The 281,117-nt window shown below is 49.9% G+C and overlaps 10 protein-coding genes and 1 pseudogene across 41 annotated transcripts in view; 3 read left to right on the forward strand and 8 right to left on the reverse strand.

Moving 5' to 3' along the window:
- The window catches only part of TBXA2R (thromboxane A2 receptor), a 15,189-nt gene extending 9,036 nt beyond the window's left edge, over positions 1–6,153 (reverse strand). Inside the window, exons 1-2 of the mRNA XM_066343629.1 lie at positions 5,596–6,153; positions 1–534 (exon numbers count right to left, since the gene is read on the reverse strand). The exon at positions 1–534 is cut by the window's left edge and continues 335 nt beyond it. Of these exons, the coding sequence (XP_066199726.1) occupies positions 1–451 (451 nt within the window). The 5' untranslated portion in view covers positions 452–534; positions 5,596–6,153. The remainder of the gene's footprint in view (positions 535–5,595) is intronic.
- Positions 6,154–10,473: 4,320 nt separating this feature from the next.
- Positions 10,474–26,159, reverse strand: CACTIN (cactin, spliceosome C complex subunit). The gene is made up of 10 exons (XM_066343625.1): positions 25,942–26,159; positions 21,799–22,279; positions 19,022–19,117; positions 18,166–18,311; positions 17,078–17,240; positions 16,885–16,999; positions 13,962–14,154; positions 13,108–13,230; positions 12,690–12,973; positions 10,474–12,079 (listed from the first exon to the last, which is right to left on the reverse strand). The coding sequence occupies exons 1-10, from the start codon at positions 26,103–26,105 to the stop codon at positions 11,589–11,591; spliced, it is 2,256 nt and encodes a 751-aa protein (XP_066199722.1). The 5' UTR covers positions 26,106–26,159; the 3' UTR covers positions 10,474–11,588.
- A 3,557-nt stretch (positions 26,160–29,716) lies between these two features.
- On the reverse strand, positions 29,717–97,252 carry PIP5K1C (phosphatidylinositol-4-phosphate 5-kinase type 1 gamma). 11 transcript variants are annotated; one of them, XR_010746261.1, is made up of 20 exons: positions 97,037–97,252; positions 62,111–62,142; positions 59,455–59,547; positions 57,079–57,209; positions 56,208–56,325; positions 55,482–55,634; positions 53,829–54,128; positions 52,493–52,698; positions 50,556–50,639; positions 48,303–48,351; positions 44,513–44,597; positions 42,755–42,916; positions 41,653–41,791; positions 41,484–41,516; positions 40,277–40,381; positions 36,871–36,994; positions 35,364–35,441; positions 32,917–33,000; positions 32,497–32,622; positions 29,717–31,154 (listed from the first exon to the last, which is right to left on the reverse strand). XR_010746261.1 is itself a non-coding variant. In XM_066343670.1 (19 exons), the coding sequence occupies exons 1-19, from the start codon at positions 97,128–97,130 to the stop codon at positions 32,620–32,622; spliced, it is 2,067 nt and encodes a 688-aa protein (XP_066199767.1). In that variant the 5' UTR covers positions 97,131–97,252; the 3' UTR covers positions 29,717–32,619. The 11 variants fall into 11 exon arrangements, 9 of the variants coding, with proteins under 9 accessions (XP_066199767.1, XP_066199762.1, XP_066199785.1 ...); XR_010746262.1 differs by lacking the exon at positions 29,717–31,154 and adding an exon at positions 31,419–31,531; XM_066343670.1 differs by having other exon boundaries at positions 29,717–32,622; positions 41,659–41,791.
- Positions 97,253–104,841: 7,589 nt separating this feature from the next.
- TJP3 (tight junction protein 3) lies at positions 104,842–142,056 on the forward strand. 7 transcript variants are annotated; one of them, XM_066343650.1, is made up of 22 exons: positions 104,842–105,060; positions 109,410–109,563; positions 120,643–120,699; positions 120,813–120,922; positions 121,855–121,957; positions 122,183–122,531; positions 123,120–123,223; positions 124,495–124,654; positions 124,941–125,049; positions 128,358–128,416; positions 128,662–128,728; positions 128,958–129,114; positions 129,652–129,760; positions 129,873–130,110; positions 130,655–130,866; positions 136,527–136,622; positions 138,731–138,801; positions 139,212–139,422; positions 139,505–139,605; positions 139,973–140,254; positions 141,321–141,367; positions 141,741–142,056. In XM_066343650.1, exons 3-22 carry the CDS (start codon positions 120,652–120,654, stop codon positions 141,841–141,843), a joined length of 2,736 nt encoding a protein of 911 aa, XP_066199747.1. In that variant the 5' UTR covers positions 104,842–105,060; positions 109,410–109,563; positions 120,643–120,651; the 3' UTR covers positions 141,844–142,056. The 7 variants fall into 7 exon arrangements, with proteins under 7 accessions (XP_066199747.1, XP_066199755.1, XP_066199748.1 ...); XM_066343658.1 differs by having other exon boundaries at positions 109,410–109,533; XM_066343651.1 differs by lacking the exon at positions 109,410–109,563.
- Positions 142,057–142,124: 68 nt separating this feature from the next.
- Positions 142,125–155,368, reverse strand: APBA3 (amyloid beta precursor protein binding family A member 3). Of its 8 annotated transcripts, XM_066343734.1 has the most exons (12): positions 150,040–150,166; positions 149,174–149,404; positions 148,803–149,059; positions 148,674–148,713; positions 144,689–144,834; positions 144,488–144,574; positions 144,238–144,399; positions 143,653–143,832; positions 143,368–143,580; positions 142,574–142,693; positions 142,344–142,484; positions 142,125–142,261 (listed from the first exon to the last, which is right to left on the reverse strand). In XM_066343734.1, the coding sequence occupies exons 2-12, from the start codon at positions 149,331–149,333 to the stop codon at positions 142,190–142,192; spliced, it is 1,578 nt and encodes a 525-aa protein (XP_066199831.1). In that variant the 5' UTR covers positions 149,334–149,404; positions 150,040–150,166; the 3' UTR covers positions 142,125–142,189. The 8 variants fall into 8 exon arrangements, with proteins under 8 accessions (XP_066199831.1, XP_066199810.1, XP_066199805.1 ...); XM_066343713.1 differs by lacking the exon at positions 150,040–150,166 and adding an exon at positions 155,317–155,368 and having other exon boundaries at positions 148,803–149,404; XM_066343708.1 differs by having other exon boundaries at positions 148,803–149,404; positions 150,126–150,184.
- MRPL54 (mitochondrial ribosomal protein L54) lies at positions 151,456–153,434 on the forward strand. The gene is made up of 3 exons (XM_066343795.1): positions 151,456–151,614; positions 152,313–152,478; positions 153,103–153,434. Exons 1-3 carry the CDS (start codon positions 151,497–151,499, stop codon positions 153,233–153,235), a joined length of 417 nt encoding a protein of 138 aa, XP_066199892.1. The 5' UTR covers positions 151,456–151,496; the 3' UTR covers positions 153,236–153,434.
- On the reverse strand, positions 154,855–157,572 carry RAX2 (retina and anterior neural fold homeobox 2). 3 transcript variants are annotated; one of them, XM_066343776.1, is made up of 3 exons: positions 157,494–157,572; positions 156,834–157,068; positions 154,855–156,187 (listed from the first exon to the last, which is right to left on the reverse strand). In XM_066343776.1, exons 2-3 carry the CDS (start codon positions 157,047–157,049, stop codon positions 155,849–155,851), a joined length of 555 nt encoding a protein of 184 aa, XP_066199873.1. In that variant the 5' UTR covers positions 157,050–157,068; positions 157,494–157,572; the 3' UTR covers positions 154,855–155,848. The 3 variants fall into 3 exon arrangements, with proteins under 3 accessions (XP_066199873.1, XP_066199881.1, XP_066199866.1); XM_066343784.1 differs by having other exon boundaries at positions 156,846–157,133; XM_066343769.1 differs by having other exon boundaries at positions 156,834–157,133.
- A 3,122-nt stretch (positions 157,573–160,694) lies between these two features.
- Positions 160,695–174,059, reverse strand: MATK (megakaryocyte-associated tyrosine kinase). 7 transcript variants are annotated; one of them, XM_066343817.1, is made up of 13 exons: positions 168,147–168,199; positions 167,792–167,888; positions 166,031–166,529; positions 165,805–165,920; positions 165,503–165,722; positions 164,969–165,062; positions 163,228–163,293; positions 162,384–162,483; positions 162,219–162,303; positions 162,063–162,136; positions 161,732–161,927; positions 161,241–161,327; positions 160,695–161,143 (listed from the first exon to the last, which is right to left on the reverse strand). In XM_066343817.1, the coding sequence occupies exons 3-13, from the start codon at positions 166,184–166,186 to the stop codon at positions 160,904–160,906; spliced, it is 1,434 nt and encodes a 477-aa protein (XP_066199914.1). In that variant the 5' UTR covers positions 166,187–166,529; positions 167,792–167,888; positions 168,147–168,199; the 3' UTR covers positions 160,695–160,903. The 7 variants fall into 7 exon arrangements, with proteins under 7 accessions (XP_066199914.1, XP_066199947.1, XP_066199957.1 ...); XM_066343850.1 differs by lacking the exon at positions 168,147–168,199 and having other exon boundaries at positions 166,031–166,144; positions 166,472–166,529; positions 167,792–167,992; XM_066343860.1 differs by lacking the exon at positions 168,147–168,199 and having other exon boundaries at positions 166,031–166,144; positions 166,472–166,551; positions 167,792–167,992.
- On the reverse strand, positions 167,627–240,644 carry ZFR2 (zinc finger RNA binding protein 2). The gene is made up of 18 exons (XM_066360198.1): positions 240,592–240,644; positions 225,233–225,306; positions 219,820–219,950; positions 219,482–219,500; positions 219,011–219,124; positions 218,147–218,362; positions 217,759–217,893; positions 214,535–214,743; positions 208,262–208,348; positions 206,113–206,252; positions 205,133–205,265; positions 204,361–204,540; positions 196,303–196,452; positions 192,548–192,686; positions 192,165–192,217; positions 187,885–188,058; positions 168,147–168,244; positions 167,627–167,855 (listed from the first exon to the last, which is right to left on the reverse strand). Exons 1-18 carry the CDS (start codon positions 240,642–240,644, stop codon positions 167,627–167,629), a joined length of 2,334 nt encoding a protein of 777 aa, XP_066216295.1.
- LOC136389755 (myosin light polypeptide 6-like) lies at positions 224,356–224,909 on the reverse strand (annotated as a pseudogene).
- An 8,774-nt stretch (positions 240,645–249,418) lies between the features above and the next one.
- Positions 249,419–281,117, forward strand: part of ATCAY (ATCAY kinesin light chain interacting caytaxin) — a 34,457-nt gene continuing 2,758 nt past the window's right edge. The window contains exons 1-12 of the mRNA XM_066343872.1: positions 249,419–249,905; positions 252,258–252,375; positions 265,455–265,513; positions 265,895–266,116; positions 267,857–268,042; positions 268,350–268,452; positions 269,490–269,621; positions 270,263–270,349; positions 274,914–275,012; positions 276,056–276,091; positions 277,960–278,031; positions 279,289–279,321. Of these exons, the coding sequence (XP_066199969.1) occupies positions 252,299–252,375; positions 265,455–265,513; positions 265,895–266,116; positions 267,857–268,042; positions 268,350–268,452; positions 269,490–269,621; positions 270,263–270,349; positions 274,914–275,012; positions 276,056–276,091; positions 277,960–278,031; positions 279,289–279,321 (1,106 nt within the window). The 5' untranslated portion in view covers positions 249,419–249,905; positions 252,258–252,298. The remainder of the gene's footprint in view (positions 249,906–252,257; positions 252,376–265,454; positions 265,514–265,894; positions 266,117–267,856; positions 268,043–268,349; positions 268,453–269,489; positions 269,622–270,262; positions 270,350–274,913; positions 275,013–276,055; positions 276,092–277,959; positions 278,032–279,288; positions 279,322–281,117) is intronic.

A 281,117-nucleotide genomic window follows, 5' to 3' on the forward strand; every position in this document is an offset into this window, starting at 1 on the left:
TCCAGGCACGCCGCTGCGAGGCCGCTGTGGGGCGCGAGAAGGGCCGTGTGATACCCAGGTAGCGCTCTGAGGCCATGGTGGCCCCCAACAGCAGCGGGGACAAGCCAAAGAAGATCATGACAACGCCCATAAAATGGCAGAGGCGACAGCTGGGGTCCACAGCATGCCAGTCGAAGAGGACGGCATGTTGAGACACCACAATGGCACCGGTGATCAGCAGCCCCAAGAAGTCGGTGAGGACCAGACCACAGAGGAAGGTGAGGAAGGAGGATCGCATGGGTGAGCTGCCCTGCCGCGCACCTGCCAGCACGCTCAGGGCTAGCAGGTTGGAGGCCAGGCCCACCAGGCAGAAGGAGGCAGCAAACCAGGGAGAGGCAATCAGGCGTCGCTCCTCCCACGTGATGTTTGTTGGCCGGAAACAGGGTCCCAGAGCACTGCCATTGGACCACATGGTGCTGGAACAGAGTGGGGAGGGTCACCACCCCATCAGGCTGAGGCTGTAGGTGGGGCAGGTTGGCACTGGCTCTGGCAAACCTGGTGGGAGCAGAGAGATGATTTGCTGGTGATTCATTCTGTATTTTATTTAATCTGAGTGACCCTGTGCAACTTTCAATGCCCCAACTCAACCCCTTTAAATTTTAAAAAATGTACTGACTTTAAAGAGAGGAATTGGCCCTGGCCGGTTGGCTCAGCGGTAGAGCGTCGGCCTGGCATGCGGGGGACCCGGGTTCGATTCCCGGCCAGGGCACATAGGAGAAGCGCCCATTTGCTTCTCCACCCCTCCCCCTCTCCTTCCTCTCTGTCTCTCTTCCCCTCCCGCAGCCAAGGCTCCATTGGAACAAAGATGGCCCGGGCGCTGAGGATGGCTCCTTGGCCTCTGCCCCAGGCGCTAGAGTGGCTCTGGTCGTGGCAGAGCGACGCCTCGGAGGGGCAGAGCATCGCCCCCTGGTGGGCAGAGCGTCGCCCCCTGGTGGGCGTGCCGGGTGGATCCCGGTCGGGCGCATGTGGGAGTCTGTCTGACTGTCTCTCCCCGTTTCCAGCTTCAGAAATATACAAAAAAAAAAAAAAAAGAGGAATTGGGGGAGGGGGACAGACAGAGAGAGAGAAAGGGAGAGAGAGAAAGGGAGAGAAAGAAATATGGATTTGTTTTTCCATTTATTTATGCATTCATTAGTTAATTCCTGTATGTTCCCTGACTAGGAATTGAACCTGCAACCTTGGTGTATCTGGATGATGCTTTAACAACTGAGCTACCCAGCCAAGGCCAACCCCTTCTGAAGGAAGCCTTTCCTGACTTCTCTCACTCTGCATTCATAAGTTTTACTAATATTACTACCTCTATCTCACTCCTACCCCAGAATCAGTGACCTTCAAGTGTAAAGACCAGTGCTGTTTTCTCTGGGACTCCTGGGGGACACCAGTTAGTATCTGCTGGGTTAAAGAGAAGGGCCAAGAAGCCCCAAGTTTAAACTCCAACTCTGGGACCTACTGCATGACCCCACGCAAGTGATTTCTTCTCTCTGAGCTTCTGTTTCCCCGCTGGTCTCCCATCCAAGCTCTTGGTGGACTGCACTATCCAGGACAGATTGCAGCTGCAGTAAGACAGGACACATTCAGTGTGGAGAGGGAGGCTAACTCTTGGCCAGAGGTTACTGTCCTTTGTATCAGCACTGGGGTCAGCCTCATGGGTCACAATTTCTCATGAATGCATGAGGGTGAGGCCCCATTTCACTGGTGTTTTAGGGATATTCTTTCTCACAAATGTTGAAATCATATGGGCTTATTTTTATTACTTCTTAGTTTTTAAAAACTATGTGGACCTTTTTTTGTCATTTTTTAAATATATTGATTTTATTTAAAAATGTCTTATTTATTGGTTTCAGCAAGAGAGGAAGGGAGAGGGAGAGAGAGAGACAGGAACTTTGAGCTGTTCCTGTATGTGCCTTGACCAGGGATCGAACTAGCAACCTTTGCGCTTCGGGGTGATTCTGTAAGCAACCGAGCTACCTAGCCAGAGCTTAATCAGTTTGAGAGAGAGAGAGAGGGAAACATTGACTATTGTTCTCCAATTACTTATGCATTCATTGGCTAACTCTTAATTGTGCCCTGCCTGGGGATCAAACCCTCAACCTTTACGTATTGGGACAATGCTCTAACCAATTGAGCTACCTGGCCAAGGCACTTTCCCCCATTACATGGCATTGCTTTTAGAAAAAAAATAAATGCAGAAATCCAGTTCCATTCTGGGAACAAAAAAGAGCTTATCTGGAGTGAAAGTTTCTCCAAGGGTGGGCCATAAAAGGCAACAGGAGGGACGCATTACACAGTGTGGGGCTGGGGGAAAAGACTGGAGAGACATCTAGGCTTGGCTGATGCAAATATGGACAAATCAGCCAGATGTGGGGATGTCAAGTAGCAGTAAAACAAGAACATTCAAATAACAGCTCCCAGTTCCAAAAAAGGACACATCAGGAAAGACATAAAGCCATCCAGGGAGCTGGGGCTAGCACCCAGGTTCCCAGCCTTCCACCTTGGGCACATAATACAAGTCACCCTTGTGTTGGCAGTGAGGGTGTACCCAATAGAGGGATCAGAGTGGGCAAATGTGAGGAGGCAGGACTGTGAGAGGGACAGGGATGGAAGAGTCAAGCAGTTTATGTTCATAAAGGTCCTATGATGATCTGCTTTTTGTAGAAGAGGCAGACTGAGGCACAAAGAGATTAATTAAGTTGTTCAAGGTCACAGAGCCCAGGCCCAAGCTAATCTGAAATTTAAACTTGGGCCTTATTACATAAAATGTGTTAGTGATTCCAAATTCTGCCCATTGGATGGAGGCTGGTGCCAGGTGGGTGTGGGGGTTCATAATCATTGGGATTTCTCTAAGAAAGGATAAAATTTTCTAAAAAGTTAATCAGACCAGATCAAATCCTGACTGTGCCACATACCGTCACACTAACTTTGGGCTTCTCATGTGCCCACTCTGAGCCTCAGTTCCCTTTCCTGTAAAACAGGGCTCATGATGGCAATGAGTTCATCTGGGTACAGGGCTTAGCACATTATAGTTGCTCAGTTCCTGCAAATGTGCCCAGCAGGTGGCTGCCAGCCCTCACTCTTCATCTCCATAATTGGCGCCTAGACCCAGCCTCTCGCCTCCACAGCTCCTTATCTAGTCTCATAAATTATTCAGCTCCTGACAGCTGCCCAGAGCTTCCCTCCCAGGCTGATCGCCAGGGCCGCCAACACTTTGGTGGCGGTAGGGACTCAAGTGGGGAAACTAAGGCTGGGGGAGGTAGGGCAGGCAGAGGGGGTGCTTTCCATGGTGACTAGTGACCTTAGCCTTCTACTCTGGACCAGGGTGTACTCTGCCATCTCAGATTTGACCTATACTTGAATTCCTTCTGGGACAGGGCACTCCCTCCCTTGAGAGCTGGTGTGCGCCATTTCTGAACATTCCTGGGAACTTGGGCTGTGCCTACAGTCACTGCCCTGGCCTCTGCCTGGAATGATTGCCAGCCCCTGTTGTCTCATTGTCCCCTTGTCCCCACCTTCCTGTGGGAGCTCCTTCCTGTACCACCCACTCACCCGGGACACACACTCCTAAGATATTTTCATGTTTCCCGTGTCTGGGAACAAACCTATAACCCAGAGCCTTTGGCCTGGGGGAGGCTGGAAACTGGCACAACTCCCTCTGGCCACAGCCTGTGGTTTCCAGTCCCCCCCCCCCTCCCATTGGTTCAAGTGATAGTGGCCAGCTCAAGTTCCCCAGGCAAGCAGGCCAGTAGAGGCACCTGGCAAGGCCTCCGTTCCCCTCTCACATTGGCCAGGAGAGCTGGCAGGGCCCTAACCTACAAGGGACCATTCTCATCCCAGCTCCAGGTCCAGAAACAGCACTGTGTGGCCCTTGGGGGAATCCATCTCCCTCACTGTGCTTCATGGGAAGCATGGACTCCAGATTCCCACCCCAGATTAGCTGGACAAATCCAGGATCCTATAGCCTGAGAACAGGGAGGTTTAGACTCTGAGGGTCCAGGGTTCTGGAATTTGAATGATCTCCCAGTTCTGGAACTGGGAAGGCCTCCAGAGTCTAGAATTCCAAGGGGTTAAGGTTCCAGAACTTTGACAGGACTTTGGCTGGGTCCTGAGTACCAGAAATCTTTGTCTCAGCAACTGCTCCTTACTGGAGATTGGACAACGGGGCAGAACTCCCCCACTGCCTAGTGGAATGTGATCCTTTAGTTTCCAAGTGCCAGGCCTGCCTCTGTCTGATCATCCATCATTGCCCGCCCCGCTCTCCTCCTCCCTCCTCCATTGAGCCATCCATCTTTCAACAAGTCCCTTCTCCACTCAATACCCTGCCCCCTGGCCTGGCAGTCTGCCTGACCCCACACCTTAGGCCTACCCAGACTACCCCCTCCCCCGAGGGCAATGTTGGCCTCAGACAAGCTTGGATTGAAGTCCCTAATCTGCCACTGCTAAACTGGGGAATCAATGTTGCTAAGCCTCAGTTTTCCCCCTCTGTGAAATGGGAATGAAAAGGACACCAACTATCCTGCTGGCATTCTGGCTGGTTTTCCCAGGCCTACTTTGCTGCTGCCAAGGAGCCTTTGCCTCAGCTGTGCCTCCTGCATGGTGTGCCCTTCCTGTATCTATCTGTGTTAATTTCATATCTCCTGGCCAGGTGCACAGGGACAGCCAGGCAGGAGCCCTGATACTGTGCATGACCTTGGCCGGTCCTGTCCCTCGGCCTGTTTCCCAAGTTTCCTGTTCTCTAACTGCTGTACAGTCTAGGAGACCAATGACGACGCCCTTTAGCATGAAAGTGTAGGGTCCAGGCCAGTCCCTGCATTGGTCAGCTCCAGCCCAGGCTGAAGCACACGCAACTGCTCATGGGGACCGCTTCTATACCGCTGTGTGACCATAGACACCCATATAGACACACACATACATAAGCAGAGCCACTGTCAGTCTCAAGGCCTGCCTCCACCCCTTTTACCACAAGGCTCTGTTTCCGGGAACTTTTCCTGTTTGGGACAGCCCTCACCGAGGGTGCAGTGAGCCTGACTAGGTTGGCGCTGGACCTTGGCTGAGACTCACGTGGTCCCGCTGAGCCTCATTATCTGTTCAAGACGTGTCCTCGAAGCACTCACCACTCAGGACTGCCAGGAGGTCCACAAGAGAGGGCACGTATGAGACAAGGGTAGGAGACCCAGGCCATCTGGCCAGTGGTTAATGATAGACACAAGAGTTACGGTGATCATGAGTCCATCATTGCATGCACACACACACACTTTCTTCCAGCCACAGCCTCCCTGTGGCACCACAGAATCCTGAGTGGCCCTCCTCAGAATCGGGGAAACCCACACACAAGCACATCCTCAACTACACACAGCCTTACACTGAGCAGGGCAGGCAGCAGAAGTGGGAGGCCACTCTCTGAGCACAGACCTGGTCTCATCAACACCCCAGAACACCCAGCACCTGGCTACTGTCACTGCTCAGAGTGACACACCCACAGCAGGGCTGGTCACCACAGGGAACAGCAGCAACATCTGGACACTCATGTCCCGCCCCTAATCTGGCCAGCTGCGTTCTCACCTGACAATGATGAATAGATTGATGAATGGATGGGACAGCTAAGGTCGCCGCGTGCTGTCCGGGAGCAAGGGCCCGGCGGACGTGCAGGTACTAGTCCCCGCTCAGAGTGGGGTGAGGTGGACGGAACCGGGCAACCTGGCCTCCCCAGGTTCCTGGGGAAAGCAAGTCACGGCGGGGGCGGGCCCACGTCGCCAGCGGCACAAGACGTCCCGGTGAGCGGGGTGCCGGGAGGCAGAAGGGGCTAGATCCCCTCCGGGACCGAAGGTGGGGCGTTCTCGGGAACTAAAAATAACCGGGGTGGGGTATCTGCTGTGCAGACTGCACGCTCTCGGTCTCTATCCTCGTCTCTCGCGGTCTGTCTTTCCATCCGTTTGTCTCTCGTCAGCCCTTCCCCGCTGCAGTGGCCACGCCCTTCAGGCCCCGGCCTGGCTGTCGGGGGTTAGCGAGCGCTCCCCAGCCCTCCGGGGAGACTGCGTAGCCTCCTGAGAAAGAGAGACCAGGGGCTGCAGGGGCAGGGGTGTAGTAGCCGACGTGGCCAGCACCATCCGGGAGCCCCGCCACCCGCTTCCCATTCACTATCTGGAAAGCATCCGAGGGCAGGAGGGGGCGGGGCAGGTTCTGGGCAAGGCGGGGTCAGGTCCTGAGCGTGCCCAGACCCCCACAAAAGATCCCAGGGTTGTGAGCTGGTGAACCCGCTGGGGCTGGGTCTCGCACACAGTAGGTAGGTTTGAGGCCCCTTCCAGGGCTGGGGGTTGAGGGTACAGGGTGTTTAGAAGGGCTAGACTCTCCAGCCAGAAGCTTGGTGGGCAGATTCTGAGACAGGCTTTCCTGTAGCAGGAGAGCTGAGAGGGCTGTGGGTGACTAAGGGTGAGGCACACCCAGGGAAAGGCCAGTCCTGCGGAGGGGCCAGTGAGACAAAGGCTGGGAGATGGCACTGGCACTGGGAGAAAGCCTGCAGTGGGGGGTGGGGAGGCTGCTTTACCACCCACCTCCAGCCCCCCAGCCCCTCTGCCCCGCCACCACCACCACCAATGCAGGGTGGAGAAGGGCCTCCAGTCTGTCACTGCGGGAATGATTTACAGGTTGAGGCCAGGGAGCAGGAACAGGGCTCCAGAATGGGTTTCCCAGGCAGGTTCGACTTCCTTGGAAGCCCCCAGACACACACTTGGGGCTCTGGGCCAGGATCTCATCAGCCCAAAGTGACTAGGCTGGGCACAGCAAGAGCAAAGGCATGGTGGCTGGACTGTGCTGTAGGAAAGTGAGAAGCTTCTTGAAGGCCCTTCCTGCCCACAGTCCTGGGACTCAGGTGGTGGAGTGGGTCCATAGGCCTGGGCATGGAGCCATGACCTTGGGCTTTGTTGACCCAGTTAGGGCCTAGAGTGGGTCATGACTAACTGGCTTCCTTGAGGCCTGGGAGGGGTACACAAGTACAGGTTCTGAGTGAAGGTGAATTCTAGCCCTGAACTCCCCTAGGCTGTTTGTCTGGAAGCCCCTTCTCTGTTTTCCCTGTCCACCACTTTTCCAGTCTCCAGGCCTTGATTCACATCCCCTATCTCTCCAAATGGCCCCTCCCTAGTTCCATCCCCTTGTCTGCCTTGCTGAACCATTTAACCCTAACTTTTCTTGATTGGCAGTCACCCCCAGGCAGTCTTGCTCTTCTTTAATTCCTCCTCAAGGGTAATTCTGTATTTGGCCCATGTGATGGGACAATTATGAGCCCCAGGTAGGACTGGAAGTAAGACCTGCTCTCAAGGACCCCCCCACCCCGCCCACTGCCGCCCCCAGGCTGGGAAAAAGACAGAGTTGAACTCAGACATTCCTAATCCCCTGCAGTCACACTGGGACAAAGGAAGTAATAGGGCATACTGGAGCCCAGATGGTGAGCCAGGAAGGCATCCTGGAGGAAGAAGGCATAAGAACTGGTGCTTTGTGGGATGAGTAGGAGTTCCCCAGGTGCAAGAGACATGGCAGATATCACTGCAAGACTTTTTATTTTTTATTTTTTTTTATTTTTCTGGAGTTGGAAACAGGGAGGCAGTCACACAGACTCCCGCATGCGTCCAACCGGGATCCACCCAGCATGCCCACCAGGGGGCGATGCTCTGCCCATCTGGGGCGTTGCTCCACTGCAACCAGTCATTCTAGCGCCCGGGCCAACTTTGCTCCAATGGAGCCTTGGCTGCGGGAGGGAAAGAGAGAGACAGAGGGGAAGGAGAGGGGGAGGGGTGGAGAAGCAGATAGGCACTTCTGTGTGCTGTGGCCGGGAATCGAACCCGGGACTCCTGCACGCCAGGTCGACGCTCTACTACTGAGCCAACTGGCCAGGGCCACGTGCAAGACTTCTAAGGCAAAAGGGAGCATAAGGCTTTGGGGACCTTCAATGAAGGCAGATGTGGTGGGAAGAGAATGTGAAGCCGGGGCTCCAGATGGCGGGGGAGAGATGGAGACTGTTCTATTCCCACTTCTGCCTGGAGATAAGTACAATGCTTCTCCTGGGAAACAGCCAGGACAGGGGTCAGAGATGTGCCCTTGTCTTGCATTTAGTCTGGGAGGTGAAGATGCAGGAGGTTTTATAAATAGGGAAAAGATGCTCATTTTATAAATGGGGAAACTGAGACCCAGAGAGAGGAAATGACATGGCCAAGGCCACACAAGTGTGGGATTTGAATTTGAGCCTTGGGCTTCCTCCACCTCCTGGGCTGGTAGCTGGAAATCTTCTGGCCATTAAATTACCCCATCTTAGCTCAAGGGGCACATGGGAGGCTTGGGAGACTTTAAGATGGCCTAGGGGGGCCCAGATGGTGAGAGCAAAGGCTAGTTGCAGGACATGCCCCCTGTGGCTGTGGTTTCCGGTGGGGACCAGGCAGGGAGCATCTATTCTTAGATTTGGACACAGCCCAAGGCAGGAAGAAGCTGGGGTAGAGGGCAGCTTAAAGGACACCGGGTGGACCTTGGGCCCGGGTGGGGGTGATGGGGTACCTGCATGGGTATGGTACCTCTAGTCAGCCTGAGGGGGTTCCTTGACACCTAGCTTGTGTCCCTGCCCAGCTCACTCACCCTGAATGGTTCCCCAGTGCCCTGGGGAGTCCAGCTCCTGGGCTTGCATTCAGCCCTGCCCTGCCCCCTGTGCTGGGTGAATCTGCTGCCTGCCTTTTCCCCTGCAAGGCAGGCTCCATCTTTCTTCTCCCAGCAGCCCTCTTCCAGGAAGCCTTCAGTGTCCCTTCTGAGGTCCCTCAGACCCAGTGCCTTCCTCCCACCTTAGCCTGACTCCTTGGGCTGCTGGCATCTGAGCCCAGCTCTCCTCCCTCCAGACTACCAGCTCTTGGTTAAATACACCCAGCAAGTCGGGCAGATGACCCCCTTTACCCAATGTAGCCACCTCTTCTTTTGGGGTAGACCCCACTTCCTGGATTGTAGGGGCATATGAGGAGGAACTTGGACACTGGGGTTGGGAGGACTCCTCTGGGGGCAGGTGAGAAAATTGAGGGTGGTGGCCTGGGAGGTATTCTCCAAGTTGGAGAAATCCAGGCTTAAACCCTGACTGCCTTTTCTAGGCTTGAAAATGTGGGCCTCAGTGAGCCTGTTTCCCATGACAACATAAATCCCGTCACATAGAGCAGGTGAGGTCAGGGCTGGGCTACAGCAGCTACACACAGCCCATGCTGTGAGAACTGAATGCGGCCTTACCCATCTCATGACTGAGATCTGACCTAGTCATGCAAGTTCCTTTGGGGCCTGCTCCAGACTCAACCTACTTCCAGGGGTCTGCCCTGATGTAGTGACAGGCAAGCAGGCCATGGATCAATTGGTAGTGGCTGCTGGCTGTCAGGGATTCTAAAGTTGCTATGGCAATCAGTGAAGTGATCAGTTAAGTGATGTTGGCCTAGGGTTCTGAAGGGAACAGAAATGGTCCTTGTGTGGTCAGGGTGCCACCTGAATCACCCCTGGTCTGGTGAGCAGCCACTGACCTCCCATATCCATGGTCAACTCTGGAGCGTTTATGATTATGCCCTCCTAATGGGAGGAAGGTCGATGGGCTGAAGGCAGAGATGGAGCAAACCCGACTATAAGAAGCTTCCTAAGACCCGGGTTCGATTCCCGGCCAGGGCACACAGGAGAAGCGCCCATTTGCTTCTCCACCCCTCCGCCGCACTTTCCTCTCTGTCTCTCTCTTCCCCTCCCGCAGCCAAGGCTCCATTGGAGCAAAGATGGCCCGGGCGCTGGGGATGGCTCTGTGGCCTCTGCCTCAGGCGCTAGAGTGGCTCTGGTCGCAACATGGTGACGCCCAGGATGGGCAGAGCATCGCCCCCTGGTGGGCAGAGCGTCGCCCCTGGTGGGCGTGCCGGGTGGATCCCGGTCGGGCGCATGCGGGAGTCTGTCTGACTGTCTCTCCCTGTTTCCAGCTTCAGAAAAATGGAAAAAAAAAAAAAAAAAAAAAAAGAAGCTTCCTAAGGACAGCTCGACTATTTTTAGGTGTTGTGGTTATTTTTAAAAGGTTTTCTTGGTGCCTGACCAGTGGTGGTGCAGTGGATAGAGCACCGACCTGGGGCACTGAGGATCCAGGTTCAAAATTATGAGGTTGCTGGTTTGAGTGCAGGCTCGCCGGCTTGAGCGTGAGATCACAGACATGATCCCATGGTCGCTGGCTTGAGCCCCTGGCACAGGGCATGTATGGGAAGCAATCAGTGATGCTTCTCATCTCACCCCCTTCCTGTTTTTCCTCCCTCCCTCGTTAAAAAAAAGGTCTTGGTTGGGTTTTGTGCCTTAGTTGTGACAAATGTGCCGCAGTTACACGAGATGTTAATAAATGGGGACAATAGCTGAATGTGGGTGAAGAAACTTGAAGCTATTTTTTCAGCATTTCTGAAAAATCTAAAATTATTCTAAAATAAAGCGTTTATTAAAAGTATTCTTGTGAATAGACCAGTTAAAAGAAAATAAGATTTTCCCTCCTGACCTAAAAAAAAGTCTTTTTAGAGAAAGCAGCTGCAACATTCCCAGGTGGATCGGGTGCTGGGCAGGGCTGTCCGAGAGGCTGGGCAGTGGCGCTGCAGGGCTGATGCAGGCTCTTCCCACCTGAGGTTGAAAATGTCTCCATAATAGATCGCTAAAAGAAATGTTTCTGGGGTCAGTCAGCCTAGTTGACAGTTTGTGACTAAGTAACTGACTCTGTCAGTGTCTTGACTGTTCCCATCTAAGGACAAGGACAGCAGTTCTGTGGTGGCTGGGAGGTGGCCTTGAAGAACACAGCTGTTGTGAGGTGAGGGGAACACCAGGCCAGATGGGGTCACCACAGCTGCACCCACAGAGGCTGCATTCCTTGGTGCTCCTTTGCTCAGTGGCTGCAGGACTTCTCAGTGACCCTTCATTCCTGGACCTGATGGTGGACGATAATGTATCTTTCATGGCCACCCACGTAAGGGGGAGACTGACCCCACAGCCAGCACCAGGGGCAAAGGGAGGGAGATATCCTTCAAATGCTCTTTTGGAATCTTCACAGCAAGGGTCCAGGTTCCATTGGTACCAGTTCTCAGGGAGGCCGGCTGGGAAAGGGCCCAGAGTGTGGGTCCTGTAGCACCAGCTATGTCTGAGGGCCAATCAGTGCTCTGAACTTGAGTTTCCTGCCCCTCAAAAGCTTGGTATCCCATAAGTGGGCCACCTGTTGCCCCCAGCTCAGGGCCTGTCTATGTCTAGGGCAGGGCTTGGGCCTCAGCCCGCCCATGTGGACAGTGAAGTTGGTTGACACTTGCTGGGTTCCCTGTGCTCAAAGAATCTAACCAGCAACCCTTCCTGCATGTCAGAATCCTGGGCTAGCTTGTCCCATTAATCCCCTCAACCCTCTGAGGCAGTTCCGCTGTGACTCACTGCTTAACACAGAGAAAGTGAAGCCAGAGAAGAGAAGGCCCAGCCTGAGGCGGGCTGTGAACCAACCAATCAGGGAAGGCTGCCAGCTTTGCCACCCTGTCAGATGCTCCGAGAGGAATGAAGGGCCTTCACCGCCGGTACCGGTAGCGCTTGAAGTGGAACCAGAGCTGGAAGATGCCATTGGCGAACTGGCAGCGGAAGCCGTGGCGGTGTGAGTACTCCCACTCACGATTGACGATCTTGAAGGCAATGTCCTCATAGGGCGGCCCAGCATGGAAGCGCAGGGTAGCAAAGTCCTTGTTGTCGAGGCAGGCCTCCAGGAAGTACTCAGGGGTGGAGCGCTTGTCAATGAGGTCAGGATAGAAGATGTTGAACTTGTAGCCCTGTACGATCTTGGGTGGCGGGTTGTCGAAGTCATAGTGTGTCTGGTTGTATTTGTTCCACTCAAAGCCTGTGTGTACACGGTTGAAGAAGCGTGGCTTGCGCGGCCGGTACTTGTCGGCCCACAGATAGGCCTTGCCAGTCAGTGGCATCTCCACGCTGAACTGTGCTTCGTCCTGGCCCATACCCTCCTTGGCCCGCCGGAAGAAGATGTCCTCTGCACTCTCGCTCGCATCACCTGTGGGCAGGGTAGCCATTATCCAGGACTGTAGTATCGCTGAGCCTCAGTTTCCCCCATCACAGGGAAGCTGTGCCTCCTAGGGTGATGTGAAGGGCAGCCCAAACCTACCACCTTACCAGGCCTCTCACAGAAGAACTGAGGCTCAAGGTAAAGGCCCAGGGAGAGGCAGGCCCTGGCTCCCAACTTGCTCTGCCTGACCAGTGCTCCTATTCTCAGCCACCTAGCTTTATTGTCCTCCTGATATGGGCACCAAACACCATGTGTCCCTTGCTGAGTGGCCAGAGAGGCTGGTGGTCAGAGACAAGCCAGGGCTGGGGAGAGGAGACCACTGCCAGAGAGTTTTCTGAGGTTGTTTTTCCTCTATACCCAGAACAACAGTAGCCCAGGGAGGCCGAGGAAGCAAAAATGACCACCCCTCTGTCCTTGGGGCCAGCCAGTCATTGAGCCCAACTGAATGAATGAGTGAGTGAAGATAATGAATGGATGCTCTCAGACAGGAAGGGAAGGGGACAGAAACAGCTCGTCATCAAGGCCCCTGGCAGCCTCTTGTCCCAATCCTCTTGCTGCCCACACCCAGCAATGGCCTCATTTTTCCCATGGTGCATACCTGTGACCTGGAGCTGCTGCCGTGACAGCTGCAAGCGCTGCAGGTCCTCGTCAGGCTCTAGCACGTGGGCGTCCAGCGGCAGCTCATGCGCTGTGAGCAGCCGGGGGCTGTACTTGCCAGCATCGTAGTCATCCAGGCTCTGCTGGATCAGGTCCTCCTCCATGAGCACAGCCTCCCCCTCTGCTTCACCCTCTGCTGGTGTTGCCCCCTCTACCTCAGGATCCACGGGGTCCGCCTCCAAAGAAGGTCCAGGCGGGGTCAGGGCTGGGTCCTCAGGCTCCAAGCTTCGAGGAGAGAAGCCTGGTCTAGGCTGGGTGGGCAGCTGCCCTGACCCTTCCAGAGGCAGGTGGGCCCTGTGGGGTGGGGGGTACATCCTGGGCCCCCAGGTGAGGAAGAGGGACTTCAGGGCTGGGCCTACCTGTGGCCAGGAGACTGGGGCTCCTGCTTGAGGATGGGGAATAGTGGCTCGCTCTCCACACCCTGCTCCTGCTTCAGCTTGTAAAGCTTCTGCCGCAGCACGTCTTGGTGCCGCTCGCGAAGCCTGGAATATGGGCCAGGTGGTCACCCTGACTGGGTGGGGGAAGGAGGTCCCGCCCTCCCTCAGGCTTTCTCATGACTCCCCTTTCATTGCAAGGACACAGTTGAGAGGGAAGTAAGTGAGTGAGGCTCCAGGCCAGCATGGCCATTCCAGGGTCAAGGTTTTGGCCATGAAAAAATGGGACTTGGGGTCATGGACTCCAGAGAACTATCCTATGGCTAGGAGGGGGAAGATCCCTGTATCAGGGTATTACCCGTGGGTGCAACCTAACAGCCAGGCTGAGCTGAACAAGAGGCGGAGCAGGCAAAGATAAATTTAGAGGCGAGTACACAGTTAGCTGCAGGCAGGCTCTGTGTTTATATAGTGGTGCCAAGCATGCTGAGAATTTGTATACAGGGTGTGTGGGGCCACCAGAAGGCGGGGACAGGAACCCCAGGGGCTTCCAGTCATGTCTGCTAACCTTATGGAAAACAAAGGTCAGGTGCTTAGTAAATGCCAAAAAAAAGGGAAGGCCACTGTGGGAAGTCCTGACTTCCACGGCCCAACTCCAGGTCGGGGGAACAGTAGCATGGCGAGGGCCTTTGGCCAGGACACTGGCCTATGGCCTCCAAGATTACTTAGGGCCCAGCAGGCCTGATGGAGATGGCTCCTGTTCCCCAGGTGAGATCCCAAGAGGGACAAGAGCCACCCAGTACAGTGCTGGCTGAGGTGACTGAGACCCGGCACCCACTCACCTGGCACGTGCCATGTGGGCACGCAGCTGTTGCAGCAGGCTCTCCCAGTATCCCATGTCCAGGTTGGGGCCCCCGGCCCGGATCTTGCCCTCAATACCCTGGAAGATGACCTGCAGCTGGCTGTATGTCTTCCCCTTGAAGACTGACTGCACATCGGAGCTGACTGAGGTGTTGACGCCCTCTCGCCGTTCCCCTGCAATGAGGCGGTGGCCACTCAACACCAGGCTGGGAGCTAGGTGCCCAGCTTACCAACCATGCCCACCACTGCCTTCCCCAAACCACATGGGAGAGCTAGAAGGGTTCACCTGGTAGCCAAACTGTTTGAAATTCAGATCCTATTCTGCCAGTCCCAGGTGTGTGACCTTGGGGAAGTGGCTCACCCTTTCTGGGCCTCAGTTTTCCCCTCTATAAAGCCTGATGAGACCCTGCATGTGAGCGCTGTGCTGTGCCTGGCACTTTATTACATCAGGAAAAGCTGCTCATTTCTCAGGCACGGTGGGAAGTTCTGATACCACCCCGACATAAACAGGCTCCTCTGTCCTGCAGGGAAGTCTGTCCCAGCATCTATCATGGGCTGGGGGCCCAAGGACACATCCATTCCCTCTAGACAAGAAGCCCCTAAGGACAAGGCTGTGTACTAACTGACCCTACATGCTTGGGCACACCAGTCTCCTGTTGCTCATCAAAGATGTCAAACCCACCCCCTGCCCCAGGACCTTTGCACATATGATACTTTCCATCAGCAACACCCAACCTCAGTACTCAGCAAGAATGTACCTTCTACTAGGAAGCTTCCTTGACGAGATTGCCCCTAGGCCTGCATAACTAATATGTGGCTTCTGAGGAGAGGAAGCTCCCTGGGCTTCCCACTGCTGTTTTGCTAGGACTGGGCTGGGACCACGGGGACCTCTGTATGCAGCTGCGGGGTAAATGAGAGAGTGAGCGACTAGCTCATACTCCCTGCTCGAAAGCAGGATTTTAGAACCCTTGCCGCTGGGCACAAGGTCACAGTTGATCAGACAGGACTGAAGAGACTGGAGTCCCTATAGCCAACCAACCTCGAGCCCCAGAATCAGCATCCAGAGACTCAGCTCCTTTGCTGTGTGACTGAGTGGCCCTCAGCAGTGCTGGACTCAGTAGTCAACCTATGGGCCAGTAGCCTGGCCTTGGTCTGTGAGAGGCGCAGAAGTATCACAGGACCAAAACTGTGTTTGGCAACAACCCCCATACCAAGTCAAGTAGAACTTAGTCCTGTACTCACTCAAAGAGATGAAGCCACCTGTGAAAACTTACAACCCAAACGTGCTCCCAAGGACGCCAAGAACTGCTAAGTCATGTTTACAGGAAGTCACATCTTGGGCCTGGACGCCACCCAAATATCCACTGATAGAGCTTTGGAGGCGGGCAGACACTTGGAATGTCCCTTCCGCCAGTGGGGCAGGGTCTTCAGTCTCTGAAGAAAACATCCTACTCCCAAAGTCTATATTCAGCCCACTGCCACCATCCAGAGGAAATGAGAAGCATTTCCTGACATATGAGAGTCAAAGAACTACCTGCCTTCCTCCAAAAGTTAAGGCAGCACAGGATGTGCCCCACTAAGATGAGGGCACAAACCACAAAAAGGGGTATGTGGGGCCCCAGAAAGGGGGGCTCTTTCACTGAAGGAAATGAAGGAAGCCCCGGGAGGATGGCAGGGGCCAACCTACCATGTTGGGGGCTAGGAGAGAAAGAGCCTGGGGACAAGAAAAAGGAAGCCTAATGATTGGGCTTCTCAATGTGTCTGAGCACCTCCAAGGTTCAGCTGAAAGCCTGGGATCAGTGGCGGACAGTCAGCATCGGAAGTGCAGGCGCTCTTTCCAGTGTTTGACATCGCTTACTCATTTCCTTTCATTCAGTCCTCCTGGAGGTATTTTATTGTCTCCATACAATGAAAGGGACAACTGGGCATCCAGGAGGCAGCCAACCAGCCAAGGTCACTGAGCTGCTCGGTGGCCTGGATTTGCAAGCCACGCTCATAACTGTTACTCTGTCCACCAACCCCACAGCACCCCACCAATCGGTTCTATACCCAGTCCCACTGCCACCAAAGATTTCCTGGGCATGTTTCTGAAGCAGAGTTTCCCTTCCTTTCTCCGGAACTTACTGCAGGATGTAACTGCTAAGAGGACATGAGAAACACAACTCCATTTACAAAAATAAAGGACATTCATCCTTTTCATAAGAGGAAGGAAATTTATCTGAGCCATGAATGACAGTCAGAGACCAGGACGAGGGGAGGGCTTCTGTCTTCAGCCACCAGAATTGGGTGATGAAGGATAAAGTTAGTACAGAGACACGAGGCCCACAGAAGCTGGAACTGTTAAAGCCGGTGGTGGCTCTAGGGAGCTGGAGGGGGCCTGCTGTGGTTGTTCCTGAACTGTTAGAGCAGTCGTTCCCAACGGGGGTGATTCTAACAGTGAACCACTGGGGGAGGTCATTTCTCTTGTGAATGCACAAGTGGTCATTTTGATAAAAAGAAAACTGAGTTAAAAAATACTGTCAAGTTGAACAGACTGGGGTTGTAGGGGATTCTGGCCAAGAGAGCTGGGTCCTGCTTGCACTCAGACTGAGCCTCCAGAGAAAACTTGAAATTCAAACAAAGAAGTCCCTGCAGACACTGCTCCCAGGGAAGCCTCCTACCCCCTTCCAGAGGACAGCCCCTGGCCCAGAAACCGGGGCTCTCACTGCCCAGTGCTGTCCCCTGGTGACTCCCATAGAGGACTCCAGAGGGTTGTGGAAAGCCCAGATGGAAGAAACAAGTCTGCAGAGCACCTGAGGCTAGCTTCCAGTGGAACTACCCACCAATGCCCATATATGTCCCCAAAAGCACACCCTGGTGTCTTTCTGGCCAGCCAGCTTGGAGTCAGCACTGTCCCTCTGTTACCTGGGCCCTTGCCCGAAGCCTCCAGCTTGCGAAGCTTGGAGATCTCATCCTCTGTGATGATTGTCATATCCCGCCAGAAGTCCACGTTCTTGCCCTGCTCGAGTTCCATGTACACCTAGAGGTGGAGGCACAGAGGGGAAGGATGAAGGCAGGTCTTGGGGAGGCCAGGCTGTGGGTGGTAAGGCCGCAGTACCTGGATGTCCTCCAGCAGGTCCTCCATGTCAGCCACCGTGAGGCCATTGAGGAAGGTGTAAGGCTCGTGCATCTCCACAGCCAGGTCATCGTCCTCGGCGCTGATGTACTTGGCCAACAGGTCAATGGGCTTGGCCCGTCCATCCCGGATTCGAATCTTCGAGCTGCAGGGAGCAGGGGGTAATGTCAGAGCCCAGGCTGTGACTTCCCTCCCAAAATCCTGTCCACAGGGGTGACCGGTGTGGGAGCCAAGAGAGGAGCACAGCCTGTTGTTGTGGTCAGTACGGGCTTCCTGAAAGAGGTGTTAGGAGAAGAAGGTGGGTCAGCCAGGAGGCAGAGGCAGAGGCCAGGAAAAGGGCAGGGACCAGAGTGAGCATGGGGTTTGAAGAGCAGTGGGTGGGAATGGGGCCAGAGGAGCCACTTCTCAGTGCTGTGTCCTCAGGGACACATGTCAGAGGCTGACCCTAGTCTAACCTGAGGGAGCCTCATGATCAGAGGTACCATCCCGTCCAGGATTGTGTGGCTGACAAGGAGAGGGGCGAGGAGGGGATTGGGGGCGGGCTCTGGGTGTACACACACCAGACCCCAGGCTTAGATACCTGTGTGGCCTCAGACAACTCATAACCCCCAGGAGCCTCATCTTCCTTTTCTATAAATGCAGCTGTGGTCTGTGGGTGGAGGAACTAGCACAGTGGGTGTGGCCCATGGCCCAACACACTCGACACAGCTTGTGCAGCTCCACCACGTGGAGCCAGTGCATTTAGGGGTCTCCTCTGCACCCTGTCCAATGGGGGAGATAGGATGTACCATAATAGGTGCACACACAAAGCAGGAACTAGTGCCAGAAAGGAGGTTGGGGAGGGCCTTCCCAAGGAAGCAACAGACAGAAACCCAAAAGTTGAGTGGGAGCAGCTGGGACAGTGGTTTCTAGGAAGCATGAATAGCAAGTGCAAAGGCCATGGGGCAGAAACAGGCTCCATGTGTTTGGGTCCAGAAGCAGGCTGGTGGGTGAAGGGAGGAGATGCAGGGTGGTGATGAAAAAAGGCTGGCAATAGGCAGCCCTTCTCCCCGCTCGCCCATGCACTGCACCGAAGCTTAGCCTGCTGGAGATGGAAGTTGTCTTCTTGCTCCTCCCATGTCTTGAAGTGCTCTGCCTCCTTCTCCCGCTGCAGCATCTCTAGCTCCTGCTCACGCATGGCCTTTTCCCGCTCCCGCTCCAGCCTCAGCTGCTTCACCTGGGGAGTACACAGGGAGCGTGAGGGCTGGAGGATGGGGGTCTTTGTGGGGCCTACCCTATGCTCTCTCAAGTCGTGGAATCCCCTAGGGTTAGGGCTGGGACTGTAACCTAGGCCTGACTGCAGCCACCAGCCCTGGACACAGAAATTGGTCCAGAAACGCCTGAGATTTCAGACAGACCCTGGGGCAAGAGAGGCTCTCTTTCTACTGGAGACACAGCAGTCTGGAGTTGGCAGGACCATTTTGGCCACTCTCAGAGGAGCATTTGACAGTAAAGCCCAGAGGCCAGTAGAGCCAAGGTGGAGAGAAGCAGCATGCTAGAGACACTGCCTGAGCCCCAGAATCCAGCTATGCCTACAGGTAGCATCTCCTGGACTTTCCATGTAGGAAAATCAGGTCCTGTTTGATTTATATGAGAGCAGACCAGCCCTGGCTGGCAGTGCTGTGAATAGAGCATCATCCCAGAGTGCTGGGATCGCCGGCTCAATTCCAAAAGTGATGGTTCAAACAGCCCTGGTAAAGGCATGTATGAGAGGCAATCAATGAGTGCACAACTAAGTGGGGTGAGGAGTTGATGCTTCTCTCTCTCTTTCCCCCCCTCCTTCTTTCTCTCAAGAAAAATAAGTAAAATAAATGAGGGCAAACCAGCTTTGGGGCCCCATGAGGGAAGGCCTGCTGACCACATGTGGACAGGCCGAGGGCACCCCACCTTCTGTAACTCCAGTCGATTGTCCTCCTGGATCCTCTTGTTCCGCTCCTTCAGCTCCTTCTCCTCCAGGTGGCTGATCCCCTTCTTCTCCAGGGCCTGGAAGGGTCAACCACATGCTTGTTGAGCAGCCCAAAGAGCAGAGATGCCTCCCTCCTGCTGCCCTCCCTGGAACCTCCCATGAGGGAGCACTGACACACAGTGTGTAAGACCGAGATGACTGGACCCCAGCACCTGCTTTGCAGATGAGGAGAGTGAAGCTAAGAGAAGTGGCCCATTCCCAGGCACACCTCACTGCCTTCCACTAGAAGGTGCCCCTGTCTACAAAATCAATTTGATACAATCCAACCTACACAGCTCCCTCTACTGTGAATGAGGCATGTGCTGAAGCACAGAGGAGAGGCAGCTGGGCCCACTCCTGTGGGCTCATAGGACAGTCTCATCTGGGACCTGCTCACTCGTTTTACACAGGAACCTAGCTGCACTGGCTGTGTGTGGTGCAGCCCTCCCACGGGGTAACTCCCCAAGGCCAAGCTGGGTAGAGAAAGGCTCACTGGGGAAATGCCTGAACATATGTGAATACACCAACCAAAGTAACAGCAAGCTTGTTCATTTGCATTTATTGAGTGCCTACTCTGCTAGGCACTGAGGACAGAGTTTGCTCAATGTAGTTCAGTTTGGCAACTACACGTTATAAATTAGGATATGTACTATTTATTTATTTATTTTTTATAGAGAGAGTCAGAGAGAGGGATAGATAGGGACAGACAGACAGGAACGGAGAGGTGAGAAGCATCAATCATTAGTCTTTCATTGCACATTGCAACACCTTAATTGTTCATTGATTGCCCTCTCATACGTGCCTTGACCGCAGGCCTTCAGCAGACCGAATAACCCCTTGCTCTAGCCAGCGACCTTGGCCTCAAGCTGGTGAGCTTTTGCTCAAACCAGACGAGCCCTCGCTCAAGCTGGCGACCTCGGGGTCTCGAACCTGGGTCCTCCGCATCCCAGTCCAACGCTCTATCCACTGCGCCACCGCCCAATCAGGCAGGATATGTACTATTTAGACACCACCTTTGCCATGGGACCTTTCTGGGCCTGCTTATTAAATTGTGGTCACCACTACACCCCAACACCTGCCTCCATTCACCCCTCTACTTTGCTGCTTTATTTATTACAGCTCATCTCCCCCATGAGACCTCTGGCCTCAAAGGGATAGGGATCTTTGTTTCCCTCATTTGTGGATGTGTGCCCCGGGCCCACACAGTATCCAGCATCCATCAGGTACACAGTACAAGTTAGTAAAGTGCTAGGAACACAGGGGCAGTGCCCTGATAAAGAATACCAGGAGGGCCTGACCAGGCAGTGGCGCAGTGGATAGAGCGTTGGACTGGGATGCAGAGGACCCAGGTTCAAGACCCCGAGGTTGCCAGCTTGAGCGCGGGCTCATCGGGTTTGAGCAAAAAGCCTACCAGCTTGAACCCAAGGTCGCTGGCTCCAGCAAAGAGTTACTCGGTCTTCTGAAGGCCCGTGGTCAAGGCACGTATGAGAAGGCAATCAATGAACAACTAAGGTGTTGCAACGAAAAACTGATGATTGATGCTTCTCATCTCTCTCCGTTCCTGTCTGTCTGTCCCTGTCTATCCCTCTCTCTGACTCACTCTCTGTCTCTGTAAAAAAAATAAAAAATAAAAAAAGAATACCAGGAGGACCTGGGAGACCAAAGGGCTAGAGGGTCTCTCAGAAGAGGGACCATGTCAGCTAAGATCTGAAGGATGAGAAAGAACCAGACATGGAGGAAGTAGGGCGTGTTCTAAAGCAGAGGAATGGCGAGTACAAAGGCTGAGGTGAAATGTGCTTGGTGTGCTTAAGACAGTGGCAAAAGTCTGTGCCTGGAGTGTGGGCAATGAGTGGAGACACCCTAGCCTCCAACTGTGCCCCCCTGCCCTCATCCTCCCCCCCCACCAATGGATGCTGTGTCAGGTTGAACTGTGTTACCCAAAAGATATGTCCACATCTCAACACCTGGAAGCTGTGAATGTGAACTTATTTGGAAACAGAGTCTCTGCAGATGTAATTAGTTAAGATGAGGTCATACTGGATTAGATTGTTTTCAGTGATGTAGTCAAGGCCATGACCACAGTTAAGTGATCAGTGAGTAATTTACATCTCAAGAATAAAGCGGCTGCCTGACCAGGCGGTGGCGCAGTGGATAGGGCGTCAGACTGCGATGCAGAGGACCCAGGTTCAAGACCCCAAGGTCGCCAGCTTGAGCGCAGGCTCATCTGGTTTGAGCAAAGCTCACCAGCGTGGACCCAAGGTCGCTGGCTTAAGCAAGGGGTTGCTCGATCTGCTGTAGTCCCACGGTCAAGGCACATATGAGAAAGCAATCAATGAACAACTAAGGTGTTGCAATAAAAAAAGAAAAAAGAATAAAGTGGCAGCTTTGAGCTGACAGAGCATAAGCATGGAATCCCATCTTGAGGGTGTTACACTGGGAACCTGTTCTCCAGTCACAATGAGGTCAGGCTTGTTCTGGGGCAAAGCACGCCTGAATGATATACTGCAACAGGCAGCAGAATGAGAGCTGGCAGAACTTGTGTGTGTGTGTAACTGCATGGCAGAGTGCAGTCCCAGAATGTGTGCTACGAGTGCTAAATAACATCTCTTGAAACAACAGCTATAAAAAGTATATCAAGTGAAAACGATTAGAAAGGCAGGGAAAATTTGTGAATGGCACACACAACTAACCAAGTGCTCTGTGGCTAAAACTGGCTCACCTTGTTCCAGATGAAAGTGCCCAGGAGGTTGTTGTCACCAAAGGGGTTGTCGGTGTTGGTGTAGCCCATGTACTCCTCACCCCAGCCCATCTTCTCCCGCTTCTTCCTCTCCTTGGCCTCCTTCTTGGCCAGCCGCCGGGCCCGCTTCTCCTCGGGCGTCTCGAAGGCCTTCATTAGTTCCTCCTGCTGCTTCCGCTCCTCGCGTAGCCGCAGCCGCTCCTGCAAGCTCTGTTGCTGGCTCAGGGCCTCGGCCACCTCCCGTGGGCTGTGGGAGTGGTCTGGGGATGCAGAGCTGGACGAGGAGGAGCCTGGGAGCCAAGAGCGGGGCCGGTGGTGGTGGATCCAGCGGCCCCGCTGCTGCCTCTGCAGCTCATTGCTTGAGTCGGACTGAGGGGACCGGTCCTGTGAGTGTCCTCGGGGTGGTTGTGGGCTCCAGTTCTGTCTTCCTTGCTGCTGCCACTGGTCTTCCTCTGAATCCGACCTGGGGAGGGAATCCAAAAGGATCTGTTCACTGCCCCCTGGTCAGTCATTGGTTTGACATGTTTAATGAGTATCTGCTGTGCTCCAGGCACTGTTCTTCTAGGCTCTGAGAACAAAGCAGTGACCAAACATTAATGGCCTCCTTCTTTGTGCAGTTCACATTAACAAGAAAACATACAATGTGATACTGGATCGTGCTTTGAACCACACAAAAATGATGTAAAATTTGGGGATAGAAGATCAGAGAGGTTCTCTCTGAAGAGGTAACTCTGGAGGAAGTGGCATATAGAGCTATGGGGAGATCTGGGTAGAGGGTGATCCAGGCAGAGGGCATAACAAGAGCAAAGGCCTTGGCGCAGCAATTTACTTGGCAGGTCCACAGAATAGCAAGAAGGCCCGTGTGGCTGGGACAGAGGAAGCAAGGGAAAGAGTGAGGGGATGGGGGCAGGGAGGTGGGCTGGAAGTAGATGGTGCAAGAGCTATAGGGGTTTGAACCAGAGATTCTGAACTCTCCAACTCTCTTCTTAAGGGAAGGCTTGCAGGAGAAAGTGGTGTTTAATTGAATTTTATTTTTATTTTTTTCATTTTTCCAAAGCTGGAAACGGGGAGGCAGTCAGACAGACTCCTGCATGCGCCCGACCGGGATCCACTGGCAAGCCCACCAGGGGGCGATGCTCTGCCCCTCTGGGGCGTCGCTCTGCTGCATCCTGAGCCATTCCAGCGCCTGAGGCAGAGGCCACAGAGCCATCCCCAGCGCCCGGGCCATCTTTGCTCCAATGGAGCCTCAGCTGCGGGAGGGGAAGAGAGAGACAGAGAGGAAGGAGAGGGGGAGGGGTGGAGAAGCAGATGGGCTCTTCTCCTGTGTGCCCTGGCCGGGAATCGAACCCAGGACTCCTGCATGCCAGGCCGACGCTCTACCGCAGAGCCAACCGGTCAGGGCCAGAAAGTGGTGTTTAAACTGATTGTACAGGATGGCAGGAGTGAGGTGGAATACAACTGGCAGCAATCAAGGGCCAGGGAAGGGCACTGGGAATAGGAAACAGAATGGGCAAGCCTCTAGGGATGGATTCTTTAGTGTTGGGGGCTTTTAAACAAGGAGAAGAAAAACAAAATTTGTCTTTAGTTTGTTAAATGTTCCACTTAATAAACTCAAGTCAAAAAATATGAACTGGCCTGACCTGTGGTGGCGCAGTGGATAAAGCGTCGACCTAGAAATGCTGAGGTCGCCGGTTCGAAACCCTGGGCTTGCCTGGTCAAGGCACATATGGGAGTTGATGCTTCCAGCTCCTCCCCCTTTCTCTCTCTCTGTCTCTCTCTCTCCCTCTCTAAAAATGAATAAATAAAATTTAAAAAAAAAAGCATAAAAAATGGCATGAAAAAAATTAAAAAAAAAAAATTTTGTATATAAAAAAAAAAAAATCTGAACTATGCCCTGGCTGGGTAGCCAGTTAGAATGTTGTCCCAATACACCCAAGCCTGAGGGTTCCCGGTCAGGGCACTTACAAGAATCAACCAATAAATGCATAAATAAGTGGAAAAACAAATCGATGTTTCTTTCTCTTTCTCTCCCCTCCCAATCAATCAATTGAAAAAATTTTAAATCTCAAATATGAAAACAAATTATTTTGGAGCTACTGAACAAAGACTACAAATATGATCAAGTTTTTATAAACAATAATTACGTATCTAGGGTGGTTTATTTTTATAAATAATTCAAATACTAGAGAGTAATATATGAAAAAATACAAAGATAGTAACAAGACTTATTACATGTCTTGTTACTATCTTTGTATTGCTACATGTGAGCTAAAATACCAACACCAGGGCCTTAATCCAGAGTCAGCAAACTTTTTCTGTAAAAAATAGCTCTGCTGTTGTAGTGCAAAAGCAGCCATGAACAGTATGTAAACAAATGGGCATGGCTGTGTTCAAGTAAAATTTTATTTCTAGACACCAAAATTTGAATTTCATATAATTTCCATACATCATGAAATCCTACTCCTTTGATTTTTTTCCTTACAATTTTAAAATGTAAAAACTATTCTCAGTCACAGGCTATATGTAGTTGGCCAAGCTCTGGTTTAAACCATCTCTTCATCATTTCTGTTTTGCTGCTTATAGCTTCCTGGAATTCCCAGTGATAACGATTTTAGAAGGCTCAAAAGGAAAAGCCACCTTGTCACCCTAGAGGGCAATCAACTGTGTCTGACTACAGCTACTCTGATTATGGTGTGGAGAACAGGCTGGAGCAGCGATTTTCAACTGGTGCGCCACAAGAGTTTTTAAAACATGCAACACCTGGGCCCTGAATGGTGGCTCAGTGAATAGAGCGTCGACCCAGTGTATGGATGTCCCAGGTTCGATTCCAGGTCAGGGCACACAGGAGAAGAGACCATCTGCTTGTCTCTGCCTCCCTATTCCCTTTCTTTCCCTCTTCCTCTCCCACAGTCACTGCCTCAATTAGTTCTAGTGTGGCCCTAGAGCTAAGGATAGCTCAGGTGGTCCAAAAGCGTCAGCCTCAGGTGCTAAAAATAGCTCTATACTTGAAAATCAGCCCCAGATGAGGTTGCCAGGTAGATCCTGGTCGGGGCTCAGGCTGGAGTCTGTCTCACTATTTCTCCTCCTCTCACGTAAAACAACAACAACAACAACAACAAAAACAAGAAACAAAAAACATGTAATACCTGACTATTTAGTCAGGGGTACTTAACTCTTTTTCCTGAGACTGTCAAATAAAAAAATGACAATAGCCGACAACAGCTGTCCAATTTGAATGAATCAAAATTATATCTTCTTTTTGGGTCAGGATGGCAAACAATATACCATATTTTTTGGTGTGCTGCAGTATTTTAGTAATTAGTTTAAGTGCAGCATGAAAAATATTGAAAATCTCTGGACTGTAGGAATGGGAGACAATGAATATCTGGAGAGGCCCCATGGAAATCTTGAAGGCACAGATGAGTAAACTTGGATTACAGAGGGGAAGAGAATGGCCTGAGTGTCATAGCCTGTTAGGGGCTGAGCCAGCAAGGGGACCCAGGTTTTTGAGTGAGTCACCATCACTGTACTGGTTCCTCTGTGCTGAAGCAGACTCAAGGCAAATCTGGCAAGGTGCTCATCTTCAGAAGAAAATGACTGTGGGCCACGGAGAAGCTAAGACCTAGGTCCTAGGAGTCAACTTAATCCTGCCATTGGTCATCAACACCATCTCTATTAGCAAGTGTTGTCACCTCCACTTCCCACTCAAATCTACCCTCTTTCTCATTGTACCTCCCACAGCCTCCCTCTCGTGAATGCTATCCTCTGTTGCCCGGGCAACCGTATTATCCTCCTCCTTGGTGTCACTCCTGACTACTCCTTCAGTCAGTTCCTTTTCCTAGCGAAAGCCAGAAGTTCTGCAAAGTAAGTCAGACCACATCACTCCCTTGTTCAAAATCCTCCTATGGCCCCCTACTTCCCTACAAATAATGGCCAAACTCTTCACCACGATACACAGGAATCTGCACGATTTCCTGGTTTCCCATTACCTTTCTCACCTGCCTCCAAACCAGCAAACACCTGGTGTTGCTGTCCCTCCAAACACTAGGTGCCCTGGGTGAAATATATCTCGCTTTCTTTTCGTTACCTGACGTCCCCTTCTACAGGAAGCCCTCCCTGACTTACCTGCGCTCCCGGCTTCGCCGCCTCCGCCGCCCTTCTTCGTCCCGGCGTCGCCGGTTCCGCCCATGTCTCCCGCTCCGATTTCGGCTGCGACTCCCACTCCGGCTCCGCTGCCTTCGGCCCCTGCGACCCGTTGACCGCGAGCGCGAACGTGTATCCCGACCCATCGGCTGGGACAGTGGCGGCGGCGCTGACACAAATATCCGGGACCTGCGCCGGGGGCCTTCCTTGGCCGAGGCGCGTACCAGGCTGCCCCATCTGAACCTGAGCCGGTAGATGAGAACCCATTCCGCCACCCCATCCCGCGGGGGCTCTGACGCCTTGTAATCTCCCACATCCAGCAAACGTAGTCCGCGTAATAAACTCCAGCCGAACTGTGGCCTTCAGTGTCGGAGAACCCGCCCTTCAGGCAGTGCTAGGGACAGTCCCAGGGTGGGTCCTCGTGCCTTAATATTGGAGGCTCAGAGCTGTGAGCGCAGCAAAGGCGAACCAGGAACAGCTAGTGGGGCGGGGCTTGAGGGAGGCGGAACCAAGGAGGGGCGGGTTCAGGGAGGAGGTGGAGCGGGCGTGAGCCGAGCCCTGTGGAAGCCCGTCCCCAGAGCTAGGTCTCTTGGTCGTTGTAGGCGGAGAAGCCTCAAATCAACACCCTAGGTTCAAGTCCCAATCTCTCAAGGGGGCGAAGAGTGGGAGCTGGGACGGAGGCTAAAAAGTCTCACATATTGGCCTGACCTATTAGAGTCACCATCATACTCCACCATCCGCCAATGAAGACCTATGTATTTAAGGGATTAAGATTTTTTTTTTTGGGGGGGGGGGGCGGGAGATGGGGGTAGGGGGTGAATTAAGCTTAAAAAAAAAAAAATTAGGCCCTGACATGTTAGCTCAGTCGGTTAGAGCGTCGTTCCAAAAACGCCAACCTTGCGGGTTCCAACTGGATCAGGGCAGGGAAAGCAAGCAACGAAAGCACAAATAAGTGGAGCAACAAATGAATGCTTCCCTCTCTCTCTCCAAATCAATTAAAAAAATAATAAAACTCTTGGCTGACTCCCTTAGGTTCCTTTTTTTTTTTTAATTTATTTATTCATTTTAAAAAAATTTTTTTTTCCTTTTTCCTGTATTTTTCCGAAGCTGGAAACGGGAGAGACAGCCAGACAGACTCCCGCACGCGCCCGACCGGGATCCACCCGGCACGCCCACCAGGGGCGACGCTCCGCCGCGACCAGAGCCACTCCAATGCCGGGGGCAGAGGCCAAGGAGCCATCCCCAGCACCCGGTGCTCCAATGGAGCCTCGGCTGCGGGAGGGGAAGAGAGAGACAGAGAGGAAGGGGGGAGGTGGAGAAGCAAATGGGCGCTTCTCCTATGTGCCCTGGCCGGGAATCGAACCCGGGTTCCCCGCACGCCAGGCCGACACTCCACCGCTGAGCCAGCCGGCCAGGGCCTATTTATTCATTTTTAGAGAGGAGAGAGAGAGAGGGAGAGAGAGAGAGAGAAGGGGTAGGAGCTAGAAGCATCAACTCCCATATATGCCTTGACCAGGCAAGCCCAGGGTTTCGAACCGGCGACCCCAGCATTTCCAGGTCGACGCTTTATCCACTGCGCCACCACAGGTCAGGTGGTTCTTTTTTTTTATGGATGGGGAAACAAGCTTGGAGAGTGAAAGTCACTTTGACACCCCTCCTTTGACCTTAAAGAAACAGCTGCGATTTGAACTAGGTTGTTCAGCTTTGTTCTGTGGAACCTGGGGATCCACAGGCTGTTAGGGGGAGTCCTCCTAGGGCTGATGGGAAAGATAAACCGCAGGGGACAGGACAGGAGACCTGGAGATTTGGAGGACCCCAAACACTCGCTCCAAGCTCCCCCAGCTCACCAGAGGATAGTACTTAATATTTTAAGCTAATTCTTTAAATCTTTATCTCAAAATATAGCTTCATAACACCATTCTAAATGCTGGCTTTGTATGCTGTGCTTCTGCTTGGTGCCAAGGTGCAAGGTGGGAGTAGAGGTGCAGGAGTCTTCCAAAGGAAACAACAGAAGACCATCTCCCACCATCCTGATGACAACCCTGCTTGTCATGGGATGTGGATTGTACCTGTGAAGGGATGGCCAAAAATGTGAGAGGAGCCTGGCACGGAGTTCTTCAAAATGCAGATGTATCCGTGGGGTATATGAATTCTAATCTAGAATGTAAGGACAGCACCTTCCAGATCACCTATCGTCTAGTTTATACGAGTAGAGGTGTTCTGCATCTGCATCTAAGATTACAATTAAGTTTTCAAAGCCTTCCTTACAGACAGGATCTTTCAACATAATGTTTTTTGGTTTTTTTTGTTGTTGTTTTTTTACAGGGACAGAGAGAGAGTCAGAGAGAGGGATAGACAGGGACAGACAGACAGGAACGGAGAGAGATAAGCATCAACCATCAGTTTTTGTTGCAACACCTTAATTGTTCATGGATTGCTTTCTCATATGTGCCTTGACTGAAGGCCTTCAGCAGACCGAGTAACCCCTCACTTGAGCCAGCGACCGACCTTGGGTCCAAGCTGGCGAGCTTTTTGCTCAAGCTGGCAAACTTGGGGTCTCAAACCTGGGTCCTTCCGCATCGCAGTCTGATGCTCTATTCACTGCGCCACCGCCTGGTCAGGCCAACACAATGCTTCTTAAACTGAGAGTCTGGGAGAAATATTTTCTCCTTAAATGGGATCCATGCATTACCCAATAGAGAGCCACTCTGGCAGAAGGAGTACAAACTTCGGAGTGTTTGTTCCTTTGAACTGGGCTGCACAGATGTCAGAAGCTTTTAAAAGTTCCTATTTATTTATTTATTTATTATTTTTTTCTGAAGCTGGAAACGGGGAGAGACAGTCAGACAGACTCCCGCATGCGCCCGACCGGGATCCACCCGGCACGCCCACCAGGGGCGATGCTCTGCCCCTCCGGGGCGTGGCTCTGCCGCGACCAGAGCCACTCTAGCGCCTGGGGCAGAGGCCAAGGAGCCATCCCCAGTGCCCGGGCCATCTTTGCTCCAATGGAGCCTTGGCTGCGGGAGGGGAAGAGAGAGACAGAGAGGAAGAAGGGGGGGGTGTGAAGCAAATGGGCGCTTCTCCTGTGTGCCCTGGCCGGGAATCGAACCCTGGTCCCCCGCACGCCAGGCCGACACTCTACCGCTGAGCCAACCGGCCAGGGCCTAAAAGTTTTTAGAGCTAAACTGGAACCCAGGAGGCAACAACTATTAAGGCAATTAAGATATTTGGGTCCTGTTGGCCCTGGCCGGTTGGCTCGATGGTAGAGCATCGGCCTGGCGTGCGGAAGTCCCAGGTTCGATTCCCAGCCAGGGCACACAGGAGAAGCGCCCATCTGCTTCTTCACCCCTCCCCCTCTCCTTCCTCTCTGTCTCTCTCATCCCCTCCCGCAGCCAAGGCTCCATTGGGGCAAAGTTGGCCCGGGCGCTGAGGATGGCTCTGTGGCCTCTGCCTCAGGCGCTAGAATGGCTCTGGTTGCAACAGAGCGACGCCCCGGATGGGCAGAGCATCGCCCCCTGGTGGGCATGCCGGGTGGATCCCGGTCAGGCGCATGTGGGAGTCTGTCTGGCTGCCTTCCTGTTTCCAACTTCAAAAAAGAAAATTAAAAAAAAAAAAAAAGATATTTGGGTCCTGTTATTTTAAATCCCCTGAGAGTTTCTTTCTGTTTCTTGTTCAAAGCCAGTTCCCAAACTCCTAACCAAACAAACTACAGGAACACAAAGAGAGGCAAAGAGGCAGCAGATACTTATTACCCGATTTATTAGAGAGATCTCTTCAACATAAAAAAAAGGAAGGGGCAGCAAGGATGGGGCCTGGGGTAGCATATGAGTGTTATCAGGGTCAGCAGTGGCTACAAGGTTACAGAGGCACCCATAGAAGGCTGCACTCTGGATTGTCACATACCATACCAGGGGCTGAGCACGCAAAAGCCCTGGTGAGAATTAAGACACACAAGGTTTGCAGTTTCGTCCTGTTTTGAAATCAGTTCAGCCATAAAAAGAAGGTTGAGATGGGGACCGAGGGGCTGTGGCGACCAGTACCACGGCAAGAGAGCCCATCAGAGATGGGAGTATTGCACTGAGCCAGGTGGTGGAGGGTGGGGGTGTTGAGAGGAGGCTGGCAGGGACTCACAGAAGGTTCCACCTTGTCGGCCTCAGGAAATGCCTTTCATTTTTACAGTACAGCAAGTCAGACTCTGCCCACATTCTCAGCGACAGCAGCCATCAGAGATGAGCCAAGAGGGAAAGAGGGCAATTTGCAGATTTCCATCTTGGTGGGGGGGGAAGAGTTGGCGACAGCTGGGTGGATCCAGGGCCTTCCTGGTCAGGGGTTTGAGGAAGGCCATGAGTTCACTACAGTTATAAATAAGGTCTTACCTTCCTTCCTCCCTGCCCGGAAAAGAATAAACAAAAGCCTCACATAGGCACAGTTCTGGGACAAAGAATACAACACAAAATGGGTCTCCAAAGGGGTTTTCCTGACTTAACATGAAAATAGAAATGTCATATTCAGGAGGTCTGCAAATTTATCCTGTGAGTCAGCATCTGACTGACCCATTTGTTCTGTGATCCACTCAGGAGAGCCCAAGGGTGCAGCAGGGACTGGGGACCTGATGGGGCCATGCAGGTGACTCCCCTTCTTGCTCCTATAGTTCCAGGACTGTGCCTGCTGCACTGGTCATCCCCACCGGAGTTCATGTCTATGGTGCCCGGCGTCTAGGGGCCTGAGTGGGGACTCTCCACGTTGGTGTTTGGGTGACACAGCTGTTAGTCGTCCGGGTCTGAAATGTGCTTCAGAGCTCTGCCTGCTCAGCCTGCCTGCCCTATTGGTGGGACTGGTCAGGGGACAGACTGACTTGTGACGTGGCCAGGGTGCCTTGCAGATGGGTGCTGGTCTTAAATCCAGGTGAGGGTGTTTCCCAGGGTGTGGACAAATGCTCCTTGGGTAGGAGGGAGAGGATGCTGTTTTGCTTCTTGTTCAGGCCACTTGCAAACATTCTGACTGGTCCTCTGAGGGTCCATTTCCCCAGGCTGTATGGAGTGTCATGGCCCTGCTCAGAGCAGGGGTGTTGGCCCTGTGCCGACACTGAGAGGAGAACTCCCAGGGCACAGCCTGGTTCTTCAGGGAAGAGGAGACAGCAGCCAGACCAACAGGTTCTCTCCAGCAAACTGCTTGAGGTGGGATTAAGGAGGGACCTGAATAGCAGGAAGGAGCAACAGTGTATGCAGCTTGCAAAGGACTCAAAAAATCAGATTCCTGAATCGGCAGGTTATCTAGCTGTCTCAGGCTCTACCAGGGAGGCAGGGGCTGGGGAGAAATTCTTCTAAAAGGTGTGGTTTCCGCTCTGAGCTGGCTCCCCGCTCCTCCCATGTGGGGTCAAGCTGGTAGGGATCTGCAGAGTGGGCAGGGGGAAGCCATCACTGACATTTCACCTCAGAAGTGGGAGTGTGTCTGGTGGATGCAAGAAAGACTATGCAAAGCTGTTGGCTCCTGCAGCCCCCTCTGGACATAGCAGAGTATCCTGGCGGCCACCCAGTGGGGCTCTGGGCCCAGGAATGGCTGGCTTCCCCTGCTGAAGATGACAAAAAACATATTGTTTTTCATGAACAATTTCTTCTCCTGTCCTTTAATCGGTACAGGTATCATCATCATTTAAAAATGAGAGGCTCCCCATCCCAGTCATGGGGAGCTCTTGCTGGAAAGAGTTTATCCCTGTAGGCTTATGTCTGTGCCTGGGGAGGACCCTGCTCCAGGACACAAGCTCTCTGAAAGTCCCGTGGCTAAGGGCCTCGTTGCCTCTTCTGAGTTGGACATCTTGGAAATCCTGCTTTGTAAGTGCGTCTCCCATCACTTGGGTCCATATAGATGAGAGAGACTCATCTGTATGATGAGTCCACAGCCCTGAACCCTACTGAGACGGGGCAGCCACGCGTCTGCATTCTAGTCATTGCCTTGCTATTTCTGCTCCCAATTCACCTGGGTAGTGGTGGTGGTGGGAAACAGATGCTAGAGATAGAGGGGTCAGCAGGGTGGTGAGCCACCCCCAGGCCGCCAGTTGGCCTCCCCCAAGGACAGATGTCTGGCACCTGGCCCACAAACCTGAGCCAAAAGCAGCTGCTGGGTGGCTTCCAGAGATACCCTGGGAACCAGTAGGGACCTGGTGGCCCTTCCCTCTAGGCGCCCCATCCAAGATAGAGAGGTGGAGCAGGGTGGTGCCTGCAGAAACTCAGAGCAGGATTTTCAGCTGGAATGGCTGGACTACTGGGGTGCAGGTCCCCAAAGCCCATGGGCCTTGTTCCCTCAGCAAAACACATGCAAGCATAGCAAAGAACCAAAAAGTGCATAGAATGGAGTTTCTTCTTTTTCTATTTTCTTTTCCTTTTTCTAAAAAAGCAGTCATGGGCTGCCGTCTCTGTGCAAAGAGTAAGGATCCAAAATAAATACATGATTGGAAACTCAGGAAGGTTCACAGTATCACAGGCGTAGGTCACTGACAGAGCCGAGGGCTATCACTTTACAGCCCAGAGCATCACTGACCATCGCCGAGGGGAGGACGTGGGCGAGCAAGATCCAGCGGCAGCCAAGTGGCATCTCCTGTGCTCCGGGCTGAGCTGGGCTGAGTGTGTGCTCCACACTTATGGGTTGGTGACTGCATAGAAATTACTGCAGAAGGCAAGAGAGGCAGGTGAGGGCTAGATGGGCTGGAGTCGAACCCCCCACCCAGAGGGCCTGCCATGGTGGGGCCTGGCGCCAGCATTGATGCCTCAGGCCAGGGACTCTGTGCCATGAAGGCCAGACAGAGGCCCCAAGATACTTACCCCTTGGGTCACCACACAATAAGAGCCCAGGCCTGCCCCTCCCGCCCAGACCTCAGTTTCCCCATCTGTCCTTGGGGCATCTGGGGTTCATGCTCTCGGCCCCAAGTGGGCCAGGCTTGTGGGCCATGGGCACACTTACTGTGTCGCTCTCGCCGTCGGAGGCTGAGTGGGCCTGTGCGCTATAGTGGAGTGGGGAGTACACCCAGCTCCTCTCATCGGTGGGCTGGAGGGCAGGCAGGCGGCACGTGCAGGAAGGGCGCAGAAGAGCAGGGTGTGAAAAGGCACGAGAGAGGTGAAAGGGAGAAAGAAGAAACAGAAATAAAAGAGGCGGATCCCAAGGCAGGACAAATGGGCAGTTCAGCCCCTGGCTGCCCTCTCCCTGATGGGGACCTGGCCCCAACCTGGATGGCTTCTGAGATGGGCAGGGCCGGGGCTGAGTGGCCGGAGCGGGCAGGGTGGGCAGCAGGAAGCAGTGAGTGCAGTCAGGGCAGGCCGGGCACAGCAGAATGGGGAGGAAGGGAGACAGAGGCTTGGTGTACTCTGCTGTTCTCTCTCCTCCTCCTCCTCCTCTGCCCACCCATGGCACCTGAACCCCCACTGTGGCCCAGTAGCACCCAACCTCAGATCCTGCCTGCCACGCAGGCTCTGGGGCACTTGGGGGCACAGGGTGGCAGGCAGACTGGTATTCCTCCAGCTGAGCTGGGGAGGGATTCCCCATTCTGTCATCAGATTGGGGGTGGGTCTGATCCCATCTCAAGAACCTCCCTGGGCCCTCAAGGCCTCCTCAGGGGTCTCCTCAGCTGCCTTCGTTCTTCCTCCTCTCTCCTGAGAGTCGCCCACCCTGGCTTCGATGCCCCAAGGCCTGAGGACTTATACCCTTGCTCCAGCCTATGTTGTGAGTATCAGGCCTGAGCACACACTTGCCCTGGCCATGTTTACCTGGGCCCAAACCCATACAGCCACAACCAATAAGCCCACAGATCTGCCCCTTCTTCATTCATTGCCCCTCAGAGCCCACCTGCTGCCTTTCTCAACCTCAGTGCCTGCTCAATCCCACCCTTCCTGCAGCTCTCCCTGTGGCACCTGCTCTGGGCCAGATCCTGGGCCACTGGGTACCATGGGTCTCATTCGCTGGGAGACCTGTGTCCATCTGTGGGCAGCAGGGCAAGACCCCACCGTATGCCCCACTCATTCCTTCAGACAGTGATGGAGCAATAAAATCCCCTGCCCTCTGCCAGCAGCTCGCTTTGCCTCCCTGACCACCTGGGATCCTGAAGCCAGGGGCAGGCCATCTGGGAGCCGCTCATGTCCAGTGCCTAGCACAGGCCCGCAGCAAGAGTGCTCAATGCTGAGGTAGCTGCCCTGCTGGGGCTCAGAACATGGGAAAAGAGGGTCCCACTGAAGCCCTGTCGAGAGCTGGGCCTAGGGGAGAAAGGGACTCAGAAACTGGGGGTGAACCCACTATAGTCAGGCCAAGGGCACATCCTCCCTGCAGGCCTGAGGGTCTACCGCTTGTCCAGCCTTCCTCTCCTCCCATCCAGCGAGCTCTATGCTTTGGTTTTCGCTGCAGCCCTGCCAAGACACCCTTTTCTTGTCTTTCAAAGTCTAGGTCAACCCCAACAGGTACCTTTCTAAACTGTTCCCCCCAGGGAGCACTTGGGGGGATGTTTACCCAGCTGTTGGATCATGAATCGCTTCTGGGGGATGGCATACCCATCTGGGGATGGGACATAGTGTGGCAGGAGGGACTAGGGAAGTGGTCTCGACACCCAGTGATGGGCAGAGGGATCTGCTGTGGGTGAAGGTGTGAGCCTCCAAGGGGCCTCCTACTGGGAACAGAAACTCTTGCTCTAGTTTTTCACTCTGTTCTACTGTTGGTGCTGTGTGTCTCTTGGCAGGTTATTTGGCCTCTTTGGGCTCTTCATTTATTGCTCATGGTGACAATAACAGGACTGATAAGGTCCTTGCTGCATGACATCCACATAGTATTCCAAGCACACTGGGTGAACAAGTGTCTATTACACATGGGCTACTTGGAGGTCTAGAACCAGATTTTATCTAAACCGTGTGCTCTTGTGGGCTCCCTGGGGAGCCAAGGCCACGATTTCTTCATCTGTGAAATGGGCATAAAGATACCATCTCCTATCTCCTGTAGCTAAGAGCCAAGCTTTGCAGTCCTTCATTGACCTATGTTGACTATCCCCATCAGAGGGGCAGATACTCCTTGGAGAGCTGTCTGCAGCAAGGTCTGAATGAGTAAGAAGTATCTGTCCAACTTGTCCCTTGCTTGGAAGGGCTGAGAAGGGTGGCAGAGGTGGCCTGGGAGTGGGGGGTCAAAGTAGACTCCGTCATGGCCAATCCCACTGAGCACTTGCTGTGCACCTGCTGGCCGCTGATGCTCACCTCACAGGGGATTAAGTGACATCCCTGAAAGACACACACAGCAGTGCACCCCACGCAGTTGTCATGATTATTTTCCCCAGGTCCCTTCTCAGAGGAAAAGGGATGGCCAGGCCCTGAGGCTCCCGGCTGCCCCAGGCAGCGGGGCAGGGCTGGGCTTCCTGGAGGCCTGCTGTGGTCACTTACAGTCCCCGAGGAGCTCAGCGTCATGGCCCGCAGTCGGCGATGCCGGGGAGAGTAAATCCAGTACCTCCCATCCGTGAACTGGGTGGGCCAGGCGGGCGGAGGAGGCAAAGAGAGGACAGGATGAGGGGACAGGAATGTGGAATCCCGTTGAGGTCAGGAAGGTCAGATGGGGAGGGTGCTGGGTGGGGGCAGGTGAGCTGATGGCAAAGCAGTAGGAGGGTTTGGGGGTGTCAGGGTCACACTGAGGCCACTACCTTCTCTGCTGCCCATGTGGCCCAGCCACCCACTCATAGGATACAATCTGGCCGCCTCTCACACAGATCGAGAGAACAGGACATAAATCAAGACTCCAGAGATGGGGGGTAGGATGAACACACATACAACGTGCGTGCTGCTATTCCTGGCAGTGACCCTGCGACCCAGCAGCGCTGGCTCTGGACAGCAGGGTGGTGGTAGGTATGAAGCAGCAATACCAGTTAAGGGCTAGCCTCACCCAAACTGCCCTGAGGCCTGGAGATTTGGAGACCTGGCACCAGGACCAGGCAGCCCCCAGCTCACCTTCCCCTGGGTGGGCAGAGATGGAAATGAAGGTCTAGGAAGAGGGCAAGTAGTTGGGCTGCAGTATCTGGTGCTCCCCATTGCAATTGGGGCCATCTGACCCCTGACCCACTGTCAGGGGCCAGTGAACTAGCCTTCGCAGGCTCCCTGGCCACCCAGCACCTACCTCACCCAGGCTCCTGGCTCATCTAATCTGCCTGCCTGCAGGAGATGCGGTTTTGGGAGGGAGGCACCAGTCCCTAGGACAGGTTCCCTTCCGGTTATGAAGAATCTTGCCTTATCCAGGAGCAGCTGCATGTCCTCGGTCAGTGAAGTTGATAAGATGAGGCCCACCTGCCTTCCTTGCCCCCTTGAGGATGCAGCTCACCTGGCTGCACCCACCACCCAATGGGAGAAGACCCACAGCATTTCCAGTCCACCCTGGCCAGCGAGGCAGACCAAGAACCCAGGGGCCTGTCGGGGCTGAGAGCATGAGGACTCAGATGATTCCAGGGGGACAAGGTGGCATAGCTGGGGCCTGGGCTCATGCCAGGCTGTGGTCACAAGACCTGGGGTAAAGGATCCAGGGCAGTTTCCTGGCCTTGGAATGGCCTGGCCTGGGTGAGGTTGGGCGGGCCATTCACATACCATGTAAGTGTGCACGTGTTTGACAGCATACCATGTGAGTGTCTGAGCATGAAGAGCACATTGTGAATGTGCCAGTGGGTGTGCAAGAGCATGTGCAAGTGTGTGTACGGGCATTCCTCGCGAGTGTGTCTGTGTGAATGTGTGCAAATGTGGGAGTGTACGTGAGCACATGTACATAGGTGTGCATGTGTACAGGCATGTATACACAGGTGTGACAGCATGTGTAATGTGTGCCAGTGTGCGTGGATTTCAGTGTATATGCACACATGAACACGTGTTGCATTGGGTTCTGGTGATAGGATAGAGCCCCTGGAGGACTTACAAAGTAGATGTCAGTGGCGGGCGCGTCCTCCTCATCCGAGGCCTGGCTGGCGGGCTCTGAGGCCTGGCTGGCAGTTTCAACTTCAACAATAGCGGCAGAGGCACAGGCTGGGGAAGCCTCCACCCTGGGGACAGGACAGGACATGGGAGTCCTGGGCCAGACTCTCAGAACTACCACCCTTTCCTAGCCCACTTGCTCCCACCCCTCTGCGCCTCTTCCCTCATTTGTGTGTCATGATGGAGACAAAAGTCTCAGAAACAACATAAAACTAAACACCCCCCAATTCTGTTGTGACCCAGCTAATAATCGGCCCACCTGGACCCCTTCCCCAAATTAGGAACATGTACTGTCCTGGCCTTGCCACTCACCTGCTGTGCAACCCTGAAGCCTCATTTTCCTTCTCTGAACCTCAGTTCCTCATCTATAAAATGGGGACACAGCCTGACCAGGGGGTGGCGCAGTGGATAGAGCGTCGGACTGGGATGCGGAAGGACCCAGGTTCAAGACCCCAAGGTCGCCAGCTTGAGCGCGGGCTCATCTGGTTTAAGCAAAAGCCCTCCAGCTTGAACCCAAGGTCGCTGGCTCGAGCAAGGGGTTACTTGGTCTGCTGAAGGCCCACGGTCAAGGCACATATGAGAAAGCAATCAATGAACAACTAAGGTGTTGCAACGCGCAACGAAAAACTAATGATTGATGCTTCTCATCTCTCTCCGTTCCGGTCTGTCTGTCCCTGTCTATCCCTCTCTATCCCTCTCTCTGACTCACTCTCTGTCTCTGTAATAAATAAAAAATAAATAAAATGGGGACACACAGCACTGAGTACTTACTACATGCCAGGCCCACTAAAGAGCCTTGTGGGAATGAATCCACAGAATCTCCCTGCCCCATGTTATAGGTGAGGAGACTGAGACTCAGACAGATGGGAACAATCATGCCCAGGCCTGGCCCAGTTATGTGATTGCTATGTAGTTTTCATCTCATGACTAAGAAGACAAGCTCTGAGGTGACAGAGCGCCCCTAACTGTGGAGAAGTTGTCCTTTGGTCATGTTTCAGGGCAGGTTGTTTTTCTGGGCAAAGAGTGAATAATACATTACACTATGAGACTTCAGTTAACAAACCAAAAAAGCAGACAATGGCAGACTGGTGTGTGTGTGTAAAATAAATGCTAAGTAAGGTCTCTTGAAATAGAACAGATTTTTTTTTTTTTTTTAGTGAGAGAAACAGAGACAGACAAGAAGGGAGTGAGATGAGAAGCATTGACTCATAGCTGCAGCACTTCAGTTGTTCACCGACTGCTTTTCATATGTGCCTTGACTGGGGTGGGGGCTCCAGGATGAGCCTGCACTCAACCAGGCAACCTCAGGGTTTTGACACTCTATCCACTGTGCCACCACCTGGTTAGGTCAGAAATTCTAAATTAAAGAATAGACCAGCCCTGGCCAGACAGCTCCATTGGTTAGAGCAGTGGTCCCTAATTCCCGGGCCGTGGACTGGTACTGGTCTGTGGGCCATTTGGTACTGGTCTACAGAGAAAGAATAAATAACTTACATTATTTCCATTTTATTTATATTTAAGTCTGAACAATGTTTTATTTTTAAAAAATGACCAGATTCCTTCTGTTACATCCATCTAAGACTCACTCTTGATGCTTGTCTCGGTCACATGATACATTTATCCACCCCACCCTAAAGGCCGGTCCGTGGCCCAAAAAAGGTTGGGGACCACTGGGTTAGAGGGTCACCCTGAAACACCAAGGTTGCAGGTTCAATCCCTGGTCAGTGCACATATAGGAAGCAGCCAATGAACACATACCTAATTGGAACAACAAATTAATGCTTCTCTCTCTCTCTCTTGCTCTATCTCTCTAAAATCAATCAACAAAAAAAACCAAGAATTAAATAGACCAAACAGATGAAAAATAACTTAGGACATAAAGGAACTGAATAACAGCAATCAACACACTGGACAGAAGAGACTTATAAAAACTTTCCATTCCCTGATAGAAAATACACATTTCTCCTATATGTCCATGAACATTAAAAAAAAACCAAAAAGCCTGACCAGGTGGTGGCGCAGTGGATAGACTGCCAGCCTGAGATGCTGAAGACCCAGGTGTGAAACCCTGAGGTTGCCGGCTTGAGCCTGGGCTCACCAACTTGAGCGCAGAATTGCCGGCTTGAGAATGGAATCATAGACATGACCCCATGGTTGCTGCCTTGAGCCCAAAGGTTCCTGGCTTAAAGCCCAAGGTTGCTGGCTTGAGCAAGGGGCCACTGGCTCGGCTGGAGCCCCCATTAAGGCGTATATGAGAAAGCAATCGATGAACAACTAAGGTGATACAATGAAGAATTGATGCTTCTCATCTCTCTCCCTGTCTGTCTGTCCCTATCTGTCCTTCTGTCTCTCTTTCTCACTGTCTTGCTAAAAAAACAAAAATAAAAGCAAAACTATTAAAATTAGAGATAAGTACTAAAAGGGTAAAAAAAAATCCTTAGGTACCCAGACACTCCTAAATTAACCTTAGTCCAGGGTCTCTTACCCTGGGCACTGCTGATTATCAGGGTTGGGTCACTCTCTGTGGGGGTGAAGCCTCATTTTCCTTCTCTGAACCTCCTGGGCACTGTGGGGTATTGAGTAGCATCCCTGGCCCACCCATTCAATGCCAGGAGCACTCCCCAGTTGTGACAACCACAGATGTCCCCGGACATGGCCCAGTGTCCCTAGGGGGGGCAGAACCAACCTCAGATGGCTGAAAGACTCACTGTCTTGAATCAAAGTGGACTTTAAAAGGAAAATCACTAAGTATTCATATATGAGCCAGCATAAAAAAACTGCTTTATGTTAAACCTCATGGGATATAGCAAAAGTGGCACTCGGAGGAAAATTCATAGCATTAAGCACATCTTATTAAAGAAAGAAAAAGGGAACTTAAGCACTCAACCTACACTGGAGAAAAAGAAACAAGTGAAAAAACAAACCAGAAGTTAGAAGAAAAATATTACTGATGAGTTAAAGTGCACAAAACAAGAACAAAACATGACAGGAGAAATAGTGACTAAGTCTAAAAATGGTCCTTTGAAGAAACTGGCTAGTCATCCTCTCACAAGTACAAGCAAGGCTAAGAGTGGGAGTAGGGGAAAAGGAGCTGAAGATCACCCATGAGGTACAATCCCGGGATTAATGCATTACTTGTAGCTCTGTGAGTGAATCTGTGGTCCCCAACTCCTCAGTGCCTGAAGCCCCATTCCCACACCTCTGCATCCCCAAATGCAGACTACATTTCACAGCCTGCCTTACTGCTGGCTGCCATCTGACCACATTCAGCCAATGGGATCAGGGTAGAAGTTAAGCTAGGAATCAGGAAACTGGAAAGCATGGACCACATGGAATAAATGCTCACTCACCCCTCTTCCTCCTCCTTCGGGACCACTATCTCCACACTGCACGTGGGCTCCACCTGCACTGTGATCTGCTGAAGGTCCTCCTCTACATGTGTCTCCTCCTGGGGCCTAGAGGCAACGGGAGGCAATGCTCAATTTCCCTCCTCAGCCTACCTCCACTTCCCAGGAGTGCCCTCTGGGAAAGTGCTGATTTCAGTCCTATTGGGAGCTGAGGTGACCACCTGACCAGTGTCCTAAGCTAGTGCAGCTTGGGCCTAGTTTTTCTGGCTGCTCTATCAACCTGGGGACTTCAAGGGGACAGCAACTGACTGTCCACCTGGGGCCATCCTGGGATTCAGGCACCAGCAGGGGCATAGTGAGTGAGTGGCAACCTGGATCCTGTCCCCATTTCTGGGGTGGCTGGGCATCTGCATGTGGCCTGAACTAGGGCTGGAGTGGTTTGCAGACCCAGAAGCCGAGGCTTTTAGTTTAGGTCAGAGCCTTTTGGCAGCTAGCAGGCAGCTGGACAGAGAGAGATGTATTTTTCACCTAATGTGTTTTATACTATGACTTTCTTTTCAACTGGCAGGAAATATTCCTCCAAAAACTAATTCTGGAGAGCAACCCCTATTCACTACAGTTGTGACAAGATCAAGCAACTGGGAACAACTCAAGTGTCCCCCAAGAGCAGGAACAGTCAGTTAGAAGAAAGAGCACCAGCAAAATCTCACAGGGGTGACCTCCATCTGCAAAGTGACAAAGCAAAGGACAGGGGGCACAGAGCCATAGCTTGTGTAAAAACAAAAGGGAGAAACAGGCCCAAGTGTATGTTTGCTGGTATATTCATAAAATATCTCTAGAGACAAAAAAAAAAGTCCATTCAGGGGGATTTCCAGGAAGGGGACCAGGAATGGGGAGGGACAGGTTTTTTACTATGTTCCCTTTTATATCTCTTGGAATAAAGAAAAAGAAAGTATCAATAAGTGCCGGGGAGGGGCCCCCTGGTGGAAGAGAAACACAAAGTAACTTGAGTTCTAGAACCTGAAGATTGATTGTTAAGGTAAGTCTGTTCCCAGGAAAGAGGGGCTCTGGGTAGAAATGCTGAATGGGGAGCTAGGCAGAAGGGAAAGGGAGGGAGGAAAGGGGGAAGGGGGCTCTGTAGGGGAGGAGCTAGGGAGACAGTGGGTACTGGAAAGGAGAACGGAGGGGAGGGGCTGGGGTCTCATCTCACCGGCCATCCTGTCCGCAGGACTGTGTGCGCCGCCTTCCAGGAGAACACAAATAGGTGTAGTAAATGGATCAGTGGGGGAGGCCTTCTAGCCTGCCCCACCCCACCTCAACCCCACCCTGGCTCCTCTCTCCGAATGCAGCTTCCCCCAGGAAGATGCCCATCTGCTCACCTGTACCTTGGCTGCTCTGAGGTCTCTGAGGGGGACCGCTCTGGGATGGAAAGGGATGTGGAGGACAGGGTTGTGGCGATGGATGCAGTGGTGGCTTCCTCAAAAGAAGGTGGTGTGCAGGGCAGGAGGTCTGGCCGGCCTGCAGGGAGGAGGCAGTGGGCACCTGTGACAGCCAGGCTCCCAGGGCCGGCCTGCAGGGACTCTGAGCTCTAGTGCTCCTCCCACTGATCACCCACTCTGGTCTCCTCCGCACAAGGGATTCCAGTAGCTTCCCAGAGCTCCCAAACTAAAATCCAAACTCCCAGTAGTCCTGCCCTACCTGCCCTCATCCTTTCCTTGACCTTATTTCCTCCCTCTCTCCCCTTTGCTCACTCTGCTCCAGCCATAAGGGCCATCTTGTTGTTCCTTTACAGTGGTCGGCAAACTCATTAGTCAACAGAGCCAAGTACAACGATTGAAATTTGAGAGCCAAATTTTTTAAACTTAAACTATATAGGTAGGTACATTCCTTATTGAGGTAGCGCCCGGACATGGTATTTTGTGGAAGAGCCACACTCAAGGGGCAAAGAGCTGCGTGTGGCTCGCGAGCCACAGTTTGCTGACCAGGGCTTTAACATACCAGGCAGTCCTGTTCCAGGACCTTTACACATGCAATTTCTCCCTTCCTTGATACCATGCCCCCAGCCCTTCCCGGCCTGGAATCTTGATATTAGTAGCTTGGAAAAAGTCCAGAATATCAAGCCCAAACCTACTGAGCACTGAATCCTTCCAGGTCTCTGCACCTCTAGTGATGTGAGAGGAGGCTGTCACCTACCTGGGCGGGGCTTTCTATGCTCATTTCTCCCTGCAATTCTTCCTAGTTGTAGTCCCAGCTGTTCCCCTCTCCCCACATGGCTTGCAAATCTTGGACTGGAAGTGGGGTGACTGTGACCCAGGCCCCTTCCATCCAAGCTTGGCCCAGCTTCAGGGGTCCCCTTCCTCACACTCTGTTGCTACTGCTGCTCCCTTTGCCCACCCTCGACTCGCCCCCCAGGGATGTTTTTCTCCAGCAGCCCCCTCATTTTTCCTGTCACAAATGCACCCACTTCCACTGCCTGGTCACCTTCGTCCTCCAGTGTGGGGTAGCTGCGGGCCCCCCGCAGATCATACTGGGCATCCTCCCGCTCACTGGGGATCTGGCTGGCTGAGAAGGCGGCTGTGGGCCCCAGAGGCTTGACTGCCAACAAGGCACCACGACCTTTTTTGGATGGTGACGACTTCAGGGCTGAGGAGAGAGAGTGGTTGGTGTGCTTGGGGTGGCAACAAGGCAGGGCCCCTCAGACCCGTCCCTTCTTTGCCATGAAAGTGTGGTGGGCACTAAGGGGCCCCTCACCTGCATACATGGTCCTCACTGCCCCACCTCCAGCCTGCTCCTCAGGCCTGGGCAAGAAGCAACGTTCTTCTCAGGGAAAGCCCTGCTCGGCTTTCCAGCTAGCTCTGCCCACCACCAGAGATACAGCCTCGTACCCCCACCTTGAGCCCTCCAGAAACAGCAGCTGTCAATGTTTATTGAGCAATTTGGGGTCTCATCTCCTGTCACAGTCCACCACAGCTGTGGTCAAACATTCAAATAAGGAAATGGAAGGCCTCGGGGAGTGCGTGCTGTCTCCCAGCCAGGCTCTGTGGCCTGTGGAGTACAGCTCAGCCTCTTTGCCCTGGCATCCTTGTCTGCAACAAAGTCAAATGAGGAGACAAGTGAACCAAGTAACACCCTCTGCACCAGGCCTGGCCTGTCAGCACCTGCCACCATCTTCTCCTTGCTCCTACTGGGACCTCTGCCCCCATGGTGGCCAGCACAGCTCCTGGCACACTTTCGGTGCTCACTTCTTCCTGCGTACACCCATCCAGCCCCTGGAGGCCAGCCATCTCCTCTGGACTACAGTGGGAAGAGCATCCCCAGACAGCTCCAGGAAGAGATGTGCTGGTAAAGTTAAGAAGCATCCCTCTGGAGACAAAGCGGGGTTTGTGGTGTTTGCCTCAATTTCCATGTTATAAATGTTCCCACCAGTTGATTTCAATCTCCTGACTAGATATTATAGAACGTGGAGCTGCCTTGGCACCTACATAGTCCTAGTCTGGGCTGGGAGAGAAGTCGCATGTTTGAGACCTGGGGAGTAAGGTGCATACAGATACTTACAGAATTCCAAAACTATGTGTCAGGCCCCAAGTTGGACACTGGGGACATAGTGATGAAGGCCAATAAGCACCTTGTATCTTGGGGAAGGGAGAGAGTTTGGGGGGGGGGGATAGGTGACAGACATATCAGGAGGAAGACTCTTTCAGGTGGCACGTGGGAGTCCAGCTTGGGGTGTGTACCACAGTCTGGGACTCTTAAAGCCTAGACTACATGTGGGACTTCCCAAGACTACCCATAGGCAAGGGCCACTACTATTCACCCTGTGCACCCCCTGACAGTGCCTGGTTAGTGCCAAAGTCACATGTCCTTGGTGATGGAGTGAGGCTGTGGGCAGCTCTGCTGAGTGCTGGTTCTGGGCCAAGCCTCCCTGTCTTGTGTGAAACACATGTAGCCCTCACAGCTCTGTACAGAGGGGGAAACTGAGGCCTATGACCTCCACTGGCTTGAGGTCTCACAAACAGGACAAAGTAAAGCCAGGACTCAAATTTAGACCCGGGCACCAGCCTGTGCAGTTCTGCATGGTGCGGCTCCCTGACTACCCTGTTCTTAGGCCCAAGTTCCTGCTGACGCCTGCAGCTGCCCAAGCAGCAGACTAAGGTGTCCTGGTTTACCCTGCCCTTGTCTGCCTGCCCTCCTCTCTCCGCATCCCAGGTCCTTCCCACCCAAAGAGCCAGGGAAACTCACAGGAGTTCTTCCGAAAGACCGTGTTGCTCATGAACTTGAAGAAGCGCTCGGCGTAGAAGCTGGGCCGGTGGACAGAGACAGTGTCCTGGGAAGAGATGCAGGGGCCCAAGGCCAAGCAGGAGCATGAGCACTACGGCTGTGTCTCATAGGACAGCACAGGAAAAACCTCTATGGGGTGTGGGGTGCTGCCTTCTCTGTGGAGGGGGAGATGGGACAACAGCATTGGGCTTCCTGGAGGGAATCCAGGGACCAGGTAACAGTGGCAGGAAGGGGGGCAGGAGATTTTTTTTTTTTTTTTTTAGATTTTTATTTATTCAATTTTAGGGAGAGAAGAGAGAGAGAGAGAAGGAGGAGGAGCAGGAAGCATCAACTCCCATATGTGCCTTGATTGGGCAAGCCCCGGGTTCTGAACCGGCGACCTCAGCGTTCCAGGTTGACACTTTATCCACTGCACCACCACAGATCAGGCAGGAGATTTTTATATCATAAATCCACCTGTACTTTTAAATTTTTGAGCCACGTGAATAAAACAACTACTCAAAGAATAGCTATTCAAAGAAGTAAACAAATAAATACCAAAATAGAAACCAGAGAGATTCTCCAAAGCAGGGGTTGGCAGAGCATGGCCCAACACCTGTTTTATAAGTTTTTTTGGCATGTGGCCATGTCTGCTCCAAGGGCTGAGCTGATTGATCAACTATGACAAGTGAAAGCTGGTATTCCCAGGTGCCAGGAAGATCGGAGAGTCCCTGAGCTCACCATTAGGGTAACCCTGGGAAGCACAGTGCCCCTCTTGGGTTGTTTCCTTATTTGTGCAACAAGGGAGATGGGAGACTGCTATGCTCACCAGGGTTTACATAAGGCAGGGAGCCCAGCACACAGTCAGTGCTCAATAAATGTTGAACCCCTAAAGCAGAGACTCCTTGTTGCTCCCTAGAATCCAGTCCCCTTGCCTTTTTTTTTTTGTATTTTTCTGAAGTTGGAAACGGGGAGGCAGTCAGACAGACTCCCGCATGCGTCCGACCGGGATCCACCCGGCATGCCCACCAGGGGGCGACGCTCTGCCCATCTGGGGCATTCCTCTGTTGCAACCAGAGCCATTCTAGCGCCTGAGGCAGAGACCATAGAGCCATCCTCAGCTCCCGGGCCAACTTTGCTCCAATGGAGCCTTGGCTGCGGAAGGGGAAGAGAGAGACAGAGAGGAAGGGGAGGGGGAGGGGTGAAGAAGCAGATGGGCGCTTCTCCTGTGTGCTCTGGCCGGGAATTGAACCTGGACTCCTGCACGCGAGGCCGACGCTCTACCACTGAGCCAACCAGCCAGGGCCCGCCTTTTTATTTTTTATTTATTTTTTATTTTTACAAAGTCAGAGAGAGGGATAGACAGGGACAGACAGACAGGAACGGAGAGAGATGAGAAGCATCAATCATTAGTTTTTCATTGCGCGTTAGAATACCTTAGTTGTTCATTGATTGCTTTCTCATATGTGCCTTGACTGTGGGCCTTCAGCAGACCGAGTAACCCCTTGCTGGAGCCAGCAACCTTGGGTTCAAGCTGGTGGGCTTTTGCTGAAACCAGATGAGCCCATGCTCAAGCTGGCGACCTCGCGGTCTCGAACCTGGGTCCTCTGCATCCCAGTCCGATGCTCTATCCACTGCGCCACCACCTGGTCAGGCTCCCCTTGCCTTTTATAGCACAGTCTCCCCCCTTGGCATTGAGGGACATTGGGGCGAGGTCATTCTCTGGGTTCGGGCCATCCTGGGCACTGTGGGGCATTGAATAGCATCCCTAGCCCCAACTACTCGATGCCAGGAGCACCCCCAGTGTAACAACAACCACAGATGTCCAAGATGTAGCCCAGTGTCCTCCTTCTATAGTAATGTAATAGAACCTATCTGGACACATGTCCTCCTAGAAGGAAAACTATTTCTCATCTTTTCCTGTGCTGAGGTGTGGCCACCTGACCACCTCTGGCTGATGGCGTGCTGGCCAAGACAGTGATCTCTCTGCTTTTAGAGGGAAGGGCATTACCCCTCCCTCTGGCTGCTCCTCTGGGCCTGTCTCTGGCTGGAGTGTGATGTGGGACCAGCCAACTGGGCCAGGAAGAGGGCAGCGCCTGGGGGTGTATGGCAACATACAAAAGGAACCTGGGCCTATTTGCTCACAGGTGGATGGTTATTTTTTTTTTTTTTAACAGAGATAGAGCAGAGAGAGGGATAGACAGGGACAGAGAGATGAGAAGCATCAATCATTAGGTTTTCACTGCGCATTGTGACACCTTAGTAGTTCATTGATTGCTTTCTCATATGTGCCTTGACCACGGGCCTTCAGCAGACTGAGTAACCCCTTGCTCGAGCCAGCGACCTTGGTTCCAAGCTGGTGAGCTTTGCTCAAACCAGATGAGCCCGTGCTCAAGTTGGCGACCTCGGGGTCTCAAACCAGGGTCCTCGACATCCCAGTCCAACGCTCTATCCACTGCGTCACCACCTGATCAGGCGATGGATACTTTTATAAAAATTTGGGGCCCCCTTGGGCTGACCCAAATCCTACTTTGGGGTTATGGCTAACCTTGTCAGGATTTGATGGCTCTCCTATCTGCTGTGGGTTTATAACACCACAAAAGAGCCTCTTGCCAGCTGGCCACCATCTACATCTTCTCAGTGCACATTCTGGAAGCTCCTTCTTGACCCTCTAAACACTGAGGGGTGCAAGAAATTGTTGGTTGGGATCTTGGATTTTGAAGAGAGTGTAGGCACACAGACTGCCTTAGCATTTTAGTAAGAACTGGTTTGAAAAAGCTGGGGTGCCGTGGAGAAAAAGTCAGCTAGCACAGGCTGTTGCCACAGTTGGGCCAGGGGTAAGAGGGCTGCCACGGGCCCACACATGGGCTCTGCTTGGCTCCCAGTGGTTGGTTCTCACAGGTTTTTACATTTAGGAAGAATCCACTGCCAGGGTTTACACACTGGCCGCTCTTTCAGGAAAAAGTGCATTACAAGCTTTTCTTTTTTTTTTTTTTTTTTTTCTGAAGCTGGAAACGGGGAGAGACAGTCAGACAGACTCCCGCATGCGCCCAACCGAGATCCACCCGGCACGCCCACCAGGGGCGACGCTCTGCCCACCAGGGGGCGATGCTCTGCCCCTCCGGGGCGTTGCTCTGCCGTGACCAGAGCCACTCTAGCGCCTGGGGCAGAGGCCAAGGAGCCATCCCCAGCACCCGGGCCATCTTTGCTCCAATGGAGCCTTGGCTGCGGGAGGGGAAGAGAGAGACAGAGAGGAAGGAGGGGGGGGGTGGAGAAGCAAATGGGCGCTTCTCCTATGTGCCCTGGCCGGGAATCGAACCCGGGTCCCCCGCACGCCAGGCCGACGCTCTACCGCTGAGCCAACCGGCCAGGGCCACAAGCTTTTCTTAACTGAATACTCTGCTGAAATGGGCAACATGCCACCTGGCAACATGAGTCAGAGCTGTGCGGTGTTGCCCCTGGGCCAAGACCCCCTCTACACTACACAGTTCCAGTTTTCTCTTTGCCTGGCTGGCCCCTGACTTTTCTAGTCAGACTGTCCTTGGGAAGCCTTCCAAATGAATGTGCAGGTCCCCTCCTCCAGGAAGTCTTCCTGTACCCCTCACAAATGGCTCAAACCACCTGACCCTTTGCCCTGGAACTGTCTGTTCAGCTACTCCTGAAAGGGGGAATGTGTCTCTTAGCTCTTTAGCACCTGTGCTTGCTTGGAGAGATAGTCACTGCATTTGTGGACTGACAGATAGAATGAATAAGTGAATGACTGAATGCTCACCCCATCGTGGACAAGAGCCTTCCAGGTATGTTCCAGCTTCTTGATGAACCTGCAGAGAAAAAGCACCCTGAACCATCAGCCAAATCTTTGGGTCCAAGAATTCTCTGCCAGGGCAATCCTGTCCCTAGGGGACACTGGGCAATGTTTGGGGACATTTATGGTCATCACAACTGCAGGTGCTCCTGGCATCAAGCAGGCAAAGAAACCTGGGTTTAGAGGACCTGAGCCTGCCTGCTGCATCAGCCAGAGGCTATCTACCCTTTTTCTCATCCTCCCTTGTCCCCCACCCTGCCTGCTGGCAGCTCCCACACTGCTGATCTGGAGTAGCTAACCAAGGGCCATGGTGCTTGGCTCTCCATGGGGGATAGACAGCTAGCGCCTCCCAAAACCTGCTTTTCCTCTTTCCTCCTGACGGAGCCTGAGCCTGGCTTCTCTCTATTAAGAGTTGGTGCCCTGTGCTGTGGCCCCAGTCAGGACCCTACAACACACCTGGGCTGGGGACAATGTCATCTCCCCAGGCAGGCTTCCTGAACTCCCCTAGTCTGTGGGGAGAAGAATCCCCTCCTTGGCACATACCCCCTTATAACACCCTTAACCCCACTTGCCTGCTGCCACGTCGTGCTCACCCCTCCAGCCCCATCTGGGCCTAGGCAGAAACCCTCGCTGGCTACTTTGAAAGCTGCCTACCCTGCTCCAAATGGAGGGAGATCCCCACAGGAAGGTCCCTGCAGGAGACTAGGTCAGCCTTCCGGTGGAGAAAAGAAACAGGCCATAAAAAGCTGATGAGCAGAGCCAATTTTTACAATAAATCCTCAGTATTAGGTTCTCAGACATTAATGGAAACAATGTATAGGGAAATCAACTTTACCTCAGGCAAGCTGATATAAACAAAGGTTGTTCCTAGGAGTCTCAGCAATGTTATAATGTAATCATGTTGAGCAAAATGTTGTTTGAGGACCTGCTCTATTTATAAAAAAGAAATATGCAAAGAAGAAATTACCTATGCCAAGTGGGTTTCCTGGAGTGATGTGGGGGTTTGGACGGGACATGTGTACTGCCATGTTCACAACATGTCCTGTCTGGATTATGTATAAAGAACATACATTGTTCTTACAATAAATAGTGATAATTTTAAAACATCCACAGCAGAAAGCTCACAGAAGACAAGGCACAGATAACGGTTGCCTGTCACCACTGCTTTAACCTCCAGGTAGAGTTTGGGTGTCTGTTCCTTCAGGCTGTGTCACATTCGTGTCCACACTTGAGACCACATGGTATGTGGCACTGGACACATGTATTTTTTTTTCTTCATGTTGTAGGATGCCACTTCACAGCCATGGGGCATTTCTGTCTCCCTTGTTAGCTCAGAACTTGGCACACTAGGTGCTTAGTAGATAGGGCTGGGTGGAAGATCAGCTGGCCACCCCCCCCACCCCCATGCCAGCCTTGACCTGTCTCCAATATCAGAGTCCCAGGACAAATCTACATTCTGGGCATGGAATCTCTGGGTTGGGGACTGAATGCCTCCCTTTAGGGCGTGGGAGGAGGACAGACAAGCAGGAGCCTTCCTGAAGGCTAAGAGAACCTTTTTTTTTCTTAACTTTTAGATTTTATTTATTGATTCTGAGAGAGTGTAGAAAGGGGAGAGAGGGAAAGAGAGAGAAGGAGAGAGAAAAAGAGGGGGAAGAAGCAGGAAGCCTCGACTCATAGTAGTTGCCTCTTGTATGTGCCTTGCCTGGGCAAGGCCAAGAATTCAACCGGCGACCTTAGTATTCCAGGTTGATGCTTTATCTGCTGCACCACTACAGGCCTGGCTAGCAGAGCCTTTTCTTTTTCTTTTTGTTTTTTTTCGTGAGAGGAGGGGAGATAGTGAGGCAGACTTCTACATGTGACCCGACCAGGATCCACCCAGCAACCCTGTCTGGGACCGATGCTCGAGTGCTGAGCTATTTTTAACACCTGAGGTTGACTTGCTGGGACCAACTGAGCTATCTTTTCAGCACCTGGGGCCATGCTCGAACCAATCAAGCCACTGGCTGCAGGAAGGGAAAAGAGTGAGAAGGGGGAAAGGGAGAGGGAGAGAAGAGATGGTCACTTATCCTTTGTGCCCTGACCAGGAATCAAACCCAGGATGCCCACACACCAGACTGATGCTCTATCCACTGAGCCACCACCCAGGGCCTAAGAGAACCTTTATAGCAGACAGTGCCCAGCTTCCCTGAGTAAGAGTACCTGAGGGGTCTGGGCACCCACCTGTAGGACTGCAGAATGTCAATGATCCCAATGTGCAGCAGCAAACGTTCCCCTCGGCCGTTCACAGCGGGAATCCCACCCATTCTGGAGAAGAAAGGAACCCAGAGCACCATTACCTACACAGCCAGGCATGGGGACTGGGGACTGACCAAGCTTGCTGGGGTCCAGTGAGAGGGGGCTAAGGCCCTGATCTGGTCCGGGACTGTAGGGAAAACACGGATGGAGGGGGAGAGGAACAGACAGGACTGAAGGATCCTGTGGCTCAAGAATCCATATGCCCTTTGTAGGTGGCAGTGTGGCTGGACCTTCAGAGGGGATCCCAGCATTGGGGATCCCCATCTTGGCATGGATGGAGCAACTCTTCCAGCCAGCTCACAAATTCAAAGCTGGAGACTCAGGGCTGCCGAGGGGTCATAGCTATGAGGCCCAGGTGCACACACAAATACACATGCACATACATGCAGGCACACACACACACGGCACACTTGCATACACTCATGCAACTTACACACATGCGCATATACACACAGTTATGCATACACACACACATACATATGCACATACATACTCCCAGGCAGGGCCGCCAGGACTCTGGAGTGCAGCCTGAGGAGTTAATTGCCTCACACAGCCCCAGGCCTGCACATGCCCAGTCCAGCTGGTTAATGAGGTTATGCAATGTAGCAGTTGTCCCAAAGCCACCATGACCCCAAACCCACCAACCCCAGGCTCTGCTCACTGCACTCCATGCACCACTGAGCTCACCTGTGTGCCCTGCCATCCCCTGCCAGGCCCTGTGCAGATCCTACAAACATGCCAGGATGGTTTGAGGTCAGGGCCAGCTGCACAGGGCCTTTGCACCTGCCACTCTCTCCCACCTAGCTCCAGTTGTAGCCCTGTGCCTGGTTCCTCCTCTGCCTTTTGCAACTGATGGCCTAGTGCAGTGTCTAGCCTGTGGGCAAGCCATGACCCCACCTCCAGCTGGCTGTGCACACAGGACAGCTGCCTCTTGCCCACCTCTGAGCCTCTCTTTCCCCAGGTGAAGATGGGGGGGATGCCACTCTCCTCCTCCAAGGCCCCATAAAGACAGACTAGAGTAACATAAGTAAAGTTTAGCTGTTCCCGGCATGGTCAGTGTACGGTGATGAGGGGCAATCTTGACCCATCTATAGCAGCAGTTCTCAGCCAAGATGACTGCCCTTAGGAGTTAATGGGACACGTCTGGGGGCATCTGTGATTGTCACAACTCGGGGTGCTCTTAGCATCAAGTGAGTAGGGGCAGGGATGCTGCTCAGCATCCCACAGTGCCCAGGATGGCCCTCACAGAGAACGAGAAGGCCCCAGTGCCAAGAGAGGGATACATGCCATGAGTCTCTCCTTGATCAAACCCCAAACCCCCAAGGCAAGCTCAGGCTGGGAGGCCGAGGCTGAGTGGGCGCACTCAGGAGACAAGCTCTTCTCTGCGACCTTGTCACTTGGCATGGCTGCCTTTTATCTCTGTGGAAGTAATGCTCTCGATCCAGCCCCCTGGTGGTTCTGGGTTAGGTATCTTGCTATAAAGGGGCTCCCTCATGCCCAGTGATCTCCATCTCCTGTGCTACCTATCAACGCCTGTCTAGCTGTGCTTCATACAGGAGGGAGGAGACTACTGTGTTTCCCATGTGGTGGCCAATGGCCTTAATCCACTGACTGATTCATCTGAAACACTGAGGTCAAAACACCCAGGCCGTAGCTGTGTGTCATATTTGAACTTACCGAGGCCTGGTGGGAAGACCCTGCTGTCCCTGTGTACAAACCAGAAACTGGCCACAGACAGGCTTCTGGCCTTGTTTGCTCTGACATCACTCGCCTTCCGTGCCAACTTCCCCTGCCCATGTTCATGCCTGGGAAGGCATGGGCAGAGGAAAAGAACCAGAAGCCCCACCAGCCCTACCACTTACGTGTCATCCGTCTCGATGGCCTCCCCACACGCGGCCCCACCCTGGATGGACTCCATGGCTGTGGAGTAGAGTGCCTTCTGGCCCAGCGGCCGCTTCTCGTCTGCAGTGCTCTGGGCACCCTCGGCCTGCCGCTCCCGCTCCTGCTGGTCGATGTTGTGCACACCCAGGAGCAGGCTGTAGTCCATGATCTTGAAGCTCTCCAGCACCTGCCAGGTGTGTGTAGAGACAGGATTAGGAGGACACATGCCCTGTCCCCAAACCTGGCGGTGATCCCAAGCTGTGCTCTATATCTATGTCTACTCAGTCCCCACAGCCATGAAGGGAGACCCTGTCGCTACCCCTATTTCACAGATGAGAAGATCGAGGGGCGGAAGACCAGGCTGTGCAGCTGGTAGATGGGGGCAGAGCTGGAACTGGGACTGGTCCTTCGAGGTGGCCTAGGGTGTGGTGTGTAACCGTTGGCCAGGCCGCCTCTCGGGCCAGGACAGAAAGTTTCCTCCCTCAAGACAGAACAACTGCCTCTGCGCTCCCCCCTCCCTGGCATCAGGAGGAGCCTGGGTGCTGTGGCTGCGACACCTGCTCCAGGCACCATGGTGGAGTCCACACACAGCCACCAGACTCAGGGGGACGAGCTACCAGAGCCAAAAGGGCCTGAGACTTAAAAGTGGTTTCCTGGGGACACTGTATCACGTTTTCCAAGGGGTCTGTGAGCTGGGGTTAGTGGGATCAGTGGCCGAGGATACAAAATAGAGGACCAGATGACCCACCCTAACCCATGACCAGCTGGGGGCCTCAGGCAGGGACGCCCCTTGCCAGGCCTGTTTCTTCATCTCCAGGGAGGTGAGTGGCCTGATCTCCCAGGCTGTGGGGGCAGACTGAGACTGTAGAGCTCAGTGGAGTCTTCTCTACCCCTAAAAAGCACCTAACCATGAAAGAGCAGCATGGAGCCACTGCGTGCTGTGTGGTGGGGCAGGGATGGATCTGAGGTGCCTTTCGAGTTAAGGGCCAAGAGAATGTCGAGCTGCTTCCTGCAGGTTTGGCTTCTGTGGTAGAAACACAGCCCATTTCAGGATGCAGGGGCAAGGGGAGCAGGAGGGAGCCTGGTACCAGGCTGTGTATCTCGGGCTCATGCTGCACTATTTTTCACCAGTGTCCCAGGTTCACAGACAGGAAAACTGAGGCTCAGAGAAGGGAGTGACATGCTTAGCGCCACACAGGGGCATCCCCAGCATTCTCACCCTTAACCACCTCCACTTGTGGGCAACAGAGTGGCTGTGGCCCTGAGCTCCGCCCCTGCAGCGGGATTGGGACGGCAGGATTGTGTCCACAGGCTCACCAGGCAGTCCCGCTGCAGCGTCTTGACCAGTGCAGAGAAGGTGTCAGCATCGAGCAGAAGCCCCTCGGGAATGTCTTGGATGAAGTCCAGGTCCTTGTACGTGGGGATGCTCTTCTCCCGTTCCTTCTTGCTTGCCCGCCGCTTGTATGTGGAGCCCTTGAGGTCGAACTTGAGGTGCATCTTGACCATGCGTGGCAGGATGTTGTTCATGACCACCACGCGGATGTTCTTGCCCCCTGACTGCACGCAGTACAGCCCATAGAACTTGGGCAGCAGCGTCCGTGGGTTCTGGTTGAGGTTCTGGGAAGAGGGGAGAGGGTCAGAGGGCAGCAACCTGGGCACCACACTCTACCCAGGAGCCATTTCCTCACTCCTTGGCCTTACACATAGCCACTCAGATCTCAAGCCAGGGGACATGGCCTCAAGAAGCCCCCTGACCACCTCTCTGCCCAGCACCTCAACTTTACATGGGTCATATCAGCTAATTTAATTCTTAGTCTCTGCACTCAAATGGAGGCTCCAGGAGGGTCTGTTTACAGAGCCAGGCCCAGAGACATGGCCTTTTGATAAAGAACCCCATTGAACACTTCCAAGGTATCTAGGGTTATGCTTCTTCTCACCTGGCCAGGCCTGGTATACCTCTTCCCAGCCCACCCTAGGAGAACATGGGGAACACAGTCTCCAGGCATGTTCAGGGCGGGGGGCGGGGGGGTTGGCAAACCCTCAGGGCCAACTCCATCTAGTTTCTTGTTCTCATACTAAGAATGAGTTTATGTTGGTAAAGAGTTAAAACAAACAAACCAGAAACAGAAAAACAGCATTTTGTGACATGTGAAAATTTTATAGAATTCACATTTCAGTGTCCATAAATAAAGTTTTATTGGCACTTGGCCTGCCCGCCTGCTCAGGCACTGTTGATGGCGGTATTCCTGCTGCAGTGGAGGAGCTGAGCCGCAGACAGGCTGCTGGTTCACAAAGCTGTCTGGCTATTTACAGAAATTTTGCTGATCCCCGGTCTAGGGGAGCCAGGGTCCCACCAAGATCACACACAGCAGAGGACAGATGCCCTAAGGGGAAATGAGAAAAACCTAGGCAGGGCACCCAGAGGGCCTGTCCCCACGCCCTGCCCAGGGTCCTGACATGCCCTTTTGGGTTCTGAGTCACATGAGAATGGGGGTGCCTGAGCAGCTGGTCCTTTGTGAGGTGCCAGCTGGTTGCCCAGCCCCTCTCCTCCCTGTGCCTCTGAGTCACCAAATGCTGAGACACTCGGCCCATGAGCCACAATTTCTAGATCACAACTCAGGGATGTCAGCGGGGTGGAGGATGGGGATCCGGGGCCTGAACGGCAATTCCTGTTCACAAGTGCGAGGGGACCCCTGAGGGGACTCTAAGGGTGAGGCCCAGAGACCCACGAAGGTTTCTTTCCCATGGCTTCCTAAGGGTAGTGGTGTCCTGGGAATCTTGGGGACCTGTCTGCCAGGGCCTTGGGGCCTTTGCTCCTGCATGTCTGTGAAAAGGAGCGGGGGACAGTGGAATCGCTGCCTGTGCCACGAGGAAGAGGGGCATGAAGTTGGGGGAGGCAGACACGGGCTGACGGGAGGCCAAGAGCACTGTCCCCCACCCCTGAACCCTTCTGGGAACCCATGCCCCTACCATGTAGTAGCCAGGCAGCAGCTTCTGCAGGAACTCGGCCTCCTTGTGCATCACTGTCTTGATGATGAACTCGTCGTCACTGGTGACGTAGAAGAGGGAGCCGCTGGCGCCAGGGTTGGACAGTTCGATCAGCGGCTCATTGCACAGAGAGTACTGGAAGGGGGGTGGTGAGTGGAAAGAGGGGGTCCCATCTGTGATGAGCTCACAGGAGACAGAAACATCTGCTTTGCTGGCAGGCTCCCTCCCTCCCTCCCAAGTAGAAGGAAAGGCGGCCCCAACCTATAGCCAACAAGGAACTGAGTCCTGCCAGGGACAACATGGGCTTGGCACTGACTGGACCCTTTCCCAGTCTAGTTTCACATGAGACCTCAGCTGCTGCCCACCCCTTGATTAAAACTCTGAGCCAAGAACCCAGCTAAGCTTTATCCAGTTCTATTTATTTATTTGTTTATTTATTTATTATTTTAGCGAGAGAGGGAGGGGGGGGAGAGAGAGAGAGAGAGAGAGAGAGAAAGAGAGGAACATCAATCTGCTCCCGTATGTGCACTGATGGGGACTGAACTGGCAACCTCTGTGCTTTGGGACAATACTCTAACTATCTGAGCTATCTGGCCAGGGCTGCACCCAATTCTTGATCCACAGAACTGTGAGGTTACAGTGAAGTGGTGTTTTAAGCCACTGAGTCTGTGCTAACTTGTTACAAAGCAGTAACTGACTAACACTTACCAAGTAATCGTCTGGCCGGATCCCAAAGAGCTCCCGGAAGTAGCGAAAGGCAACAGGTGCATAGGTCTTGAACCTGAAGTCCTGGAAGTGGTGGGCGGGGGTGAGGTTGCTGCCTTCACTGTGCAAGAAGGAGGGAGGAAGGCCTGTGAGGGATGGTGTCTCTCGGTGCTGAGCTCCACAGCCTTCCCTAAGTGGCCAATATGAAAGGCAACTTGAGCCCCCCAGTGGGACCAAGGGCTGTGGCCAGTCACAGGCTGTCTCCCAGTATCCACTCCATTCCTTCATTAGCAACAAAGTCCAGTGTTGCTGAGCACATGGCCACCTGGAATAAGACCACTGGTCAGACTCTTTGGCAGCCAGGTGTGGTCAAATGCCTATACTTGGCCAGTGAGCTGAGAGTGGAACATAAATGATGTGTGTCATTTTGTGGTTGTGTTCTAAAGGAAAGGAGAATGTGCTCCCCTTCCCTTTCTCACTGTTGGTATGTAGAAAGGAGGGCAGGAGCTTGGGCAGCCACCTGAAACTGAGTAGAAAAGCTGCATTGAGGATGGCAGAGCAGCCAGAAGGAACCCAGGCCCCACCTGAGCAGCTCTGGGTTGCCTGTCAGTTTTACTGTGTATGAGAAAGAGAGAAAAACAAACTTCTATCTTTTTTCCGCTATTTAAAAATAACACTACTACACTGGTTCTCTCTGATTCATCAGCAAACTAATATCCTAATGGATACTGAGTCATACCTCAAAGTCAAGTAGACATCAGTAAAGGCCTGTGCTATTTGCAGCAGAGCAGGGAGCTCAGAGACCAGGAGGCTGTTTTGTATGACAACAATATGTCCGTCTGGTGAGCTCTGGAGGCACAGGAGCCGGGCCTACCTGGGGAAGAAGATGCTCTCCACAACGTAGAAGTCCTGCATAAGCACGTCGCGCTCTGGCTTGGAGCTCAGGTTGCCCACAGTGTAGCCGATGCCCAGCTGGATGGCTCCTTTCAGGGTGGAAGACGTGGTCTGTGGGGAATTGCAGCCACATCAAGACCTACCCCTGGGCCACCACCCCATACCTCACCCTGGGGCCCCCGGGGATCTACTAGCCCTTATCACAGATTTGCAGGATTCAGGACGGTCAAAGCCTACACAACCACACAGCAAAGAAGTGGCTAGGCCAAGACTCCAACACTGCCTTGTGTGACCCCAACACACATTTTTTAATCAAGGTTCTAGAACATTCCAACATCTCAAAATTGCCGTTGCAGCAGAAGTCTATCCATCATCAGTGTTTTTTTCTGTGTGTGGAGGGAAGCCCAATTTACAAATCCCTAAACTTCATTTCCATAGACCTAGGTTCTTTCTGCCCACTTTCTTTCTTTTCTTTCTTTCTTTTTTTTTTTTTTATTATAAATTTTTACATTGATTTTAGTGAGAGAGGAATGGGGAGGGATGAGGGGAAGGGAGAGAGAAAGAGAGAGGCAGGAACATAGATCTGTTCCTGTATGTGCCCTGACCAGGGATTGACCTGGCGACCTCTGCACTTCAGGACGATGCTCCAACCAACTGAGCTATCCAGCCGAGGCTCTACCCACTTTCTAAGTGATTCACACTGTCACGGCCAGAGAATGACAGTGCGTCTCTGTGCCTGTTTCCCTACCAGGAGCCGGGAATGGAGATGATAGCGCATTAATTCATGTCCAAAGGCTGCCCATGCCTGAGAAGCATTGGTTTGTACTTTGCTCATCACTGTGGTTTACGCTGTCACTGTGCACTCTAAACAGCATGTGCACCACTGAGGAAGGACATCTCAACCCTGTCTCTAATTCTAGGCCTCAGCAACTCTGTTGCAGGTGTAAGAAGCAGGACGGTAGGCAGGAGTTAGCTTCTGCCCTGAGGAGCCCACCTTCCTGTGCAAGGGTCTCGGCTTCCTGCACCTCTTCTCCTAAACCCCCTCACTAAGAGGGCCTGTCCTGTCCTCCACACTTAGCTCTTCAAGCTGCTTCAACTGAACACGTTTCTCCAGAGGAGATACACAAATGGCCAACAAGCACTGGAGAAGGTGCTGAACACCGTTAGCTATCAGAAAAATACAAATCAAAACCACAGTGAGATACCACTTCATACATACAAGGATAGCTATAATCAGAAAGACAAGTGCTGGTGAGGACCGGGAGAAACTGGAATCCCTTTGCACAACTGGTAGGAATGGAAAATGGGCTAGCACTGTGGGAAACAGTTTGGCAGTTCCTCAAATGGTTATACATAGAGTTTCCATGTGCCCCAGCAATTCCACTGCTAGGTATATGCCCCAAAGAGATAAAAGCAGGTCAAAAACTTATACACAAATTTTGACAGCAGCATAATTCATAATAGCCCCAAAGTGGAAACAACCCAAGTGTTCACAGATAGGTGAATGGATAACCACAATGTGTTCACCCACACACTGGAATATTACTGAGCCATGAAAAGGAGTGCAGCACTGACACTCACTACAACTTGGATGAACCTTGAAAACATGATGCTCAGTGAGAAGCCAGACACAAAAGGCCACACAGTGTGTGACTCCATTTATGTTTGATGTCCAAAGCAGGCACATCCACAGAGACAGGAAGTAGGTTCATGTTTGTCAGGGGCTGGGGGATGGGGTGGAGAGAGTGCCTGCTAATAGAGATGGAGTGTGTTTTGGAGAGGTGAAAATATTCTAGAATTGACTGTGGTGATGACTGCACAACTCTGAATACTCTAGAAACCATCTAATTGTACATTTCAAGAGAGGGAAATCGCACAGTGTGATCCTCTCTCAGCAGTACCAGGAAGTATAACTGAGAAAAGCAGGACCAGCAGCGGTGGTGGCCAAGCTCCCTGCACACTCCCCTGGCTCGGTGCATCCCACGCTGCCTCGTCTCAGCCTGTTTCCCGGCGGAGAAGAGGGGAACTGTGATTTCCTCTGTCTCTAAGTGAGCCAGCAGGGCTGAGAGCTGAGGCCCACCCAGGGCCACCGGTGACTCCTGGAGCCAGGCAAGCCGTGTAGCTTGTGCCACCTCTGAGCACATCACTAGGCTGCTCGAGACGACAACATAAAGCAGGGACCTTGGCATGACTGAGGGTCCTCCTGCACAGAAGGGCTCATACCAGAAGCATGACCAATGGCCCATGTCTTTCAGTGGACAGACACTGTGTGTGCATGTGGGGGGCAGATGGGTCCCCAGAACTGCTGAGATCCCCCCTTTACTCCACCCCCACTGACTAAGGGCAGAGGAGGAACCTTTTTGTAAGTGGTTTCACCGGACGCATCCACGCCCCGATGGCCCAGCTTCCTCCCATGACCAGGGCCTGGCTGTCCAGTCATCAATGGGACCTAGGGAAGAGAAAACAGGAAGCATAAAGTCAGCAAGGAGGAGCCACTGAGGCCACAACACTCTAGAAATCCTGGTAAGAGAGGGGCTTAGTCACCGTGCCCAGCTGGAGCACAGGGCTGGGCCATGTGGAGCATATGGGTGGAGGCAGAAAGCTGTGTGGGCACGCTGCATACCCAGTCGGCAATAGCTCACACCCGGAAGGGCCCCCCAGATCCCTGAGAAAGCTGAAACCTAGCAGCCCTGACCACTTGGCACTAATTTTAGGGTCTTCCCTTGGAACTGCTGACACTAGAGACAAGTTGTTCTCTGTAGGGCTGTCCTGGGTACTGTGGGGGACTGAGCAACATTGCTAGCCCCCACCTACTCAATACTAGGTGCAAGTGTGACAAGCACAGATGTGCCCAGACTCACCCAGTGTCGTCTGGGGGCAGAGTAGCTCTCTGGGCCAAAATGATTATGAATAGCATCCCATCCCAGGTCCCACTGGCCTGAAAGCAGACCTGGTTCCTACAAGCTCTAGGGGACAGCTATGGCAGGTGTGACATGAGCCATCCCAACAGACTTGTGTGGAAGCCACTGCCCTCATGTGTGATGTCACAAGAGGAGGAGGATGGAAGGGGCCATGGGAGCCTAGACCAGCCAACAGACAGGAACTGAATGACACTCTGGTGGCTCCACCCATCACTGACACTTAAAAAGTACCCATTTTGGGCCCTGGCCGGTTGGCTCAGCGGTGGAGCATCAACCTGGCATGAGGGGGACCCGGGTTTGATTCCCGGCCAGGGCACATAGGAGAAGCGCCCATTTGCTTCTCCACTGCCCCGCTCCTTCCTCTCTGTCTCTCTCTTCCCCTCCCGCAGCCAGGGCTCCATTGGAGCAAGGATGGCCCGGGTGCTGGGGATGGCTCCTTGGCCTCTGCCCTGGGCGCTAGAGTGGCTCTGGTCGCGGCAGAGCGATGTTCCGGAGGGGCAGAGCATCGCCCCCTGGTGGGCAGAGCGTCGCCCCCTGGTGGGCGTGCCGCGTGGATCCCGGTCGGGCGCATGTGGGAGTCTGTCTGACTGTCTCTCCCCGTTTCCAGCTTCAGAAAAATACAAAAGAAGAAAAAAAAAAGTAAAAAAAAAAAAAAAAAAAGTACCCATTTTGGGCCCTGGCTGGTTGGCTCAGTGGTAGAGCGTCGGCCTGGCTTGCAGGAGTCCCGGGTTCGATTCCCGGCCAGGGCACACAGGAGAAGCGCCCATCTGCTTCTCCACCCCTCCCCCTCTCCTTCCTCTCTGTCTCTCTCTTCCCCTCCCGCAGCCAAGGCTCCACTGGAGCAAAGTTGGCCCAGGCGCTGAGGATGGCTCCATGGCCTCTGCCTTAGGCTCTAGAATGGCTCTGGTTGCAGCAGAGCAACGCCCCAGAGGGACAGAGCATTGCCCCCTGGTGGGCATGCTGGGTGGATCCCAGTCAGGCTCATGTGGGAGTCTGTCTGACTGCCTCCCCATTTCCAACTTCAGAAAAATACAAAAAAAAAAAAAAAAAAAAAAGTACCCATTTTGTACCTGCTACCATTCAAAAATCCCATACAGCCCTTCAGGCCACCAGCCTGACCTGCAGTCCACACATTGGTTCCAGGCGGCCTTCAAATGCTCTTGACCTGCTGTCACTCCTCACTCAGCTCAGCTCCCTTGTGTTCAGCACGTTGGCCACCAGGGGGCAGGGGCTCCTCAGGAACCTCTGCCGCCCCTGCAGCACTGCCCTCACTGGCTCCCCACTGCCCTTGCAGCACCTGGACCTGCCCACCTCCCTCCCACTGCCCTGCAGCCTGAGAGCCCTGCAGAGACCCAACAGGTGGATAAAGCCCTCCTTAGAAGTACCCACATGGTAGGTAGCTTCCTGGGATAGGAGACCTAGTTTCAAGGGGACACAGGATACCCATAAGGAACAGCCTCAGGTGTAGGTAAGCCACACCTGGGCTGCTCCCTCTGTAAAACGGGGCTCAGACACACCCCTCACAGGCTGCCTACAGGAGTGACCCCACCTGCACCACCCTAGCTGAGGACAGGCAGCAGGGGCCCATGGGGCTGCGTGGCAGCATTTACACACGAGTGGCCATCACCTGGGAAAGCTCTCTAGGAACGTGGCTGGAAGATGGTGAAGACAGTGGGCTTGCCGACGTGAAGAATGGAAGGGACCCCGTGCTCCTATATGGGTTGCCTAGGGACACCACGTTAAAGGTGCTGCTAGTCAGGCATTGGTCAGGCACCACCCTCCTGGCAAGACCCCTCCTCCTCAGTAACCAGCTTGTCCTACTTCCCTCCCACCTCTCCAGCCTCCCTTTTCTGGCCTATGCCCTCTTCTTCATTGGCCCTGGGCTCATCCCTCCTGCCCCTGTACCCCTCCCTGAAACTCTAGATGCTGGCAGGGGGATGGGATTTTCACCCATCTCACGTTTGCCATTATTTGGGGCACAGAGAGGCACAGTGGGTTGCCCGAGGCCACAGAGCAGAACCTAAGCAGAGCTGGGCTTCCTCATCTGTCTTCCGAGGAGGCAGGTCAGAGGAGGGCCCTCAGGACACTCACCTCAGTCAGGGCCGTCTTTTTCTGGGCCAAACCTGAGAAAGAGAAGGGAGACTTCAGACTGGGAGCAGGAAACCCAAACTACAGGGCCTATCCCACCCACCTGTGCCTGCCCATGCCAGGGACTCTAAGGGAATTCGGGCCACTGTCACCATGTTCCCTCCCTCACACACAGGCACTTACAACCACTAGGTATCCTCTGTCCCTAGGGAGGGTCACAAGAACCCCTTGTGAAAAGTGGGAGCATGGAGACAGGACATGCTGAGACAGCAGGAGGACTGGATGCTGAGCATCCCCAGGCAGGAGCAGCAGAGAGACTACCTCCAACTCTGAGCAACCATTTACCCCGAAGACATTTCCTTGGTGGAAAGAACTGAGTGAATTTGAATTCATAAAGTGCTGTCTTCCTCTGCTGGCAGGAGCAGGGCTTAGCCAGGAGACACTAGGGTCACGAAGAAGTCAGGGGACCTCAAGGTTGAGACTGGGATGGAGCTGTGGGGAAGGGCCGGGGTCCTGGAGAGCTGTGGTCAGCAGGCAGTGGCGGGGAGCCAGGCTGGAGCGATGGTGCCAGCTCCACTGGCCCTCTCTGGGGAGCCAGCTCTGGAAAACGAGCCAAGGACCTGGCTTCCTTCACAGCTCCCAGGAGAGCTTCCCTGGCACGAGGGAACTCACAGGGAGAAGGCAGCCGATTTTCCTCCTTCAGGACCACTGCCTCAACCCTGGCTCCCAGCAGGGAGGCCTTAGGCTCACCGCTGACCTCTCTGAACCCCAGTGTCCTCAGCAGGAAAGTGGCTTCTACTGAGAATTCTGTTCAGTGAGGGTGGTCAGCAGACATACCCCCTCCCTCAAAAAGACGTCCATGTCCTGACCCCAGAATGGGCTTTGCAGATGGAACTGAGTTAAGGCCCCTGGGATGAGGATGACCCTGGATTGATTCCCTGGGGGGGGGGGGGGGGTCCAGTGTCATCAAGGATTTTTATAACAGACAGGAAGGTCAGAGTCAGAGACAGAAGAGGCTGCACTGCCGGCTGTGACTACGGAGGAAGGGGCCACAAGCAAGAACGCAGCACCTCTAGAAGCTACAAAAGGCTAGAAATGGTTTGCCCTGGAGCCTCAGGGAGGAACTAGCCTGCATGTACCTAGATTTACCCAGACTCCTGACCCCAGAACTATCAGAGAATAAATGTGTGTGGTTTTAAACCAAGTTTGTATTGATTTGTTTCAGCTGCAACAGGAAACGGATTCACTGGGTATCAACCTGGGGGGCCGCAAGTGATGACCAGGACAGACTTGGCCCCTGCCTTGAAGGGCCTGCACAGTCGGGTGCCAGGAGAATGACTTGGGTGTGGATTAGCGAGGGAGGTCTTGGGCTTTAACCCTGAGGGAGATGAGAGTCCTGGGGGACTGCGGGCAGAGGGGCAACTTGGCCCTGACCTAGGTGTTCATAGGTGCCCTCTGGTGGCTGCTTCAGGAATGACAGACTGAGGGAGGGGATGGGGGTGTGGAAGAAGCCAAAGATCAGGCAGGGCAAGAGGACTGCCTGGTCTAGCTAGATGGGTGGGTGGTGATGGGGTAGACCAAGGTGGGAGCTGGGGTGGGGTGGAGAAGTAGGAGGATTCTGGAAAAATCTAAAGTTAGGACAGACAGGCTGTGCTCACTGGAGGTGGAGTGAAGAACAGCAAGGAGTCAGAAATGACTAAGGATCTTGACTGGAGCAATTAACAGAGGAAGGAGCTGCCAGCTGAGGTGGGGGATGGGCAGGCACATTATGGCTGGGTTGAGTGTGAGACCCCTATGAGCCCTCCATGTGGAGGTGTCCAGGGACAGCTGGACCCCGAATCTGAAGCTTGGGGGAGCCTTGGCCAGGGACAGGACTGTGGTTGTCATAAGAAGGCAGATGTGGCCTGACCAGGCGGTGGCACAGTGGATAAGAGCATCAGACTGGGATACAGAGGACCCAGGTTCGAGAACCCAAGGTCGCAAGCTTGAATGCGGGCTCATCTGGTTTAAGCAAAAGCTCACCAGCTTGAACCCAAGGTCGCTGGCTCCAGCAAGGGGTTACTAGGTCTGCTGAAGGCCCGCGGTCAAGGCACATATGAGAAAGCAATCAATGAACAACTAAGATGTTGCAACGCGCAGTGAAAAACTAACGATTGATGCTTCTCTCCGTTCCTGTCTGTCTGTCTGTCCCTGTCTATCCCTCTCTCTGACTCACTCTCTGTCTCTGTAAAAAAAAAAAAAAAAAAAAAAAAAAAAGAAGGCAGATGTGTTTGGATCCCCAAGAGTGGGGGCCAGGCCACCCAGAGGGAGTGCCCCTAGAGAGGCAGACATAGGTGATAGGTCAGGGGTGGGTCAATCTCACCAGGCAGACAAGGGACCTGCTCTGTTATAATTAGTGAAAGTTGCACATTGGGAAGATACAAAAAATGCTGAACTGTGTGCTTTAAAATAAAATATGAATTTTATGGTATATGAATTATCTCAATTTAAAAAATATATAAAACAAACCCAAGATGCCACAGAGCCACAGGTGCAGCCAGGCCAGCAGAGGAGTGGACTCGCGTCCTCTTTCAGCCATAACCACCCCAGCCATCACTTTGAATGTCTACCTGTGCATGTGCTGAGACCCCCAGGAGATGGTCCAGATGGGGAAACTGAGGCTGGGTGAGGAGCAATGGGCTGAGGCTAAGGTCATGACTGTGGGGCCCACCAAAGGAGACCCCTGCTCAGAGAACTAAGCCAGTAGACTGAGTCACCACTCTGTGCCCCCGCAGGGGCAGCTAGACTAGGATACACCAGCCATGTAGGGTCATGCTGGGCCCTGGGTGCCCACTGGCAGATGTTTGAGGCTCCCTGCCTGAGCTTCGTGGCCACAGGGACAACCTAGTTGGCATATTCTGAGGCCTGGCTGGTGGCAAGCAGGGGCCGGAAGGTGCTGAAAAGCTGACATAATATTTTCATTGGCTGCCCAACAGCAGAACAATTAATGTTTTGTGTTTGGGGTGTGGGGAAGGAAGAGGAGAGAAGGCAGGAAGTCAGTAGTAGACCAGGGCGGAACATTCTAGACCTCATGTAGGGGCTCCTGGGACTACAGCCTACCCAGTGGTGGCCAGCTGAGTCTTCTGCAGCTCCAGGCCCTTCGTTCCAGGGCTTTTGCTAGAGCAGGTCCAACACCAAGGTCCTGGCCTCTTCCCCAAACCACATCTCCTGTCCTCCTGCTGCTCCCCCCCCCCCCAAGGTATTTGAATTCTTGTGGGTCTGTGAAGAGAAGTACAGGGAATGGCACACACACACACACCTCAGGGCCTTGGCACATACCATTCCCTCTGCCCAAAACACCCTCTCCCAGATCTCCCCAAGGCCGGACCATTGGCCTTCAGTCTCCGCCTAGCCTCCCTTCAGAATGTCCACCCTAGTAACTTCCCTATCCTGTCACTCAGGCTAAATTCCCCAGTTTTGCTGTCTGTGTGTCCCCACCTGCTCTCTGAAATTCTTTTTCTTAACCTCATCACCTGTCCCACCACAGTGTGGTGCCTGTGAGGGTGGTGACCCTGTCCTTTAGGCCTCCACATGTCTTTTTTTTTTTTTTTTTTTTTTTACAGGGACAGAGAGAGAGTCAAAGAGAGGGATAGACAGGGACAGACAGACAGGAACGGAGAGAGATAAGAAGCATCAATCATCAGTTTTTCTTTGCGACGCCTTAGTTGTTCATTGATTGCTTTCTCATATGTGCCTTGACCGTGGGCCTTCAGCAGACCAAGTAACCCCTTGCTTGAGCCAGGGACCTTGAGTCCGAGCCGGTGAGCTTTGCTCAAACCAGATGAGCCCGCACTCAAGCTGGCGACCTTGGGGTCTCGAACCTGGGTCCTCTGCATCCCAGTCTGATGCTCTATCCACTGCGCCACCGCCTGGTCAGGCAGGCCTCCACATGTCTTTAGAAGTGGGGCAGTGGCTCAGAGATGAGCCTGTTGCATGATGTCATGCAGCAGCAGGGGGTGATGGGCACTCCCACCAGCTGGGCAGGCTAGGGACCAATTATCTTTTAAATGAAACACCCCATTTTTTTGAAAAACTAATTTTGAAAAAATTGATTTTAGAAAGAAAGGAAAGAAGAGAGCAAAAGAAAAAGATCGACTTGTCCCACTTATTAATGTAGTCACTGGTTGATCCTTCTATGTGCCCTGACCAGGAATCAAATCAGACAACACTCTAACCAACTGATTTAGCCTGGGTAAAAGAAACTAACGTCTAAAACTAGCCTGGAGGAGGGGAAGAGCCTGACCCTAGAGCTGGGAGAGCAGGCCCTATGTGGCCCTCTCTCCAGGCCAAGACCCACCACTGGGGGCACAGTGCTTTCTGGAGGTCTGGTCCTGCCATTAGCAGAAACCTGGGAATGCTTGCTGACTTCTGACAGATGGAGGGGCAGCTGTGGGCCTCTCCCCTCTGTACATATACAAGCCTCAGCAGGAGCTGCTTCTCTACGTTAGATGTGGAAACCAAGGCAGAGAACACTCCCAAAGTACTGTGGGCTTCCAGGGAGGGGCCCTTAACGTATGTCCTTCAGCACTAGGCTCTACCTTTAGTCTGTCTTGAAAGTGCCACTGCTTCCCAATCCTCTCAACCAGTGGTAGTCAACTTGGTCTCTACTGCCCACTAGTGGGCATTCCAGCTTTCATGGTGGGCGGTAGCAGAGCAACCAAAATATAAATTAAAAGATAGATTTAACTATAGTAAGTTGTTTTATAAAGATTTATTCTGCCAAACTTAGTGAAAATCCGACATAAAGTATTTGGTAAATAATTATTATTATATGCTTTAACTTGCTGTAACTCTGCTTTATAAATTTTATAAAGTAAAGTTATTTCCCTACTTTATAAATCACCATTACTGTGGAACCAGTGGGCGGTTAGAAAATTTTACTACTAACAGAGATACAAAAGTGGGCAGTAGCCTGACCAGGCAGTGGCGCAGTGGACAAAGCGTCAGACTGGGATGCGGAGGACCCAGGTTCAAGACCCCGAGCTTGCCAGCTTGAGCGCAGGCTCATCAGCTTGGGTCCAAGGTCACTGGCTCGAGCAAGGGGTCACTCGGTCTACTGTAGCCCCCCCCCAGTCAAGGCACATATGAGAAATCAATCAATGAACAACTAAGGAACCGCAATGAAGAACTGATGTTTCTCATCTCTCTCCCTTCCTGTCTGTCTGTCCCTATCTCTGACTCTCTCTGTCTCTGCCACCAAAAAAAAAAAAAAAGTGGGCGGTAAGTATAAAAAGGTTGACTACCCCTGCGTCTCAACCCCTATCATGGCCCACCTGGATGAGCAAATTCTCAGCCCTTGATCCTCCCCAATCTGTCCTCCAGCAGCCACCAGAGGTCGCCTGTGAGCACCTGAGTCAGGTCCCTCAGCTCTGCCAGCAGCCCTCCAGGGCTTCCAGTGTAAAGGCACAAGTCTTCCCCTGTCCCACAAACCTCTCCCCAACTTGCCCCCTTCCCTCCCTGCCCTTATCTCCTCCCTTTCTCCTTCTCCCTCACTCTGCTCCAGCCACATGGGCCTTCTCCCTGTTCCTCCAACACACCAGGCGTGGTCCTGCTTTGGGGCTTTTGCATGAACTTTGTATCCCTAGCCTGCTATAATCCTAGAAAACCTGGCCCACAGGAGACATTCAAGAAACTGTGGATGAATGAGTGAATGAATGCATAAATGAATAAATGACTAAACTGGCCCCAGCCTGAAAGGAAGGCCACTGTGGACTCAGCAATCAGACCAAAAAAAAGAATGGGGAAGGAAAGGAGGTATAGACAAAAAAAGAAAAAAGAAAAAGAAATTAAAATTTAATGAAGAAACAGAAAACACAAGCTGAGCTGATGGAACTGGGGCTCCGCCTTATCAAACTCCCAGTGAGGCAAAAATGAGCAATGGGTGGCAGTTAGTGCCCCGTCCCCACCCTCAAAGGCAGCAGCCTGTCCATCGCAGTGAGTGTCTACTGGGCACCAGGCAGGGTGCACTGGGACAGGGCAGAGCCGAGCCTCCTGGGGAATGGGGGCCTGACCAATGGTGGGATTCAAATAATTTGACAATTGGTTCTCTGCCCTAATGACCGTTTTAAGTTTAAAAAAACAATATACCAAAAGGTAGTTTACTATTTCATGCATTTAATACTTAAAATAAGAACAATAAAAGAGATATACAAGCCTAACCTGGGTGGCACAGTGTGTGAAACCATGGTTTCGCCAGTTCGAAACCACGGCTTGCCTGGTCAAGGCACATATGGGAGTTGATCCTTCCTGCTCCTCTCCCCTTCTCTCCCCTTTCTATCTCTCTCTCTCAATCTCTCTCCTCTCCCTCTGATAAAAATGAATAAAATCTAAAAAAAAAAAAAAGATGCACAAAACTAGACTGTTATAAGAAAGTTTTAAAATATTAATGAAAGCCCTGGCCGGTTGGCTCAGCGGTAGAGCGTCGGCCTAGCGTGCGGAGGACCCGGGTTCGATTCCCGGCCAGGGCACACAGGAGAAGCGCCCATTTGCTTCTCCACCCCTCTGCCGCGCTTTCCTCTCTGTCTCTCTCTTCCCCTCCCGCAGCCAAGGCTCCATTGGAGCAAAGATGGCCCGGGCGCTGGGGATGGCTCTGTGGCCTCTGCCTCAGGCGCTAGAGTGGCTCTGGTCGCAACATGGCGACGCCCAGGATGGGCAGAGCATCGCCCCCTGGTGGGCAGAGCGTCCGCCCCTGGTGGGCGTGCCGGGTGGATCCCGGTCGGGCGCATGCGGGAGTCTGTCTGACTGTCTCTCCCTGTTTCCAGCTTCAGAAAAATGAAAGAAAAAAAAGAAAAAAAAAATATTAATGAAAAATATTAAATAATACCTGACAAAAAACAATAAAACTGCTATTTAGAATATTTCTATATTGCTTCTTGATTGGCATCCTCACTTGCAATTTTTTTCAACTAAGGATAGAATAAACATTTCTACAGGTGCTTAGAATACGCTGTTGCACAGATGAACATTAAAAGAGTAAGGAATGTGGCCCTGGCCAGTTGGCTCAGCGGTAGAGTGTCGGCCTGGCGTGCGGGGGACCTGGGTTCGATTCCCGGCCAGGGCACATAGGAGAAGCGCCCATTTGCTTCTCCACCCCCCCCCCCTCCTTCCTCTCTGTCTCTCTCTTCCCCTCCCGCAGCCAAGGCTCCATTGGAGCAAAGATGGCCCGGGCGCTGGGGATGGCTCCTTGACCTCTGCCCCAGGCGCTAGAGTGGCTCTGGTCGCGACAGAGCGATGCCCCGGAGGGGCAGAGCATCGCCCCCTGGTGGGCAGAGCATCGCCCCTGGTGGGTGTGCCGGGTGGATCCCGGTCGGGCGCATGCGGGAGTCTGTCTGACTGTCTCTCCCCATTTCCAGCTTCAGAAAAATACAAAAAAAAAAAAAAAGAGTAAGGAATGTAAATTTGTGATTTCCACATTAGGTGGCTGCCCAGGCGCCCACCATCCCCTCAGAAAGGCTATCTCCCAACCACCTCACCCCAAATAGTACCTCCATGGTCCCTCTCCCACCTTCCTGGCTTTCTCAGTCCTCCTGGCACCGAGCCCATGTGGTACTTGTGTGTGTTGTGTCTCCCCCATAATATGTGGACCAGGTCTGCTTTACCATTTGCCGACAGACACCAGCAAAGTTCTCTGAGAGCAGAGAGGGAATGTCACACTGGAAAGGAGTGGCAGGGGGAAGTGGGGTTTGTTGGATCTGTGCAGGGTCCATGCTCCAGGGTGAAGCCACAGCCCACAACCACCACCACCTGCAATGGAGCCTGCAAACCTGCAAAGCAGGAACTGGCACAGGGGGCCAGCCACAGGCCCACCTCCATGATTAGCTGGAATGGCTTGGCTAGCCTTTGGGCCCAGCAGCAGAGCTCCAGGAGAGCAGACAGAAGGGGGGGAGGCAGCAGCAGCACAGCAGCACTGCATGGGCACAGCAGGGAGCAGAGCTGAGGTGCTCAGGCCTGAGCCGGACACCACCTGACTTCATGATCTCCCTTCACTATCGTATTTTACAGGCAGAAAAATGGGTTTGGAGAAATTTAGAAAGTTATCCAAAGGTAAAAGATCAGATGATTACATTTCAGAACCCAGAAAAGCAATCAACAAAACTCAACATTGACTTTATGTTCAAAAACCTATTAAGAAACAGGGAAAAGGAAAAAAAGTGGGCCCTGGCTGGTTGGCTCAGTGGTAGAGCATCAGCCCAGTGTGTGGATGTCCTGGGTTCAATTCCTGGTCAGGGCACACAGGAGAAGCACCCTTCTGCTTCTCCACCCCTCCCTCTCTCGCATCTCTCTCTCTTTCCTCCTCCTCCTCCTGCAGTCATTGCTTGTTTGGAAAGAGTTGGCCCTGAGCCCTGAGGATGGCTCCATGGTCTCTGACTCAGGCACTAAGAAGAGCTAGCTTGCTGAGCAACAGAGCCACACCCCAGATGGGCAGAGCTTCACCTCCTAGTGGTCTTGCCAGGTGGATCCCAGTGCATGCAAGAGTCTGTCTCTGCCTCCCATAAAAATAAAAAATGAGGGCTACAGGAAAAAAGAACTGACTTTACCCTGCCCTGTAGTAGTGCAGTGGACAGAACATTAACCTAGAACGCTGAGGTTGCCAGTTTGAAGCCCAAGCTTGCCTGGTCAAGGCACATAAGACAAGCAATCAATGAACAACTAAAGTGAAGCAACTATGAGATGATAATTCTCGCTCCACTCCACCCTCTGGAAAAATCAGTATGTAAAATGCAAAAAAAACCCAAAACTGCCTTTACTTAAAAATAAGTACGCCTGACCAGGCGGTGGCACAGTGGATAGAGCATCAGAATGGGATGCAGAGGACCCAGGTTCGAGACCCCGAGGTCGCCAGCTTGAGCGTGGGCTCATCTGGTTTGAGCAAAAGCCCACCAGCTTGAACCCAAGGTCACTGGCTCCAGCAAGGGGTTACTCGGTTTGCTGAAGGCCCGCAGTCAAGGCACATATGAGAAAGCAATCAGTGAACAACTAAGGTGTTGCAACGCGCAATGAAAAACTAATGATTGATGCTTCTCATCTCTTTCCGTTCCTGTCTGTCCCTGTCTATCCCTCTCTCTGACCCATTGTCTCTGTAAAATATAAATAAATAAATAAATAATTAAAAAGAAAAAAAGATCAGTGATTGACAGTGGAATCATAGGATGGGTGTCGAGATGAAGAGGTATAGCACAAAGCATTTAAAAAAAGTACAAAGCAAAAACTCATGGCAAACAAATTCATATCAACCACAGGACAAGGGAGTGGCCGAGAGCTTTTAGAAAACCCAAGAGAACCAACTGACTAACCATTAGAACAAAATAGGACACAGCAAGGCGGTAGGCAACTTACCTAAGGTCATGGTGCAGTGAGAAAAGGGGGAGAGCAGGGTTTCTGCCCTTTGTACCTATCCCTACTCTGTATAGGCTGCTGTTTCCTGGTTCCAAGCTAGGGTTAATTTTTTTTTTTTTACAATTTTTTATTTTTTTATTTTATTTATTCATTTTAGAGAGGAGAGAGACAGGGAGAGAGAGAGAGACAGAGAGAGAGAGAGAGAGAGAGAGAGAGAGATAGGGGGGAGGAGCTGGAAGCATCAACTCCCATATGTGCCTTGACCAGGCAAGCCCAGGGTTTCAAACTGGCGACCTCAGCATTTCCAGGTCGACGCTTTACCCACTGAGCCACCACAGGTCAGGCATCTAGGGTTAATTTTTATCTATGAAATGTAGATGCCCTCTCTCATTAAGACACTGATGCTAAAGCCCAACTTCTATTCCTTCCTCATCACGTTGACACCTGCTGTGACATAAAATAGGTGTGAATCTGGGGGTCAACCATGTGCTGTGGCAGAAATAAATAATTTTGCAGTATTTCAGACTTTCATCACCCGTATCAGGTTGGGAAAGGCTAAGAATTCTAGAGTTAATAGCTGATCAGAGTAGCTAACATTGCAAAAACATGTTAAAATATATCAAACTCTAGTTAATGATACACACTGAAGTGGAGTGTGTTGAGGTCTGCAATTCTGAAGTGCATCCAAAATATTAGCTGGAAAGAGGGAGGGATAGAGATGGGGAGGGGGGGTGACCAGAGGAGGAGTGGTGGGAGAGGGGTGGGGGAGAGGGGGGAGGAGAGGGAACAGGAGAGGAAGTAGGAGGGGAGGGGCAGAGGGAGGAGGAGAGGGAGGGATGGGTGAGGTAAGCACAGCAAAATGTCAACTGTAGGTTCCAAGTGGTAAGTAGTGAGTTTCCATTGTTCAATTTTTTCCCCAACTTTTCAGTGCAGTTGTTTTTTTTGTGTTTTTTGCTGTGGGGGGATGGACAGACAGGAAGGGAGAGAAATGAGATGCATCAATTCTTCATTATGGCACCTTAGTTGTTCGTTGATTGCTTTCTCATATGTGCCTTGATGGGGGTTGGGGGGGCTATAGCCAAGCCAGTGACCTTTGGGCTCAAGCCAGGAACCATGGGGTCATGTCTAGGATCCCACGCTCAAGCCAGAGACTCCACACTCAAGCCGGATGAGCCCACACTCAATCTGACAACCTCAGGGTTCAAACCTGGGTCCTCAGCATCCCAGGCCAATGCTCCACTGAGCCACTGCCTGGTCAGGTGAAAATTTTCTTAAAATCTTCTTCCTTCAGCCTGACCGGGTGGTGGCACAATGGATGGAGTGTCGGACTGGGATGCGGAGGACCCAGGTTCGAGACCCCAAGGTTGCCAGCTTGAGCATGGGCTCATCTGGTTTGGGCAGAGCTCACCAGCTTGGACCCAAGGTCGTTCGCTTGAGCAAGGGGTTTCTCGGTCTGCTGAAGGCCCGTGGTCAGGGCACATATGAGAAAGCAATCAATAGTATCGCAACGAGAAACTAATGATTGATGCTTCTCATCTCTCTCCATTCCTGTCTGTCTGTCCCTATCTATCCCTCTCTCTGAAAAAAAAGAATAAAAATAATTTTTTTAAAAAATCTTCTTCCTTCAGGCCCTGGCCAGTTGGCTCAGTGGTAGAGCGTCAGCCTGGCGTGCGGGAGTCCCGGGTTCAATTCCCGGCCAGGAGAAGCGCCCATCTGCTTCTCCACCCCTCCCCCTCTCCTTCCTCTCTGTCTCTCTCTTCCCCTCCCGCAGCCAAGGCTCCACTGGAGCAAAGTTGGCCCAGGCGCTGAGGATGGCTCCATGGCCTCTGCCTCAGGCGCTAGAATGGCTCTGGTTGCAGTGGAGCAACACCCCAGATGGGCAGAGCATCGCCCCCTGGTGGGCATGCCAGGTGGATCCCAGTTAGGCGCATGCGGGAGTCTGTCTGCCTCCCCGTTTCCAACTTCAGAAAAATACAAAAAAAAAATCTTCCTTCAAGTTAATGGTAAACTGTGAACTGTGATGCCAGGTGCTTTTAAGCTTTGGAGAAACACATTTTTTGGGTAGATTCTGACCAAGGAATGTGAGTGATCACATGTGTAGCAGAGAGCACTACTGGAGCACCAGTGTGCCAGTCTCTGCCACAGAGTTCACACACATAGGCTCATCACATTCCCACTGCAGGACCTTTGCACCTGCTGTGACCTCTAGCTACATCTCCACACAGCTAGCTAGCACTTCTCTTCTGTCACTCGGGTCTTAGAGATTAGAACTTTTCTGACCACATGTTCATTCATTCATTCATTCATTTATTCCAAACTCAGTTTTTCCTGGGTGCTGGACCTTCTATTGGGGATAAAATATATGGAGGGGAATTAGCTCTTTTGTCTAAATATAATGTTTAATAACAAAACATTTTAAACACCTAAAAAATACAGAATAATATAAGACACCACTATATTACTATATAGGTTAGACAGATCTTTTTTTTTTTCTTTAGAGCAAGACAGAGAGGGACAGACAGGAAGAAAGAGAGATGAGAAAAATCAACTCATTTCGTCACTATAGTTGTTCAATTGATTGCTTTCTTATACATGCCTTGACTGAGGGCTCCAGCTGAGCCAGTGACCCCCTTGCTCAAGCCAGCAACCTTGGGTTCAAGCCAGTGATCTTGGGCTTCAAGCCAGTGACCATGGGATCATGTCTGTGATCCCACGCTCAAGATGGCAACCCTGTGCTCAAGCTGGTGAGCCCAGGCTCAAGCTGGCAACTCAGGGTTTTGAACCTGGGTCCTCAGCATCCCAGGCTGATGCTCCACCACCTGGTCAGGCTAAATTAGACAAATATTTTTTGTTTATCCTTTTATCAGGGGTTGGCAAACATCTTCTGTGAGGGACCAGAGGAGACCTGGTGGAGGCCAGGGTGGAAGGAAGTCATCTGTAGGTGGTTCTCAACTGGAGTAATTCTACTCCCAGGACACACTGGACAAAGTGTGGGGACATCTGTGGCTGTCAGGACTGGGAGTGTTCCTGGTATCGAGTGGGGGCCGGGGATGCTGCTCAGTACCCTGCAGTGCCCAGGACAGCCCCACACGAGCCAGAGAATGACCTGGCAGGACATTAGCAGTGCTGAGGAGGCCCCTGAAGTAAATGCACCAATGTAAAAATGTAGGCAGACAGGAAGCACGTGGGTGTTTGTTATATTATTCTCTACAATGTTTCATGATAAAAATACATTTAATTGTACTATCCTGTCTAGTTTGATCTTTTGTTTGAAGTTTCCTGTAATAAAAAGCTACAACAGGCTCTGGCCGGTTGGCTCAGCGGTAGAGCGTCGGCCTGGCGTGCGAGGGACCCGGGTTCAATTCCCGGCCAGGGCACATAGGAGAAGCGCCCATTTGCTTCTCCACCCCCTCCCCCTCCTTCCTCTCTGTCTCTCTCTTCCCCTCCTGCAGCCAAGGCTCTATTGGAGCAAAGATGGCCCGGGCGCTGGGGATGACTCCTTGGCCTCTGCCCCAGGCGCTGGAGTGGCTCTGGTCGCGGCAGAGCGACGCCCTGGAGGGGCAGAGCATCGCCCCCTGGTGGGCAGAGCGTCGCCCCTGGTGGGCGTGCCGGGTGGATCCCGGTTGGGCACATGCGGGAGTCTGTCTGACTGTCTCTCCCCATTTCCAGCTTCAGAAAAATACAAAAAGAAAAAAAAAAAGCTACAACACAGCCTGACTGGGCAGTGGCGCAGTGGATAGAGCGTTGGACTGGGATGCGAAAGACCCAGGTTTGAGACTCCGAGGTCACCAGCTTGAGTGAGGGCTCATCTGGTTTGAGCAAAAGCTCACCAGGTTGAGCCCAAGGTTGCTGGCTCCAGCAAGGGGTTACTCGGTCTGCTGAAGGCCCGCGGTCAAGGCACATATGAGAAAGCAATCAATGAACAACTAAGGTGTTGCAACGCACAACGAAAAACTAATGATTGATGCTTCTCATCTCTCCATTCCTGTCTGTCTGTCCCTGTCTATCCCTCTCTCTGACTCTCTCTCTGTCTCTGTTAAAAAAAAAAAAAAAAGAAAAAAAAAGCTACATACATATTTCCCTTATAGGCTGGTGCCCTATCAGCTAGCCATTTCTCCAACCCTCCTGAAAACCCCAGTAGGTAAGCATCCTGGGATCCATTTCATGCCTGGGGAGACTAAGGCTTAGCGGGCTGGGCAAGTTCAAAGCTGAGGAGCTGCAGGGGGCCCAGAGTCCCCCACCGCACACATACTGGGGATCCTGCAGCCTAAGCTGTCCTATCTTCACAAGCAACCAGCCACTCCCTTCAGAAGCTCACCCTGACCCCCAGGTGGAGCTGCTGCTCCCCAACCTGCTCTAGGCATCTGGCCAAGCATTCTGCAGCCACCTGGTCACCTGTCCCTCAAGGACCTAGTGCTGGCGTAGCACAGAACAGTGCTGGCTCACTTGTTTGTTGACCAATTTTTGCTCTATCTGGGTACAGATGTGCCCAGTCGTGTGTGCCCAGTATCTCTGAGACTGGCTGACCTTCTGCAGAGCTTTTGTCACCAGTGGACACTCTGCCCAGTGTCACTCACACCATCACAGCTGGGGGGACTGGTATTCTTACATGGATTTGGACACTGGGGATGAGGGGAGCCTGTGTCTATTCACACCAGGGCCTTGGGCTCACCACCCAGCCCAGCCCTGGCACTCCCAGCAGTCACCACCTGCCTCTCACTGCCCCAAAGTACTCCTACCTGCCTCTCCCCATAGCCCCAGCCCAGGCTGGCCCAAACCCACCCCTCCAGCTTGATACCCCCTTGGGGGTCTTCCCTCAGGTCCCCCACTGTTCAGGTTCCTTTGCACCCCTAAGGCCCTGGACCCTTCTGCTGTCGGCACCCCTTCCTATTTCCCTCTGTTTGGATACCATGCTATCCTTGGAGCTAGGGTGTAACACTCTCCTGGCCAGCTGGGCCTCTCCCTATGATACTCCACACAGCCATCCTACCTTCAGTGATCTCCTGGCTCCCCTGAGATCTCTGCAGGGAAAGCCTGCTCTTCCTGTCCCCCTCAGTGACCTTGCACCAGGCCCGGGACTGGGCATGGAGCAGACCTCAGAGAGTATCCAATGAGCAAGAAACCTGGAGGGCTGCATGAAAGAAGTTGCAGGAGAGCACCATCAGAGGTCTCAGAGGAAAAATGGAGCTCACCCACTTTTCTCACACACATTCCCTAGAGCTGGTTGTATGGCCAAGGGCTGAATACCCAGCAAGGCCACAGCCTGCAGTGCCTCTGGCCCACCCTGTCTCAAGCAATGCCCATCTCTTTTCTTCTCAGAGGGGGACACTGAAGCTCAGAGAAGCAGTATTAGGATAGTTTGTATGGAATAGAAACCCAACTCATGCTGCTTGAAGAAAAGGTGTATGGAAAGAATATGTATTAATATAACTTAGGTCAGCAAACTGCCCTGCAGACCATACCCGCCCACTGCCTATTTCTATAAAGTTGTGTGTGTGTGTGTAACAGAGACAGAGAGGGAGACAGAGAGAGGGGCAGAAAGGGACAGACAGGAAGGGAAAGAGATGAGAAGCATCAATTCTTCACTGCAGCTCCTTAGTTGTTCATTGATTGCTTTCTCATATGTGCCTTGACTGGGGGCTCCAGCAAAGCAAGTGGCCTCTTGCTCAAGCCAGCAACCTTTGGCTCAAGCCAGTGACCTTGGGCTTCAAGCCAGAGACCATGAGTCATGTCTATAATCCCAAACTCAAGCCAGCGAACCCGCGATCAGGCTGGATGAGCCCGTGCTCAAGCCAGCGACCTCGGGGTTTCTAACCTGGGTCCTCTGCGTCCCAATCTGACACTCGATCCACTGCACCACTGCCAGGTCAGGCTATAAATAAAGTTTTATTGGAACACAGCCACTTCCACTCATGTATGAATCTCTAATCTCTACCAGGGCAGAACTGAACAGGTGTGACAAAGATTGCCTAGCCCTTCATGGTAAAGCTTGTCCACACCCTACATAACCGGAGAGGTCAGGTTGGCATCAAGCCTGGCTGAACTTGGGGGCCCCCGAGGACTCTCTTAGTGCTGCTTTCCTCCCTGCTAACCCTCCCAGGCAGGTACCTAATGGCCCCTCACAAAGTACAGGGCAGGGCCCCACAGGTCAGGTGTGGGGCATATGTAGCTCTAGCTACTAGGCTTGGGTCCCAGGAGTCAACAGTACTCTGCCTGGCTTTGGGGGACAGGGGCTCCTCAAGAGAACAGTAGGTCCCAATGATGAATATACATCCACAGACCCCCCTTGGGGAAGGGGCCAGCAACCTGGAGCCAGATCCTGGGACGGCTGGACAGAGTGGATCCGGGAGAGGGCTCCCCAGGAGAGAACCCCACCGCAGATGCCTGGCAAGGATCATGTACTGTCTCAGGACGTAAATGGTTTCTTGGCCCAGTTTACCTCCCAGATATATTGTTACCCAGCAGCAGCCAGGCTGGGCTGCAGACACTGCACCTAGATTCCAGAATGCTGAGAGCCACAGGGGCCACTCAGCAGGAGCCCCTCTGGGCCTCTTGTTTATGGGTGCTTATGGGGTAGACGTCCACTAGTGAGGCTAGAGGCCAATGGTGGAAGCCCAGGGCCAAGCATTCTCTCAACTTTCCAGTCCCAGAACCAATTTCCCAGTAGGGGCAGGTCTAGACTTCCAGAACCAGGCTGAGTCGACTGTTTTACACTGAGGCCAAGGTGGCAGTGCTTACCCAAAGTCCCAAAGAAAGTTGGTGCTGAGCCAGGCTGAAATCAGGCCCTGAGCACCTGCCCGGACTCTGGGGTTATCATAGGAGCTTCTGTATGTTGAGGGTTCCTCTCTGCCAGGCAAGCAGTAACTGCTCAACTCACACCTCAATTTTCCCAATGGCAAGGGTACAATCTCCCAATTTCACAGGTTAAGAAGAAGGAGGCTCTGGAACCAGACAAGCTGCATGATGTGGTGGCCAGCTTCCAGGATGGTCCCTGGTATCCACAGCCTCCTGCAATGGTTGGTGGGTGTGACCAACAGAACAGACCAACAGCCCCAGTGGAGCCTTTGGATGAGGCAGCCCTAGGCTTGACTGTGACCTCATGAGAGACCCCAACCCAGAACCACCTAGCTCAGCCACTCTTAGATTTCTGAACCATAGAAACTGTGAGATAATGTTTACTATTGTTTAAAGCCATGATGTTCAGGGGTAATTTGTTTTGCAGCAACACCTAAATGATTTGGGTTTCAACATGGCATCATCCATCTAGACATTTCTCTATCTGCTCTCTTCATTTGTGCCCACAGGGACAAGTCCTGGATCACCTGGTGCTGACTAACCCCTCCCAAACTTCTTCTGTGCTCTTTCCAGGTGCTACTATCTATGCCCCTCCCTCCAGGCCTGGCACACAGTAGCTGTTCCAAAAAGAGTTGATGAGCAAACTGAATTCATGGCTAGAATGCAGATAATGGAGTATTACACAGGTGTGTAAAAGGATGTGGCAGCTCTGAGTGGCACTGATAGAGACCAAGACCCAAGCCAGACTTAATATTCTAAAATGCAGAACAGAGTTGGAAGATTTACATTTTCCCATTTCAAAATTTCCTACAAAGCTACAGTAACTAAGATAGAATGGTCTAGTACAAAAACAGGCACAGAGATCAGCAAAACAGTCCAAAATAGATCAACTTAGAATCCAGAACCAAACCTGTATATTTACAGTCAGCTGATTTCAACAAGGGTGAAAAAACAAGTCAGAGAAGAACAAAACTGTCTCAACAAGTGGTGCAGACACTTGGATCTCCACACATAGGGAATAAAACTGGGCCCTATCTCACATCACACATAACATTAACTCAAAGCATATGGAAACTAGACTTCTGGTGGTGAGTACACTACAGTGTGACCATTATTGAATAATAATGCTGTACACCTGAAACTTACATATTAACTAATGTTACCTCAATTTAAAAAAGCACATAGGACCTGACCAGGCAGTGGAGCAGTGGATAGAGCGTCAGACTGGGACATGGAGGACCCAGGTTCGAGACCCTGAGGTCGCTAGCTTGAGCGCGGGCTCATCTGGTTTGAGCAAGGTTCACCAGCTTGAGCCCAAGGTTGCTGGCTCAAGCAAGGGGTTACTTGATCTGCTGTAGCCCCCTGGTCAAGGCACATATGAGAAAGCAATCAATGAACAAATAAGGTGTCGCAACAAAGAATTGATGTTTCTCATCTCTCTCCATTCCTGTCTGTCTGTCCCTATCTGTACCTCTCTCTGACTGTCTCTGCAATAAATAAATAAATAAATAAATAAATAAGCAAGCAAGCAAGCACATAGGGCCCTGGCTGGTTGGCTCAATGGTCAAGTGTCAGCCTGGCATGTAGATGTCCCAGGTTCAATCCCTGGTCAGGACACACAGGAGAAGCGAAATATGTAAGGTCTACCGGAAAGTTCTGTTCGTTTTTGGAATAAAACAAAATACAAATTTTTCTTACCGTCAATAAATTTTATAATTAATATAATTGCCATTATTATGAATGATTTCTTGCCAGCGTGAGGGCAATTTATATATCCCATTTTTGAAAAATGTTTTATCTTCTGATGCGAAAAGTTGAACCAGTGCTTGTTTGATATCTTCTTCATTTTTGAATTTTTTGCCCTTCAGAAAATTTTGTAAGGACAAAAACAAGTGATAGTCGGAGGGTGCTAAGTCCGGGGAATATGGTGGATGCGACAGACATGCTTCTGTAGCATTTCTTCTTTGTTGAAATTCGTAAAAATTACAGTGGCGTAAATGAACTTTATCAGTAGCTATGGGTACACTATCGCTTCATACATAAGACTAATGTGAATCAACTTTGTTTTAGTTAATTTGCTACATCAGTATGTATACATTAAGTGATAAAAATAGAGAGGCACACATGCGCCAAATAAACATGTGCTTACGTGTCGAAACTTGTTGTGATAGAAACGGACAGAACTTTCCGGTAGACCTTATAAATAAATAAAACAGCACATAACTCCAGCCCTGGCCAGAGAGCTCAGTTGGTTAAAACATCATCCTAAAGCACAGAGGTTGACAGTTTGGTCCCCAGTTAGGGCACATACAAGGACATCTCCTTTGTTCCTGTCTTTTTCTCTTCTTCTCTCACTAAAATCAACCAATAACAAAAAAAATAATAATGAACTTAAAAATATTAAAAAACAACCTAACTCTAAATGAGTGTAAGCTGAAGCTATAAAACTCTCAGAAGAAAACAGGGTTAAACAGTGGTTTCTTAGATATGATTACTAAAGCAGAACAAACAAAAAATAAGATAAAGAGGACTCCATCAAAATTAAAAATACTTGTGTATCAAAGGACACTGCTCGGCCCTGGCCAGTTTGCTCAGTGGTAGAGCGTCGGCCTGGAGTGCAGAAGTCCGGGATTCGATTCCCGGCCAGGGCACACAGGAGGAAGCGCTCATCTGCTTCTCCACCCCCCTCCTCCTTCCTCTCTGTCTCTCTCTCCCCCTCCCGCAGCCGAGGCTCCACTGGAGCAAAGATGGCGGGCGAGATGGCCGGCGATGGCTCCTCGGCCTCTGCCCCAGGCGCTAGAGTGGCTCTGATCACAACAGAGCTACGCCCCCTGGTGGGCAGAGCGTAGCCCCCTGGTGGGCGTGCCGGGTGGATCCTGGTCAGGCGCATGCGGGAGTCTGACTGTCTCTCCCCGTTTCGGCTTCAGAAAAATATAGAAAAAAAAAAAAGGACACTGCTTGCCTGACCTGTGGTGGTGCAGTGGATAAAGCATCAACCTGGAACACCGAGGTTGCCGGTTCAAAGCCCCGGGCTTGCCTCGTCAAGGCATATAAAAGAAGCAACTAGCAGTTGATGCTTCCTGTTCCTTCCCCCACTTCTCTCTTTCTCTTTCCTCTAAAATCAATAAATTTAAAAAATAAAAATAAAAATAAAGGACGCCACCAAGAAAAGTAAAGAGAAAACCCACAGACTGGGAGAAAATATTGCTAATCACAAATCTGGTAAGGGACTTATATGTAGAATATATAAAGAATGCTTACAATTCAATAATAATAAGAAAAATAACCCCAATTGAAAAACGTTTTGAACAAACATTTCTTTTTTTTTTTTTTTTTTGTATTTTTCTGAAGCTGAAAACGGGGAGAGACAGTCAGACAGACAGACTCCTGAATGCGCCCGACCGGATCCACCCGGCATGCCCACCAGGGGCAACGCTCTGCCCACCCACCAGGGGGCGATGCTCTGCCCCTCCGGGGCGTTGCTCTGCCTCGACCAGAGCCACTCTAGCGCCTGGGGCAGAGGCCAAGGAGCCATCCCCAGCGCCCGGGCCATCTTTGCTCCAATGGAGCCTTGGCTGCGGGAGGGGAAGAGAGAGACAGAGAGGAAGGAGGAGGGGGGTGGAGAAGCAAATGGGCGCTTCTCCTGTGTGCCCTGGCCGGGAATCGAACCCAGGTCCCCCACACGCCAGGCCGACGCTCTACCGCTGAGCCAACCGGCCAGGGCCGAACAAACATTTCTGAACAGACATTTCCCCAAAGAGGATACACTACACAAATGGCCAATAAGCCCATGAAAAGATGCTCAACATCATTAGTCATAGGGAAAATGCAAATCAAAACCACAGGGAAATACGACCTCATACCTGCTACGACGGCTAGAATGAAAAAGATGAACAATAACAAGTATCGTGAGGACATGGAGAAATCAAAGCCCTTGTGCACAGCTGGTAGGAATGTGCAATGCTGGAACCACCAAGGAAAACAGTCTGGTGGTTCCCCAAAAGGTTAAACACATAGTTTCCATGTGACCAAGCAGTTTAGCTCCTAGGCATCCACCCAAGCAATATGAAAACATCTTTCCACACAGAAAGCTGTACATGCATGTTCACAGCAACCAAAAGGTAGAAATAACCCACGTGTTCTTCAACTGCTGAATAGATAAACATAGTGTGGTCCATCCATATGCTGGAATATTATGCAGCCATGAAAAGGAATGAAGACCTGACACTAACTACAATGTAGATGAACCCTGAAAACATGACTCTCAGTGAGAGAAGCCAGACACAAAAGACCACATAGTATGTGATTCCATTTATGCAAAATGTTCAGAACAGGCAAATCCACAGGTCCAGGATGGGTTTAGTGGCTGTCAAGAGGCTGGGGAGGGGAATGGGAAGTGACTACTATGACTACTAATAGGGGCAGGGCTTTCTTTGGGGGAGCTTAATGAAATAAGCCAGTCATAAAAAGACAAATACTGATTCCATTCACATGAGGTCCCTAGAATCAGATTCACAGACAGAAAGTAGATGGTGGGAGCCAGGGGCTGGGGGAGGGAGTTGAGGAATGATGCTAATGGCAACGAACTTCCTTTTGGGTGGATAAGAATATTTTAAAATTGATTGTGGTGATGGATGCACAACACTGAATATAGAAAAAAACCAATGAATTGTACACTTCATTGTAAAATGTGTGGTATGTGAATTATATTTCTATAAAGCTATTACCCAAAAAGCATTTAAAAAAAGGATCAGCCTGACCTGTGGTGGCACAGTGGATAAAGCGTTGACCTGGAATGCTGAGGTCACTGGTTTGAAACCCTGGGCTTGTCTGGTCAAGGCATATATGGGAGCTGATGCCTCCTGCTTCTCCCCCTTTTCTCTCTCTCTCTCTCTCTCACTTCTCTCTCTAAAATGAATAAAGTCTTAAAAAAAAAAGGTCAAAGTGCACAAAAAAGTATATTTTATAAACACAATGGGAGGAGGTGTGTGACCAGGGCACTTGTGCATGGCCGAGTGCCTTACAAGGACACAGAGAAGCTGGCAACAGAGGTGCCTGGGGGCAGGACCAGGCCTGCATTTTGTCATGAACTCATGTGACATCTTTCCAAAGGAAGGAAAAAAATATCACGAGAGTGCTGAATTCTAAGTGGGGGGCAGCCCCCATCCCTTACATGCAAGGGCCCTGTGGTGATAGGACAGAACACTTTTGGGAAACTGCACAGGGCTAGGTGTGGCTAACGGGTGGGGGCTGAGAATGGAGTAGGGAGCAGTCTGAGGCAGAGCCCTGACAGCAGCCCATCCTGCTCTTACTCCCCCTCAAGGCCTGCCCCAGGTCTGCTGAGATCCTCCCGAAATCCAAATCCGCCCCGGCTCTTTCTGCCTCTTCTACTTCCCATCCTCCCTTGATCTCCCTGCACAGAATGAATGCATGTCCAGGATGATAAACAGGAAGCCTTGTAGAGGACGTGGGGTGGGAGGTGGATTAATCCAGAACTCTGCAGGCCCTAAGCTGCTCACAAGACAGTTTTCCAAAGCCCTGGTGTTCAAGAAAAACAGCAAGAAGGTTCCAGAATCTTCACCACTCATGCCACAAACATGGCCAAACACCTCTTGGTGTCCAGCACAGGCCCTACTGTCAGTCCAGGGCCCAAGGCTCTGGGCAAAGCCAGCCCACAGGGAGGTGGACAACAACCACCATTCACGGTCCCAGAAGGCTGCAGGAAGGACTAAATGGAGTAACACCAGTTGGGGGAATCAGACAGGCTTCCTGGAGGAGCAGGCAGAGGACTGGAGGAGTGTGGGGTAGAGGAGGAATGCGGTGGGGAGGGCGGCTCATTCTGAACAGTTCCACAGGTAGAAGGATTCAGGCAGTGGGGTCAAGGTCCACAGAGGACCTGTCATCCCAGGAAGGAAGCTTGTCCAGTCATGGGTCCTTGTGTGACCCCACTGTCCCCAGGCCTCGAAGTGCTGTGTGATCCTAGACTGATCCTAGGGAGGAAACAAACAGTTCCAGCTGAGGACAATCCCAATTAATTGAAGAAACTGTGAATACTGAACCCATGTTAAATTTCCTACACTCGACCCCTGCGTTGAGCCAAGAGAATATCTTTGCTTATAAGAGATAGCGGATGATCATTATTCATGAATTCCATAGCTGCAAATCCAAAACCTTCTGGCTAAAATTTATTTGTAATCCCACATCAATCCTTATGTGGCTTTCATGGTCATTCACAGACACACACAGAGTAGTGAAAAATCTGAGTCACTCCCACATGTACCCAACTGGGGTCAAACCAGGCGATGCTCTGCCTTCGTGTCTCAGCTCTTGCACTGTAGATATAAGCATCCTTTTTATGGTCTAACAAGTGCCACTTATTTTGCATTTTTGTACTTTTTAGTGGTGATTTTGCTGTTTAAATTGTCTCCCAAGTGTAGAGCTCAAGTGTCATCTAGGGTTCCTAAGCACAAGAAGGCTGCAATGTGTCTTATAGAGATGTGTTAGAGAAGCTTGGCTCAGGCATGAGTTATAGGGCTGGGAGCACAGTGTTCATAAAGCAACAATGTATAGTATGTTATTAAATAAGGTGTCTTTAAACAGAAACACACACAACACAAGGTTACTTATTGGTAAGAGGAAAAAATGTGGTAACCACAGGCTTGCAGGAATCTAAATCCTGCATTTCCCTAGGAGCAAGTAGTTCAGCGTTCCAGAACTCAGCACTCGTGGCACCAGTACAGAACAGCACAGCAAGTGAGAGTAACGGGAATCAACTGTACTTGTGTAGTTAGGGACACAGGAGCATCATGTCTGCAATCACAGGGCATCACGTCTGACTTTCCATGGCCTACCAAACCACACACACACACACACACACACACACACACATAATTCAATAAGGCAATGTTAACAGCTGGGAACCTCAGATATATAGGTGTTCATTTTCATATTCTTGCAACTTTTTCTGCAGGCTTGAAAGTTAACAAAATAAGATATTTTTTAAAAGAATAATAATGTGGCCCTGGCTGGATAGCATGGTTGGTTAGAGAGTTGTCCCAGACACACAAAGGTTGTGGGTTCAATCCCTTGTCAGGCACATACATGAACAGATTGATGTTTCTGTCTCTCTCTTCCTCTCTCTAAAATCAATAAATAAACTAAAAATATAAACTTAAAAAAATAAAAGAAGAATGTGAAGACAGGAAGGTACAAGCACAGAAAAAACATCTGGAATGATGGTCATTACTTCCACAGAAACATTCACGTTCTATTGCATGTGGGTCTGGCTGTTCCTTTTTCACAGTAAGCATGTTATTACTTGTAGTTTAAGACCTAACTGCTGCAAGAGACACAGGCAGACATAAGGAACAGAATAGAAAGTCCAGAAATAGAACAGCCACATACAGGAGCTTGGTATATAATCAAGGTAGTATCTCAGATCAGTGAGGAAAGCAGATCATCCAGAAAGTGGGGCTCAGATTAACTCTGAGTCACTTGGAAAAGCTTGAATCAACTAAACCCTCATATGCTTTGTGCCAGGACAAATTCCAAATATAGTAAAAATTTAAATGTTAGGAAACTGAAATTATAGAAGTACTAGAAGGATTTAATTATACTCAGCACAGGGAAGACTTTTGAAACCAAACTGGAAAACCATAAAAGGAAAGATGGATAAATGTGACCACATTGCCCTGGCAGGTTTGCTCAGTGGACAGAGCACCAGACCTGTGTGTGGACACCCCAGGTTTGATCCCTGGTCAGAGCACACAGGAGAAACAACCACCTGCTTCTCTTTCCCCTCCCTTTCCCCTTTCTCTCTCTCTTCCCCTCTCACAGCCAGTGACTCGACTGGTTTGGGCATTGGCCCCGAGCACTGAGGATAGCTCAGTTGATTTGAACTTGGCCCCAGGTGGGGTTGCTGGGTGGATCCTGGTTGTGGTGCATGCAGGAGTCTATCTCCCCTCCTTTCACTTAAAAAAAAAGAAAAATTTGACCACATAAAAACAAAACTACCTGCCTCACATTAATAAGCATCGTAAAAGAAGATGGGAAAATACTTCTCAAACTTGTATCATAAATTAAAAAAAAAAATTCATAGCTGACCGGTGGTGGTGTGGTTGACAAAGCATCAACCTGGAACATAGGGCTCTGGTTCAAAATCCCAAGGTTGCCAGTTTGAGCGTGGGCTCGTCAGCTTGAGCACAAGGTTGCTGGTTTGAGTGCAGGATCATCAAAAAGATCCCAAGGTCACCAGCTTGAGCTCAAAGGTCACTGGCTTGAAGCCCAAGGTCACTGGCTTGAGCAAGGGGTTGCATGCTTGGCTTAAGACCCAAGATCAAGGCATGTATGAGAAGCAATCAATGCACAACCTGAGTGAAGCAACTATGAGTTGATGCTTCTCACTCTCTAAAATCAATTAAAATTTTTTTAAACTTCCATAATATATAAAGAGTGCCTACAAACAAAATAAAAGACTGATAATTCAATTGACTATAAGAAAGATACAACTATATAGTTTCCAGAAAATGAAATAAGAATTCTAAGATGAGTGTGATTAAACAAAGGAACCAGGAGTAAATGATAAAGAGGGGTCTGTAAATTGGGAACCAAGACAGACAGGAATGGGACCCACAGAGCTCACTTAAGCAAAGGCAACAAAGAGCCTCTTTGATGGCCCTAACTCCTAGTGGGTTACGCTCCATTTTCCAGCTCTGATAAAGAACCAGAATACTGTAGGAGTGAGAGGGCAGGTGAGAATCCCCCCATCAGTCCTGTCACTGTGCCTGTGTGACCTGAGTGGGCAAGTCACTATATCTCAGGCTTGTCTTTGCTCCCTTTGCTGGCACAGACACACACACACATATATACATATATATACATGTATGTGTATATATGCATGTTTTTAAAATTTGAGAGAGAAGAAAAAGAAGGAAGAAAAGGAGAGAGGAAGAAAGGGAGGGAGGGAGAGAGAGAGAAACATGGATTTGTTCTATTTATGTATGCATTCATTGGTCGATTCCTGTATGTGCTCTGTTGGGGGATCAAACATGCAGTACTATTGTATCAGGACAAAGCTCTAAGCAACTGACTACACAGCCAGGGCCTGGAAAATATTTTTAATAAAACAAAGATGGCACAGTAAAAGGAAAAACTACACTATATGAAGAGCTTTCATTCCTATTCACAAAATAAGTCCAAACTGCAACTATGCAGAGATGTCATCTTGCACCACTAACATTGGCCAAGACCAGAGAAATGAACCAGAGAGGTACAGGCACTCTCACCCACAGCCAGGGGAGCTCAGAATGGTCCATCTGGTTCTGGGTTAATCACATTTCTTTCTGTATTTTATAATGCTCTGACATCTTGAGGCCTCGCAAATCTGGGGAACTGTCATCCTGGCATTGGCCAACTCAGATCACAAACAACTCCCTGTACGTCCACGTCTGATGTACAAACCAATCAATCCACACACCCCTTATCTAACGCTCACACACAAGCCCATCTCCCCCTGTCCCAATCACCCCAGGGTACCTCCCCTACCTTGTCCATTGTGTCCTAACAAAACCCCAATAAAGGCCCATGCTTTCTCCTCCTCCCTCTGCCTCCTAGTGCTTCCCCACATGCTCTGCATGCCCCCTTCTTCCTCAAGGGCCGTCATCTACCCGTCTGTGGGCCTTACCACACCCAATTAAAGCACCTCGAAGGTACATTTCAATATAGGTGGCACCTTTATCCTGGCAGTTCTGCCTCCGGGAATTCCGCCAACAGAAACAACCCTGCAGGTGACATGTTGCAGTATTGTTAGAGCATGAGACTGGCCACCACCAAATGTCATCATCTGTCAGGTACTCTCAGAATACATCATCCAAGCCTTCTAAGTGTGACAAAAGGCCCTGATAACAACACTGAAACCATGGCTGTGGTCTAGGATTTGCATGTGTACCTTTGCTAGATGACTGGGCATATGATGCGCTCGCTCCCTGCTGACCCACCAGGGACAATCGATGTTAAGTGAGAAACAGGCCTCAGGAACAGGCCACTGAGTTGCAGGATGTTTGTCACACAGCGGGTCCTAAGCCATTTCAACTGGTACGGGCCCATGGCCTCCCCTGACAGAGACGTGGCCTGACCACACAGTCGGGACCAGGGCGAAACGGGCTCACATGAAGCCAGCAGGTGAAGGAGCCCTACAGCCCACCCAGACTCTAGGCTGATTCCACTGCCCCAGGCCACCTAGCCCAAGTCATGTGCCTTTGCTCCTCACTTCCTGAGCATCTATCACATGCTGGTCCCTGTTCTGCGCATTTCCTGTGCATTGACACATTTAATCCCCACATGAACCACAAAGGAAAGCACGTCCACGATCCCATCCTGAAAATGAGGAAACTGAGGCACAGAACAGCTGAAAACTTCCTATGGCTGCTGGGACCTCACTTCTTGGCTCTCCTCGTGTCTCTTCTCTATCTACACCCGCCCCCTTGGTTCCCTCACCTATTCACACACGGTAACAACTCCACCGCCTTCAGCTAAGACAGCTCTCCAGTAGGGGACATCTGAGGAGACGTGTGTGAGAGAAACAAGACCCACAGAACATGATGAAACCAAAACTTCCCTAAAATCTCTTCAACAGCAACCCCATGCCTCCATCCAGGATAAATGCCATGACAAGTAGCATAATGTGTGTGCAACAAAGACAATTGTGACAAAATGTTGGGGGTTCTTTTCTTCAATCAAAGACAGAAGCCAGGTTCACAAAACTTTCTACTGATTCAGGCACTTAGAGTGCCTTGGGGGGACTCCACACCTTCTGGTGCAGCCTGATGGGGGCAGGAGGTACAGAGCCCCAAGGCTAATCCCCTTGGTCAGTCAGTAATCCTCTACACAAGGGCAGTCCCATGGCTCAGGCTGAGAGTCCAGCTAGCAGCAATGGAAAAATCCTCAGTGGATTCTTGACTTGCCTTGTCACACATGATGACATGTGACTTGGTCACAGTGGCAGCATTGGAGAATGGAAAGCCTGGGGGCCCAAGACCCCTTTGAATCCTTGGCCTCCCCATCTGTAAATACCCAGATCATCCAGATGACATTTAATGAGCACTTCTAGGAGCTGCAGGCCTCACCTATTTCTGTCCCCCTGAATCCTTGGGACCCCCCTACCCTCATCTGCAGAGGAAGAACCAAAGTAGAAAGCAGGGACCTCACTTGCTCAGAAGCACACTGTCCAAGGTCAAGGTAGTGTCCACTCAGGTCAAGGCCCAGACCATCCTGCCCTGTCTGTAAGGTTCCACATGCCTTGGGGACCCCTGGGCAGCACACACCCCTTCCTGCTCCTTCCACATCAATGTAAGCTCAGCTCCTTACACCTGCTCCTTCTTGGGCTCTACCCACCCCATCACCAACTCCAGGGCACACAGGCCAAAACCCTCCAGGGCTCCTCATCTCTCTCACCTTCCTCTGCCCCCATGCCCCACCCTCCCTGGGCAGCCCATTCCTCACCAAGCAGCAGAGCATGCTTTGCAAAACTGACTCGGTGCTCACCGCCCTGCTTCAACCCACCAGCAGCACCAACTGAACTCAGCACAAAACCAAGGCAGAGCCAGGACCCCCAGGGCCGGCCCTGCCTATCTCAGCCCCTGCCCCATACACTGACTTAGCTTCTGTGGCTCCAAGGAATCACATTCATTCCAGCATCAGGATCTTTGCACGTTTCCTCTGCCTAGATTAGAAGCTCCGCCTCAGCTGTGTCTCACTCAAGTCATCTCTTCTCCTTACAACCTGCAGCGGACCCTGGTCACTCATACTGCCACAACATGTTTCAATTCCTTCTACACACTCACCGCTGTCCAGTGTGGTTTTATCAGGGGTCAGCAAACATTTTCCATAAAGGACCAGATAGTGAATATTTTCCACATTGCAGGCTCTATAAGGTCTCCGTCTTGAGACTTAGCTCTGCCATTATAGCGTGAAGCTGCATGGACTACATGTGAGTGAATGGGAGTAGCTTTTTTTTTTGGAGACAGGGACGGACAGACAGGAAGGGAGAGAGATGAGAAGCATCAAGCCACAGTTGTGGCAACTTATTCACTGATTGCTTCTTTTTTTTTTTTTGTATCTTTCCGAAGCTAGAAACCGGGAGAGACAGTCAGACAGACTCCCACATGCGCCCGACCGGGATCCACCCGGCACACCCACCAGGGGGCGATGCTCTGCCCCTCCAGGGCGTCGCTCTGCCGCGACCAGAGCCACTCTAGCGCCTGGGGCAGAGGCCAAGGAGCCATCCCCAGCGCCCGGGCCATCTTTGCTCCAATGGCGCCTCGGCTGCGGGAGGGGAAGAGAGAGACAGAGAGGAAGGAGAGGGGGAGGGGTGGAGAAGCAAATGGGCGCTTCTCCTGTGTGCCCTGGCCGGGAATCGAACCTGGGACTTCTACACGCCAGGCTGACGCTCTACCACTGAGCCAACCGGCCAGGGCCACTGATTGCTTCTTATACGTGCCTTGACTGGGGGGCTCCAGCTGAGCCAGTGACCCCTTGTTTAAGCCAGCGACCTCAGGCTTTAAGCCAGCAACCTCTGAGCTCAAACCATCAACCATGGGGTCATGTCTATGATCCCACACTCAAACTGGCAAACCCACACTCGAACTGGTGAGCCTACACTCAAGTCAGTGATCTCAGGGTTTCGAACCCAGGTCCTCAGAGTCCTAGGTTGATGCTCTGTTCACTGTGCCACCACCTGGTCAGGTCAGTCATTTTCTTTTCTTTATTAAGTGAGGGGAGGGGAGATAGAGAGACAGACTCCCGCATGAGCCCCGACCAGGATCCACCCAGCAACCTCCATCTGGGGCCAATGCTTAAATCAACCAACCTATCCTCAGTGCCTGAGACTGACACTTAGACCAGCCAAGCTATCCTTAGTGCCTGGGGATGATGCTTGAACCAATCAAGCCACTGGCTACAAGGGGGATAGAGAGAGAGAAGGGGGAGAGGGAGGGGAAGAAGAGAAGCAGATGGTTGCTTCTCCTGTGTGCCCTGACTAGGGATTGAACCCAGGACATCCACATGCCGTGCCAACACTCATTCCACTGGCATACTGGCCCCTCACTGTTCTTCAAGCACACTAGGCCTTTGCTTGAACTGTGCCTACCCCTCTCTCAGGCCTCCCCAAACATCAGGGGAAGCCTCAATGAGGAGATACTTCAGCAAAAACTTGAAACCAGCCAGGGCCAACCATTTTCTAATAAAACTTTATTGCAAAAAACTGGCAGCGGACAGAATTTGTCCAGGGGGCCCCAAACTGCTGCCTCTGGTCTTATCTGTTTAGCCCCCAAACAATCTGAGAGGCCAGAGAACAGCAAGGGAATTCTCCCTGGTCACTGATATAACTGACCTAGGCACCTGGAAACCTGTATGACCCACCGTAGGTGCCTGATAAATGTTCGATAAGCATTGTTCAAGAACTAAGAGGAAATTAAACGTCCTCACATGCTCTGAGTCCCATGGCAGACTCTAGTTTGTGCCAGGCACTGCGAGAAACCGTTTATGATGTGCAGTTCCCTTTGACTTGTTTGTAGACTTAAGGAGGGAAAACCCCAGAGACCACACTGAGTTGGCTACATGCCAGGCACCCTTTTAAGGGCTGTGCATATCAATTCACTTGGTCCAGCTTTATGAGAACAAAGACACTGAGGCAAAGTGTCCCCATATGGTAAAGGTGGTCCAGCTCCCAAGGTCTCTCCCCAGAGCAGAGGGTGCTAGTCCAAGAGTCTTACGCTGTGTTCCTAGAAAGTGGCCAGAATGGACTTCACACTGGGAACTTTCTGTCTCCTAAGGCAACAGCTCACTCACAATGAGGGGATGACAGATGTTGTAATCCCATGTTACCATGTACCCATAACTACAGAGGAAGCTTCCAGTGATGACACCTGCCCCACCTTAGGCATACTGGCCCCTCACTGTTCTTCAAGCACACTAGGCCTTTGCTTGAACTGTGCCTACCCCTCTCTCAGGCCTCCCCAAACATCAGGGGAAGCCTCAATGAGGAGATACTTCAGCAAAAACTTGAAAGAGCTAAGGAAGGAAATGACACAGATATGGAGAACAAATGTTCTAGGCAGATGGCTCAGCCTATGCAAAGGCCCTGGGCAGGGCTGAAGTGTTAAGAAACAGCAAACCCTCTTGACTAGGAGGTGGCGCAGGGGATAGAGTGTCAGACCGGGACCCAGGTTCGAAACCCTGAGGTGCTGCAACAAAGAATTGATGCTTCTTATCATTCTCCCTTCCTGCTTATCTGTCCTTCTCTCTGACTCTCTGTCTCTGTCAAAAAAATAAAAAAAGAGTTCCTCAAAAAATTAAAAATTGAACTGCCTTTAAAATAAACAGCAAACTCTATGTAGCTGAAGCAGAGTGAGTGAAGGGGAGAGAGGGAGAAGGTAAGAGCAGGGAGGAAATGGGGGCACGTTGTAAACCATGGGCTGAACTTGATTTTACCTCAAGGAAGCTGGGAGTCCTGGAGGGTTGGGGCAGAGAAGGGGTGGGTCTTGAGTCAACTTTTTTTTTTTCCTTAAATGAGAAGCAGGGAGGCAGAGAGACAGACTCTCGCATGCGCCCCAACCAGGATCCACCCAGCAAGCCCCCTAGGACTTGGCTCTGCCCATCTGGGACATTGCTCCATTACTTGGCAACTAAGCTATATTAGTGCCTGAGGCGAGGCCATGGAGCCATCCTCAGCGCCTGGGGCCAGCTTGTCCCGACTGAGCCATGGCTGTGGGAAGAGACAGAGAGAGAGAAAGGAGAGGGGGAGGGGTGGAGAAGCAGATGGGCACTTCTACTGTGTGCCCTGGCCGGGAATCGAACCTGGGACATCCACATGCCAGGCTGATGCTATACCACTGAGCCAACCATAGAGGACCTGAGTCAGTTTTTTTTGTTCTGTTTTTTTGTATTTTCCCGAAGTTAGAAGCAGTAAGGCAGTCAGACAGACTCCTGCATGCACTCAACCGGGATCCACCAGGCATGCCCACCAGGGGGCAATGCTCTGCCCATCTGGGGCACTGCTCCTTTGCAACCGGAGCCATTCTAGTGCCTGAGGCGGAGGCCATGGAGCCATCCTCAGTGCCCGGGGCCAACTTTGTTCCAATGGAGCCTTGGCTGCAGGAGGGAAAGAGAGAGATAGAGAGAAAGGAGAGGGGGAAGGGTGGAGAAGCAGATGGGCACTTCTCCTGTGTGCCCTGGCCGGGAATTGAACCCAGGACTTCCACACACTGAGCCGATGCTCTACTGCTGAGCCAACCAGCCAGGGCCGGGCCTGAGTCAGTTTTGTTTTGTTTTTACACAGACAGCGAGTCAGAGAGAGGGATAGATAGGGATAGACAGACAAGAACAGAGAGAGATGAGAAGTATCAATCATCAGTTTTTTGTTGCAACACCTTAGTTGTTCACTGGTTGCTTTCTCATATGTGCCTTGATCGCGGGCCTTCAGCAGACTGAGTAACCCCTTGCTCAAGCCAGCGACTTTGGGTCCAAGCTGGCGAGCCTCTGCTCAAACCAGACGAGCCCATGCTCAAGCTGGTGACCTTGGGGTCTCGAACCTGAGTCCTCCACATCCCAGTCCGATGCTCTATCCACTGTGCCACCGCCTGGTCAGACCTGAGTCAGTTTTTAATGGAAGCCTTCTGAAGTGAGCTGTAGGGAACATATTAAGGGATGGGGGGACGAGGCCAGTGATGAATGACACAGCTGGATCAGGCAGAGGAAGAAAGAAGTGGGTAGATTCTAGGTCCATTTTGAAGGCAAAGCTGACATAATTTGCCACCAGATTAGATATAGAAGGGGTCAGGAGGTCTGGGAAGAAGCTGACTGTCCTGAGATATCACGGGAACAGGAAGGACAGGATGAAAATGGCTCTGAAACAGCAGACCACAGCTCAGCCCCAAATTCCACAAGCATCTCATAGGCCCCACAGTTGGCCCCGTGAATGTGTCCATGCCTCCAGGAACCCCATACAAACTGCAAAAGCCAATGGAGAACCCATTCAGGCCTTCTCTGGAGCAGGACTCGGGAACCCAGCTGTTTAAAGTAACCAGATTCTAAACATCAGTGAGATAAGTTTCACCTCCCATCAGATTGGCCAAAATGACCAAGGCTGATAACATCCAAGCTGGCAAGGCTGTGGGGAAACAGCATCTCTCTTGGCCTCTGCCACACCCTGCTAGAAAGCCATCAGGTGTCTGATAGTCATTTTTCAATCTGCTAGTCCCTGATCCAGTCATTCCAAGGCAGGGCTCCAACTTCTAGGAATTGAAGCACCTACGTTCAAAGACAAGCCATTTACTGTTTGTAACAGCAAAAGCAACTCTGAAACAACCTAAATGTCCCTCAGCAAAAGGCTGGTGAATCAGTAATGGCTGGTGCCTATAGCAGCCGTCACTAATGTTCATCAAGCACACTCACCCCATTTTACAGATGGGGACACTGAGGGCTCTCAGAGAGGTCAAGGCATTTGCTTGTCAGTGGAACCCAGGCAGTGTATATCTGGGACTCGCACCCTCTTAACTATGGTACAGTATGGCCCCTCTTTCTAAAAAATAACTGATACCAACATGGGGGGAAAGTCGACTACTACAGATAAAAAAACAAGCAAGTTACAGAATAATAAGTATAGTAGAGTGGCTCTCTCCCAGGGTGATTATCTCTAAGGGACACTGGGCCATGTCTGGAACACCTGTAGTTGTCACAACTGGGGGGAACGAGTGGGTGGAAATCAGGGATGCTGCTCCAATACTCTCTAGTGCCCAGGACAGCCCCTCCAAAACAAAAAATTTTCTGGCCCAAAATGTCAATAGTGCCGAGGGGAGAGACCTGGTGCAGCATGAACCGTCCCGGTGAACATGCAGACCCATTTATGTGTTAACATTTGTACAGCAGTAGGAAAAGTGCAGGCAGCTGTGACCCCAACTTCACAGAACTTAGGTCAGGAGAAGTAGGTTTGGAGGGGGAGAGGCAGCTCTTTAAAGCAAGTAAAATAAATTATTAGTTGGGGAAGGCATATTTCTGTGAATTTAGGTGACAGACAGGGAGGGTCAGCCCATATCTTTCAGGCTTGATGGTCAGAACCAACCACAGCTGGGGCCTGGGCCTTTATTTGTCCCCATCAGCTCACCCAGCCCCTAATAAGACAAGTTTGCTTTTCAGCTTTCCCGTGGTCACTGAGGCTGGGGCTATTTTGTCTCTGACCAGCCAGGGCATAGGGCTAATAGCAGAAGTCAGAGGGCTGAGAAAGAACCTCACTGGGCCCCTCAACGACTGTGGGGCTAGCCAGGCAAGGGCGCTGGCTGAATGAAGGCGAGGTGACTGAACGGTCGGAAGGAAACAGGTCATCTACCAGGCAGTTCCAGATGGCAGTGGGAAAGGAAGCAGTGGGAGTCTTCCAGAGCTCAGGATGCTCTCTCTGGCGTGCTCTCTCTCTCTCCAGACACTTCTCCCAACTCCCAGGCAGCACAGCACCTCCCTGACTGCCAAGAAAACTTCTGGAGGCCCAAGGGAGAAAGGATGGATACCCATGTGGGTATCCACAGGGCTCCACCCATGAGGGCTGCTTGGGAGAAGCAAAGGGTTCTTTGGATCAGGACACTTCCTATTTGGGAGCTTGTGACCTCAACTGAGAAGGAACTGCAGTGGCTCGACTCTGCACTCCACCCCAGGGAAAGGCAGGCCTAGAGCTGGTGAGGCGAAGCTGCCCGGCTCCCCACACCTGCTCTGCCGGAGGGTGAGGAAGGCATGCCAAAGACAGGAGCACCAGGAAGCAGTGGCCCTACACTGGGGCTACAGCAAACCCCCAAGGTCCAAGGAGAAGGCTTAGCAGGGCCTACTATTCCGGGGTTTGCTTAAGAGCCCCAGCATTGAAAATGCCATCATGCTCTGGACTCGCTCCTGTGATAAAGTGAAGACCAGAAAAAGAATAGCCCAGTGCACCAGAACCCAGGTCTGGTGACTTTCACAAAGATAGATGAGATAGTCAGGAGGCTGACCCAGATGGCCACAAAGACCCTCCTTCCTCCACCCCAGCTGCCCCTGGCTTTCCTGACCAACTAACATGTGCACATAAGAGTGACTTCTTGTGGGGGGAAGGGGTGATACCAGGCAGGTTTGTGGCTCAGACAGTGGGTCCAGGCAGGAAAGCACAACTGATACACAGTCACCCTCTGTTATGCCCCACCTTGGAGACAGGGCCTCCTCACTGGAACAGGGGTACTGTACTTCACCATTCCACATACACAAAGCAGACCCCCACCAATACGACTGGAGAGGTGTCGTCCCTGAGCGCCCTGAGCAGAAGGCGGAACACACACCCACTATGCGCCCTAAGTGGGGTTCTCACCCAGCCAGAGGTGAGGGCCGGTCTTCCCCGAATTCTTCCAAAGGAGGACGCTCCACTCACAGCCTGTAAGAATGGGGCCCTGCAACCACCCCTGCCCCCAGCCCAGCGCGCCCCCCCCCGTGATTTCCAAAACAGGAGGTGTAACTCCGAGCCCCCAGCCCGGGCGTTCAATCCTCCCTCGGCCCTGGGCGGCGAGTCCCCCGGTCCGGGCGTGGGGTGTTCCATCCCCCCCGCGAGCACCCGAGTGGAATGTTCCGGTCTCCCTGCAGCGGGTCTCGGCGCCCCTTCGGCACTCGGACGGGTCCATTGGGCCCAGGCTGTGGGGGGGAGGGCAGGCGGGTCCATTCGGGGTGCATGAGAGACGCAAGGTCCAGAACCGTTACCTGCTGCTGCGCCGCTCTCCGCGGCCCAGGTCGCCTCCGAGGTCACGGTCTCCCCCTCGGCGCTCTCCGCCTCGTCCGGCACTTCCAGCTCCATGGCCGCGCGCGCGGACCGGCTGGCGAGCGGGTGGACGGAGGTTACGACCCGAGTTGCGGCCGTAGCCGCTGAACAACAACCGCCGCCGGCCGGAGGGTGAAGGGAGGGAGCCGAGCCCAGGGAACCCGAGGGAGGGCTGGGGCGGGGCCATGCGCTGCGTCATCGCGCACTGCGCGCTCCGCCAATCGGGACTCGGGGGCAGGACCTGTGTGCCCACCCAGGAGCGCCTGGAGCGCCCCCACGTGCCCAGGGTGTAGAAGGGCAGCACAGTTCCAGTTACTCAATATGCAATGGTATTGATATTATATATATGAAATATAACTAATCTTATAATTAATAAGTCACCAGTGTATTATGAGTGACACATGTTACCATGTTAAACATTTCAACATAAGTAGCGTAATGCCGGTGGCAGAGGCCAGGCAGGTCCACATTGGATTTGGGCAGAGGGTAGAAAGAAAAACTGTAGAGCCAGGAAACGTTGGGCCATTCCCTTATATAAAGTCTCACAATAACCTAACCAGGCGGTCGCGCAGCGGATAGAGCATCGGACTGGGAAGCGGAGGACGCGGGTTCAAGACCTCGAGCTCGCCAGCTTGAGCGTGGGCTCATCTGGTTTGAGCAAAGCTCACCAGCTTGGACCTACTTGGTCTGCTGAAGGCCCGCAGTCAAGGCACATATGAGAAAGCAATCAATGAACAACTAAGGTGTCGCAACAAAAAACTAATGATTGATGCTTCTCATCTCTCTCCATTCCTGTCTGTCCCTATCTATCTGACTCTCTCTGTCTCTGTTAAAAAATAAATAAATAAATAAATAAATAAATAGCCCTGGCCGGTTGCCTCACTGGTAGAGCGTCAGCCTGGCATGCAGGAGTCCCGGGTTTGATTCCCAGCCAGAGCACACAGAAGAAGCGCCCATCTGCTTCTCCACCCCTCTTCCTCTCTGTCCCTCTCTTCCCAAGGCTCTATTGGAGCAAAGTTGGCCCGAGCGCTGAGGATGGCTCCATGGCCTCTGCCTCAGACTCTAGAATGGCTCTGGTTGCAACAGAGCAACGCCCCAGATGGGCAGAGCATCGCCCCCTGGTGGGCATGCCGGCTGGACCCCAGTCAGGCGCATGCAGGAGTCTGTCTGACTGCCTCCTGGTTTCCATCTTCAGAAAAATACAAAAATGAATAAAAAAATAAAAAGAAGTCTCCCAATGGCAGACAAGCACACAGGCCGGGAAACTGCCTCTCAGGCAAACAAACAGCAAATTGTCCCTTCACAGTGGAGGGCAGGCAATCTGTGCATCCACAATCCCCCTGAGTGCAAGCACCCATAACCTGGTCTGCTGCACTGCCACGTGCTCTCGCACTAATCAAGCAAAAGGCCTCACAAGTAGTAATTATAATATGATAATAAAGTTTGATTTTTATTATGCACAATATATAAATTATACATAATATGATAAACATGTGACTAAATAAAAATATATATTATATATAAGTAACAGCATACAGTGTGCAAATGTTATATATTCTGTTATTTATAATATAATGACAATTATAAGGTGACCAATCATCCTCCTTTAGTTCTGTTCTGCCTCGAAAAGTGTCCTCCTACATGTCCTCCTTTTTGATATTGGAAGACTAATCTGTAAATGTCCGTATTCAATCGATACAGAGTCTATCCATTGCGTGTGATGTGACGTATTTGTATTTGACATGTCGATTCGTCAAGGATCTGTACAGTGCCGCAAGATGCGATTATGAGACGCATGCACTCTGCACGGGAGACCTTGAGAGAGAGCACGCGATATACTGAGCGAGCAAATGGCTTTGTGTGCTTCTTTTTTTTCTTTTTTTTTTTTCTGAAGCTGGAAACGGGGAGGCAGTCAGACAGACTTCCGCATGCGCCCGACCGGGACCCACCCGGCATGCCCACTAGGGGGCGATGCTCTGCCCATCGGAGCATCGCTCTGTCGTGACCGGAGTCACTCTAGTGCCTGGGGCAGAGGCCAAGGAGCCATCCCCAGCGCCCGGCCATCTTTTGCTCCAATGGAGCCTTAGCTGCGGGAGGGGAAGAGAGAGACAGAGAGGAAGGAGAGGGGGAGGGGTGGAGAAGCAGATGGGCACTTCTCCTGTGTGCCCTGGCCAGAAATCGAACCCGGGACTTCCGCACGCCAGGCCGACGCTCTACCACTGAGCCAACCAACCAGGGCCTGTGTACTTCATACTGAAACATAACATGGCACATATGACATTGCAGACTCACGATGATTTCTTTCTCAGTGAATATTCAATTCACATTTTATTAATTCGTTATCTATTTAATAATTTCCAAATACGTATAATTTTATTTACAAGCATTTTCCTGAAATTTGAGGGGTTTTTTTAAAATTTTTTTTATTTATTTATTATTTTTTATAGAGACAGGGAGTGAGTCAGAGAGAGGAATAGACAGGGACAGACAGGCAGGAATGAACAGAGATGAGAAGCATCAATCATTAGTTTTCCATTGCACGTTGCAACACCTTAGTTGTTCATTGATTGCTTTCTCATATGTGCCTTGACCACGGGCCTTCAGCAGACCGAATAACTCCTTGCTGGAGCCAGTAACCTTGGGTCCAAGCTGGTGAGCTTTGCTCAAACCAGATGAGCCCACGCTCAAGCTGGCAATCTCCGGGTCTCGAACCTGGGTCCTCTGCATCCCAGTCCGACGCTCTATCCACTGCACCACCACCTGGTCAGGCTGAAATTTGAGTTTTAAAGTGGAAATCTAACCTCAAACCGTATCTATTTATAATGCACTTTGATTAAATAGTTGCATAAAATAGACTTTTTAAATTAAAAAATGATAAGTACACCTGAATATCACTCCAAATTAGTGGTTTTGTTTGCTATTTAGTTTTACTAAATGAGTACTTTTTTCTTACAATAATTATTAAAGATTAATAGTCATGTAAGCATAATTACAATATAAAATATTGCAAATGTTTTTACTATGTATTTATCATGTTATACTGTATTATTGTTGCAATGAGTAAAATGTTTCTTTTATTTATGATATTGTTCTCTTCAACTTATTTTTGTCCTCCTTTTCATTGTAAAAAAGTTGGTCACTTTATTATACATAATATTATTAAGCCTGACCAGGCGGTGGCACAATGTACAGAGCATCGGACTAGAATGCAGAGAACCCAGGTTCAAATCCCCAAAGTCACTGGCTTGAACACAAGCTTGAATGCAGGGTCACTGGCTTGAGCATGGGATCATAGACATGACCCCATGGTCACTGGCTTGAGCCCAAAGGTCACTGGCTTGAAGCCCAAAGGTCGTTGGCTTGAGTAAGGGGTCACTAGCTCTGCTGGAGCCCCACCCCCCCATCAAGGTACATATGAGAAAGCAATCAATGAACAACTAAGGTGCTGCAATGAAGAATTGATGCTTCTCATCTCTCTCCCTTCCTGTCTGTCTGTCCCTATCTATCCTTCTCTCTGTCTTTGTCCCTGCATCTCTCGCTAAAAATATATATAATAATAACAACATTATTAAATACTAGTCTTGATGCTAAAGCCTTTGCATGCAGTATCTCCAATAGTTAGGAACCCATTTTTACTTCTAATATATTCCCAGTACCTAACACAGAAACTTACACCTAGAAAACAATAAATATTTGATAATAGTGATTAAGCAGATCAAAATTATTATCATTGCCATTTTACACATGAGGAAACAGGAACTCAGAGAATCACACAAAGAACCAACCATGCTGTGAATGAATGTATTTATATATGAAAAATATTGTATTACTATTTTATTAAAGTCTAATGATGAATTTATTAATGACATGGCAAGGTGGTTATTAAATGTGAAGTCATGATTTGGGGAGTAATAAATGCTGCTATTAGTAATTTTATTCATAATTAACGATTTCCTCTGTGGGGAAATGGGGGGGCGGGCACCTTGCTAGTGAGGGACAGAGCCTGGATGTTTTCATCCAGGCCAATCTGACTATAGAGACATGGTCGTTCATCATGGGGTATTGGGGAGGCATCAACCTGGAGTTTGGTAGAGGTGCAGAATCTCTGCCCCACCCCAACCTCCTTCATCAGAGAGTCCCGGGGCGCCCTGGGGTCGGACCCCACGCTCTGGGTTTCAATGGCCCACTAAAGCAATTTGAATGCCTGAGAGAGTTTGAGAAGCACCGGTTTAAGCTATGGGATAAATGCTGGGGTTTGGATCAGTGATAAGGATCTTGAAAAATGAAAAAACAAAAAACAATTTCAGGGTTGATTCTGAACCTCTTTTGGTGGGAAGTCAATGCTAAAACTGGAAAATCAAGAAGTGGCAAAACAGGCATTATTTAAAGACAGGGAAGTGAATGTCAACATTATTTAGCTTAAAACAGGGGTGTCAAACTCAACTCAGCATGTGGGCCGCAGAGCAAGATCACAGCCGTTTGGCGGGCCGCACTAGGTCTACAAAAGGCAACTGTTACGCAACACTTTTCTCACTGCAGTTGAAAACAAAAGAAAATCAGTACAACATTGTTCGGCGGGCCGCATGCGGCCCGCGGGCCGCGAGTTTGAGACCCCTGGCTTAAAAGAACCTAGGGGAACAGTGCTTCTGGTAAGAGAGAAATTATGGAGTGACGATGTCACTGCTCATTTTAACAAACCCGAATTAGAATTCGACTCTAAAGTGAAAGTGTGTACAACCCTGGCCCTATAGCTCAGTTAGTTGGAGCATCATCTTGATACACCAAGGTGGCGGGTTCGATCCATGGTCAGGGCACCTACGGGAGTCAACGAATGAATGCATGGATGGGTAAAACAACAAATTGATATTTCTCTCTCTCACCTTTACCTAAAATCAATTTGTGTCTATAAACTTTAACAAAAATGAAAACGTAAAAAGACAAAACCGGGCAGGAGAGGATAGGCAGAGAATGGAGATGGGGCCGGGATCTGGGTGAGGCACTGGCTTCTGATCCTCCTGATACATCCTTCCATGCCCAGTTCCACAACGTGCAAAACTGAGGCTGCTGGGCTGGGGCCGGTTGCCAGTTTTCTGGCGTCCTCTGGTGGTCATAGAGATTATTACCATCAGCACTAGGTACTAGGTAGGAGGGATCCATGCATCTTTCATCCTCTCCACATATTTCATTCATTCATACCACAAATATTTATTGAGCACCTACTGTGTACCAGGCACTGTTTCTAGGCCACGGGAACACAGGAATGAGAAAGACAAAATCCCTGACCTCAATAAGATGATATTCTAGAAGATACAGATAAACAAGCACAAGACAGAAGATATTTTCAGCTGCTAATGAACACTGAAAATAACACCGCTGTGACACAATGGCAATAGAATGTGATAAAAAAAGACAGGTTCAATATCTGCTATGCATTAAGCACCCATTCCAGCGCTGACCAAGAGGACTACAATGTAAGTCAATTTATTTATTATTTAAATTTTTAAAAAATTTATGCATTTTAGAGAGGAAAGAGAGAGAGAAAGAGAAAGAGAAGGGGGAAAGATCAGGAAGCATCAAATCCCATATGTGCCTTAATCAGGCAAGCCTAGGGTTTTGAACCAGCGACCTCAGTGTTCCAGGTCAATGCTTTATCCACTGTGCCACTACAGGTCAGACTTATTATTTTTTTAATTTCAAAATTTTTTTCATTGATTTGAGAGAGAGGAAGAAAGAGACAGAGAAGCATCAACTCTCCTATTTCACTTAGTTGTTCCATTTAGTTGTACACTCATTGCTTCTCCTATGTGCCCAGACCAGGGTAGAATCCGTGACCTGTGACATGCCAGGTTGATGCTTTATCCACTGAGCCACTTGGCCAGGGCCCAACACAGGCCAATTTATATTTAAAATCTTAAACATGGCCCTGACCAGTGGCTCAGTAGAAAGAACATCAGCCCAGCATATGGATGTCCTGGGTTCAATTCCTGGCCAGGCCATATAGGAGAAGCGACTATCTGCTTCTATTTTCCTCGCTCTCCCCTTTCTCTCCATCTTCCTCTCCTGCAGCCAGTGGCTCAATTAGTTCCTGCATTGGCCCAGGCGCTGAGAATAGCTCAGTTGGTCTGAGTGAGTTGGCCCAGGTGCTAAAAATAGCTCAGTTGCAATCATCGGTCCTAGACAGGGTTGCCAGGTGGGTTGCCAGGTGGATCTCAGTTGGGGTGCATGCAAGAGTCTGTCTTACTATCTTCCCTCCTTTCACCTAAAATAATCTTAAACATTATTTAAAATTTTCTAGTAAGCACAATTTATTTTTTTTATTTATTTATTAATTTTTAAAGAGGAGAGAGAGAGAGACAGAGAGGGATAGAGAGGAGAGAGAGACAGAGAAAGAGAGAAGGGGGGAGGAGCTGGAAGCATCAACTCCCATATGTGCCTTGACCAGGCAAGAACAGGGTTTCGAACCGGTGACCTCAGCATTTCCAGGTCGATGCTTTATCCACTGCGCCACCACAGGTCAGGCCGTAAGCACAATTTAAATGGCAAAACAGAAATGGGTGAGATTAGTTTAATGATATATTGCATTTAACCCAACATGTCCAAAATATTATCATTTCAATATAGAGTGGATATTCAAAATAAAGAGCTATCAACTCTGGTGTGGTAGCTCAGTTAGAGTGTCGTCCCCATATGCCAAGGTTGCCAGTTTGATCCCTGGTCAGAGCACATACAAGAATCAACCAGTGGACCTGTGGTGACGCAGTGGATAAAGCCTTGACCTAGAACTCTGAGGTTGCTGGTTTGAAACCCTGGGCTTGCCTGGTCAAGGCACATATGGGAGTTGAAGCTTCCTGCTCCTCCCCCCCCTTCTCTCTCTCTCTCTCTCTCTCTCTCTCTCTCTCTCTCCCCTCTCTAAAATGAACAAATTCTCTAAAATTTCTTTCTAAATATTAAAAAAAGAATCAAACAATGAATGCATAAATAAATGGAACAAGTCAATATTTCTCTCCCCCTCTCTCTCTTTAAAATCAATAAATAAAATTTAAAAAACAGTAAAAAAAATAACGAGCTATTTTATATTCTCTCTTGGGTACTGCATCCTCCGAACCTGGCGTGTATTTTTCACTTAACCACATCTCATTCATTCAGACCAGTCACTTGTGGGTAGTGGCTAAAAGGTGTGGACCTACTTTGTGCCCTGTCCTGTTCAAAGCACTTTATGGATATTCATTCATTTACTTACCCTTCAAAACTCCCCTAGGAGGTAAATACTAGTGTTTTTCTCATTTCTTATATGAGGAAACTGAGACCCAAAGGTACCCAGCTGAGAAACGAATAAAGATTCTTGGCACAGGAGTCTGGCTGCTCAACTTGCAGCACAGAAGCAGAATCTGCTCTTGGATCTGCAGGGTGGGAAGAAGCCAACCCTACCACAATTGATGAGATGGCATGTCTGTCGGAAGGCACAGCAAGTGCAAAGGCTTGGTGGGCAGTTCTGGCTGCAAAGAGAGCAGAGGGGAGAGGGGAGGAGCCAGAAGGAGTTTCATTCATTTATTCCTTAATTTATTCAACAAATCTTTCTCGAGGGTCTGCCTTTAATTGCTGGTCCCAGTCAAGAGCTCAGGGGTGAATGGCACAAGCAAGGCAGGACTCTGTGTCCCTGGCTTCTGGGCAAGCAGGGGTTAAGGCCAGCTGCTCCCACGTGAGAGTACCTTACGACAGAGCCACTAACCCAACCAGCCTCCCTGTCTCACACTGCCAGTTGCCTGTGCATGTCGCTTGTTGCCGCGCTGGTTCCACCTGGCACAGAACCTGCTAGCCTGTTGCCGCCACAAGAAAGAAAAAATTGAACAAACAGGTGGGGAGGCCAGAGCTCAAACCTCAGGCTCCCTCCCCACCCCCATGCCAGGAGGGCACCCAAGCCCTGGCTCCTGCTATCTGCCCAGAGGCCACTCAGCCTCCTAGACAGGTAAGTCCCTGCTCTGCCCACCATCCCAAGGCCATTGTCAGGACCAGAGTCCTCACTGTAGCGACCCGGGACCCCAGATCACCTCGCCCCCCCCCCCAGCTCCCCGGAAAGCAGGAAACTGACACTCTTGCATAGGCATTTGACATAGTTTCTAAAGGATTATCTGGCTAGCAGTTACTGCCCCTGGCAGCCTGCCCAGGATATCAGAGCCAGAGACCTAAAAGGGTCATTGTTGGCCCAGGTGGTGCTAAGGGGCCAAGGGGGCACGGGTTGGTCTCTCTGATTCTCCAAAATGAGAACCGGAAGTCAGGCAAGGAAGTTGCAGGTGGGGCAGCTTGGCACCTGGTCAATTTGGGGGCCTCCTGGAGCTTCTGAAGAGCCCCCCAGGTCTTCCAACAATTTCATGGACCTCCTGCCGCTGCTAGAAGCTGCAGGTCCCTGGGTCGCTTTCCTTTGTTTCTCTGGATTCCTTCTCCAGGTAAAATCTCCCAGAGAAATGCGGTCAGGGGCTAGGGCAAGCGGACGGTTGTCAAAACAGTCCCCAGAGCAGGCTGTGGGCAAGGAGCCAGGATGGTTTCTGGGCGAAGAAAGCCTGGAACCTAAAGAGGAGAGGGGTCAGGTGGCAAGACATTTTTCTGGGTCATTTGCTCCCAGAAGTGCAGGACAAAAGGAACTTTCTGGGAGCCAGTGTCCGATTGCACCTCAAGTCTGTCTGTCCAGGACCTAGTAGATCTCTTGGGACTGGGAAGGCATGGGCATCTGAGACATGGGGCACAGAGTAGGCCTGGCATTTGGGATCACGCTAGGGCAGCATGTCACAGAGCTCCCAGGAATCAGGGAGGCTTGAGATTTGGGGGGTTGTGGGGTTGACTGAGATAGCCTCCAGCCACTTATTCTAACTGGAACTCAGTTTCCCACTCTGTAAAATGGGTATAAGAGTCATCATGTAGCAGGGTTGCTGAAAGCAACAACGATGGGGCTGGTCGTAGATGCTCAGTCATGTGGGGGTTGCAGGAAGAGGTGTCCCACTCAAAATCAAAGCTCAGAATGCTGAGCCAGCACCTTCCTGTCTTACAGAGGTTGAACTCTGGCTCAGAGAGGACAACCACTTGCACTGGCCTGCAAAGTAAAGTAAGGCCATGAGGCAGATAGGAGTCAAAATGTAGGGAGCAGGGAGATCTGGGGGCTGCCTGTGTCCCCTGACTGAAGCCCCAGGCTCAGCATCTTGTAAGTGTCCTGCCTTCCTGGCTCAGTGCTTCCACAAGGCCCTGAATTCTGGAGCAAGTTCACAGTGGAGAGTGGGATCCTGTTCTTCCTCCTTAGCCTGGCCCCGTGCCAGGGAGCAGTGTTTGCTCAGGGTGGAGCCTGACACCCTTTGGAATGGGCTGAGGTTAGTGGGAGACATGATTGGGAGGAGGGACTGCCCAGGGACTGAATATGCATTTATGGAGCACCTACTGTGTGCTGGGTGCTGTTCTAGGCTTTGGGGATTCAGCAAAGGTCCCTGATTTTGTGGGCTTATATTTTGGTGGAGGAAGACAGAGAAGAAACAAGAGACATAATAAGGAAGTAAACTGTATCCTAAATTGTATCCTGGGTCAGAAGGTTGTCAATCTCACAGGAAAACAGAGGTAAAAGTGGTATAAGACTCTCCCTTCCTCTCTCTCTCTCTCTCAAAAAAAAAAAAAAAAAAAAAGTACAAAAAATAGGAATGAAACAGGTGGGTAGGTATTTTACAATCTTAAATAAAGATTAGGGAGATTTATTTGAGCAGACTTGAAGGAAGTACTTGGGGCATTCCAAGCAAAGGTAACATCATGTGGAAAGGCCCCGGGGCAGAATTGTGCCTGGTGGGTTGGAAGAACCGGAAGGAGGCCTAGGTGGCTGGAGCAGAGTGAGCAAGGAGGAGAGACGGAGGAGGGGAGGACAGGGAGGACACAGAGCAGGTCAAGCAGGGCCTTGTGGGCCTTGGGGAGAACTTGGCTTTTGATGCTAAGAGGTGGGAGTCCTGAAGGGCTGTGGGCAGAGGAGGGACCGTACCTGACTCAGATGCTCACAGGTGTCCTCTGGTGACTGTAGGGAGGACAGACTGAGAGGAGAGGGCAAGAACAGGGGACCAGGGCTGAGTTGACTGCATTGGTCCAGGTGGGCAATGATGGGACTAGACCAGATGAAGCAGAGAGGAAAGAAATGGGCAGATTCTGGGAAGATTTTGGTAGAACCACAGCATTTACTGATGTGTAAGAAATAGATTGGGGTCCAGGGAGATTAGGAAAAAAAGTGGTAGAATGTTCTGGAGCTTGGAGATTTTAATGGGTGAGTGGGACAAGTAACTGGGAGGTAGGTAGAAATCTGAGCAGGGAGCCTTGGATACTGGTGTAAAGGCTGTTAGTGTTATAGGATCATTTCTTTTCCTCAAAAGGTAAAAGCATGACTCTCATATTAACATAAAACAGGCGCTTTATGAGTTTACTTAACTAATTAATGTGGGGACCAGTAAGTTTTTACAGCCTGTTCAAGGAAGAGTATAAAGAAACAACACACATACACACACACACACACACACACACACACACACACACACACACACGCACGCGTGCATTAAGAATGCAGAAATGAATTTACAATTCAAAACTGATCAATAGTTACAGGGCAATAATCTATGGTCTCCACTGACAAATTCATTTGCATTTTTATGGACAAGTATCATTTGCAATATCACCAGTTTCCTACCATTTACAAGGTTGTAAAATAGTTCAGAGGTGATAAGAAACACAAATGACTTGGGAGGGTATGCCCAAATCTGGCATTAATCAATGCTCAATAAATATGCTTTGAACAGATGCTAGGGAGCTACTGAATGTTCCTGAGCTGAAGCCACAGCTCATTCACTGCACATTCATTGGTGGGTCTATTTGTTGAAAGTCCATTTTCTCTGCTGGTTGGTGAGCTCTACCACTGTAGTATCCCCAGTGCCTAGAATTGTGCCTAGCATGCAGTAGACGCTCAATAAATGAATAAATAGCTCATTGGCAGCCACCTAATATTCTGAACAGAGTAGAAAGGCGAGTGCTGTGTATTCCAAGAGAGTAGATTCCAGGTGTGGCAGGTGTAGTCACAGAACAGATAAAGACTGTTCAATTTGGGGATAACTAGGGACTTTTAATGGCAATGGTCAGAGGGCAACTGGCCCATTACCGGTACAGAGGCCAGACTGAAAACAGAGACTGTACGAAAGGTGACAGCCCTGGCCAGGTAGCTCAGCTGAGTAGAGCATTATCCTGATATCCCAGGGTTGTAGGTTTGATCCCCAGTTGAGACCCATACAGGAGTCAACCAATGAGTGCATGGATGGGTGGAACAACAGATCGATCTTTCTCTCTTTCTTTTTGTCTCTCCTCCTTCCTTTCTCTCTCTAAAAAAATAAAGAGGAAAGCAAAAAAAATAAGGTACCCTTGCCGGATAGCTCAGTTGGTCAGAGCATTGTCCCAAAACACAGAGGTTACCAGTTTGATCCCTGGTCAGGGCACAGACAGAAACAGATTGATATTCCTGTCTGTCTGTCTCCCTTCCTTTCTCTCTAAAATTTTTATTTATTTATTCATTTTTAGAGGGAGAGAAGAGGGGGAGGAGCAGGAAGCATCAACTCCCATATGTGTCTTGACCGGGAAAGCCCAGGGTTTTGAACTGGCAACCTCAGTGTTCCAGGTCAACACTTTATCCACTGCACCACCACAGCTCAGTCACTTTCTCTCTAAAATTAATAAAATAAACATTAAAAATAAAAGAAATGTGATGAGCGTCAGGGTCTTACCGCTTGCGCTGTGCAGAACAGGACCTTATATAGACAGTTTTGGAGGAGGCCCCAGCTGCTGAGGATGTCTCCATGGCTTCCTCTCAGGCGCTAAAATAGCTCAGTTGCCAAGCAATGGAGCAAAGGCCCCAAATGGGCAGAGCATCACCTGGTAGGGGCTTGCCAGGTGGATCCCAGTCAGGGTGCATGCAGGAGTCTGCCTCTCTGCCTCCCCATTTCTCACTTAAGAAAAAAAAATAGAAGCAATATGGACATTTTTTTTTTTAGATTTTTATTCAATTTTAGAGAAAGGAGTGAGAGAGAAGGAGGAGCCAGAAGCATCAACTCCCATTTGTGCTTCGACCAGGCAAGCCCAGGGTCTCAAAGCAGTGACCTCAGCATTCCAGGCAGATGCTTTATCCACTGTGCCACCACAGGCCAGGCTGGAAATATCTTAAACAATAGTTTTATTGTTTTTTTGCCAGGTATTATTTAATATTTTTCATTTAAATTTTAGAACTCTTATAATCTAGTTTTTTGTTTTTGTTTTATTTAGATTTTACTTATTCATTTTGGAAAGGAGAGAGAGAGGAGGAGGGAAGGAACAGGAAGCATCAACTCCCATATGTGCCTTGACCAAGCAAGCCCAGGGTTTCGAACCAGCAACCTCAGCGTTCCAGGTTGGTGCTTTATCAACTCTGCCACCACAGGTCAGGCTATAATCTAGTTTTGTGTACCTCTTTTATTGTTCTTATTTAAGTATTAAATGCATGAAATAATAAACTACCTTTTGGTATATCATTTTTTAATATATTTAAAATGGTCATTAGGGCAGAGATCCAATTGTTAAATTACTTGAATCCCATCACTGGGCAGGACCCTGCCTGACCTGCTAGAGGAACAGAGACGAGGCCTGTGTGGCGGAAGCAGAGTGAGGAGGAGAGAGGGCAGAGGTGAGGACCGGTGGTGCAGGGCCTTGTGGGCCTTGGGGAGGACTCGATTTTTCCCTCAGGAAGCGGGAGCCCTGCAGGGCTGTAAACAGAGTAGGGACCTGATTCAGGTGCTTACAGGCATCCTCTGCTGGGCGGGAGGGAAGACAGGCTTGGGGGGAAGCTGGGGACTAAGGAGACCAAATCTGGAGGTCCTATAAGATGTTGCTTTTTTTTTTTTTTAATAAACATTGTATTTTGGAACCATTTTAAATTTACAGAAAAGTTGTAGATATAATTTGGAGTGTGCCCATATACTCCTCATCTGATTTACCCCTAATTTTTTTTTTTTTTTTTTCATTTTTCTGAAGCTGGAAACAGGGAGAGACAGTCAGACAGACTCCCGCATGCGCCCGACCGGGATCCACCCGGCACGCCCACCAGGGGCGAAGCTCTGCCCACTAGGGGGCGATGCTCTGCCCATCCTGGGCGTCGCCATGTTGCGACCAGAGCCACTCTAGCGCCTGAGGCAGAGGTCACAGAGCCATCCCCAGCACCCGGGCCATCTTTGCTCCAATGGAGCCTTGGCTGCGGGAGGGGAAGAGAGAGACAGAGAGGAAAGCGCGGCAGAGGGGTGGAGAAGCAAATGGGCGCTTCTCCTGTGTGCCCTGGCCGGGAATCGAACCCGGGTCCTCCGCACGCTAGGCCGACGCTCTACCGCTGAGCCAACCGGCCAGGGCTACCCCTAATTTTTTAAAAAGATTTTTATTGATTCATTTTAGAATTTAGAGCGGGGGAGGAGCAGGAAGCATCACCTCCCATATGTGCCTTGATTGGGCAAGCCCAGGGTTTCGAACCCAAGACCTCAGTGTTCTAGGTCGACACTATGTCTACTGTGCCACCACAGGTCAGGTCGCCTCAATCTTAACATTGTACATGACATTTGCCATGTACATTGATGTATATTTGTGAAACCTAAGAAAGCAACATTGCTACATCACCACTCAGTAAACTCCAGGTAGTAATCAGATTCTACTAATGTCTCTTTTCTGGCCTGGTACCCCATCCAGGATCCCTCAGTGTATTCAGTCTGCATGTCTACTCTGTCTCTCTGTCTCTATTTCCCTTGTTCTGTGACCTTCACTGGCTGGAGGGGCTGGTGGGGGGTTCTGTGGAACACCCTCACTTGGGTTGGTCTGATGCTTTCCTCATGGCTGGACTGGGTCATAGATTTGAGGAGAAAGTATGGAAGAGAAGGAGGGTGCTGGGTTGGAAGAAGGGCAGATTCTGGACTGAGCAATGTCCCAGGCATTGGCAACATGAGGTCCTAGTGCACCTCAGTGACAGCACTTTGATGTAGGAGGAAAGGGAAAGTGAGAAGGGCTTGTAGATCTTTCTAGAAGCTTGAAGTAAGCCAACTGAGCCATGGCTGTGGGAGGAGAAGAGAGAGAGAGAGAGAGAGAGAGAGAGAGAGAAGGGAGAAAGGGAGATGCGTGGAGAAGCAGACGTCTTTTCTCCTGTGTGCCCTGACTGGGAATCAAACCTGGCACATCCACATGCCAGGCTGATGCTCTATTATTGACCAGGACCACCATATTGCTTCTTTTTTTCTTCTTTTTTTATGACAGAGACAGAGAAGAACAGATAGGGACAGACAGACAGGAAGGGAAAGAGATGAGAAGCATTAATTTTTCGTTGTAGCACCTTAGTTGTTCATTGATTCTCAAATGTGCCTTGACTGGGGGGCTACAGTAGAGTGAGTGACCCCTTGCTCAAACCAGCGACCTTGGTCTTCAAGCCAGAAACCTTTGGGCTCAAGCCAGTGACCATGCGGTCATGTCTATGATCCCACGCTCAAGCCAGCAACCTCGCGTTCAAGCTGGTAAACCTGCGCTCAAACCAGATGAGTTCGTGCTCAAGCCAGATACCTTGGGGTTTCAAACCTGGGTCCTCTGCAGCCCAGTGTGATGCTCTATTCACTGCGCCGCCACCTGGTCACGCCACCATATTGCTTCTTGATTGGCGTCCTCACTTGCAATTTTTTCACCTATGGACAGAATGAACATTACTACAGGCACTTAGAATACGCTGCTGCACAGATGAATGTTAAAAATGAGTAAGGAGGCCCTGGCCAGTTGGCTCAGCGGTAGAGCGTCAGCCTGGCGTGCGGGGGACCCGGGTTCGATTCGCGGCCAGGGCACATAGGAGAAGCACCCATTTGCTTCTCCACGCCCCCCTCCTTCCTCTCTGTCTCTCTCTTCCCCTCCCGCAGCCAAGGCTCCATTGGAGCAAAGATGGCCCAGGCGCTGGGGATGGCTCCTTGGCCTCTGCCCCAGGCGCTAGAGTGGCTCTGGTCGCGATAGAGCGACGCCCAGGAGAGGTAGAGCATCGCCCCTGGTGGGCATGCCGGATGGATCCCGTCGGGCGCATGCGGGAGTCTGTCTGACTGTCTCTCCCCGTTTCCAGCTTCAGAAAAATACAAAAAAAAAAAAAAAAAAAATGAGTAAGGAATATAAATTTGTGATTTCCACATTGGGCAGCTTAGAGAGAATCCTGATTACAAGTGCTATTTTAACAAACGGTTCTCTGAAATAAAAAAAAAAATTAGGTATTGGTTCTGCCGAACCAGTGTGAACCGGCTGAATCCCACCACTGATCCTGCCCCGAGGTCTTTGCATGTACAGTTCACTCCACCTATAACACTTTCCTCCAGATATCCCCATGGTTCCTCCCTCACCTCCTTTACATCTGTTTCTCTGCCTAGGTCCCTCTCACCTAGGTTACTTCTAATTCAGTTCTCATCTCAAGTGCCACCTCCTCAGAGAAGCCATCCCTGAACCTCCAGCCAAGGTCATGTCTCCTGCCAATACACTCAGAAGTCTAGGTTGTACTTTTTACTTACGTTTTATAATGATTCCATTACTGTCTATCTCCCCTGAAGATCTTGGGCTTTCTTTAGAGCAGGGACTGGGTCTGTTTTGTCAGTTCTGTATGTAAACAGTGGGCACACAAGAACCACTGATGATTGAACCATAGCCCAGACAGGATGCAGAACTGCTTCAGGACATTCCTGGGTTCTGGTCCAACCTGTTAGGCCACAGATGACCTCAACCTAAGCACAGCAAAACCGCTTCCAGCAGGGAGATCCCAAGCCCAGGAGTAAAGCCCCCAGGCTCTTACACCTCCTGGCAGTTGACACTCGGGGGACCTCAGCCCAGCCTCTGCCCTCTCTGGGCCTCAGTTTCCCCATATACGCTCAGAAGGGGCCAAGCACTTCCAGGACCTCACATTCCCCTGCATTCTTCCCTCACCCCTCATGCCTCACCTGCCCTGTCCTTGCCTGGTTGAAGTTGGCACTGCAATTTCAGGTGGGAAGTTGGTCCCCATCACTTCTTCATGCACTTAGTGCATACTAGGGGCTTGAAACATTAATTTGTTAAAATCTATTAATTTTAGAGAGAGAAAAATCAATTTGTTGTTCCACATATTTATCTATTCATTGCTTGGTTCTTTTTTTTTTTTTTTTTTTTGTATTTTTCTGAAGTTGGAAACTGGGAGGCAGTCAGACAGACTCCCACATGTGCCTGACCGGGATCCACCCGGTCAGGCATGCCCACCCGGGGGCGATGCTCTGCCCATCTGGGGCATTGCTCCCCTGCAACCAGAGCCATTCTAGCGCCTGAGGCAGAGGCCACAGAGCCATCCTCAGTGCCCGGGCCAACTTTGCTCCAATGGAGCCTTGGCTGCAGGAGGGGAAGAGAGAGACAGAGAGGAATGAGAGGGGGAGGGGTGGAGAAGCAGATGGGCGCTTCTCCTGTGTGCCCTGGCCGGGAATCGAACCCGGGACTTCTACACGCCAGGCCGACGCTCTACCACTGAGCCAACCGGCCAGGGCCCATTGGTTGGTTCTTGTAAGTACCCTGACTGGGGATTGAATCCACACCTTGGAGTGTGGGTATGATGCTTTAACCAGCTGAGCTACCTGGCCAAGGCTTGGAACATTTTTGTTAGTGAATGGAAAAATGAAGACATGAATAAAATAGATTGTTAAAAAGCAGATTTTTAATTCCTTATAGTGACCTGAAGGTCAGGGGTCAGGGGAATGGGGGGATGAAGGCCAGTGCCCTTGAGTATAGGGTCATCTGATGAGTACTAGGGAGCTGTTGGGTGCTCTTGAGTGGGACATGAAAATGTGAGATCAGAGTGGTGAGTTACTGGAGGAAGACCATGTGTCCTGAGGTGGTTGCCTTCTTCTCAAGAAGGGTTTAGAGTAGGGTGTCTCTACTGCAGTGTTATTGACATTTGGAAGTCAGTCCGCTCTCTGTGGGGACCATCTTTGGAACTGTGGGGTGTGGAGCAGCATCCCTGGCCTCCACCCACCTGATGCCAGGAATACCCCCAGTTGTGACAACCACAGATGTCCCCAGACATTGTCCAGTGTTCCCTGGAGGCAGAATCACCCTCCAGTGACAGGTACTGATAGTGATGGGTGTGGGGTCAAACAGACAAATTCAGCTCTTGCTGGTCAGACTGCCACTTGACTCATCTGGCCTCAGTTTTCTCAGCTGCAAAATGGGCACATGAATATCATGTGTAACTGGCTAGAGTGAAGGAAGCACTCAAAAAGTGTGAGCCAGTAGTCTCATTTCCGTGGATTCAATACATTTATTCTCTAGATAATGGCACTGAGATTGGGTGGCATTGAGTGTAGGAATTCAGAATGCCCCCCACCCAGCCCTGCTTCAGTCACCTCTAGGCCACTTGTCCAACTTGCCAAACTTGTGTCCCAATCAGTAAGTCCTCCTAAGTAAGTCACAAATCCCTATGTGCGCCTGACCAGGCGGTGGCGCAGTGGATAGAACGTCGGACTGGGATGCAGAAGACCCAGGTTCGAGACACCGAGGTCGCCAACTTAAGCGCAGGCTCATCTGGTTTGAGCAAAAGCCCACCAGCTTGAACCCTAGGTCACTGGCTCGAGCAAGGGGTTGCAGTCAAGGCACATATGAGAAAGCAATCAATGAACAACTAAGGTGTTGCAAAGCGCAATAAAAAAAAAAAGCTAATGATTGATGCTTCTCATCTCTCTCCATTCCTGTCTGTCTGTCCCTGTCTATTCCTCTCTCTGACTCACTCTCTGTCTCTGTAAAAAATAAAAATAAAAATAATAATAATAAAAAAATCCCTATGTGCATTTGCCAGTGGGGAACTTACATTTTTCCCATGACCCATTATTAAAACATATACATAGCTATTTTAAAATGTTTGATTTTGTTTTAACTAAAATGATTTTCTGTGCCGTCTATTGATAGCTGAAAGTCACACATTGGAAAAGGCTGAGCTTTCCAGTCCAGCCCTGAGGTACAAATAAGTCTTCAGAAGGGGCTTCTGCAAAGGTTTATGGCTTTGGTGGCATTTGGGGACCCTTGAGGGGATGATTCTGGCTGACTGGTGTTTCCAGACTAGTATTTTTGGAGAGAAACTCAGTCAAGAGGAGTGAGAAGTCAGCTTTGGGGGACTCAAATACTTTAATTTTATTGTCTGTCTTTTTTACTTGTCAATTCTTGTTCAACATTCAAAACTCCAGTTGCAGCCTGACCTGTGGTGGCATAAGTGGATAAAGTGTCAACCTGGAATACTGAGGTTGCTGGTTCGAAACAGTGGGCTTGCCCCGTCAAGGCACATACAGATGATGCTTCCTACTCCTCCCCCCTTCTCTCTCTCTCTCTGTCTCTCCTCTCTAAAAGAAAATGAATAAAAACAAAAACAAAAAAACTCCTCCAGTTGCAATGCCCCCTCTTCCAGGAAGCCTTCCCTAATCTCTCACTTTCCTCTCTGTCTTCCCCTTTCCCACAGTCTAGGGTTTCTTTCTGCACAATCTTGACTGGATGAGGCTGGAAAGGGGTGACTATACCCAGATATGCCCTTTCAACGTTGGGGTGAAATGGGGTTCAGGATGAGCTGAGCTTCAGGGAGATTTTTTTTTAAAGCAGAAAGGACTGTGGGTGGAGCCACCATCAGCTCCACCCACCCAGGTGACTTCTCCCTCACTTAGCCCGGGGTAGGGGGTTTCCTGTCCTGGTGAGGTCCTTCCTTTACCTTACCTTAGGAACAGGGGTTCGTGAAGGTGAGGCAAGGCTAAGTGAGGAGAAGGAAGTCCGACCTTTACTCCCAGGAACCTGAGGAATTTCCGTCTGCCTCGCCCTCCTCTGCTGGGGGCCCAACCCAGTGTTGGGTGTGAAGACAGAGCCAGGCCCCAGTAAGGACAGCTGTGCATTTTTAGAAAGTCCATGCTGATGTCCTCTCTCTACCTCAGTTTCTCGTCTGTGAAATGGAGTAAACCTCCTTGGAGTGACTCCAGAAAGACCAGCCCTATACTCCGTAGGTCTCGAGCCCTCAACTAGCTTCGGCTCTGTTAGGCATCCCAACTGAACCTCAACATGTGTCCCTTTGTGATAGAAAAATCTACTGAATTATAGCTCCTTTCCGAACATTGCTATGATTTCTGCCGGGTCTTCCTTGCAGCCGCGCCTGGCCTGTCTCTAGTTTCGGCCGCTAGCTAGTGTTCGGCTAGGTGGAAAACCCGTTCAGTACTTACCACCCAGGGCCTGGATCCTGTGGTGTGGCAGCTGGGAGTGGGGGGTGGCGGTGAAGGCGGCCTCCGAGGCGTCCCGAAGGCGTGTCGGGGCGGGGGCGGGGCCGGTAAGGGACGCGCAGGAGGAAGGAGGCAGGTGCAGCCTCAAGCGGCGGAGAAGGCGGGTGGAGGGCGAGTGTCGGGCACTCACTCCACCGCGACCCTCCCAGCCTCTCACCTCACCCGAGGGTGGGAACAGATTGCTTCCAGACTCCCCAGGGACAGGGGCGCTGGAGAGCCCCAGAGTGGACCATGGCGGTGAGATTCCAGGCGAGTAGCCCGCCGAGGGCGGGAGAGGGAGGCAGTTAAACTGAGGTGGGACCGATTGGACCCAGGATCCCATCACCCTCTGCCTATGTAACAGATGGGGAAACTGAGGCCCAGAGGCGTGCGGAGGCTAGCCCAGAGGCGTGCGGAGGCTAGCCCGAGGCTGCACTGCGAGACGCATTGGCGCCCCTCGACACCAAAAGCTGCCTCCATTACTCGCTAGAAATGTGTTCAAATCCCGATTTTTCCGTGTAACTTTGGGCCAGTGAGCCAGCGCCTCTCCGTACTGCATCTATAAAACAGGTGACCGTCATTTTAAAGAGGGTTGGAGACAGGATTTTAAAAGCAAATGTGTTTTAAGTGTCTGGCATGTAGTAGGTGCTCAGGAAAAACGTTTACACCCGGTTCCCAGGGGTATTTGGCAAAGTTAATCTTGAGCATTAATGGTAGAACTGTTGGCATGACTTCATCTGTGGTCTGGGTGGCTTTTGATGAAGGCTGCTGGAGAGGGAACCTCCATGTGTTTAGTTCCTACTGTACACAGAGCTATAAACTTGCATGACTGGACAGAGATAGCTGTCAGGGGTTGAAACCCCCTTTACACTCCAGTAAATTGGCTGGGTTGGGGGAATGAGATCGCTGTGTCTCTATCTGGGTGGACTTCACCTTCCAGGGTGGAGCTTCAGTTGACTCACACACAAGGTACCTACTGGGTTTTAGATCAGCCCAGAGGGGTAAATTGAAGCAGTAGGGGGTACTTGGATCTCTGAGGCCACACTGCCTGAGGCCTAAGGACCAGGCAGTTCTGGTTTCTGCCACCTACTCCTAGGCTGCAGGAACAGCTCCCAGAATCCCCTCGCCAACTCTGTGCCCCTTGTCCTTCCTCTTGCCATTGTTCCTGGAGGTGGGATTGCGAAGGGTAGAGAGGACTGCAGCCTGGGAGCCACTTGCTGGGGGCTATTTGATTTGATAGGTCCTGTTCCTCTGGTTATCTCTCCTCTCCAGTGTTTGTGTCCAGCTCCAAGGGAGGTTGAGGAAGGATGGGAGGAAGGTCTAGGCCCCATCCTCTCCAGAGGTCACCTTGGGGAGCAGTCTGAGGGGGTCTAGCTACTCTGTACCTACCTAGTTGGGTTTCTGGCTGAATCTGTCTTTTATTCCACCATTCATCCATTTCTCAAACTTTGCAGAGCCTGTTTGTTGGGAACAATGCTGGGATCCCAGGAGCCCCATTCCTGCCTACCAGGAGCCCCCAGACTGGAGGGGTATAAGGAAGACAGGTGGACTGGGACATCCCAAGTTTCAATAATCAGGGATGGGGGGGCATCAAGGACTTATTTCCTGGAGGAAGAGACAGTGGCACTGGAGGTGTGAAGGATGGATAGGAGTTTGCCAGGGAGTACAGCGCTGTGCAAAGGCCTGGAAAGGAGGGCCCAGCAGAGGCTGATGGCCATCACCAGAGTACCCAGGGAGACAGTCCAAGAGGAAAGACTAGACACTTCCAAACTGATGATCTAACAGGATAATTTAAAATGTTTTTAGCCCTGGTTGGGTAGCACAGTTGGTTAAAGCATCATCCCAGGCCTGACCTGTGGTGGCGCAGTGGATAAAGCGTCAACCTAGAAACGCTGAGGTTGCCAGTTCAAAACCCTGGGCTTGCCCGGTCAAGGCACATATGGGAGTTGATGCTTCCTGCTCCTCCCCCCTTCTCTCTCTCTCTCTCTCTCTCTCTCTCACTCACTCTCTCTCCCTTCTCTATAATAATAAATAAATAAATAAAAATCTTTAAAAAAAAAAAGAATTTAAAGCATCATCCCAATATGCCAGGGTTGCGAGGTTTGATCCCTAGTTAGGGCACATACAGGAATCAGTGAATGCATAAATAAATGGAACAACAAATTGATGTTTCTCTCTCTCTCTTCCCCTTCCTCTCTCTCTAAAGTCAACAAATTATAAAATAAAATAAATATATTTTGGATTCCATGGTTAAAACATAGGAAATAAAACAAAGAGGAGTGATTGGGTGCCCAGGGAAATTAGTTAACTAAGGAGGGCCCCCTGAGGAGGCAGCGTTTGATCTGAGACCCAAGTGGCAGGGCCAGCAGTGTGCCAATCCTGAGAGTGTGTCCCAGGCATAGTGACAGCCAGGGAAATGGTTTGGAGGTGAACCAAACTGAGATGGGCTGAGGAGTTAAGGTTGACCCCCCTGGAGGCCTCCGTATTCATGAAGGTGAACCTATATAAGCTGGGACAAGCCTGGCCACCTGCACTTGTCCTCCCACCTCTCAGGGACTCTGGCTCCCTGGTGGCTGTTTGTTTTCCTTCTTCTTTATTTTAAATGTTTATTTATTGATTTATTTTTTAGAGAGAGAGTAAGGAAGAGAGAGAGAGAGAAACATCAGTTTGTTACTCCACTTATCTATGCATTTATTTGTTGACTCTGATCTAGAATTGAACCCGCAACCTTGGCATATTTGAGGCTTGATTGTGAGCACTGACCTGTTACCTGGGAACTGCAGGGCAAAGAGTGAGACCCCTTCCTCATCCTTTTTTCTCTCTCCTCTGCTCTCTTTTCCCACTGTTGAGAGTCAGGAAGGCTGCTCTCCTGGGAACCTCTAAGAAAAGTCACTGGAGTGCATCTGTGAAGGGGTCTTGGGCCAAAGGGATATTGAACTGTGCTGTGACAAACTGGGGAGGGGGAGTCATTTTTATAAGAAACCCAGGGAGCAGGGCAGCCTGGCAGAAGGCAAGAGGTAAGGGATGGGAGCCAGACCTCATGTCCCCCTTTCTCCCAGGGTGTGCTAGCCTGGGAACTTGTACTCCAATAGCTGTGTTCTTGGTATGTATGAAAATAACATACACCACATCCCTCAGTCCCACCCTCTGTCAGCTCTGTTATCGTGGCAAGTGATTTAACCTCTCTGTGCCTCAGTTTCCCCATCTATGATATAGGATAACAGTGGATTCAATGAGTGGATTAATGAGATGGGACATATAAAGTGCCTGAAACAGAGGAAGGACTTCATCCATTCTGTAAATAGTTATTGAATCTCTGATATGATTCAGGCACTCAGGACTCCACTATAAACAAGACTCTGCCCTCCGGAGCCAGTATTCTAGAGGGGGAGATGGACAGTGAACAGATAAAAATATATCTAAGGATTGTCAAGGGATCACAAGTTCTATGAAACAGAACAATCTATCAGGGATAAGCACAGAAGGTGGTCTGTTGTGAGGCAGGAGGGGGTTACAGTTCTAAACAAGGTGGTTGAGAGGCCTAATCAAAGAGGTGACATTTAAGCTGAGACATGAGGCAGTTGAGGGAGGTAGTCAGGGGGAGAGCTGTAGGAAGAGAGTTTCAGGTGGAGGGAATAGCATGTGGAAAGGCCCTGGGGCAGGAACATGCCTGGTGCGTTGGAGGAACAGTGAGGAGGCCTGTATGGCTGGAGCAGAGTGAGCTCCCTCTGCCTGGCAAGCCTTGTTGGATCCCCCCAGGGGCAAAGCCAGACCTTCCAGAGGGAAAGATACCAAGAACTCACCTTTTCTTTGCTCCCAATATGATTTGGTTCATTTACCTGGGGTTTCTCAGTTTGGGCACTCTCAGCATTTGGTTCTGGACCATTCTCTGTGATGGGGCCATCCTGAAAACTATGGGGGTGTTGAGCAGCATCCTTGGCCTCCATGCACTCAATGCCAAGAGCATCCCCAGTTGTGACAACCTGTAATGTCTCCAGACATCACCAAATGTCCGTTGGAGAGAAGAATCATTTCCAGTTGATAATCACTGACTTGAATTCATTTTCAGATGGAAAAGTTGAGATCTCAAGAGAGGTAGCAACTTGTCCACAGGCTTAAATCATGGGAATGTCAGATCAGGGTTCCCCATTGAGGGTTGGGGGATCCCCGAGTGCTCCAACAGATATGCTGTGACCTCATGTCCACCATCCCTGTTCTCTTTCTGTCAGGTGTTGGATATGGAGGAGCTGACCATATGGGAACAGCACACGGCCACGGTCTGCAAGGTGAGGCTTCCCTCTCCCTGAGGGGTGCCAATGGAAATGAAGGTTTGGTCCTGATGAGAGAGCCTTTGTCCTGGAAGGAAGCAGAGCTCATTCTGTCTCTGATTCCCCTTTAGGACCCCCGCCGGGGCTTCGGCATTGCAATCTCTGGTGGCCAAGACCGGCCTGGTGGATCCGTGTTTGTGTCCGATGTGGTACCCAGAGGGCCGGCTGAGGGCAGGCTGCAGTGAGTATCCTGGCAGCTCTGTTTGGACACATCAAGAGGAGGGACCTGTGTGGGCCAAAGCCAGGAGGCTGGAAAGTGCCTGGTGCCTTCTAGCTCTGTCAACACGGGGCTTCTGGCAGCAGGACAGGGTCAGTGATTTAGTTCTCACTCTCCCCAAGGCACTTCCTGGACGCTGATGCAGTTACTAGGTCAGAGTGGCCCCAGGGTGCACCTGGACTGAAAAGTCCTGAAAACCTTTTTTTCATTTTTCAGTTACAGTTGACATTCAGTATTATATTAGTTTCAGGTATACAGCAGCATAGTGGTTATACATTTATATAACTTACAAAGTGATCCCCCAGATAAATTTAGTACTGTACTTACTTGATAACGTACATAGTTATTACAATATTATTGACTGTATTCTCTGTACTATACTTTACATCCCTATGATCTAGAAACCTCTCTTTGGCTGGAGGGAAGGGGAACCAGTGTTCTGAGCCCATGGGGGCAGGAGACTCCTGGGAGTTATTTGGGAAAATGGTTCTGGGACCCAAGTGACTGATGGGTGATATGGCTCAGCCCAGAATCAGGGACCAACTTCAGAGAAAGAAAGAATATGAAACACAGGTGAGGAGAGAGAAAAGCAGGAAGGGGGAGCTGAGAGAAAAAAGTGAGGGGGTTATAGAGACACCACTTGTAATTCCAGTCTCCCTTATATGGTCTCATTGTATGATTAGCGTGGGTTCTACAAGCAGCCCCGTTTTATAGATAAGGAAACTGAGGACCAGAAGGATAAATGCCTTTGTGAGCCTTCAGACACCAGTGAATTAGACCAGGGGTACCTTGCCTGAAGGTGGGCACTGGGCAGGTGCCAGGGCCTTCAAGGGAAGGCCTAGGGAGAAGGGCTCCTGTGTGTGACCTCCTCTCTGCAACATGGCTTTTTCCCTCAGGATAGGGGACCAGATTGTCATGGTGAATGGGGTGTCCATGGAGAGCGTCACCTCCACCTTTGCCATTCAGATACTCAAGACCTGCAATAAGATGGCCAACATTGTGAGTGGAGGTTGGGTGGGAGGGGCAGACCCTGGCTCAGGCACCTCTGCCCCCTGCGAGCCCCATTGGTCCTGTGGCACAGGGGTGGTAAGAGTGTGAGCAAATGGGGTCTTGTTGCCATTTCACAGCATGGATATTGAGGCCTAGAGTGGCTGGGGTCCCCAAGGGCCACCCAGTGGATGAGACAGAGCAGTGAGCTGGTTATCCCCCCACCTCCCCTAATAGACTGTGAAGCGTCCCCGGAAAATCCAGCTGCCCACCACCAAGGCCAGCCCCTGTGGCCCAGGACACCAAGACTCAGATGAGGATGTGCCCTGGCGGCTCGAGGAAGCTGACCATGGCCGGGGCTATGAGGGTGATACATCCAGTGGGTCTGGCCGCTCCTTGGGTGAGCGCTCCCATCGACCCAGGGCAGGCTGCCGGAGCCAGGCTGGCAACCATAGGTGCAGAAGCCTGAGTTGGGGCTCCGAGGCCAATGGGCTGGCCCTGGTTTCCGGCTTCAAACGGCTTCCACTGCAGGATGTGCAGATGAGACCAGTGAAGTCGGTGCTGGTGCGAAGGAGGGAGAGTGAAGGTGAGCTGGCTGCACACAGGTTAATGGCGGTGGGGCTTGGTGTCCCTACAAAGGGACAATCCCTTATTGTATGTGGTTGGCAAGATAACGGCCCCAAAGACATCCCCATCCTGGTCCCAGGACCTGTGGCCATGTCAGTTCACGTGGCGAAGGGACTGGGCAGACTGAGGTGGCAATGACCCTGTATTCCCCGAGAAGCCCAGTGTCATCACAGGGTCCTCCTAAGAGGGAGGCAGGAGGGTCAGAGTCAGAGATGGAAGAGGCTGCGCTGTTGGCTGTGGGGATGGAGGAAGGGTTCTGTGAGCCAGAAAGGCAGTGTCTCTGGAAGCTGGCAAAGCCCAGAAACAATTCTCCCTGGAGCTTCCTGTGCAATGACATAGAATTCCTGCAGTGACACTCTGTGTCCTGTCAGGTTGTCAGTATCAGAACAGCCCCTGTATGATTGGGAGGGAGCCAAGTTGGACCCTTCCCTGTGGGACAGTGGCCCTGGTAGCAGGAAGGCCAAGGGTACACAAGAAGGCTGAACTTTGAGAGAACCTGGCAGCCCAGACCCCAGGCCATGCCTCAGTTTCCTTCCTCTCCCCACAGAGTTTGGGGTTAAACTGGGCAGTCAGATCTTCATCAAGCACATCACGGATTCAGGCCTGGCTGCCCGGAACCGCGGGCTGCAGGAAGGAGATCTCATTCTACAGGTGAGTCCAGGCTTCCTATTGAGTGCGGGGCAGAGAGACCAAGGCCAGAAGTGATCAGTGCCACTGAGAGCTGGCCCTGAACTGTTTGGCTTCCGCACTGTTGCCGGTTTCCCAAACACTGGAGATGGCTTTCCCCGTTTCTCCCCTCACCACCCCTGCTTTCTGCATCTGCTGCTACTCCACTGCCAAATGTCAGTTTTTAGTGCCTCCCTTTGTGTTGTCTTTTTCGAGTATCTGGAATCATTGGTCATCTGACTACAGCTGATTCCCAGACCTGCCCTAGGTGGTTGGTGCTAATGGGAGACCAGGCTTAGAGGAGCAGCTCTGCCTTAAAAGCTGATTTCCTTCTAACTCTGCTCCTGAAAAACTGTTTCTAGTGATGCCTAGTGTTTGATTTCCAAAACATTTTCAGTTGATTGTTTCTAGAGTCTTCTGAGTAATCTATTTCTAGTGAGCCTGAGGAATTGTCTGTTTCTAGTGGTTTGGGCCAACACTAGAAGCAGCTTGGTGTGGAACTAGAACTCACAATCTCCAGGATTACGAAAAATAGACACTCCCAAGGGAGAATGTGAGAAAGGGATATTTGATGTGAGTAGAAATGACATAAGTCCTTCCTAGAAATTGAGTTTCTAATCTGCCTCTAAATGCTTGTTTCCAGTATGTACTAGAGTACTTTTTTTTTTTTTGAGAGAGAGAGAGATGAGAAGCATCAACTCATAGTTGCAGCACTTTGATTGTTCATTGGTTGCTTCTCATATGTGCCTTGACTGGGGGGCTCCAGCTGAGACAGTGACCCCTTACTCAAGCATGTCAATGATCCCACACTCAAGCTGGCAACCCGGCACTCCAGCACGTGAGCCTGCACTCAAGGTGGATAAACCTGTGCTCAGGCTGGCGACGTTGGGGTTTCGACCCTGGGACCTCAGTGTCCCAGGCCGATGTTCTAGCCTCAGCACCACCACCACTAGTCAGGCCCTTCTACTATCTTAAAGTGTCCTCTCCCTCTCTTCTAATGAAATGCGCCTTAGTGTCTTTGTGTCTCATGAGGAATTTCCCTTTCTAGGGAGATGAGAGAGTCAACCTGTTTCTAATTTCCCCTAGTGTTCTTAAAAATTTGTCTGTTTCTAGAATCTTGTGGAAGTTAGTTCTTGACATAGACTTCTCTCATAGCAGGAATCTTAATTCTATCATTTTCTTTTGATATGTCTGTTTCTAGTATTCCCCTATCTCTCATTAATTCGTGTCCTTTCTTCCTTCCTGGTTCGTTTTAGATCAATGGGGTGTCCAGCCAGAATCTGTCGCTGAGTGACACACGGCAACTAATCGAGAAGTCAGAAGGGAAGCTGACTCTGCTGGTGCTCAGAGACCGAGGGCAGTTTTTGGTGAACATCCCACCAGCTGTCAGTGACAGTGACAGCTCCCTCCTGGAGGGTGAGAGGCCAGGAGGCAAGCCCTGGGGGAAGGTATTGAATGAAGGGCAGGGGAGGCGAGAGTACTGGGCAGGGTCAAGTTGGAGTCAGTGAGCCTGGCCCTGAGAGGCTCAGAAAGGGATAGAAACTACTCAAGACCACACAGCAAGTCAGAGATGGAGTTACCTGGCCAAACCTGACTCTGATATCTAGGTCCTTTTGCTTAGAGGGGCCTTGATGTTCCCCTGTGAAATGGGTCCAGTCTGGAAGGCATGACGATGGCTGATGGGATGCTCTCTCCTCTACAGACATCTCAGACCTCGGCTCAGAACTGTCTCAGGCTCCACCATCCTATGTCCCACCACCGCCCCAGCACAGACAGCAGAGTCCCGATGCCAGCCGAACCAACTCCCCTGTGTATGTAGCCCCACTGGCTAGAATGGTTAAGCAGGAGGGGAACATGAGTATATCTTTTCTAGCTGGAGTAGCCTTTAGGGTACAGTCCTGGTGGTCTGCATGGAAGAGGCTTCCATTCACATATAGTCTTTCTTACCTACAGTTTGTGGCTTTTGGTTCTTGTGTACTGGGAGAACCAGATATGACTTGACTTAAAGCAAAAAGACCAGATTTCATAATGTATCCTAGAACCCTTAAAATGTATAAGCCAGCCCTGGCTGGTTGGCTCAGTGGTAGAGTGTGGGCCTGGAGTGTGGATGTCCCTGGTTAAATTCGCAGCCAGGACACACAGGAGAAGTGCTCATCTGCTTCTCCACCCCTCTCTCTCTCCTTTCTCTCTATCTCTCTCTTCTCCTCCCACAGCCAAGGCTCCATTGAAGCAAAACTGGCTGAGGCGCTGAGGATGGCTCCATGGCCTCCGTGTCAGGCGCTAGGATGGCTCTGGTTGCAACAGAGCAACGCCCCAGATGGGCAGAGCATCACCCCCTAGTGGGCAAGCCGGGTAGATCCTGGTTGGGCGCATGCAAGAGTCTATCTCTGCCTTCCAGCTTCTCACTTCAGAAAAAATACAAAAAAAAAAAAAAATGCATAAGCCCTTTGACCCACTCAGCAAGTTCCTTTTAGGGATTTCTCTTGGGGGAAAAATAGCCATGATGTATGTGGGGACTGGAGGATGCTTGTTCATTATAATGATGTTTATAAAAGGGGAAAATTGGAATTACCTTGTATTAGTTTCCTGTGGCTGCTATAACAGAGTGCCACAAACAGGATGGCTTAGGACAATAGAAATTTATTGTCTCCGTTTTGGAGACTAGAAGTCTCAAATCAGGATGTTGGCAGGGCTGTGCTCCCTCTGAAGGTTCCAGGGGAGAATCTGTTCCAGCCTTTCTCCCAGCTTCTGATGGCCTCTGGCATTCCTTGGCTCCTACACAGCCATCTCCTCCCTGCGTGTCTTCGCTGTCTTCTGTGTTTGTCTCTGTGTCCACATTTTTCTATTTTATAAGGACACCAGTCATATTGGGTCAGGGGCCCACCCTGTTCCAGCATGACCTTTTCTTTACTAATTATTATCTACAACAATCTTATTTCCAAATACCATCCCATTCTGAAATATTAGGGGTTAGGACATAAGATGAATTTTGAGGGGATACAATTCAATGTCTAAAAAAGCATAAATGCTCAATACTTGGGGTTTATTTAGCTAATGAGCACCTCACCTAAGCTTTCAGCACCCTGAGGAGTAGGGGGTAATTTACACAATTTATACAGGGTTATCTATCACTGTGTAAATTACCCCCAAACTTAGCAACTTGAAACAACAATAAATATTTATTATGTCCCATAAGTTCTGAGAGTCAGTAATTGGTGAGCATCTTAACAAGTGGTCCTGATTTCTCAATCTCATGAGGTCACAGTTGAGACGTTGTCTAGGCAGTAGGCTTTTGGGGGTGGTTGATCCATTCCAGGTTCACTCCCATGGCTGTTGGCAGGAGGACTCAAATCATTACCAGGTGGGGCTTGTACTTACTGTTCTCTAAAGTGAATGATCTAAGAGAATATCAGTGAACCTAACGTCAAAAGTGTCAGCCTTCACTGTCGCTGTATTCTGTTGGTCACACAGGCCAACCTTGGTTCAGTGTAGAAGAGAGACTACAGTAGGCCATAACTACCAGGAGGCGGGGGTCTCTGGGGGTCATCTCGGAGGCCAGAAGAGAACTTTAGGGTAACTCTTTTTATTTTTGTACTTTAGAGTGTTAATTAACAATGACGAAAGGAGGCAATGCATGTGTGTGCTTAGCCCATAGTAAATGCTCATTGTGTTGAGTGTCTTCCACTCTTTATTATGATTATAACATATCCTTGCCAGGAAATACTAGACAGCCATGAAAAATAATGTCTTGGAGATTTTATTTAAAAGACCCAGGGAAATGTACTTTGCGTCGTGTGGAGTGAATGAACCTTGTGGTAGAATGACATAAGTTTGGGGGGACTTTTGTGTGCTTTTACTGGGCATTTCTCTTGCACACAGAAGGATCTCTGGACAAATGGGTCCAAGTAGCTTGACAGGTTTCTCTGGTGCAGACTCCTTATTCTACCAATTTGTTTCACGGGGTGCGGGGTAGAAGTATAGTATTTTCCAATTTCTTTCCCCACTTCCACTCAGCACTGGGGTTTCACAGGACAAACATTGGAAACGCTAATATATGGCCTGATATAGATTTCCCTTCAAAAGTATGTATTTCCCCACACATGCATATTTGAAAGCGTCTGAAAAGTCTGGTGAGTAACTCATCCCTGTTTACAGTGGGCTGGTTTTGCAGGGGACTTTCTTCTCTTCATGTGGTTTCTCTCTCAGCTCAGTCTGCTATAACAGAACGCCAAAGACGGGGGGCTGACACAACAATCACTTCTCACAGTTCTGGAGGCTGGAGTCCCTGGTCAAGGTGCCAGCAGGGTCAGGTTCTAGTGAGGGCCTCTTTCTGGCCTTCAGATAGCTGCCTTCTTGTTGTGTCCTCACCTGGTGGAGAGAGTGATCTCTAGTGTCTTTGTTTTGTTTTTTTTTAAGTGAGAGGAGGGGAGACAGAGACAGACTCCTGTATGTGCCCCTACCAGGATCCACCTGGCCACCTTCCATTTGGGGCTGATGCCTGGACCAACCAAGCTACTGGCTGTGAGAGAGGGGAAAAGAGAGAGAAGGGGAGAGGGAGGGAGAGAGAAGCAGATGGTCCCTTATCATGTGTGCCCTGACTGGGGATTGAACCCAGAACCTCTGCACGCCAGGGCAATGCTCTATCCATGGAGCAACCAGCCAGGGCTTCTGGTGTCTCTTACAAGGACACTAATCCCATCATTGGGGCCCCACCTCATGACCCCACCTAAGCCGAGTAGCCTTCCAAAGGCCCCACCTCCTAACACATCCCACTGGAGGTGAAGGCTTCAGCATATGAATTTGTAAGGGACATAAACATTTAGTCCATAGCAACATGTAGAACTATTCCCTAATATTAAAACAATAAATGACTATTTGTCCAAGGCTCATTTCATCTTGATCTTGCCCACCCTGAAACCTTGACTCACTTAATTCAGCCATCCCTAGACCTCATGGGAGGAAACAGGCTGAGATGGGGGTGGAGGGAGCAATGGACTTGCTATCACATGGCTACAGAAGGGCAGAACTAAGATTTAAATGAGTTCAGATAAATAAAAATTCTAAAAATCACTCCTCGCTATCCACTCCCACACCTCACCCCAAATCTGTTTGCCACCAGGGAGAGCTCCCAGCTTCAGCAAGAAGGTTCCATGGATTCCAGAACCATCTTGGGACCAGGTGAACAGAGGATGGGTGGGTGGTGACTCTGAGGATCCTTCCTCTGACTATTCTAATCCCAGCCAGTGAGGCTGTGCCAGGTAGAGTGGGAGAGGTTGGCATGGGCCTAAGTGGTCAGAGACAGTTCCCTGGGAAGGACTGAGGGCTGGGTGACAGCATTCTACGGGGTAGCAACACCCTATAGCAAAGATTTGGTGGCTGGATTGGCCACGTGCTTGAGAAATAGACCAGCTGCTCCCTTTCAGACACTCCCAGGCAAAGCAGCTATGACATCTACAGGGTACCCAGCAGTCAGAGCCTGGAGGATCGTGGGTATGTGCCCCAGGAAAAAGCTCACCAACTTGAAACTCCCACATCCCTGGGATACCTTCCCAGTCACCATATTCCTGCCTTCCTCCACCAGTGTGTCGATGGGACTACCACAGGTCCTGTGTGGCTATTTGGGAAACTGAGGCCCAAAGGGGGTGGGGCTCTCCCAGCGATGCCCAGGGCATCACCTCTCTGCCCATTCTGGACTGACCTGCCTCTGCCTCCACTGCAGGTACAGCCCTGACTCACGGGTGGTCCGCTTCTTCAAGGGCACCAGCATTGGGCTGCGGCTAGCTGGAGGCAATGATGTGGGCATCTTCGTTTCGGAGGTGCAGGAGGGCAGCCCAGCTGAGGAACAGGGCATCCAGGAGGGAGATCAAATTTTGCAGGTGACCTGGGGTGGCTGGCAGTGGGTGTGTTGGTGTGCCGGAAGATACTCCCTAGTCTGTTACAGCTTGTGTCCTACCCCTGGTCTGCTGAGAGCTGGTGTGACCCTCTGTCTGGGTCTGTTATTGTCTCTGTCATGACTCTGAAGGCTGGTGTCTGTAGCATACTGTCTGTGTCAATATATCATTGTTCCTGTCATGACTCTGTGACTGTCTTGACTCTTTGGAGTGTCATAAAATTGCCACCGGTGTCATGACCTTGTCAGTGCTGTGACCCTTTTTCCATGTCTTGATGATGGCAACCGACCAAGCTCATTTTTGCGTGTACTGATTGCCGTTCCTGTGCCCTGGGTTCTGGGTCAGCACTTTCATCTGTCTCTGGTGCCCATGCTGCTACAGGATAATACCCCTGTTGGCTGTCTCCAATCCCCAGGCCCTTTGAAAGCAGCTCTGGCAGCAGTTGGGGGTGGGCTTTGTCCAGAGGAAGAACTAGGATCTCATGCCCAGAGCTTCATCCATCCCCTATTCCTTTCTTGGCAGGTGAATGATATGCCCTTCCAGAACCTGACTCGAGAGGAGGCTGTGCAGGTCCTGCTGGGGCTGCCACTGGGCGAGGAGGTGGAGCTGGTGACACAGCGGAAGCAGGACAGTGAGTTGAGCGGGGAGGGTCTGTGTGTGGTCCAGTGGTGAGGCCCACTCCCTGGGAAGGGGTCAGGTCAGGGCAGCAACCCTGCTGGCTCAGAGCTTCTCCCTGTCCACAGTCTTCCAGAAAATGGTGCAGTCCCGTGTGGGAGACTCCTTCTACATTCGCACACATTTTGAACTGGAGCCCAGCTTACCCTATGGCCTGGGCTTCACCCGTGGTGACGTCTTCCACGTGTTGGACACGCTGTATTCAGGCCCTGGGCAGAGCCACACCCGAGGAGGCCACTGGCTGGTGGTACGCATGGGCCGAGACCTCCGGGAGCAGGAGCGTGGCATCATTCCCAACCAGAAGAGGTGGGGACCGCTCCCCCCTTCAGTCAGGCTGCCCTCTCAGCCTCAGTTTCCCTACAATGTTACTTCCTAGCAATGTTGATGGTTCAACCTGAGGAGATGTGCAGAAGGCTCAGGGTCGCACTTGTGTGGGTTTCCCGGGACTGCTGTAACAAGTCGCCACAAACTCAGTGGCTTTAGTCCACAGTTTAAAAGTCACAAGTCCGAAATGAATGTTTTAGGGCTACAGTCCAGGTATGGGCAGGGCTGGTCCTTTTGAAGTCTCCAGGGAGAATGGTTTCTGGCCTTTCCCAGCTTCTAGAAATGTTGCATCCCTGGCTCAGCCCCTTCCTCATCCCCACAGCCAAGAGTGCAGCCTCTTCCATCCCTGACTCTGACCCTCCTCCCTCCCCTATGAGAACCCTGTGATGGCACTGGGCAGGGGTTTAACTCCAACTGCAGAGTCCTTTTACCATGTGAGATGACATGTACACAGGCCCTGAGACTGGGATGGGGACATCTTTGGGGCTATTATTGTGCTGATGCCAGTGCTCACTAATCTCCTCAGGGCGGAGCAGCTGGCCAGTCTGGAGGCTGCCCAGCGGACCATGGGGTCTGGGCCTGGCATCTCGGCGGGCTCTGGTGGACGGGCCGAGTTCTGGCGACTGCGGGGTTTTCGGCGGGGTGCCAAGAAGACCACCCATCGGAGCCATGAGGACCTGTCAGATCTGACCAGGCAGGGTCACTACCCACCATATGAACGTGTGGTGCTGCGAGAAGGTGGGACCCAGGCCGAGGGGGTTGCAGAGCCTCAAATAAGAGTTAGGGCATTCTAGTATAGCCTTCAGAAGCCACGATGCTTACCTCTCTCCTTCCACCAAAAATTCCCACTTTGGTTATTTTAGGGCACAGATGGGACAAGAAAGGGCTTCATTCCTTAAAAATTAATTCCTATAGGCCCTGGCTGGTTGGCTCAGTGGTAGAGCGTCGGCCTGGCGTGCAGAAGTCCCGGGTTCGATTCCCGGCCAGGGCACACAGGAGAAGCGCCCATCTGCTTCTCCACCCCTCCCCCTCTCCTTCCTCTCTCTCTCTTCCCCTCCCGCAGCCAAGGCTCCATGGGAGCAAGGATGGCCCGGGCGCTGGGGATGGCTCCTTGGCCTCTGCCCCAGGTGCTAGACGCTCTACCACTGAGCCAACCGGCCAGGGCCTTCGCTATGCTTTCTGATGTGTCAGCTGCTGCCACGTGTGGCTGCTGAACATTTTAAATGGGGCTCATTAAACCAGATATGCTGAGTCAAACCATACACCAGATATTGGAAGACTTAATATAAAAAAAAGTAAAGATTTTGATGCCTGACTGGCAGTGGTGCAGTGGATAGAGCATTGACCCGGGACACTGATGACCCAAGTTTGAAACCCAAGGCTGCCAGCCCCTTGGTGGGCAGAGCATCGCCCCTGGTGGGCATGCCGGGTGGATCCCTGTCGGGCGCAAGCGGGAGTCTGTCTGACTGTCTCTCCCCGTTTCTAGCTTCAGAAAAATACAAAAAAAAAAAAAAAAAAGAAAAAAAGAAAAAAAAAATTAATTCCTATATTCAATAGAAATATGAGAGCCACAGCCTGACCAGGCGGTGGCGCAGTGGATAGAGCATCAGACTGAGATGCAGAGGACCCAGGTTCGAGACCCCGAGGTTGCCAGCTTGAGTGTGGCCTCATCTGGTTTGAGCAAAGCTCACCAGCTTGGACCCAAGGTCGCTGGCTCAAGCAAGGGGTTACTCGGTCTGCTGTAGCCCCACGGTCAAGGCACATATGAGAAAGCAATCAATGAACAACTAAGGTGTTACAATGAAAAAAACTGATGATTGATGCTTCTCATCTCTCTCCGTTCCTGTCTGTCTGTCCCTGTCTATCCCTCCCTCTGACTCTGTAAAAAAAAAATAATAATAATAAGAGCCACAAAAAGAAATAGTTGAAAATAATTTTTTTAATTTTTTTTTTTTGTTTGTTTGTTTTAGAGAGAGAAAAGAAGGAGTGGGGAGAGAGAGAATGATTTGTTATTTATGCACTCATTGGTTGACACTTATATGTGCCCTGACTGGGGATCTAACCTGCAACCTCAGCATATGGGGATGACACCCTAAACCAACGTGGCCAGGGCCTGGTTGAAAATAATATTAATAATTTATTTTTTAACATGTGCTATCTAAAATATTTCAGGAGATAATCCATATAAAAATTATTAATGAGCTATTTCACAATCAATTTTTTTAATTTTTATCCAGAAGGAGAGAGATAGGAGGGGAGACAGATGAGAAGCATCAACTCGTAGTTGCATCACTTTAGTTGTTCATTGATTGCTTCTCATATGTCCCTTGATGGGGGCCGGGGGGCCGACTCCAGCCGAGCCAGTGACCTCTTGCTCAAGCTAGAGACCTTGGGCTTCAAGCCAGTGACAAGGAGATCATATCAATGATCTCACGCTCAAGCCAGTGACCTCGCACTCAAGCTGGCAGCCTTGGGTTTCAAACTTGGGTCATCAGTGTCCCGGGTCAATGCTCTATCCACTGCACCACTGCCAGTCAGGCATCAAAATCTTTACTTTTTTTTATATTAAGTCTTCCAATATCTGGTGTATGGTTTGACTCAGCATATCTGGTTTAATGAGCCCCATTTAAAATGTTCAGCAGCCACACGTGGCAGCAGCTGACACATCAGAAAGCATAGCGAAGGCCCTGGCCGGTTGGCTCAGTGGTAGAGCGTCGGCCTGGCGTGCAGAAGTCCTGGGTTCGATTCCCGGTCAGGGCACACAGGAGAAGCGCCCATCTGCTTCTCCACCCCTCCCCCTCTCCTTCCTCTCTGTCTCTCTCTCCCCCTCCTGCAGCGAGGCTCCATTGGAGCAAGGATGGCCCGGGTGCTGGGGATGGCTCCTTGGCCTCTGCCCCAGGCGCTAGAGTGGCTCTGGTCGTGACAGAACGACGCCCCGGAGGGGCAGAGCATCGCCCCTTGGTGGGCAGAGCGTCGCCCCCTGGTGGGCATGCCGGGTGGATCCCTGTCGGGCACATGCGGGAGTCTGTCTGACTGTCTCTCCCGGTTTCCAGCTTCAGAAAAATACAAAAAAAAAAAAAGAAAAAAAAAAAAGAAAGCATAGCGAGAGAGGGTTATTCACTTAGTGGGTGCCGCCATTTTAAGGCTGTCAGTTTCAGATCAATAGTGCCCGAAAAATACATGCCTACTGTGAACAGGGGTTCAGGCCAAAACTTGTCCACATGCCTACTGTGAACAGGGGTTCAGGCCAAAAATGTTCACAGCAGAATTATTCATAACAGCCAAAAGGTGGAAATAACCCAAGTGTCCATCAGCTGGTGAGCAGATAAACACATTGGTCTTTCCACACACTGGAATATTACTCAGCCACGAAAAGAAGTGAAGCACTGACACTTGCTACAACACAGATGGACCTTGAACACATGGTGCTTAGTGAGAGAACCTAGACACAAAAGGCCACAGAGTGTGTGATTCTACTTATATGAAATGTCCAGAGCAGGCAGATCCAGAGACAGGAAGTGGGGAGGTGGGTGGGGAGTGATTGCTTATAGAAACAGTGTTTCTTTTGGGGGAGATGAGACTGTTCTGGAACTTTGGTAGTGGTTGCATCAAACTAAATACACAAGGTTCCCCAAGAAGATAAAAAATTAACAACTACAGAAATAATCTAGGGCCCTGGCTGGTTGGCTCAGTGGTAGAGCGTCGGCCCGGTGTGTGGAAGTCCCAGGTTTTATTCCTGGCCAGGGCACACAGAAAAAGTACCCATCTGCTTCTCCACCCCTCCCCCTCTCCTTCCTCTCTGTCTCTCTCTTCCCCTCCCGCAGCCGAGGCTCTATTGGAGCAAAGTTGGCCCAGGCACTGAGGATGGCTCCATGGCCTTCGCCTCAGGTGCTAGAATGGCTCCGGCCGCAGCAGAGCAACAGCCCAGATGGGGCGAGCAATGCCTCCTAGTGGGCATGCCGGGTGGATCCCAGTTGGGCACATGCGGGAGTCTGTCTGACTGCCTTCCCTCTTCTAACTTCAGAAAAATACAAAACAAAACAAAAAGAAAGAAATAAGCTAGAATTGAGGTTAACAAATCACACCCTCCAGGTCAAATCTGGCCCACCAGCTATTTTTATACATGCTGCTAACTAAGAATGGTATTTACATACTTTAATGGTCGAAAAGAAGTTAAAAAGTTTTTATGACACATGATAAGAACTGAAAGTTGCAACTTGAACATGAAGGTTCACAGAGGTGTTATTCATGATAGTTAAGAGGTGGAAACAACCCAAGTGTCCATGGGCAGATCCAGACAAAGGAATATTATTCATCCTTAAAAAGGAAGAAAATTCTGGCCCTGGCCAGCTGACTCAGTGGTAGAGCATCAGCTCGGTGTGTGGATGTCCTGGGGTCAATTCCCAGTCAGGGCACACATAAGAAGCAACCATATGCTTCTCCACTCTTCTCCCCTTTCCTCTCTCTCTATCTCTCTCTTCCCCTCCCGCAGCCAAGCTCCATTGGAGCAAAGTTGGCCCAGGTGCTGAGGATGGCTCCATGGCCTCCGCCTCAGGTGCTAGAATGGCTCCAGTTGCAACTGAGCAATGCCCCAGATGGGCAGAGCATCGCCCCCTAGTGGGCATGTGGCTGGATTCTGGTCGGGCACATGCGAGAGTCTGTCTCTCTGCCTCCCTGCTTCTCACTTCAGAAAAAAAAAGGAAGAAAATTCTGACCCATGCTACAATCTAGATGAACCCGAGGACATCATACTCAGTGGAGTATGTCAGACACAGGACAAATATTAGCTGAATCCACTCATAGGAGGTCCCCCAACATTGTGAATGTACTAAATGCCACTAAATTAGACACTTTACAATGTTCAGGTTAAAAAAGTAAATTCATGTTATTTATATTTTACCACAGTTTAAAATATATATATACTGGCACAAAACTAGTACATAGAGCCTTTCCCTGCCTGAGAAGGGAGGAGGGGAATAGTTCTATGCAGACTTCAGGAAGTAAAGAGATTAAGCTCTTGTCTAGTCTCAAGGGAGAAGGGATTAAAACCAGGTGCAGAGGGCTTTAGAAAAAATACTGGAGGATGGCAAGAGCTATTCGCCCAGGATGAGACAGGACTGCATTTCTCTTCAGCCACTGCACGAACTGCCAGATTAAAAAAAAAGAAAAAAAAAGATTTAAAAATCAAAGGCCATGTACTTAATTTCTATCCCCAGCCAATGACAGTTTAAAAATATGAATGTATTGAGCTTTTGAAAGAGAGGTTTGCAAGGAGAGGAGAAAAAGAGAAGGTACAAAGAGAGGGCTGGCTACTCACCTTCCCACCATTATGTCCTCTGTACCCGTTTCCTCATTGGTGAAATTGTCTTGTCAGTTAGTCCAGAGGTTAGTAAATTCTTCCTGCAAAGAGCCAGACAGTAACTATTTTAGAGTTGTATGCCAGATGGTTTCTTTCAAAACTAAGCTGCAGGAAGGCAGCCAGAGACAGTACATAAATGAATGGACGTGATTTTGTGCCAATAAAACTTTAAAAGAAGCAGTGGGCCAAATGTGGCCCTCGAGTTGTAGTTTTGCTGACCACTGAGTTGGCTAGGTTCAACGGCTATAACAGAGACTCCAAGTGACAGCTGCATTAAAAAAAAAAGTTTCTTGGCCCTGGCTGGTTGGCTCAGCAGTAGAGCATCAGCTGGTGTGTGGAAGTTCCAGTTTCAATTCCTGGTCAGGCACACAGGAGAAGTGACCACTTGCTTCTTCACAACCCCTCTTCTTCATCTCCTGCAGCCATGACTGAAATGGTTCAAGCAAGTTGGCCCCAAGCGCTGAGGAAGGCTCCATGGCTTCGCCTCAAGCACTAAAAACAGCTTGGTTGCCAAGCAACGGAGCAGTGATCCCAGATGGGCAGAGCATCCCCTGGTAGGGGGCTTGCCAAGTGGATCCTGGTCAGGGCACATGTGGAAGTCTGTCTTTGCCTCCCTGCCTCTCATTTAAAAAAAAAAAAAAAAAAAGTTCCTTTTTCAAGTAACAGTTCCAGTGTAAGCAGCTGAGTGTGGTCTGACTGCTTCAGTTTCAGGGATCCAGGCTCCATGTCTTGTTTTTCTGCCTGTGTGGTTCATCATGGTGCACCCATACCCACATTCTAGTCAGTAGGGAGAGAATGGGGAGGGCTCACCTCTTTCCTTGAAGGATACAACCCAAAATTGTACTCATTAATTTGGCTTGCACCCCATTAGCCAGAACTTAAGTCACATGGCTATCCCTTGCTGCAAAGGAGGCTGGGAGATACAATCTTAGCTGAGCAGCCATGTGCCATGTGAGAAGTGGAGAGTGGTTGTGCAAGAACCTAGCAGTCTTTGTTACAAATGGGATTTTGATTCTTTTCATTGTTTTTCGGTCCTCAGCCAATTTCAAGCGCCCAGTGGTGATCCTGGGACCCGTAGCAGACATTACTATGCAGAAGTTAACTGCTGAGATGCCTGAGCAGTTTGAAATTGCAGGTGAGAAACCAAGTTCCTTAATAATTCTGTTGGTGAATCATTTCACAACCCCTTCCTAGCCCCTGGTGTTTGAGGGTAAGAGTTATAACATGAACCACCGGAACCCCTTCTAATACCCAGGCCAGACATCCTCAATCAAACTTGGCACTCTGGCAGGTTGGAGCTTCAGAATTCTTAACACAGTTCACCAGACAGCCAATGCCAATTGAGCCAATGTGCCAACTGTTTCTTCCTTTACTCAGGAGATTTGTTTACTGAGCTAAGTAAGACACAGCATCAAATCAAAATACACAAGATCCCCCAAGGAAACCAAAAATTAACAACTACAGAAATAAGCTGGAACTGGGGTTAACAAATTTCATCTCCCAGCCCAAATCTGGCTCAACAGCTATTTTTATATAGCTTGCTAACTAAGAATGGTATTTACATATTTTAAATAGTTGAAGTTAAAAATTTTTTGTGATACATGAAAAGAACTGAGAGCTGCAACTTGAACATGAAGGTTCACAGCAGTGTTATTCATGACAGTTAAGAGGTGGAAACAACCCAAGTGTCCATGGGCAGATGAATGGATAAACACAATGTGGCCCATCCAGACAATAGAATATTTTTCAGCTTTAAAAAGGAATAAAATTCTGACCCATGCTACAACCTAGATGAACCTGAGGACATCATGCTCAGTGAAATAAATCAGACCCAGGACAAATATGATCTGATTCCACTGATAGGAGGTCCCTCGAGAAGTCAGATCCATAGAGACAGGAAGTAGAATGGTGGGTGCCACAGGCTGTGGGAGGGGGATACGTTAATGTTTTACGGGGATATGGTTTCAGTTTGGGCAGATGAGGAAGTTCTGAAGATGGATGGAGGCGATGGCTGCACAGCAGTGTGAATGTGCTGAATGCCACTGAAGCTTGAAAGCAGCTTCTTTTTAGTCACAGCCTGAGCAAAGGCCTAGAGTCAGGACCAAGCCTGGGAGAGCGATTGTCTGAAGTACAGACTGCATAAGGCTGTTGCTCCTGTCAGTCATTGGCTCCATGACTCTGAGCTGGTGACCTTATGTCCCTGAGGCTGTTTTCCCATCTGTCAGATGGGCTAGTAACAGCCGACCCTCCTCATGAGAAAGTGAGAGTGAAATGTAGAAAAGAAAGGCTCTTAGCATAAGTAACTTTTAGCAGAACTTTACTTTCTCTAAAACAAAGAGTCTTTCAGCAGAACTTTTATTTTCTTAAAGATTCCCTTACCCCTGGCCTTGAGGCTAGTTTCCCAGGCTGTAGTCTTGAGATAGTTCTGCAAGGTTGCAGATGTTCCCAGAATGTTTCTCCCTGAATTAATCCTATAGATAAGCATTGTGAGAGCTTGTTTCACTGCTTTGTTTTACTGCTAGGCTTCCCCTCTTCCTCATCCCCCAATCAGCGTGTAATTTTGTCTTTAAAAGCTGACTTCAAACTGAGTTCAGGGCCGCATGATTTGAATGACTTAGGTCTCTCTGTGGTTGCCAGCTTTAAAATAAAGACTCCTTTATTTGGCTACTTAATTGTGTGGCAAAACATCTGTTTCTCACTATTCCGATACAACAAGAGCTGAGATCAAGAGTCTGATCAGGTGGTAGCACAGTGAGTAGAGTGTTGGCCTGGGACGCAGAATCTGGGACCCAGGTTTGAAACCCTGAGGTGTCCGGCTTGAGCGTGGGCTCATAGGCATGACCTCATGGTCACTGGTTTATCCCAAAGGTCTCTGGCTTGAGCCCAAGGTTGTTGGCTTGACCAAGGGGTCACTCGCTCTGCTGTAGCCCCCTGATTAAGGCACATATGAGAAAGTAGTCTCATTTCTCTCCCTTCCTGTCTTGCCTATATGTCCCTCTCTGTCTCTGTCACACACACACACACACACACACACACACACACACACACACACACACACAAAAGAGGGAACACAGATCAACAGCATTGGGCAACAGGAGCTGCTGCTGCTGCTACTGTTAGGATTCCTCTCAAGGGCAATGGGGAGCTAAGGTGGGTTCTTGAACAGGGGAAAGGCAGGTAGACATGAATTTGAGGGGCTAAGGGACTACCCACCTGAAGATGCTGGTTGCTTCTCCCCTCCAGAGAGTGTGCTGAGGACCAACAGACCATCTAAGATCATCAAACTGGATACTGTGCGGATGATTGCAGAGAAAGTAAGCCGGGATCTGCTGTGGGTCCCATTTCATGGATGGGGTAACTGAGACCAGGCATCCAACCTGTTTTCTCCCTGTGCCCTGCAAGTGTGGTTTCCCACAGAGCCGCCTTCAGAGACTTTGTGATGTGGGGGATTGGGGGGACAGAGCCTGCCCAGAGTCACACAGCAACAAGCAAGCCCTGGGAAAAGGCAGAGAGACTTAAATGGGCTCTGGTGCTCAAGGCACTATGGCCTAGGTTATCACCAACCCCCACCTCCAACTTGCTGGCCTATAGATGTGCATGGCTGGGGTCCACTCTGACCTGGCTCTTAATTTCCCTCTGATACTTCATCTGTTTCTTTTGGCCTTTTTCTGTTTTTCTTTCCACTCTCTCCCTCTCCAACTGCCTCCACATGAGCCCTGCCCAGGACAAGCATGCGCTTCTAGATGTGACACCCTCGGCAGTTGAGCGCCTCAACTACGTGCAGTACTACCCCATTGTGATCTTCTGTGCCCCCGAGAGCCGCAAGGCCCTCAAGACCCTGCGCCAGTGGTTGGCGCCAGGCTCCCGCCGCAGTACCCGCCGTCTCTACGCACAAGCCCAGAAGCTGTGGAAGCACAGCGATCACCTCTTCACAGGTAGGGCAGGAGTGGGAGTCCTGGGGTAGGTGGTGGGTCGGGCCTGAGTCACTAGGCCCACGCTAACGCCCCTTCCCTGCAGCCACTGTCCCCCTGCATGGCACAAGTGATAGCTGGTACCAGGAGCTCAAAGCCATTATCCGAGAGCAGCAGATGCGGCCCATCTGGACAGCCGAGGACCAGGTACCTGGCCAGGGTTTGGAGCCTCTATCTGGATTTAGGGCTAGGTCAGGGGTCAGGGGCATGGCCAAGGCCAAGATTTGACCTGAGATTAGGATCTGGATCTCATACCTGAGGTGACATGGGATTGAGGACTCAGTTTGGGGACTTGGGATGGATTCAAGGGTTGGGGCTCAGCCATGAGCCAAGCGAGGGGTCAATGATCAGAACTCACCCTAGGGTCAAGGGTTAAGCCTCACCTTGAAGGCCAAGGGTCTTACCTGGTTTGGGACTGGAGTTTGAAGATGGTGTCCTGGGCCAGGGTTTGGACTGAGATCCAGGAGGGCCTGGCTGGGCATTTTGACTCAGCGAGGCCACACCCACCCCACAGCTAGATACCTCCCTGGAGGACAACTTGGACCTCCCTCACCGAGGCCTGGCTGACAGCTCCGCGGATCTGAGCTGTGACAGCCGGGTCAACAGTGACTACGAGACAGATGGTGAGGGCTACACAGACGGCGAGGGCTACACGGATGGTGAGGGTGGGCCTCACACAGACGTGGATGAGGGGCCCCCGGCGCCAGCCCTGGTCCGGTCCTCGGAGCCTGTACTAGCAGAAAAAACCCAGAGCCTGCAGGATTATGGGAGATCCACCGGTCACCAAGGGGCCCAGGTGAGCAGGGTATGGGGCATGGCCCCAGCAAGGGTCTGGGGACATGGCAAACATATGAGGACGCTATTTTCTGCCAGGATATCAAAAAACTGAAACTTCTCTGACCAGATCAATATCTGGGACCTGGACCTAGGCTATATGAACCACTGAATCACTCATAGCAAATATTTTAACCTCTGTACAAGAGTTTCCTTATCTGGGATACAGGGTAGATACTAAAAGATTTACCATATTTCCCCATGTATAAGATACACCCTTTTTGGAAAAATTTGGGGTCTAAAAACGGGGTGCATCTTATACAGTGGTTGTAGTTTTGTTGTTGTTTTTTTACCTGCATTTCCCGCTTTTTCGTGCGGATGAATTGTATGAATTTTATGATGAATAAAACTTGAGTTCAATAACTTTAATAAATTTTTTCAAATTTCGGGCTCCAAAATTAAGGCGTTTCTTATACATGGGGAAATACGGTAACATCACAGGCTGGCTGTTAAACTCTGCACACTTAGCCCAAGTCCTGGCTCATAGTAGTAGTTGGATATTTAACAATAACAAATATTTATTTAGTTTTTACTCTCTGTGGGGCTGCCACAGCACCTGTAGTGCCTGTCTGTGAGTCTGACACTTCTTCCTCCAGACCCTCTCTAAGTAAAACTAAAACTGTACAAATTGATTATGTCTCTGGTTAGAGTGGCACTCCCAGAGGTTGTACAGTGCCCAGACTGCTCAACTGTCCATGGCAGCCTACTTATGGGGCAGGCACTATCCTAAGCACTTCACATACAGAAATTCATTTATAAACTCCTGACAGTAGTCCTCTGAGGAACTTTACAAACAGGAAGCTCAATTCCCCTTTTGATAACAGGCTGGGAGATAGCCAAGGCCTTCCCCCCTCCCAGCCTATTTTCTCATTTAAATTTGGGGATGAGTTCAGACTGTGGTGGGGGCAAGGAGAAAGCCTGTGGACAGCACTGCCCAAGCAGAGGTAGGAACATGGGATGGGGATGTTTACTCACCTGATTTATTATACTTTTGGGAGGAGGGTTAACTTGTTGTCTCCCTCACCAAGGTGGACAGCCACCACCCACAGAGTCAGAGACGACAGGACAGCATGCGGTAAGCCTCAGAACTGAACCCTTTCTCTGGGACTCGGGTTGGATGAGGGTGAAGAGACCTAGAACCAAGCTATGCCTCTGTGGTGCTCCTATGCTGGTGGGCAAGAGGGAGCCAGACAGAGCCACTCTAAGTCCCATGTAGTCAAGGCCATGGGAGTAGGAATCCTCTTTCTTGGAAAGTTTCTTGAAGGAGGGGACATTGGAGCTAGGGCTTTGAGGGCTGTGAAGGAGTTCGTTAATAAGCCCAACCCCCAAATGCCCAGCCTTGTTCATCTCTGCCCACACCCAGTGTGCCTAACAGTGTCAGCCTCAGTTAAAGGTAGGTGAGTCTACACCCTCCCACCCACAGCCTCTCCTCTATGTCCTGTCCCCAGGATATATGCACGGGAAGCTGTGAGGAGAAAGTTTACACAAGCCCGAGAAGCGGAGTCCTCTGACGAAGATGGCTATGACTGGGGCCCAGCCACTGACTTATGACTCCTCCCAGGTGGCCCATCCTCCTTTTCCTCTCTGGAGCTTGAATTTGGTTTCCCATACAGAACCACAAACCCTGCCTCCCTCCACTTGGTCTTTAATAAATATTTTCAAAGCACTGGCTTCTAGTGGCTTCCAGGAAGGACAAGGGTGCCAGAGTTAAGTCCTGTCTTTCCACTCTTAAACCCACACACCCTGATCCAAGACCTTACCCGTTTCATAAGCTTTTAATTTTACATCAGTAAATAATAGAGCCAAGAATCCTCTGCAGCCCCGCCAGCTAAAGAGGTGCCACTGACGGGAATCTCAGGGCCAGTGGGGCTAAGGCACAGTGGTGGGGTGGTGCTGGTCACAAGTATACAGGTTGCTCCTGGCCTGTGAGCAGGCGATAGGTAGTAGCTGGCATGGTCTTGATGTGGACCTGGGGAATGGAAGAAGCGGGGGTTTGGGGTAGGCCTGGGCTGGTGGGATGGCACCCACAGTCCTACCCACTATTCTCATACCTCAGTATGGGCCTCGGTTAGCAGCTCAATGACACGGGCATGTGGCGTGGCCACCACACTCTGCCCATTGATCTCGATGATTCGGTGTCCCACACGAACGCCCCCACGCTCGGCAATGCCACCACGGAGGAGACTGCAGATCTGACGGGGACAGGAAGGGGCCATGCTGTTCAGGGGGTCATGCTTGGGGCTGCCCACCCCCAGCATGGTGCCCTGGGCTGGGGCCTCACAATGCCGTCCTCAACGCAGAAGCCCAGCTGCTCATGGGCGTGGGGCCGGTGGATGATGGCTGTGGTGACTGGCGGGCAGTGGACGATGCTGAGGGTCACCAATGTCTGCGACTTTACCTCCTGTGCAGGACAGGGGCTGTTGGCCTAGCTGGGCCTCCAGGGGGCTGCTGGACTCTTGGCAAGCTACAGCCTCCTCTGGGCCTCATTTTATCCACCCAGAAAATGGAGATTTGGAGTCAAGGCTCTAGATTCTAGAAGATCCCTCAAGAAGCAGTTAAGAAGAATACCAACGGGAGTCGGACAGCCTCTAGGTCAGTGCTATGTGACTTCTCACCTCTGACTCCCTGGGACTTCAGTCTCCTCATGGTCAAAAGCAAGTTTCTAGCAATGTCTACCAGGCAGGGTTACAAATACTCAGTAACATGCTGTGTGGACTGTGTCAGACCTACTTTTCCGACCTGGCCAAGTCCCTCCTCATCCCTGGGCCTCTCACTTTCCCTATCTTGGAAACAAGGGTCAAGATTCAGGAACTCACCTGCTGCCTTGCAGCAGGCAGGAAGTTACTGGCACTGCCACTAGCCATCTGCATTCTAATCCTGCTCCTGCACCAGCGAGGTCACCATGCATGGGTGACTTCCCCTCTCCCAGCCTCAGTTTCTCTAAACATATAGGAGCTGGTAAGATTCTATCATGTCCCTTCTGGACTGGACCCCAGAGACCTGTCCGGAGAAGGTATCTCTGTGGCCTTGGGCACCCCTTCCCAGCTACATGGCCCCTGCCACCTGAGGACTCACGCGGACAGCAGCCTGGACGGTGGCCAGAGGCAGCCCCACTAGACTGGTCCCGTTGATGGCAGTAAGACGGTCCCCAATGCTGAGGGCTCCTGAGCGTTCAGCGGGCCCTCCATGCAGCAGGTTGGCAATGACAGCCGTGGGCAGCAAGGAGCCCCAGCCTGACTCCACCAGGGCCACGCCCAAGCCCTCGCCCTGGCGCTTCTCGATGACCACCTGGGACAGGACATGGGGGGGGCATGAGGGCTGATCGGTGTGGGGATGGGGGGTGGCCACCCGCTTGCTCACCTCTCTGCAGTTCTCACTGTTGGAGAAGTGGTCAAGGTCCCCGTTGTGGAGGTAGCCGGAGCCCGTGGCCCCTTGGCTTGGCTGGGTGCCCACCTGGCTGGGGTCAATGCCGCTTTCCCGCAGGAACTGGCTATAGGCCACAGCGAAGGCCTGTCCAATGGCCTGAGCAATGAGCTGGGCCTGTGGAGGATGGGTACCATTTCCCTGGGGGTGTCCCACCTTCCTTCTTCTGGTCCCCCAATTCCTCTGACATCTGCAGAGCACAGCCCTCCCATCCCACGTGGGACAAGAGTCCCAGGAGACAAACTGTATATTTGGGGGAAATTGCAGCTGTCTTGGGAACCTGGGGGTGGAGGTGAGACAGGGTTGGGGCAGGGAAGGGTCTGGGGATTTGGCACCAGTGTCACAGTCTTACGGAGAAAACTGGAATATGTGGGACCTATTGGAGGGACGAAGACAGCTGCCAGCACTGAGGACCAGTGGGAGGACAGTGGGGTGATAAAGTTGCACAGTAGGCTTTAGAGGAGGCTAGGGACTGGTCCATGTCCCCGTGTCGTGCAGGACACCCAGAGCCCAGCTGCTCACATCATCTGAGTGGAAAACGTGGCAAATCATCTTATAGAGCCGTTGGCCATGGGCCTGGGGTGCTGGCCGCCGGGCCACCCGCCGCCGGGCCATGATCACCAGGACACTGCCAATGTCAGCAATGTAGGAGATGGTCTGCAGGGCATGGTCCATCATAGCCTCCTGGAGGTGGGGGAGATCAGGCCTGGGCAGGCTGTGGAGGCCTCCGTGGAGCCCCCCACACCCCAGAGACCAGGCCTGGGCCTCGTACCTGGGAGTCGGCCATCAGAACCTTGATCCTCTTGGTGGAGATAAAGAGGTCTACCTCTGTCATAGGCTGGGTCTCCCCATCGGGGGCCTGTAGGGGTGGGGTGGGAGGTGAAGGAACCCAAAGACCCAGCCTCTTCTCCATCAGGCTCCCGGGCCTGTACACCTAGTCTGAGCCTGCCTGCCCGCCAGACCCTGGTTTCACCTTGACGCGGTCCATGGCCTCCTGGGCCTGTGCCATTCGAGTGCTGGGGGGTGGGTTCCGCTCAGACACCAGCTGGGTGGAGCCCAGATATTTGGCCCCGAATATGACACCATCACGGAGATCTTCGTGGTCACAGGGACCTGATACTGAGGGCAACATCAAAGGCAGGTCAGTCCCTGAAGAGCCCTCACCAGGCTTGTCCACCCCATGGATTTAGTCCAGGATCTTGCCTGCCTGAATTGACTCAAAGAACAGAGATCTACCCTCTCATGACTTGGTACTTTTGACTCACAGGGGTCTTTCCACTTTCCCAGGACTATCCCACCAGTGGGAGACAGCCAGCTTGGCCTCCAAAAACCTAGACCTGTCTGGTCTGGCACTCCAGAACCAGCTCTGTCCCTGACTCAAGGATTCCCAGGCAGAGGACCCCATTCTAGGGGTTTTTGCGTGTCCAGAAGCACAGCTAGGTCCAAACAGCACTAGTGCTAACAGATACCTCCACACTGAATTTCTAGAATTCTATGATTAGGTTACAACCAGATGGTCCCACTCCCGTTTGTAAAGCATCTAACACAATAGAATTGTAGTCAATTCCACTCAATGGTTCTGTACTTCCCCCGAATCAACCTAGAAACAATTCACTCTTCCTATGGTTCTAGAATTCTCCCCTATCCGCCCAGGACTGTAGACAACTCTACCCCATGGTCAGAAAACTGCCCACTTAGGGAGAGACAACTGTCTATGTGTCTAAAACTTTTGTACTGTCTACAACCCGAGACGGCTCTGACTCATGTCTCTAGAACTCCCTGACAAGTTTCAAACCACAGAATTCTGCCAGGGGTTCAAGAAACCTGTATCACTCTAGAATCACCCTTTCCGCCTGACCTGTGGTGGCGCAGTGGATAAAGCGTCGACCTGGAAATGCTGAGGTCGCCGGTTCGAAACCCTGGGCTTGCCTGGTCAAGGCACTTATGGGAGTTGATGCTTCCAGCTCCTCCCCCCTTCTCTCTCTCTGTCTCTCTCTCCTCTCTCTCCTTCTCTGTCTCTCTCCTCTCTAAAAATGAATAAAATAAAAAAAAATAGAATCACCCTTTCCTACTGCATGATTCCACAATTTCTTAATCATGATAGCATCATGTAGATCTTCCTATGGTTCTAGAATCCCTTCAATAATTCAGGACCACAGACGCACTCAGTGATTCTGAGACTTGAACATACATAAACAAACAACTTTGGCCATGGTTCTAGAATTCCCCCAGGCCAGCCCAGACCCACAGAAAGCTTTGCCATCATGGCTCCAGAACTCCTTGAGCAAGATAAAACAAGACAGCTCTGCCAGCACTTCTAAAATGTTCTAACCAAGAGCTGTTGCTTTTTGGTTTAGAACCATAGCTATAGGCCCCATCGAAGTAAACCACACTCCTGTCTGTGAACTTAAACCACAGGTATTTTTGCCCATTGTCCTTCATGATCTATGCATTCTACTCTGCTCTGGGGCTCCAGAGCTGTACCGTCCAATGTGGCAGCCACTGGGTACATGTGAGCACTATGCACTTGAAATATGGTTGGTCTGAATTGAGATGCACACTGGACTTTGAAGCTCTAATATTAAAAAAAATAAAGTAATTGTAATATGCTAATTATATGTTGAAATATTACTTTAAGGCCCTGGCTGGTTGGCTCAGTGGACAGAGCATCCATCTGGCATGCAGATGTCCTGGGTTTGATCCCTGGTCAGGGCACACATGAGAAGCCACCATCTGCTTCTCTTCCCCTCCCTCTCCCCTTTCTTTTCTTTTTTTTTTTTTAGAGAGGAGAGAGAGAGGGAGAGAGAGAAACAGAGAAAGAGTAGGGGGAGGAGCTGGAAGCATCAACTTCCATGTGTGCCTTGACCAGGCAAGCCCAGGGTTTCGAACCGGCGACCTCAGCATTTCCAGGTCGACGCTTTATCCACTGCGCCACCACAGGTCAGGCCTCCCTCTCCCCTTTCTTTCTCTCTTCTCCTCTTGCAGACAATGACTTGACTGGTTGGAGCATCAGCTCCAGACACTGAGGATAACTCAAGAGTCGCCTTCAGGTGATGATAGCTCAGGTGATTCGAGCATCGACCTCAAATAGGGTTTTCCAGGTGGATTCCAGTCAGGGTGCAGGTAGGAGTCTGTCTCTATTTCCTGTCCTCTCATTTAAAAAAAAAAAAAAAAAAGGCCCTGGCCGGTTGGCTCAGTGGTAGAGCGTCAGCCTGGCGTGCAGGAGTCCCAGGTTTGATTCCCAGCCAGGGCACACAGGAGAAGCGCCCATCTGCTTCTCCATCCCTCCCCCTCTCCTTCCTCTCTGTGTCTCTCTTCCTCTCCCGCAGCCAAGGCTCCATTGGAGCAAAGTGGGCCGGGGCGCTGAGGATGGCTCCATGGCCTCTGCCTCAAGCACTAGAATGGCTCTGGTTGCAACAGAGCAACGCCCAAAATGGGCAGAGCACTGCCCTGGTGGGCATGCCGGGTGGATCCCAGTCAGGCGCATGCGGGAGTCTGACTGCCTCCACGTTTCCAACTTCAGAAAAAAAACAAAAAAAAAACCCCAAAACAAACAAACAACAAAAAAATATATATATTACTTTAAATATACTGGGTTAATTAAAACGTATTAATACTATCTATTTACTTTTTTAAAAGTTTTTATCTATTGATTTTACAGAGGGTGGTGGGACAAGAAGCATCAACTCACAGTTGCTCCACTTAGTTGTTCATTGATTACTTGTCATATGTGCCTTGACCAGGCAAGCCCAGGGTTTCAAACTGACGACCTCAGCGTTCCAGGTCAATGCTCTATCCACTGTGCCACCACTGGCCAGGTAATGTTTATTTTTTAAATGTGGATAACTAGAGCCCTGCCCGGATAGCTCAGTTAGTTGGAGCTTCATGTGGAAACGGAGAGGTTGCCGGTTCGATCCTGGTCAGGGCACATACGGGGGCAGATTGATGTTCCTGTCTCTTTCACAAAATAAACAAATAAAATAAATAAATGTGAATAACTAGAAAACTTCAAGTCCCATATGGCTCACATTTTATTTATATTGTATGGCAGCACTCCGGAACTTAACTGATGACTCCTTTAGAATTGGACAGCTCTGCTCAGTTCCAGAATACCTCCTACTGATTGATTCTAAAACCTCTAAGTAGATCCAAACAGTTCTGTTGATCATTCCAGAACACTCTCATCAGCCCAGGTTCCTTTCATCTAGAACCACAGGCAAAATGCCAAGTTCTACAACTCCCTAGGTGAGTCACTGCTTCACCTATGACTCTAGAACCTTCTCGGAATTACAGGTTCAAACCACCTCCGCTTTTCACAACCATAGAGCCTCAAGTAGTTCTGGAGAAAATTCTAAAATATTCCAGGCATCTTGAACTGGTTCTTCCCATAACTTTAAAGCAGAGACTGGCAAACTTTCCTGCAAAGGGCCAAACAGTAAATTATTTTTTATTTTGTGGGCCAGGTGGTCTCTGTTGTAACACAAAAGCCACCACAGACAATATGTAAATGAATGAACATGATGGTGCCCCAATAAAGCTTTATTTGTGCATACTGAAACTGGAATTGCACATTTTCACAAATTGCACAATATTTCAAGAAACATTACTCTTCTGACTTTTCCAACCACTTGCAAATACAAAAGCCACTGTAGCTCACGAGATATACAAGAACAGGTGATAGGCTGGAGTTGGTCCACAGATGGTAACTGGCCAACCCTTGCTCTGGAACAAAGTGCTGCAAATACACAAGCCTGCCTTACTGTCCTCTACTCATTCTAGAGTATTCCCAACACTGTCTCTCTCTTCTTTCAGGCCATGAGGAATCGACTTAAAATCATTCTCAGAGCCTCTCTAGAAGCAACTCCTTACTGGCAAACTTTGAGTCAGATTTTGGAAGCCTAATTCAGGTTGTTCTGAAATCCCTAGGTTCCTGGGGCCAGGGTGGAAGGAATACTCACCCTCCTGGAGGGCAGGGTATGAAGCCATGGTCTTGGGGCTCTAGAAGAAAATAGAAAAGGGGCAGGACTGAATGCCCTCAGTTTGGCTTCTGGAAGCACAGAAGGTCTAGGGACTGGGGCAGGCAATACCTGGGCACTGGTAGACCTCTCTTCAGGAGCAATCAGAGGGACTGTCTCCAGCCAGGGTTCTGGGGAACTACTTGAGCTCTTGCTACCACATTGCTCGGCAGAGGCTCCTTCTGCCCATTCCGGTGGGTCAGTATCCCCATCTGGATCCGCAGGGGGCTGCAATAGGTGAGGAGCAGGATCTGGAGGCTCCTTGGGACAAGACTGGGAAGGAGGGCACTCCTCAAGGTGCAAAAGACTCAGCAGATCGTCTCTGCCAGCTTCAGAAGACAAAAGCCCATGGGCATCAGCAACATCCTGCAGAGCCAGGCCGTGACCAGTGGCAATGTGCAGGGGGCAGGGAAGTCCATCTGGGGACAGGCCCACCAGAACACCTGGCAGAGTCTCAAGCTGTTTCACTAAATCCTGAATATTTGGCTCATCAAGTTCCATCTGACTCAAGCTGCATTGGCCTCCAGGCACCGTGTCCCACTGGCAGTCAGGTGTGAGGTCCTGAGAAGGCACATGTGTGTCCCTGGGTTCCTCCAAGTCCATGGCCAAAGGCCCTGGAAGGGTTTAGAGGTTGTCAGGAATTCAAAGCCTGGACTCCAGGTTCAGGCCAGCATCTGAAAGTGATTGAAAGATGGTTTCTTGGGTAACAACTTGGCTCCAGGAGCTAGTTGTGAGCTGTTCATACAGAGCAATAATTTAATCCCACCCTATTCTGCAATGAAGGGTCTATGAAGCTCATTATAAAGATAAGGAAACAGGCACAGAATGAGCAATTGTAAGACAGTGGCATTCGGAATATCAAACTCCAGAGGATTCCCCTGTAACTGTCACCACAGACTTCTCCCTACCGTGAACCCTGTCTACCCCAGCCCTTCCTCTTCCAAATCTTCCTTCCCAAGACGTGGTACCCAAGCTGGAGATACAACCTGACTATACAGACCCAACAGGTGCGGGTTCCCAAAACCCCGGATTCAAGACCCCGCCCCAAGACTTTAGACCCAGAACCTTGGACTTAATACAGAAGATCCAAGATGTCAGAAAGCCGATCCTAATCTCAAAACTTCAAATGCCACGCTCAACATGGACCCCAGACTCAGACCCAGACCTCAGACCCAGTCTGAAGACACAACTCGAGCCTAAAGCTACGAATTAAGACCTCTATTCTTACGCACACCCATGAGTCAAGAGTTCAGACCCGTAAGCTCAGGCGCCGGCCTCAGACCCAGCTCTACCCCGCCGGGACACTCACTTCCCAAACCGAGGTGGCCTCACCACACGCGACCCCCTGAACCTCACATTCCGGGCAGTCAAGTCTTCCCAGCCAGCGTTGCTCACCATTCCCAGTCCGGAGCCGGCAGCTCGAGCCACCGCGCTCCCAGCCTACTGGGCATGCGTGCCCTTGTAAAGCATGCTGGGAAATGTAGTTCTGTCGGCCTCCCTAGCCACGCCGGAGTGCTAGGCGTCGGAACCCAAAGTTCGAGTCCCAAGCCTACATATACCCGGCGTGGAAGCCCGGGCTGACCTCTGGGCCTATTTCCTTAACTCCAAAATGGGGTTAATATTCACTGCCAGTCTTCTACGACTATGATCATTATTCCAAGGGGTGGCAGATGGGATGATGTGGGACAAGAAAAAAATAAAGGAGAATGATAAGTGGTCTCTTAGACTCCAGGACAACTAAGACCGCTCAATTACCGTATAAACTGGTAGTAATAATAGGAGGGATAATATCTTGTAATTGTGAGGATTAAACAACATCAAGCCGGTTAAGAATTTAACAATTGGGCTGGAATATGAGTCGAATAGTGTTAGCTTTCTCATGACTTTTAGGCTTTGAGTAATTGCACATTGAGTAGAAATAGGAATGTACAAGAAATTAAAAATTGAACTGCCTTTTGACCCAGCTATACCACTTTTAGGAATATACCCCAAGAACACCATAGCACTGTGTGAAAAGAAGAAATGCATCCCCATGTTTATGGCAGCATTGTTCACAATAGCGAAGATCTGGAAACAGCCCAAGTGTCCGTCAGTGGACGAGTGGATTAAAAAGCTTTGGTACATATATACTGTGGAATACTACTCAGCCATAAGAAATGATGACATCGGATCATTTACAACAACAAGGATGGACCTTGATAACATTATACTGAGCGAAATAAGTAAATCAGAAAAAATTAAGAACTATATGATTCCATACATAGGTGGAACATAGAAATGAGACTCAGAGACATGGACAAGAGTGTGGGGATTATGGGGTTGGGGGGAGAAGAGGGAGGGGGCTGGGGGAGGGGAGGGGAGGGGTACAAAGAAAACCAGTTAGAAGATGACGGAACACAATTGGGGTTTGGGTGATGGGAATGCAGTATAATCAAATGTCAAAATAACCTAGAGATGTTTTTCTCTGAACATATGTACCCTGATTTATCAATGTCACCCCATTAAAATTAATTTTTAAAAAAGTAATAAGGTGTGATCTTTAAAGTAAGTAAGTCACTGAAGAAGGGCAAGAAGACAATAAAACACCCTTTAACGCCATATACAGCAATTGGTATATCAATAAAAGTTTAAGTAAGTCGCAATAAATATATGCCTAAGGCTGGAACACTACATTTCCCAGGAGTCTCTAGGAGCCCCTATCTGTCAAGCACCCTTCAGCCGCTGACGTCACTGAAAACGTGTACGTGCAGGCAGCCGGCGTACGCCATGGCGGCCAGACGTTTATTCGGGGTTACCCGGACCTGGTCCGATTGGCGAACTCGGAAGCCCCCAGATCCTGCCTTTCCTGGAAGACTTTTAGTACGGGATTATGCCAAGAAACCGGGTGAGCTGGGTTAAGGTGGCCAAGATGGGAACAGATGATATCGGATAGTTTGTAGTGCGCAGGCGCTTGTTGGAGAGGTGGGTCTTAGAATTAAGGCGCAAGCGTAAAGAGACATACGGCTAAGTTTTACGCGCAGGTGCAATTTGAGGGATTTGGAGCAAGATTGAATTCAGTACGCAGGCGCGAGGCTGAATCTGAGCGGCCGGCCCTGAGTGTGGGTTATGTAGAGCAAACGCGCTTCACTGCGCACTACTGTGTGTTTATTTGTTAGTGGGATGGGGGGAGGTCAGGAAACTTGCGTCCCAATTAGGTTTCTTCCTGTAGATCACTGTATGATCTTTGACAAGTGGTCACCAGAAATTCGAGGATGCAGTGGGGCTTGTCTAAGTATTAACCACTTAAGAAAACCAAAACAAGATTGTTTGAATTTTAGCTGGATACAGCCTTGCCTGATCTTTGTTGAAAAGAGGGAATTGGAAAATAAGTGTTAGGTCTTAAAGAGACATAACTTCACTTTCTCCATGAAAGTAGAAAGTTAAGTGCAGTAGACAGGGTCCAGCCAGAGCCCGGGACCAATCAGAGCCCGGGGCCACCCTGAGAGACGGTGCAGGAGAGAAAGGCTGGTTTCTCAAGGGCCGAGCTGGGCTGAACCAGACTGAACCGGGCTGAACCAACTCTGTCCCCCCCACGATCCCCAGTCATTAAAGGGGGCAAAGGCGGCAAAAGCGGTGTGGTCAGTGATGCCCTGAAAGACCCAGACGTGTGCACAGATCCGGTTCGGCTCACCACACATGCCATGGGCGTCAACATCTACAAGGAGGGCCAGGATGTAGTCCTGAAGCCTGATTCGGAGTACCCCGAGTGGTGAGTGAGCCAGGCTGGAGAATGGGAAAAACTAGTGAGGGGTGAGGAAGAGCCTGGCTGATCAAATATGAGGTTTCTGGGAGGACTTCTTTGGGGAGGTGGTGCATGAGTGAAGCCCTGAGTGGGTGGAAGGAGCTTTAACAGCAGAGAAAGCAGCCAGTTCAAAGGCCCTGGGGCAGGACAGTATCCTTTTTTTTTTTTTAGGGAATGAGGGAGAGAGTAGGGATGGATAGGGCAGGAAGGTCACAGAGCCCAGTTCTGGCAGGGCCTGGGGGCTGCAAGGGTTTGGATTTTGCTTTTGGTCCTGAGGGCATTTGCAGGATCTGGAAGACATTGACCTGTGCTGATTCTTAAAGCTAGGAAGGTGCAGAAAGGTTGACTTGGAGGGGAGTCATTATAGGTGCCCAGCACAGTGGCCAGAAGGCAGAAGACATGGCATGCGCCCACTTCAGACATCAGAACTATTGAGATGGGGTTGCTCCTTGTCCCACAGCCAGAAACCTGGCTCAGGGAAGGTGAGGGACCACCCTGAGATCATACAGCCCCATGGACCCAGTCCTGCCAGTGCTTCTGCCTGAGGTGCCTGGGAGTTGTGGTATGTGATTCCTGCCCATACCCCGTTAGGCTGTTCCAGATGAATGTGGGCCCCCCTAAGAAGCTGGAGGAGCTGGACCCTGAGACCAGGGAGTACTGGCGGCTGCTGAGAAAACACAACATCTGGCGCCACAATCGGCTGAACAAGAACCAAAAATTTTAGTTGGGGAGAGACTAAAGTGCCCTGACCCACCAAGGACATTGCCAGGCTCCAGAGGAGACCACACTGCCCCCATCCTGCCCCATGGAAGACTCGATTTTCCTGAAGAAAACAGACTTTTTCTTACCTGTATTCCACGTGGCCTCCACAGTGAGGCTGGATCAAGGTCCTGGGGACCAATAAAGAGCTCTTGGGGTTGTCATTGGCAGGTTCTGGCTATTACTAGGTGTTGTCTGATGTTGGGCCAGGGGGAAGTGGGGCAGGTGGCAAGGGGTGGGTCCCTCCTCTGTCCTCCTGAGACAGTGGTTTTTGGTGATTGACTGGACTTCTGTAGGTCCAGCTTCACCTACAGACCTCACTGGGCTTCACGCCCTGATGTCTGGAATTCCTAACACTGTCCAAGAGGCCTTAGCCCCTCAAATGGGAGGTTATAGCAAAACTTCTCTTGGTCACAAGGAACTCAAACCTGACTCAAGCTGTGTGAAGCAGAACAGAATTTGATAGCTTCAGGAACTGAAATGTCCAGAGGTACGGCTCGCTGAAGCCAGACCCTCAGGCTTCAGTATTTTGCTGTATGGCTCTATCCATCTCTGGGTCCTTTTGACTGCCAGTAGGTAGTTCTTTAGGGCAGGGGTGGCTCCAAGGGCTCCTGGACAGCTTCCTACCCAGTTCCGCAAGCCTAGCCAGATGGGAAGGACTTCCCTTCTTGCCAAGGTCACAGGTTATCTTCGTTGGCCACTCACTTGAGCTTAGGGACATGGGCCTACCAACCATTCTGTCCACCCCCACTGGTGTCCAGATCTCACCAGTAATGCATCCTGGAGTGTACGTGGAGCACCAGGAACATGACCTCAGCCCTGGTGAGAACCTCAGCTTTGGAGTGTTCCTAACTCCTGCCCTTCCTTGGCTGTGAGGGAGAGGTCTTGAAGACAGGGTCCTAGGGGAGAGGCCAGTGCCCACTAGATTAGAGAAGGCTGGGGGCGGGGACCCACCAAGCAGTCCTTCCCTCCTGCTATGGCCCCAACCTCTACAGTTGGCACCTGCAAGGCTGGAGATTGAGGGTGGAGTACCACCCTTCAGGCCCCTGGTTCCACATGCTGGCTGGGTGGGGGGCAGGGTGTCCCCACAGCTAATTCTGCCTAGTCCCTGGGAAATGAGAACCTTTATCAGTTTAGGAGGGTTCTGTTGAGGGGATTATTGAAAACCTGCCTTCCCAGGTAGCCTGCCCTGAGTAGTGGGCACATACCAACCCTCCCATGACTCTCAGGGTAAAACTCAAAGTTGTAACTACCATAGTTTCTGCCTGACCTGCCCCTGTTGCCTCCCTGCCCTTTACTGCTTCTCCCTGTCACTCACTTTGCTCCATGTGGCACATGGATTCTTTTCTGTTCCTCCATCTTTCCTGGCGGGGTCCTGCCCCAGGGCCTTTGTACCTGCTACACCTGTTGCCTGGATAGCTCTTCCCCAGGTGTCCCCATGGCTCCTTCCTTCACCTCAGAGCAGGTCTCTGCTCTGAGGTCACCTCCATGAGGCCTCCCTAACCACCATATTAAACTGTATCACCTACCACACACTCCTGATCGCCCTTCCAAGTGTTACTCTCCCTAGTATTTATCACCAGCTGGCATTTTATGGTTTTATTTTTTAATTGTGCATCTTGTCTCTTCCATTGAAGTGACAGCTCCATTAGGGCAGGGGTGTTTTGTTTACTGTTGTGTCCTATCACTGGATGAATGAATTGGATTGAACAGAACAAATGATAGCCTTGCCACCAGGACCCCATCCCACCCTCACTGGGCTGGGAGATGTGACAGTGTCTGTGATCAGTGGGGACATAGGCCACACTTTGATACATGAAGGGAGCAGGGACGGACAATATTTGCCTTGTATCGGTGTGACCTGGGTCAAACCACTTCCAAAGCCAGCAGGGACACAGCAGTGCCTGGGGCAATGGAGTCAGGCAATGAGTGAAAAATAGATCCACCCACTACTGGTTTTGTGGCCTCAGCAAACTGGCTTCTCATTTCTGGGCCTCAGTTACCTCCCTGTAAAACGGGGAGCCTCCCTGTAAAATGGAGCCTCACCTGATGGACTCTGGTCAGGAGCACACCATGAAAGGAAGCAGCTGGACAGGCGCTGCTCATCTGTTATTTCTCAGAGAGGGCGGCCCTGGGAGCTGGGTGGCTGCTGGTGGAAGATTAGTGGCAATTTAGACTGACTCACAGAATTTAGGTCCTGCTGGCTCCCAATTACAGCCTTACAGTCCCAGAGCCTCTGAATCTACCTACCCACCCACCCTCATTTGACAAATGGGGACAGTGAGGCCTGAGGAGGGGCAGAGACTCCCTGAGGCCATCCAGGGCCCTACCCCCTTGGCCTGGGAATTCTATGGCCACCTCCTTCCAAGACAGGATCCCAGTCTCCCTGCAAGGCAGAGTGAGGCAGAGTGGGGACCCCGCATGGGTGGCCAGACAGGGAGGGTGGATGGAGATGGGCAGTCTCTTTCTTCATTGATAGCTTGTCCTGCTGGTTGGGTCGGTCTGTGTTATTGGCCTAGATCTGCAATTCCAGGCCCTAGGGACAGGCTGAAAAGGGAGGGCTAGGTGGACACCAGGCTCAAGCAGGTGGCCAGGCCCTGTCCAGAGCCTGCGTGTGCTCCTTGGCCAGCAGCCGAAAGGATGCCTCCTCCAGGGTGAAGCCTTCCATGAAGGCAGAACCAAAGGCATGAGGCCCAAAGGATGCCTGTAACCCTGGGGCTGGGCCCAGGAGGTGAGTGAGGCCTGGCCTGGTCGGTGGCCCGGGGCTCAGCCAGGGCTCCAGGGGCAGTGGCATAGCTGGAGGGCGGGCAAATGGCAGTGCTGGGGCCTCAGGGAGCCTTGGGGCTGCCACAGCCCCCGAGCCGGACTCTAGACGTTCCTGGCGCCGCCACTTGGCCCGACGGTTCTGGAACCACACCTGGAAGTGGCGAGAGGGTGTTCCCAGCCCAGGGCCAGTGGGGGTGGAGGCAGCCAGTTCTTCCCCACTCCACTGCCTCCCTTCCTGGCCTGCGGGCCTCACAGGGTTCTACCTGCTGTCTGACCTGACTCCCACCTGCTGCAGCGCCAACATGTTTTGCTATTCTGCTTTAAGACTGTCTTGAGAGAAGAACCCCTGCTTCATGGCCCCCATTACATTAGCTTCTAAGTCTTTTCTGACTTGAATTTCTCCTAACCATTCTCTTTGACCAGGTCCCTCAGGCTCCCGGGCCTCCTCCCTGGTCTCTACTGGCTTTTAATCATGAAGGCCAGCTGCTCAGCTCAGCTTCCGAGGCCCTTGATGAGCTTTCTCAGCTTCATTTTCTGCCTTTCCTTCCATCCATCTCTCACCCAGCTCAATGGAAACCCCTCTAACTTAACCCCTGCATATCCTTGTGCATGCTGTTTGGATACCCAGAAAAATGCCCTTTCTCCTCTCTAGTTGGCAAACTCCTACTCAGATGTCACAGCCCTAATCCCACATCCCCTCCTCTAGGCAGCCTTCCCAGTTTCTCTTCTACCTATGCACTGGGAGAGTCCCTATCTCGCTCTGGCTCCCTCCTGGGGTCATTGAGGGGTGCCCTCACCTGCACACGCACCTCCGGCAGGTGCACCTTGGCTGCCAGCTCCTCACGGCTGTAAATATCTGGGTAGTGAGAGGCCTCGAATGCCCGCTCCAGTTGGTGCAGCTGGTATGTGGTGAAGGTGGTGCGGTTTCTCCGGTGCTTCTTCTTAGGGGACTCCTCGCAGGGTGCTGGCCCCCCACCCTCAGCCACAGACCCCTCGCTGGGGCTCAGGAACATGGCTCCTCCTCACCTGCACCTGGGGTTGCAACAGGAGGGACTGCCAGCTGGGCAGGGCAGGGGAGCCCCCAGCACCTGTTGGGTCTGGGGTAAGATGCGAAGGGGCTTTTTTCAGGTCCGCATTCATTCTGCCTCCCCCAGTCTCTATCTGCGGATCTCAGGCTGTCTCATATTCTACCTCTCTGCCTCCACTTCCCTCTCTGATTCTTTTTCTGTGTTTCTGTCCCCCAACCTCTATTTTCTCTTTCTGTCTGGAGCTCTTCCTGACTGCCTCTCTCCTCCTACATTTCTGTCTTTCTGTTTGTCTTCCTCTGTATCTAGGAACCCCAGGATAGCAGGCTGGGACACTGCTCCGGTGCAATGCTTCCTTAGCCCCAAGTCCTCTGCCCTAGTGGGCTCTCTGTACCCTCCAACTCCCCCCTTGCCCACCTGCCCAGTACTCACCACCCCTAACAGCCCCTCGTCAGCCTAGGTATCCACAGGGCTCCCACCCCAGCAGGCCCAGTGGCCTCTCCCAGCCAGCCCCAAGGGGGTGGGGTTGGGTGGGGGGAGGATTAGTACAAGGTGATTAATTGAGGTGGCCCCTCCTATCTGGCTGCCCTGAGCTGTTGAGAGGACCAGGCAGGGGAGGGTTGGGGTGGGGGGAGTTTGAGGGGGCACTGTTGAGCTGATCCTCCTCCCCTTGGAGTAGGACACCATCAAGGGCCTCCTATCTCTGTTTTCCTGTCTGTAAAATATAGACACCAGGGCCTACCCCATTGAGCTCTCACTGGGACTCAAGGAGGTGATTAAGGCCATCGCACAGTGATTGGCATACAGTGAGTGCTCAATGAATGTCTGCTCTTGCTATTTTTTATTTTATTTTATTCATTTTAGAGAGGAGAGACAGAGAGGAGAGAGAGACAGAGAGAGAGAAGGGGGGAGGAGCTGGAAGCATCAACTCCCATATGTGCCTTGACCAGGCAAGCCCAGGGTTTCGAACTGGTGACCTCAGCATTTCCAGGTCGATGCTTTATCCACTACACCACCACAGGTCAGGCAGCTCTTGCTATTTTTATCAGTGAGGACAGAAAAGGCACTCTACGACTCATGGATATCAACGGAACTGGAGAAGCAGAGGTCTCTAGAAGTAAAGGCCATTTTAGTTGGCTCCTCTGGACACTGAACAGGGTATGGCATAGGGTGCATATTAGCTGAGTTTTGAAGTATCAATAAGCACTTATTGAGCACTTACTGTGTACCAGTGAACAAAACAGATACAAATCTTGGAGCTGACATCCTAGTTGGGGAATCAGCAACCATTTAAATAAAATGTAGTGTCAGGTGTCAGAGGTTGAGCGAGAAAACAATCAGGGAAGGGAAGGGGCATGCAAGGTGGGGCTACTCTTTTAAGGAAAGTGATCAGAATAGGGGATGGAGGGCAAGGCTGCAAATTCTGAAAGGACTAGGTGTGAAGGGGAGGGCATTAGGGAACCATGGGTAGTTGTGGAGCAGGGAAAGGACGCAATCAGGTGGCATTTTGGACAAGTACCTATTGCGGGCAAGATGGAAGGCCAGGAGGCTAGAGGCAAGAGCAAGAGCAGTGGGGATGGCAGAGTGGGAAGAGGGGGCAGGAAAGATATTGGGAGGGGGGGACAAAGTTTGGGGAGGGAGGAGCAGAGGGCGATACCCAGTTCCCTGTGTTGGGGACAGATGGATGATGGAATTGTCAGAGACAGTGGCCTAAGAGCAGAGTCCAGGGAAAGACCCTGAGTCTAGTTTGCCAACCCACCCAACCCAGAAAGCCTGGAGGCTAGGGATGAGGGGCCAAGGTGAGGCCTGAAAACCAGTTGCTGGGTTTAATGGAGGTAGGTTGTCCAGGTGGAGGAAATCCAGGCCCTCAGATGGCCTGGGGAGCAGGTACAAAAAGAGATCCTTCTGGAATGTTGGCTTTGTGGGAAGAGACACACACATGGAGAGACAGTATCAGGCACACTGATACTCCCAGAGGAGTAATTAGGCCCTAGAGGAATCAGGTGCAACTGCAGGGACCAGCGGCCTTAGAGGAGGAGCCAGCTGGGGCTCCCACTGTTCCACGAGGGAGGGCTGAGCAGGAGGGGCAGCTAGTGTTTCCCTGGGCCCTTCCAGGTCTCAGCTACCCCAACTTTAAGACAGGCTCTGGGCTCTGTGGCTAGGGGAGCCAGGCTGTGGGGCAGGCAGGTAATTCCCCTAATTGCTTCATCACTTTAAAACGTTAACAAGCGGCTCAGTTCTCAGGCCCCAATTAGCTAATTGGCCCGGTTGGTTAAGAGGCTGCAGGAGGGATCCGGGTCAGGTGCAGGGGGCTTTCACGATTTAGCAGGAAGTGGCTGAAGGTGCAGACGCTGTGTCAGCTTAGAGGGCCGGATTAGGGGCGGGGTGGGGCAGGCCCCAGGGACAGGCGGCCCCTCCAGCTGGATTAGGAAGGAAGGGAGGGGATGGGGAAGGCGGTGTGTGTGTGTGTGTGTGTGTGTGTGTGTGTGTGCGCGCGCGCGTGCGCGCGCGCGTGCGCGCGCGCGCAGGCCACTCTCTGCCTCCCACTCTTATTTCTTCCCCAGGAAGAATCGCTGAACACCTTCAGGTGCTGGTGAAGAAACTGAGGCCAGAAGGTGGGCTGGCTTCAAGGGGCACCTCAGGAGGTCAATGCGACCTTGGGGCATTTCTCTAGCTCAGGCTTAGATCAGGCGGGGTGGGTGAGCAGAAGTGAGAGGGTGTGCTAAGGCCTGGTATCACCTCCCCAGCTTGGTGGGTCCTGTGTTGGACAGCACCCAGCCTGGTCCAGGACCCCCTCCAGGCATCCTAGAGGCCATCTGGATGGGAACATAAACTGAGATGGGGTGGCAGATAGTCATAGCCATAACTGAGCACCAGCTAGCTGTGAGTGCCCAGCCATTCACTTTCTTCCCCCTCTGGGTCCTTACCCCCCCTCCCTCGTCTCACCAAGATGCCTGATCAGAGACTGGTGGGGCCCACGTAGGAGGACCAACCCCTGTAGTTTGCCTAGGACTGCCCTGGGGCCACACAGCTAGGGGCAAGTCAGGATTAGAACCTGGGGGAGCAAGCTGGAGCACAGCCCCCTCACTTGAGTAGACAATAGGGCGGGGCCTCCTGACAGGCTGCTCAACGGACTTTTCTTGAGTCTCCTCTGGAGTCATTGGGTCAGGATACTGGAATGTGACAGCTAGGGGACGTAGGTGGCTGCACTAGAGCATCCCAGGTGGGAATGCAGCTGCAGTGGCAGACCCTCCCTGGCTCCTATACACCTGCTCTGAAGGGCAAGTCTCTCATGATCCTTGAAGCCTGGTACTCCGAAGGTTGGGCGCCCAACCAAGGGTTGAAAATTTGAGGGTTAAGTATGACACCCACAAATGGATCACAGTGGGGACCTGGGGGTAATGGCAACTGGGTTCACAGGGTGGCTGTGATCCCTGGTCTGGAGTCTTCTGGCTCTATCCCATGGGTCTGTTTCCCCACAGTGGCTGCCAGTGGATCATAGCTGGGCAGAACCCCTCAGCAGGCAAATGACTGGCAGGTGGTTAGTCCCGAGCTGAGTGATGGTGGGGGGCAGTGTGGACCCCCTGGGCTGAGAGGATGTAGGGGGTCACAGAGAGACTCAGATGCCCACAGTTCTTGGAACCAGTCTTTATCGAGGCACCAATCCTCCCCAGGTCTGTGGTATCCAGGGGCCACCCTGAGCCCCCAGCGAGGGGCCGGCGTCTGTGCTGTGAGCTAGGTGGACAGCTTGCTGGTCCTGACCCTCCTTAGGCCTGGCCTGTGCCCCTACCCTGAGCCCCCTCCTCTCCCGGTCCTTGGGCCCATGGCCCCACCAGGTAGGGTCAAGGGTCTTGGCTGCGCAGCAAGGTAGAACCATCAGCATCCTGCCCTTCAACATGGCCAGTGGCACCCGCACTGCGTAGTTCCCGGGCCAGCTTCTCGGCCAGTTTTCGAAAGGGTGGCCGCCGGGCCGGCTCTGCCTCCCAGCAGCTGCTCATGAGGGTGTGGACAGGCCCTGGGCAGCCTTCAGGGGGCTCCATGCGGTACCCCTTCTCCACAGCCTCTGTCACCTCCTTCAGCGACTGTGGGCAGAGGGCACACCGATGTGGGCTGGGATTCAGGGCCATAGCCCCAAATCCACTTAGAACCCAGTGCCTCCCTCACCCAGACCATGCTCACCATCTTGGGGTATGGAGCCCGGCCATACGAGAAGACCTCCCATAGCAACACCCCAAAACTCCAGACATCGGACTTGCTGGAGAATTTCTGTGGGGCCCAAAACCAGGGTGAGGAGGGACCCTTCAGGGTTTTGACTTCAGCCCCTGATTCCTCCAGGAAGCCCTCCTTGGTTGACCTTCACTTTCTGGTCTCTTCCTAATAGACTGCATTCCTTGAGTCTTTGCCCCCTCGACCAAGTGGAGCTCAGACTCAGCGCAGGGAGGAGGTTGGTTATTCTTGCCTTTAGCACTGAGCCTGGAAATGGGGAAACTGAGGCCCAGACAGGGTCATACACAAGAGAGACCAGCTGGGGATTGAAAAGAACTATAAGCCAAGTACTCACTGGGGAGGCAAACCATTTCCCTTGGAGGTTCAGAGAGGCCAAGACACATGCCCAGGATCACACAGTGGAGCTGGGGCACCAAGGTCCCTGGGGACAGAGGGGCACTCACCCCGTGTTTGAGTGCCTCAGGTGCCGTCCACTTGACAGGCAGCCGGCTGGAGTCCAGCCCCTTCCGCTCAGCTTTGGCCAGGCCAAAGTCGCTGACCTTGGCCACCAGGTCCTCAGAAATGAGGATGTTGCGGGCGGCAAGGTCTCGATGCACCAGCTTCTTGCTCTCAAGGTACTCCATGCCCTCAGCCACATGCCTGGGGAGGGGTCGGGGCATGGGGCTCCAGTGACCAGGTCAAAAACTCCCAAGGTCAGGCTCCTTCCTGCTCTGTGCCTTGGTTTCCCCTAGACCTTGGAAATACCCCTCCCCGCCCCACAGGGGTCCCACTCACAGGGAAAACTGCAGGAGCTGGGGGGTGTTCACAAGGGCCCGGCCCCGAGTCCGTAGAAAGTTCACCAAGTTGCCCTGTGTCGGGGGACACGGGGCTGGGGTTTGAGGCTTCTTGGCTGCCTCCCCAACCCACACCTGCAGCTCAGCCCCATCATACCTTACTCACGTGCTCCATGACGATGTAGAGTCCCTGGTGCAGGATCACGCCCAGCAGACGCACCAGGTTCTTATGCTGCATCTTCCTGGGGGTGGGGGTGGGTGGGAGGTGAAGGTACAGCCAGAACCCTGACCCCAGGGTGCCTGACCCCCACTGGGGACTCACGTCATGACTGCTGTCTCATCCAGGAAGGCCTGGGCTGTCACATCACACTTGATGTTCTTCACGGCCACCTTCTGGCCCAGGTACTCGCCTTGCAGGACCGCTGGGGAGTGGGACGAAGACCAGGACCCAACAGAGATGGGGGCAAACATAGGGACATCCCTACTCACACTGACCCCCATGTACACCAACACAGCCTCAGGTGCCCAGGCCTGGAAACCCCCTCTCCCATACAAGCTCCAAACCCCTGATCAAAGAGAATCCAGAGGTCTGCAGACTCTGGCCCTAAGGCCAAATCCTTGCATCATGTGTTCTTGCAAGGCCCATGAGCTCAGAATGGGTTTTACATTCTTAAATGGTTAAAAAATATCAAAAGAATATTATTTCATGAACATTATATAAAATATAAAATTCAATGTCCACAAATAAAGTTTTATTAACACACGACCATACCATTGTTTTACCTATCATCTAGGGCTGCTTTCCTGCTACAAATACTGAGCTGTGCCTTTACAGAGAAAGTCAGCAGGCCATGCTCTAAGCCCCAGAGATGTCCAGAATTATCATTTCAGGGAATGGTATTGCAAGCAGAGGAACCAGAATGTGCAAAAGCCTTGAGGTGTGAGGGACTCACTTTTCTTGGGTGCTTGCCTGAGCTAACTTACACCTCATGAGTCGTCGTCAAATCCCTTCCACAGAGGAAGAAACTGAGGCTTACAGAGAGAAATGGTTTGTCTTCAGCCACCCAGCAAGTAGGTAGGTATATGGAGGTGAATTTATCTCTGTGATTCCAAAATCTGAACACCCCCCACCTTCCTTCAATCCCCCCGCCCACACTCCCACTCACCTCCAAACTCCCCCTCTCCAATCTGCGCTCCCAAGGTCAAATACTGCAGGTTCAGTAACCAGCCAGCTGTGGGGCAAAGACCTGGTCAGAGGGGTAACAGGCTTCCCCAGGCCCTCCCATCAGAGGCACCACCTAGAAAGACCAGGTAATGTCTCCCACAGCTGTGGGCACACGTTTGGGTGGCCTCTCTTCCCACTAGTGGTCCAAGGCATGTCTGACACACCCCATTTCTGGTACTGGTTATCATGTGGTTGAAGGCAACAGAGCCTACCCTACAGGGCCGCCCATCTCTTCTACTTGGAGACTGTCCCTCCAAATACCCCGAGAGCCCTCAGGTATTCTCTTTTTTTTTTTTTTTTTTTTTTTTTTTTAATTTTTTGCATTTTTCTGAAGCTGGAAACAGGGAGAGACAGTCAGACAGACTCCCACATGCGCCCGACCGGGATCCACCCGGCACGCCCACCATGGGGCGACGCTCTGCCCACCAGGGGGCGATGCTCTGTCCATCCTGGGCGTCGCCATGTTGCGACCAGAGCCACTCTAGCGCCTGAGGCAGAGGCCACAGAGCCATCCCCAGCGCCCGGGCCATCTTTGCTCCAATGGAGCCTCGGCTGCAGGAGGGGAATAGAGAGACAGAGAGGAAAGCGCGGCGGAGGGGTGGAGAAGCAAATGGGCGCTTCTCCTGTGTGCCCTGGCCGGGAATCGAACCCGGGTCCTCCGCACGCTAGGCCGACGCTCTACCGCTGAGCCAACCGGCCAGGGCCAGGTATTCTCTTTACAGTTCTTTACCTCTGGCCTCCCAGGGACACATACAGAGCAAAAAATACAACAGCCATGGAGACCAGTAAAGCTTCTGGCCTCCCTTACCCCTTGTCTTAAGCAGGCCAGTGTTCTCCCCCACCTCTCTCCTCTAGCAGGTTCTGTAGGCCTCCTCCCCATCCAAATCAGGAGCAGTTAGGCATCAAGCATGGTGACACCAGCCTCCACCCAGGTGCCACCCACAAGACATTCAGATTCCCCAGGAGAAACACATGCTTCCAAGGAGACAGCCAAGATCAGGTTCAAAAGAGGGGTAGCTATGGTTGAGAACCTTTGTTTTGGGATTCGAGTATTGATGATTTCACTACAGAGGATGGAAAAGCATTTCAGGTGAAGGGAACAGAGTGCACAACAGCACAGAGGCATGAGAGGAAATGAGTCACACCAGGGGGATTCGTGAATGGAGAAGGGGCCCTGTAGATGAGGCAGGAAAGAAGGCTCAGGTATAAACAGAGGTTCTGGAAGGCAGAGGACCTGCAGGACCTCCCTCCTTAAAGCAGGGAGTGATGTGGGTGGACTTTCAGGTAGAAAGTTGCTTCTGTGGGCAGAGAGACACAGATCAGGAGGATGGTGTGTGCCCCCCTGGAAGGAGGTGGTCTGATGGGAAGGGCTGAGGCCAGGCCAGAGGAGGCATGAAGTGGATGTTGGAGGGTGGGTAGGTTGAGGCTTGGGTCAGGTTTCTGGCTCAGGTGAAGGGCAGATGATGGGGACATGGGGTGGGGCAGCAGGTGTGGGTACCAGCTCAGTCTTGGGTTGACAAGTGTCTGTGGGTGCCCCCTTTCTGACCCAGGGGCAACCCAGGCCTTCCACCACAGTGCCAGGTACAGTGCCATGCTCAGGTGCTGCTGTGGCCTTAGCCATGTGCTAAGGGGTCCTGCCTCCCCAAGCAGGGCGAACCTGAGCAGAGAGCGCAGACCCCTACCCTTGGCCAGCTCCTCCTCTGCCGATTTGGCCCCCTGCTTCCTCTTGGGCTTCACAAGTTTCGTGCAGATGGCCCCCTTGTCTTTGCTGTAATGCTGCAGGGTGGGGTGGGGCAGAGGTTGTTGTGAGTCTAACCACAGTGTGCAGGACACCTCTGCTGCCTGTCCCCTTCCTGGCGGTGGGCTCTGGATGGAGTGAGGATAAACTGCTGAGGAGAGGGATTTGGTTCCCACAGGATGTGTTGGACTGGTTTCCTTGAGTGGGAGTGGATGTAGGTTGGGGCAGAAAAAGGGAGGATGGGGAGGATCTCTAGATTGGTATCAACTTGGAGGTTCCTGGAGGTCCTGGGAGGAGCAAGCTCCTCCCTGGAGGTGGGACCCAGACCACCCATATGGTTAGTGATCCCTGGGCATCAGCTCCTCTGCACTGAAGAGCATGTGGCCCTGGGCATGTCCATCCAGCTGCTGGAATGAGGCAGGGTTGAGGGCCCCTCCTGGACATTGGGGAACATGTGGCTCTGGGGTCAGCGGTGCACCTCCACCATATCCATGAGGTTGCAAAAGCAGATGGCCTCGTCTATGGTCAGGTGGCCGTCCCGGTGCAGCACCCGGTAGTGGATGACGTCATGGCAGAAGCTCACGCACAGCACATAGTCACCGGGATGTCGCACGGACTCGCGCACCAGGAACAGCCCGTCCTCTGGTGGCTGCAGCAGCTGGACTGCCTCCTGGCCAGAGATCTTCCCATGGAACCACCTGCAGTGGTGGGAGGGCCAGTTGGGCCAGGCTGGGCAGGCCCTCTTGGCCCCCCCATCCCGAGGCCTAACCCACAACTCACGGCATGAGGCTGAGCTTGGGGTCAGCTGAGAGGGCCTCACGCTCCCGCACCGCGCTAGCTGCCAGCAGTCCCTCCTGCCCACTGGCATGGTGCTTGGCTCGGTACCAGCTCTTGCTCTGCCACAGAGGAAGCCAGGGGTCAGGTATATGTGTGCATGTGTGTGAGGGGGAAGTTCCTGGTGGAGTCCTGTGCCCAAACACACCCAGGCCTTCTGGCCACAGCTCACCTCACAAGCCTCCAGGATGGTGACCACGTCGCCCTTGCGGAAGGCCAGCTCTCCGGGCTTTGGGCGCGTGTACTCACACTTGGTGATGCACTGGGTGCCTGGGGCCCAGCGCCTCTGGGCAGGAGGCGGGGTGGGGGAGAGGGGCAGAGGGGGCATAAAGGAGATACTCCCAAGGGAGAAAGATTGGATTGAGACAGAGAAAACAGGAGAATGAGGGAGAAGAGGAGAGAGGACAAGGGAGCAGCCAGCAGGTATTTATTAGTCACAGAGGGCTCTCAAGACAGGTCAGGAAGAAAAGGTGAAAGAAACACAACACCGAATGACAGAAATACTAGCTAAAGAGAATGTACATCCACCTTCCCCATGGAGCTGTGGTCTTGTGGGCATGGACTGAGCAAAGGAAGGGCCAGGGACACAGGCACCCAGGTTAGGGGGACTCACCGTGGGCATCCTGGCTGGGATGGCAGGGGTGCCAGGCGTGGAGAAAGTGAGAGTTCACCTGGGGAGGGGGCAGAGACCAGCTGGTGAGCACAGAGTCAAGCCAGGCTGGGGCCATCACTACCACTTCCAGCCCAGGCCAGCTGGAGGCAACAGCCAGGGGCATCCCCAGGGTGGGGTCCCAAACACTGGTTCTCCAAGCCCCTTTGGGAAGGTGGCCTTTACTGAGGGTAGTTCCTTAGCAGAGTCGCAGCCATGAAACACCAGTGAGGAAACCATGGAGCCTAGCTCCACCATTGTTCCCCCCAAAAAATGGAAAAAAAAGGAAACTGAGGACCAAGATGGGCACGGAACAAGTGTCAAGGGCTGGGGAGGAGGGAGGCGCCTGGCTCAGGCCCCAGCAGCCCACACAGCACAAGAGGTGCTTGGTGCTATCCAATCCAATCCAGCCTGTTTCTTCCTCTTTTTTGGTGAGTAGGCAGGAGCAGGGCAGGGAAATACAGAATGATTCAGGGTCATTCCCAAGAAACTCTGACCTTACAATGGGACAGTGCAGCCCTGCTGGGCTCATCTGACTGGCCAGCTGAACCTCTCAAATCCATCCCCATGCAACTCCAGGATGGACACACAAAGCCCCTCATTGCTGCTTGGGTGGAGCCTTTTCCACTCTCTGTATCCCCCATCGACCACAACAAGTGCTGAGCAGTGGGGTGGGTTCAGGGTGCGTGTCTGTTCCTCCAGTGTGGGCCCCCATAAATCCCCAGCCCTACGTGTTCTCACACACATACTGATCCATGTGCACACGAGCACACAAACGCGGCTTGGACACAGACACACAGGTATACAAGCAAGGCATGTCCCCCTAGAGATAGGTGTGCACACGTGTCTACAAGTGTGCCCACACACACAGGTGCTCAGACATCTGGAACGTATCTGTCCCTTCCCCACAACACACAGACCCACACTTGAACACCTGGGCGCCATAGGCTGGGCCACCCTGGCAAGCAGAGCTACACGTAGGGCCACGCACACGCATCTCGGTCACACCACACAACCCTCCACGTGGACGCGCGGGTACACACACCCAGGGGCTCGCTGACACGCACACACCCCACCCAGGAAAACACCTCCTGGGTGGAGACCCGCACCTGATCGCCTCTAACCACCCCTGCCCCAGTCTCGTAACCGGCGCGCGCCCTGGACGCGCACATTTGTGCGCTCGCTGGCTCCTCCCGCGCACGCATGGGCCTCCCCCGGAACCCTTTGGTTCTCATGGTCCCGGCCGTCTCTCCCCACCTCCCCGCTGCCAGCTCGGCCGCTCACCTGCTCAGGGGGCGTCTCCTGGCCGCGCCCCGCCCCCGCCCCCAGGAGGGCTCCTGCGCGCTGGCTGCGCACCCCGAGGAAGTCCAGGCTGCACAACCTGAAGCAAGTTCCTCCGTTTCCTCATTTTGGGCGGAGGGGAGGTGGGCTGGGGTGGAGAGGAGCGGGAGACGCCGCGGCCGGGGAGGCCCCTGCGGGTCCTAGCGCCGGTTGTACTGCGGTCTGCCCAGCGCGCCGCCGCCGGCCCCTCCCCGCCCCGCCCCCGCGGTCCCCAACACCTTCCTCGCGGCCCTGTTAGGGACTGGAGGCGCTCACGGGCTCCACGCTGCATACTGGCCTGAAGCCGCGGAACACTCACCCTCCACCTCCCTCATCCTGAGAGACGGAGGGCTTGAGCGTGGAGTAGGTGCCGCAGCGCGAGCGCGCGCGGGAAGTGGGGATGAGTGAGTGAGTTGCCTGTCGGGAAGATAAGCAAGCTGAAGAGCCCAGACGACGCAGTGGACCTTCTGACTCTGCGATTCCAACGCCCTCAGTCACCTCTTCTGCCATCGGGAGCTCATTTAATTAATTACCTGTCGCTTTAGAGCGCTGTTGGTGCCCGATGCAAAGAAAGCAGCCCCAAAACGTCCACAGCTATCTCAGTATCGTCATTATCATTATGGAAAAATTAGGACCACAGGCAAAAAATCATGTGGAACTGGAGACCTCCAGGTAGAGCAGCCCTCCTTTGGAGAGTAACAATGGGGCTTGACCGGGCTCACCCAGCTGTGCCAGAGGCAGAACTGCCCTTCTCCTGGCCTCCATTTCCTTCTCTATAGAGCCAGGCAGCACTGGTCTCCCTCTCAGAGGTCAGCTGGATGAGTCGTAGATGACCAAGGCACTGGGCCTGGCCTCCAGTGATGGCTCTGTGGGCTCCCTTACCGTTCTTTCTAAATGCAGGAGTCCAATTGGACAAGGATGAAGCTGATTTTGGGAGGGCGAAGAACCAAGATCCCCAGATAGTCAGGGTCCTGTATTTAACCTTATGCTACCCCTAAAATCTTAGCGGCTGTGCTTCCAAGGCATCATGGGATTTCTGGGAATTGTGGTCCAGTTTGAAGAATCACAGAACAGCCATATTGTGGAATATTATGCAACAAAAACTAGGAAACTGTATTAAGGTGCTAAAATCTACAATTGTTGAAAACTATCACCCCCAGAATGTGGCACGGTGAAAACAGCATGATCCTATTTATGTCATACAGGAGAGAGTAAATCAGTGGGGAAAGTTCCAGAAGGGGACCCTCCAACCAGCAACAAGGTTATCCCCAGCAAGGGAAGTGGGCAGGAAGAGGAGGGGCGAGAGGACACCTTTTTCACCTGGTGGCGTAATTTATTAGTGGTGGTAGTGTTTGCACAGAAGATCTTCTGAGAACATTCCTGCTAAGCAGCGCTCCCTGTGCTCCACAGATCCAGCTGCGGGATAGCCCCACAGTGTGACTCACCCCCTGCCTCCCAGCCACCAGCACAGGGCTGGGATCCTGCAGCAGGCATTGTCAGGTGATAAGGGCCCACCATATATGGCAAACTATCAATTGCCAAAAATAGAAATGCAGACTTTAAAATAAAGACTATAGTAAGAGGTAAAGAAGGTCACTACATAATGATAAAGGGAGAAATCCAACAGGAAGATATAACCATTATAAATATCTATGCACCTAATATAGGAGCACCTAAATATATAAAGCAGACTTTGATGGATTTAAAGGGTGAGATCAATAGCAATACTATAATAATAGTAGGGGATTTCAATACCCCACTAACATCACTAGATAGATCCTCAAGAAAGAAAATTAACAAAAAAAACCAAACAGCAGACTTAAAGGACATACTAGATCAACTTGATTTAATAGATATCTTCAGAACCTTTCACCCCAAAGCAGCAGAATATACATTCTTTTCAAGTGCTCATGGTACATTCTATAGGATAGACCACATGTTAGGGCACAAAAGCGGTCTCAACAAATTTAAGAAGATTGAAATCATATTGAGCACTTTCTCTGATCACAATGGCATGAAATTAGAAATCAACCACAACAGAAAAACTGAAAAATACTCAAACACTTGGAAACTAAATAGCATGTTATTAAATAATGAATGGGTTAACAATGAGATCAAAGAAGAAATTAAAAAATTCCTAGAAACGAACGATAACAAGCATACATCAACTCAAAATTTATGGGACACAGCAAAAGCAGTCCTGAGAGGGAAGTTCATAGCATTAAAGGCATACCTTAAGTAGCTAGAAAAAGCTCAAATAAGAAACTTGACCCTGCATTTAAAAGAACTAGAAAAAGAACAGCAAGTAAAGCCCAGGCATTGTCGAAGGAATGGGCTAGTAGAAGGAAGGAAATAATAAAGATCAGAGCAGAAATAAATGACATAGAGGCTAAAGAAACAATACAGAGGATCAATGAAACCAGGAGCTGGTTCTTTGAAAAGGTAAACAAGATCGATGAACCTTTAACCATACTCACCAAGAAAAAAAGAGAGAGGACTCAAATAAATAAAATTAGAAATGAGAGTGGAGAAATAACAACTGACACAGCAGAAATATAAAATATTGTAAGAAAATACTATAAAGAACTGTACACCAAAAAACTAGACAACTTAGATGAAATGGACAAATTCCTTGAAACATATAATCTTCCAAAAATTAATCTGGAAGAATCAGAAAACCTAAACAGACCAATTACAACAAATGAGATTGAAACAGTTATCAAAAAACTCCCAAAAAAGAAAAGTCCTGGGCCTGATGGCTTCATAAGTGAATTCTACCAAATATTCAAAGAAGAACTAACTCCTATCCTTCTCAAGCTATTTCAAAAAATTCAAGAGGAAGAAAGACTCCCAAGCTCCTTTTATGAGGCGAGTATAATTCTGATTCCAAAACCAGGCAAAGACAACACAAAGAAAGAAAATTATAGGCCAATATCCCTGATGAATTTAGATGCTAAAATCCTCAACAAAATATTAGCAAACCGGATCCAGCAATATATGAAAAAAATCATACACCATGATCAAGTGGGATTTATTCTTGGGAGGCAAGGCTGGTACAATATTCGCAAATCAATTAATGTGATTCATCACATAAACAAAAGGAAGGAGAAAAACCACATGATAATTTCAAAGATGCATTGAAAAAGCATTTGATAAAATCCAGCATCCATTCATGATCAAAACTCTCAACAAAGTGGGAATACAGGGAACATACCTCAACATGATAAAGGCCATCTATGACAAACCCACAGCCAACATCATACTCAATGGGCAAAAATTAAAAGCAATCCCCTTAAGATCAGGAACAAGGCAGGGGTGCCCCCTTTCACCACTCTTATTCAACATCGTTCTGGAAGTCCTAGCCACAGCAATCAGACAAGAAAAAGAAATAAAAGGCATCCAAATTGGAAAAGAAGAAGTAAAACTATCATTATTTGCAGATGATATGATATTGTATATAGAAAAACCCTAAAGTCTTAGTCAAAAAACTACTAGACCTGATAAATGAATTCAGCAAAGTGGCAGGATATAAAATTAATACTCAGAAATCAGAGGCATTTTTATATACTAACAATGAACTGTCAGAAAGAGAAATTAAGGAAGCAATCCTCTTTACCACTGCAGCCAAAAAAATAAAGTACCTAGGAATAAATTTAACCAGGGAGATTAAAGACTTGTACTCGGAAAATTATAAAACATTGATAAAAGAAATCAAGGAAGATACAAACAAGTAGAAGCATATACCGTGCTCATGGTTAGGAAGAATAAATATCATTAAAATGTCTATATTACCCAAAGCAATTTATAAATTCAATGCAATACCGATTAAAATACCAATGACTTACTTCAAAGATATAGAACACATATTCCAAAAATTTATACGGAACCAAAAGAGAACATGAATAGCCTCAGCAATCTTAAAAAAGAAGAATAAAGGGGGAGGTATCGCACTTCCTGATATCAAGTTATACTACAAGGCCATTGTTCTCAAAACAGCCTGGTACTGGCATAAGAACAGGCACATAGATCAATGGAACAGAACTGAGAACCCAGAAATAAACCCACACTTTTATGGACAACTGATATTTGACAAAGGAGGTAAGAGCATACATTAGAGTAAAGATAGCCTCTTCAACAAATGATGTTGGGAAAATTGGACAGCTACCTGCAAAAAAATGAAACTAGACCACCAACTTACACCATTCACAAAAATAAACTCAAAATGGATAAAAGACTTAAATGTAAGCCATAAAACCATAAGCATCTTAGAGGAAAACATAGGCAGTAAGCTCTCTAACATCTCTTGCAGCAATATATTTGTCGATTTATCTCCATGGGCAAGTGAAATAAAAGACAGGATAAACAAATGGGACTATATCAAACTAAAAAGCTTTTGCACAGCTAAAGACAAAACAAAATAAAAGGACAAACTACACAATGGGAGAATATATTTGACAATACATCTGATAAGGGGTTAATAACCAAAATTTACAAAGAACTTGTAAAACTCAATACCAGGAAGACAAACAACCCAATCAAAAAATGGGTGAAAGAAATGAATAGACACTTCTCCAAAGAGGACATACAGATGGCCAATAGGCATATGAAAAAATGCTCAACATCACTAAGCATTAGAGAAATACAAATTAAAGCCACAATGAGGTCTGACCAGGTGGTGGCACAATGGATAGAGCATTGGACTGGGAAGCCGAGGACCCAAGTTCGAGACCCTGAGGTCGCCAACTTGAGCGAGGGCTCATCTGGCTTGAGCAAAAAGCTCACCAGCTTGGACCCAAGGTCGCTGGCTCGAGCAAGAGGTTACTCAGCCTGCTGAAGGCCCACGGTCAAGGCACTTATGAGAAAGCAGTCAATGAACAACTAAGGTGTCACAATGCACAACGAAAAACTGATTGATGCTTCTCATCTCTCCGCTCCTGTCTGTCTGTCCCTGTCTATCCTTCTCTCTATCTCTGTAAAAAACAAAACAAAACAAAACAAAAAACAAAAAAGGCCCTGGCCAGTTGGCTTAGCGGTAGAGCGTCGGCCTGGCGTGTGGGGGACCCGGGTTCGATTCCCGGCCAGGGCACATAGGAGAAGCACCCATTTGCTTCTCCACCCCCCCTCCTTCCTCTCTGTCTCTCTCTTCCCCTCCTGCAGCCAAGGCTCCATTGGAGCAAAGATGGCCCGGGCGCTGGGGATGGCTCCTTGGCCTCTGCCCCAGGCGCTAGAGTGGCTCTGGTCACGGCAGAGCGACACCCAAGAGGGGCAGAGCATCGCCCCCTGGTGGGCAGAGTGTCGCCCCTGGTGGGCATGCCGGGTGGATCCCGGTCGGGCGCATGCGGGAGTCTGTCTGACTGTCTCTCCCCGTTTCCAGCTTCAGAAAAAAAAACAAAAAACAACCCCACAATGAGATATCACCTCACACCAGTCAGAATGGCACTCATCAACAAAACAACACAGAATAAGTGCTGGCGAGGATGTGGAGAAAAGGAACCCTCCTGCACTGCTGGTGGGAATGCAGACTGGTGCAGCTACTGTGGAAAACAGTATGGAGATTCCTCAAAAAATTGAAAATCGAACTGCCTTTTGACCCAGCTATACCACTTTTAGGAATATACCCCAAGAACACCATAGCACTGTTTGAAAAGAAGAAATGCACCCCCATGTTTACGGCAGCATTGTTCACAACAGTGAAGATCTGGAAACAGCCCAAGTGTCCGTCAGTGGACGAGTGGATTAAAAAGCTTTGGTACATATATACTATGGAATACTACTCAGCCATAAGAAATTATGACATTGGATCATTTACAACAACATGGATGGACCTTGATAACATTATACTGAGCGAATGAAGTAAATCAGAAAAAACTAAGAACTATATGATTCCATACATAGGTGGGACACAAAAATGAGACTCAGAGACATGGACAAGAGTGTGGGGGTTATGGGGTGGGGGGGAGGAGAGGGAGGGGTTTGGGGGAGGGGAGGGGCACAATGAAAACCAGTTAGAAGGTGACGGAAGACAATTGGGGTTTGGGTGATGGGAATGCAGCATAATCAAATGTCAAAATAACCTAGAGATGTTTTCTCTGAACATATGTACCCTGATTTATCAATGTCACCCCATTAAAAATTAAAAATAAAAAAATTAAAAATTGAAACAAAAATAAAAAAAAATAGAAATGCAGCATCAAAACAGCCAAAGTGGAAACCCACCACATCATTAGATTCTCACCAGACCACTGTGGCCCCAGGCCCCACAGAGGAGGCCTGCCTTCTCTTTGTTCAGCAAGGACAGGAGCTGCCATCTCTGTTAAGAGGGCCTGGCACCCTGTGAAGACTTTCTTCTTGATGCAGTCAGAGACAGGAAGAGGATCAGACCCAGCTGGCTTTCTCCCTCTGTGAATGGATCATGTCTGAGTAATTACTACCCTCAGGAGTCCTTGTCCCATGATGACAGGCTGCAAAGATAGTGAGACAAGGGAAAGACAGACTTAAGGAGACAGCAACAGGTGCCCAAACCTCCAAGGACTGGCCTAGGGTACAAGGAGCCCTCCAGGGTGTGGGCATGGGGTACTGAGCTGTGCCTAACTCTAGAGGGACAGATTTGAGTCTATGGGTTTAGGTGGGTCAGAACTATGGATTGGGTGAGCTCCCCATTCCTGGAGGCATCCAAGAATTGGCCATTTTGGATTACAAAGACTCAGTGGGTCTTTCTGTCCCCAGGGGTGGCAACACCAATTTCTCATGCCTGCTAGAGATTAGCCCCTCTCTTCTACCTGCCTGGCGCCAGATGGTGACCACATCACTGGATCAGACACACACCAGAATTTCCCAGTCTCAGGCTCTTCACCCTCCATATTCCAGTCCTGTCAACTTGGTTCCAGAAGTTCTTTGACCCTCCCTAGACCACCCAACTGGTACAGGCTGATGACATACATGGCAGCACCTTCCCTGCTCTTCTTGACTGCCTCCAGTTTTTCTCCTTGCTACCATTCGCCAAGGAAGGAAAATGTGACTGTGGCCCTCCCCTACTCTAAATCCTTCCATAGCTCCTGCTGCCTGCAGGACAGAGCCTAAAACACTCAGTCTGGCATTCAGGGTTCTTCATATTCTATGCCTCCAGCTACCTTCCTGGCTTCGTCTGCCTCTTCTCCCACCAAGTACACAACAATCTGGCAACTCTGAACTGCAGGAATTTGCCTGCTTTTGCACTGCTGACCTCTCTGCCTGGAATGCACTTCCTCCACCCAGCTGGCATTCCATCTCATCCCATGCCCATCTCAACTGGCCCATTTTGATGAAGCCTTCTCAAAGCAAGACCTCACTTCTATGCCCTGAAAGGACCCCTTGCTAGAGGCACTAGCAGTCTCGTCTCACTGTATGATAGGCATGGACCTGGCCTTGGTGACTTGAGCCCATCAGCCTGTCTGAGAAGTATCCACCCCAGAGGAAGCAGAGCTGAGAAAGAGACAGACTGAATCTCACAGGACGAATTCAAATCCTTGGATTCAGCCACACCTGGAGTTTATTCTATGCCTAGTGTAGGAAGCTGGTCTTTGCTTTTTGGTTGCTCAGAAGGGGATTTCTGCCACTTGTGACCAAAAAAATTTCTAATACTGAAAATGGACCCATAGTGGGGTGTTGAAATGAACAGTCTCTATGATGTGGAATCTGAGAATCAGATTAAGTTTCCCTAAACCCAGTTAGGAAGATGAATCTCTTGGGAGTCTCTTCCATGAGCTGATACATCTGCCTTCTGTGCAATGGATCAGATGCTATTGGCTTCTGTTGCAGCAGAGGAACCTGATGGGCCCCCTCATCCCCTGCCTGAATGCTTTTCTTTTGCTCATCCAAATCTCACTGTTCTTCATGTCTCACCTTCTCCTATTTGACTGTTTGGATTTGCATAACCCTTTGTTCTCCAAACTCCTGGAGATTTTGGGGGCCAATCTTCTCGTTTTAGGATTGGAAAGCTGAGACCCAGAGAGGCAAGGCTACTTGCCTATGGTCACACAGCTGGCTGGGGCTAGATGTCAGGCCTGTGATATCTCCAATGGGATTGTAAACTTCTCAAAGGCAGGACATATTTCTTGTTCTTCTTTACAAATACAGACAAAAATCACTGTAGACAGTGAACAAAGGGAATCATATCACAGATACTTTACATAATGTATCAGTTAAGATTAGGATTGGCTACAGGGGATAGAAGACACCAAGTGCTAGAGGCTTGAATTAGATAGAAATTAATGCTTTCTGAGAGAGGCAACCCTCAGTGTCAGAGATCCAGGCTCCTGCCATCTTGTTGCTCTTCCTTTCTCGTCACTCAAAGTTCCACCTATTGATCTAAGATGGCTGCTGGATCTCCAACTGTTCCACCTTCAGTCCAGCCAATAGGAAGTCGGAAGCTGGCAAAGAAGGGTATACCTCTTCATTACGGACTCTTCTAGCCAAACCTAGGAGCAAAGGAAGCTGGGAAACGTAGTCTTTACACCAGCGACCAAAGGAGATGGGGAGGAGGGTGCATTTTCTTCCTCTTCCTCAGAATTTCCAGGCTTGCTTCCACGTCAAGACCTTTGCATTAGCTGTGCCTTCTGTGTGGGACACTTCCTCAGACATAACCAGCACTGCAGCAACCCTACAGAATGTTTGAATCCACTGACACTTCACACCCCCTCTTCAGTAGCTCTATAGAGCTACCATGGATGATAGACCACACATTTATTTGTGTATCTTGTTTGCTGGCTGCATCCTTTCTAGAATATCAGCTTCCCAATTCAGGGACTTTGGATGGTATCCTTCATTGCTGTGACTCAGTACCTAGCATATAATAGGTGCTCAGGACATATTTTTAAAGCCAATGAATATTGGTGAGGGGAGGGGATGAGTAGTGCCTTTTACCTGAGAGGTGAGCACTCTCAGACCCATTTCACAGATGGGAAAGCTGAGGTTCAGAGAATGCCAAGGCTTACCCTAGGTCACAGGAAATGGTGAGTTGGGCTTTGAACCCAGGCCTGTCTGGCTCCAGTGCCCACATACCTGTACACCATGAGGTGTGGGGCACATAATAGACCCTCAAAGAGAATGTGTCTATAATTGTGCTTTTTGGATCTGGTGGGTAGCTGCAGCCAGATGTGGGGACATCTGAGCTGGCGCTGTGGCCTCAGAAGATCCTCAGCTGGAGCACGAGGCCAGATCAGACTGTCCCAATTAGCACATCTTTAAATTTAGCTTTCCATTCCCTGCCAGGGGACTCAGGGATTCAGCAGAGGAACTCTGCTCTTTCGAGGAAAAATGCTGCATTGCTTGCTTTGCAACCAGAACCAGTGGTCAGCTGGATCATTCTCAGCTTGTGGAGCAAAGGGCCCCTCCAGGCAACCTGCTTTGGAGTGCCAGAGGTGACCTGCCTTTGATGGGGGAGGCTGTCTGCTCTCCTCCCATATCCCTCACCCAGTCTTCCTTGTACTACACGCGGAGCCAGTCACATCATTTCCCTGCCATGCTTACAGATTCACGCTGTGTGACCTGGGTTCCTGTCACTGCCTGGCTTACAATCTTCTCGTGGTGCTTCACTGTGTTTAGGATGAAACCCGACCTCCTATCTGTGGCCCACCACTTGCTTGGTCTGGCCACAGTTGCTGTCACCTCTCGGCTGTCAGCTCCCTTCACTTCCCCTGCCTCACTCTCTCTGGTTCCTCAAATGTGGCAGGCACCATCCAGCATGTGCTATGTTTCTACTCTTATTACAGTCTTCTTTCAGCTCTTCTCAAGGCTCACCTCTTTTCAGTATTTCCAGCTCCTCCAAGAGACTCTTCCTGACCACCCATAGTGACTGCCCACCAACCAAGCACAAATCACTGCCCATTGTCCTATTTTACTTTTTCTTGTCCATCGCCCTCCTGCTTCACCTCACTCCCTTAACAGAACATATGCTCTGTGAGGGAGGGCAAGGACTGCTCTGGCTTGGGCAATCTTTTATCTCTGGAGCCTGGTACACAGTAGGCCCTCACAGGACAAATGATTAGAATCACATGAAAGAGTGAAGACCCAGGAAGGAGTGTGGGGGATCCACAAGGTACCACAAAGCAAGGCCCATTTGTCAGAAGACGTTTCCCTATGCCTCTGCTCCAGGATTCTTCCTTGATCTTCTCCATTCTCTGTCACCAAACCTCAGCCTCTAACTCAAGAGTTGGCCAGCTTTCCCTATAAAGGGCCAGATGATCTTTCGCTGAACCACTCAATTCTGCTTTTATAGCGCAAAAGCCTCTATTGATAACATGTAGGTGAACAGGCATGGCTGGGTTCCAACAAAACTTTATCTATAAATGCTAAAAATTGAACTTTGTATATTTTTCATGTATCATGCAATATTATACTTGAATTTTTTCAGCCACTTAAAAATAAGAAGTACCATTTTTAGCTCACAGGATGCATGAAAACAGATGGTAAGTAAGTGAGCTGTAGTTTGCTGACCTCTAGTCTCTATGTCTTTCCTTTCTTATAAATAGGCATATTTTAAAATTTATCTGCCCTGGCCAGTTAGCTCAATCAGTTAAGAGCGTTGTCCTGAAATGACAAGTTTGCAGGTTTGATCCCCCATCAGGGCACACATGGGGAGCAACCAATGCATGAACGACTGAGTGGAACAACAAATGAGTGCTTCCCTTCTCCCTTCCCTCTCTAAAAATCAATCAATTAAAAAAGAAAATTCAAGCCCTGGCCCGATAGCTAGGTTGGTTGGACCATGGTTCTGGAGTGCGAAGTTTGATGGTTCAATTCCCCGGTCAGGGCACACACAGGAGCAGCTTGATGTTCCTGTCTCTCTCTCCTGCCTCTCTCAAAAAATAAAAAAAAATTTTAAAAAATTTTATATGACCTTATAGGTGCACTTTTCAATCTAAAGTGTCAATATTCATGGCATGAAGTAAGCTTCAAGTGTTCTCCTAACTATATATATATATAAAGGTCCCTGACTCAGTAATGAGCCCCTGAAGGGTACATATGCTTTCTTCTCATCAAAATTAATAGTAGCAATATTTGTAGTGTTTTGCTGTCATTTAAGACTACTCAGCAGTAGAGTGTCGGCCCAGCATGTGGAAGTCCTGGGTTCAATTCCCGGTCAGGGCACACAGGAGAAGCTTCTCCAACCCTCTGCTATTTCTCTCTTTCTCTCTCTCTTCCCCTCTCTCTTCCCCTCTTGCAGCCATGGTTCAAATGGTTCATTCCAGCAAAATTGGTCCTGAGCACTGAGGATGGCTCTGTGGCCTTGGCTAGGTTGTGGAGCTGCGGCACAGCGGGCAGAGCATCGCCTGGTAGGGACTTGCAAGGGGGCTCCCGGTTGGGGTGCATGTGGCAGTCTGTTTCTGCCTCCCTGCCTCTCACTTAATAAAAAAACAAACAAAAAAAACCTGTTTTAAGCAAAAGCATGTCTGTCCCATTCCTGAAGGCCTGCCATTGCTGATTCTACAGGCTGTTTCTCTGGTATTTGCTTCTATATTTCAAAATAATGCTTACCCATCTCCTGATGTATCCGTTGGACATTGTCCATTGACTTCCTAGTCCTGAAGGTAGAGATATAGCTCCCTTGGCATATCGCTTTCCCAGTAGTTTTATCACAATTTTTGGGTTGAATGACTACTTAGTACCTATGTTGTTCATGTGAAGCATTGTATATTAAGAAACACTATTATTTTCTGGGACTTGTTTTTAAATTTTTTTCTGGAGTTAGTGATTGCCTTGGTTGTGTGTCTGTGACTCTCTACCCCCGCCCCCAACCTCTCCAATGAAACTAACTTTTCCACTCAGGGCTGGACTCGCTCCTCTTCAGTACTTAGGGATTCCTGAGATGGAGCACCGATTTCTTGAGTCCAAGTCCCCCTTTTTCTTGGTTTATGCCCTTGTTTTGAAAATATGCACCTGGGCATTTCCAGACAAAGTCTTTCCTTCCACTTTCCAGTGAGAATGGTAGTTTGGATGAGGACAGTATTCTGGATGGTGGGGAATTTCTCTGGCCTCATGTCGTCCAGCATCCAGTCTTGGCCAGTTGGGTAGCTGCCGTTGTCCTGCTTCCTCATCCTCTGCTTTAGACAGGTTTGTGTTTTCTTTTCTCTCTCTCTGAAAGCTTGTGGAATCCTCTCTTTATTCTCCACATCTTGCACGTCTACAGTGTGGGTTTGGTTGGGGTCTGTTTTCACGTGTTGTGCTGGACATTCAGTGGACTCTGTTGTGTCTTCCATTCCTGGCAAGCTTAAAGGATGTCCCTGGTGGTTTCTTCTGCTTTATTTTCTGTTTTCTCTGTGTGGAACTCTCCTTTGTCATCTGTGGGGCTTCCGGGGTTGATCTCACTTTTTTGCCTACATTTTTTTTTTTTTCATCTTCTTATTCTACTTTTTCATCCAACCCTTCTGTTGACATTTTAATTCTGACTCTTGTGTTTTTAATTTCCAAGGGCTCCTTCTGGTTCTTTGAATGTTCCTTTTCAAAAGGCAGACCAAAACTTGTCTCCTGGCTTCAGTTGTCTTCCACAAGCTCTGCGAGGATAATACACAGAGGGGCTTTTCTGGAACTGCTTTATTCTGTTCTTTGTCTCTTTCCTCCAAGTTACATTTCACTCTCTCTCTCTCTCTGGGTTTTAGTCTCTTCATTAGCTAACATTTATGAGGGGAATGCTACAAAGCTGACAGGTAGCTCCTCAACCTGGGGGGAGCTTCACTCTGGGTGATGATGGGGGATGGGCCACTGTAGAAGACCCCCCAAATATCACCTGCCTCTGCAGAGCTCTCTCATGGCCTGACAGCCATTCTGGAAGCTGAGACAAGGAAGGCATTTGGGGTTACTGTTCCATGTGTGACTTTCACTTCAATCAGACTTTTACTCTTATACCTGCCCTCCATTGTGCCCGTGTCCTGAGGCTTTCTATGCAGCAAGAGTTAAAAAAAAAAAAAAGTCAAACTAACAGGGGACCAAGGAGATAGAGCCAACATTTTCCCAAACAAGCTATTGAAACTAGCCAAGCCTTAGAGGTGCTCCCTCTACCCCTGAGTGTTTTGGACCAGGGGACACAGTGCATTTTCCCAGCTATCTTTCTGTGTCATCAGTGACTTGGCAGATGAAGCCAACGGATCTGCCCTTCCTTTTTTCTGTCTTCCCTGGACTGCCTGCCAGGCTCAGCTCCAGCGCAGCCCACACACCTCAAGTCATCTCTCCCACACTCACTGCCATCTCCTAGCAACCAGGCTCGCCTGCCAGCATCCTGCAACCTGGGGTCCTGCGTCACAGTCTCAGGGTGCTTGTCCAGTATCTTCCCACCAGCCTATTCTAGAGTCCTTTGATGGGTGGGAAGAGGGCTGGGGAGGAAAAATTAGGAACGACCACTTTTTAGGCCTTGAGTAAAACAATACTATCGCTTAGATATTTCATCCACCTGAATAGCATACATCGCTAACCAACTGGTTGATTTTTCTGTCATTACCTAAATTAGCTTTTTTGGAGTTGCTGGCGTGGAGGTGGGGTGATTTAATTTTCTGTCTACAGAATTGGTCTTAAACCACCTGGTGACAAAGAAAATATCTATCTTTCCCAGGAGCCAGAGATGGGACTGGTGAATTCTGGGTGATATGGTTTCTAAGAGCTGCCCCTGGCAGGATGTAAGGGAGGAAGTTGGTCTGAAAATACTGTGTGTGGTTCACTGCGGAAAGACACAGGGCTTCCCATACAGGTGAAGCTGTGACTCATACTTGCCATGTTTTCATCTCACAGACAGACCCATTCTCCTTTCATCAGACTGCCACTGCCCTAACTGAAGTTTTTTCCCCCAACTGTTACAATAATTTCTTAGGAGGAGACAGAAACAAATGGTGTCTTTCTAACTGCCAGGAGGCAAATGCCTCTTAAAGAAGAGACCTGTGTTTGGGTATCAGAGCATGGCTTCAAGCCTTTAACATATTTATTGAGCTACTACTATGTACTTGGTCTGTTCTAAACCTGGGGGTACTGTGGTAAGGTAGATGACACCAGAAAGGGGACCTGGCCCTTTGGTTCTGCCTAAGGCTGGCCGGTAGCGTGTAAGCTCTTGACTTGTGCAGGAAAAATTCCACAACATGAGTCCAGGTGATTTTGAAAGTAAGTTTATTAATGTTAGGGACAGTGAAACAAGGAAGGGCCTAGGACAGAGGAAGCAACATGAGAGCCTAGGTGGGGCCGTTCTGGCTCTCTAGAAACCTTATGGGAAAGAAATAGGCCTACACTGGGAAGTCAGAGAAAAGGGGGCCTTGGAGTGAGGTTCAGGGGTTAGTCCAGGGTGAGCTACTGCTCCCTGTTGCCCCCGTTGTGGGCACCCTTAAAGTTTAGGAGATGCATATGTGTGGAGGGCACAAGGAGGAGGGGAAGGTAAAGGTTGGAGTGTGCTCCTGGGAGAGAGAGCTAGGTTCTTTGTTTTGAGGGGTTTGCTTGTTTGTTTTAATGATTTTAGAGAGAGGAAGGGAGAGAGAGGGAGAGACAGGAACATCAATGTATTCCTGTATGTGCCCTGACCGAGGATCGAATAGGCAACATCTGTGCTTCGGGATGATGCTCTAACCGAGGGGTAGTCAACCTTTTTATACCTACTGCCCACTTTTGTATCTCTGCTAGTAGTAAAATTTTCTAACTGCCCACCGGTTCCACAGTAATTGTGATTTATAAAGTAGGGAAGTAACTTTACTTTATAAAATTTATAAAGCAGAGTTACAGCAAGTTGAAGCATATAATAATAATTACTTACCAAGTACTTTATGTCCGATTTTCGCTAAGTTTGGCAGAATAAATCTTTATAAAATAACTTAGTATAGTTAAATCTATCTTTTTATTTATACTTTGGTTGCTCCACTACTGCCCACCATGAAAGCTGGAACGTCCACTAGTGGGCGGTAGGGACCAGGTTGACTACCACTGCTCAAACCAACCAAGCTATCTGGCCAGGGCAGTTTTTCTTTGTTGTTTTTTGTTTTTGTGACAGACACAGAGAAAGAGAGACAGAGAGAGGGACACATAGGGATAGACAGGAAGGGAGAGAGATAAGAAGCACAATTCTTCATTGCAGCACCTTAGTTGTTCATTAATTGCTTTCTCATATGTGCCTTGACCAGAGAACTACAGCAGAGTGAGTGACCCCTTGCTCAAGCCAGCAACCTTGGGCTCAAGTCAGTGACCTTGGCCTTCAAGCCAGTGACCTTTAGGCTCAAGCCAATGACCGTGGGGTTGTGTCTATGATCCTGACCAGGGCAGTTTTGAGAGGTTTTAAAGACTGGAAGTTTAGGGGAGAGTTTCAATAGAATATTCACCAGCTTTTCCAGGCGTGTCCTTTCAGGGTCATAGTCTCTACTGATTGGTCAGCTCTAGGGCAGGGGGGCATTAGTCACTGCAGCTGGTCCTGGGGTCGCTCAACTGTTTTTGCTGTTTTCCTGGGCCTGAAGCTAAAATACAACTGAGGCCTAGATGTTATCTCTAGGAAGTGACCTTCAGTATCTGGCTGTAAAATCCTTGGCCAGTTTATTCCGCTGTCTGTTTCCCCATTCTATTTGCTAAGGAATTTTCCTAGTTTCTTACTATCCTGTCTCAGATATATTTCCTGTCTACAGAAAATTCACATCGTGGGGGGAAGGCAGATAACAAGTAGTCTTAAGTTATGTGGCAGGCTGAGGTGGTCTAAGGAGGTGACATCTGATTTGAGACCTGAAATAAGGGAGGACTCACTGGCCACACAGGTCAGAGGAAGGGCTAACCATGCAGTGGGAATAGCATGTGCAAAGGCCCTTGGGGCAGAAACAAGATTGATTGGTCTGATGACAAGCAGAGACTGGTGGGTCTGAAGGGGAGTTATTGAGGGAGAGGGTGGCAGATGGTTTATTGTGGGGGCTTCATCGGGACTTGGGGTTTTATCCTGAGTGCAATTCTGAGGGGTTTAAATTTTTTTTCCATTGATATGAGGGGGTGGGGAAGAGAAAGGGGGAGAGAGAGGTGGGAGGAGAGAGAAAGAGAGAGAGAGAGAAGCATCAACTTCTTGTTCCACTTAGTTGTTCCATTTAGTTGTACACTCACTGGTTGCTTCTTGTATGTGCCCTGGCAATTCTGAGTTTTATCCAAAGCTCCTGTTGATGGTGAGTTGAAGTAGCAGAGTGACAATGTGGATAGAGAGTGGAAGTGGGACCTCCTGACCTCCTGATGGTTTGGCCCTGAGCACAAAGGAACCCGGGAGGACGCCCTGCAGATGGTGGTGGTAGGCAGCCTGCAGGTGGGTTAATGGCAGAGTCACTGACCAGGATAAAAAAGGGGGGGTATGGGGTGAAGCTCCCTGCATGGGGTGGAGGATGCTTGGACCCATCCCCTGGGCTTCCTCTGTAGCTGCAGCAGGGCCAGCAATGGGGCTGGCTCTGCCTTCTGGGTGCTGTCAAGTGCCTTCGGGGGGCGGGGCACTCTCTTAGGACGGGGCCTGAGGCAGGGGTGGCAAAAGCGAGTAGCCTGCCTTGCCAGAGAGGAAGTAGTTACGTGCCCTGCTACTTCGTGTTTCAGGTAGATCATGTGCCTGCTAGAGTCAGGTTGGGCGTCTCCTCCTTAGGCTCCTTTGGTCTGGCTCTGCGAAGAGAGTCCTGGCTGTCTCCCATCCCATGTCCTGTGCATACTGACATGTGCCACTTCTGCTGGGGGCACTTGCCATCTTGCCCCATGCTCCTGGGATGCTGGGGGCTCCAAACTGTCATAAGTTCAGGTGTGAACTAGGTTTCCCTATCTGAGCCCCGCTTTACCCCTGAGATTGAAACTCCAGGGGAACTCCTGGTGGGGGGCTTCTTCCTTCAGGAAGCCTCCCAGGCCTCTACCCCTTCCACTGATGGTCACACTCTGTATCTCTGGGACTAGGCCAGGGTGGGCCCCTTGAGTGGCCTGAGGCATGTGTGAAGTGAGCTCTTCTCTGCCAAGTCTTCTGTTGGTGGGATCTGCAGTGCCAGGCTTATCTGCACCCCCTGGAGACTCCGTGTGGGAATGGCCTGAGGGTTACCACGCCAGAAGCACAGCCAGGACAACACCAGCCCCTCCGTGTCCTCTCTGTCCTCTCCATCCACACTCTCTACATCCACACTCTTGTGGCCTCAGAGCCTTGGAGAGATGCCAACAGGTGGAGCACCCCTATCCAGAACCCTGAGAGCCCAGGAGGGTCACCTGCACCCCAAGCAAAGGACTGAATGGTACACATCAAAAGACAAGCATATCTCGTTTATTCCCCAGCCTCCCCAAACTTCCAGGCAGCTCTACAAAGATGTCAGACATGAAGCCACACAGAGGCTGTCCCTTAAAAACAGACACAAAATCAAAGGAATCAAGTGACTTTATAGACTGAATTGGCACAAAGATAAACTTTTTTTCCTCCAATGCCAGCCAGGAAAACTGGTCACCAAAAAGGTTTGGACAGAGGGGCTGGTACTCCCATGTCCAGCAGTGCCAGGATATATCCATTAGGAGGTGCCTGACCCTGTGTCCTGCACTAGGTACAGCCTCTAGACCTGCTCCCACAAGGCGAGCTCCGGACCCACATAGATAGGCTGAACCTATTCAGGGAGGATGGGAGAAAGAAGACGGACAAACCCCAGCCTTAAATGAGATGTTACAGAGCAGCTCCTCTGTAAGCAGAAGGCACTTAGTGGTCGGGGTGGTTGGGAGTCTTGGTGTCAGGGCAGATGCAGTTCACAGATGTTCCTGGGAGGGAAGCAGAGGAGCACTCAACCCTGTTGCTCTCCTCATAGTGGTGATGGGAGAGGAGCCCAGTTCAGGCCCCACAGACCTGGGATGAGAGGCCATCTCTAGGCACATGAGCCAGAGGGACAGTGTGTTTGGAGTTGGCTGGGCCCAGATGCACCCAGGACCAGCCCCAACCCCAGCTCTCCCTGGCCTGCCTCCCAGAGCTAGCCTTCAGGACAAGGGGGCCCAGATGGGCATGCCCTGGGATTTCAAGTCTACGCATGACTGGGGCAGCCGCAGGAAGCAGTTTATAAACCCATACCCTTAGTAGCCCCAGGTGAGTTTAAAGCTAGCAAATGTGCAGGGTTCAAAGTCTCTGTGCTGTACCTTCTACACCTTCTATGAAGCACTGGGGGCACCTCAGGGTATGGGATGCTGCCCAACCCAGAGGTTCTCATCTCTGGGTGATACAATTTCACTGATGATCACAGCACAAGCATTTTTTTAAAAACCCATGGAATGTTCCTGGAAAGAATACAACTATCCAACATCAGGGATGATACAGCCTCTAAGTGGCATGTCAGGTCCCATTGGGGAGGCGAGGCTACTCACACAGCCCCTCTCCCCCCCCCCCCTTTCCACCTGGCTGGTCTGCTTGGCCTGCTTCCTTGGGCCTTCCTCAGCCTCACTCGCCTCCTGAGGCCTCTTCCAGAAGTGTGACCCGGGCCTGCTTTTGGGTGGTGGCAAGGGGTCCATGCCTAGGATCTTGTGGATCTGCCGAAATGCCAACATGCGCAGGGCGTGCTGGGGACACGCCTGTCAGGATCCCCTTGCCTGTGCCCAGCTCACCTAGCCCCATGGCCCTGTGGCTTGCCAAGAATCCTGTCCTTGACAACACCCTTCTAGCAGATGCTGAGCTCAGTTCCCATCAGGCACGAAGGGTTGCACTGGCAGTTGCTCAGGCTGCTGAGGGTAGGACTTTGCCAGGAAGCCCCTTGGGATATCAGTGCTTTCCCCTCACTACTGGGACCTCAGATCCTACATCTCCCAGTTTCACTCTGACCATAAGCAATTTCTTTCCATTAAGACAGTTGCTAAATGTCAGGTCCAAAGTGATTTCTGTACTACTGGGAGAATTTCTCATAAACTTACAAACCAAAGGGAAACCACAGATGGGGGGGGGGGGTTCTTCTTGAGGCTGGCCAGCCATAGCTGGGTGTTTATAGAGCATAGGTGGGGGGTGGAGGGAACTCAGAACAGTCCCAGACAGTGAGGCCCCAGGTCTATGCTCATCATTGTGGTGGCTTCAGCTCTGAGCCAAGCTGCTCCTGCCCCCAGAAGCACCCCTGTCACCCTCCCACAGGTCACCCATCTCTGCAGGGGGAGGGAAGAGGAACCCCAGAACATATTCTGGGATGCTGCATAGCTGCTAACAGGTGCTGGGACCAGGGTGCCCCCTGAAGCCTTGTTGAGGCGGACTGGAGTGGGGAGCTGCAGGAGCTGGCCATTCTACCTGGGCACTGGCTGTGATGTCTTCCCGCTCCTGGAGGGTCATGGACTCAAGCACGTCCATCTTGTCTCTCTCACAGGGATCCCAGAGTCCAGGCCCATCTTTGAAAGAGGAGGTGGGGTTGGCAAAGAAGATAGAGTGCCCTTGTGAGAGACTGTTACCACTGGGGGCCTGAGAGTGTCCAAGAACAAGGCCTGTGACTGTACCTCTCTGCACCCATGGTCACCCTGGCTGACATGCCCTTGTCTGGCATAGGATCTCCAATAGGGGAGTCTCGCCTGGGCCATTCTTCCCTCTGTCCCCACAAGTACACTCAGCAAAGCTCCTTCCTGCTACTATATGTGTGCACACACATGAGTACGTAGTAATATAACAGGCTCGCACACAGGTCCAGTGGGCTTTCTCTTGTTTCTCTTAATATGTCATCTTGTGTCACTAAAATGGCTGGAAAACACCATCTCTGTCTCTGCCATCTCATGAGAGCACAGGATGCTTCCCTTCCTTTCTGCTACTATAAACCACACTAGGGTGAACATCTCCAGACACAACCCATTATCCTTTGGAAATATTACCACCAAGGGCATCACCTGGTGACAGCCAGGGCTCCCAGAAAGGGTGAGCTGCCATCAGAGGATAAGTGCTAGGCTAGCGGCAGGGGACAGGTCCATCACCTGCTCCATCTGCACTGGACCTGTGCCCTCCTTTGTGGGGTAGTGCATTCTACATGCTCCTGTGCTGCTCCTTTCCCTCCGCGGATGTGTGTGTGTCTGGGTCTCTCCTCCCGGCTGAGTTGGACACCGTTCTCACATGGTGGTAAGAAGCTCCTCCTGTACCTCACTATGACTCGAGTCTCTGCTATGCGCTCCAGTGTGCTGGGCTCCCCAGCTGATGAGACTGACCTGTTAGGAGCATCCCCGGGGCCACACACTCCAGGACCTGTCGCATGGCACCCCCAGGACTCAGGGGGGCCCTTGGCACTGCTCAGAGCCTTCTCCACTAGCAGCTCCATGGCCTGGGCCGGAGAGGAACAGAAAAGGGGACGCTGTGCCTTTGAGTTTAGCTCCCACGGGAGGGGCTCTGTTGGGCTCAGCTAAGGGTCTACGGGGGACCCCAGGACAGGCAGCCCCTCCCAGCTCTTTCTCTAACTCCCACCTACCCTTGACTTCTACAGAGAAGGGTGGTCACTGAGGCCTTGCCACCTCCTGCTATGGCCACGGGCAGGTTTCTTCATTCTCTAACCATCAGTTTCCCCACTGGCAAAACCCCAGCAATTGTGACATTGAAAACTAGTCTTCTAAGGGTTAAGTGAAACTTTTTTTCAGTGACTCATGGTATATTTAAGCCAGAGTTGCAATGACTCCATGACTTGCCAGGTATGCACCTTCATCCAAGGAGCCACCCCGGGTGGGTTGCACGGGCTGGACCAAGACATAGCTAGTAACAGCATGAAGCCGGCCACTGTGCTCTCCAGAGGGTGCAGCACAGAAAGCAGTGTCTGCCCTGGACACTGGGAAGGAGGCAGAGGTCCTGGTGGTCACCAGAACCATTGGTTTTGGAGATGGCCCTCCTGAGTAAGGCCAGTGGTGGCCTGGGACAGAATGTGAAGGCCTGCTTGTCCAAGAGCCCAGTTTTGGGAGCAGGAGATGAACTGGCAGCAGAAGACTGTGCATAGAATGCAAATCTCCCTCAGACTTCAGGGAGCTTGGGCCCCTTCAGAGAATAATGTGAAAAACTTAAAAACCTTCAGGTCACCCCAACCAGCACTGGGTGTGTGTGTGTGTGGGGGGGAGAACTGGCAGGCGGGTATGTGAAATGAGAGCATGACAGTCAGAGACAGACCTGCTTAGGGACAAGATACAACCCTACAAAAAGATAGGGTGGGGGCCCAGAGAGGGTGGAAGCAGTGGTTTCACAATTCAGCAGCTTGAGTATTCAGGGGGCACAGGGGCCCTTGCACTCTCTCTTCTCTGCTCTTCTCCCCACCCTCTATGGGCCAGGGAGGCTGTCAGAGCCACAGGGGGTCCCCCCTCCAGAGGAGGTTGGGGTGCACAGGCCGTCCAGAGGCCAGCGTGGAGTCAGGATGGGCAGTGGGTCCCTGACCTCGCCAGGCCCTCTGTGCTCACACCACACATTTCCCTGGTGCCCTGGCACTGGCATGCCACCTAGTTCTGTCTGTGAGGTCAAGGGTTTAAGAAAATACAGTCAGGCCCTGGCTGGTTGGCTTAATAGTAGAGTGTCAGCCTGGGGTGTGAAAGTCCTGGGTTTGATTCCCGGTCAGAGAACACATGAGAAGCAACCATCTGCTTCTCCACCCCTCCCCTTCCCCTTCCCCTTCCCCTTCCCCTTCCCCTTCCCCTTCTCTCTCCCTCTCTCCCTCTCTCTCTCTCTCTCTCTCTCTCTCTCTCTCTCTCCCTCTCTCCCTCTCTCCCTCTCTCTCTGTCTCTTTTTTTCCCTCCCTCCCCTTCCTGCAGCCATGGCTTAAAAAAGCAAGTTGGCCCCGGGCACTGAGGATAGCTCCATGGGCTCACCTCAGGTACTAAAATAGCTCAGTTGCTGAGCAACAGAGCATCAGTCCCAGACGGGGGTTGCTGGGTGGATTATGGTTGGGGTGCATGCAGGATTATGTCTCTTTGCCTCCCTGCCTCTCACTTGATAAGATAAAAAAAATACAGGCCCTGGCTGGTTTGCTCAGTGGTAGAGCGTCGGCCTGGCGTGCAGGAATCCCAGGTTCGATTCCTGGCCAGGGCACACAGGAGAAGTGCCCATCTGCTTCTCCATCCCTCCCCCTCTCCTTCCTCTCTGTCTCTCTCTTCCCTTTCCGCAGCCAAGGCTCCATTGAAGCAAAGTTGGCCCGGGCGCTGAGGATGGCTCTGTGACCTCTGCCTCAGGCGCTAGAATGGCTCTGGTTGCAACAGAGCATCACCCCCTGGTGGGCATGCTGGGTGGATCCCGGTGGGGCGCATGTGGGAGTCTATCTGACTGCCTCCCCGTTTCCAACTTCAGAAAAATACACACACACAAAAAATACAGTCAAATGATGCTGTACTCCCGAGCAAACCTCTTTGTGGTACCAAGGGACCCCCAAGACACACCTACCGTGATCTACCTCTCTCAAGCACCAAGTACTCAGGCTGATGCCAGCCCCTTCTGGGAAAGCCCAGTACTTGGAGGGGAAACGTGTGTCCAGGAAGAAAATAAGGCTCTGTGGGCTTCTCAGAGCATGGCTGGCTGCCTGGCACTGCCTTACCCAGTCTGACAGAGCCCCCAGGTGGGCACACGTTGGCAGAGGTCCCAAAAAACCCTGATGACAATTACACAGGTCTATAGGCTGCTGGCTTGTGCCTTTGGGGGAAGAAGCACATTGTTAGTTCTAGAAGCTAAATGTACCTGGGTGTGTGTTGCCAAGGGAACAAGGGCAGACCCTGGGGGCATCGAGCTGGGCCAAGGATCCCATCCTGGAAGTGGAGGTTAAGGAGGGTCTCCGAGGACATGACTGGCTGGCCTGGAGGGCAGTGGCTGAAAACAGACTGTACTCTCAAATGGTCACAGGCCAACAGAACTGACCTTGCTGTGATTTCCAACCCATCAGTTTAGTACATGAGCCAAACAGCTAGCCAAGGAGTCAGCTAAGGGCTCAGCCGACAGGACAGACAGGTATGATTCCCCCCTCCCAACCACACCCCTGTAACTGGAACCACTTGGCGTGGCGAAGGGCAACCAGTGATTGAAGACATTTTTCCAGGCTCAAGACATCTCCTGGGTCTGGTAAAGGTACCTCCATTCCTTCTAGAAGAAAGGGGCATGTGGACAAGGTGCCTCTTCCTACTTTGCTCCCTCCCTGGGCCACAGGGCCATGCCTCTCAGCCCTCTGGGCCTCATTTTATTTATCTGGAAGATACACGCTTTCTCACAGGTCATCTTTCCTTTGGGACAATGCAGGGGCTGCAAAAATCACTTCTGTGAAAATCCTATCTCCTCTGAAGTCACTGCCCACGAGGAAAATCTAATGTTTATTACTGAGCGCCTTCCGCGCTGACCCCCTTAGTTAGCAAACTACAGTGCAGGTGGGAAACTATGAATGAAGCCAGATTTCCAGAAACTTCCAAATGCTTAATTAAAAGAGAGAAAGTGGGTCAGATTTGAACACTTCCCATCATTGATGACAAAGGCCTCTCTGTCTGAGAGAAATTCAGATCCATTTTTTCTTTCTTACTATTATTGCTTCAAGAATACTCTCAGCTCATTCTAGGCCCCCTGGTTTACGATGGAGCACAGGTTTCCCTTCCTTTCACCGTAAACAGCCCCGGGGATCCCTGCCTGCCGCCTGCCTGCCACAGGCTGAGCTGGACCTGGCAGGGTTGTCTCTGAGGAGGGGTCAGAAGTTAGCCTTCCGGCAACAGCCAACCCGGGGCATGGACTCCGGAGTGAGGAGACACCTGAGGGAGGCTGCCCGGTTTCGGGTAGAAGAACGTGTGTTCATCACGGAGGAGTTTCTGCATCTCTTAATCTTCCCAGTCAGCCTCCATCCAGCGGCCATGGATCTGGAACACTGTCTAACATTCCCAGTTTCCCCCTTGTTTGTGTGTTTGAGCAAACCCTAGCAGGGCCTTCTGCTAGAATTTAATGGTGTTGTTCTTTGTCCCCTGTACTGAATTTTAGACAACTCTATTTAAGACAATTGATAATGAATTTCCACTTACAGTCAAAAGTTCTCTGAAACTTTAAGTGTTGCCCTGGCTGGATACAAAGCACAGAGGTTGTCAGTTCAATCCTGGTCAGGGCACATACAGGAACAGATGAATGTTCCTGCTTCTCTCTTTCTCTCTCTCCCTTCCTCTCTCACTAAAATCAATAAATAAAAATGTTAAATAATTTAATTATTAAAAATGAATTGATCTAAAGGAAAATATGGTAGTTGGTGGCCCTCAGATATTGTTGACAAAACAATCATGAAGGGGGTTCAAGAATGAATGGAATTTAGACAATGGTCTTAGGGGCTATTCCAGGAGGTTCCATGGCTTGATTAGCCTGGGGGTCCTCAATGCCCTCTCACCTGGCCCAACAGTCCCTCATACTCTCTCAGGCAGTGCTGATATGCCTCAAGCTCCCTGACCCCACACTGGTGGTGTCAGGATCAGCAGGGTCCACTGTGACCTCTGCTGTGTTCTCTGCTATGGACAAGCGGACAATCTGAGCTCCTGGACACCCAGCACAGCTGGTTTCCCCTAAACAGGGCACAGGTGGCCACAGTGGCCTGGAAGCAAAGGAGGAACATGGCGTTTTGCGTGCATGGCCCAGTTCTGAGACCACCTGGCACTCTGTCACCAGCTTGTTTCCTCCACTGCCCCAAGGACCAGCTCTTATCTGACCAGTGGCATCTGGGGCTGACAGAAGTGCCAGATGCATCCCCAGCCCTCTACCCCTGCCCAGAGCAGAGTCAGACACTTCCCTAAGCCACCTGGGCGTGTGGCAAAGGGGATGGATAGAAGGGCCCGTTGCACCTCTGTCCATGAAGGGATCCTCTCGCATTAGGGGCGAGGTGACAGACACAGTGACCCGTATTCTGGGCTCCTCACAGGATGAGATGATGATGTTGGCTTCAGGGTCAGTAGAGACCTCATACTTGTCATTCATCACTATCTGTAAGGTGCAAATACAACATCAGGCCACATTACTCCAGTTGAGAGACAGTGCAATGGCAAGGACATGCAGGTGGCCGTCCCTGTACCAGGCGTCTGAGCCTCTCTGAGACTGAGTCATAGCCCCGCCCTCCAGAAGTATATAAGTCTAAATGCATATAGAAGATGAACCCTGACTGTAAGCTGCCTTTATGTGTAAAGAATGCCCGTAACAAGGACAGCAATCCAATAAAAATAAATAAATAGCCATCGATGTAACAGGTAATTGTTAGAAAAGGAAACAGAAGGGTCCCTTTTTACACAATGACACAGATGAGACAGCAAGAGAGAAGCATATTAAAACTATGAGGTGCCACTTGACCTATGGTGGCGCAGTGGATAAAGCACTGACCTGGAAAGCTGTGCTCACTGGTTTGAAACCCCAGGCTTCCCTGATCAAGGAGTTGATGTTCCTGCTCCTCCCCTTTTTTCATTTCATTTTTTTTAAAATTCATTTTTAGAGAGGAGAGAGAGAGAGAGAGAGAGAGAGAGCGAGAGATGAGAGAGAGACAGAGAGAAAGAGAAGGGGGGAGGAGCAGGAAGCATCAACTCCCATATGTGCCTTGACCAGGCAAGCCCAGGGTTTCGAACCGGCGACCTCAGCATTCCAGGTCCACGCTTTATCCACTGCACCACCACAGGTCAGGCTCCTCTCCTTTTTTCTCTCTCTCTCTTCCCCACCTCTCTAAAATGAATCAATTAAAAAGAGAGAGAATAAACACCATTACGAAAAAAACAAAAAAAAAAACTACGAGTGCCCTCATCATCTTTGAGAAGGACAAAACTCCAGAGCCTGAGGAATAGTTGGGCTGGCAAATCCATTCCAGAAGGAGCACTTCTTTCATTGGTGGTCAGTGAGAGGAGCATAGTTCCCATTGAAATACTGGTCAGTTTGTTTAATTAAATTTACTTGTTCTTTATTTTAAATATTGTATTTGTTTCCATTTTGTTTTTTTACTTTAAAATAAGATATGTGCAGTGTGCATAGGGATTTGTTCATAGTTTTTTTTTTATAGTCTGGCCCTCCAACAGTCTGAGGGACAGTGAACTGGCCCCCTGTGTAAAAAGTTTGGGGACCCCTGATCTATAATCTTCTGGTGGAGGCTGTCTGGGCAATACTGACCAGGAGCACCAGGCTCATGCCCTTGACCCAGTGACTCTGCCTGAGGGGCAGAGTTCCACGTGCGTGGAACAACATGTATACAAGGTTATTTACTGGTGCAGCCTTGTGGGAAAGCAGAGCACTGATGTTGGGTGAACAAGTGTGTTTAGGTTTGCTCGCTTGTATTTCGCATTGGCGCAGGGCACACCATGTCTGTATAGTATGGGGTGCAGGTGCTTGCCCTCAAGGTGGAGAGGCAATTGCAAATTGCAAACTGCCTGCCTCCAGGGGGAGAGGCCATTGTTTGCAGGAGAAGGAGTATTTCCCCCAGCCTGTTTTGCTGGGGAGTGCTGAGGCGGGTGGGGGCCTGTGAGTCCAGTGAGTCCAGAGAATGAGTCTAGTAAGTGCTAAATGCTGAGGGGATTGGGAGCCCTGAGAGAAAGGGAAGCTGTCTTCCCTGCCTGTTTGCTCATCCACTGTTATGAAACCTTTTTTTTTTTTGCATTTTTCTGAAGCCGGAAACGGGGAGAGACAGTCAGACAGACTCCCGCATGCGCCCGACCGGGATCCACCCGGCATGCCCACCAGGGGGCGATGCTCTGCCCCTCCGGGGCGTCGGGCAGAGGCCAAGGAGCCATCCCCAGCGCCCGGGCCATCTTTGCTCCAATGGAGCCTCGGCTGCAGGAGGGGAAGAAAGAGACAGAGAGGAAGGAGGGGTGGAGAAGTAAATGGGCGCTTCTCCTATGTGCCCTGGCCGGGAATCGAACCCGGGTCCCCCGCACGCCAGGCCGACGCTCTACCGCTGAGCCAACCGGCCAGGGCCATGAAACTTTAATAAACAGAATGGCCCACCATTTTCTGGCTCCACAGTTCCTTTACCTTCTGCCCGAATCCAGTGAGAACCTGCATGGCCACGGTGATGGCCACTGGCCTTACAACTTGAAATGAAATATCCTAAATGTCCTGTCAGGACACATAATTCCCATTGTCCTATTGGACATGGCTCCCTTCACACCAGGTGCTCTCTACCTAGCACTGGGCTTCAATGTTGTCCTCACAGGAGAGGAACTAAAGCAGGGGTCGGGAACCTTTTTGGCTGAGAGAGCCATGAACGCCACATATTTTAAAATGTAATTCTTGAGAGCCATACAACCCATGTATGTTATGCATTATCTAATAAAAATTTAGTGTTGTCCCGGAGGACAGCTGTGATTGACTCCAGCCACCCGCAACCATGAACATGAGCAGTAGGAAATGAATGGATTGTAATACATGAGAATGTTTTATATTGTTGACATTGTTTTTTTTTATTAAAGATTTGTCTGTGAGCCAGATGCAGCCATCAAAAGAGCCACAGAGACAGAGAGGAAGCCGTAAGTTCCCAACCTCCGAACTAAAGTTAGCAAGCTCTGTGTTGGTTGCTTGCTGCTATCCAGACTGGGCGCCCGAGGGCAGCCTTGGTCTGCCGCCCTATGCTCACTAAGCCATCAGGAGGAGCCATGCAGTACCTTCACAGGAGCACTGCCAGACATGTCAGGAAGAAACCACCCTGGGAACTGGTTACTTTAACTGAAGATGATCAATTTAAATCTTGACATGATCTCACTCTTTCCCCAGTTACCATGAGAAAAGTACTGTAGCAACAACAGAGGAACTGCTCTAGCAGAGAAAAATCCTCAATTTCCCAGAGACTTTCTTGGCTCCTTCCTTTGCTCTCTACTGAATCTCATAGTCAGCAGGCAGTTATAGTGGTTCCTGTGCCATCACCGTGTAGCCTTTTTTAAATGCCTGGCTACCATTCTCATGGCAAGACATTTACATTTTCTGAGTTTTACCTTGAATTCACTTTATACAGGAACCCTGAAGTTTCCACCTCTTTCTCCTTATAACTGTTTATAAAACAAACTGGTTTGTATCTCATAGTGACAACCTTTCTTGTTTCTTTTTTTTTTTTTTTTTTTTTTTTTTTTGCATTTTTCTGAAGCTGGAAACAGGGAGAGACAGTCAGACAGACTCCCGCATGCGCCCGACCGGGATCCACCCGGCACGCCCACCATGGGGTGACGCTCTGCTCACCAGGGGGCGATGTTCTGCCCATCCTGGGCGTCACCATGTTGCGACCAGAGCCACTCTAGCGCCTGAGGCAGAGGCCACAGAGCCATCCCCAGCGCCCGGGCCATTTTTGCTCCAATGGAGCCTTGGCTGCGGGAGGGGAAGAGAGAGACAGAGAGGAAGGCGCGGCGGAGGGGTGGAGAAGCAAATGGGCACTTCTCCTCTGTGCCCTGGCCGGGAATCGAACCTGGGTCCTCCGCACGCTAGGCCGACGCTCTACCGCTGAGCCAACCGGCCAGGGCCCTTTCTTGTTTCTTAAAATCCTGTGGAAGCAAAGTCATCCCTGACAGGGAGCGTGTGGGGCTCTTGAGAGAGGGAGGGCAGCCACACTCACCCCTACCACCGGGAGGTAACCCGCCCTTACCTGGAGCTGCTGGGGCAGCTGCTCAGTGACCTTCTGCAGCAGGGAGCAAGTGGGCTTCTGGGAGCAGAGCAGAATCAGTTGCAAAGTCCTGTCTCCCCGAAGGAGGAGGCCTTTCGCCAGGATACCGACCCGCATCACTCCTTTCAGGATCTGAGCAGAACAGATGACACCACTGTGAAGACAAACCCGCAAATGCACCTCTAAGAAGAGGGGTCAGGAAGAAGGGGAGCTTATGGCCCTGCCCTGGGTCTGGGAGTGTCAGCAGATTACTGGGACCTCTGTGCCTCAGCTTCCTCACCTGTGAAATAGGCCCTTTCTGAGCCTTGTTTCTCAGGGTGCACTTGATGAAAGGAAATATGAGATGACATATCTGAGAAAAGCACTGAGAACCACACCAAGAATATTATATGTGCTCAGTAAGGGCCAGTGGTTATTACTATTTCGACACACTGTATTCTGAGAAACGCCAATGATGGCATCCCCAGTGGCCCCTGGTCCTCAGCCAGTTGGTGCCACCAGTCAGCCTTGGTTTGGGGCACCTTCTAAGTGGTCCCTGGGGTTGCTTCACCCCAATCTGACCCTTGGCAAGCAGACCCATCCAGGTGCTCAGGCCACAGTGTCTTAAGGGAGATCCCTGCTCTAGCCTGGCCTCTCTGCAGATCAGGGGCAGCTTTCTGCAGTGTGAATTGGATAATCCTGTCTGCCCTACTTCTAACCTCCCAGCACTGGCCCTCTGCAGGACGGGAACACCCAAGATTGTTCCCTGGCCCAAGGTCCCCAGCTTGACCTGCGGGGCCTTCTTGACACCATCCTCTCCCACCACTCCCTCTCAGGCATTATGCTCTAGCCCAGTGATTTGGAACCTTTTTCATCTCATAACACACATAATTACTAAAATTCTGCAGCACGTAAAAAAATATATTTTTGCCACTGACCAAAAAAATAGGTATGGCCCTGGCTGGCTGGCTCAGCGGTAGAGCGTCGGCCAGGCGTGTGGAGGTCCTGGGTTCGATTCCCGGCCAGGGCACACTGGAGAAGTACCCATCTGCTTCTCTACCCTTCCCCCTCTCCTTTCTCTCCATCTCTTTCTTCCTCTCCCGGGTGCTGAGGATGGCTCCATTGTCTCCACCTCAGGCGCTAGAGTGGCTCCGATTGCTGCGGAGCAACACCCCAGAGGGGTTGAACATCGCCTGCAGGTGGACATGCTGGATGGATCCCAGTCAGGCGTATGTGGGAGTGTGTATGTCTGCCTCCCCCCTGCTTCTCACTTCAGAAAAATAAAAAAAAGGTATAATTTTGATTGGCTTACAAAAAAATAATAAGAGTAATTACCTACCTGATATAGTAATATAAGGTTATAGTAATTAAATATATAGAAATATAAAAAATATGGAAGATATATAAAAGTAATTAAAGTAATATTAAAAATAATTATTAAAATTAAATAAAATTATGCCATTTGGATAGGAATAATATAGTGGGTGTAATGTGATAAACAGACTCTGACTTAAAAGCAGGACCCAGTTAGTATGTATGTGAAGTTATACATAGATAAAAAGTGGCTTGGTGTTATTTACATTAACTTTGTAAGTTAATAAATGTAAATTAAAAAAATCTTAAAAAGTGATTTGATGTAAACATTTCAGTAGATTGACAAAGAGAAGATTCCCTGTGAGGAACTCCCAAAAGGTGGTTTGAAGTGATAATCCTGTAGATTGACACCTGTTAGAAGGTAGGTTGAGGTGATAACCCTGTAGATTGACACCTGTTGGTAGGCGTTGGCCAAAAAAGGTACTAAAGCTGAGGGGCCCCCTGCTGCTATAGTCGCCCAGACTCCAACGTTGATGTGAACTGTCTCCATGCAGCTCTGAGCTCTGACCAAAGACAGCCAAGAGGAGCACACCGATGGGGACCCCTTAAACTGTGCCCAGGCACGAGAAAAAAAAACTTGTGCCTGTGTGATTCTTGCAACTAACTTGTGTCAGTTGTGTTTTTCCTCTGGTGGCAGTTAGTGTCGGCACTTAACAGTAGCATCCTTATAGCTGCCTCAAGAGTAGTCTCGAAGAGGCTGCCAGCCCTGCTGATAAGCAGGAGTGTCCCACTGCACCGGGAAGTCGAATCAGCTTGATCGACATAGAGCTTGGGCTCTGCTGAGACACTACCCTATTTGCTTCAAAGTGACTTTTTAAAAAATCAGGTGCCTATACTTGTATAAAGGATTTCTGGTACCAAGAATTAACCAATCAGACACAACCTTATTATACCTCATGATCAAGAAGATGCAACTCTATTGTATTTCCTATATATTAATGGTTCGAGACAGGGCATTCACATCTGATGGCTATTGTTATGTTGACTGTTGTCATTTTTTTATTTGACAAACTGAGGAAAAAGAGGTCAGTACCTCAACTAAATAGTCAGATATTGATTGCATGTTTTAAAAATTCCTGTGGCACACTGACTAAAAACCGCTGCCCAAGCCCTTTCTTATTTTCCTCCAGCCCGTGAGCCTCATTCCTCTGCTCCAGTTCCCAGGACTGGTGCCTGGTTGGCCCTCACATGATAGATCTGTAGACAAATGACCTGTCTTCTGTTCTGGAAGCTGCCACACTCTCCTGCCACTCTCTAATCACAACTTTTTTTTCTTTATGACATTTATAGGTATAGGAAATAACCTTTTCAGTAAAAACATGTTTATATATTCTTATCCATTTGGGGATCACAGAACTCTGGAGCCCAAGGCCCGAGGGAAACTGGCTTGGAGGCCACTGGCAAAATCCAAACCAGGGAAGGCTGGATTAGGGAGCAAGGACCAGATTTGCAACTGATACTCTTAAAGGCATAGAAAGCAGGAAACGGGATTGGGGGAACCTGCAGATACACAGACTTAGAGGTTTCTCAACAAATTTGAACCCCAATTCATACAAACTATAGAACAGAAAAACAAACCCCAGAACACTAAAAAAAACATGCTATGATATTTGTGGGACAACTGGAAATTTCAACACTAACTGGATATTTGATGATGCTAAGAATTACCGTTAATTTTTTAAAAGTATGATTATGGTACTATGGTTTTGTAAATAAGGGAAAGCATCCTTATTACTTATAAATACTTACTACTTAGTAAAGGAACAGTATGATGTCTGATAGGATCTCCTTTTAACCTTTATGAACGGGGGCAGGGAGGAAGGACCAGAGATCAAGTGAAATTGTGTGAGCTGATCATGGTTTAGTTATGGTCACATTTTGTTCATTATAATTTACTATTCCATCAACTTTGTGTATGTTAGAAAATTCCATAATACAAGTTTTTGTTTGTTTGTTTGTTTTTAGGTGGGAGGAGGGGAGATAGTGAGGCAAACTCCTCCTGCATATGCCCCAACTGGGATCCACCCAGCAACTCCATCTGGGGCTGATGTGCGAATCAACTAAGCTCTTTAGGGCCGGTGGCTGATGCTCTCCAACAGAACTATCCTTAGCGCCCCCACGCTCGAACCGATCGAGCCACTGGCTGTGGAAGGGGAAGAGGGAGAGAAGGGGGAGAGGGAGTAAGGGAGAAGCAGACAGTTGCTTCTCCTGTGTGCCCTGACTGGGAATCAAACCTGGGACATCCATATGCTGGGCCCATGCTCTGTCCACTGAGCTAGCAGCCAGGGCCTCCATAATACAAGTTTTTAAAAACCTAAACACTACCTGACCTGTGGTGGCGCAGTGGATAAAGCGTCGACCTAGAAATGCTGAGGTCGCCGGTTCGAAACCCTGGGCTTGCCTGGTCAAGGCACATATGGGAGTTGATGCTTCCTGCTCCTCCCCCTTCTCTCTCTCTCCCTCTCTGTCTCCTCTCTAAAAATGAATTAAAAAAAACAAACAAAACAAAACAAAACAAAAAAAAAACCTAAACACAAAAGTGCTCTTTGCAAAAGTTAAATAAGTAATGGAACATTCACAGGATGATGTATTATGTTCCCATTAAAAACAACAACAGGCCCTGGCCAGTTGGCTCAGCGGTGGAGCGTCGGCCTGGCGTGCAGAAGTCCCGGGTTCGATTCCCGGCCAGGGCACATAGGAGAGGCGCCCATTTGCTTCTCCACCCCCACCCCCTCCTTCCTCTCTGTCTCTCTCTTCCGCTCCCACAGCCAAGGCTCCATTGGAGCAAGGATGGCCTGGGCGCTGGGGATGGCTCCTTGGCCTCTGCCCCAGGTGCTGGAGTGGCTCTGGTCACGGCGGAGTGACGCCCCGGAAGGGCAGAGCATCGCCCCCTGGTGGGCGTGCCAGGTGGATCCCGGTCGGGCGCATGCGGGAGTCTGTCTGACTGTCTCTCCCCATTTCCAGCTTCAGAAAAATACAAAAAAATAAAAAAAATAAAAACAACAACAACACATTTCCACCTGGCTGGATAGCTAGGTTGGTTGGAGTGCCCTCCCAATACACAAAGGGTGCAGGTTCAATCCCTGGTCAGAGCACATATAGGAAAAGATAAATGTTACTGTCTGTCTCTCCCCTTCCTTCCTCTCTCTCTAAAATCATTCAATTTTTTTTTTTTTTTTTAAGAAAATGCTTTAGCCCTGTCTGGATAGCTCGGTTGGTTAGAGCATCATCTCAAAGCATAGAGATTGCTGATTTGATTCCTGGCCAGGGCATATACAGGAGCAGATCGATGTTCCTGCCTATCTCTCCCTCTCTCCCTTCCTCTCTTTATAAAACCAATACAATAAACATTAAGAAAAAAAGAAAAAAGAGCCTGACCAGGCGGTGGCGCAGTGGATAGAGCATCGTACTGGGATGCGGAAGGACCCAGGTTCGAGACCCCCAAGGTCACCAAGTTGAGCGCAGGTTCATCTGGTTTGAACAAAAGCTCATCAGCTTGGTGGAGCGTGGGCTCGCCGGCTGGAGCGTGGGCTCACTGGCTTGAGTGAGGAATCATCAACATGATCCCAAGGTTGCTGGCTTGAGCAAGGGGTCACTGGCTTGGCTTGAGCCCCCCAGTCAGGGCACGAATGAGAAGCAATCAATATATAACTAAACTGAAGCAATTATGAGTTGATGCTTCTCATCTTCCCCCCCTCCTGTCTCTAAAACAGAAAAAAGAAAGGCCCATGTTAAATACATTTTCTGTACCTTTACCATATGCAGCTTTGAGCCATTGTAAGCATGTTGTTATAAAACAATTATTTTAGAACTTTAAATACGATTTCTGTAAGCATAATCTTTACCTTAGATATTTTATGAATTAAATGTTATTTTTAATTGGATTAGAGAATTAGTTCTCCCATCTTCCTGGGCTAGGCCTTCTCAATCAATAAACCTTTCCTTGCTCCAAACTATTAAAAAAAAAAAAGAAGAAGAAAAAAAAAGCTCATCAGCTTGGACCCAAGGTCGCTGGCTCAAGCAAGGGGTTACTCGGAGGTCTGCTAAAGGCCCACGGTCAAGGCACATATGAGAAAGCAATCAATGAACAACTAAGGTGTCACAACGTGCAACAAAAAACTAATGATTGATGCTTCTCATCTCTCCGTTCCTGTCTGTCCCTGTCTATCCCTCTCTCTGACTCTCTCTCTGTCTCTGTAAAAAAAATAATAAATTGATGCTTCTCATCTCTCTCCCTTCCTGTCTGTCCCTATCTGTCTCTCTCTTTGACTCTCTCTGTCTCTGTCAAAAAAGAAAAAGAAAAAAAAAAAGAAAAGAAAATGCTTTAAAAAAACTCCACATTTCTGTGTTTTTGAAAAAATAATGTAAAGGCCCATGTCAACTTCCTACCTTGACACATGCTAAGGTTGCTTCCATGTCCACACCGAGAGAAGCCAGGGAAGAGTCCAAGGAGCCTCTCTGTACTATTTGTTAGGAGTCCATAATTATTTCAAAATAAAAAGTTAAAAAACAAACAAAAAAGAAAAACAGTGTACAAAGTAAAAACTGAAGGGAACTTCAAAGCGGTAAGTGAGGGGGTATTTTTTGTTCTGAAAACCTGAGTGGAGATTTCAATGACATGGCACCCTTTCTGTCTGCAGCGTCAGCTTCTCGGCAGCGTGGTGCACTCAGCCTCTGGCACAAGGCTCACAGGCCCCACAGCCTGGCTCTGAGAGTCGGGCTGCATGTGTCTCACCTCAGGGCCAGACCATCTTTGCACGACTTGTGAGCAAGCACAAAGACCCAGGCAAACCTCTGAGTTGGGAAGGCTCCATCTTCCCCAGCAGACTTTGCAGTCTTGTGGTTTGGCTTCTCAAGTGCATCAGGGAAAAGCTGAAAAAAATGTCTTCTTTACACCCTTGTTTTCCCTACCAGGGGTGAAGAAAGTTTACTGAAGCATATGAAATATATTGAGACCGGCCCTGGCCGGTTGGCTCAGCAGTAGAGCGTCGGCCTGGCGTGCGGGGGACCCGGGTTCGATTCCCGGCCAGGGCACATAGGAGAAGCGCCCATTTGCTTCTCCACCCCCAGCCCCCTCCTTCCTCTCTGTCTCTCTCTTCCCCTCCCGCAGCCAAGGCTCCATTGGAGCAAAGATGGCCCAGGCGCTGGGGATGGCTCCTTGGCCTCTGCCCCAGGCGCTAGAGTGGCTCTGGTCGCCGCAGAGCGACGCCCTGGAGGGGCAGAGCATCGCCCCCTGGTGGGCAGAGCGTCGCCCCTGGTGGGCATGCCGGATGGATCCCGGTCGGGCGCATGCGGGAGTCCGTCTGACTGTCTCTCCCCGTTTCCAGCTTCAGAAAAATACAAAAAAAAAAAATATATATATATATATATTGGGACCTTTGCATGCTGAAGCTCAGGGGTGAGTTCATTTTTATCCTGACACTTTGTAACTCACAGTGGCACACGTTCTTTTCTGGGGAGCAAACACAGAGAGTGAAGGGGACACAAAAGGACAAATACTGCATGATTCCACTTACATGATATGTCCAGAACAGGCCAAGCCACAGAGAGAGGAAGTGTAATGACAGGACCAGGGGCTGGGGCAGGGGGTGGGGAATTTAACAAGGACAGATTTCTGCTGTAGATGATGAAAAGGTCCTAGAAATAGAGAAGTGGTGGGTAATGGCTGCACAACCTTGTGAATGTACTTAGCAACGATGTGTTGGACACATAAAAATAGTTACGACGGTCAACTTAATGCTATGAGTATTTTAACACAATAAAAAAAATAAAAATAAAAAAGGGAAATGAAAAAGAAGGCACCCAGAGAGCAAGGCCTTAGAAGAGTTAACTCCCTCTTGGATTATTTCTTTCTTTTCTTTTCTTTTTTTCTCTCTGTATTCCTCTGAAGCTGGAAACCGGGAGACAGTCAGACAGACTCCCGCATGTGCCGACCGGGATCCACCCGGCACGCCCACCAGGGGCGATGCTCTGCCCACCAGGGGCGATGCTCTGCCCACCAGGGGGCGATGCTCTGCCCCTCCGGGGCGTCGCTCTGCCGCGACCAGAGCCACTCTAGCGCCTGGGGCAGAGGCCAAGGAGCCATCCCCAGCGCCCGGGCCATCTTTGCTCCAATGGAGCCTTGGCTGCGGGAGGGGAAGAGAGAGACAGAGAGGAAGGAGGGGGCGGGGGAGTGGAGAAGCAAATGGGCGCTTCTCGGATTATTTCAATCATGTAACGACTCCTCACAGAGCATAGGGACTTTCCTGTCTTCCCATAACCACAGGGCCTTGAGTGATGACTCAGGCGCTAAGCGGTAGGTAGCCTCTGCACTGTGAGTTGGAGGGATCACAGCAAAATTACACTTATCTCCATTTTACAGATGAGCAAACAGAGGTAGTTCATTTTCTGTGAACTATATATGTTTCTAGATGCACCTTTGGTCGGAAAATTAAATTCTGGCAACAGCTCTCACCCACTGGGACTAAACCTCCCTTTGAACCTTGGAGCTCCAGCCTTGAGACTAGAGACTCAGTACATTTACCACCCACGGGCTAGAAAAACCCCACTATTGCAGAGGCTCAAAGCCAATCAGAGGAGGAGCTGCCTCTGCGGGTCCTGGCAGCCACTTCCTGTGAGAACTCCCATGTCCTCCAAGTCACCCCCTGGGCTGGGGAAATGAGGGTGATCTCCATTACCTGTGCTCACCGACCTCCTGCTGTGGGCTCCTGGACTTCTTCTCCACCAGTGTGTCGGACACCAGCTTGAGAGCACGCTCGAGTGGGACACAGCCTTCTGGACAGCCAGGAGCTCCTCCTCTGTGGGGTAGATGGTGGCGTGCTTGCACAAGACGTGGCGGTCATCACTGGACTCTGGCCGCTGTGTGGGCTGCCAGGAAAGGTGCACATGGTACAGTGGACTGAGAGGTCCCAGGAACCAGGTGGGCAGGGGACAGGCGAGTGTCAGCTCTGCAGAGGTGCAGCACACACAGCAGGAGGACTTGGGGGTGGAGCCAGGCTGAGGAATGCCAGGGACCTACTGGGGTACCCAGTGAGGACCCCAGACTGCAGGAAGCTCAGGGCTGAGGGCGGCCAGGGGGCTGCCCTAGAGTGATACTTTCACATTTCCAAGCCAGAGGCTCTTCTGCCAACTCAGTGGGCCTGATCCCTCAGCAAGGTGCAAATCAAAGGTTCCCATCCAACCCCGGCCTGCACAGACAGACACCTGAAGGTCCCTGAGAGATGTGACAACAGGGGCCTCAGGAAACTAAAGGGATCACTGTGATGGGAGGTGGGGCCAGGAACTGGAGTTCCTATAGTGACCCAGCGATGAGAGGTGGGCAGTCCTTTACAGGTCTTGGTATGAAGTCCAACTGCTCATTCTTAGAAGATTCAGGTCCTTCTAGTGAAAATGTGAGAAAATCACCTACCCCATGACGCCAGTGCCACAGGAGGCATTTCAGCACAGGACCACCACCTACCAGAGGTATGCCTTCGGGTGCCCCTGGCCCGCTCTTGAAGGGAGGAGGGTGCTGGTCGGGCGGTGAGTGTCCTGAGTGCTCATCCTGGCCTTGTGGCTCCTCCTCCCACTGCTTTTTATGCAGGTCATAGTGCCTGCAGGGAAGAAAAAAACAACAACAAGATGCCAGCAGCTGCAGGACTCTGGGCTTGTCACATCAGAGCCAGCAGTGGACAGAAGCCATATGGCTTCTACTGCCTGGTCCTTGGGCTGAGCAAGGCAGAGGCCCCAGGACCACCAAGGAGACATAGCACCTGTATGGGACCCCATAAGAATCCAGCAAGGGGTTCTGTACAAACACTTGCCATATGCAGGGGAGACTAAGGCTCCAAGGGCCAGGAGGACACAGGCCAAGAGTAACTGCTAGAGAGGGAGGAGCTGGCCTCAGTGGCCACAGTCCCCAAGTCTGTCCTGGGCCTCACTCCCCAGCTCAGATGCTGCTTTCAATCTTCTGTGAATTGGATTCCCTGTCATGAATACTTTAGAATTGCTCTCAAGGGTGAAGGAGGATGATGACAAATGTGTTGGTGGTCAGGAGACACCAGGGGTCAGGGACATGGAGGTTGGAGGAAACTAAGGTGAAGGGAAACCAAGTGTCAGAGGACACCAAGATCCAGGGAGATACCAGGGGTCTGGGACACAGGAGGTCAGAGAACACCAGAGGTTGGGGGACATGGGGACAAGAGGGTGTCCCTGAGAGTGTCAGCCCCTCGGCTGTCAGAACCATGCCATCCCTCCTTTATTAGGTGATTCGCACTAACTAAGGCAGATCCTTGGAGTAACCTATGCACAGGGGCCCAGCTAGCTCTAATATCCTCCATGCCCCTACAAGTGCCGTGTCCCCCTGTCCCCTACCAACCTTGTAAGTCATAAGCATCTGGGTCCTCAGGCCTGGAAGGGAGAGCAGATGTCCCCCCAACTTGAAAGGGAAGGGACCCACACCTCATCGCTGTGTGCCAGAACCACAGCACCTCCAGCTGCTTCCTGGTCTGCTGCTTCTGCTTCCTCTTCCTCTCCACCAGGAGCTTCCAGGCTCTGTTGCTGAGCATGATGGAGATCGGAAGGTGAGGATTGACTTTTTTCTGGAAAAGAAAGGAAGGGCTGTAAGAGTAGAGACCATCACTTAGACAAGAATACTGGGTATCTTGGGGATGCAGGGACTGACACTCTTCTACTGTATTTAGACAATAGTGGGTTTCAATCTCCCGGAGTCATAACACTGCTCGTCCCCAAAAGCACTGGCAGGAAAGGGAACTAGAATGGGGGAAAAACACAACTGACTTGCAGAGTAACAGGCACGACAGTGAAAGCAGAACCCTGTCCACTTATCTGACAAAGGAGCCAAGGTGCTGCGGCACCACTGTTGGCTATCACAATAGTCACCATAAGTTCAACCAAAATAACTTGTTCCCAACCAAAATAATCGAGGGGAAACAACTTTTGTGAAATCTAGCAATATATATTGCAAATATCCTGTTCACAAAAATTAGGGGATCAGGGAACATGCAGATACTCTAGGACTTTCAGCCTTTTGTATAGTGCATTTTCACCAATGAAATAAAAGTTGGTTTTGCATCTCATTTTCATAATTGAACAACTTTCTTTGATTTGTCATTTGATTTTCTGATGTTCTTGTTTAATAAAAAAAATCAAATGCTTTTTTTATCGCTTCATATTCATTTTAAAATATCCCCTAATTTTTGTGAGCAGTATAACATGGCTAATTCATTTGCCTAACTTAGATTTTGGCACTACATTTCTTCATTCAAAAAGTGTAGTGTTGTCTAAGGATTGTTCATTGGCAGAAACAATCCAAGTCTCCATCAACAGGTAAACAGAAACACAAAATATGCCCATTCACACACTGGAATATTACTCTGCCATAAAAAGGAAGCTTTGACACTTGCTGTAACTTGGATGAACCTTGAAAACACTATGCTCAGTGAGAAGCCGGACACAAAAGGTCACACAGTGTGATTCCAGTGAAATGTCCAGAACAGGCACATCTACAAAGACAAAGTGGATTTGTGGTTTTTAAAAAGAGCTTGGGAGGTGGAAATGGGGACTGACTACTAATGAGAATGGGTTCCTTTTTGGGGTGGATGAGAATCTTCTGGAACTAGAGAGAGGTGATAGTTGCACAACTGTGAATACAGTAAAAGCCATTAAACAGTACAATTTGTGTGGGTAAATTGTGCAGTGTGTGAATGGTGTCTCAATGAAACTGCTATAAAGAGAGGAAATACCCAGAAGCCACTGTTTATCACCCGTAAAGAGTGGCATGTATGCTCTGCAGAAGCATACTCGAGGTCCAACAGTCAGTCATGTTTAGACACACACATGTGCATGTGTGCCCTCTGGTTGAGCCCAGGGTACTGAAAGGCTCATAGGAGCAACTTGGGCACACAAAGCCACCCCCTGGGTGGGAAAAGGGGCCCCTGCTGGTACTGGAAAGCCCTTAGCATTGGAAGCCCCAGGCTCCCTGAGGATGGCTCAGCCTGGATTAACTCCAGCAGCAGCGGCCTCTCTAGTCATGCTCTCTCACCGCCAGGGCCCCAGCCGCTCTGCAGCTCACTGGCTCAGCCCTGCACCGGTGCACACATGCTTCCCATCTCAGCAGCACAGACCAGCTTGGGACACAGGCAGAGGCTTGAGAAAGGAAAAACATGTGTCAGATGTGAACAGACTGATACTGAGTGTCTGGGGAAAATGAGGCAATATCTGGGAGTCCTGTTTTGTGTGTACATCTATGGTCTTGAGTACCTTCGCTGGCAAGAAGAGGGTGCAGAGTTTTACAACTAGACCTTCATCTGCAAGAGAGTAAATCAACATGTTTTCTGCTCTGGTCTGCCAGGCAGTGGGAAATGCAGATCTAAATGCAGCTTGAGAGGCGCAGGGGGTATGGAGCTACTGTCGGTGCTGTGAGTAGCAGAGGAAAAAATGTGTTTTGAGACATGGACTGAGATGTAGAAATCATGAAAGTTCCTACACACACACACACACACACACACACACACACACCCCAAACCTGAGCTAACCAGGACCCTGCAAGGCGCACCTTGTACTACAGCTGGGGCCGCCACCCCCTCACGTGCATGTCCCTGGCGTTGAGGTCATTGAAGCTGCACTCACACAGCTTGCAGTGGAACCAGATCACTTCTCCTTCATCATTGCACACCTGAGGCACAAAGCTCAGCTAAGCACTGGCCCCTGGGGGAAAGTGCCTCCCTCTATCATCCCAGAGCACTGAGCCTTCCTAGGTGGCCCAGAAAAGTGACAGCAAACTGTGCTGGCTTCTTGTCTGCTGAGCTATTCCAAAGGGCGGCTTTCAAAGGAGCCAACATGCCTTCCCACGCTGAGCTCGCCTCTGCCAACATCCGATGTCCTTTTACCTCCGTCTCAGCCACCTCTGGCCAATGCCCCGCTCTCGGTGCTCCCGCCTTGCCCTTCTCTTTCTGCTGCAGCTTTTATGATCTCATCTCCTTAACTGTTAAATGACCAGGTCTGTAGCACAGGGGTTCTATCTGGTGTGGATATTTTGCATGGGACAAAACAAGTTGCTGAACTAGATGAACAAAAACACAAAAATGAAAAGAAATGTTGAAGCTCACACTTCCTTTTAGCCACACGCAGTCTTTGGATGAACTCAAGGAGGCTGGGAACTATGGAAGCATCCAGATGCTTCAGAATTTGAGTTCTATAAGGCTATTTAAGACAAGCCTGTGGGGCTACTGCTCCGGCTCTGGGTGATAGCCACGTATGGTGCACACTGGCTCCTAGAATGCCCCTAGAATCATATATCGTGGGGTGCCGCAGTCACTGAGCTTTCAAGGGTACCAATTCCTTTTTCCACCTCCCTTTCCACAGAAAAGGGGTGGCCTCTGCCTGCTTCAGACCTTCCTTCTAAGATCTGAAACCTAGCACCTGTACCTTGGAGCAAGTTCCAGAAGAGTCACTGAGTTATGCCTGAGGATGAATGTGTAAATGTGAGATGGAGAACTGGGGTGAGAGCACAAAACCTGACCCTGGCAAGGCCCTTCTGCACCAGAACCCAGAGATGGAGAAGGAGGCACACTGATGGCATGAGGAAGGGAGGACTGCAGGCAGAGTTACCTCTTCCACATAGCCTGGGCCCACCGGCTGTGAGTTACAGCAGCTTCCAGAACTTTCCACAGACTCTCCTTGGGTGGGCAGTTGTCCTGGCCTCTCTGATTTCTGGTTCCCCCCCTGGAGGTATGCAGCCTGCTGCCTGTGGCTCAGAAGGCCCTGGAAGAACTGCATCACTTATTACCTGCTCCAACCAGAAACCATAGCCAGCCAGCTTCCAATCAGCCAGTGTGATGGTAAAAACAATGCTGGCCAGGCCCTGGCCGGTTGGCTCAGTGGTAGAGCGTTGGCCTGGCATGCAGGACTCCCAGGTTCGATTCCCGGCCAGGGCACAAAGGAGAAGCGCCCATCTGCTTCTCCACCCCTCCCCCTCTCCTTCCTCTCTGTCTCTCTCTTCCCCTTTCGCAGCCCAGCCGAGGCTCCATTGGAGCAAAAGATGGCCCGGGCACTGGGGATGGCTCCTTGGCCTCTGCCTCAGGCGCTAGAGTGGCTCTGGTCGCGACAGAGCGATGCCCCGGATGGGCAGAGCATCGCCCCCTAGTGGGCGTGCCAGGTGGATCCCAGTCAGGCGCATGCGGGAGTCTGTCTGACTGCCTCCCCGTTTCCAGCTTCAGGGAAAAACAAACAAAAAACAACAACAACAACAACAACAAAACAATGCCGGCCTCGGTCTGTCACGGCCCCTTTCACCTCCATACATCAGCCGGTCAGAAACAGGGTCCTGCAAGACTCTTTCCTGTTAGCTTGTTTCATGGCTGAGAGAATGAGACCCACGCAGCACTTGCTGCCCATCTGAATGCATCCAGAGGGGCCCTAGCTGTAGGCCCCCAGCTGAGAAAATCTCCACAGTACAGACTCTGTAGCCCTTAGTTAAATGACAATGAGAAATCAGGTGCACCAAGGGTCATAGACAACCTGGCCCCATTGGACAAATCCACTGAGCCTCAGCAGGGAGCCGTTTCTTTGTTGTCAAAGGTGCTTTATGATTTTATGTTCACTACCATGTGATTATTCCAAACACAGTGCTGCTGGCTGGATAGGTCAGTTGGTTAGAGCAGTGGTCCCCAACCCCCAGGCCGTGCACTGGTACCAGTCCGTGGGCCAATTGGTACCGGTCTGCAGAGAAAGAATAAATAACTTACATTATTTCTGTTTTATTTATATTTAAGTCTAAACAATGTTTTATTTTTTAAAAATGATCAGATTCCCTCTGTTACATCCGTCTAAGACTTACTCTTGATGCTTGTCTCGGTCACATGATACATTTATCCGTCCCACCCTAAAGGCCGGTCTGTGAAAATATTTTCTGACATTAAACCGGTCCGTGGCCCAAAAAAGGTTGGGGATCACTGGGTTAGAGCACCTTAGAAAGTGCAGAGGTTGTCAGTTTGATCCCCAGTCAGGGCACATACAGGAACAGATTGATGTTCCCGTTTCCCTCTCTCCCATCCTCTCTCTAAAATCACATTAAAAAACCTCACAGTGGCCTGACCTGTGGGGCACAGTGGGATAGGGCGTCGACCTGGAATGCTGAGGTCACTGGTTCAAAACCCTGGGCTTGCCTGGTCAGGGCACATATGTGAGTTGATGCTTCCTGCTCCTCCCCCTTCTCTCTCTCTCTCTCTCTCTCTCTCTCTCTCTCTTCTCTATCTCGCCTCTAAAATAAAGTCTTTTAAAATTTTTTTTAAAAAAAGACCTTTTGGGCCCTGGCCGGTTGGCTCAGCGGTAGAGCGTCGGCCTGGCGTGCGGGGGACCCGGGTTCAATTCCCAGCCAGGGCACATAGGAGAAGCGCCCATTTGCTTCTCCATCCCCACCCCCTCCTTCCTCTCTGTCTCTCTCTTCCCCTCCCGCAGCCAAGGCTCCATTGGAGCAAAGATGGCCCGGGCGCTGGGGATGGCTCCTTGGCCTCTGCCCCAGGCGCTAGAGTGGCTCTGGTCATGGCAGAGTGATGCCCCGGAGGGGCAGAGCATCGCCCCCTGGTGGGCAGAGCGTTGCCCCTGGTGGGCGTGCCGGGTGGATCCCGGTCAGGCGCATGTGGGAGTCTGTCTGACTGTCTCTCCCCGTTTCCAGCTTCAGAAAAATACAAAAAAAAAAAAAAAAAAAAAAGACCTTTTGCCTGACCAGGCAGTGGCACAGTGGATAGAGTGTCGGACTGGGATGCCGAGGATCCAGGTTCGAGACCCCGAGGTCACCAGCTTGAGCATGGGCTCATCTGGTTTGAGCAAGGCTCACCAGCTTGAGCCCAGGGTTGCTGGCTCGAGCAAGGGGTCACTCAGTTTGCTGTAGCTCCTTAGTCAAGGCCCATATGAGAAATCAATCAATGAATAACTAAGGAACTGCAACGAGGAATTGATGTTTCTCATCTCTCTCCCTGCCTGTCTGTCTGTCCCTATCTGTCCCTCTCTCTGACTCTCTCTGTCTCTGCTACAAAAAATAAATTAAAAAAAAAAAACACAAAAAAACCCCTCACAGTGGCCCTGGTTGGTTGGCTCAGTGGTAGAGCATTGGCCCATCGTGTGGATGTCCAGGGTTTGATTCCTGGTCAGGGCACACAGAAGCACCCATCTACTTCTCCACTCCTCCCCCTCTCGCTTTTTTCTCCCTCTCTCTCTTTCTCTCTCTCTTACCCTCAGCCATAGCTCGACTGGAGCAAGTTGGCCCCAGGCACTGAGGATGGCTCCCTGGCCTTGGCTTCAGGTGCTAACAAGAGCTCAGTTGCTGATCAATAGAACAATGCCTCAGATGGGCAAAGCACTGCCCCCTAGTGGGCTTGCTGGGTGGATCCCGGTGGGGGCACATGCAGGAGTCTGTCTCTGCCTCTTCTCCTCTCACTTAATTAAAAAAAAGGAAAAAGAAAAAAAACAGTACTGCTGATGCTAAAAATAGATAATCCCCCTTCCCTTCCATAAAAAGAATGGGGGTGCATGAGGTTGCCAGCTTGAGTGTGGGGTCGCTGGCTTGAGTGTGGGATCACAGACATGACCCCATGGTAGCTGGCTTGAGGCCAAGGTCGCTGGCTTGAGCAAAGGGTCACTCCCTCTGCAGTAGCCCCTGGTCAAGGCACATATGAGAAAACAGTCAATGAACAACTAAGGTGCCACAACAAAGAATTGATGCTTCTCATCTCTCTTCCTTCCTGTCTGTCTGTACCTATTTGTCCCTCTCTCTGTCTCCATCACACAAAAAAATAATGGGGGTGCAGAGCAGAGACAGTCAGAGACCTGGGTTTGAATTCTGCCTCTACCACTTAGGGGGTGGCCTGTGTCAGGAACTTCTCTAGCCTTATCTCCGTTTTTCCACTTGCAAATTGAGACTAATGACAGATCTAGTTTAAACAGTCATGGAGGGTACATGAGGCAATGCACATGGAGCAGGTATGAAGTGAGTGCCTGACATACAATCCTGGTTATGGCCCACTCAGTGTGCATCATGTGGCAGCCAGCACTTCCCTCAGGTAACGGCTGATGTGTCCCACCCCTGAGGAAAACAGGGCCAGAGGTGGGGATGTGAGGAGCTCAGTTTAATCTACTGGTACTCACGGTTTGTCCACTGTGAGCACTGTGGTCTGCAGCAGGCTACTCCTAGCACGGGGGAGGTAGCAGTGCAGGGAACTGTCCAGGCTTAGGGTGGGGCTACAGACAACCCACAGCACCTGGGTCTGTCCCAAGATTCATTAGAAGAAATAGTGCTGCCATCACATTGGTTCTACCAAGGTTTCAGGGAAATGGTCTCATGTCAAAGGTTCAGAAGATGTAGACCTGCCTGACCTGTGGTGGCGCAATGGATAAAGCCTTGACCTGGAACACTGAGGTTGCAGGTTCAAAACCCTGGGCTTGCCCAGTCAAGGCACATACGGGAGTTGATGCTTCCTGCTCCTCCCCCCTTGTGTCTCCCTTCTCTCTCTCTCTCTCTCTTTCTCTCTCTCTCCTCTCTCAAATGAATAAATAAAATCTTTAAAAAAAAAAAAAAAAAAAAAAAGAAGATGTAGACCAGAAGCAGCAGAGCACTTTCGCCTGGCAGGAAAGTGGGAGAGAAGGCATGCTCCCTCCCCATCCCCACCCCATTCATAGCTTGGGCCCTCTAGAATCTAGAGTTTGTTAAGTCAGGGTATGGCAGGAGGACTGTGAATGGCGGAGACACATACCCATGCACGTGGCCTCTGAGGCTACTGGCCTCTTGCTAGGAGTGCGCATGCTGAAGCCAGTGGGATCCATGTTAGCTGAGGCCACAGAGGGGCTCTCAGTGGTGAGGGAGGCTGGCTTGCTGGTGCAGGAGTCTGGGCTGAGCTGGAGTTCCTTGGCACTGATCCTATAGTAGGGATGGGTTTTCCCAATTTGATGTGCAGCTTGAAGACCTGAAACAGCCCCAGGTTCCCCTGTCAGGGTCAACTGCAGGCCTGGCTGACATTCTTCAAGAGGCAGGAATATTACCTTGGTGGGTGTGGGAGGGCTGGCAACCTGTGGAAGTGAGGGTGGTGGTCCTGTCCAGGCCCCACCCACTCCCCAGCTACCAAACTCTCTCAAGCATCACTCCCTTGGGAAAGACCTTCCTGAGTTATCTTCTGCTATAGGTGCCCACTTGGCATGCACATGCAGCCCCTACAGTACTACAATGCCTCATGCTGGCTAACGCTGACCCCTTCCTCCAAACTCCACTGCCTTGGCTGAAAGGCAGGGATGTTCTCCACATCCCAAACACCAACTCAGCGCCAGCCCTGAAGACAGAGAATGTGTGGACAGATGTGTGGATAGGGCCACCTGCAAAGATGTATGTGTGTCATCGTCCATTGACACACATCTACATTCTGTAGGAACATGTATATACCTAGGATTCAGTAACATCCAGTTCTCGATATCCTCGCCATTAAAACTTAGTATTTTAATTTTCATTATTTTATTTTATTTATTTGTTTTTTAAAAGCAGGACTCCAAATGGAATATACCATTTGATGTCATCAATGTTCAAATTCTTGTTGATATAAACATCTAAATGTATCTAATGCCAAGAATAGTTTCTCAGGGGCCTGAGTACAAGCCCTATACTGCTTCATGCTTTTGTCCAGAGATAGGTAGGACTTTTATAACTAGGATGTGTTTGGCTTCTGAGGAAAAAGGACACATGGGCCCTACAGAGAAAGCTTCCTCTCAGCATCAGTGGCTGCTCCCTCTGGTGTCATTGGATGCTCCTCCGGGACCAACTGTGGAAAGTCAGGCTGTTCCCAGGGCTGCCCTGCTTAAGCTAGTGTGGAGCTCCTACCTTCTGGTGCTTGGCCTCCCAGATGTGGGCAGCATAGGCCTCTGCCCCAGTGCAGGACACAGCACAAGGGTCGCAGAGCAGCTGTGCCGGCACCCCACATGAGCTGCCATTGGGCTGGATGCCCATCTTCCCAGCTGCCTCCTCCTTCTTTTTGTGCTTCTGCCCTTCCAGGTGCTCACGGTAGGTCTGCCGGCAGATAGTGAGGCAGTCTGGGGGCGGGGGGCGGTGCTCACCGGCACCACATTATCCCCCCCCAGTTCACCAGCAGTGTGTGTATGTATGAACCCAAGGGGGAAACACAGGTCTACTGTCCCCACCCCTCCATTCTCAAGGCTCTGAGAGGTTCGGGCAACCACTGCTTTATCTCAGCCCAGTCTAAGGATTCAGATGCTCGGCCTATAAGACATCAGGTTTCTTTTTCTTTTCGAAAAATCAATGAGTTTCTGAAGCCAGCATCCACAATGAACCACACATTTGGTTTCGAGGGTTACTGTGAAAGAAAAATCTAGCCCTGGCCAGTTGGCTCAGTGGTAGAGCGTCGGCCTGGTGTGCAGAAGTCCCAGGTTCGATTCCCAGCCAGGGCACACAGGAGAAGTGCCCATTTGCTTCTCCACCCCTCCCCCTCTCCTTCCTCTCTGTCTCTCTCTTCCCCTCCCGCAGCCGAGGCTCCATTGGAGCAAAGATGGCCCGGGCGCTGGGGATGGCTCCTTGGCCTCTGCCCCAGGCGCTAGAGTGGCTCTGGTCGCAACAGAGCGACGCCCCCTGGTGGGCAGAGCTTCGCCCCTGGTGGGCGTGCCGGGTGGATCCCGGTCGGGCGCATGCGGGAGTCTGTCTGACTGTCTCTCCGCGTTTCCACTTTCAGAAAAATACAAAAAAAAAAAAAAAAGAAAAATCTAGCTTTTCAGAATCTAACCTCAGAAACTAAGCAAGGACGCATGCCACACTTCCTGTTAGAACACTACTGATACAAAGAAGCTCCACACGAGAGGCCACTGTGAGTCACAGTCCTACCTATCCTGAGCCACTGGGCCCAAAATGTCTGACTGCATCTGGCAAATGACCAAGCTCTTAGGTGGCACCTAGACTCCTCTTCTGAAACCCTTAAGATGAGGCAAGCTGAAGCAAACATACATAAAGTGGACCTACTAAACAAGCGCACTCTGTCTATGCCAAGAGTCAACATTTGTGGAATAAAAATACCTCTGGAAACTACACAAGGCAGCACTGGTTGGTCTGGGGGCAGATGGGAGGCAGGGGCAGGAGTGGGAGGAGTACTCGCTGAAATGTAGGAATCTTATAAACATTTTACCTAAGCAGCAGAGTGTGCACACGCACACAACACAGAAAAGCCTGGAGGGATATACACCAAGACACCAATGATAAACTACTTCAGATGGAGCAATTATAGGCAGTTGTTGCCTGCTTTTTGAACACATGGTCATAGTGAACCACATAGCTCCCACAAACCTGTCTTCTATCATCATTCCTAAAACTATGTCAAGTTCCTCAGGTTACTGACCTTCTCTGAGCCCCAGACCCTCATCTGACACATGGAGATTGTAACTATGCAGTTAGAAGCATAAAATAACCAGCCCAGTGTGTTGATGTCCCAGGTTTGATTCCTGGTCAGGGCACACAGGAGAAGTGACTGTCGGCTTCTCCACCTTTCCCTCTCCCTCTTCTCTCCTTCTTTTCCTCCCACAGCCAGTGGCTCAATTTGTTTGAATGTCAGCCTCAAGCGCTACAAATAGCTTAGTTGATTTGAGCATTGGTCCCAAACAAAGGATGCTGGGTGGATCCCAGTCAGAGCACATGCGGGAGTCTGTCTCAGTATCTACTCTCCTCCCATTTAAAAAAGAAAAAAAAATGAAAAGAGAAGAAAGGAAATAACCGAATGAACATGTTGGACATGCTTTGTAGAGTTCTAAGCTCATGGTAAGAGCAAATGTTGCAATTTTTGTTATCCTACCACCAGATTCCCCACCATATATGTTATTTAATGTGTAATGAGCGGAAGTGTTAGGAAGAGGCCTTCCTAGTGCTCCTTTTGCTCCACAGCCACCCTCCTGTCCCCGGTTGGGCTAGCATGGAGACTATACTGTCAACTGTGCTGACCTTGACTTAGAGAGCCTGCTTAGATGGATACCCAGAGAAAATGTGGAAGTGCTGCCACCCAGGCTACAGGGAGGCCATGCTGACATAAGTCCCTTCCAGACACAGATGAAGACCATGTGTGGTGGTTTCAACATTCACAGGGTGAGACTATGTTGGCAGTGTGAGTGGGAAGGAGGGTAGCGTGTAGAAAAGGGCAGCAGGACAGATCCTGTGATGCTGGAAACACTCAGGATCTTGGTGGTAGTGGCAGATTCATAAGCCCGCCCAGGTGATAAGTTCACACAGAACAAAATATACCCACTCGTGAGTGCACACTTGTAAAAATAAATATGAGTAAAGCTTGGAATATCTGACTAAGAACAGACCATGTCAATTCAACATCTTGATTGCAACTTGCAAAATGTTACCATTGGAAGAACATGGGTGAAGGGTATAGATGGGTCTTTCTGCATTACTTGTTACAACTACATGAGCACCTACAACTATCTCAGTAAAAATTCTAATTTAAAAAGTGCTATTAATATTAGCAAAACTGGGAATAAAAAGAATTGACCTTTCCAAGCCATATCGAGTATATGCCAGATGCTATGCTGAGTGATACCACTCAGGCAAACTCTGTTGCACAAGGAGACTCGGGCTCAGAGAGGCTGTGACACCTGTTTGGGTAACAGAAATGCAGGGCTGGGCTATGAACCCTGGAAGTCAGCTCTAGAGCCCACACTCCTTCCACTTAGACAACACGCACACACATGCACCCATGCCTGTTGTCATCCACCTACGGCCCTGTCTAAACAGCACTGCAGCAGAGGCCCACCACAACTAGCTGTGTTTGCCTGGGCCATGACTGCTCAAGGAGGGGGCACTGACTGCCTCTCGTACCCCAAATCAAGAGAAGCTCCCCTTGCCTTGGAGTTTAAGACCACGCTTCTGTGGCCAACAGTCAGTGCTGTGCTCATTTCTTCCACTCAAACACCAGTAAGGCAATCTTAAGGCAATTCTGACTTGCACTTGATATTGCAAGTTTAATAACAGGCCTCTTTGGGCAGGCCATGACCAAGGAAGGTCCCGGGCCTGCCAGGCATTGGGTATGGGGCGGATGACCTGGGCACCAGCACAGCTGATGTTGCAGATATCACAGTAGGGAAGCGGGGGCTGCTTGGGCCCACCCTTGGGTTTCAGCAGCTTGGTGGGAACTGGTGGCTCCCTGGTGAAGCTGCCAGTAGAACTGGCACTGGAGCTGCACCCTGAGCCACCCCATGGGGACAATCCTTAGGCTTTGGGAGTGGAGGTGGCAGGGATGGAGGCTGCATCTGCTGGGGGTGCAGAGGAGGATAGTAAGGACCAGCTGCTGAGTACACTGACATGTAACAGTTCAGGTAGCTTGGTCCTAAGAAGCAGAGAAGAGAGGGAAATGGGTTGATTTTAAGGATGATGTTTATTTAGGCTGCAAATAGAGTAATAAGCCTGCATTCATGCTCAGGGAAACTACCTGCTCACCCGTGTACGGGGTAGAGGTGAAGTTGTAGGATGAGGACGAAGTGTAGGAAGGCAGGGTGGACATGAATACTGTGGGCTGGTCACTGGATGCTAGGCAGTAGGTATAACTGGAGGATGGGACACAGGCTGACTGTGCCCCTCTAGTAGTGGGTGCCTGCTGTAGGGGCTGCGCTTGGCTATACCCACTGCTGGGCTGACAGTAAGCTCCTTTGGCACCTGGAGAGCAAGCAGAGACCCTCTGAAGAACCACACTTAACCCCTATCCCCAGGGAGCAGAGAGTGAGAGCCACACTCCCTACGATCACCGCAACCAGCCTCCCCACCTGCCAGAGCTAACATGAGCCCCTACTTGTGGACAAGCCCTAGGTGCAACAGGCCACAGGCCCCCTGCATTTCTAAGCCTCGGCTGAGGACTAAAGCCCCGGACCTCTGGTCCTGATCCCTAATCCCAGACGGGATTCATGTGTGACCTGTGTCCACCAGTCCTTTCCAGATTCTTCTTCCTCTGTGTCATAAGTGTAAAGAGTGTGTGTGTGTGTGTTCAATGAGCTCCTTATCTCTCACTTCTAAGATCCAAGTCCTCAGCAGAACTTACCCCCTTCCACCCTGGGAAAGCTTCCTTAGAAAATACTTTCAGCTCCATTTTTAGCATTCTCTCTCTCTCTCTCTCTCTCTCTCTCTCTCTCTCTCTCTCACACACACACACACACACACACACACACACACACACACACACTAGCTGAAAAGATAGTCCTGACACTCAACATTACTCCAGGCTTTCCTATGAATTAGGAATGTCTAAATGTGACTTTAATGTGGTGACCCCTATACCCTTGCTCCCACCCCCTGACCCTGCAGACTCACCTGGCTGGCAGAATGTGGCCATGGTAGTTTGCTGAGGGTGGCCCACAGCAGGCAAGTGATACTGTTTGTTCTCATAGCTAATGGTGGCTGTTGATAGTCTGTAGTCAAAACTTCCTGCAAAAGGGTTTCCACAGAAGAGACACAGAGAGCAGGGAGAAAGTGTGAGGTGTGACCTCACTTGTTCCACACATGGGCAGGGGGTTTAGGTGTTTGGGTTCTGTGCCTAGAACAGCAGGGTGCTAGATTTTGGCTGACAGGGGATTTGGGCTGTTGGTTGATCAGGGATTACATGGAGGCAAGGATGAAAGCACAGAGGCAAGGAAGCCTTGGGAGGGGGCAGAAGTGTGGGAGGGTGGGTATGGAGGGAGAAGTTGAAGGCTTTGGAGAAGCAAGGGCAAGAGGGGGAGGGAGGAAGGAGACAGAGCCAAACTGTGAAGCTTAGCTAACAAGGTGGCCTGTGGTGTCACGTACTGACCCAAGCAGGGACAACCTGTGGGAGGCAGAAGCTGGAGGGGTGGGGGTGGACCTGTGGTGCCTTAGCAATTCCAAATAGAAATGCGGCAGCCAGATCTGTGGCCCAGAGCTCCAAGGTGTCACCACATCCGAAGTGGCATCATCCACACCCGAAGGGCCCAACAAGGACAAGCTCATCGCTAATCACCTCTACAAACAAGGACAGGAGCAAGAGGAGAGTGAAGGCATGTCCTGGACTGTCTGCTAGTACGAACTGCCCACATCACTCTTCCACTCAACACCATCCATGTTTTCAGGGAAGGCCAGGTGCTGGTCAGAGAAAGGTGGGCTGATACCTGGTAGAAGGGAGCGGTGGTGGGTGTGGGGGTGGGCTCCAGGGGTCCGCTGCCATAGTCAAAGTCCTGGATGGAGCAGGACTGATACCCACCATACCCTGCTGGGCTGCTGGACCTGGGTGGCTGGGTGGCTGTGGGGGGAAATGGCAGGGTCACAGTGGGGCACATTCCAGGCACGGACTGGGCAGTGACGCAGTCTCCAGCAGCAGGGAGGGGAAAAGCCATGGGAGGCTGAGTGCTAGAACCATAACAAACACAAAAGCCCAGCTGCATTAGAAGGAGCTCCATGTAGAACTTAAGTTGAGCACATAAACCACAGCAGACCCTGTCAGCTGCTTCAGATGCTTACATTCATACCTTCTGTAGCTACTAACACCTGACCTTGCTGAGACGTTTCGATGAGCACAGGCACAGTTCTGAATGCTCTTCATGAACAAACACAATATCCTGACAACCTGTGAGATAGGAACCATTGTTGCCCCCGTTTTATGGAAGAGAAATTTGAGGCAAAGTAAGTGGCAAAGTCAGGACTGAACCACCCAAAGACTTCTCAGCTCAACCAAGTGGGTGGTAGTCTTTTTTTTTCAACATCAAGATTCTGCAACAAAAATGTAACTTTAATGATTTTTTTAAACCAAAGAATAAGTGGATCCATCCAATTATTAAAATACAGAAGATTGGTTACCACTAAACTAAAAACTTTACTGACGAGAACCAGCTTTTATTGATGGCTTGCTCTGTGGGAAGCACAACTCTGAGGCTTTGTCTATATCACCTCATTCATGCCTTACCACCTGTAGAGGAGGTGCCAGTGCCATCCATCTGTCCATCTGTCCGTCCTCATTGTCTAGCTAAGAAAACTCTGAGGATCAGTGACACATGTCAAGTACTTGATTCGCAGATCTATGTGACCCCAATGCCTCACACCCTGCTAAGTATCAGTTACCAGTAAATAGTCCTCGAATTTAAAAACACATTTGTTGGGAAGGATATCATTGTAGACTTTAGCCAAATACCAATAAGGGCCCTGGCTGGTTGGCTCAGTAGATAGAGCATCAGTCTGGTGTATGGACGTCCCAGGTTCGATTCCTGGTCAGGGCATACAAGAGAAGCAACCATCTGCTTCTCTCTCCTTCCCTCTCCCCCCACTCTCCCCGTTCTCCTCCTGCAGTCAGTGACTCAATTGGTTCTAGCGTTGGCCTCAGTTGCTGAGGACAGCTCCACTGGTCTGAGCATCTATCTCAAGCACTAAAAATAGCTCAGTTGACTTAAGCATCTGCTGCAGACGGGGTTGCCAAGTGGATCCTGGTCAGGGCACTTGTGGGAGTCTGTCTCACTATCTCCCCTCCTCTTACTTAAAAAAAAAAATGATAAGGATCACATAAAAATTTTGAAACATATCCCTCTTGGATAAGAATACTGTATGTGTTTAACAACTGTATGTGTTTAATATTTTATAATGTTAAAATATTTAGACATACAGTATATAGCAGTGGTTACCGGTCACAACCCCTGGGCCGCGGACTGATAACGGTCCGTGGGCCATTTGGTACTGGTCTGCAGAGAAAAAATAAATAACTTATATTATTTCCATTTTATTTATATTTAAGTCTGAACGATGTTTTATTTTTTAAAAATGACCAGATTCCCTCTGTTACATCCGTCTAAGACTCACTCTTGACGCTTGTCTCGGTCACGTGATACATTTATCCGTCCCACCCTAAAGGCCGGTCCGTGAAAATATTTTCTGACATTAAACCAGTCCGTGGCCCAAAAAAGGTTGGGGACCACTGGTATATAGGGTGCTATTTGTACTTTTGTCCTGAACCTTCTAAACTTAAAGACAGATTTGTTTGTACCACAATTCATTCACCTACTTTCCTAATGGTAGACATTTATATATTAGTTATCTATTGCTGAGTTAAAAATTATCCCCAATGATATGGCTTCAAACAATATTAATCATTTATCATCTTCAGTTTCTGTACACCAGGAATCTGAGAGTGACTTGGCTGGGCTCTGCCTCGGGGTCTTGATGAGGCTACAATCAAGCTGTCGGATGGGCTCCATCATCTGAAATCTCAACTGGGGTGGTGGGATGTGCCTCCAAGATGGTCCACCCCAAGCATAATCACACCATGTAGGAGTTGTCCTTGTTATGACCCAGCTTCAGACATCACATGGCGTAACTTCTGCCACATTCCATTAGAAGTTACAGTCGTTCCTCGCCACATTGAGGTTCACTTTTCATGGTCTCACTGTATCATGGATTTTTTTTTTTTTTTTGCAGAGAGTCAGAGAGAGGGACAGATAGGAAGAGAGAGAGATGAGAAACATCAATTCTTTGTTGCAGTTCCTTAATTGCTCATTGATTGATTTCTCATATGTGCCTTGACCCAGGGGGCTACAGCAGACCGAGTGACCCCTTGCTTGAGCCAGAGACCTTGGGCTCAAGCTGGTGAGCCTTGCTCAAACCCGATGAGCCCGCACTCAAGCTGGTGACCTCGGGGTCTCGAACCTGGGTCCTCTGCATCCCAGTCCGACACTCTATCCACTGCACCACCGCCTGGCCAGGCTGTATCGTGGATTTTTAAATTGTATATATCTAAACGTGGATTTTTCACTGTACCACAGGATTTTGTGGTATATAGGTATTTTAATGTTTATTATTTTAATTATTTTTGCAGTAAAATAAGCTGTAATGCTCTTCTTGTCTGTGCAGTTCATTCATCTCATTGTCATCACCTTCATCGTTATCAGTACTGCACAGCTAATTCATCTTCATATTCAAGTTGTAGTATATTCACTGGTGAGTATCCATATATAATAGAATTTTATATGTTGTTAAAATTAAGTAGGTTTAAGAGTATAGAAAGTGTTTAATAGCATAGGAATTGTTTATAAGAGTGTGGGAAAGGTAAATAACAGTGTGGGGAGTTTATAAAGCCTTAAAATATATAAAAATAATAAAATAAATATAAGGTCCCTACTTTGTGGATTTTCGCCTATTGCGGGGAATTCTGGAACCTAAACCCACGGTAGACAAGGGACCACTGTAATCACTAACTCTAACCCATACTCAAGGGGAGAGAATTCAGCCCCACCTTTTGAAGGGTGGTGCATCACAGAATTTATGGACTTATTTTTAAACCACACATTATTTCCAGTTTTCTGCTGTTAAAGTAATGCTTCAAGGCATGTTCTATGTGAGTGCTATATATGCCTTCTTGTGCAGCTTCCCCTCATGGCTTCTTGTCCAGCCGGAGTCCCACACCACCTACTCCAAGTAGGCATAGCCAAGAGGAATGAGACAAGCTGGCTGGCTTAGATCCATCAGGATTTACCCTGGAGCTGGGGCCACCCTCTCCTGAGTCACAGGGAGAGACGTGGATCCAACACAAACTAGCAAGGGAAGGGATGGACATTGGGAGGACATGAAAGCCCATGCTACTGAAGCTACCAGAAAGCTCAACAAGGGGGTCTGATCTGCCCAAGCTGCAAGGGCAGGGACGCTCAGTCCAAGTGTAAGCACAGACCTGGAGCTTTCCGGACTGAGACCTGCTGCTGCTGCTGCGTAAGCCACCAGAACTGCAGTGATGCTGAGCAGCTAGCTCTGCAGAGGCTACTTTCCATCCTGGCTTCCTTGCATGCTGATGGCCTCCACCTCCCAGTAGGGTATTCCCGCCTGTTCCTGAAACCCCAGCCTGCAAAGCAGTGCCAACTGAGGGCACAGAGGCAAGTGTCTCTTGAGGTGGAGGGGTGTCTCATCTTTCAGCCAACAAGGGCTCTGAGGAAGTAGAGACAACCTGTGGAGGTTTCTCCACCCTGCTCTCATGGTGAGCTGACTCATGTCAAAAGCATTGTCTTCCCCTGGAGAGGGGCCCCACATAAGGAAACCAGTAGAGGTGAATGGTTGTTGACCTTGTTCCACACCAGGAAGAACATGTATATATGGTCTATTTAGTCTAGTGCCAGGTTTCTTGATCTAGGATGTGTGGGGCCATCCTGGGCACTGCGGGATGTTAAGCATCAGTGGCCTCTAACCACTCAATGCTAGCAGCACTCCAGTCATGACAACCACAGATGTCCTTACTGTCCATATGAGAATTGCTGTTCTAGGACAAACTATGTTCTAGGGCACCACTTGGGCAGCATCATAGGCTGGTTTATGCCTGGTCCAGATCCTAATCCGAAAGGATCACAAGGACACTAAGTTGTCTCTGACCGCACGTTTGCAAGTGTAAATATAAAAGGACGTTTTCATCGTGTGCGACCCTAGGTGGTGGTGTTATACACACCGAAGTTCGAACAACACCAAGTTAGATTAAAGGGAGGAATGAAAGGAAAGTTTATGTGCAGCTGGCTAGGCATCCAAGCCATTATGACTTGATGTAATTCAGAGGGTGCGGTGGAAGATATCGGGTGTTCTATGTGCCTGAGGGTGAGGGCCACTGTTTTTTTTTTGTTGTTTGTTTGTTTGTTTGTTTAGGGCATAGAGAACAAGTTTATTTGGTGAACGCTGAGGGCAAATATCATTCAAGAGATACAAGTTGGGAAAAGTGCCATGGCAAAAGAAGCCTTCGGGGCTACATGCACTGTCTCTCGGGGAAGGCACAGGGAAATGGGCACGCTGAGAATGTCTTTTAGCACCATGCAGACGAGTGCTTCATAGTTCATACAACCATAGCAGTCCTTGTGTCCGCCCTGAACAGCATCTCCACTTCTTCCTCTGTCATGGCCTCACCCAGTATGATGAGAACATGCCAGGTCTCAGCACCCCTGACAGTGGCACTCCCTTCCTTGTCAAACACCCAAAGGCCTTTGACATACTCCTTATATGCCCTGGTCCTTGTCTTTGGCTGGTCTGCAGCATGGGCAGGAAGTGCTCAAACTCCCAACACCTTCACATCCATCTCATCATTCTTGGTGTTCCCCAGGACTTTGAGCACCTTGGCATTGCTGGGGTTCTGACCTAGGGCTCTCACCACACCCTCACATTGGCTGTATGGAATCTTGCCTTCTCCTGTTTGATCTAACAACTGGAAGGCCTCCTTGAACTCTGCAGTCTGGTCCTCAGTGAAGTCATACATCTTAATGCTCAGCTCTTCCAAAACTTCCTGTGGCAATGACCTCCATCAGTGTTGTTAAGAAACAACACAGCTGTGGGCAGACTGGTTAGCTGTGAGGAGTATAGGGTCATTGTCAACATCAGCTTTCAGTTCAATGTGGGATTGTGAAACGCCCTTGACCTCACCATAGGTTACCCCCTCTCCCATCTGTGGGAGTAGAGCACCTCTCCAGTGCAAACAGTTGAGACACTGGAAGAGGGACAGGAGAGACCAAGATATGCCACCTGGAGGGAGGGAGGGTAGATGTGCTAACAGCCCAGCAGGTAACTGGAGGACCCCTGTACCTGAGGCTAGGAGGGTGACTGGAATTCCAGAGTGGGGGCTCAAACTGGGCCTGCAGAAGGAACTGGCACAGACACTGAAATGGGAGAAAGGCGCAAGGCTGACAGGGAAACTGTCCCGTGTGTTCAAGAACAGAGGATGTGTGGGGTAAGAAAAGACTGGAGGGTGGGCTTGGTGCTCTCAGATGCTACAAAGAATCTAGGTTTTATCTAGTAAGCAACGGGAGTCACCAAGGGGACCCTTGTCAAAATCTAACCTGTTTCAGGATGATAAGGTGGTACTATGGACTAAATTGTGCCTGCCCCCATTTATTGAAGCCCTTATTCTCAATGTATTTGAAGATGCGCCATTAGAGAGGTATAGGTAAATGAAGTCACGTCTAACCTGTGGTGGCGCAATGGATACAGTGTTGACTTGGAATGCTGAGATCACTGGTTCAAAATCCTGGGCTTGCCAGGTCAAAACACATATGGGAAGTAACGAGTTGATGCTTCCTGCTCCTCCCCCTTCTCTCTCTTTCTCTCTCTCTTCTCTAAAAAATGAATAAAATCTCTTTAAAATTGAGGTCATAAGTATGAGTGTCGCCTGACCTGTGGTGGTGCAGTGGATAAAGCGTTGACCTGGAAATGCTGAGGTTGCTGGTTCGAAACCCTGGGCTTGCCTGGTCAAGGCACATATGGGAGTTGATGCTTCCAGCTCCTCCCCCCTTCTCTCTCTCTGTCTCTCTCCTTGCTCTCGCTCTCTGTCTCTCTCCCTCTCTCTCCTCTCTAAAAAAATGAATAAATTAAAAAAATAATAATAAAATAAGTATGAGTGTCTTAATAAGACAGGCATCTTATTACAAGAAAAACCAAGGGTGTGCACACAGTAGGTCACATGAGGACATAGGGAGGAGACCAATCTGTAAACCAAGGAGAGAGGCCTTAAGAGAAACCAACCCTGCCAGAACCTTGATCTTGGACTTTCATCCTCCAGAACTGGGAGGTATAAATTTGTTGTTTAAGCCACCCAGTCTGTGATATTTTGTCATGGAGACCTGTGCTGACCAATACAAGCAATGATAGCTGTTAGGAGAAACTGAGGGCAAGCACCGTAGAAGACATGAGACACTCGGGGCCTCGTTCAGAGTGGTGGAAATGGGAAGAGAATACATGAGACTTCATATCACCTGCTGAGTCTGGTACAGCTGGTTCTCAGCAATCTGGGGCTTTGCAGAGCAGTCAAGTATAGTGAATGTTTGATGACAATGACAAAAGTGGTTGTTGTGACTTAAAATGGGAACATTTGTCCCACCTTATCGTAATTGCTTATAACCCCACAAAGCCACCAACACACAGCTGTTTGTGGTCTGGGAGGATAGTGTCACATTTTTATTTAGTTAAGCAAGCTCAGCGTGGAAGTAGAGTGGGAGTGTCCCTCAAATTGGGGTAGTACATGTAGTGTGGGTCTCATACCCATTCTCAGGAAAGCTTGGCATGGAGGAGCCCAGATCGAGCTTCTGAGGAAGGGATAAAGAAATGGTTTTAAAACACGGCTCAGCAAAATATGGCCACATACTTTGTCTTCTCTAGCTGTGTCCTTGCCTGGCTTACAAAAGAGATCTCTGGAGTCTCTTTAATAAGGGCACTGACCACATTCTTGGGGGCTCCACCTTCATGATCTAACCACCTCACAAGGTTCTACCTCTTAATACAGGGGTCGGGAACCTATGGCTCGTGAGCCAGATGTGGCTCTTTTGATGGCTGCATCTGGCTCGCAGACAAATCTTTAACTAAAAAATAATAATGTTAAAAATATAAAATATTCTCATGTATTACAATCCATTCATTTCCTATGGTTCATGTTCATGGTTGCAGGTGGCTGGAGCCAATCACAGCTGTCTCCGGGACACCACCAAATTTTTATTGGATAATGCGTAACGTACACGGGTTGTTGTATGGCTCTCACAGAATTACATTTTAAAATATGTGGCATTTATGGCTCAGCCAAAAAGGTTCCTGACCCCTGTCTTAATATCATTGTATTGGGTTCAGATTTCAATATATAAATTTGGGATGTGTGTGTGTGTACACAAACTTTCAGTCTATGGCAGCATCACTTCTGCTGAAGTCTATTGGCCAAGGCAAGGTACAAAGGCCAATTCACGGGCCAAAGAAATAGATGCCATTTTTAGATTGGAGCTACAAGGTCTCAGTCGAAAGGGTATGTAAATAAGTAGTGAAGAATGGAGACTTCTGGAAACCAATCTACCAGATCCTGGTTTTTGGAGCTGAGCTAGCTAAAACACAGCTCACAGGAAAGACTTTCCACAGGCATCAAAACACATGATTGTCAAAACCTAGATGATCTAGAGCAGGGGTTTTCACCTGGGATGGTTCTGCACCCCAGGGGACACTGGGCAGTGTCTGGGGACATCTGTGGTGACATTAGGTAGGAGTACCCCTGGCACTGAGAGGGTGGGGGCTAGGAATGCTGCACAATACCCCACAGTGCCCAGAATGGGCCCACTACAGGCAGTTATGTGGTCCTGAGGTTGGCAGTGTTGCTGCTGAGAAACTCAGATCTACAAGGACAAGGTTGGATCCCTGAGGCTGAGGATCTGGGATTAGAGTGTAGCATATGGAGGGAAAAGCAGCCAAGTCAGCAGCAGAGGCTGTTGCTCCACCCAGGCTCTCTGCCCCTGGTCTTAAGAGAGTGCACTATACCCCTTCTCAGACCCCTCATGGTGGGAGGTCACTGGTCACCTTGCCTTTTCTTTCTTTTTTGTGACAGAGAAACAGAAAGAGGAACAGATAGAGACAGACAGACAGGAAGGGAGATGAGAAGCATCAAATCTTCGTTGTGGCACCTTAGTTGTTAATTGAGTGCTTTCTCATATGTGCCTTGACCGGGGCTACAGTGGAGTGAGTGACCCCTTGCTCAAGCCAGCAACCTTGGGCTTCAAGCCAGCGACCTTTAAGCACAAGCCAGCGACTATGAGGTCATGTCTATGATCCCCTGCTCAAGCCAGCAGCCCCTCGCTCAAACCGGCAACCCTGCCCTCAAGTCGGCGATCTTGGGGTTTCGAACCTGGGTCCTCCATGTCCCAGTCTGCTGCTCTGTCCACTGTGCCACTGCCTGGTCGGTCCTTTTCTCAATTTTTAATAGCCTTTTTCTGAGTCCTTTTAAGAGTCAGATGAAAGGTGTGACTCTCCCTGACCTCTGATTTCTAGACAGTTTGCCTTTAATCACCTGGGGCTTCAGAGGCTCCAGGTTAAGAATCCCCACTGGAATGGCAGGATCAAAAAGAAATCATTGAGGTTAAATGGCAAATTTTATGTGCCCTGGCCTTGTGTGATCAGACATGTTCTTTTCTCTCAGGACATAATACATTCTTCAATGGCATTAACTTCTCCATGTTGTCACTTAGACTGCTCTACAGATTAAAATACCGTGGGTATGAGACATTTCCTTAGGGCAAAAGATGGAAAAAAGCTGAGGTTGTGAGCATTCTGCATGAAGACTGACAAGAGTTCGCAGAGGTCTGAAGCTTAGGAACTGGGTGGAGAGCTGCAGCCCAGGGGGATGCTCGCGGAGTCTGGAGTCAGACCACCTGGCTTCCAATCCCAGGTCTGCTCACTGTAGGGCCTTGGGGAAGTCACTGATTCTTTCCTAATCACCTGTAAAATAGGAACACCTACCTCTTGGGATGTTGTGGTAACTAAACAAGAACTGAAGTGTTACAGGTACTCACACATGGCAGCTTACAATGCAGTCCAAGGTTGCCAGATCTTCTCATTTTAAGTAATTCTAGAAATCAGGGTTTTTGTAAAATCTCCCAATTTTTAAATGCTTGCAATTAATTCAAATAAAGCAATAATAAAAAAAAACGAGAAAAAAAAAAACCCAACAGCACAGGCCAAAGAAAGCTGGTGTGAGAAGCAAACATGATCTGCAGGTACCCATTTCAAGCTGTGACTCAGATTGAGTAGTTGGGAGTGGTGGTCAAGAAAATCAAATCAGAAATTTACCTTTTCTTTTTCTTAAGCGAGAATTGGGGAGGCAGAGAGACAGACTCCTGCATGCGGCCCGACCAGGGACCCACCCAGCAAGCCGCCTGTAGGGTGATGCTCTGTCCATCTGGAGCAGTTGCTCTATAACTGAGCCATTTTAGCACCTGAGGCGAGGCCATGGGAGCCATCCTCACTCAGCACCCAGGGCCAACTTGCTCAAAACATTCAAGCCATGGCTGCAGGAGAAGAAGTGAGAGAGGGAGGGAAAAGAGAGAGAGAAAAGGGGGAAGGGTGGAGAAGTAGATGGTCCTCCTACATGCCTTGACCAGAAATCGAACCCAGGACATCCACACACGGAGTTTACACTTTACTGCTGAGCCAACTGGCTAGGGCCACAAATTTCCTCTTTTATTATTATTTTTTTTTGGTAGCAGAGATAGAGAAAGACAAAGAGAGGGACAAACAGGAAGGGAGATGAGAAGTATCAATTCTTCATTGTGGCACCTTAGTTGTTCATTGACTGCTTTCTCATATGTGCCTTGACCAGGGGGCTACAGCAGACCGAGTGACCCCCTTGCTCAAGCCAGTGACCTTAGGCTCAGGCTGATAAGCCTTGCTCAAACCAGATGAGCCCGTGCTCAAGCTGGCAACCTCGGGGTTTCAAACCTGGGTCCTCTGCATCCCAGTCTGAGGCTCTATCCACTGCGCCACCGCCTGGTCAGACCACAAATATCCTCTTAAAAAATTTTTTAAATTAATTTTAGAGAGAGAGATGAAGGGAGAGTGAGAAACATCAATCTGTTGTTCCACTTATTTATACATTCATTGGTTGATTCTTCTATGTACCCTGATGGGGGATCAAACCTGCAACCTTGGCATATCAGGACAACGCTGTAACCAATTGAGCTATCTGGCCACGGCCAGCGATTTACTCTTGGTAAAGCCTCCCCTTAAGCACTGAGCTCTTCAGTTACGTGTCACCTCTCCTCCTAACATTCCCCCAGGTGGTATAAACTAAGTTAGACTGAGATTAAATCTGAGTGCAGTTAAAAATTTCAACAGTGAACATCAGCTATCTTGAATGCTGAGAGAAAAACTCCGCTCCAGCATCCTGATCTTAGCTCAGTTTTCCAGACTACTCACAGGGTGAAGTAACATTCACAGCTAGGATGGTGCAGCCCTGGCCGGTTGGCTCAGCGGTAGAGCGTCGGCCTGGCATGCGGGGAACCCGGGTTCGATTCCCGGCCAGGGCACACAGGAGAAGCGCCCATTTGCTTCTCCACCCCCCCCCCTTCCTCTCTGTCTCTCTCTTTCCCTCCTGCAGCCAAGGCTCCATTGGAGCAAAAGATGGCCCGGGCACTGGGGATGGCTACTTGGCCTCTGTCCCAGGCGCTAGAGTGGCTCTGGTCTCGGCAGAGCGACGCCCCGGAGGGGCAGAGCGTTACCCCTGGTGGGCATGCCGGGTGGATCCCGGTCGGGCGCATGCGGGAGTCTGTCTGACTGTCTCTCCCCGTTTCCAGCTTCAGAAAAAAAAACAAAAAAACAAAAAAAACCCAAACAGCTAGGATGGTGCTTTGTGAAGTGTGATACCCACTACTAGATATGGTCACTATAGATAATCATCAGGGAGATGTTTTCAAATCTTATTTTATCAGCAGTAAAATCACTTTTAATTACTTTATGTGTACACACAAACATACACACATACATACACAGCTAGCCATTATTTCATTTTATGCTCTGGTTCAGTGTTTATAGTCAAAATATTTACGTATTATACATTTATACTCCTAACAATTCTGAATTTGATTGTTTGTTTTACAGGGACAGAGAGAAAGTCAGAGAGAGGGATAGATAGGGACAGACAGACAGGAATGGAGAGATGAGAAACATCAATCATCAGTTTTTTGTTGCGACATCTTAGTTGGTCATTGATTGCTTTCTCATATGTACCTTGACCATGGGCCTTCAGCAGACCGAGTAACCCCTTGCTCGAGCCAGCGACCTTGAGTCCAAGCTGGTGAGCTTTTTGCTCAAGCCAGATGAGCCCGTGCTCAAGCTGGCGACCTCGGGGTCTTGAACCTGGGTCTTCCGCATCCCAGTCCGACGCTCTATCCACTGCACCACAGCTTGGTCAGGCCTGACTTTTTTTAACAGCAGAATTTTATTTTTCAAAGATTTTATTGCCCTGGCTGGATAGCTCAGTTGGTTAGAGCATCATCCCAAAGTGCAGAGGTTGCTGGTTCAATCTCCAGTCAGGGTACATACAGGAATACCTTGATGTTCCTGTCTCTCTCTCTCCCCCTTCCTCTCTCCCTGAAATAAATTTAAAAAAATTTTTTTTAAGATTTTATTTATTGATTGTACAGCAAGAGGAGGAAAGGGAAGCAAACATCAACTCATAGTTGTTTCACTTTAGTTGTTCATTGCTTGCTTGTTCTACGTTGCCTTGACCAGGTAAGACCAGGGTTTCGATCTAGCAACCTCAGTGTTCCAGGTCGATGTTCTATCCACTGCACCACCACAGTCCAGGCCAGAATTTAATTTTTTTTAACCATGAAAGCCTGTGTGTATTCTCCATGTGAATTGCCCATTTCAGATCCAGAGAGCCCAGAAAATACCCCGATATACTGGAAAGGGGTTCGACGAACTGAATCCTTGAGCTCTTGAGAAGATGACAGGATTTTATTCCCCCAGCACCCATATGCAACCTTCTTTAAAATATAGTTAGGAGCCTCCAGCTCCAAATCAGGGACACCTGGCTCCTTAGGACAGAGCCACTGGGCTGCTTGGTGTTCCTGAGGCATGGATTCCAGAGACTGGTGACAAAACTTTCCTGATACTTGAGGGTGAGCCCGATTCCATTTAGCAGTGAAACTCCTAGAATTTTCTTCCATCTTTTTGAACAGAAATATGGGACCCATAAAAAGGATGGCCACATGGTTAGCCCCGCTGGTCAGGTGCTTAAGAACTCTGTCTTGATGATATCATGCTGGTTAAACTAAAGAGAAAGCATTAAGTGCATGCCCTCCTAGAAGCAGTGAAAGAATTTCTAACCAGGAACAATATGGCCTCTTACTGCTGTGAATCTCAGTCAACTGATGAAAAGCCAATGTTCAGGAATAGCAAGGGGTCATCTGTGGTTCCAGTCCTCTCCTGCTCCTTTAAGAGGCAAAAAACCCTCCATAGCCACATGTACACTGGTCTAACATGTGTCTCACTGTTATCAACAGAGGGAGGCAGAACTGGACAGCCAATCTGAGGTTCTCATGAGCAAGTATAACAGACATTGAACCACCAACCGTTGATCCAACCAATGACATTCAAAAGTAAAAAGAAGCCACTGGCTTCTTTCCAATATATGTTATAGCTCATTCTGCGTTTGGAGAGTAAACCTCAGTCAATAAAACTGACTTTCTGAAATACAAAATGCTACAGAATCAAAGCAAGTCTCAATTTTTGGTCAACAGTGTCAGATGAGGAACTTGGGAAACATTAAAAAGGCAAATAGGCCCTGGCCAGTTGGCTCAATGGTAGAACGTTGGCCCGGTGTGTGGAAGTCTGGGTTCAATTCCAGGCCAGGGCACACAAGAGAAGTGCCCATCTATTTTTCCACCCTTCCCCCTCTCCTTTCTCTCTCTTCTCCTCCCGCAGCCAAGGCTCCACTGCAGCAAAGTTGGCCCGGGCACTGAGGATGGCTCTATGGCCTCTGCCTCAGACACTAGAATGGCTCTGGTTGCAATGGAACAATGCCCCAAATGGGAAGAGCATCACCCCCCGGTGGACTTGCCAGGTGGATCACAGTCGGGCACACGCAGAAGTCTGTCTCTCTGCCTCCCCAATTCTCACTTCAGAAAAATACAAAAAAAAAAAAAGGTAAATGGACAGTGATATACCATAAATGCAACTTACCTTTAGGAGGAAAAAAACCTGCCAATGCAAAATATCTACCAAAAAAAAGTCCAGTTCCCCAAAATATTTATAAATGAAGTTTCCAGATAAAAGAAACCCACAACCTTAAATTGAACATATAATACAAGTATAACAGAAAAGAATAGGGAGATAATTTCTGGCATATACCTTGGTAGAAGGGACAGAACCAGAAAACAATTTCCAACCAATTAGATCTTGAGTGGTGCCAAAACCTTTTCCTACCAAGATTCTAAATACTCTGAGTAAACAGCACACTTCAAATTTAAGGCGTCACAGTCATAGAAAAAGACATACAAAAAATAAATAAAATAAAAAAGAAATAGCCTGACCTGTGGTGGCGCAGTGGATAAAGCGTCAACCTGGAACACTGAAACCCTGGGCTTGCCTGGTCAAGGCACATATGGGAGTTGGTGCTTCCTGCTCCTCCCCCCTTCTGTCTCTCTCTCCTCTCTAAAAATGAATAAAAAAAAAATTCTAAAGAAAAGAAACAAAAACTCTCTAATTCGTCAGAGCTCCCAAATTTTGTTCTGAACTAGGCAGCAATACTTGGCTTTCATGATTAAACTGTCTTAGTGATGAAAACAAAACTGGTATTAACAGAAAAAAAACAAACAAACACAGAACCACCTTAATGAACTAAAACCAGTCAAAATGGAGGACTCCTCAGACTAGTTGGAATATATACTATACGATACCTTTTAATTATCAAATGTATCTATAATATTTTCTGCACTATCCTTTCATGATTTAAGTTTAAAAACATTAAGCAGAGCCATTCAACCCATAGTCTGAATTTGGTGCTGGTATTTAAAACTTGGAGAATTTCACATAGAAAGAGGGCTATGAGTTCTTTGGGGAAATGGGAAGACTCCCCACTCTGGATTTGGTCCTGTGTGTAATGAGAAGTGGATGCGTGTGGGGGAGGGGTACAAGCTCTTTCTTGGTTCTCCCCCAACCTCAAACATTCTCTACCATCATAGACTTGATTCATCTATGTACACGTCTGGCCCTTACAGGGCCATCTGCAATCCCTAATGCTTCCCAAATTTTCAATTTACTAATATAAGATAAAAAGAGAATGAATACAGGTTAACAAATGCGCTTTCCACACATTTTCCTTATTTTTCCAAGACTACTCAATGGCTCAATGTTATTTATCCAGATCAATGGTCTTTGTCCCCTTAACTCTTAAACCACACAAAAGAACACCCATTACACTCATGTGAAAAAATAATTTTTTAAATTCATTTTTAGAGAGAGGAGAGAAAGAGGTGGGGCAGAGTAGGAAGCATCAACTCCCATATGTGCCTTGACCAGGCAAGCCCAGGGTTTCAAACCCGCAACCTCAGCATTTCCAGGTCAACGCTTTATCCGCTGCGCCACCAGAGGTCAGGCGGTGAAAAAATAATTTTAAAAAATCATTTGAAATTGCTTTTAAATTTGATGTATTTGCCCTGATAATTCTAAATATACATGTTGGTAGATCCAGACAAAAGAAAAATATAGGCCCTGGCTGGGTGGATCAGTGGATAGAGCATCATCCTGGCATGCCAAGGTCATGGGTTTAATTCCTGGTTAGGGTATATTAGAGAAGCAATCAATGAGTGCACAACTAAATGGAACAACAAGTTAATACTTCTCTCTCTCTTCCTTTCCCCCCTCTCTTCCTCTCTCCCTGTTTCTCTCTCTCTCAAATAAATAAAAAAATTAAAAATTAAATAACAAAACTATTAAAAATTCAAAAGCAGGATATGCTGGGGGTGGGGGGGAATCTCCTCTATTAGGAATTTATTTAAAGTTGATGAGTTGGGCTCTGGCCAGTTGGCTCAGCAGTAGAGTGTCGGCCCAGCATGAGGAAGTCCCGGGTTCAATTCCTGGTCAGGACACATAAGAGAAGTGACCATTTGCTTCTCTACCCCTCCCCCTTCGCCTTGTCTCTCCCTTTTTATCCTTCTCTTCTCTTCCCACAGCCACAGCTCAAGAGGTTTGAGCAAGTTGGCCCTGGGTGCTGAGGATGGCTCCCTGGCCTCGTTTCAGGTGCTGAAATTGCTCAGTTGCCAAGCAACAGAGCAGCGGCCCCAGGTGGGCAGAACATCACCTGGTAGGGGGCTTGCTGGGTGGATCCTGGTCAGGGTGCATATGGAAGTCTTTCTCTCAGCCTCCCTGCCTCTCTTACTTATAAAAAATAAAGTTGATGAGTTGACTCTTGGTTCTAAAACAGAAAAAAATGAAAATTCAAACACTTCAGACATTTGAAATGTACCAAATATATTTTTAATAGGATCAAAGGATAACACAGTTCTGTCATCTGAAAGGCTTTCCTTAAAATATACTTAAGCCAAGTTTTCACTGGCAGTCAAAAGCTGCCACTCAAAGTTACCTGGTAGGAAATTCCCTCAATCAAGCTCTTATTTAAGTTTCCCTAAGATGTGCCTTTATAAACAACTGTAGGCCCTGGCTAGGTAGCTCAGTTGGTTAGAGCATCATCCCATACGCCAAGGTTGTAGGTTTGATCGCCAGTCTGGACACATTCAAGAGATAACCAAAGAATGCACGAATAGGTGGAATATCAGGTAGATGTTTCTCTCTCTCCTTTCCTCTCTATATAAATCAATCAACAAAGGTTCTAGCTGGTTGGCTCAACAGCAGAGTGTTGGCCCGGCGTGTGAAAGTCCCAGGTTCGATTCCAGGTCAGGGCACACAGGAGAGGTACCCATCTGCTTCTCCACCCTTCCCCCTCTCCTTTCTCTCTATCTCTCTCTTCCCCTCCTGCAGCCAAGGTTCCACTGGAGCAAAGTTGGCCTGGGTGCTGAGGATGGCTCCACGGCCTCCACCTCAGGTGCTAGAATGACTCCAGTCGCAACAGAGCAATGCCCCAGATGAGCAGAGCATCACCCCCTAGTGGGCATGCTGGGTGGATCCTGGTCAGGTGCATGTGGGAATCTGTCTCTCTGCTCCCCGCTTCTCACTTCAGAAAAATACAAATAACAAACAAACAAAAATCAATCAACAGGTTTTTTTTAAAATTTAAGATATAGCCTTAAAAAAAAAAAAATCCTGCAATCACATTCTAACAGGAAAGCTTATATGCCTTGCAATTCCAGAATCAAATTCCTGTCAGTCCCACGGGAATAAATGGGAGGTGCTGCTTAGGTGCTTACTCATCAGGACTGCCTCAGACTCAGCCAGAGGTTCCCACAGGCCCAACCTTCCTGGATTTCTAACGTAATGCTGCTTTTGGGTGAGGTGGTAGTACTCCCTTTAGAGATGTGTACCCTAGCCCCTAGACTCGGACATTTTTTTCCCAGCAGACTGTGCTCCTTGCACCTAAACTCAGGGGACAGATGGACTTTGGCATGTAAGGTTCACTCTGGAAGGGCTTGGAGATCTGGGATGGGGGAGGCAATGGAGGCTGGCCTAGGTATACCAGGACTGTTCTAAACCTTATTGTAACCATACCTGATAGCGCAGGGGGCTCCCACTCAGGGGTGCTAACAGGCGCTCTTCCATCTGCCAGTACTCCCATGGTTGGTGTGGGCTCTAGTACCTTTCCCCAGCTATCCATTGCTTCTGGGGGAAGTTTCTGATTTATGGATTACAATGTAAGAAACATTCCTATCCAGAGCTATGATTATCAATTTTCAAAGCCAAGAAAATCTACTCAAAAGTCCTCTAAGAAACAAATTTGTCTTTGCTTTGGCAATTCATGAAACAAGCTATGTAAATACTACTGTCCAAACACTACCAAAAAGTTGGTACTCCAAACTTTGTTATCTAATCAGTTTTTTCATGGCACATAATATGAGAAATGTGTCCTTTAAAAGCAGATAAAGGTTCCAAGCAAGTCATTTCCCCCAAAAGAGAATGTCTAGTTTAGTGGTTTTCAACCACCGGTCTACATCAGGGTGGTTAACTCTTTCACAGATTGGCAAGAAATTTATAATCTTCAGACATCAGGATGGTTAGCTCTTTGTGGATTGGCGGTTGAAAACTACTGATCTAATTAACTTAATATTCAGATAACAGATTATCTTGTTTAAAGGTTTTGTGAGACTAAAATTTATTTTGCTATGATTCCCACATTTTTTGTTTGTTTTTCTTCTTTTTCCAAGTGAGAGAAGGGGAGACAGTGAGACAAACTTCCCCATGCACCTGGACCACCTGGGCTGCTACTCTGCCCATTTTGGGTCATGCTTGCAACTGAGCCATCTTCAGCACTGAGCTTGAGCGATGAGCTTGAACCAAGAGCCATGGCTGCCGGAGGGGAAAAGGGAGAGAAAGGGAGAGAAAGAGAGAGAGAGAGAGAGAGAGAGAGAAGGGGGAGGGGGGAAATGGAGAAACAGATGGTCCCTCCTTCTGTGTGCCCTGAGGGACATCCACATTCCACATGGTAGGCCCACACAGCAACCGCTCAGGGCCCCCACCTTTTAGTTATAGTTTAATTTTTTCTTAAACAATAACACGTACTGTATTTCCCCATATATAAGACGTTCCCGTGTACAAGATGAACCTTATTTTGGGGGCCCAAAATTTGAAAAAAAAATGTATTACATAAAGTTATTAATCTCAAGTTTTATTCATTATAAAATTCATACAACTCCTTATCACCTTCAAAACTCCCATCCTTTAGCTTGTCCTCATCTGTGTCTGATGATGAATCCATCTTCAGCAAAAACAAGCGTGAAAACGTGGGAAATGCAAGTAAAAAAACTACAACCACTGTATAAGACACACTCAGTTTTTAGACCCCAAATTTTTCGAAAAAAGGTGCATCATATACATGGGGAAATAGGGTATGCTCCTGGACAATTCTACAAAGATTAATTTGATACTCAGTAAATGGTAGTTTCACATACTTAGTTACATGTTTGTATACTGTATCACCTAAGTTATCAGAATAGACAAAAGCTGCACTACAATGTGTAAGTACAGTAAATCAAATAAATATCAAAGACATAAAGCCCAGCAATTATGAACATACATTGTTTTTATTGTGCTTCCAAGATACCGCATTTTACAAGTTGAAGCTATGTGGCAACCTTGCACCAAGCAAGTCTATCTGTTGCCATTTTAGCATTTTTTAATAAAGTTAAAAAATTTTTTAATTGATTTTTAGAGGGAGAGGAAAGGAGAAAGAGAGAGAGAGAGAAACAGATCTGTTGTTCCACTTATTTATGCAACCTTAGGGTATTAGGACAACACTCTAATCAACTGAACTACCCAGCCAAGGCTCTTTCTCTTTTTCTTTCTCCAGGGCATTCTTCAGTCAGAACTGGGAAATCACTTTAATACTATGTTTTTTCTATTAAGATCACTTTTCAGAGGAGAAATTGAGCATTTTCACCATAAATTAGGTACAGGCATACCTTGGAGAGACTGGATTTGATTCCACACTGCTACAATAAAGCAAATAGTGCAATAAAGTGAGTCACATGAATTTTTTGGTTTTCCAGTGTATATAAAAGTTATGTTTATACTACTGTAATCAATTAAGTGTGTAATAGCATTGTGTCTAAAAACAATGTACATGTCTTAATTTAAAATACTTTATTGCTGTCCTGGCTGGGTAGCTAAGTTGGTCAGAGCGTCATTTCAATACATCAAGGTTGCAGGTTCCATCCCCAAACAGGGCACATACAACAATCAACCAATGAATGCATAAACAAGTGGTGTTTCTCTTTCTCGCTCTCTAAAATCAATTAGAAAAAATGGAGCCCTGGTGGATAGCTTGGTTGGTCAAAATATCATCCTAAAGCCCAGAGGTTGCTGTTCGATCTCGTCAAGGCACATACAGGAATACATTGATGTTCCTGTCTCTCTCTCTCTCTCCCCTTCCTCCTTGCTAAAATCAATAAATAAAAATTAGAAGAAAAAAAGAGAAAGAAAAGCGAGCAAGCAGGCAGAAGGATAAAGTGTTTCTAAAAATACAGTCTCAAAGCCCAGAAGACTAGTGGAGTCCTACTCCTTTGAGCATTGGTAATCAGAATCCCACCGAGGATGGAAACAAGGCGGGATAAAATAAAAACCTAACACTCTGGTCCACGAAAAAGCAGACTATACATTCTGTCCCTCCTAGAAAATCCGTTACTAGACAAATGCTACACCTTAGAGACCACACTCTGTACAGAAAACATTAGGAGCATTTCTTTTTTTCTTTTTTTTTCTTTTTTCTTCATTAAGAGCATTTCTAATCTCCAAATCCTTGTTTTCAAGCCCTGGACTGTTATCACAGGAAAGAACATGGCAGTATCACCATGGGGTTGAGGGGTTGGCACTAACTTTCCACTAGTCTCATCTATTTGCAACATGCTGAAAGAGTATGAACACATGCAGCAAAGGCCCCTAGTGCTGCAGACATTTATCTCTCAGCTGCCTTAGGGGCAGCTGGAATACCTGTTTGGCTCCTCAGGGTGTATGAGCCACTTGCCCAAGAGGTTCTGACAGTTGACCAGTTGGAAACTAATACAACGGTAATAAATAAAAATGATAAGGAGGGGGCACTTTCTCCTAGAGATGCCAGCCCTGCACCCCTGCCTGACCTTGGTATTGACTGTGGAAGGAGTAAGACAGCAGAAATGCTTCAAGAATTGGGTGTGTGGGGGTGGGTGGGGGTAGTTTGTACATTTATTTGAAGTGTAAGATATCCATGTGTCTCCACCCACAGAACCCTTCTTCCCTTGGCTGTTTCCCATGCTTGCCTGCCACCCCCCCCCACATCTCTCTAGGTCCCGCCCCCTACCCCCAAACGCCTGGGTCCTCGTCCTTTACTAGATCTTAAATATCCAAACACCTACTCCATTGAATTTCCAAGTCCAAGTCCTGCTACCCCTCCTGTCCCAACTGCACCTCTCCTAACTGTTCTCCCTCCCCTAGAAGCCCCAGGTACCACTCTCCTATTGGGTCTCAGGACTTCCCCCATATCAAGTCCACCTTCCCGTTCTCAAGTCTCTACCCAACACCCAAATCAGGTTCAAATCCCCTCCCGGTCTCTGCCTCTGCTTCTGATAGCCTCCCAGGTCTCTGTGTTCTCTCATGCCCCCGACCCCGACCTTCAAGGGTCAGTACCCCACAAACCCCTACTTGGCCAAGCACCCTCCCAGGTAGGTCTTTCCTCCCAATCAGGGATCAGGACACCAACTCCACGCCTCTCCTCCCGCCAATGTATCTGCCCCCACCCCTGCAGTGCGAGGGACCCCCCGCCCCAGCGCAGCTAAGTGTTTATCTCCACGATAGGCCCACGCCCCTTCCCCGGCCACAGGAGCCCCTCAGCTCTCCCCTTCAGAGACAAAGCTCGGGGCTAAGGCCTCCTTGGCTCCGCGGCCATTGTAGCCGTAGCAGGCACCTAGCCCGCGTCCCTCCCGGTTCCGACCAAGACGCCAAACCATGGGTACTCGCAGCGCGGTTTCCCCGGGGCTCGGCAGCGCGGAAACCGTTACCTGTACTGCGGGCCGGCACCCTGTGAGAAGCCGTAATAACCCCCCGCCGCCATCTTAGCGTCTCCACAGACAGCTAGCCAAGCCAGAGGTACGAAGAAAGAGGTGGTGCCTCCGGCACGTGACGTCGCCTGGGCCGCGTGTGTCTCGCGCCGGGCCTAGCGCCCCCCCCCCCAGGCCCCGCCCCCCGCGCGAGGGTCGAGCCTTCTCGCTTCCTAGTCCGAGTCTGGGGAGTTGATTCTGCCTCGGGCCCCTCCCTTGATTCCGAGCCTTGCCTTCCCTTAGAATGCTCCGCACCCTAGGACTCGGACTCAGACTCGAACTCCGCTCCGCGCCGAGGCCCCGTCCCATACGGAGAGACCCCCGCATCCTGCTCCACCTTCGAAATCTTTGCTTGAGCCCAGTTTTGTGCCCCAGACCTGGGCCCTTAGCCAAAGCACCGCCTTCCGTTTAACCACCAGAGTGCGGAGAGTTTGAGCCCAAGCCCTGCCCCTTCTCGGAGCCCCGTGTATCCTTTAACCACACAGCTTTGGGGTATCTCAGCCTCGCACCCCACTCTTGGCCTCGCTTCCCAAACCTCGCCCTGGATGCGAGCCTGTAAGTGGTTTTACTTTTCGTCTTACTGGGTTTGGGAGCCCTGTTGACCATTTCTGGCTGGGTGGATATGGCCATATTGATCCAGCCAACTCCTGCTTGTCCTTTCAGCACCCCCCTGGGTGCCAGCCTTTTTCTGTAAGGGCCCACTCAGAACCTACATTTCGATGGCTCTAAATTAGTGGTTTTCAACCAGAGTGACCTGTCCCCAGGGGATATTGGGTGGTAGCTGGGGACACTTGTGGTTGTCCTGACTAAGGCATGGAGGGGGTGGAGGTGCTGTTTAACATCCCCCAGTGTTTACAGTGTTCCTCTACTACAGAAAATGAACCAGCATCAAATGTCACTAGTGCCCATGTGGAGAAACCTACTCTAAGTGTAATAAATTTTGATATTTCTTGACCCACCTATTACAGGTGTGGACCCTGAGAAAGAAGATGCCTACTAAGAAGGGCTCCTGGTGGCTAACTGGACTCAAATTTAAAAAGCAAACAAACAGAACCTAGCAGTCATTTCTACACAGGGGCCTCTCCTACAAACTACTTCAAGGAGAGGCCTGCACTGAACTACCTGCCTCTGCATTGCACTAGCTGCCTACCTACACTGTTTTTCTGTCATCTGAACCAGCCCTTATCAAGGAGTTTCTGGATTCCTTTTATGACCAATAGGATCGAGGCTTTCCCTATCCAATCAGAGCTTTGCAGCTCTGGCCAACCAGAGTGACTCTGTTCTGACCAATCCGAACAGTGCCTTTCCGACCAAACTGTGAGGATTTGGAGTCTTCATTTGCATGAAGGCAGACCAATCAAGGACCAGGAGACGGACTTCTGTCTATATAAGTCAGTTTCCCATTGGTTAAAAAACCGCATTTTTCCTTTCTAACAGTGGTGTTCTGGAGAAGCTGAAACACTAAAGATGTCTTATGGGGCAGAGCTTCTTAGTCAGAGAGAGTCCTGGCTTAGAGTTGTCTCAGAGCTGTGGTGTTTTTACAGCCATGCTGTATCACAGTTGAGCTGTTTTGCACTGAATAGAGTTTCCTTCTTCACTGCACCCCAATTGAGGGATCCTGTTGCTATAGAATTGGCTACAACCATTGGTTGACAGGGGCCAGGCAATTTTGAGCAATGCAGCAGTGAGCAAAACTGACATGGTACCAGTCCTCAGGAATTTAGAATCAGGGAAGCAGGTCATAACCAAATTATTAATTATAAGTATGGTATATTTTTGCTTAATAGCTTTATTGGGGTATAATTTATATACCCTACCATTCACCCATTTCAGGTGTGCAATTCAGTGTGTTTTAGTACCTTCACAGAGTTGTGCAACCATCACCACTAATTACAGAATGTGTTTATCACCCCAAGAAGAAACCCTATACCAGGGGTCGGGAACCTATGGCTCGCGAGCCAGGTCTGGTTCTTTTGATGGCTGCATCTGGCTTGCAGACAAATCTTTAATAAAAAAATAATGTTAAAAATATAAAACACCCTGGCCGGTTGGCTCAGCGGTAGAGCGTCAGCCTGGCGTGCGGGGGACCCAGGTTTGATTCCCGGCCAGGGCACATAGGAGAAGCGCCCATTTGCTTCTCCACCCCCCCCCCTTCCTCTCTGTCTCTCTCTTCCCCTCCCGCAGCCAAGGTTCCATTGGAGCAAAGATGGCCCGGGCGCTGGGGATGGCTCCTTGGCCTCTGCCCCAGGCGCTAGAGTGGCTCTGGTCGCGGCAGAGCGACGCCCCGGAGGGGCAGAGCATCACCCCCTGGTGGGCAGAGTGTTGCCCCTGGTGGGCGTGCCGGGTGGATCCCAGTGGGGCGCATGCGGGAGTCTATCTGACTGTCTCTCCCTGTTTCCAGCTTCAGAAAAATACAAAAAAAAAAAAAAAAAAAAAAAAAAAATATATATATATATATATATATATATATATATATATATATATATATAAACATTCTCATGTATTACAATCCATTCATTTCCTACCGCTCATGTTCATGGTTGCGGGTGGCTGGAGCCAATCACAGCTGTCCTCTGAGACAACACCAAATTTTTATTGGATAATGCCTAACGTACACGGGTCGTTGTATGGCTCTCACGGAATTACATTTTAAAATATGTGATGTTCATGGCTCTCTCAGCCAAAAAGTTTCCCAACCCCTTCCCTATACCCATTAGCAGACTCCCAAACCTCTTCCCCTGACAATCACTAGTTTGCTTTCTGTCTCTATGGATTTGCCTATTCTAGACATTTGATATCGACAGAATACTTGGCAATAAAAATGAACAAACTCTTGATACCTACAACCACTTGGATGAAGTTCTAGAAAATTATGCTGAGTAGAAAAAGCCAATGCCAAAAGGCTACATAATCCTATGGTTCCATTTACATAAAAATCTTGAAAGGGCAAAATTATTTAAAATGGAGAACATATTTGTGATTTCCAGGGGTTAAAGACATGGGACAGGGAAATGGGGAGTGGAAATGGCTATAAACATGACAACATGAGGGATCATGGGGTGATGGAAATGTTTTGCATGTTGACTATCAAAAACAATTGTGAGCCTGACCAGGCAGTGGCGCAGTGGATAGAGTGTCGGACTGGGATGCAGAGGACCCAGGTTCGAGACCCCGAGGTCGCCAGCTTGAGCGTGGGCTCATCTGGTTTGAGCAAAAGCCCACCAGCTTGAACCCAAGTTCGCTGGCTCCAGCAAGGGGCTACTTGGTCTGCTGAAGGCCCGCGGTCAAGGCACATATGAGAAAGCAATCAATGAACAACTAAGGTGTTGCAACGAAAAACTGATGGTTGATGCTTCTCATCTCTCTCCGTTCCTGTCTGTCTGTCCCTGTCTATCCCTCTCTCTGACTCACTCTCTGTCTCTGTAAAAAATAAAAAAAATAAAAATAAAAATAAAAAAAAAGCAATAGTGATATTGTACTATAATTTTGTAAGGTGTTACCATTGGGTAACAACGGGGGAAAGGGATCTCTCTGCTATTTCTTAAAACTATATGTGATTCTGAAATTATTTCAAAATTTTAAAAGTTAATTTTTAAAACGACCAAAAAAGGACTTTTACTGACTGTGATGGGGTGGTGCTCTTTTGCCCCTTAATTTAAGCAGGCAGGAGGCTAGTTAATTCTTGGACAGAAACCATGGCAAGCTCAGGGTACCAAGGAAAGCTGTATGGGTGATTTAGTGGATGACATTCTTCCATTTGTGTCTTTATTACCATGTGTGACCTCGAAGAACAATCTACTGGGTCTGCCAAACAGTTCTGCCTGTGCTGGCTAAAGTCCAGTGTGGTAATTACACATGGCCTCCCTCTAATTCTTTGCAGCTCTGACTAGATCATGAAGGCTGCATGCTTTATACAAAAGCAGGGCTGTCTTAATAGTTTCTTCTGGATTAAATAATATCGTTTTTCTTGTTATTGACTACATGCACCGTGCTAAACCTGCTTTACCTGCACAGTCTTACCTAGTCCTCACAATAGCCCTCAGAAATAGATACAGTTGTTCTCATCATCGGCAGCAGTTCTGTTCTATAAAGTAGGTACAAACACTGAACCATTGCTCCTAGAGGAAATATAGGGTTGGGTTCCTGTGAGCCTCTCGTCACATTTATTTTTATTTATTTATTTATTTACAGAGACAGAGAGAGGGATAGACAGGGACAGACAAACAGGAATGAAGAGATGAGAAGCATCAAGCATTAGTTTTTCATTGCGCATTGCAGCACCTTAGTTGTTCATTGATTGCTTTCTCATATGTGCCTTGACCACGGGCCTATCAGCAGACCGTGTAACCCCTTGCTTGAGCCAGTGACCTTGGGTCCAAGCTGGTGAGCTTTTGCTCAAACCAGATGAGCCCACACTCAAGCTGGCCACCTCGGGGTCTCGAACCTGGGTCCTTCCGCATCCCAGTCCGACGCTCTATCCACTGCGCCACCGCCTGGTCAGGCACATTTATTTTTCTTTATACAGAGACAGAGAGTCAGAGAGAGGGATAGATAAGGACAGACAGGAACAGAGAGAGATGAGAAGCATCAATTCTTCACTGCAGCTCCTTAGTTGTTCATTGATTGCTTTCTCATATGTACCTTGACCGCAGGCCTTCAGCAGATGGAGTAACCCCTTGCTCGAGCCAGCGACCTTGGGCCCAAGCTGGTGAGCTTTTGCTCAAACCAGATGAGCCCGCGCTCAAGCTGGCGACATCGGGGTCTCGAACCTGGGTCTTCCACATCCCAGTCTGACGCTCTATCCACAGCGCCATCTCTGGTCACATTTTTATCAACTGATCAATACCTCACCTTGTTTTTTGTATATGTTTTGTTTAAAGAGACTGAATTTAATATACATTGTGATTCCTTAACATTGAACTCATAGCCCACAGCACTATAACTCACACCAGAACACAGCTTTATCTAATACGCATATCTTTTCTGTAAGGCACATTCCAGCCTACCTGAGCTTGAAAGCAATAAACAGCACTTTAGTGCCAGGCATGGGGATCATTATAAACAGCGAAATCACCACCAACAAGCACAAAAAATAAAAAACATAGCACTAAATAAACCCCGAAAAGGAAAGGTGTTTACAGTCCTGATTGGAACAGAAAGACCATCAACTTGTTCCACTGCAGGTGGGAACATTAACTCGAATTTTTACCGCTCTGGGTTGCCCGCAAATGACCCTGAAAGGACCCTGGATATTGCGTTGGGGGTTACAAATTAATTTCAGCCAGTAGGCAAATTCACAAATATGGAAACAAAAAATAATGAGGATCAAATGTACATGTATTAATTCCCTCTGCAAAACAGGAAAATGAGACTTGAGGTTTAACGATTTCAATGCTGTAACAAACTTTACTGAAAACAGACCATGTTTCAGACATTCTTCTAGGACAGCTTTCTCAGCCCTGGCACCAGTGATACTTGGGCCAGATATTTCTCTATTGTGGAGGACTGTCCCGTGCATTGTAGCAGCATCTCTGGTTAGTGTCATTCACATCCTCCAAGTAATGATAACCAAAAATGTCCCAGGCGTGACCAAATGTCCTGGCGAGTGAGAGCAAAATTGTTTCCCAGCAATAAACACTGGTCTTGGAATTAAAACTTCAATAATAAAAAACTGCAACATTTCTAATCTCAAGAAGTTTATATTATGGGAGACTAGAGAATGGGATGGGGAGTTAGTGTTTAATGGGGACAGAGTTTCAGTTTGGGAAGATGAAAAAGTTCGGGAAATGGATGGTGGTGATGGTTGTATATTGTGAATGTAATTAATGCCACTTAATTTACACTTAAAATGGTCAGAATGGTAAATTTTATGTTATGCATATTTTAACAGCAATTTAGAATACACCAACCAAGCGCCAAGCTTGGGCCTCGCGTTGGGATCTTTGGCTGTGACTACAGTACCATGGACAGCTCCCAGTGCCCTCATGATGGCGTGGCTGGACTTTTCATATATTTCTCTGTCTAGAGTGCCTTTCTCTCCCTTGTCCATCCACTGAATCCTCAGGATTCATCACATCAGAGTACATCATCACCACCCCTGGAAATTTCCCCCTGCACCTGCTCCTTGCTACAAGCACTTCTGCTTCAAAGATGTCTCTAAACCAGCCCAGACCCCTTTGCCTATCTGTTTCTCATAATGGAAATTTATGAAAATCTTCTTCACATTTCAGACCCTAGTGCCCAGCACCAGACTAGTCTGGATTTCCCACTCAGTTAACACGAGGATCTCTTCCCAGAGCTCCACTTCCTCTAACCAAGAAGTGCAAAGTCCAGATCGTGATGGAGGCTTTGTGCTCCACTCTCCCTCTGCTGTGGGGCAGTTATCTTTATACCTTTGACTTGGAGGGATACATACCCTGATGTTTGTGGTTTTGTTGTTGTTATTGTTGTTATTTTTTCAGAGACAGAGAGTGAGTCAGAGAGAGGGATAGATAGGGACAGACAGACAGGAATGGAGAGAGATGAGAAGCATCAATCATCAGTTTTTCATTGCAACACCTTCGTTGTTCATTGATTGCTTTCTCATATGTGCCTTGACTGTGGGGCTTCAGCAGACCGAGTAACCACTTGCTCAAGCCAGCGACCTTGGGTCCAAGCTAGTGAGCTTTGCTCAAACCAGATGAGCCTGCACTCAAGCTGGCGACCTCGGGGTCTCGAACCTGGGTCCTCCGCATCCCAGTCCGATGCTCTATCCACTGCGCCACCACATGGTCAGGCCATACCCTGATGTTTTGAGGGAGGAAGTCGCACAAAACATCGTGGATATCAGATATGTGTGGTATCCACGATGGGAACCAGCATTCACACATTCTACCTGTGTTTCCCAAACATCTTCTTTGTTCTGGGTACAGCTGCCCTCTGCAGAGACCATTGCAGTGAACAAGACCAAGTAGGTTTCATTTCTCTTGAAATTTATAGTCTAATAAGGGGGTACAGAATAAAAAAATAAACAAGTAAATCATTTCAAATAGTGGGAAATGCTGTGAAAAAAAGTTATCAGGGTTCATAATAAGCCCATATACACCCATGTTGATAGCAACACTAGTCACTATTCCAGGAAAGGAGAAAGAGCCAAAGTGTCCAACCACTATTGAATGGATAAACACAACATGGTCCATCCACACACTGGAATATTACCAAGCCAAGAAAAAGAACAAAGCTCTGACACATACTACATGTGGATGAAACTTGAAAACATGATGCTCAGGGAGAGAATCCAGGCACAAAAGGCCACGAAGTGTGTGATTCCTTTTATGTGAAATGTCCAGAACAGGCAAATCCACAGGGACAGAAAGTGAATTTATGAGTGCCTGAGGGAGTTTGAGGGAGGGCTTAATGGGAATGGGATTTCTATTTAAGATGATGAAAAAGTTCTGGAACTAGTGGGGATGGTTGCGCAACAATGTAAATGTATTTAATGCCACTGAACTGTGTACTTATATATGGTTAAAATCACAAATTTTATGTTATGTGTATTGTACCACAATTAAAATATATATACTTAGGAAAATCAGACTGAGCAATGGGAAGGAGGGTAGTGGAGTGGAAGGCAAGTTGAGGGTGATAAGGGAAGTCCTCTCTGAGGAAATTATTTCTGAGGTGACAATTGCATAATGCGAACATTTGGGAGAAAAGCATTTTTGGTAGAGGGAACGGCACATGCACAGGCCCTGTGATGGGAATAAACTTGATGTGTTCATAGAACGCAGAAACCACCGCGGTGATTAAAGGGCTGGAGGGAAGAATAAGCATCAGTTCCGACTTGGGTTCGTGTATTAGTGTCCTGGTGCTGCCATAACAAAGTACCATACACGAAGTGGCTCAAAACCTTAGAAATCTATTTTCTCACTGTTTTGGAGACCAGAACTGCAAATCAAGGTGTTGGCAGGGCTGGCTCCTTCTGGAGGCTGTGAGGGAGAATCCATTCCAGGCCTCTCTCTCAGCTTCTGGTTGGCACTTCTTGGTGTTCCCTGACTTGTAGATGCATCACCCTGATCTCTGCCTCCATTGTCACATGACATTCCCTTCTCATATGTCTTCTCCCCTTCCTAAATCCAGGATCCTCTCATCTGGAGATGCTTAACTGAATTTCATCTGCAAAGACTCTTTTTTCAAATAAGGTCATGTCAGGGGTTAGGACATGGCCATATGTCTTTGGGGGAGACACTATTCAGCCTGCTATAGGTCTAAAAATAATAACAGTCAGCAAGAAATATATATAGAGCCTTTCTCATGCACCCACATCAAGTTAAGCGCTCTCAGTGCACTATGTCATTAAATGTTGAAACACCAGTACCATATTTCCATTTCATAGATGAGGAAACTGAGGCCAATCCAGGGCTCAAAACCCACTTCTGGTCTGATATCAGAGGCTTAACTGTTAACTCTATACCATTCTACTGTCCTCCTGAAGTCCTGCGGGGCAGGTCACCGCAGTGCACAACTGCAAGGAGCACCTTTCCCTTGGTGGCCCCAAGCAAGTGTGCCTGAGGTGATCGTCTCCCCAGCACCCATCCCGTTCCTTAGCACAAAGCTCAAACAACAGGGAGTGGCCGGGGGAGGAACCGTGAAATAGGGTCCTGAGGATATTGTCTTCTCCTTCCTTCCCTCTTAATCGAAGGAATGAGGCCATCTTCACCATTTGTTTATTTATTTGTTGCTTGTTTTTCTTTTGTTTTTTGGGTTTTTTTCTGACCTGCGATGCGCCATCAGAAAATCATTTCCGCTTCTGCGGCTGGTGAAGCTCTTGGAAATATTTCCTCCCAGCCAATGGAGAGCCCCGGATCTGGCAGGGGGCTGTGCTTTTTGGTTAGCCCTGCCCCCACCGACCCACCCCGCACACAAAAGCAGCGTAATTAACCATCTTAAAGAAGCCGAGCCTCTGGCAGCTGCGAGCTGTAAAGAAGAAAATACCTCAAAGGCAAAAGCTGCGACCATGACAGGGGACGAGGCTGCCGCGGAGCGGGGGGGAGCCGACAGCTAGCTGCAAGCCGCTCCCCACCCCTGGACAAAGCGCCTCTCTGCGCCGGCCACGTTGCTCTGGGTGACCTTGCTTGGATGCAGAGTCCGCCCCTGCGCGCATCCTCCTCGGATACTCTGAAGACCCGGGACAGGGCGCGGAAGACCGGGGATGCTGGGCTGCAGCCGCGCAGGGCTCGCCTTTGTTTGAGCGTAATCTGGAGAGGCGGTGGAGGTAACCAGCACTCACCGCAGAGGTGAGTCCACCTTCCTTTTTCTCCCAACCTGTCCAGGAGGGGTGCCACAGGCATCTGCTGCTGCCACCCGCCTCCTGGCTGATGGGAGCAGAGAATCGCCGTCCTGCGACTCTTTGGGTGGGAAACCACTCATTTTTCCCTCTGCCGGCATTCACACCTACAGTTCCCCTTCCATGCCTACCGCTCACCTGAAAGCAGAGAACTGAACAATTTTCCGGACATGTTTGGAGATTAGGCAGATAAAACCCCTCAGCCCCTCTCTGGAACGCTTTCTAAGAGACCAACATGTCCACGTCCCACCTCTGTGCTTTCCTATTTATAACACAGCAGCGATCTGGAAAAAGGATTTGAGAGATGGGTACATAAAGGCTTGCCTATGAGGTGGGAGGAAGGAAGATGGTTGAAGACAGATTCCTCCTTCTCTATCTGAACTTGAATGTGATGTGCTAATAATTCAGCACCACAGCACAAAGGGACACTTCTCAGCTGTCCCAGCCTTTGCCATTTTTGTCCCAGCCATTCTTAAATGTGAAGTCAGGATGGGAGAGTGAGAGTGGACAGGGCCCATGGGGGCCTACCCACACCTATAGTATATTTAGAGACTCTTAGGGTGACATGTGGTTTCAGGGTCTGGGCTATAGGTGTGTGTGTGGGGGGGGGGTCATTCTTTTGGGTCTGAGGTCACACCCAGATCAATATAAGGTAAACTAATGCAAAATATCACTCCCTTTAGATAGGAAATGAATTTTCATTGATGTGCACTTTCACTTGCAGTAAGGTTCTGGGTGGTGGTGGATGCCTGTACTGTTAGGAAGAGATCCCCCCACCCCCATACTGCGTCTCACTGTCCCTCCTCCATGAATGAATGACGACATTGAGGACAGTGAAAAGAATCAAGTGAGAAACTCTCAAAGAGGTAGGGGAAGGGGTTCTTATTGTAGCCATTGCCTCCCTCCCTGCCTGGCCCTCACCTGTCTCAGGCTTCTTCTGGGTCCGCCCTCTCTGAGCCATGATCCCAAATGCAGACCCACCCTTTCCAGGGATTGTGGTTCGGTGCATGCAGAGCTTTGGATGTCACACCCAAACTATTAGCCACACATCAGCTCTACAGAGGGGCAGCTGGGCATCAGGGAAGGTGAGAAGCTGGCTGGAAGTAGGGACCTTAGATGCTGACAAGTGAAGATAACAACACAGGAGCTGTTTGGAGGTTGGGAGGGTGGGATGCAGTGACACAGTGGGCCCTCTATGATGGCAGCAAACCCATGCCTGAAGTGCTTTCACAAACCTGCAGATTAGAACAGGGTTTCTTAATCTCAGATCTGTAGATATTTGGGGCCAAATCATAATACCCTGGGCACTGTAGGGTGTTGAGACTCATCCCTGGCCCTCACCCTTTCAATCCCAGGAGCACCCCCCTCTAGTTGTGACAATAAAAAATGCCTCCAAACACTGCCAAGTGTCCCCAGTGGAGAACCACTGGTTTAAAAACACAAAACTGGTATCAGTTGAGTCATGAGACTCCGGAATGTTATGTCCAAAAGGGTATCATAAAGACTATTTCTAGCACAAGTCTTTCATTTACTGATGGGAAAACTGAGGCCTGGAGGGGTGAAAGGCCTGAGAGTCTGCGTGCCTCGAGGCATACCCAAATTCAGTCTTGCTCAGTAGCTGAGCCCACTCCCAATAGCCTAGCACTTAAGCATCCACTAGAGTGCTGTGTCTGCCCTGCCCTGCCCCAGCCAGCTCCTAGAATAGTAAAAGCAAAACTGGCATTTTGTGGTTGGTAGTAATTATAATCCTGACTTCCAGCCCTGGTCACTTTCCACACTGCCTTCATTAGCTCTCAGATCAACAAGTTGTCAGGATTTGCTTCTTTGGAGGTGGGAAGCGCAAAGGGGCAGAGCAGGTGGCCTGGAGCAAACAGAGGAAGGTTGGAGTTGACCAGGTCCTGTGTGAAAGTGTCAATACCAGCAAGGAAGCTTAAGTATATCAGTCATCAGCACTTTAGTATACATGAGTTTAATTGCTTTGTGGCTTTCCAGTTGAATTCCAAGATAATGAAGGGATGATGAGTCTGGAAAAGATTGGTTGCAGAGCTTTAGAGGGAGAGGGGCTTGTTGCTGGAGCCCCAGCCTCTCTCCTGGTTCACATTCCAGATCCACATGGTTGTTCTTAGCTCTCAATGCCTGTGTTCTCACCTGTGAAATGGGAAGCCTCATGGGGCTGAGCAATGATTCAATAAAATGATGGATGCAAGCACTCTTTGCAAATGGATCTGAAATGCTGCACATGGTAAGAGGTTGTTATTATGATAATTGTCCAGTAAAACCATCATCCATGGCTCTCCCTCAGAATTAATCCCTGCTTCAAGCCAGTGCCTCTTCCCAGATCCAATGGGGACAACAGAAGCCACGCTCCGGATGGAAAACGTGGATGTGAAGGACGAATGGCAGGATGAAGGTCTTCCCAGGTATTGTTCCCCAGGTCTCCGTGTGAGTCATTGAGGAGGTGGGCTCCCAAAAAGCTCCCATTTCTACACTATTTTAGGAATTCTTAACATTCTTATAAACCCATCTCATGGACTATTACAATAGCCTTACTTGGGTTCCCATAAATCCAAGTGATAGTGTAATATCATGTGCAGCAGCCAGAGGGACTGTGTCATACTCCTACCTAAACCCCTGAGGCAGTTGCCCATCTCACAGAGAATCCAGAGTTCAGCCTCCACCTGCTCCTTTGAGCTCACTCCCATTCACTTTCTGTCCCCTTCATGCCCTTCCAGCCCCGGTAGCTTCCTTCCAGTTCCTTGCCTATGCCCAGCTGCCTCTAACATTCAGACTTTATACTGGCTCTTACTTCTGCCTGCAACACTCATCCCCAGACACTCATGCCTCCTTCACCTTCTTCAAGTCTCTGTCCATAGGCCACCTGCTCAGAAAGGACCTCCTGACTCCTTTATTACCCCCCCCCCCAGTTCCTAAATAATGGTATGCAAGATATCCACACCCTAATCACTGGAAGCTGAGAATGTTCCCTTAATGGTAAAAGGCATTTTGCAAATGTGATTAAGATCTTAAAATAAGGAGATGATTCTGGATTATCCAGGTGGATCCTCAATGTCATCACAGGGGTCCATTTAACAGGGAGGCAGAAGGACACTTGACTTCCGAAGTAGGAGCTATGATGATGGATGTAACATATTGGAGTCATGGGAGAAAGGGACCACAAACCAAGGGATACAATTGCCAGATTCTCCCCTGGAGCCTTCAGAAGAAACCAGCCCTGCTCACACCTTGCCTTTACCCAGTGGTTTTAGACTTACTTCTGGCCTCTAGAATCATAAGAAAATACATGTGTGTTGGTTTGGGGTAATTTGTTACAGCAGCCATAGACTTATTCTATCTACTGTGCTAAATATTTTATGTAATTTTCTTATTTTCCCCAAAGAGAACCCCATGAGAGCAGAGCCTTTGGTTTGACCACTGCTGTATGCCAGCATGAGAACAGAGCCTGGAGGGCCTGGCCAGTTGCTCAGTGGGTAGAGCATTGCCCAGTGTATGAATGTCTCAGATTTGATTCCTGGTCAGGACACACAAGAGAACTGACCATCTGCTTCTCTCCTCTTCCCTCTCCCCCTTCTCTCCCTCTTCCCCTTCTATAGCCAGTGGTTTGATTGGTTCATGTGTTGGCCCAGGACACTGGGGATAGCTCAGATGGTCCAAGCATGTCAGCCTCAGGTGCTAAAAATAGCTCAGCTGATCTGAGCATTGGCCCTAGACAGGAATTGCCAGGTGGATCCCAGCTAGGGCACATGTTGGAGTCTGTCTCACTATCTTCTCTTCTCTTACTTGAAAGAAAGAAGGGAAGGAGGGAAGAAAGGAAGGAAGGAAGGAAGGAAGGAAGGAAGGAAGGAAGGAAGGAAGGAAGGAAGGGGAAAAGGAAGAAAAGAAAAAGAACAGAGCCTGGCATAGTCAGTGCTCAATAGATGAATAAATACTGGAAGGAACAAAAACTTAAGTAGGAAGAATGTCCTGAGCATCTGCTGGACATGCATGAGCCACCTGGCCTATCTCTCTCTCCCTTCCTACAATACTTTTCTTCCTCCCTTCATCCCTGTTTTTTTTCCCTTTCTCTCTCTCTCTCTCTCTCTCTCTCTCTCTCTCTCGCCTCCTCCAGCAAAGCCTTGCTTGCCTAAGAAAAACAGCTTCAGGCCCTGGCCAGGTAGCTCATTTGGTTAGAGCATCATCCTGACATGATGAGGTTGAGGGTTTGGTCCTGTCAGGGCACATACAAGAATCAAACAATGAATGCATAAATAAGTGGAACAACAAATCCATGTTTCTCTCTCTCTCTCTCTCTCTCTCTTTCTCTCTCTCCCTCCTTCCTCTCTCTCTAAAAATCAATTAAAAAGAGAGAGAGAGAGAAAACATCAACATAGGCTCTCCTAATTCATTGGTTGGATATAACAACTCATCTCCTCCTTTAATGCAAGGACTTCCCCCAGGAGAGGATGACCAAGAGTTAGTTATGGAACCATCTGGAAAGGAATAATCAAAGAGAATGAACATGTTTACCTTGGAAAAGAGACTATGAAGAGGCTCTCCAGCTCCAGAAATCTTAGTCAGCAAGGGTGCTGAGGTCAGAAAGTAGACATGAAACGGATGCAGGTTGGAGTAGAGTATATAGATATGTGGACTCAAATTGTCCAGTGTACACTTTATATACAACTGGTCCCATTCAAAAGCTAAGTGGGCTGGTGGGAGAAATCCCAAGCTCCCTATTGATTGTTCAAGTAGAAGCTGCAATGTGGAGGGCATCACCCCCATTTGAATTTGAATCTAGTCATTTTCAGTCTACATTTTGCACATGTCTGTGTGGTTCTTTGTAGTGAGAGGTGCTGTTTTTCAGAAGAGCTGAGAATCTCTTGTTTGCCCAGTACCGTTGACCACAGGAGTTTGTCTCCAGATATACAAGTGTTTTGGGAAAGAGATGGGCACTGGGTCAACCTCCTGCCTTGCACCTTTAGAATGTTCTTTCATCTCCACATTCCCTCCTATAAATCTTTCTCTTCAACTCTATAAGATAGGGTGTGCTAATGCCTGGGTAAGGGATCTCTTGACACCCAGACTTGGCAGTTTGGGTGAATTAAGGATTGTTTTCTAGCAAGGAAATCCTGATGTAGTTAAAAATGCTCTAAAATGGACAAGAACTGGCTTTGAGAACAGTTACTTGCTCCTGGTGTGTGTGGGGGAGGTGTTCTGTTTCCTCCCATGTGAAAGGTGGAATCTGATGGGGTGATTTCAGTAGGTTCCTTTCAGCACCAAATGCCTAGGGTTCCCAGGGGTCTTTGGCCAGTCTTAGCATCTCTGGCCTCTGCTGAGACCGACACTCATAGGTCTGGACTTTGAGAACCTTTCGATTTGAATACCAACAAGTTTGCTCAGCCACCTTGGGCAGCTCTTTGAGCATCTTTGTACCTCAGTTTTACTATCTGTAAAATAGCAGCAATCATCCCTGACTTACGAAGTTGTGAGAACTCAATGATGCATGTGGAGCTAGATGGCTAAGATGGGCTGTTTAAATGATGAAGGCTGCCCAAAGTCAATCATTGTCACCGTCAGTATTGTTCCTATTAGATTGTATCTTATTCATACTAGTCCCTTTCTCCTGCCTCCCACAATATTTTAAAAGATAGCCCCTCTCTCAAGCATTGTGGGGACAGAAATGGGGCTGACTACAGATGCACATGTGAATTTCAAGTGAGTTTCCCCAGCTGCAGAAGGTCCCTTTCCCTTTTCAGTAGGTCAGTGTTTGCAAGATAGTGGCCTCGCTGTGCAGTGCCAGATTGTGGAGTGTGCCTTTGCCAAGACTCTGCCTTCCTCTTTCTGGAAGAAATGAGTGTAGCTCCTTGATGCCATGTCCAGCTGCATTTCAACACAAGACCTCTGTCTGGTGCAAGACCACTCACAATTGTATTTCTTCCAGCCCAGTGAGCCCCTCCTAGTGGCGTCTTTAAGCTCTTCGGTGGGTGTCGGAGTGCTTGTCCTGTGCCCACAGCCCCCTCCTGCTGCAATTATCTTGCAGTCTCTTCCTTCATTTTCTGCCCTTCTGCAGATTCCTATGGAGCCTGAGCTGAGGGCAGCTGGGGGATTATCTGTCTTACTGTCTTATTTTCTCCATTAATTCATTGTAATGATCTGCTCTGACTGTTTGCCAGGCCCTGGGTGAGACGCTGGGGACACGTGGAGAACAAGACAGCCACCCTCATGGAGTGCTCACAGTCTGGGGCAGAGACAGGTTGTCCCTTTTAACTTTACAACTCATTGTAAACTTGTAGGTAGGTTGGGTTCTTGGTACTTTAAGAGTCTCTGGGTGGGGTCTGACCAGGTAGAGGCTGAGCATTCCAAGCAGAGAGAACAATACATCTAATGGCCCTGAGGACAGCAGAAGCAGGTTGAAGCGCTGAAGGAAGATTGAGTGGAGAAACTGAGAACCAGAGTAGAGAAGGGCTTAACCAAGGTCTCATAGCTGAGGAGAGGCAGGTGCAGGATTAGATGTCTGATTGGTGTATCAGCTGAGTGGTTATGGGTTTTGTTTCTTTGTTTCTTTATAAATTTTTATTCTGCTATAGTCCCAAATTTAACAAAATGTCTAAAAGTAGTAAGCAGCCTGACCAGATGGTGGCACAGTGGATAGAGCGTCGGACTGGGATGCGGAGGACCCAGGTTTGAGATCCCAAGGTCACCAGCTTGAGCATGGGCTCATCTGGTGTGAGCAAAAGCTCACCAGTTTGGACCCAAGGTTGTTGGCTTGAGCAAGGGGTTACTCGGTCTGCTGTAGCCCCACGGTCAAGGCACATATGAGAAAGCAATCAATGAACAACTAAGGTGTTGCAACACGCAATGAAAAACTAATGATTGATACTTCTCATCTCTCTCTGTTCCTGTCTGTCCCTATCTATTCGTCTCTCTAACTCTCTCCCTATCTCTGTAAAAAAAAAAAAAAAAGTAGGAAGCAGTGCTCTAGGGAAAGGAAACCAGATGTGCAAAGGCACTGGGGCAAAGAAGACCTTGACAAGGCAGGGAATGCAGTATGAGAGCCCAGCTAGATCACTAGTATGAGGTTGGTGGGTTCACAGAGGCCACATCCTGAGAGATGCCCATGGTGAGAGATTTCATTTTTATGCTGAGAGGGCATATGAGTTTCCTAGAGGTGCTATAGCAAAGTACCACCAACAGGGTGGCTTTAGATAACAAAAATGCATTCTTTCACAGTTCTGGAAGCCAGAAATCCAAAATCAAGGTGCCAGTAGGGCCAGACTCCCTCCAAAGACTCTAAGGGGAGAATCCTTCCTGCCTCTTCTAGCTTCTGGTGCCTGCTGGCAATCTTTGGCATTCCTTGGCTTGTGGACACAGCACTTTAACCCCTGCTCCATCTTCACATGGTCTCCTCCTCTGAGTGTCTGTGTCAAAATTTTCTTCTCTCTTTTTTTTTTTAAGTGAGAGGAGGAGAGATAGTGAGACAAACTCCCACATGTGCCCCGACTAGGATCCACCCAGCAACTCCTGTCTGGGGCTGATGCTTAAATCAACTGAGCTATTTTTAGCATCTGAGGCTGAAGCACTGTGACCAACCAAGTTATCCTCAGCGCCTGGGGCTGATGCTCAAACCAATCAAGGCACTGGCTGTGGGAGGGGAAGAGGGAGAGAAGCAGGAGAGGGAGGCGGCGAGAAGCAGATGGTTGCTTCTCTTGTGTGCTCTGACCAGGAATCAAACCTGGGGCATCCATATGCTGGGCCAAAGCTCTATAAACTGAACTAACTGGCCAGGACCCAAATTTTCTTCTCCTTATAAGTATATCACTCATTGGATTCAGGGCCCCCATAATCCAGTATGGCCTCAACTTTGTTACATCTGCAAAGACCCTATTTCCTAGAGGTCACATTCCCAGGCACTGTGGGTTAGTAACTGAATTATTTTATGGAAGGATAAAGCCACAGCATATGCCTTGCAGATTAAGGGGAGCCCCACTTTTTCCATGTGTTGCCCATCACTGAGACTAAGCTCTACAGAGAGCTATCTGGATCTGCCTCAGGTTCATGGCAGGGCTTAGCTCTATAATTTGAGGTTTTCTTGAGACTTGGGGAAATAAGAAGGCCTCACCTGTCCTTGAAAGCCACAGCCCTGTGGATCAGTTGGGTATTTGCTCTGCCTTTGTCAGAAAGCTGTGGGCTTTCATCCAAGGAGCCTGTAGTCCTGCTGAGTCGGCTTTTCTAGAATATTTATTGAATATCCATTGCATTCTGGGGACTGTGCCAGGTGCCTCAGCCTCATACCTCCTCCCATCCCCACAGCGGCACCTCCCCCTGGCGCCTGCATCCCTCCCCACCCATCCCTTCGATACCCTACTCCTCCCCCAGTGCTCCCTCTGCTAGCCCCCTGGTCCACTTTTTTTTTTTTTTTGACAGAGATAGAGTCAGAGAGAGGGTCAAATAGGGACAGACAGACAGGAAGAGAGATGAGAAGCATCAGTTCTTCATTGTGGCACCTTAGCTGTTCGTTGATTGCTTTCTCATATGTGTCTTAACTGGGGGGGCTACAGCAGAGTGAGTGACACCTTGCTCAAGTCAGTGACCTTTGGGCTCAAGCCAGCGACCATGGGGTCATGTCAATGATCCCACGCTCAAGCCCAGCAACCCTGCGCTCAAGCTGATGAGCCCACACTCAAGCCAGCGACCGCGGGATTTCGAACCTGGGATAAAACATCCCAGTCTGACGCTTTATCCACTGCGCCACTGCCTGGTCAGGCCTGGTTCATTTTTTGATCTGTTCCTAGAACTCAACCAAGTTTATTCAGCCTCATTGTCTTTGTGCCTGCTATGCCTTCCCTCTGGAATGCCCTTCCCTCACTCTTCCCATTATGCCAACCACTTGCTTTCAAGTCTCCACTCTAAAGTCACCTCAAAGCGGCCTTCCCTCACTGCCCCGTAACTGCACTCTGCCCCTCCTCCTCCTTCACCTTGCTAATTGTCTTTGTTGCAAGTGTCACCATCTGCTTTCTTTATCTATTTGTTTACTTGTTTATCACCTTCTTTCTCTTGTATCGATCAAGGTTCTTAAGAAAATAAAACAGGCCCTGGCTAGTTGGCTCAGTAGGAGAGGGTCAGCCTGGCATGTACAAGCCCTGGGTTCGATTCCTGGTCAGGCCACACAGGAGAAGCGACCATCTGCTTCTCCACCTGTTTTCTCTCTATCTCTCTATCTCTCTCCCCCTTTCCCTCCTGCAGACATGGCTCAAATGGTTTGAACAAGTTGGCCCCAAGCACTGAGGATGGCTCCATGGCTTCACCTCAGGCGTTAAAAATAGCTTGGTTGCTGAGCAATAGAGCAGCAGGCTTAAATGGGCAGAGCATCAGCCCCAGATGGGGATTACCAGGTGGATCCTGATTGGATGCATGTGGGAGTCTGTCTCACTGCCTGTCTGCCTCTCACTTAATTTAAAAAAAAAGAAAGAAAACAGAACCAGTGAATTTTCATTATATATATTATATATTTATATTATTGTATTTATTATTATTGTGTATAATTTTTTTATGATAAAGACAGAGAGACAGAGAGAGGGACAGATAGGGATAGACAAGCAGGAAAGGAGAGAGATGAAAAGCACCAATTCTTTGTTGTGGCACCTTAGTTCTTCATTGATTGCTTTCTCATATGTTCCTTGACGGGGGGCAGGGCAACAGCAGAGCGAGGGACCCCTTGCTCAAGCCAGCGACCTTGGGTTCAAGCCAGTGACTTTGAGCTTCAAGCCTTTGGACTCAAGCCAGTGACCATGGGGTCATGTCTATGATCCCATGCTCAAGCCAGTGACCCCGCGCTCAAGCTGGTAAGCCAATGCTCAAACTGGCGACCTCGGGGTTTTGTACCTGGGTCCTCTGCATCCCAGTCTGATGCTCTATCCACTGCGCCACCACCAGTCAGGCTGTATATAATATTATTAATACATACTATTATAGTGTTTATTTGTATAATACATATAAGTATATATTTTATTCACAATAGAGATATATTTTAATGTATTTATGTGTATGATTGTGTGTGTGTGTGTGTGTAATTTATTCCAAGGAATTGTCTATTCAGTTGTAGTGGCTGTCAAGTCTAACATTCTTTGGGCAGGCTGGAAACTCAGGCAGGATTCCATGCTGCAGTCTTGAGGCAGAATTCCTTCTTCCTCAGGAAAACCTTCATGCCTTTCAGTTGTATGAGGTCCACCATATTGTCAAGGATAGTCCTTTACTTAATGTCCGTGAATTATAGATTTGATCCACATCTACCCCCTGCCTTCCCAGCAGCATGTAGGCTAGGATTTGATCAGATAACTGGGTACTAGAGCCTGGCCAAGTTAGCAGAAAGCTGCTCCCAGCCCCCTCCAAACTGTATTTCTGTCTGTCTTATTCAGCCCTGTACGTTTCCCAGAGCCCAGACACTGAATATATTGTGAAATGAATAAGAAGTAGGTGCTAGCTCTATTCCCATTTTACAGATGAGGAAAACTGAGACTAGAGAGGGAAAAGGATACCGGAGACACGGTGCTGGAGGGTAGCAGAGCAGATGTTTGCTTCCAGACTCTCAGACATTCGCACTGTTTTACTCAGTTCCTTGGTTTCTCAGTCCACACCACTAAGCAGTTGTATGCTTTCCCCACCTTGACGCTTAGACAGCAGCCTGGCAACAGTTGGCTAGACTGGCAGCCAAGTAGGATCTTTGTGGATCACCCAGGGTTGGGAGGCCGAATCACATTTCTGATGAGAACTGAAGACAGTGCCGCCAGCACAACAATGCAGTTTTCCTCTGGCAGGAGGAGTTGGTGGCTGAACAGAGCGCTTCGCTCAGCCAATGAGAAATGTTCCCCAGGCCAGAGGGTTTCTTCCCAGTTGTCCCCACAGGGGTTGGTGCACATGTGCTGACTGGACACAAGGGGGCAATAGAGTAGAGCGAGACTGGAATCAGCTCTGCCCACTTGTTCATTTCTACACAGGAGTGGTCCTCTAGCCCAGCCTTAGTTTCCTCCTCCGTGAAATCTGCTTCTGCCTGCCCCATAGGGCTGCTGTGAGGAGCAAATGAGGTCATACCATGGACATTCCAACCTGACACATGGCGAGTGCCCTGTTCACAGAGTATGTTATGATTCTAGCTGATTCTAGAACAGGGATGGCAGCCTCAGTCAGACACTGAAGGGTGCCGGGCAGGCAGCAGAAACAAAAGGAGCTGGAAGAAAATTCTGGCACCCAGGTGAACAAGAATGGTGGACAGTCAGCTCCTGGTGGTGGTTACCACACATGAAGGGTAGATCTGATTCAAGAAAAGACAGAAAGCTAGAATTTTGGGGTCAGATATCTGTTTTAACAGCAAATTTTAAATGTTTTTAAGTGCTATATGGACAGGATGGAACTTGGGGTGATGCATCAGCCATCAGTCTGCAGTTCGGGGTAATTCTGCACATGTACAGTGTGCTTCCTTACTCCAGAACCTTGGACTTCTTCGGGAGTTACCAGCCCTGCTCCTCCTCCCATCCTGAGAGCTGGGGTGGCAGTTACAGAGAAGGGGGATAGAGAAGTGTGTACATGAAGTGGGCATGTGAGTTGACTGTTCAATAACCCTCTGCCTCTTTAAAACCTTCTTCTGACTTTATTAGAAGCTTGCCATTATCAAAAAATTTTTGAGGTAAAATTCACATAACATAAAATTAACGATTTTAAATGCACGTTTTAGTGTCATTTGGTACACTCACATGTTGTGCAATCATCACTTCTATCTAGCTACAAAACATTTTTTTGTTTGTTTGTTTTTGGATTTTTCCAAAACATTTCTATCACCCCCTAAAGAAGACCTGTTGTTCTCTTTAGAAGTCACCCACCCTCTGTCCCCAGCCCCTGGCAACCACTTCCTGTCTCTGGATCTGCCTGTTCTGGACATTTCACACACTGGAATAACACACTGTGTGGCCTTTTGTGTCTGATTTCTTTCACTTGGCATATGGTTTGTGTGTGTGTGTGAGTGTGTGACAGAGACCAATAAAGAGACAGAGAGAGGGACAGACAGGAAGGAAGAGAGATGAAAAGAATCAATTCTTGGTTGCAGTACCTTAGTTGTTCATTGATTGCTTTCTCATATGTGCCTTGACCGGGGGGGCTACAGCCAAGTGAGTGACCCCTTGCTCAAGCCAGCGACCTTGGGTTCAAGCCAGCAACCTTGAGCTCAAGCCAGCGACATTTGGGCTCAAGCTGGTGAGCCCCCACTCAAGCCAGATGAGCCGCATTCAAGCCAGCTTTGAACCTGGGTCCTCGCATCTCAGACCAATGCTCTATCCAGCACCAGAGGGAGCACTTTTTAAGTATATGATTGTCTAACCACACTGTGCTGTACACCTGAAACTAATACAAAATAATATTGAATGTTAACTGTACTTGAAAAAAATACTTTTTAGAAGTTTTATATTTACAGAAAAATTGTACAGATACTACAGAAAGTTTCCATATACCCTGTACCTGATTTCTCCTATGTTAACATTTTTAATTAGGCTGGTACATTTGCTACAATTAATGGACCAATATTTTTTTTCAAGTTTTTGTTTGTTTGTTTGACAAAGACAGAGAGAGATTCAGAGAGAGGGATAGACAGGGACAGACAGACAGGGATGGAGAAAGATGAGAAGCATCAATCATCAGTTTTTCGTTGTGGCACTTTAGTTGTTAATTGATTGCTTTCTCACATGTGCCTTGACCGTGGGCCTACAGTAGACCAAGTAACCCCTTGCTCAAGCCAGGGATCTTGGATCCAAGCTGGTGAGCTTTTGCTCAAACCAGATGAGCCTGCGCTCAAGCTGGCGACCTCGGGGTCTCAAACCTGGGTCCTCCGCATCCCAGTCCGACGCTCTATCCACTGTGCCACTACCTGGTCAGGCTTTATTTTATTTTTTATTTTTTGAAAGAAGCAAGGAGAGAGAGAGACGGGAACGTTGAGCTGCTCCTGTATGTGCCCTGACTGTGGAATCAAAGCAGCAACCTCCGTGCTCCAGGATGATGCTCCTACCAACTGAACTATCTGGCCAGGGCTTAATTTTTATTGATTTTTATTTTTTTTAATTTTTTTTTATTTATTCTTTTTTTTTTTTTTTAGAGAGGAGAGGGAGAGACAGAGGGAGAGGGGAAAGACAGAGAGAGAGAAGGGGGGAGGAGCTGGAAGCATCAACTCCCATATGTGCCTTGACCAGGCAAGCCCAGGGTTTTGAACCGGCGACTTTAGCATTTCCAAGTTGACGCTTTATCCACTGCGCCACCACAGGTCAGGCCACTTTTTATTGATTTTCAGAAAGACAGAGAGAGGAAGATAGAGAGAGGGGAGAGGAGGGATGAGGAAAGCATTTGTTGTTCCACTCAGTTGTGCATTTTTTGGTCGCTTCCTATGTGTACCCTGACCAGGGATCAAACCTACAACCTTGTTGTTTTGAGACAATGCTCTTAACCAAATGAACTAACCAGCCAGGGCCCAAGATTTTATTTATTGATTTTAGGGAGAGGAGAGAAAGAGAGAGAGAAAGGCAGTGGGGGAAGAGCAGGAAGCATCAACTCATAGTAGTTGCTTCTTGTATGTCTTGACTGAGCAAGCCCAGGATTTCAAACTGGCGACCTCAGAATTTCAGGTCAATGCTTTATTCACTGTGCCACCCCAGGTCAGGCAATAGACCAATATCGATACATTTTTAATGACTTATGTCCACAGTTTATTCAGATTTCCATAATCCGTTTCTCCTAATATCCTTATTCTGTCCCAGCACCTCATCCAGGATCCCATGTAACATTTAGTCCTCATGTCTCCATAGGCTCATCTGGGCTGTGACAATTTCTCAGACTTTTCTTTGTTTTGGGTGACTGACACTTTTGAGGAGGACTGGTCAGGGATTTTGTAGAATATCCCTAAATTGGTTTTTGTGTTTTTTTTCTGGTATTTTTCTGATGGTGGTTGGTTCTGGGAGGAATACCCCACAGTGAAGGGCTCTTCTCAACTCATCATAACCAGGGTCATGTGTCACCATGACTTATCACTGTTGACATTGACCTGATCCCCTGACTGAATGTGTTGGTCAGGTTTCTCCCCTTTGCCATGCTGTCCTCTTTGGAAGGAAGTCACTCTGTCCAGCCCACATTAAAGAGTTATTCTCCATTTCCTGAGAGCAGAGTATCTACATACATTGTTTGGAATATTGTGCAGAAAAGACTAAAAAAAAAAGCCTGACCAGGCGGTGGCGCAGTGGATAAAGCGTCAGACTGGGATGCGGAGACCCAGGTTCGAGACCCCGAGGTTGCCAGCTTGAGCACAGGCTCATCTGGTTTGAGCAAAAGCTCACCAGCTTGGACCCAAGGTCGCTAGCTTGAGCAAGGGGCTACTCGGTCTGCTGAAGGCCCACGGTCAGGGCACATATGAGAAAGCAATCAATGAACAGCTAAGGTGTCACAATGCACAACGAAAAACTAATGATTGAAGCTTCTCATCTCTCTCCATTCCTGTCTGTCTATTCCTCTCTCTGACTCTCTCTTTGTCTCTGTTAAAAAGAAAAAAAAGGAAGTCTCAAAAAAAAAAAGTTATCTCTTCTCCCCTATATTTATTTATTCAATCATTTATTTATACCCATATGGTTTCATGGACATTAATTTTACGCTTTGGCTTACAATCTAATACTCCATGATTTTTTAAAATTAAGTAAGAGTCTGGGAGGCAGAGAGACTCCTGCATGCACCCCAACGGGGATCCACCCAGCAACCCCCCACGGGGCAATACTCTGCCTATCTAGGGCCATTGCTCTATTGCTCAGCAAACAAGGTATTTTAACTGCTGAGGTGAGGCCATGGAGCCATCCTCAGCACCCCTGGCTTGAACCAATTGAGCCATGGCTGTGGTAGGGGAAGAGAGAGAGGGGGAGGAAAAGGGTAGAGAAGCAGATGGTTGCTTCTCCTGTGTGCCCTGATTGGGAATCAAACCCAGGTCTTTCACACACCGGGCCGACACTCTACCACTGAGCCAACTGGCCAGAGCCTATACTCCATGACTTTTGTTGTTGTTGCTCAAACTGTGCCAGCATGGCCATAGAGAGCTCTTCTGGTTAACTGCTGTGTGCACTAGATAAGTTCTTGCTGCATTTAATAGCAACTATTCATCAGGGACAAACCCTGTAGAGTCACCCATGAAAATGCTACTTATTCCCATGGTATGTAAAACTGTGACACTGGACAAGATCCTCCCTATCTCTCAGCTGTGGCTTTCCCCATCAGAAAAAAAAAAAAGACAATATATATTAGGTTCTCTGCAGGGAGCCCTTCAGCACTGGGGCTCCATAATTTGCTGTGTTAATGAACAGATGCATTTTGTCCCAGCAATTCCCAGAACTGAACTAAATGGGTTTTGTTGTTGTTATTGTGTCTCAACTCCATGCTCGGTTGGCTGGATTTTCGATGCCTGGTGATTGATGTCCCCTCCCTGCTGGGTTCACAGGCCACTCCGGGAAGAGACAGGGATGGACTCCCTTGGCAGCCCGGCAGAAGACCCATCCTGTGAGTTTCCACACATGAAGAAACAGCGCGCTATTTCTAGGTCGCAGCTCTGCTCAGGACTATAGAAATGTCAGGGGCCATGACTCCTGAGTGGAATGGCAGGGAAGGAGGTTGTTCTGCTCCGAGGCCTGCAAGGAAAGAGGCCGTGGTGGGTGAGAGTGTGGGCATTGTCATGAAGTTGGCACAGCCATGTTGCTGTGTGTCCTTGAGCTGATTGCTTAGCTTCTCTGTGCCTCCAATTTCTCATCTACTAAATATAGGTAGTGAGCCTAGCATACAATGGAGTGAAACTCCCATCAGGTCAGGAATTGGAGAGGAGGGAAAGAAAGAAAAAGCACCTGTTTGGTTTTGTTTGGTTTCTGTTTTCCTGTTTCCCCACAGCCCCTCCCAACACACTGAACTTCAATGGAGCCCATCGTAAGCGGAAGACACTAGTTGCCCCAGAGATTAATATTTCCCTGGATCAGAGTGAGGGCTCCCTACTGTCAGATGACTTCTTGGACACCCCTGATGACCTGGACATCAATGTGGATGACATCGAGACCCCTGATGAGACTGACTCGCTGGAGTTCCTGGGGAATGGCAATGAGCTGGAGTGGGAAGGTGAGCTTGAGGTCTGCTCATGGCACCTGCCTGGCCCCAGATCACACTCAGTGCCCCACTGGCTTCCTGGGCCAGCTTGCTAGAGCAATCCCTCCATCCCCACAGGCTCAAGTAGGGCAGGTATCCTAACCCAGGGCTCACAAAACAGCCCCAGAGGGTCCACTTGCATCTGAAATTCCATGCATATTTTTATTGTAATCTTGTGGATTTTTCAGGGGTAATGTGGCTTTCATCAGATTTTTTTTTTCTTTTTTGTGACAGAGACAGACAGAGAGAGGGACAGATAAGGACAGACAGAAAGGGAGAGAGATGAGAAGCATCAATTCTTTGTTGCTGCACCTTAGTTGTTTATTGATTGCTTTCTCATATGTGCCTTGACTGGGAGGCTACAGCCGAGTGAGTAACCCCTTGTTCAAACCAGTGACCTTGGGCTCAAGCCAGTGACCTTGGGCTTCAAGCCAGAAACCTTTGGGCTCAAGCCCATAGACATGACCATGGGGTCATGTCTGTGATCCCACGCTCAAGCCAGCAACCCCACACTCAAGCTGTTGAGTGCTCAAGTTGGCGACCTCAGGGTTTCGAACCTGGGTCCTTTGCATCCCAGTCTGATGCTCTATCCACTGTGCCACTGCCTGGTCAGGCTCATCAGATTCTTGAAGGTGACTGAGACCAAAGGAAGCACATCCAACTGATTCCACAAGTGTTTGTGGAGCATTTACTTGGGAGCAGGTCTCAATTGAGATGTAGGGATGTGGAGGGAATATGACAGGAATAGATGATGCCCACTTGCATGCATGGTGGTCAGAGACAGATGCTAGATACTGAAAGAAATGTGCACGAAATAATTGCATCTGGCCATCAGTACAATGAGAATATTAGGTGAGGTAATGACATAGGGCAGGGCGTCTCACCAGAGGGGTGATTCTGCCCCCCAGATAACACTTGGCAATGTCTGGTGATATCTATGGTTATCGCGACTGGGAAGGAAGGCCAGGGATGTTACTCAGCACCCCACAGGGCCCAGGACAGCCCCCCACAGAGGATGTTAAAAGTGCTCCGACACCTTGAGCTGGAGTAACTGTGGTTGGGGGTTCCTTTTGAAGGGTAGTCAGGACAGGTCTTGCTGGTAAGTTTTAGCTGATCTGACATCTCAAGACAAGAGCACGGGTCAAGTGAGAAGGACTATGATGGCGGTGGCCGTGGGGATGGAATCCAAGCCACAGTACCTGCTGGGTGGATATGGAATGTAAAGGGAAGAAGGGGTTTATGACGATGGGGTTCAGGGGCCTGAGCAGCTAGGAATACGGCTGAGCCATTTCCTGAGGCAGGGAGCCTGCAGGGTGAAAGGTGGGATAGAGGTGGATATTTTAAGAGTAGCTGAGAACTGAGAAGGAAAGATGCCTAGAGAGGGGAAGAATACACACAAGGGCACACAGCAAGTCGTTCACAGAAATTAGTTCTACCCACTTTGACTGCCTGATATCCACCCAGAGCACTTTCCTGTGCTCTATAGCTTGAAAAAAATTATTTGGGTGAGATTTTTTTACTCCCAGTTCCTCCATTTTCCCCAGAAGCCTCAACCTAACTCTGCCGTTGAGTGATGTAGGATAGGCGTTCTGCCTGTGGCCTGGGGAGAGAGGTGCGGGCTCCACAGCCGTGGGAAGCAAAGGGAGCCAGGACGGGCCGGAACAAGACACTGGACTCAAGCATTCTTTCCACTCATCCCTGGCCTGCTTCCAGATGACACCCCTGTGGCCGCTGCCAAGAACATGCCTGGGGACAGTGCAGATCTGTTTGGGGACGGCACAGCTGAGGATGGCAGTGCTGCCAACGGTCGCCTGTGGCGGACAGTGATCATTGGAGAACAAGAACACCGCATTGACCTGCACATGATCCGGCCCTACATGAGAGTAGTGACCCATGGAGGTGAGACCATGCCCCTAGGGCCCCCTCCTGGCTCTAGCTGGACAAGTGGAACCCCATCAGTGGCCCTCTTGGAACCTCAGTCTCTTCATGAGCCACAGGGATATTATGCTCTTGTCTTTGGGTTGCTAGGGGTGAAACTTGCATGGGGACAAAGCACCGATGCCGAGTGCACACAGTGGGTGCTTATAAGAATGGTTGGTATTTCCTACCAAAGGCAGAGATAGATCAGGGGCATTGTGTGGCTTAGAGCTCAGAGAGGACTCTGCCCATGTCTACTCGGGGCCACTCACTGGCCACATCTCCTCAGGGTACTATGGCGAAGGTCTCAATGCCATCATCGTCTTTGCTGCCTGCTTCCTCCCAGACAGCAGCTCTCCTGACTACCACTACATCATGGAGCACCTCTTCCTGTAAGTGGCCCTCCCGCTCCATCCAGCCACCAGCATTTTTGAGAGTCCCAGCAGTGTGCTGGCCTAGGCTGCGAAAACCCTGTTGGGAGGGGGTTCTGGCTGGCACCAGGGAGGGGCTGGGCTACCTGCTCACCCACTGGGCCTCTCTGGTGCACTCATCATCCTCATCATCATCACAGTCATTTATTGAGTATTTACTATGTGGCAGCCACAAGGCTAAGTGCTGCGTATGTGCTAACACATTCCACCCTCACCACAGTCCTGGGGGCAGGTTCCTCCCACTCTACAGGTGCAGAGTCTGAGGCACAGAGAGTAAGTCACTGGCCCAAGGACACACAGGTACCATTTTATTATGATGGAGACAGATAATACATGTAAAGCACCTGGAAGCTAAGTAAGTGAGCTCAGTAAATCATGATTTACTCATTACCATTTTGATGAAGATTTCCTTCTTACACAGTGGGCTGGGTGCTGGGTGGGCCAAAGAACGAGGAGGTACCTGTGGAAAGTCAGAATGGGAAGTGGCCAGTCTCACTAAGTATAGAATGGCAACCCAGTCTCACCAAGTACAGATGGGAAAGTAGAGGCTGAGAGAGAGGAAAGGATTTTTCTGAAATCACTTAGGGAAAGATGGAGCCAGGATGGGCCCTAAGTCCCTAACATCTAGTGCAATGGACCATCTGCTGTGGCTGCCTGTTCCTCAGCTATATCTGGGGCTATTGAGACCCACTCCCAGAATTAGTGGAGATATTAAGTGAAGTCATGCATATAAAGCATGGCACATAGTAAATGCGCAATTGAAGTTAGAAACTACTACAATCATTATACCCACTGACACAAACTTAGGGTGGGCTGGGGTTATTTACATCCACCCCATCTTGAGTGTACCATGACACACAAGAATTTATGAACAGGTGTGGCTGGCACAAGGGGTGGCAAAGGGGGCAAGTGCCACAGGTGTTCACTCCCAGGACCTGGGGCTTTCTAACTCTGGGATGCTCTTTCCGGTTCCCTGTGCTCTTATGTCCTATGATCAGGTACGTCATCAGCAGTTTGGAACTCCTGGTGGCAGAGGATTACATGATTGTGTACCTGAATGGTGCCACCCCCCGGAGGAGGATGCCGGGCATCAGCTGGCTGAAGAAGTGTTACCAGATGATTGATAGAAGGTGAGCAGGTGGGGCCCACCTCTGGGGCAAGGGGACCCAAGCACTGAGCTATCAGCAGGGCTGGTTCCTCTGGGGCCCTGAGGAGAATCTGTTTCAGGCTCTCCCAGCTTCTAGTGGTCACTGGCAATCCTTGGCATCCCTTGGTTTGTTGATGCCTGCATTTCCACATGGCATCCCCCTGCATGCGTGTATATACCCTGACTCTCTTCTTATAAGGACATCACTCATCTTGTATTAGAGGTCCCCCCTGCTCTGGTATGACCTCATCTGCAATCATTATATCTGCAATGACCCTGTTTTCCAAATAGTGTACCATTCTGATGTCCTTGGGGTTAGAGCTGCAACATATGAATTGAGGGGGTGCAATTCAACATGACCACATAGGTGGTCAGAACCATGGTGCCCCAGAAAAGCTTTCAAAAACAGGAGGTGGCGTGTCCATGCAATCAAAGGCTCAGGCTCTGAGAGAGAACACGCTCTACCATTTGCAAACTCTGCCAAGGTGTTCAGCTCTAGAGACTCTGCCTCCCCCATGTAAATCACAGTGCCAAAGGAAGTAGGAAGGAGGCAACACCTGTGAGCTCTGCCCTCCCCGGGCTTGCCCCCAGGAGCCATTCTGCTTCCTCTGCCTTCCCACACAGGTTACGGAAAAACCTGAAGTCCTTAATCATCGTCCACCCGTCCTGGTTCATTCGTACTGTGCTGGCCATCTCCCGCCCTTTCATCAGGTGAGCTGGTGACCTGTGTCCACTTACCCATATAGGTTGTTGTGAGTCTTTTTTTTTTTTAATCTGCATTTCCAAGCTTCTCTCTCTCTCTCTCTCTTATGTTTATTTTATTGATTTTAGAGAGAGAGACAGGAATAGATCTGTTCCTGTATGTGCCCTGACCGGGAATCAAACCAGCAATCTCTGCATTTTGAGACAATGCTCTAACCAACTGAGCTATTTGGCCAGGGCTCTCAGCTTCTCTGTGCTAAATATGTATTATTACTTTAAACAGTTTTCAATCACAGGTATTGTTATTACGGGACAAACACAGGAAAAATAATAATAAACAGCTCTCCCATATAGAATGTTGGACACCTGTTCATAAATTCTTGGCTCTCAACCCTGAGAGGCTGGTGTAATCATGTACACTTCATGGATGAGGAAACTAAGGCTCAGAAAGGTCAAGGAACTCATCCAGAGTCACACAGCAAGGTCGCTAGCCCACCACACCCCCCAGAAAGGAGTTCCATTCACTCCAGAATTTGTGTGGGGGCCATTAGGATGCTGAGAGGGTCTGACCTACTCCTGGCCAATAATTCAATGAACCAACACATAACCCCCCGAGTGCATGATATAGAAGCACCTGGAAAAACAGATCAAGGAAAACAAAATTTGGCATGTTAAATGTCCTAGTCAATCACATAAAATTTGAATATACATTTAATTTATTATCATTCCAAACATTGAATTGAATCAAGATTGTTCATTTCCACATTCTCAATTAAGAATCTGATGAGTTTAAGAGTCGGGGCCACACTTTGCCTTGAAAAGACACTCACAGCATGAGCAATTCGCGACCACAGGTGCTCTGTGCTCAAAGACTCCTAATATTAGTGAAAGCAGGCAAATAATACACTAACTATTGATCATTTGTGCTACTGATGAACCCACCGGGCAAAACAGTGAACATGCATTCCCTCCTAACAGAGCTGCATTCCGTCCTCAATATCCCGTCATCCAGGGCAGATTATTCGCTCACTCATGGTTCCTATTTCCATGGTAAATTTTGAGGGTCTCATTTTGAGCTTTCAAAGAAAAACGAGGGGAGAGGGAGGGAAGAAAAATGAATTTTTTAATTTAAAAGCTGAGGAAAAGCCCTGGCCGTTTGGCTCAGTGGTAGAGCGTCGACCTGGCATGCAGAAGTCCCGGGTTCGATTCCCGGCCAGGGCACACAGGAGAAGCACCCATCTGCCTCTCCACCCCTCCCCCTCTCCTTCCTCTCTGTCTCTCTCTTCCCCTCCCGCAGCCGAGGCTCCATTGGAGCAAAGATGGCCCGGGCGCTGGGGATGGCTCCTTGGCCTCTGCCCAGGCGCTAGAGTGGCTCTGGTCGCGGCAGAGCGACGCCCCGGAGGGGCAGAGCATCGCCCCCTGGTGGGCAGAGCGTCGCCCCCTGGTGGGCAGAGTGTCGCCCCCTGGTGGGCGTGCCGGGTGGATCCCGGTCGGGCGCGTGCGGGAGTCTGTCTGACTGTCTCTCCCCGTTTCCAGCTTCAGAAAAATACAAAAAAAAAAAGCTGTGGAAAGTAGCCTGACCTGTGGTGGTACAGTGAATAAAGCATTAACCTGGAGCGCTGAGGTCACCGGTTTGAAACCCCGGACTTTTCCGGTCAAGGCACATACGAGAAGCAACTACTATGAGTTGATGCTTCCTGCTCTCCCCTCCTTCTCTCTCTCTACTCTCTCTGAAATCAATCAATACAATATATTTTTTTAAGTCTTTTAAAAAATAAATATAAAAGCAGAGGAAGGTGGAGACCAATTCTGAGCTGCAATCGAGCTAAGCTTCTGTGATCATATCTCCAAGAAAACCCCTGTGTTCCGTACTAATCAAAGGTTGGGAATGTGCTTCACACTGAACTAGAATTCTGCCTCCTGATTGCCACCCTCTCACCACCCCAACATGAGTTAGAAAGCTCAGCTCACAGGCAGACGGAGCACAGTCACAGTGGAGATTTGGGTATCTGTTTTCAGTGATGGGTGTGGTGGGTATGACCACATCATCATGATGTGATTTTTGCCTGTATTTATAGACTAGGGCTCAGAGCAACAGGTGTCAGCTCTGAGCATCACAAAAAACCTTGCCAATAAATCCAATCAGTCCACCCTGTGAGCCTGCTGGACCCTGACATAGGTACAGAGTGAACAGCCCTGATGAGACAGGTGGGGACATGATTCCTGCCCTGTCTGAGATTCCCTGCCTGTTTGCCCTTTACCCTTCTGTCACACCACCTGGAGGGAGGCCTCATGCTCTGAGAGTCATTTTTTTTAAAGATTTTATTTATTGATTTTACAGAGAGAAAAGGAAGAGGGGCAGGGGAACGAGAAGTATCAACTCATAGTTGCTTCACTTTAGTTCAGGGGTCCCCAAACTTTTTACACAGGGGGCCAGTTCACTGTCCCTCAGACCGTTGGAGGGCCGGACTATATAAAAAACTATGAACAAATCCCTATGCACACTGCATATATCTTATTTTAACCAGTATTTCAGTGGGAACTATGGGCCTCCTTCTGGCTAATGAGATGGTCAATGTGCTCCTCTCACTGACCACCAATGAAAGAGGTGCCGCTTCTGGAAGTGCGGCGGGGGTGGATAAATGGCCTCAGGGGGCCGCATGCGGCCTGTGGGCCATAGTTTGGGGACCCTTGCTTTAGCTGTTCACTGATTGCTTGTCGTAAGTGCCTTGACCCAGCAAGCCCAGGGCTTCAAACCAGCGACCTCAGTTCCAGATCAACACTATCCACTGCACCACCACAGGTCAGGCCTGAGAGTAATTTTTAAAATAAAAGCAGTTGGAGTTCATTCCAGTACACATGACCACTTTGTGACTCTCCATGGGAAAATGTTTCTGTCATTCCTCAATCATTTACCATTGGCCTCTGCTGAGTAACTGCTTTCTTTTTCCCTCATAGACACTGTGAGCTGCATAACATTGCCAGATGCTGGAAAGCTTGAGCCCAATTTTCATCTAACCTCTAAAAATAGATATAGCCTAACAAGTCAGTGGTGGTGCAGAGGATAGAGCATCCACCTGGGATGTTGAGGTCTCTGGTTTGAAACCCCGAGATTACTGGCTTGAGCGTGGGGTCATTAGGCTTGAGTGCAGGCTTGCCAGCTTGAGCGTGGGGTTGCCGGCTTGTGTATGGGATCATAGACATGATCCCAAGTTTGCTGACTTGAACCCAAAGGGCACTGTCTTGAAGCCCAAGGTTGCTGGCTGAAACAAGGGGTCACTGGCTCAGCTGGAGCCCCTGGTCAAGGCACGTATGAGGAACAATCAATGAACAACTAAAGTGACCAATTACAAGTTGATACTTCTCATCTCTCTCCCGTCCTGTCTTTCTCCCTTTTTGTCTCTCTAAAAAAAAAGAAAAAAAAAAGATATAAAACTTCTTGACACACTCTTAAAGACATTTTACTCCCTTACCTTTTTTTACTGCTACTTGGTTATTTTCTTATTTATTGTACTATTATATTCTCTTAGCCTTACATTTTTTCATTGTTTAAAAAATTGTTTTCCCTTGAAAAAAGTGTGATCTTACATATCACCAAAATTAGGTTTAAGTTAATTTTTTTTTTTTTTTTTGTATTTTTCTGAAGCTGGAAACAGGGAGAGACAGTCAGACAGACTCCCGCATGCACCCAACCGGGATCCACCCGGCACGCCCACCAGGGGCGACGCTCTGCCCACCAGGGGGCGATGCTCTGCCCCTCCGGGGCATCGCTCTGCCGCGACCAGAGCCACTCCAGCGCCTGGGGCAGAGGCCAAGGAGCCATCCCCAGCGCCCGGGCCATCTTTGCTCCAATGGAGCCTTGGCTGCGGGAGGGGAAGAGAGAGACAGAGAGGAAGGAGGGGGGGGTGGAGAAGCAAATGGGCGCTTCTCCTATGTGCCCTGGCCGGGAATTGAACCCAGGTCCCCCGCACGCCAGGCCGATGCTATACCGCTGAGCCAACCGGCCAGGGCCAGGTTAAGTTAAATTTTTTAAAAGTAATGATAACCATGAGTTGAAAGCAATGTGCCGGTTACAAATCATTGCGTGCTACCAGACATCCTGAGTCTAGGTTTGGACAGGAAGAAATCGTTCATTCCAAAAGAATGGAGCGTGAATCAGCAGTCCCATGTTTGCCTTTCTGTGCCCAAATGATGACTGGTGTCCCCAGCAGTGACAAGAGTGCCAGGAAAGCATTCTTGGGAAAATTAACCCAGAGGAGCAATTCTTAGGGGGGGAGGGAGACAGCCTAGAGTCTAGTTACCCTGTTGGCTCTCTGCTTCCTTTAAACAAGTGCCTCATCTTAGCAGGGAACAGGGTCAGATGCAAGGCCCAGGATTCTTCTACTCTTGCAAGGGGAGACCTCAGTCTCTGCTTTGTCTACATCACTAGAGGCAGGGGGTGGAGGCTGGCATTGGGTTGGGAAGGAGATTTCAGCAAAGGTGCTTGGGGCATCCTCAAATTGGGTTATGTGTGCCTCCCTGTCTGCCATTGCTCCTTGCTCTGTGCAACCACGCCTCCTTATCCTCCTGGCAGCGTCAAATTCATCAATAAGATCCAGTATGTGCACAGCTTGGAAGATCTGGAGCAGCTCATCCCCATGGAACACGTGCAGATCCCAGACTGTGTGCTACAGTAAGTGTCCCCATGTTCTGTGAGTGCCCCTACCTGCGTCCACAATGCCCCCAAGGTCCTCAAATCCCACTCAACTTAACACAACTGCCCAGGAACCAGACATGAGTGGGAGAGCAGAAGAACAGAAGGAATCAGTGAAATAAGCACATGTGAGATTAGAGAATACAGTGGGCCTAGTAAGATCTAGCACAGAGCAGGACCAGCAAGCCATGGCCCACAGCTTGTTTTTTTGTTGTTGTTTTTTTACAGAGACAGAAAGAGAGTCAGAGAGAGGGACAGACAGACAGGAACGGAGAGATGAGAAGCATCAATCATTAGTTTTTCGATGCACATTGTGACATCTTAGTTGTTCATTGATTGCTTTCTCACATGTGCCTTGACCGCGGGCCTTCAGCAGACCGAGAAACCCCTTGCTCGAGCCAGTGACCTTGGGTCCAAGCTGGTGAGCTTTTGCTCAAACCAGATGAGCCCGCGCTCAAGCTGGCAACCTTGGAGTCTCGAACCTGGGTCCTCGGCATCCCAGTCCAACGCTCTATCCACTGCGCCACCACCTGGTCAGGCGCCACAGCTTGTTTTTATAAATAAAGTTTTATTGGCACACAGCCACATTAACAGATCATTTATGGCTGTTTTCAAGCTACAACTAAATTGAGTTGGTGCAACCAAGACTGGCCTGCAAAGCTGAAAATATTTACCCTTAGACCCTTTACAGAAATATTTTGCCCCAATGGAGGGGTGTGTAGATCAACCCGTATCGGTGAGTGGGTTGCTTTAGAATGGGGCACAATCATTGGGTCAGGCAAAACAATGTCTGCTGAGTCACATCTACACCAGTTGCTGGAATATGCCAGTGAAACAGATATTTCCTGTCCTGGGGGGTGGGAGTCTTCAAAGGCAGCTGCAGGGAACATGAAATGGCCAGCAGACTGTCAGCTCCAGCTGTACTTTCTGCTCTAAAGCCCAGTTCATATTCAGAACTACCTGGGTAGTATACCTACAGGGAAAGGAAGGCTGTCTGACATGCTGTTCCTTCTCTCGTCCAGGTATGAAGAGGAAAGGCTCAAGGCCAGGAGAGAAAGGTCAGTGCAGAGTGGCCCTGTAAGAGCTGGGAGGGGGCTGGTGCTGAGCTGGGCCTGCATGTGAGAGGCGGCCAGTGGCTTTGGCTCAGCAAGGTCCAGTGTCAAACTCAAGTCCGTGCTCTTCTCCCGAGGACTTGGAGTCAGACCCAAGTTCAAATCCAGGTTTCCCCTTAGTCACATAATGACATGAGACAAATAAAAAGTTCACAATGACCTTGGAGGTTATTGTGAAAAATCAGGGACAGTGTAGCCCCCTTGGCAAAAATGGTGGGCTTGTGGTAATCATGGTGATATTTTTTCCCTTCACAGAGAGAACACAAGCTCCCCACTCACCCTTCAGACCCAGACATGCCCCTTTATTACTTTATTGGCTCATTTTCATTAGTGCCACAGATCTTCAGGACTGTGCTGGTCCCACCCAGTTATGGAGCCCTTATTCATTCACCTGGATACTTTCACATCCCCCCAAGAGTCAGGCAGGCCCAAGATGCTAACAGCATCTTACAACCAAGGTATCCAAAGTTCAGAGAGGGCAAGGCACCTGCCCATGGCCACATAGCAAGTCTGTGAGAGAATTGGAGCTTTCAGTGGCTAGAAAGCATGTACCATTTCCTGGTCCAGCGCTAGAACCCAGGGACACAGAGGCAACTAAGAGAGGGTCCTAATCTGGAAGTTTCTTTAACTGGCAAAGGAGAGGGACACCTCACCCAATGAGGAAAGTGGGTCCTGGGACCAGGAGGGGTGAAGTTGGCAGATGAGACGTATAATGAGCAAAAATATGGTAGCTTCACACAGCATCATTTAATAATGACAGAGGGCAGCATGGAGGAGGTGAGGCTGGGGGTGGGCAGAACTCACCATCCCTTGCCATTCAGGAATTTTTCCTCACTCTTGTCCTAGCTCTTCTTCCTTCCTCCTTCCTTCTTCCCTCCCTTTCTTCTTTCCTTCCACCTGTCATTTAAAAAAAAATTACTTGTAGGAAAATTCACATAATGTGAAATTCACCATTTTAACCATTTTTAAGTGCACAGCTCAGTGGCATTAAGTACACTCACATTGTTGTGCAACCATCCCCACCATCCATCTCCAGAACATTCTCATCTTCCTAAACTGAAACTCTGTCCCCTCTAAACACTAACTAGCCCCCAGCCCCTGGCCCCCACCATTTACTTTCTGTCTCTATTGATCTGACTCCTCTAGGGACCTCATATAGGGGAATCATATTGTTTTCCACAGTGGCTGCTTCATTTTACATTCCCACTGGTAACGCATAGAGGTCCAATTTCTCCACATCCTTGTCATTACTTGTTACTTTCTATTTTTATGACAGTAGCCATCGTAATGGGTGTGAAGTAGTAATATCTCTTTCCTTTCCCTTTTTCTTTCCTCCTTCCTCCCTCATGCGCTCCCCCGTCTCTCTCTCCCTGTCTCTCTGTCTCTCTTTCTCCGTGTCTCTTCCTGTGTCTGTATTATACTCCTCCTGCCTCCCAAGCTTTAGCTGTGAACAGGAATAGAGACACAACACAAGCAGGGCACCCACCTTCTGGAACTGTAGCATGGGGGCAACAGCACTCATGACATACGTGCATAGGCGCCTCTTGGGTGACAAGCTGAGATAAATGCTCCGAAAGCATGGCTCAGGTCCCCCTGCCCTGACTCCACTCCTGTTCCCTCCCTCACAACTGCCTCATCTTCCTAACTCCTGGGTGATCACTTCTCTCTCCCCTTCTGGGCCCAGCATTCCTGGGGGCAGCAAAGCCTGTCCAAACTGCTCTCACTGTGGGCTCAGGCCAGAGAGGCCAACGGGAGCCGAGAGCCCCTGCATCCATACTACCTTGTCATCCCTAGTCACCTCTCTCTGTCACCAGCGCAAGGCCGCAGCCTGAGTTCGTCCTGCCCAGGTCAGAAGAGAAGCCAGAGGCGGCACCAGCGGAGCACAGGTAAACACATAGTGACCACAGATGAGAGCTGACCCCCACCCAGGGACTGGAGCACAGGTAAACACATAGTGACCACAGATGAGAGCTGACCCCCAACCCCGGGACTGCCAAGCCCATCAGATAAAAGTAACCACAATGTTACCATGTTTTCATGATCCCAGTGTTATCAGGATGATGAAATACAGACGTGGGTATGAACCACCAGCATGATGCCTACTCCGCCATAAATGCTCAGTGTTGGGGTCACTTTTCCCTCCACCCTGAGCTGTCTCACATAGGGCCACTTGCAGAGGCCATTATTTTAATTTAAATGAATTAAGAGTAAATAAAATTTAGAAGTTTGTTCCTCAGTTGCACTTGCCACGTTTCGGGGCCCAGGGCTTCTGTACTTGACAACAGGGAAACAGAAAAGTGCTCACTGTCAGTGAGCATCTGCGGACAGTGTGCCTCTAGGCCCTTCCCTCCTCCTGCACTTTTCTCGCTCATTTATTTTTAATTGAGGTGAAATTCACACAACATGCAACAAACCATTTTAAAGTACACCGTTTAGTGTATTCACATTGTCAATACCTCTTTCTAGTTCTAGAATATCCCATTAGCTGAGAAGGAGACCCCGTGCCCTTTAAGCAATTGCTTCCATTCCCTACCTCCCCTTTCTTTTTTTTTTAAATACACAAAATATCTATCAAAAGTCCTTTAGAGCTTCGCCCTGGGATGTATAGACAAGCAACTTGGCTCTGGCCCCTCCCTCGCCTCTGGAAGTCCCTCCCAACTTTCCTGTCTCTGTCAGGTCTGCCTCCTACATTTGATGCTTCTCAGATCCTCCTTCTCCTACCCTTGAGCTTCTCAAGGGCAGTGGATCTATCTTGTAACCATTCCATCCTCTTCCCTGTATTCAGCACAAGCCAAGCACAGGGACCACAGGCAGCTAATGCCACCAATTGACCAAGTTCTGCTCTCAGATGAAGGTCTAAGAAGTAGGTGACCTTTGTGCAAGTCCCTGTGGGTATGTTTGACCTCTTCAGACATAGTGGATCCTGAGCAACATTAGTGGCTTTATTTTGCATTAGTGAAGGGCCTTGACTGGTCTCCTCATGACTGCCTGTCCTGGCTTATTTGTCACGCAGCAAACACATGCTGACACTTGCTTCACACCAGATGAAGATGAAGCTATGTCAGCCCTCATGGGGCTCATAGACAAATGCCAAGGTTCCCAAAATAGGCAAATAATGTTAAGACTCTTTTCCTTTTCCGTAGGTCTGCTCCGGTCACAGAAGATCAGGAAACAAGGTATGTAGGAAACAGGGTGATCTTGGAGCCTTTTAAAAAAAATGTTCTAAGCCTGACCAGGTGCTGGTGCAGTGGATAGAGCATCGGACTGGGACACAGAGGACCCAGGTTCAAAACCCCGAGGTCGCTGACTTGAGCGCAGGCTCATCTGGTTTGAGCAAGGCTCACCAGCTTGAACCCAAGGTTGCTGGCTTGAGCAAGGGGTCACTCGGTCTGCTGTAGCCGCCCCCAAAGCAATCAATGAACAGCTAAGGTGCCACAATAAAGAACTGATGCTTCTCATCTCTCTTCCTTCCTGTCTGTCTGTCCCTATCTGTCCCTCTCTCTGTCTTTCTCTGTCTCTGTCACACACACACAAAAAAGTGTTCTGAGTGGAGCCCACCCCAGCCAAAGGGTGCACCATCTGCCCACATTCTGTCTCAGTGTCTCTGCCTGGTTCTGGATGCCAGGGAAAGCCTTGTTGTGTGTTGGGGGTCCTAAAGACCACCCACGGGTTCAGTGGTTTGCTAGAAAAATTCACAGAACTCAGTAAAGCTGTGCTCATAACTAAGGTTTATTATAGTGAAAGGATGGATATGGGTGAAGATCAGCGATAGGACAGCCCTTAATTCTCCTAGCAAAGATGTGGCAACACACAGGAAGTGTTACCAACAAGGGATGCTCACTTGAGCCTTGCTCTCTAGGGTGTTTACTGGGGTCAGTCACATGTGCATGGCTGACTGCTCCTGGGCTGACCTTTTCAGTCCCTCCAGAGGTCAAGCTGGTACCCTCTACCCTAAATTATATTGTTAGCATACATATTCTGACATGAGCCAAGGTCCCACTTTATCAGGCAAGACATTCCCAGAGCTCAGAGGTAGTCTCCCAGGAGCTAGGCATTTCTTTAGAATGTGCAGGGTTAATCCTTGACCACACACTCCTACAAACCTGTAACATGGCCTGGACACATGTTCTAATACTACCCCATGTGATGTGGGAACCCCCAAGCTAAGAAAAAAACAACATCAAAAACAGTCTTAAACCAATACTGCCATGGGGATACTGAGTGGATACAAGTTCTCACTGTGGTTTTTTTTTTAATATAAAGATTTTATTTATTCATTTTAGAGAGGAGAGAGAGAGAAAGAGAGAAGGGAGGAAGGAGCAGGAACCATCAACCAGGCAAGCCCAGGGTTTTGACCCAGCGACCTCAACATTCCAGGTCAACACTTTACTGCACCACCACAGGTCAGGCCTCACTGCATTTTTGAAAAGACCATCTCAATCCATGCCTTCTGGAGATGAGTTTACATTCACAGACATAAAATTCACAAGGAGGTTCTGACTGGTTAGCTCAGTTGGTTAGAGCCATCCCAAAACACCAAGGTTGTGAGTTTGATTCTTGGTCAGGGAACATGTGAGAAGCAACCAATGAATACACTACTAAGTGGAACAACAAATGAATGCTTCTCTCTCTCTGTCTCTAAAATCAGTCAATAAAAATAAACACAAGGAAATCATCCACCATGAGAAAAACTCAGCAGATACAATAATCAACAGAATTAGACCTCACCTGGGTATCCTCAGGTAGAAATAATTAAAGGCGCAAAAGGAAATGTATGGAATGATGGATAGATGGATGAGCAGACAGATCAGTGGTTGGATAGCTGATTATATGGATGGATGGAAGGAAGGAAGGAAGGAAGGAAGGAAGGAAGGAAGGAAGGAAGGAAGGAAGGAAGGAAGGAAGGAAGGAAGATAGGAAGATAGGTTGAAGTTTCCCTCCAGTCTGATTGAGGGTACCAGCCCTAAGGTCG

The sequence above is a fragment of the Saccopteryx leptura genome, chromosome 1 (genome assembly GCF_036850995.1).
Source record: "Saccopteryx leptura isolate mSacLep1 chromosome 1, mSacLep1_pri_phased_curated, whole genome shotgun sequence".
In the NCBI taxonomy this organism is placed as follows: domain Eukaryota; kingdom Metazoa; phylum Chordata; class Mammalia; order Chiroptera; family Emballonuridae; genus Saccopteryx; species Saccopteryx leptura.

Bases quoted from the DNA above. Each gene is read 5' to 3' on its own strand.
- CACTIN (XM_066343625.1), bottom strand. From the start codon at position 26,105: ATGGGTCGGGATACACGTTCGCGCTCGCGGTCAACGGGTCGCAGGGGC. The intron at 17,241-18,165 runs GTGCAGTGCATG...TGCTCCCTGCAG, and splicing joins CTCCAGCAGGCTAAGCTTCG to CTCGAAGATTCGAATCCGGG. The intron at 12,974-13,107 runs GTAGGCCCAGCC...CTCTCCTCGAAG, and splicing joins CCCCAGTCTCCTGGCCACAG to CTTGGAGCCTGAGGACCCAG.
- PIP5K1C (XM_066343665.1), bottom strand. From the start codon at position 97,130: ATGGAGCTGGAAGTGCCGGACGAGGCGGAGAGCGCCGAGGGGGAGACC. The intron at 57,210-59,454 runs GTTCCTCCTCTG...AATTCCCCACAG, and splicing joins GTGAAACCACTTACAAAAAG to ACCACGTCTTCCACCCTGAA. The intron at 50,640-52,492 runs GTAAGTGGTAGG...TTTCTTCTCCAG, and splicing joins GCCATCGAGACGGATGACAC to AATGGGTGGGATTCCCGCTG.
- TJP3 (XM_066343636.1), top strand. From the start codon at position 105,353: ATGAGAACCGGAAGTCAGGCAAGGAAGTTGCAGGTGGGGCAGCTTGGC. The intron at 138,802-139,211 runs GTAAGCCGGGAT...AGCCCTGCCCAG, and splicing joins TGCGGATGATTGCAGAGAAA to GACAAGCATGCGCTTCTAGA. The intron at 141,368-141,740 runs GTAAGCCTCAGA...TCCTGTCCCCAG, and splicing joins AGACGACAGGACAGCATGCG to GATATATGCACGGGAAGCTG.
- APBA3 (XM_066343713.1), bottom strand. From the start codon at position 149,333: ATGGACTTGGAGGAACCCAGGGACACACATGTGCCTTCTCAGGACCTC. The intron at 148,714-148,802 runs GTATTGCCTGCC...ATTTTCTTCTAG, and splicing joins AGAGGTCTACCAGTGCCCAG to AGCCCCAAGACCATGGCTTC. The intron at 143,833-144,237 runs GTGAGCAGCTGG...CATCCTCCACAG, and splicing joins ACGTTTTCCACTCAGATGAT to GCCCAGCTCATTGCTCAGGC.
- MRPL54 (XM_066343795.1), top strand. From the start codon at position 151,497: ATGGCGGCCAGACGTTTATTCGGGGTTACCCGGACCTGGTCCGATTGG. The intron at 151,615-152,312 runs GTGAGCTGGGTT...CACGATCCCCAG, and splicing joins GGATTATGCCAAGAAACCGG to TCATTAAAGGGGGCAAAGGC. The intron at 152,479-153,102 runs GTGAGTGAGCCA...ATACCCCGTTAG, and splicing joins GATTCGGAGTACCCCGAGTG to GCTGTTCCAGATGAATGTGG.
- RAX2 (XM_066343776.1), bottom strand. From the start codon at position 157,049: ATGTTCCTGAGCCCCAGCGAGGGGTCTGTGGCTGAGGGTGGGGGGCCA. The intron at 156,188-156,833 runs GTGAGGGCACCC...CGCCACTTCCAG, and splicing joins TGCCGGAGGTGCGTGTGCAG to GTGTGGTTCCAGAACCGTCG.
- MATK (XM_066343841.1), bottom strand. From the start codon at position 166,186: ATGCCCCCTCTGCCCCTCTCCCCCACCCCGCCTCCTGCCCAGAGGCGC. The intron at 165,921-166,030 runs GTGAGCTGTGGC...CCTCTGTGGCAG, and splicing joins CCATCCTGGAGGCTTGTGAG to AGCAAGAGCTGGTACCGAGC. The intron at 162,137-162,218 runs GTATGATGGGGC...CCCCCGACACAG, and splicing joins TCATGGAGCACGTGAGTAAG to GGCAACTTGGTGAACTTTCT.
- ZFR2 (XM_066360198.1), bottom strand. From the start codon at position 240,644: ATGGCGGCGGGGGGTTATTACGGCTTCTCACAGGGTGCCGGCCCGCAG. The intron at 205,266-206,112 runs GTGTGGGTCCCT...TCTTCCCTGCAG, and splicing joins TTCTGGCACACAGCGATGAG to GCACTATGACCTGCATAAAA. The intron at 192,687-196,302 runs GTAAGGGCGGGT...TGCACCTTACAG, and splicing joins AGCTGCCCCAGCAGCTCCAG to ATAGTGATGAATGACAAGTA.